This window comes from Miniopterus natalensis, chromosome 10, assembly GCF_054644295.1.
Source record: "Miniopterus natalensis isolate mMinNat1 chromosome 10, mMinNat1.hap1, whole genome shotgun sequence".
Lineage (NCBI taxonomy): Eukaryota > Metazoa > Chordata > Mammalia > Chiroptera > Miniopteridae > Miniopterus > Miniopterus natalensis.
In genome coordinates, this window is record NC_142090.1 from 31551395 (window position 1) to 31839752 (window position 288358).

General features: G+C 37.2%; 2 protein-coding genes and 1 pseudogene across 6 annotated transcripts; all 3 read left to right on the plus strand.

The window, feature by feature from the left end:
- Positions 1–9101: 9101 nt before the first annotated feature.
- On the plus strand, positions 9102–205713 carry SAMTOR (S-adenosylmethionine sensor upstream of mTORC1). 2 transcript variants are annotated; one of them, XM_016204591.2, is made up of 5 exons: positions 9102–9340; positions 56682–56823; positions 76087–76257; positions 185203–185317; positions 202325–205713. In XM_016204591.2, exons 1-5 carry the CDS (start codon positions 9181–9183, stop codon positions 202952–202954), a joined length of 1218 nt encoding a protein of 405 aa, XP_016060077.1. In that variant the 5' UTR covers positions 9102–9180; the 3' UTR covers positions 202955–205713. The 2 variants fall into 2 exon arrangements, with proteins under 2 accessions (XP_016060077.1, XP_016060078.1); XM_016204592.2 differs by lacking the exon at positions 9102–9340 and adding an exon at positions 9461–9554.
- A 17363-nt stretch (positions 205714–223076) lies between these two features.
- On the plus strand, positions 223077–224288 carry LOC107530695 (olfactory receptor 7G3-like; annotated as a pseudogene).
- A 5598-nt stretch (positions 224289–229886) lies between these two features.
- TMEM168 (transmembrane protein 168) lies at positions 229887–278697 on the plus strand. Of its 4 annotated transcripts, none has more exons than XM_016204593.2 (5): positions 229887–229965; positions 235317–236563; positions 265633–265775; positions 270776–271050; positions 277456–278697. In XM_016204593.2, the coding sequence occupies exons 2-5, from the start codon at positions 235436–235438 to the stop codon at positions 278001–278003; spliced, it is 2094 nt and encodes a 697-aa protein (XP_016060079.1). In that variant the 5' UTR covers positions 229887–229965; positions 235317–235435; the 3' UTR covers positions 278004–278697. The 4 variants fall into 4 exon arrangements, with proteins under 4 accessions (XP_016060079.1, XP_016060082.1, XP_016060080.1 ...); XM_016204596.2 differs by having other exon boundaries at positions 229895–229965; positions 235317–235513; XM_016204594.2 differs by lacking the exon at positions 229887–229965 and having other exon boundaries at positions 235427–235513; positions 236167–236563.
- The last annotated feature ends 9661 nt before the right edge of the window (positions 278698–288358 follow it).

Here is a 288358-nt window from a genome sequence, read left to right on the forward strand (position 1 = left end):
TATTTACAAGCAAAGAAAAAAATGCTAACAGTTGCTATATCTCAGTGGTGAATTTCCAGGTGAGTTTTATTTTTTGTGTGTGGCTTTATTGAGACATAATTGACACATAACTGTGTTAGTTTAAGGTGTGCAATGTGTTGATTGGATAGTTTCATAAACTGCAAAGTGATTACCACCATAGTATCAGCTACTGTCACAATAGTTACCATTTCTTTTTTGTGGTGAGATTTAGGATCTACTGTCTTAGTACTTTTACTCTCTGTATGCCTTTCTGTATTTTCCAATTTTCATTCAGTGTACACCTTTATTTCTTAAAAAGCATTTAAAAATTCATTTGCTAGTAATAACGTGGAGGGAAGTTTTCTTTAAAATTACAGTTCAGTACAAATGAAATTTAATGTTTTCTTTACTATAATTGTAACTCCCAAATATTTGTACCTCTTTTTGCCTCCCATATGTATTAAAATATGAAAAGAGCCAAAAGTTCCCTTTATTTCCCAAATAAAATCTCCTCAAATAAGACCACCATATCTTCAATTTAATAGGTACATTTGTGTAATTTCTCTTCATAATTATAATTAGTTCTTTTGAAGTTTATTTGTTTGATCTGCCTCTTCACTGTGCCTGTAGGGAAACATCTTCCATCTTTTAAATTCCACCAATCTTTTCCCTTCCCCTCCTCTCTCCTGTTCATCCATGTTCTGGAGTCTGTGTATAATGCTTTTTCCTTCAAGGTCTTCATTATTCAGAAGGTGCCATATAAAACAGTTACATAATGCAAGCTTTATTCATATTTATAAAGTTATTTATCAGGAAGTTATTGCAACACTTTCAAAACAATGTCATGTGTCAACCAATGGTCATTGGCACCAATTCAACACCAACATGAATCCCCAATTTAGGGTGCACTAAAGAAAGAAACTTTATTCAATGCAAAGAGCTCAATTGTGATACAGCGCAGCTGTGAGAACAGCATGGCTATAGAACAGCTCAATCATGTTACAGTTCAGTTATAAAGCAGCATGTGGAATAGCAGGGCTGTGAGGCAGCTTGGGGGCAAGGTGGCCCTGGGGTGAGGCAGCCCTTGTGCAAGTAGCTGTGGAGTGAGGCCTGTCTTCAGCTAGACAGCTCTGCTGTGGTCTGTTCCACCTGTCCTGTTCTATTCCACTCTGCACCAGTTTGCTTCACCCTGTGTCAGTCTGCCCTGCTCCATTCCAGTGAGATGCTTTCAGTGTTTCAGCTCTAGCTAGGGAAATGCAGTTTTCAGGCTCCTTGATTAAGGAAAGTATCCTCCCTGAGCCAGAGGGGAGCCTACTTATATCAACAGATGTTCCCCACCACTGGTCCTTGATTGGCTCATTCTTATGCAAAAGACAACCCCAAATCCTCCCAGTTGGGTCCAAAAGGCACTGTCTTAATTGGTCAGAGTGGAGCTGCTCTGATTCATCAGTGAAGATGCTAATGGGGATACAGTTGCACAGCTCCAATTGGACAGGGAATGTTTCAGCCCTATTTGTTGAAATAGGATTCCAGAAACTCCTTTATAAGGGCTAGCTCAGATGGCAGAAATGCAGTGCAAGAAGGTAGTTCAGTGCTGGGTCCTCCTTGAGGTGCAGTTTGCATGAGAGGCCCCTGCATAGAAATGGTTGCTAAACTCTGTTGTTTTGTTTTGTTTTTAATTTGAGCCCAGTTAGCCACCAGGAGGCCTTCTTAGTAGGTATCCTCTCTTTCAGGGTTCACACATGGAACCGACAACTGCAGTGGAGGAATACGTTGCAATGTAACATAATTCATTAAGGGCTCTCAGCCATTGAATCTCTGACACAGCAACAACCTCAGTATCACTTGAAAAAGTACTTGCAGAGTCTGCTTCTCTTTGCACAGCAGTGTACCCCCTTTCTGGTACAGAAGTCAGCAACCACATTCCCCACGAGCTTCCAAAGAGAAAAAAGAGGAGCAGTGGGGGAGGAAGAGGTTGCAAAACCCACATAGGCACACTCCATACAGATGGCTCAGTTGGTTGGGCATGGCCCCCCAAAGTACACTGAAAGGTTGCTGGTTTGATTCCCACTCAGGGTGCATGCCTGGGTTTTAGGCTCTATTCCTTGCAGGAGGCTTGCAGAAGGCAGCTGATCAATGTTCCCCTCTCACATGTTTTACTTTCTCCTTCTCCCTTCCTCTCTTTCTAAATATCAATTTTAAAAATCTATAAAAGGAAAAAACAACACAAACATTCAGAGTTCTGATGCAAATTAAAGGAGGGCAGGATTTCTGTAATACCAGAATCACCACAAAAGTTCTTGAGAGCATCTGTTGTTGGTTCTCCATCTTTCTTCCCCACACTCCCCTCATATTCTATTGCTTTTTTTGGTCCTCTCCTTTCCCATTACCTGTCTTTCACCCAGCACTAGCAAAATAGACATTAGCTATTGTCAGCCCATTTATTAAATCAGTTCTTGGAAGCCATACCTCTCCTGCCAATAAAAACATCCCTCAAAATGTAAAACTCCAGAAAAATGCAATTATAAAAAGCTTAAGAATAAATCTACTAAGCATCTCAGTTCACTTTTGTTCAGAAGCATACATATTTTCATAGGACACTTATAGTGCAAAAGGCTATGAATACTTAATTTCTAACATCTTTAACAAAACAAAAGAGCCTGGCAGTAATTTATTTTCATTAACTTTGTAAAGGAAATTGTTGAAGATGGTGGTGGATTGAGTGGAAGCTACACTCCAGGGACCAAATGGGAATTACAACTAAAATATAGAAAAACCATACTGAATAAACAACTACAACTGAAGGTGAGCTGGAGAGCACACTCATAACTAAATAAGTAAAGTGGAGACCACATAGAGACTGATAGGAAGTACAGAGGTGCAATAGGGCTGGCTGGACTCCCACAGGCAGCAGCTGAAGGTCTGGAGGGATATCTCAGCTGTGGGGATGGTTCCCACTGAGGCATCTGGGGTCTAAATCCCAGGCTGGGCTCCCTAGCCAAGAGCACTAGAACTGATAAAGGTGACCACATAACAGCTGGCTGTGAAAAGTAGCTGTATTTCTGGTTGCCAGGGAGAGATGGCTGGAAATGCAGGCACCCTCTTTAAGAACCAATGCACAAAGTTTTGTGTGCAGTCACTCAACTTGGACTCTGGCAGAAGGAAGGCAAAGTAGACTAGAGCTATGTGAGGAGAACCTAGGGTTGTGGGCTCTGAAGACAGAGCTCAGACGGCACCACTCTACATTCCTGTGCTGAGTCATTCCCCCATCCTGCAGAGGACATTTTCCTCAGGCAGACATTTACCTTCCAAGCAGCTTTTGCCTGTGGGAAGCAATTGCCCCACCCTGCTGGAAAACATGTATTCCTACACTGTGCAGTTTTATAGCCTGAGGCTTGTTAAGAGAATCAGATTAACCAGCCTGAAGGCAAGGGAGACCTTAAGAGTGCCTTGAGTCTTTGCCCAATCTGATTCTGGACCTGGGCCTTGGAAAAGCAGACTTTGGTGTGCATCTTGGTCCTGTCCAAATGTACCCAGCCCGAGCAGAGGGGAACTCAAGCCATAGGTTGTTATCTCCAAACAGGGTACTCAAGGCCAGTCACAAACAGCATCTGACATTGGCCTGCACCAGAGACCCTCCAAAAAGTCTGAGAGTCCTAGCAGATCTACCTAATACAAAGAAACAAACCCAAATAGGTAGCCAAAATGGGGAGACAAAAAAACAATCCCCAAATGAAAGAATAAGAGAAGTCTCCAGGTGAAGAGCTAAGTGAAATGGAGATAAGCAATCTATCAGATATAGAGTTCAGAATACTGATTGTAAGGATGCTCAACAGCATGAGGAAAGATATAGGAACTATGAAAAATGACCAGACAGAAATGAAGGATGATATAGTAGAAATAAAGAATACTTGGAAGGAACAAACCGCAGATTAAAGGAAACTGAGGATCAGATCAGCAAATTAGAAGACAGGATAGGAAAATTACTTAATCAAAGTTCCAAAAAAATTAAAAAACAGGAGGACAGTCAAATGAGCTGTGGGGAAACATGACATATAACAATATCCACATTATAAAAATGCTATGAGGAGAAGAGAATAAGTAAGGGATAGAGAACTTGTTTGAAGCAATGTTGGCAGAAAACTTCCCTAACCTGGTGAAGGAAAAAGTCAGACAAGTTCAGGATGCACAGAGAGTCCTAAGCAAGAAGAATCCAAAGAGACCCACACCCAGACACATCATAATTAAAATGCCAAAATTTCAAGGCGAAGAGAAAATCTTAAAGGCAGCAAGAGAAAAGCAATCTGTTAACTACAAAGGAGCTCCCATAAGTCTGTGAGCTGACTTCTCCTCAGAAATTCTACAGGCCAGAAGAGAATGGCATGAAGTATTCAAGGTAATGCAAAACAAGGATCTGAAACCAAGGCTACTCTATCCAGCAAGATTATCATTCAAGATAGATGGTGAAATAAAGAGCTTCCCAGACAAAAAAAGGCTAAAGGAGTTTATCACCACCAGACCAGCACTGCAGGAAATGTTAAAGGAACTGCTGTAATTAGAAGTAGAAATGTATATCGAGAGAAACATAGGAATAAAGAATTAAAATAGCAATAGATAAATATCTACCAATAATAACCTTAAATGTAAATGGATTAAATGCTCCAATAAAAAGACAGATGGTGGCTGAATGGATAAGAAACCATGATCCAAATATATGCTGTCTACAAGATACCCACCTCAGAACAGAAGACTCACACAGTTTGAGAATGAAGGGATAGAAAAAGTTTTCCATGCAAATGTAGATGAAAAAAAATGGTGGGGTAGCAAATCTTATATCTGATAAAATAGACTTCAAAATGAAGACCATAATGAGAGACAAGGAAGGTCACTATATAATATTAAAGGGGTTGATCCAACAAGATGATATAACCCTGATAAACATATATGCACATAATAGAGGAGCACCTATATTTATAAAATAACTTCTGGAGGATTTTAAGGGAGATATAGACAGCAAAACAGTCATACTAGGGAACTTCATCACTCCACTGACTTCACTGGATAGATCTTCTAGACAAAAAATAAACAAGGTAACAGTGACCATAAATGACAAACTAGGTCAGATAGATTTAATTGATATTAACAGAACATTCCACTACAAAGCTGCAGAATATACAGCCTTATCAAGTGCATGTGAGACGTTCTCCAAGATAGATCACATGTTAGGACACAAATCAAGTCTTTAAAAGTTCAAGAAGATTGAAATCATATCAAGCATCTTCTCGGACAGAATGGCATGAAATTAGAAATCAAGTACAATAAAAACACTAAAAAACATTCAAATACATAGAGGCTAAAAAGCATGTTATTAAACAATGAATGGGTTACCAAAGAGATCAAGGAAGAAATAAAAAACTTCCTGGAAATAAATGAACATAAACACAAAAATCACAAATCTATGCAACACAATGAAAGCAGTCCTGTGTGAGAAGTTCACAGCACTACTCAAAAAACAAGAAAAACTTCTAGTAGATTCTCTAAACTTACAACTTAAAGACTTAGAAAGAGAAAACAAAGAGAGCCCAGAGTAAGTAGAAGGAAGGAAATAATAAAGATCAGAGAAGAAATAAATGACATTAAAAAACAGTACAAAAGATCAATGAAACCAAGAGCTGGTTCTTCGAAATGATAAACAAGATTGATGAACCTTTAACCAGACTCATCAAGAAACCAAGAGAGAGGACCCAAACAAATAAAATCAGAAATGAAAGAGGTGAAGTAACAAGTGACCCAACAGAAATACAAAGGATTGTAAGAAAATACTTTGAACAACTATATGCCACCAAGCTGGACAATCTGGATGAAATAGACAAATTCCTATAAAAACACAACCTTCCAAAACTTAGTCAGGAAGAGTCAGAAAACCTGAATAGGCTGATAACTACTAATGAAGTTGAAGCAGTACAAAAAACTCCCAGGACACAAAAGCCCTGATTTGGGAAGGCTTCACAGGAGTTTTACCAAACATTCAAAGAAGAAGTAACACTTAGCCTCCTCAAACTATTCCAAAAAATTGAATAAGAAGGAACTCTTCCAGGCTCATTTTACAAAGCCAGTTAAGTCTTACTCCAAAACCAGATAAAGACACTACAAGAAAGAGAATTACAGGCCAATATCCCTGATGAACATAGATGCTAAAATCCTCAACAAAATATTAGCAAATTGGATTCAGCAATATATTAAAAAGAACATACACCATGACCAAACAGGATTTATTCCAGGGATGCAAGGCTGATAAAATATTCACAAATCCATAAAAGTGATATATCACATAAACAAATTGAAAGACAAAGATCACATCAATAGATGGGGAAAAAGTATTTGACAAAATCCAACACCCAGTTTTGATAAAAACTCTCAACAAAGTTGGAACAGAGGGATCATACCTCAACAAAATGAAAGCCATATATTACAAACCTACAGCCATTATACTCAATGGGCAAAAACTAAAACCTTCTAAGAACAGGAACAAGACATGGGTGTCCACTTTTACCACTCTTATTTAACATAGTACTGCAGGTCCTAGCCACAGCGATCAGACAAGAAGAAAACATAAAAGCCAAAGGAGGAAGTAAAATTGTCATTATTTGCAGATGACATGATATTGTACATAGAAAATCCTAAAGACTCTACCAAAAAACTACTAGCTTTTATAAATGAATTCAGCAAGGTAGCTGGATACAAAATTAACATACAGTAATCGATGGCATTTTTATAAACCAATAATGTATTCTCAGAAAGAGAACCTAAAAAAAAAAATCCCATTTACCATTCTAACAAAAAAATTAAGATACCTAGGAATAAACTTAACCAAGGAGGTAAAAGACCTGTACTCAGAAAACTACAGGATGTTGCAAAATGAGATAGAGGAAGATATAAACAAGTGGAAGAATGTACCATCTTCCTGGATTAGAAGATTTAACATCATTAAAACATTCATACTATCCAAAGCAATCTATAAATTTAATGCAATCCCTATTAAAATGTCGGCACATTTCACAGATCTAGAACAAATATTTCGAAAATTTATATGGAACCAAAAAGGACCCAGAATAACCCCAGCAATCTTGAGAAAGAAGAACAAAGTTTGAGGGATCACAATACCAGGTATCGATTTATACTACAAAGCCACTGTAATCAAAATAGCCTGGTACAGGCACAAGAACAGACATAGATTAGTGGAACAGAACAGAGAAACCAGAAATCGACCCAAGCCTTTACTCTCAGTTAGTATTTGACAAAAGAGGTAAGAACATACAATGGAGTCAAGACCGTCTTGTCCATACATGGTGTTAGGAAAATTGGACAGGTACATTAAAAAAAATGGAACTAGACCACCAACTTACAGCATACACAAATATAAACTCAAAACGGGTAAAATACTAAATGTAAGATGTGAAACCATAAAAATCCTAGAGGAAAACGTAGGCAGCCTAATCTCAGACATCTCTCGTACCAACATGTTTGCCAATACATCTCCCTGGGCAAGAGAAACAAAGGGGAAAATAAACAAATGGGACTACATTAAAATAACAAGCTTCTCCACAGCAAAAGAAACATCAGCAAAATGAAAGGGGAGCCCAGTGTGTGGGAGAACAGATTTGCCAATGACACATCTGATAAAGGGTAATATCCAAAATATATAAGGAACTCATACAACTTAACAAAACAAAGACAAACAATCCAATTAAAAAATGTGCAGGGGACCCAGGCACTTCTCCAAAGAGGACATACAGATGGCCAAGACATATGAAAAAATTCTCAAATACACTAATCATCAGAGAGATGCAAATTAAAACCACAGTGAGGTATCACTTCACACACTGTCAGAATAGCTACCATCAACAAATCATCAAATGACAGGTGCTGGTGAGGATGTGGAGATAAGGTACACTGCTGGTGGGAATGCAGCCTGGAGTAGCCACTGTGGGAAACAGTATGGAGTTTCCTCAAAGATTAAAAATTGAACTGCCTTTTGACAGAGTGATCCCACTGCTAGGAATATATTCTAAGAATCCTGAAACACTAATCAGAAAGAATATATGCACCCCTATGTTCACAGCAGCGCAATTTACAATAGCTAAGATCTGGAAATAGCCCAAGTGCCTTTCAGTAGATGAGTGGATAAAAAAGCTGTGGTACGTTTACACCATGGAATACTATGCAGCTGTAAAAAAGAAGGATCTCTTACCCTTTGGGACAGCATGGATGCAACTGGAGAGTATTACGCTAAGTGAATTAAACCAGTCAGAGAAGGACAGGTATCACATAATCTCACTCATTTGTGGAATCTAATGAATACAATAAATTGATGAACAAAATAGATCCAGAGACATAGAAGCATGGAACAGGCTGAGGGATTTCAGGGGGAAGGCGGTGGAGGGGAGAGATTAATCAAAGAACTTATATGCTTATATGTATTACCTATGGACACAGACATTGGTATGGGAAAGGCTGGGGGTGGGGTGGATGCGGGGGTGGAGGGAATCAATGGGGAAAAAAGGGGGTCATCTGTAATACTTCCAACAAAAATAAATTTTTTTTAAAAAGTAAAATTCCAGTGCTGCTAAGCCATATCAAAAGCCAGTGACAAGGTACGGCGTGGACTCAGAGGACCCTAGCCTCATCACAGCATAATATAACTGACAGGAGGGGGTCAGGCTGAAAGACGTGAAAAACTAGAAGTCAGAATGTTGCCCAAACTAAGCAAACTCGGACGCGCAAGCGCGTGGCCCACAGCCCTTTCCCTCAGCCTCATCACGGCGCGTGCGCACAAAATCAGGGGAAGGGCGGGGCGAGCAGAGGAGCAGTGTGGTTTACTGCTCTCACCTTCTCTCAGCTCTTAGTTTGTCAGCCCCGCCTCCTTCAGCTGCTCCCCTACCTTAACAACCGAGTGCGCCCCGGCCCAGGGCGCCCTCCGTATTGGCCTTCGGCCTTTTCAGTTTCCATCAGCTCTCCGTAGTCCACCTATCAGCTTTGTGCGTTTGGGTAAGCCTTTCCCACTCAGGCCGGTACTGGAGCTGGGGCTGGAGCTGTGCTGCCTCCTTCCGCTGCTGCCTTCTTCCCCACCTCCTTCGTCTGGCCGACTTCTTCGCTGGTCCGGGGGCTGGCGGCGGCGATATGGAGCTTGGGGTGGGCGGCCGAAGCGCTGTTCGCGGACACGGCGCTGGACCCCTGAGCATTCCTCCGCTCCGGGTACAGGAGCGGAAGCTGGAGCAGGAGAAGCTGTCCGGGGTGGTGAAGAGCGTCCACCGGCGGCTCCGCAAGAAGTACCGGGAAGGTAAACAGTGAACTCAGCCGGGGAAGCGGGGCGGGGGTGGGGGGGGGGGGGGCTGGGGAAGGCATCAGCGCCCGCAGCCCTTTGTCACCTCTACCCTCCCGCCAGGGGACCACCATTACAACCTGAAGGAGCTGAATGTCAGCCCCTGCCAGTGCCGCTCGCCCAGGCCCGGACCCCGTTCTTCGAGGGCCCATCTGGAGAGTTCCAGGCCTGTGTAAGAACTCAGTCTCTACCCCTTCCAATGCCCAGCCCCTAGCCGAGTGCTGAGATTTTTGTCGCCACACACAAACACACCCTCATACAGGAAGTGGAGGTCGCTCGTTGGGAGAGACGGGAAGGTAAAACACGATGGCAGGTAAAATCCATTTGAAAGACGGGCTGAAACAAGTCCGAGTTGCGTCTCTCTCGCGCTTGACCAGCTTATTTGATTGCTGCCGGGTCAGATCACCTTCCTAAGAACTTCATTCCTACGGGTTTAGCCCGAGCTTCCTTGGATTCCAGGGCTTCGAAGTTAGCAGGCCTTTTAGCTAACTGTACTTCACGGTGCCCACTTACTATACTTCAGATGTTTGATTTTAGTGTTTATTTAGGCAGAGGTGGAAGAGATCTGGGGTAGGTTCTCAAAATAGAGCTTAGTTTTTGAATAAGCAACCCTAAGACACATGCCCTGGAGAAGCTAACTGTAGCTGGGAACCCTCCCATGGGAAATCATAAGCAAAGGAAGAAGTCTTAGTAGCTTTGCTTGTGCCTGAGGAGTGTTTATAGTTGGGGTCCGTCCACAGTTATCCTTGGCATTTTTAAGTATAGGCTTATTTACAGAGCTATTTTATAATAATACACTGACGGCAAATTCCCAGTTTTTTCATATGCTCAGGAGAAATTTTAAAGAACAAAATGAGGTTTAATTCTACTTGCTCTCGATTTAGCTTAATTGTAAACTGAAAAGTTGGCAATTAAGTGTTAATCATACTTAATTTAGCATTAGAAGCAAAATTTTGAGTTGATGAAACAGCAGTCTAAGGTCATGTTGCTGAAGATTAAAGCTAAGTGTCTTTGTTCCTTTGAATATAGTTGATGTGTGTTATTTTTCAAACTTTTTAAAGTCAAAAGTTTTCTTCTCTTAGCAACTGAAGCCTAGCTTTTTAAATAGCTGCTTAAATAATCTCAAAGGTGGCCCACTGTTATTGTTTAGCAAATAGCAATAGAGACTTATTGGGTATAATTATGTTGAAATTTGTTTTTTAAAAGAATGCTTTAAACGCCAACCCACAATTTATTTAGTAAATTGAGTAGTTACCATAGCAACCATTGCATCGTTCTTGATATTCAGAGAATGCACTTACATAATGGCATTCAGTACATATTTTTATGTTTGGAGAAATGAGGAAATAGATGAACACACTTTTATTTATAATGCTATTTTGTACAAATTTAAGGAAGTACATCTTTTAAAGAAAAATGACTAGCATATAATTCAGTTTCCATTTTTATCTTTTTGTAATAATTTTATTATTCATTGATTCATAAATGAATAGGTTTCACTTAAATTAACACAGTTTTAATGTGTTATGTTTTCAAGTGCTGTTTATACTTGCTTAGTTTCCATATGTTGAAACATGTCTATAAGCTTGACTATTAACCAAGAGGACATTTGCTTATAATGAGAATTGGTAGTCAGAAGTTACTAGAACTAGAATAGATACATGTAGTTCATAAGTGAATGATCTGGTGTGCTTCTGGGCAGGTAAAGTCCTGGCAGTCTGTAAACCTTTGAATGAGAACTGTTCTTTAGGTAACTTAATGCCCTGAATTTCACCAATGATCTAGACTTCTCTAGGCTTTATTCCAGTGATAAATATACAAAGCCCCATCAGTGAACTAGCAAAATAAAAGATCCTAATGAGCATGCCTTCCTACCTTTATTTCTGATATGTAGGTCAGATCTTACTTGTGACTTGAAGAAAATCTGAAAAAGTCTGATGATGAACATAATTCCAAAGAAATAATTTTTAGTGTTTTCCTTTGAGTTCTTACTATTATTATAATACTCATGGTTCCCAGTCTGTGAACATCTATTTTACATGTTCATTTGCAAGTCAGCTATGGTCATAAAATAATAAATGGTGCTTACGTGCTTTAAAAAGGCCCATTTAATTAGTAACATACATGAATCTCTAATATCAGTAACTGGAAACTACAGTCCTTTTATAACAATATTCCATCAGACAATGGAGTGCAAATTCCAGCTTAGAATGTTGGAATGTTAGACTAGAAAGGCCCTTAGCATTTATTATTGATTCTCAGGCATGGCGCATCAGTACACTCATCTTAGTGCCTTTTAGAAAATTTCTGCGTTCCATTTCAGATGTACATTTTCAGAATCCATGTTATTGGGGCCTGGAAATTTCTCAGCCAGATTTTGAAGTGGTGATCTAAACTAATTCCTTCCAAAAATATTGAAATAACTTGCTTGAAGTTTGGATAGTACATCATTAGCATTGTACATACTTTATGGGAATAATAGTCTTTTCATCTCAATTCCAAGCTAATTGTGACTCCAAATGTTGGTGGAATGGGAGGGAAAATGAGAAACAGGAAAGTAACCCTAGAATTTGTGTTAGGTAAAAATATATAAATTGATGGGAACATAGCAATCCATTGGATAGGTATGATTAGCTGAGCTGAGGCTATATATGAGAGATTGCAATCTTTTTGGGAAGAGATTGCAGGGAAGGAAATAAATTGGGATAGAATGAAGAAGGCAAAATATTTGCTGGATAGTAGGGATAGGAGTGAGAACTGAATAATGAATGTAGGCTTGGGTATATAATTTTTCCTTCTCCTATTTCTGGTAGTGGAGTTGAAAAAGAAGCAGGAATCAGAATGAAAATGATTTTTTTCTGCTATGGCAGAAAAAGATTTCTCTCCATCCTTCCCAATCCATTTGTGCAACTGATACTTGTTGATGGTAATGAGCAGTCTTGGGGTATGGGATAGTGAATAGACTAGTGGTAAAGTCTAGCAAGTAGGTTTAATGGACTCTTTTACCTCTTTTCCCCTCTCTACATATTACTGCCTGTCTTCTGTCACCACTTAGAGATCCTTTGTCAGTTTGTATAAGGGTAAAGTGAGAATTGGAGGTAAAGGTTAGCGTTTCAGGCAGTGCTGATATCTGCAGTAGTTGCCAAGAGGAAATGGTAGGGGAAAGTGTAGCAGTAGTGATGAAAAGGGGTGTTTCTGGTGTCGGCCATTTGTAGATAAGGGACAGTCTTTTAGATTGAGTGTATGGAAATGGAAATATGCTTGCAGATATAGGTGTTTTCTGTCTTTGTTATACATAATTTTAAAAATATGACCTCCATGTAGATCAAAAGTATTTTAAATATAAGAATTGTAGACAGCTTTTTTTTTCTCTTTTAAATCACCCAAGGATATTTTTTCCATTGCTTTCAGAGAGAGTGGAAGGGAGAGAGAGAGAGAAACATCGATGTGAGAGAGGCACATCGATTGGTTGCCTCCCGCACATGCCCCAAGTGGGGCTGAGATCCAGCCTGCAGCCGAGGTACATGCCCAAATTGAACCGGGGACCTTCAGTCCATGGACCGATGCTCTAACCACTGAGAAAACCAGCTAGGGCTGTAGACAGCTTTTTAATAAGAAACAGCTAGTTTTGCTTTTCATGTCTGATTGAGAACTGAAGTAGAGCCATGTATATTTTCAGTTGTCTTTGTATGATTTTTTCCTCCATAATCCTAGTTGTTACAAGCATCTCTTACAGACACCAGAGAGGTGTTATGGGACAGCCCCAAGTCGGAGGGAGAGGGCTGTCACTAACCTGGATTCTTGTCCTCTCATATAAACGAATTTAAATGAGAAAACTCCAGTTGATTGCATTGTGATAAGCCAATTTATTAAAGCAAGCAAATTTATTAAAGAAGCAAGGCACAAATGGGCTTTTCCAGCTAATGGGGAAAAGTGAGTGCCTGGGTCAGGTTCAAGGATTTATATACCCTCCTGCCTAGGTTTCAAAGATTTTTTTGCTGAATATCTTGGTGTAAATTAATTCTCTTTTTTTATTTTTTTTTTAAATTTTATTTTTGTTTAAAATATTACAGATGTCCCTTTTTCTCCCCAAGACCCGTTCCACCCCGTCCCTTCCCCCTCTCCAGTCCCTCTCCTCATCATTGTCCATGTCCTTAGGTTGTGCATATATGCATATAAATTCTTTGGTTACTCTCTCCCCCTCCACCAACCTGCCCTCCTCCATCCCTCTGACATTCATCAGTCTCATCTATGTTTCCATGTCATTGAATCTATTCTGCTCATCAGTTTATTAAGTTCTTTAGATTCCACGTATAAGCGAGATCATGTGATGTTTGTCTTTTGCTGCCTGGCTTATTTCACTTAGCATAATATTCTCCAGGTCCATCCATACTGTCCCAAAGGGTACGAGATTCTTCTTCATTACAGCTGCATACTATTCCATGGTGTAAATGTCTCACCGCTTTTTAATCCACTCACTTACTGATGGGACACGTGGGCTGTTTCCAGATCTTAGCTATTGTAAACTGTGCTGCTATGAACATCTGGGTACATATATTCTTTCTGATGAATGCTTCAGGATTCTTAAGATGCATTCCTAGGAGTGGAATCACTGGGTCAAATGGCAGCTCCATTTTTAATTTTTTGAGGAACCTCCATACTGTTTTCCATAGTGGTTGCACCAGTCTGCATTCCCACCAGCAATGTACTAGGGTTCCCCTTTCTCCACACCCTCACCAGCACATGTCGTTTGTTGATTTGTTGATGGTAGCCATTCTGACAGGTGTGAAGTGATACCTCATTGTGGTTTCAATTTGCATCTCTCTGATGATTAGCGATGTTGAGCATTTTCTCATGTGTCTCTTGGCCATCCATATGTCCTCTTTGGAGAAGTGTCTATTTAAGTCCCTTTGCCCATTTCTTAATTGGGTAGTTTGTCTTCCTCTTGCTGAGTGCTATGAGTTCTTTGTACACTTTGGAAATTACCCCCTTATCAGATACATCCTTGGCAAATATGTTTTCCCAGACCATGGGGTTCCTTTGTATTTTGAGGCTGTTTTGTTTTGCTGTGCAGAAGCTTTTTAGTTTGATGTAGTCCCATATGTTTATTTTTTCCTTTGTTTCTCTTGCCCTAGGAGATGTATCAGTGAAAAGTCCACTATGTGGGATGTCTGTGACTTTATTGCCTATGTTTACTTCCAGGATTTTTATGGTTTTGTGACTTACATTTAAGTCTTTTATCCATTTTGAGTTTATTTTTGTGTATGGTGAAAGTTGGTGGTCTAGTTTCATTCTTTTGCAGGTATCTGTCCAATTTTCCCAGCACCACTTATTGAAGAAACTATCCTTACTCCATTGGATACTCTTGCCTCCTTTGTCAAGTATTAACTGACCATAATGGCGTGGGTCTATTTCTGGGGTCTCTTTTCTGTTCCATTGATATGTATGCCTGTTGTTGTACCAATACCAGAACGTTTTGATTACAGTGGCTTTGTAATAATAGTTTGAAGTCTGGTAATGTGATCCCTCCCACTCTGTTCTTTTTTCTCAAGATGGCTGCAGCTATTTGGGGTCTTTTTTGGTTTTATATAAATTTTCAAAATGTTTGTTCTAGGTCTGTGAAATATGCTGTTGGTATTTTCATAGGAATTGCATTAAAATTTTAAATTGCTTTGGGTAGTATGGACATTTTAATGATATTAATTCTTCCAATCCATGAGCATGGTATCTTCTTCTACTTGTTTAAATCTTCCTCTATTTCTTTTTTCAGAACACCCACACGTAGTTTTCTGAGTGTGGGTGTTTTACATCCTTGGTTAAGTTTATTCCTAGGTATCTTATTATTGTAGGTGCAGTGGTAAATGGTATTGCTTTTTTAGTCTCTGCCTCTGAAAGTTCATTGTCGGTGTATAAGAATGCCATTGATTTCCGGATGTTGATTTTGTATCCAGCTACCTTGCCAATTCATTTATCAAATCTAGTAGTACTTTGATGGAATCTTTAGGGTTTTCTATGTACAGTATCATGTCATCTGCAAATAATGAGTTTTACTTCCTCCTTTCCAATTTGGATACCTTTTGTGTTTTCTTCGTGTCTGATGGCTATGGCGAGGACTTCCAGTACTATGTTGAATAATTCGAGTGGTGAAAGTAGATATCCCTGTCTTGTTCCTGTTTTTAATGGAAATGGTTTTAGTTTTTCCCATTGAGTATGATGGTGGCTGTAGGCCTGTCCTATATAGCCTTTATTATGTTGAGGTATGATCCCTCTATTCCCACTTTGCTGAGAGTTTTTATCAGAAATGGGTGCTGGATTGTGTTGAATGCTTTTTCTACATCTATTGATATGATCATATGATTTTTGTCCTTCATTTTGTTTATGTCATGTATCACATTTATTGATTTGCGGATGTTGTACCAGCCCTGCATCCCTGGAATAAATCCCACTTGGTGATGATGTATGATCTTTTTAATGTATTGCTGGATTCAGTTTGCTAGTATTTTAGTGAGGATTTTAGTATCTGTGTTCATCAGGGATATTGGCCTGTAATTTTCTTTCTTTGTAGTATCTTTATTTGTTTTTGGGATTAGGATGATGCTGGCCTCATAGAAAGAGTTTGGGAGTTTTCCCTCCTCTTGAATTTTCTGGAATAGTTTGAATAGAATAGGTGTTAATCCTTCTTTGAATGTTTGGTAAAACTTGCCTGTAAATCCATCTGGTTCAGCACTTTTGTTTGCTGGGAGTTTTTTTATTACTGCTTCAATTTCATTAGTTGTTATTGGCCTATTCAGGTTTTCTGCCTCTTCTTGATGCAGCTTTGAAAGGTTGTATGTTTCAAGGAATTTGTTCATTTCATCCAGGTTGTGCAGTTTTTTGGCATATAGCTCCTCATAATATTTTCTTACATTCCTTTGTATTTCTGTTGGGTTATTTGTTATACCGCCTCTTTCATTTCTGATTTTATTTGGGTCCTCTCTCTTTGTTTCTTAGTGAGTCTGGCTAAAGGTGCATCAATCTTATTTATCTTTTCAAAGAACCAGCTCTTGGTTTCATTGATTTTTTTGTATTGTTTTTTTAGTCTCTATGTCATTAATCTCTGCTCTGATTTTTATTATTTCCTTCCTTCTACTTCCTCAGGGCTTTTCTTGCTGTTATCGTTCTAGTTCGGTTAGTTGTTGTGTTAGATGGTTCATTAGATCTTTTTCTTGTTTCTTGAGATAGGCCTGTAATGCTATGAATTTTCCTCTCAGGATTGCTTTCGCTGTGTTCCATAGGTTTTGGGTTGTTGTCCATTTTCCTTGCTTTCCATGAAGTGTTTGATTTCTTCCTTGATCTCCTTGGTAACCCATTCATTGTTTAATAACAAGCTACTTAGCCTCCATGTGTTTGAATTTTTTTGAGTTTTTGTATAGTTGTTGATTTCTAGTTTCATGGCATTGTGATCTGAGAAGATGCTTGATATGATTTCAGTCTTCTTATATTTGTAGAGACTTGCCTTGTGCCCTAACATGTGGTCTGTTTTTGAGAATGTTCCATGTGCACTTGAGAAGAATGTGTATTCTGCTGCTTTGGGATGAAATGTCCTGTAAATATCAATTAAATCCATTAGGTCTAGTGATTCATTTAAGTTCTGCATTTCTTTGTTGATTTTTTGTCTTGATGACCTGTCCAATGCTGACAGTGGGGTATTAAAGTTCCCACTATGATTGTGTTGCTGTCAATGTCCCCCTTAAAGTCCCCCAAGAAATTTTTAATATATTTAGGTGCTCCTGTATTGGGTGCATAACTGTTTATAAGGGTTATTTCCTCCTGTTGGATTGATCCCTTTAGTAATATGTAGTGACCATCTTTGTCTCTTGTTATGGTCTTTATTTTGAAGTCTGTTTTGTCAGAAATAAGAATTGCTACTCCAGCTTTCCTTCCCTTTCCATTTGCATGGAATATTTTATTCCATCCCTTCACTTTTAGCCCGTGTGAGCCTTTTGCTCTCAGGTGGGTCTCTTGTCGACAGCATATATTTGGGTCCTGTTTTCTTATCCATTCAGCTACCCTTTGTCTTTTGATTGCACCATTTATTCCGTTTACATTTAAGGTTACTATTGATATCAACTTATTTAATGCCATTTTCCCCCTTTATCCTGATATACCTTTCTCTCATTATTCTCTCTTTTTCTTAAAGCAGTCCTTTTAGCATTTCTTGCAATGCTGGTTTAGTGGAACTGAACTCCTTTAGCCTTTTTTTGTCTGGGAAGCTTTTTATCTCACCTTCAAATTTAAATGATAGCCTTGCTGGATAAAACAATCTGGGTTGCATGTTCTTGCTTTTCATTACTTGCAGAACTTCATGCCACTCCCTTCTTTCTGGTCTGAAGAGTCTCTGTTGAGAAATCAGCTGTCAGCCTTATGGGGATTCCCTTGTAGGTCACTGCTTGTCACTCTCTTGCAGCCCTTAATATTTTCTCTTTGTCCTTGCCGTTTTAATTATGATGTGTCTTGGAGTGGGTCTCTTTGGATCCCTCTTGTTTGGAACTCTCTGTGCTTCCTGAACTTGTGTGGCTTTCTCCTTCTCCAGCTTAGGGAAGTTTTCTACAATTGTTTTCTCCACCAAGTTCTCTATCCCTTGCTCTCTTTCCTCCCCCTCTGGCACTCCTATAATGTGAATGTTTTTTCTCTTTATGTTGTTCCAAAGCTCCCTTAGACTGCCCTCATGCTTTTTAACGCATTGTATGCAGGAAATGTATTTATACATTTTACGTTGACTGGTGGTATAGCGCGTGATAAAAACTACCCTCAAACAATGTGTTAAGTGTTTTTTCTTTTTGCTGCTCTGATTGTGTGATTTTTTTCTACCTTGTCTTCTAAGTCACTTATTGTATCCTCTGCTTCATTGAACTTGCTTTTAATTCCTTCCTGTGCATTCTTGACATCAGATACAGCATTCTTTATTCTCTGTCTGAGTGTTATTTATGGTATGTATCTCTTTTTTCATATTTTCGCTAAGATCCTCGATCTGGTCATCTAGAGTCTCTTTTAGTTCCTGGAACATCTTCGTCATCCATACTCTGCATAACTCCATGTCATCAAAGTCTTTTTCTGGCGATGTTTCCTTTTCTTTAATTCGGGGGTGGTTTCTTTGTCTCCCGATTTTGGTAGGTCTTAGTGTTTGTATCTATATATTAGATATATTTGCTGACCCCCAATCTTGTGGGATGGGATTTTATCTTGTGGGTCCAGTGGAACCCAGAGGTGTGTTTTCCTTATACCTCTGAGCTCTTTGCTCTAGTCGTGTCCCTCTTGTGGGTGCCAGTTTTGTGGGTTCTTTATGATTTCCTGTTGTGGTTGGGTCTAGATTGTTGTTGATCACTCCTTGGGAGGACCCTTCTCTCAGGTTCGCTGTGTCTCAGCCCCAATCTCGACGTTTAAGCTGTTGTACAGGTGGTGCAAGGCAGACCAACACACAACTAAAATTCCAGGAAACGAGGTATTTTACAAAATATGTTGACAGTAACAATGAAAACAACCGACGTGAAAATAGAACTGGGAGAGTGAAGGGAGAACACACACACACACACACAGAACACGAAAAAAGAAAAGAAAAAAATGCCTAAAAAAAGAAAGAAAGAAAAGTCACGCTTAGAGAGAAAGAGATGTATATTGTTGTTAATACTGGCGAAAATTTAGAAACTAATAATATACTAAAATGTAAAAAATAGAGAAGCTACTGGGAGATAACAGAGGCAGAGAAAAGATTCTGAAAGAAGGGCCAGCAAAAAATTAAGGGAGAGAATAGGAATAGGATAATAGTTGAAAATGAGAACACAAAAATACAATAAAGAGAATAAGAGAAACTAACAATCGGACAGGAAGACAGAAGGGAGAATAATGAAAGAATGAAAGAAAAGTAGAAAAAGAAAAAAGAAAAAGAAGAAAAACATTATGGGAATGGATTGAGAGGAGAGAGAGAGATAAAGCCCAGGCAGGGAGGGAGTCCAGTAAGAGATTTGGGGGAAACTATAGAGGAAAGCAGTAAACTTGGTTATAATGATAAATTCCCAGTTGTTAAGCAGGGATATCAAGAAAGTCTTGCTATTAGAAGCAAGAATAAAACAAAACAAAGCAAATATCCAAAACAAAACTTAAAACAAGCAAAGCAAGACAAAATCCTTTTATAAAAAGGAGAAAAAGAAAAAAAAATTCAGTTAAAATGTTTAAAAAAATATATAAAATTTGAAAAAAAGAAAAAACAAATTTTCTCCCCTTTCTTTTCTTCCCAACGAATAAAGAGAAAAAATAAGCCCACAAACAAAAAACGAAAAACACCCCAAAACCAAAAAAACAGCAGGAAAAAAAGGTAGTTGATCAGGCGAGTTTTTTCTGGGCGATTTGTGTTGTCTGAGGGTCACCGTTGTGTTTGCTGATTTCAGTTCTCCTAGGAGGTGCTTGTGTATCAGCCAATGTGAGGCGTCGTCTAGGTTTGGCTTTGGTGTCCTTAGGTAGATGGTTGGTCTGAGGCTCTTCTTGGACCACCTCCTTGTGTCAGCTATTTTGCAATCTTGTAGTTGCCTGGTCTTGCTCCAGAGTCTTCTGTAGAGTCTTTAGGGTGCCGGGTGGCTAGTGTAGCTCACGGTATCACTCCCCTTAGAGGTGTCGCTGTCAGGCGCTCACTCTGCGGGAGTTAGTCTCTGCTCCACCGGCAGCTCCTCAGTCCCTACCCTGTCCTCTGATTCTAGTTCCCCAGGCTTTGGCCTGCTGCAACTTCAGATTGATTTCAGCCTGTTGCCTTTTCTGTATGGGCCGTTTCAGCAGCCTGGGCTCAGTGGGTTCGATTAAGAACACATTCTGGTGAGCCCTTTCCCTGCCCAGCCCCCAGCAGGGGTTTTCGGGTTTTCCTCCAATTCCCAAACAACAGTCCCTGAGAGTCTTATTCTTATAAATTCCTCCTGTGAGCTGCTCTCCCTTCCCCCTCAGGACTGTACCCTGCAGGTGTGTATGGGGCTTCAGTGAGTGGACCCGCCCCTTTCCTGTTAGGGTGTGTCGTCCCAGCTGCATGTGAGGCCGGCAGGCTCCGCCCCTCCCTTCTCAGCTCTGGTTGTCTGGTCACTCCAGGGCGGCCCCTCAGACCCTCTACTGTGCAGACTGCAATCCCAGCCTTCGTTGGTCTGTCCCAGCCGTGCCACCTGGAAGGTGAAAACCCGTTCCTCGATCAAACTTTCAAAGGCACAAAGCAACACACAGGCAGAAAGTCCACCCTGCAAGGTCCCGCCAACCTTGCTGCAAGGCACCCAGCGGGAGGGGACCCAAAGTCAGCTCCACCCATCTCACCGCACTGCTGGTCTCAGCCACGCTGGAGCGTCTTCAGGCGCCACCAGGGCGCCACTCAGGGCTGGTCACAGATCCCAGCCTCTTGGCACCTGGAGCTCAGAGTGGTGAGGGCTCCTCCCCTCCTGCACGCCACGCAGATTCAGTGCTTTCTGGGGCTCAACACAATGCCCCACAGGGAGGCAGAGGGCCCCCGTGTGGCATCCCGAGCGCCAGACGCCGGTCCAGCGGCTACTAGAGGCTTTGTTTCCTAGGAAGGCGCCCTCGCCTCTCAGACTCACGGCTCCCCTGGGTCCCTCTGCCCTGTGCACAGGGCGCTCCTTCCCCTCTCGTCGCTCGGGGTGTGGGTTCCCTGCTTTTGGATGCCATCCGCACTCCCGAGGGGAGGGAGCTTTGCAGTCTCCAAACCTCCGGGCTCGGAGCCCTGCACAGGCTTCAGGGGTTCTCCCCCTTCCTACGCCCCTCCTCTCTTACCGGATTCTGTGATGTGTCTTCAGTGCTCCCCACTCGCACTCTGTCCACTCAGGTGTGTTTCTCTGTTTTTTTCAAGCTGGTTATGTAGGATTTTAGGACTAAATTGAGCCCGTGGCTGGGAGCGGGGTCGCTTTGCTGCTTCTCCTAGTGCCGCCATCTTCAGGATCAGTGTAAATTAATTCTCAAAGTCCCGTTTTATTTTGTTGTGGTCTTCCCAGAGTTCATAAGAAGCACCTGGCAATTTTATCTTGTACTGAGACTGCTGGCTTCTCTGTTAGGGAGTGAAAAATAGAACTGCCCTTTTTTCTTTCTCCTTCTTCCCTCCTTTGCTTCATTCTTTATTTGCGGAGGCTTTTAACCATTTGCTTTCAAGTGTCTTTGGCTGGGGAAGGTAATGGCTTATTTGCAGGCCTGCTGCAAATTGCCCATACTGTTGGGCCTTGTTTTAACTTTCCTGTCTCAGTTTCCCCATTCTTCCTGCCCTGGAATTTTTCTAGCTTCTTATTATCCTGTAACACTAGTTACATAATTCTATTACTGTAATGAATGTTGTTATGCTTGGCATCTTTTCCCAAACTTAAGGTATTCATGTGAAAATTCCAAGAAAATGTAAAGGTGGAGGTTGTTAGGAATAGAAGCATGATCTTCATTCCATTTAGTTTGTTTTTTTTAACTTGTGAATATCTTTTTTTTAGCGAATTTCATCACTTTATTTAGTCTCTGAATTTACTTATTTTTTATATGCCAAACTGATTAAAACAGTTCATCACGTAAACCCATGCAGTTTATTAATTAATCAGAGAGAAATAAAAGTGCATGTTAATCTGGTAACAGTGGTATTCTCAAGGTCATGAGATTATGGGTGATCTTTATTCTACTTTTCTGCATTAAAAATTTGATGTTTTTTATAGCAATGACAATATAAAAGTAGTTAAACAAGACAGGTTACTGATACTGGAGCAGAAAATGAAAACACAGGATAGGTTGGTTATGAAGACTAAATCCAGAAAAAATTCTGTTACAAAATTAGCAGTTTTGAGAAGCATTTTAAGACTTAACAACTAAATAGCTTAGTTTAGATGTTTAATTTTTGTTGATTATTGAAATTGTTCTTCATAGTTTGAGACAAAGGGTGAATTAGATTAGCAGGTTAGGATAATTTGAAAAATACAAGAGAATTGGGGGGAACATTCAAATTAGAGATAATTTTAAACTAAAACCAAAAAGTCTAAAAATGAAGGAATGAATATAATGTTAGTTTTGAAATTATTTTTAAGATTAGGATAACAGACTGTTTATAATTGAAATTTGTTTAATTTTTTTCCCCTTCAATAACCTTCAACTTTAAAATTCTGACTAACTCGACGATTTTAAGAAACTTTGAACAGGTTTTTTTGTTTGTTTGTTTGAACTTTTTTCAAGTGAAGTTTTACTCTATTTTCTTTATATGTTTTTCCCAGTCACACCCATTCTGATATAGAATCAAAAAGTGGTGCTTTTTGTGCTGGATTCTTTGTTCAGTGAGTAAAATAAGTAATGCCCACAGAAAAGCTTGTTCACTTTGCCCTGTGTGAGTTTGAACTGCCATTCTATTCTAGCAGATGGAAAAAAATGAAAAGACTTTAATAATCCACATTAGTATCATCTATGGAACTTTGTTCAACAGGCATCTCTGTTATTTAAAAGCTTCATAGATTATACAGTGGACAGAGGTGTTGTATATTGGAGAAGGAATCTAGAAGAAAGGAGATCAGCTAGGAGACTCTAACACTAATATGATTTAGAGTTAATTGTATAAATAACAGTAGTGATCGTGAAAATAGAGAAAAAGACTTTTTGAAGGTTAGAATGAACTGTTTTAGTCAAAGTTAAGGGGAAGAGTCAAAGATGATGCCAAGATTTCTTGCCTGGGAAAATATAAGTAGCCATTACCATCCAGTATTGAAATGTGTGTGTTGGGATGGGGGCAAGGAGAACAGAGTAGAAGACAGATTGGCTTGTCCTAGGGATAGTGGTAATGATTTAGTATGGAATGTATCCCTTGGAAGTGTAGGATTGGCAGCCTTCTCTGTCGAAGTTGAAGCTTTGATGAGGACAGATGAACTGACCAACGGAGTAATGATAATATATAGCTGGGGATAGAGCCTTGGAAGACACCAGTAGTGTCTAATTTTACATAAGTAAGTGGTCCTCTTTCTACCTTGTGCTTCATTCAATAAAGGTACCGGTTCACTTGTCTGTCTTTCCCTCCAAACTTACTTCCTTGAGTAGAACTCTGCCTTTTATCTTTGTATCCCTAGTACCTAGAACCATGCCTCATAGATTTAAGGCACGTACACACACACACAAAGAAAAAAGCTAATATAGATATTTCCTATGGTTGGGTCTAATCTTTCTATATTCATAACTTTTACATTTTAACTCTTGGGTATAATTTTGTTTTTGTTTTTTTGTTGGTTAGTTTATCTTTATTGTTGCAAGTTTTACAGATCTCCCATTTTTCTCCCCCATTAGTCCCCTCCCCAGGCTTTCACCACACTATTGTAGGTGTCCATGGGTTATTCATATATGGATATAAGTTATTTGCTTGATTTCCACTCCCCCTTCCCTCTGGTATACATCAGGTTGTTGCATGCTTCAATGTCTCTGGGTCTGTTTTGTTCATCAATTTATTTTGTTCATTAGATTCCACTAGAAGAGATTATATAATGTTTCCATTTCTCTGCTTATTTCACTTAACATAATACTCTCCAGGTCCCTACATGCTGTCTCAAAGGGTAAGAGATCCTTTTTGACACCTGCATAGTATTCTATCATGTATATTTACCACAGTGTTTTTATCCATTTATCTATTGATGGGTACTTGGGCTGTTTCCAGATCTTAGCTATTGTAAATAATGCTACCATGAACATAGGGGTGCATATATTCTTTCTGGTTGGTGTTTCAGGAGCCTTAGGATATATTCCCAGTAGTGAGATTGCTGGGTCAAACGGCAGTTCCATTTCTAATTTATGATGACACTCCATACTGTTTTCCATAGTGGCTGTACCAATCTGCATTCCCACCAGAAGTGTACTAGGGTTCCTTTTTCTCCACATCCTCGCTAGCCCTTCTTTGCTGATTTATTGATGATAACCATTCTGGCAAGTGTGAGGTGGTACCTCATTTTCATTTTAATTTGCAGCTCTCTGATGATTAGTGACTTTGAGCATTTTTTCATATCGTCCATTTGTATGTCCTCTTTGGAGAAGTGTTTATTCAGGTCTTCTGCCCATTTTTTAATTGGATTGTTTGTCTTCCTTTGGTTGAGTTGTACAAGTACTTTATATATTTTGGAAATTAACCCTTCATTAGATGTATCATGTTCTCCCATACAGTTGGTTCCCTTTTCACTTTGAAGCTGGTTTCCTTTGCTGCACAGAAGCTTTTTAGTTTGATATAGTCCCGTTTTAAAATTTGTTCTTTTGTCTCTCTTGCTCTAGGTGATATATCTGAATATTTTGAGTTCATTCTTGTGTAAGGGGTAAGTTGGTGGTCTAGTTTCAATTTTTTGCATGTACCTGTCCAATTTTCCCAGCACCATGTTTTAAAGACATTGTCTTTACTCCATTGTATGATTTTGCATCCATTGTAAAATATTAATGGAGCATGGTGATTTGGGTCCATTTCTGTGTTCTCTGTTCTCTTCCATTGATCTATATGCCTGTTCTTCTGCCAATACCAGGCTGTTTTGTTTATAGTGGCTTTGTAGTATAACTTGATATCTGGTTTGTGATCCCTCAAACTTTGTTCCTTTTTCTCAAGATTGCCACAGCTACTCAGGGTATTTTTTGGTTCCATATAAATTTTTGGAGTGTTCTAGGTCTATAAAATATGCCATTGGTATTTTAATAGGGATTACATTGAATCTATAGATTACTTTGGGCAGTATGGAAATTTTAGTGATGTTAAATCTTCCAATCCATGGAACATGGTACTTTATTCCACTTGTTTATATTTTTTCTATCTTTTTCATTGTTCTGTAGTTTTCTGAGTACAGGTCTTTTACACCCTTAGTTAAGTTTATTCCTAAGTATCTTAATTTTTTGTTGCAATGGTAAATGGAATATTTTTTTAGTTTCTCTTCTAGAGATCATTTGTGATGTATAAAAATGCCATCAATTTCTGTTAATTTTGTATTCTGCTACTAGGCTGAATTCATTTATTAAATCTAGTAGTTTTTTGGTGGAGTCTTTAGGACTTTCTATTACAATATCATGTCACCTGCAAATAATGACAGTTTTACTTCCTGCGTTCCAATTTGGATGCCTTTTATTTTTTCTTCTTGTCTGATCTCTGTGGCTAGGACTTCCAATACTATGTTGACTAAGAGGGGTAAAAGGAGACATTCTTGTCTTGTTCCTGTTCTTAGGGGAAATGGTTTTAGTTTTTGCTCATTGAGTATGATGTTGGTTGTAGGTTTGTCATATATGGCCTTTATTATGTTGAGGTATGATTCCTCTATTCCCATTTTGCTGAAAGTTTTTATCATAAATGGGTGCTGGATTTTGTTGAATGCTTTTTCTGCATCTATTGATATGATTATGTGATTTTTGTCTTGCAATTTGTTTATGTGATATATGACAATAATTGCTCTGTGAATATTGTGCCAGCCTTGCATCCCTGGAATAAATCTCCCTTGGTCATGATGTCTGATCTTTTTAATATACTGCTGGATCCAATTTGCTAATATTTTGTTGAGGATTTTAGCATCTATGTTCATCAAGGATATTAGCCTGTAATTTTCTTTGTATAGTCTTTATCCAGTTTTGGAATTAGAATAATGCCGGTCTCATAAAAAGACCTTGAAAGTCTTCCTTCCTCTTGAATTTTTTAGAATAGTTGAGGAAGATAGGTGTTAGTTCTTTGAGTGTTTGGTAAAACTCCCCTGTGAAGCTTGTCTGGACCAGAGCTTTTGTTCACTGGAAGTTTTTTGATTAATGCTTCAATTTAGTTGTTATTGGCCTATTCAGGTTTTCTGATTTTACCTGATTGAGTTTTGGAAGACTGCATTTTTCTAGGAATTTGACCATTTCATCCAGGTTGTCTTGCTTGTTGGCATATAGTTGATCATAGTATTTGTTTATGATCCTTTGTATTTCTGTTGAGTCGGTTGTTATATCACCTCTTTTATTTCTGATTTTATTTATTTGGGTCCTCTCTCTTTGTGATTTGATGAGTCTGGCTAAAGGTTCATCAGTCTTTTTTTTTTTTTTTAATATATCTTTATTGATTTCAGAGAAAGGAAAGGAGAGGGAGAGAGAGAGATAGAGCATCAATGATGAGAGAGTCATTGATAGAGCCCGCAACCCGGGCATGTGCCCTGACCGGGAATCGAACCCCAATCACCTGGATCCCAGGTCTACGCTTAACCGTTGAGCCACGCCCGGCCGGGCAGTCTTTTTCATCTTTTCAAAGAAGCATCTCTTATATTTATTGACCTTTTTATTGTTTTTTAGTCTTTATGTCATTTATTTCCCTTTAATCTTAATTCTTTCCTTCTACTTATTCTAGGCCTTTCCTGTCGTTCTCTTTCCAACTCTTTTAGTTGTAGTGTTAGATAGTTTATTGGAACTTTTTCTTGTTTCTTGAAGTAGCCCTGTAATGCTATGAATTTCCCTCTTAGGACTGCTTTTGTTGTTTTCAATAGATATGCGGTTGTTATGTGTTCATTTTTGGTTTTTTTGCCCAGGAAGTTTTTTATTTCTTTCTTGATTTCATTGGTAATCCATTCATTGTTTAATAGCATCCTATTTAGCCTCCATGTGTTTGAATGTTTTTATTGTAGTTGATTTCTAGTTTCATGTCTCTGTGATCCCAGATGATGATTGATATGATTTCACTCCTCTTGAACTTATAGAGACTTGTTTTGTGTCCTAATGTGATGATAATGTATATTCTGCAGCTTTGGGATGGAGTGTTCTGTTTATGTCTACTATTTCCATCTGATCTAGTGTGTCACTTAAGGTCTCTGCTTTTTGTTGATTTTTTTCTGGTAGACCTATCCAGGCTGTTGGTAGGTTGTCAAAGTGGGGAGTAAGAGAAACAACCCTCAAATGAAAGAAAAGGAGGAATCATGAGAAAAGGAACTAAATGAAATGGAAGTATACCATTTGTCGGATAAAGAAGTCAATGTAGAAACAGAAGTTAACGCTTGGAAGATCCAAGATGGCAGCGGATTAAATGGAGGCTATACTGAAGCTCTCCTAGGACCAAACTGGAATTACAACTAAAATATACAAAAACTCCCTTGAATAATGAACTGCAACTGAAGACTAGCTGGGGATCACCCTCATAATCAAGGAAGTAAAGTGGAGACCACATAGAGACTGGTAGGAAATACAGAGATGCGAGAGGGCTATCTGGGCTCCCACACGCAGCAGCTGAAGGTCTGGAGGAATATCTTACCTGTTGGGGATTCCAACCGAGAACTCTGGGTTCTAAACCCAGGGCAGGGCTCCCCAGCCTAAAGCACCAGAACTGAGAAAGGTGCCCACATAACATCTGTCTCCAAAAAGCAGCAGCATTTCTATCTGCCAGGGAGAGATGGCTGGAAATGCAGGCACCCTCTTAAAGGACCAATGCACATAGTTTCTTGTGCAGCCAATCACCTTGGGGGCTCTGGTGGAGGGAAGGCAAAGTGGACTAGAGCAGTGTGAGGAGTATCCAGGAGGGCTGATTTGGGGAATAGATCTCAGAAGGCAGTCATCTGGACTCCAGTGCTGACTCGTTTCCCCATACACTGAGTTATTCCTCCGTACAGCAGAGGACATCTTTTTCTGGCAGACATTTACCTTCCAAGCAGCTTTTGCCTGAGGGAAAGCAAATGCCCCACCTTATGGAGTTTCCACAGCTGATGCTCATTAAGAGACTGGATATTAGCCTCTGGGACCTTCGAGTCTTTGCCTGATCTGCTTCTGGACCTAGGGCTTGGAAAAGCAGACTTTGGTGTACATCTTAGTCCAGTCCAAACACACCCAGCTCCAGCAGAGGAAACCAGAAGCTGTGGAGTATGGAAAACTTCAAAACATGGTATTCAAGGCTAGTCACAAACAGCATCTGACATAGTAGAAGTAAAAAAAAAAACACTGGAAGGAATGAACAGCAGATTAAGGGAAGCTGAGCATCAGATCAGCTAATTAGAAGACATGGTAGAAAAAAATAATCAGATAACCAAAAAGAAAAATCTGTTAGAAAACAGGACAGTTTAAGGGAGCTGTGGGACAACAGGAAACGTAACAATATTTGCCTCAGGAGTGCCAGAAGAGGTTGAAAGTTAGCAAGGGTTAGAGAACTTATTTGACGAAATAATGGCAGAAAACTTCCCTAACCTGGTCAAGGAAAAAGTCACACAAGTTCAGGAGGCACAAAGAGTCCCAAGCTAGAAGATTCCATAGAGGCCCAAGCCCAGATACATCATAATTAAAATGCCAAAAATTCAAGACCAAAAAAAAAATATTAAAGGCAGCAAAAGAAAAGCAATCCATTACCTACAAAGGAGCTCCCATAGGCTGTCAACTGACTTCTCATCAGAAACTCTACAGGCCAGAAGGGAATGGCGTGAAGTATCCAAGGTAATGCAAAACAAGGATCTGAAACCAAGACCTCTATCCAGCATGGATTTCATTCAAAATAGATGGTGAAGTAAAGAGCTTTCCAGACAAAAAAAAAGGAATTAGGAATTTATCTCCACCAAACCAGCACTTCAAGAAATGTTAAAGGGACTGCTGTAATAAGCTGAAACAGAGAGAATGAAAAACATAAGCATAAAAAGAAATAAAATGGCAGTAGATCAGTACCTATTAATAATAACCTTAAATATAAATGGATTAAATGTTCCAATCAAAAGACGTAGGGTAGTTTAATGGTTAAGAAAAAAATAGGACCCAAATTTATGCTGACTGCAAGAGACCCATCTCAGAACAAAAGACTCACACAGGTTGGAAACGAACAAAACAAAAAAACGGGAGGACTTTAAAGGAGAGATTGACAGCAATACAGTCATATTAGGGGCTTTAACACCTCACATACTTTACTGGATATGTCTTTCAGACAATTAAGAAGGAAACAGTGACTGAAATGACACACTAGATCAGATGGATTTGACATTTATAGAACTTTCCACTCCAAAGGTGCAGAATATGAATTCTCCTCAAATGTACATGGGACAGTCTCAAAGATAAACCATTGTTAGGACACAAAACAAGTCTCTACAAATTCAAGAAAATTCAAATTATATCAAGCATCTGCTTGTAAATTTACACAATGGAAATCTATGCAGCTGTAAAAAATAAGGATCCCTTACCCTTAGAGACCGCAAGGTGTGACCTGGAGAGTATTATGCCAAGTGAAATAAGCCAGTCAGAGAAAGAAGTGTCACATGATCTTACTCATATGTGGAATCTAATGAACAAAATAAACTGATGAACAAAATAGATCCAGAGATATAGAATCATGAAAAGATTCACGAATATCAGTGGAAAGCTGGTGGTGGGTGGGGAGAGATTAACATAAGAATTTATATGCATGTATGCATAACCCATAGACACAGACAGTAGTAGGGTGCAGGTCTGGGGGGAGGGGTATAGGGTGGAGGGGACCAGTGGGCACAAAAGGGGACATTTGTAGTACTTTCAACAATAAAGATAAATTTCAAAAAAACAAGAAATTCAAAGTTATGGTTATGAGGACGTTCACACTACTTAATGAGAACTACATGAATGTGTTACTCTCGAACTCTCAAAGTCCTCCAAGAGTTCTTAAAATATATTTTGGTGCTTTTATAATGGGTGCACATTTGTTTGCCAAGGTTATATCCTCTTGTTGGGTTGATCCCTTTAGTATTATGTCTCTCTCTTTATGGCCTTTGTTTATGACCTTTGTCTCTTTATGGCCTATGGTCAAGTCTGTTTTGTCAAATATAATTATTGCTACCCCTGCTTTTGTTGTTGTTGTTGTTTGCATAGAAATTTTTTTCTATCCCTTCTCTTTCATTCTGTATGAATCTTTTGTTCTTAGGTGCATCTCTTGTAGGCAACAGATAGGTGAGTCATGTTCTCTTATCCATTCAGCTATCCTATGTCTTTTTATTGGACCACTTAAGCCTTTTACATTTAAGGTTATGATTGATAAGTACTTATTTGTTGCCATTTTTATTCTTTATACCTTTGTTCCTCTCTTTCTCTCTTATTTTTTCTTCTTCCAACGGTCCCTTTAGTATTTCTTGCAGTGCTGGTTTGTTGGTAGTCACCCCTCTTAGCCTTTTTTTTGGTCTGCGGAGCTCTTTATTTCACCTTCAATTTTGAATGATAGTCTTGCTGGATAGAGTAGTCTTGCATTCAGTCCCTTTCTTTTCATTACTTTGTATACTTCATGCCACTTCTTTCTGGCCTGAAGTGTTTTTATTGAGAAATATGCTGGTGTTCTAATGGGAGCTCCCTTGTAGGTAACTTTCTGTCTCTGTCTTGCAGCCTTTAAGATTCTTTGTCTTTAACGTTTGCCATTTCAATTATGATGTGTCTAGGTGTGGGTCTTTTTGGATTCATCTTGAATGGGATTCTCTGTGTTCCCTGAACTTGAGTAACTTTTGCCTTTACCACATTAGGGAAATTTTCTATCATTATTTCTTCAAATGGTTTGCAATTCCTTGCTCAGATTCTTCTCCTGATGCAAATATTCTTACGTTTCATATTGTCCTAAAGCTTCTTTAAACTCTCCTGCTTTTTAATTATTTTTTCCCAATTGCTGTTCTGAATGGGTATTTTTTTCTACCTTGTGTTGTCACTCACTGATTTGGTCCTTGGCTTCTGCTAGTCTATTGTTAATTCCTTCCAAGGTATTTTTTTAATTTCAGCTATGTCATTCTTCATTCCTGTTTGATTCATATTCATGGTTTCTACCTCTTTTTATTTTTGCTGGTGTAGTGTGTAGTTCTCATTAAGTTGTTTGAGTATCCTTATAACCATTACTTTGAATTCTTTATCTGACAAATTGCATGCTTTCATTTCATTTAGTTCCTTTTCTCGTGATTCCTCCTTTTCTTTCATTTGGGGGTTGTTTCTTTGTCTCCCCATTTTTGCTACCCCTTTGTATTTGTTTCTAGGTATCAGATCAGACTCTCATGCCTCCCAGTCTTCATTTGGTGGTCTTACATAGTTGATGTTTTGTGTGACCCAGTGATGTAGTCTCTTAGATTACCTGAGCTGGGTGCTCTAGGAATGCCACTTGTTTGAGTTAGTTTGGTTCTCCTGTTCTATTTGGGTCTTGAATGTTGTTGTCATGTTCATGAGTAGAGTCTCCACTCAGGCTGGCTGACTGTGAGGCTCTCCCCTGACCACGTTGTGGATTAGTTGTTGGGGGGGTGCTGACAGAACAAAATACCACAAAACGAAACAAGATACAAAACAAAAACATACACAAGACCCCAAATACAACAGCAAAATAAGAGAGAATTAGGAAAAAGAAAAGAGAGCAAGAATGATAGAAAAGAAAGAAGAAGAAAAAAATAGGAGAAAAAGGGGGAGCGAAAAAGGAATATGAAGGGGCAGAGATGAAATAAAGAAAATAAGAATAAAGTATAGGGGAAGGAAGCCGGTATAAAAGAAAAGAGGTAGAAACAAACTTGAAGAGAACAAAAGAGGAGAAAACAGGTAGACCCCAAATAAGGAAAAGACAAAAGATAGGAAAGCAGGAGAAAATGAAAAAAAAAAAAATAGAGTAGGAACAGGGAAGAGAAAAATTAGTTATATGAAAGAAACAATAGAGACTAAAATTATAAAAAATTAATAAAGCAGATAATGAAGATAGACAAAAAACAGAAAAAAAAAAAAATGGGAAGAAAAAAAGCAAAAGAAATAGAAAAGTGAAGTGGTGTTTGTCTCAGCAGCTTAGCGCCTCTTGGGAGCTCTCTCTGGACCCTGTTCTTCTGATGACTGCAGCTGACTGTTCTGTCTGCTGATGCTGGGCTTCCAGTGAGGTACTTAGGTGCTAACCATTGTGAGAAGCTGTCCTTTGGCCCTCTGCAATCTGTTTAAAGCTCCAAGTGATCCACAGTTTGTGCCTGTCACAAACTTGGCTGTGTGAGGCTGGGGCCAAGCTGCATTCTAAGGCTGGTTTGTTAGCAGCTGAAGGCACAGGGTTGGGTCAGCAACCTTCTCCAGGTTCCCAGAGCTCAGCTTCTGCCCTCTTTCGCCTGCCAGCTGGCAGTCAATCGTAATCACTCAAAAGTCTGTTTCTGAAAGGGCTTTAAGCAGAGTCTGAAGTATAGACCTCTGGGTCTCACGTTCCAGGGGTGGTGCTGTTCAGAGTTCAGGAAAAGTGGTGGGTGTGTTTCCCCATACCAGAGCTACTGCTCTGAGTGTGTCCCAGAATATTACTTTACCCACGACTGGGCAGAGATCCTTGTATGCAGTACAGTGGGATCAGCTGGAAACCTGGAGTTTTTGTCAGCATTCCTGTGTTGGGGAAGCACCAGTCAGGTTCCCCTGATAGAGGGGTAGATGGCCCCACCCCCTCTCCAGTCACTGAGGCTTCCAGAGACTGTTCAAACCCTTAGGCTTGGCCTCTGCTGCTATGACATCTGTGAAGGTGGAAATGCAGGGTGTGGCAGGCAGGTCTCCTGAAGGTGTGGTGGGGTACTTTCTTGGAGGGCCTCTCAGGACAAATGGCTGTTTGGGTTTGGTGGAATACGACTGAATGCAGGATTCCCTGCTCCTGATTTTCAAAGCCCCCCAGTGCTTCCTACCCACCTGAGCTTCTCCTTAGGCACCTTGAGTCTGCATCCCCCTCCCTCCTCCAAAGCCTCAGGTGAGTAGCTGCAGAGGAAACTCCATGGGCTCTGGGTTTAAAAAGCAAAAAACCAAATACTGCAGCTTTTTAACTCCCAACTACCTCCAGACGCTCCCATGGCCAGCTAGCTGCCCTGCCACATTTCACAGCTGAATGTTACATGGGCTGCTGGTCTCGGCTCTTGCGCTCCAGCCTGTGAAGCCCAGCCTGGGTGCCAGGCCTCCATCTTCTTGGGGAAATAACCCTCCCTCCGATAACCGAGAAATCTCTCCTCCATGTCGGCCTGCCACCTGTCTGTGGAAGGTGGGCCAGCCCTTCTCTCGACCTTGCCCTTCCTACCAGTCTTCAGGTGTTTTCTGTCCTTTTTGATATGTCTCCTCCTCAGCTGGACCTCAGTTGGTAATTCCAGGTAAATGTCCCCAATTCAGTTGTATTTCCAATCTGGCCTTGGAGGAGGTGCAAGAAAGGCCTGCTTATTCCGCTGGCCTCTTCTCTACCACCTTCTGGATATAATTTTTTGTAATGAATTTATGGTTATAGCTCTTTAAATTGAGCATATTAGATTAATGTTACCCTTTAAAAAATGGCCAAAATTATTATTATGAATAGTATTCTGTTTTCTATAGATAAAACTGTAAAAAATGGAGAATATAGATATCACAGGCCCTTCTTTTACTGTATACTGTGAATTTTGTTTCTCCTCTTTTCTGCTATTCCCCCTTCCCTACCAATTGGTTTCACATACCAGTGTCAGCCAAAGGTTTTTTAAAAAATGAAGTGTAACCAATAGAAAAATGAGGTGAAAACAGGTAGGGGTGCTACAGTGGTGTAATGTGTGTCTCTGTGTGTGTTAGTATTAGAAGATGGTAATAGTTTTTTGTATGTATGTAAATTTACCTGTATTCTAACTTCATAGATAAAAATTTTGAAACCCCAATATTAATCTCCTAAATTTTGGAGGTGAAATTTATACTAGTTGCAAAATTCAAACACCTGAGAACCACTGACTTAAACTGGACTAATTTATTGTGCTTTAAGTGCAGATATACTGATGCCCATTGCAAGGGTTATTTTAGAATCAATAGCTAATCCCCATGCCTTTAGAAGGAGGGATGTCTGAGTATCCCTTATTCTCATTTATACAAAAATTCCTCTCCTTTATAGAAATTCCTGTTCACATCTTTGTGGAATTAAGTCCCAGAGGTTGTTCATAAATCTTTTGTTTCAAATAAGTGATCTGTGTGATCGTACACATATCAGTAAAGTTTCACAAGGGAATAACAGATGTTGATGCCATTGATTTCTGGCTTTTCTTGATTCTTTTCATTTCTTGTACAGAATGTATTCAAAGAGTTTTACATTTTGGATTAACTAACTTTTATCATAAATATGTTTATAATAGTGCTCCAAACATAGTAAGTACACTATGAGCCAAATTGTGTTTGTAGATAATACGTTTTATCGAGGAGTGTTTTATTTTTTAATTAAATTTGACTCTTCAGGTTTCCCCTAGCCTCATTGCTTTGTATGTTATTTCACTAGGCATTTCAGTTTACAGCTTTGCTATAGACCTGTGAATTGTGAACCATGGCTATACAGTGGATTCATCTGGGGAATATTAAAATAAGTGACCAGTTCCCACTTCAGATCAATTAAATAAAATTTCTGGGAGAGTCTAGTGTGCAGCCGGAGTTGAAACTATTGCCAGAAACCAAACAAATAATACAGTTGCAGGCATTAAATAACTGCATTTAACTGACAGAAGACCACTAAACCTGTGTCTAGTAGAGCCAGTGTACTTTGCTCTAGTGCAAAGCTTTGTTCATATTCATGAAAGTTCATCAGTTAAAAACTCATAAAGAAAGACAAGGTGGTTTAGTGTTTAGAAGTGTGGACTTTGGCACTTGACTGCCAGGTTTGATGTGTACCCTTGAGAAGGTGACTTAATCTCCTGTATTTCAATTTCCTTATTTGTAAAGTAAAATATCTACCTTAATGGGTTGATATTAGCATTAAATGATGTAATATTTGTAAAGTAATTGTCAAACTTCCCCTTTGCAATGTGGTAAAGAGGGAAACTTTATTCAGTGCAAAAGAGCTCAATTGTGATACAGCATGGCTGTGAGATGGCCTGGGACCAGGTCCCTTTTCAGGTAGTCATCGGTCTGGTCTGGCCTGCTCTGCTGTGCTCTGCTTTGGTCTGCTGTGCATTGCTTTCTAGCTGGGGAAAGGCAGTCTTCAGTCTTTGGTAAAAAAGGAAAGTGTGCTTTCTGAGCCAGAGGGGAGCTGGCTTACATAGACAGAAGTCCCTAGTCCCTGATTGGTCTATCCTCATGCAAATGAGGACTCCAAATCCTCCCAGTTTGGTTCAAAAGGCACTGTCTTGATTGGTCAGGATGGAGCTGCTCCAATTGGTCAGTGAAGATGATGGGGATATAATTGCACAACTCCAGTTAGGGAATGTCTGAGTTCTGTTGGTTGAAATAGGATTTCATGAACTCTTTAAAGGCAGACTAAGATGGCAGAAACAGTTTATGAAGGCAGTTCAATGTAGAAGGAAGGCAGCTTAGTGCAGGCTTCTTCCTGAAGTGTGGTTTGGGTGAGAGGCCCCTGTTTAGAAACAGCTGCTAGGCTCTGATTTTGTTTTGTTGTTTTAAATTTAAGGTTAGTTAATCCACCAGGAGCCCTGCTTAGTAGGCATCTTCTTTCTCGGTTCACATACTTAAAGCAGCATCTGGCATATAGGAAGCCTAAAGTTTGTTAAATACATAATTTAAAAAATAACAGAGGTGCCCTGGTGGGTGGCTCAGTTGGTTGGAGCATCATCCCATATACCAAAAGGTTCAGGTTCTATTCCCGGTTGGGGTGCATATGGGAGGCAACAGATAGATGTTTCTCACATCAATGTTTCTCTGTCTCTTTCTCTCCCTTCCTCTCTCTGAAACTAACAAACATATCCTTGGGTGAGGATAAAAACCCCCACAAAGAACAGGTGTATCTGTAGCCTGGATGCACTTAAGGACTGTTAACACTGAAGACTGAGTAGTTCCTGGAATTTCTACCTATACTGTTCTGTAGTCTCTTCTCCAATATTAGAATGGCTGTAACTTTTTTTTTGGCCCCCTTTTGCTTCTTAAATTTCCAAGTTTTTATATGAAAGGTCTGACTTTTTTAATACATTTGAATATTGGCTCCCCCCCATCAGAGAAATAACTGGATGTAAGATATAGGTGTTATTCAAGTGGTTTCTTTGTTTGATTCTCAAGAGCTGTTTGAACACCAAACCCCCTGTATGTTTTGTCCCACCTTGAGGTATGTCACTGTATAAGGTGCTCAAGAATGCCGAGAAGGCTGGTCTGTGTGTGGTTTAACTATGTTTATTAGACATTTTTGTCCTGAACACTTTGTTTTAATGTTTTGGAATAGCTGCTGAACTTATTTCCACTTGGTCATGAGTTCTTCTGTTTACCTCATATTAGAGTTGTTGTAGACAGTAAGAACGGCACCAGGTGTTAGACTGGTTGGGTCACACTGGACCTGGGTTCAGCAACCTCGATACTTGAGTTCTGGCTAGGAAAGAATTCAGAACCATGATTCCCAACTATAAGAGAACATTTATTTATAAAATCACAGAGGCAGAAGACATAAGTCCTAGAAGAAACAGGCTTAGGAAACAAGTAGTAGAGGGAGAGAGCACTGAGTGCTCCATCCTAAGGGCAGAGATCTTTGGGGAGAACCTAGGGGAGGATCTCATTATAATATTCATCGGCTTTCCAGGTGTGTTCTTTCAGGGTGGGCTCTCCACTGATTGGTTCCCACCAGAGCAAGGGGGTCATTATCTAATGCAGTTGGTTTTGAGGTCAGCTGTGGCTGGTTTTGTTGCTCTTTGGGCCTGGAGCTGAAATACAACTGAGGCCTAGATGTTATCTCTAGGGGGGTCCAAACCACATGACCAGTGATATGCTAGGAGAGGAAAGTCCTCCTGGGTGAAGTCCCACCCTATAATTATCTTTTGCTAGGCACCCAGGATTTTTTGCCCTGGTGACCTTCTGTACCTGGCCCATCATCCTTGTTCTACTCGTGTCTAACTGCCTATAACATGCCTCCATCTAAGATCTTGGCTCTGAATTCTTTCGAGAAAAGGAGCACAAGGTTTATTCTGTAGCTGCTTCCTGTTGAAGAGAGGTAAAGTTTTCATTCAGAGCCAAGAGATCCGTGTTCTCTGTCAGAGGGATGATGACACCTGGGCACGGAAGGAGGTGGGGATATTATCTAGAGGTGGTATTCCCTGAGTGCGAGTAGGGCTTGTAACCTGGTGGAGACAAACTGTTGAAAATTTAATGTTATTGGGGCAAAAGCTAAAGTAGCCAAATATTTAAGAAAACTAGATAAATTCAGGAACCAGTTCAATTCATAGATGAAAAATAAAACTTTGAAGACAATTAATTGAATTAGTCTAATATTCACAACTGTGTATTACAGAGTCTGTTGAAGCACAGTAAGAATAGCAGATACAAGGATACTTTTTTTTTAAAAAAAAATATATCTTTATTGATTTCAGAGAGAGGAAAAGAGAGGGGGAGAGAGAGATAGAAACATCAATGATGAGAGAGTCATTGATCGAGCCCACAACCCGGGCATGTGCCCTGACCGGGAATCAAACCCTGATCACCTGGATCCTAGGTCGACGCTCAACCTCTGAGCCACGCCCTGCCGGGCAAGGATACCTTTTTTAAAGCTTGATTATGTTGTAGGCAGCGGGAATGGCACCAGGTGTTAGACTGGTGGCGTCACACTGGACCTGGGTTCAGCAACCTCAGTACTTGGGTTCTGGCTAGGAAAGAATTCAGAACGAAGACCCAAAGTGTGAGAGAACATTTCTTTGGTAAATCACAGAGGTAGAAAAAGTAATTCCTAGAAGAAGTGGGTTTAGAAACAAGTTAAACAAGTTACAGAGGTAAAGAAAAGTCTCTAGGAGCTTGGGAGTGGGGAAGCTAATGGTCATGTGCTGGGGGGCGGGGAGGTGCAGGTGTGCTCCTGGGAGGGAGAGCATGCTGGGTCCTCCATCCTAAGGTCTTAAGGGAGGTCCCAGGGGAAGATCTCAATAGAATATTTAGCAATTTTCCAGGTTTGTCCTTTCAGGATTGTGGTCTCCACTGATTGATTGGTGGGCACCAGGGTAGGGGGTCATTATTCAATACAGCTGGTCCTGAGGTCAGCCATGGGGTCGCTGGTCTGGTTCTGCTGCTTTTCTGGGCCTGGAGCTGAAATATAAACAAGGCCTAGATATTATCTCTAGGAAGGAAAGGTCAGGGAGTCCAAACTGCATAACCAGGGATATGCCAGGGGAGAAAATGCCCCCCCGGGGGAAAAGAGGAAAGGTCCCACCCTACAATGTCCATTGCTAGGCACCTGGGTCTTTCCACCCTGATGACCTTCTGTACCTAGCCCATCTTTCTTGCTGTGCTCATGTTTGTGTAACTGCCTACCACAAAGGAAATGACTTTTAAAGATTCTTTGAACTAGGTTTTGGTAATCTGGTCATCTACAGATAATTTGTCTTACAGCCCGTATTTGGTAATATGCCTAAGTAAAAATCATACAAATTGTTAGTTCTGAATTTCTGAAAGTTTAAGACTTGCTTATGATATCCAAGTAAATCTTTGTTATTTATTTATTTTATTGTTATTTTTTTAGAGAACTTGATGACCCTCAAATTTAGTGAAATACAGTTTTTAGTAAGTTTTATGGTGCTCATGGTACATCATTTTTTAAAAATTAAATTTATTGAGGTACAATTTATGTACAATAAACTGTGTCCACTTACAGTGTATAAATCAATGGGTTCTGTCAGATGTATACTCCTATGAAACCATTACCAAAATCAAGATATAGAACACTTCCTCATGCTCTTTTGCAGTCAAGTATTTTCCTCTATTCCTTTTTCACCAATCCCTTGATATTATAGATTTGTCTTCATTTTTTAGAGTTTTATTGCATGGAATTATGTGATATCTACCCTTTGGTGTTGTATACCATTTAAGAACCAAAATAGTGCAGTGTTAATCTTTAGTATCATGACTCACAAGCCTAAATCACCAAAAATAATAACATGCTTTAATCTTTTTTTTCTTTTTTTAAAATATATCTTTATTGATTTCAGAGAGAGCAAAGGAGAGGGAGAGAGAGAGATAGAAACATCAAAGATGAGAGAGTCATTGATGGGCTGCCTCCTGCACGCCCCCGACTGGGGATCGAGCCCGCAACCCGGGCATGTGCCCTGACCGGGAATCGAACCCCGATCGCCTGGATCCTAGGTCAATGCTTAACCGCTGAGCCATGCCCGGCCGGGCAACATGCTTTAGTCTTAAATTAGCCTCACATTTATTCTTATCTTCTGTGTTTTATATCTTTTTAAAATGAGAATTAGATTAGAGTTATTGGCAAAAACATGAACCTTAGCATCACCTATTTGTTTTTTTCACATATAAGTAACTCATTTATTTAGTGTTGTTAGCAATAATTTTACCTTAACCGCATAGATTTTCCAAAAAATCTGAGTGCTGTTATCAAAAAACTTAGTGGAGGTGACTGCACTTCTAGTGCAAGTTTTTTTTTTGGACAGTAATGTGAAAAGAAAGAAAAAATTATAAATCACCTTAAAACAGTTAAGAGAGTCTCCAGAATGTTGACTTTGAATCTGTTGGTTTTCTAAGCCTTGTAACTCTTTTTGAGAACACTATTTTGAAGTGTTCAAATTTTACTGCATTTTCATCACTTATCTGTTGACAGTTATCAACTATAGTTTGAATTTAACTCTAGCAACTGATTGGATTTGTTTATAATTTTGGTGTTTCATATATTATTTGAGCATGGAGAAAATATACTTTCTCCCCCATTAATGGGGCACCATGATTAAATTTTATAATTTATATAAGTTACAAATCAAAAGTAGTCTTTGCCTTTTTTTTTAAGTACTTTTTTTAAAAAAAATTGATTTCAGAAAGAGAAGAAGGGAGAGGGAGAGAGAGAGAGAGAAACATCAACGATGAGAGAGAGTCATTGATTGGCTGCCTTCTGCACGCCCCCTACTGGGGATCAAGCTGAGCCCACAACCCGGGCCTGTGCCCTGACCAGGAATTGAACAGTGACCTACTGGTTCATAGGTCGATGCTCATCCACTTAGCCATGCTGGCCAGGCTTTACCTTTCAGTTTATACTTTCTAATGGGACAGCCATACCTGGTTTTAATAGACAGTATATATAAATAAGTTAGAGTACTATAGCTATGACAGATGCATATATGGATGAATCGTAAGATGATCAAGTGGGAAGCAGATAAACCTTCTTGATTAATAAGTGAATTCAGTTTTACGTGTTTTTTTTGTTGTTGTTGTTGCTTTTGTTTTTCAGTGTTTTGTTTGTAATTGAATTATTGGGTTGACATTGATTTACAAAACATACATGTTTCAAGTGTACAACTCAACAAAACATCATTGACATACTGCATTGGATTTTCAGCCACCAAAGCAAAGTCTCTGTACCATGTATCTATGCCTCTGTTTTTATTTTGTTGGTCATTTTATTTTGATCATTAGATTCCTTGTATAAGTAAGATCATATGGTATTTGTCTCTCTCTCTCTCGTTTATTTCACTTAGCATAATAATCTATAGGTCCATCTATGCTGTCACAAAAGGTAATATTTCCTTTTTTATGGCCCAGTAGTGTTCCATTGTGTAAATATACAACAGCTTTTTGACCCACTCACCTACTGATGGGCACTTGGGCTATTTCCAGAATTTGGCTATTATAAATAATGCTACAACAAATATAGGGATGCACATATCCTTTCTTATTAATGTTTCAGGTTTCTTCAGATATATTCCCAGAAGTTGGATAGCTGGGTCAACAGGCATCTCCATTTTTAATATTTTGAGAAAACTCCATACTGTTTTCCAAAGTGGCTGCACCAGTCTGAATTCCCACCGGCAGTGCAATAGGGTTTCCTTTTCTTCACATTCTCGGCAGCACTTGTTTATTGATTTAGTGATGATAGTCATTCTAACAGGTGTGAAGTGATACCTCATTGTGGTTTTAATTCGCATCTCTGATGATTAGTGATGAGCATTTTTTCATGTCTATTGGCCATCTGCATTTCCTCTTTGGAGAAGTGTCTATTCAGGTCTTTTGCCATTTTTTAATTGGGTGGTTTGTTTTCTTGGTGTTGAGTTGTATGAGCACTCTATATATTTTGGAAGTAAACCCTTTATTAGATGTATCATTGGCAAATATGTTCTCCAATTCATTGGGTTCCCTTATTTTGTTGATGATTCTTGTGCTGTACAAAAGCTTTTTAGTTTGACGAAGTCCCATTTTTTTATTTTATCTTTTGTTTCCCTTTTCCTAGGAGACAAATCGGCAAAAATATGGCTACGAGAAATGTCAGAAATTTTGCTGCCTATGTTTTCTTCTAGGATTTTCTTGGTTTTGCGAGTAACATTTAAGTCTTTAATTCATTTTGAGTTTATGCTTGGGTATGGTATAAGTTGGTGGTCTAGTTTCATTACTTTGCTGTATCCGTCCAGTTTTGCCAACACTGTCTTTATCCCATTGTATGTTCTTGACTCATTTTCAAATACTAATTAACCATAGAGGCATGGGTTTATTTCTGTGTTCTCTATTCTGTTCCATTGATCAATATACCTGTTCTTGTGCCAGTACGATGTTGTTTTGATTAATATGGGTTTGTAGTATAGTTTACTATCAGGTAGTGTGATACCTCCAACTTTTTTCTCAAGATTGCCAAGGTTGTTGTTGTCTTTTGTGGTTCTGTATAAATGTTTGGAATATTTTTTCTAGATCTCTGAAGTATTTCATTGCTATTTTAATAGGAATCTGTAGATTGCTTTGGGTAGTATGGACATTTTCATGTTGTTAATGCTTTCAATCCATCCATGAACACTGTATATGCTTTCACTTTGGTATCTTCCTCAATTCTTTTTTTTATGTCCTGTAATTTTCTAAGTAGAGTTCTTTTACCTCCTTGGTTAAATTTACTCCTAGATACCTTATTTTTTCTTGTTGCAATACTAAGTGGGATTATTTTCTTAATTCCTTTTTCTGATAGTTCATATTGGTGTGTAAAAAATGCCACTGATTTCTGAATATTAATTTTGTATCATGCTACTTTTTCAAATTCATTTATTAGATCTAGTAATTTTTTGGTGGAGTCTTTAGGGTTTTCTATGTTCAATATTACAGCATCCATGAATAGCAACAGTTTTACTTCCTTCTTTCCAATTTTTAAATATTTATCTTTATTGTTAAAAGTATTACAGTGTCCCTCTTTTTTCCCCTGTTGAACCCCTCATCCCTCATCAACCCCCCAGGCCTTCACCATACTATTGTTTGTGTCCATGGGTTATATGCATATAAGTTCTTTGATTAATCTCCCTCCACCCACTCTCCCACCCCTGACTTCCCTCTGAGATTCATCAGTCTGCCCCATTCGTCTATGTTTCTGGATCTATTTTGTTCATCAGATTATTTTGTTCATTAGGTTCCACATATGAGTGAGATCATGTAAAACTGAATCAAGAAGAATCAGAAAATTCGAATAGGCCAATAACAACTGATGGAATCGAAGCAGCAATAAACAAACTCCCATCAAACAAAAGCCATTGTCCAGACGGCTTCACATGGGAGCTTAACTAAACATTCTACTTCTTATTACAGCAGTGCCTTTAACATTTCTTGCATTGCTGCTTTGGTGATGATAAGCTCCTTTAGCCTTTTTTTGTCTGGGAAGCTCTTTATGTCACTACCTATTTTGAATGATTGCCTTGCTGGATAAGGTTGTCTTGGTTTCAGATCCTTTCTTTCCATCACTTTGAATATTTTATGCCATTCTCTTCTGGCCTGTACAGTTTCTGATATGAAATCAGCTGACAGCCTTATGGGATCTCCTTTCTAGGTAGCAAATTGCTTTTCTCTTGCTGCCCTTAAGATTTTCTCTTTGTCTTGAATTTTTGGCGTTTTATTTCTGATGTGTCTGGGTGTGGGCCTCTTTACATTCTTCTTGCTTGAGAATCTCTGTGCATCCTGAACTTGTGTGATTTTTCTTTCACCAGGTTAGGGAAGTTTTCTGTCATTATTTCCTCAAACAAGTTCTTTATACATTGCTTAGTTTCTTCAACTTCTGGCATTCTGATGATGTGGATATTGTTATGTTTTATGGTCTATAGCTCCCTTAAACTGTCCTGTTTTTCTTTTTTTTTTTCTTATTAGATCTCTAATTGAGTGCTTTTTTCTACCCTGTCTTCTAATTCGTTGATCCGATTCCCAGGTTCCACTAATCTGCTTTTATCCCTTCCAATGTATTCTGTTTTTTAATATATTGATTTCAGAGAGAGGAAGGGAGAGGGAGAGAAAGAGATAGAAACATCAGTGATGAGAGTCAATGATTGACTGCCTCCTACATGCCCCCTGTTAGGGATCCAGCCCACAACCTGGGCATATGGCCTGACTGGGAATCGAACTGTGATCTCCTGGATCATAGGTTGATGCTCAACTACTGAGCCATGCCAGCTGTGCTCAATGTATTCTTTATTTCTACTATGTCATTCTTAATTTCCTTCATAGTTTCTATATCTTTTCTCATGCTCTTGAGCATCCTTAAAATCATTGTTCTGTACTCTATATCTGATAGATTGCTTATCACTATTTCATTTCTTTTTCTGAAGAATTCTTTTGTTCTTTCATTTGGAGCTTGTTTTTTTGTCTCCCCATTTTGGCTGCCTGTTTGGCTTTGTTTCTATGTATTAGGTAGATCTTCTAGGACTCTCAGTCTTTTTGGAGGGTCTCTGGTGCAGGCCAATGTCAGACAGTTTTTGACTGACCTTCAGTACCCCGTTTGGAGCTATTAGCAATCCACAGCTTCTGGTTCCCTCTGCTGAGGTTGGGTGCCTTTGGAAAGGTCGAAGATGTGCACCAAGGTCTGCTTTTCCGAGGCCCGTGTCCAGAAGCAGATCAGGCAATGACTCAGAGCACCCAGAGGTCCGACTTTGCCTGAAGGCTGCCTTTTATTGTTATTTTCTTAATGATCTTCAGGCTGTAGACCAAAGCAAGGTTTATACTCCATAAGATGTGGTTTTATGTTTTCCAGCATAGTGGGGCAATTGCTTTCCCCCCAGGCAAAAGCTACCTGGATGGTAAAGTTGTGCCTGAGAAATATGTGCTCTGCAGTATGGGGAATGACTCAGCACAGGAATCATGATGGCCTCCCTCCAAGCTCTGTCCACAGGACCAGCACCCCTGAATTTTCCTCATGCACTCTAGTCTACTGTGCCCTCTATCTGTCAGAGCCCAGTGTGAGTGGCTTCATGCAAAATTTTGTGGATTGGCCCTTTTAGAGGGTGCCTGCGTTTTCAGTCATCTCTCCCTGGCATTCAGAAATCCCGCTGCTTTTCACAGCCAGTTATTACGTGGGCTCCTATCTCAGTCCTGGTACTCTGGGCTGGGGAGCACAGCTTGGGCTTTACACCCCCGAGTTCTCAGTGGGAATCCCTCATAGCTGAGATATCCCTCTGGAACTTCAGCTGCTGCCTGTGGGATCCCAGCCATCTCTATTATGCCTCCACTCTTCCTACCAGTCTCTATGCAGTCTCCACTTTATGCCCTTGGTTATAAGGGTTCTCTCCAACTAGTACTCAGTTGATTATTCAGGATGTTTTTTCTATATTTTTGTTTTTTCTATATTTTTCTATATATTTGTAATTCCAGATTGGTCCTGGAAGTGTGTTAGTGTAGCTTCCATTTAATCTGCCGCCATCTTTGAACTTCCCTCCTTTCCAATTTTGATGCCTTTAATTTCCTCTTTTTGTCTCATTGCTGTGGCTAGAACTTCCAGTACTATATTGAATGAGAGTGGTGAAGGGGGACATCCCTGTCTTGTTTTTCATTTTAAGGGAAATGGTTTTAGTTTTTGTCCATTGAGTATGGTGTTGGATGTGGTTTGGCATACATCACCTTTATTATGTTGAGGTCTGATCCCTCTTTTGCTACTTTGCTGTGAGTTTTTATCATAAATGGATGCTGGATTTTTTCAAATGATTTTTCTGCATCTAATGATATGATCATGTTGTTTTTATTCTTCATTTTGTTTATGTGCTATATCATGTTCAATGATTTGTCAATATTGCACCAACCTTGCATCTCCAGAATAAATCTTACTTGATCATGGTATAAGATCTTTTTAATATATTACTGGAATTGGTTTACTAGTATTTTGTTTTGGATTTTAACGTTTATTTTCATTAGGGATATTGGCCTATAATTTTGTTTCTTTGTAGTGTCTTTATCTAGTTTTAGAATTAGAATAATGCTAGCCACTTAAAATGATCTTGGAAATTTTCCCCCTTTAATTTTTTTGAATAGTTTGAGGAAGATAGTTCTTGGTTCTACTTTTAATGTGTGGTAAAATTTGCTTTGAAGCCATCTGGTCCAGGACTTTTGTTTGCATAAGTGTTTTGATTACTGCTTCAATTTTATTAGTTGTAATATGTCTAGTCAGACTTTCTGATTCTTCCTGATTGAGTTTTGGAAGATTGTAGGTATGTAGGAATCTATCCATTTTGCCCAAGGTGTCCATTTTGTTGACATATAGTTAGTTGTTAGTAGTATTTTTTTAATTCTTTGTATTTCTGTGGTATCAGTTGTTACTTGTTTTTTATTTCTGATTTTATATACTTGGGTCTTCTCTCTTTTTTCTTGAAGGATTTGTTTAAAGGTTTTATCTTTTCGAAGAAACATTTCTTGGTTTTATTGATGTTTTGTATTGTTTTTTTAATCTCTGTAATTTGTTTCTGCTATAATCTTTATTTCCTTCCTTCTACTTACTCTAGGTTTGTTTGTTGTTCTATTTCTAGTTTTGTTTTTTTTTTAAGTAAGTTTTATTGATTTCAGAGAGAGGAAGGGGGAGAGAGAGAGAAACATCAATGATGAGAGAGAGTGTCATTGATTGGCTACCTCCTGCATATCCCTGTTGGGGCTGGAGCTTGAAACCTGGGCCTGTGCCCTAGCTAGGAATCAAACTGTGACCTCCTGTTTCATATGTAGATACTCAACCACTGAGTCACGTCAGCCAGGCTCTTTTTCTGGTTCTTTAGGTGGGGAATTAGATTGTTCATTGGAGACTTTTCTTGCTTCTTGAGGTAGGCTTGTGATGATGTGAACTTCCCTCTCTGCACTGGTTTTGCTGTGTCCCATAGATTTTTGGTTGTGTGCTCATTTTCATTTGTTTCCAGGTAATTTTTTATTGCTTCCTTGATATCATTGTTAATCCATTCATTGTTTAATAGCATATTATTTAGCCTTCATGAGTTTGAATATTCTTCAGTTGTTTTCTTGTAATTTATTTCTTATTTAATACCATTGTGGTCACAGAAGAGACTTGATATGCTTTTAATCTCCTTCAATATATTTAGACTTATTTTGAATCTAACGTGGTTTATCTTTGAGAAGGTTCAGTGTGCACTTGAGAGGAATGTGTATTCTGCTGCTTTGGGATGAAGTGTTTTTTAAACATCAATTAAATCCATCCCATCCAGTGTGTCATTTAAAGTTGCTGTGGCCTTGTTGATTTTTTTATCTGGAAGAGCTGTCCATTGATGTCAGTGGAGTGGTAAATCCACTACTATGACTGCATTCCCAGGGATCTCTTCCTTAATGTTTTCTTTATATGTTTAGGTGGTCCAGTGTTGGGTACATATATATTTATTAGTGTTATATCCTCATTTTTTATCAATCTTTTTAGAATTACATAGTGATTTCTTTGTCTCTTGCTATGATCTTTGTTTTGAAGCCTATTCTGTCTAATATAAGTATTGTTATTCCAACTTTTTTTTTAATCTTTATTGTTGAAAATTTTACAGATGTCCCCTTTTTCCCCCATTAACCCCTTCCATCCCCCTTCCCGCACCCCATCCCTGGCCTTCACCACACCATCGTCTGTGTCAATGGGTTATGTATAGATGCATATAAAGGTGTGGGTGGGAGGGGAGAGAGTAACCAAATAACTTACATGTTACCCCAGATTTTTTGTCATTTCCATTTACATGGAATATTTTTTCCCCATCCTTTCACTTTCAGCCTGTGTGTATCTTTTGTTCTGTAAGGTTCTCTTGTAGACTACATAAACATGGATCATGTTTTATCCATTCTGCTACCCTATGTCTTTTGATTAGAGCATTTAATCTCTTTACCTTTAAGGTTATTATTGGTAGGTACTTATTTATTGCCATTTTATTCTTTATACCTATGTTTCTGTCTCTCTTTCCTTTTCTTTTTCTTCTTAATGCCTGTGATACTGGTTTGTGGTAATGAACTTTCCATTTTATTAATCATAGTTATGCTCCTTCTCACTTCTTATTTAAGAAGTTCATTTAAAACTTCTCGTAATACTAGTTTAGTGGTGATGAACTTCTTTAGCTTTTTCTTGTCTTGGAAGATCTTTTTTTTTTTTTCTTTTAATTTTAAATAATAGCCTTGTTGAATAGGCTGGTCTTGGGTGTAGGTCCTTGCTTTTCATCACTTTGAATATTTTCATCACTTTGAATATTTTTCTGTTGAGAAATCAGCTGACAGTTTTTTGGGAGCTCCCTTGTAGGAAACTAAGTACCATTTTCTTGAAGCTTTTAGGATTCTCTCTTTGTCTTTAACTTTTGGCATTTTAATATGATGTGTCTTGTTTCACTCAGTTGCACAACCTTCCAGATCTCCTGATCTTGGTGCTCCATGAATATTTCTTGTGGGTTATGTGCACCCTCCTGTTGTAGTTGAGTCCAATTGCTGTTGGTCCTTTTGTGGGTGGAGTTAACCCTTTAGGCTAGCTGACTATGTGGATAAACCCCGACCACTGTGTATGAGTACCTGTGTGTAGGGGATACTCCTTGGAGGATTTTTTCCCAGCATTGTCTGGTGCCTGCTGGAGTCCCATTTTCAGTGTGCCACTTGTGTGGCTAGTTGGTTTGAGCTTTGGTGTAGTCCTAACTCCACCACTGGTTGTGTTGGCTCTGGGTCCACATGGGCAGGGATCAGGTACAGGTTGATAATCAGACTTTGTGTCTAAGCAGCCTTGGCTTACCTGTCTGGAGCTACCATGCTTTTCACTGTTTGTGGCTGCAGCTACTGGGCATGGGTTGCATAGGAGGGGCCAATATGTGTACATGGTCAGCCTCCTCCAGCCTAGATCTGTGGGTATAAAACTTCAGAGGCACCCTGAGTTCTGCCTGTGCCTGTCAGCTACTCCTCCACCTCTTGAGGTTGTCTGTTCTTCCTCCAGAGCTTTCTGAAAAGAAGACTGTATATTGGGCTCAGGCTAGCCACTACCCACAGACCCTTTCCAGGTTGTGAACCAGGTAGGGTGGGGTGATCAGTGTCAGTATAAGGCTAGTTGGTCCCCTACATGAACGCTGTGCAGTCAGGCACTCAGTGAGGGGAAAGTGACCTCAATTCCAGAGCCATACCACTTAGTCTCTGCCAGAGTCTCTAACTCAAGCTCCCCTAGGAGGGGCATGCTTCAGGTTCAAGTTGAGTGCAGCCAATGGTTTCCTCTTCAGGAGCAAGCTTAGCAGGGTGGAGCCACTGGGTCTCAGCAGGACAGCTCAAAAGAGTATCCTATTAGGTGTGGTGCTGGTGGAGCCTGCAGAAGTGGGGCAAGACCTTCTTCCTGGTCCTGGATAAAAGCCTCTGAGGGAGATGTGCTCTAAATGTTCCAGCTCCCAGCAGCACCCCCCCCCCCCCACACACACACATGTGGAGCTGAGCTCAGTAGGGTGCTGCCATTGAGACTTGGGAAGGCAGATCCGAGGTCTCCAGTTTGGGGTGGTGCCAGCAAGCCTGTTAGAGGGAGGCCTGCACTTTTTCCCCTTCTTGGGCAAGAGAAGCCCTCAGATTCCAACTCCCCCCCCCCCCCCCCCAGGCCTGAGCTCAGCAGGGTGGTGCCCCTGGCTACTGTAAAGACAGGTCAGATGACTAGTGCAGGCTGAGTTCACAGGGGAGATAGGAGTGCCCCATTCCACCCCCCCTCAAATTCCCCCACCCCACCCCCTCCCTGCGATGTAGCCACACAACCCAGCACCCACCTGTCTGATTTCCAGACAAAAAGCCTCTCTGAGAGATAGGCTCTGAAAATTACAGCTCTGTGCAGTCAGTACTCTGATTCCCACTGTGGGACTGAACTCAGTAGGGTGGGGATACAGTGAGCGGAAGGGCAGGCCAAGTGATTCCCCAGGGGCAGGCTGTGCCCTGGAGGTAGGGAAGAAGGGTCTCTTTTTCAAAGCTGTACTGTTCAGTCACTACTTGAGTTTCTGCTAAGAGCTTCTCCAGGAAAAGAGCCCCCAAAGTCTCTGCTGGGTACAGTCAGCAGACCCCTGAGCAGACAGAGTGGTGTCACCTGTAGTTGGTGCACCAGGCAGTGCACTCCCTAGGTGGCTGATACTGTAACAGTAGGAGTGCTGGGCCCTTGGAAGGTGGTGTCTGGATCTCTCGCAAACTCCCCTCTCCCTGGTGGTCTGAATCCCGAGATTTTCACCACGAGATGCTGTTCGAGATGCTGTTCAGTCTCCTCTTCCCATCTTGCTCTGGGTTGGGGATCCCTGCATGGGGTTGAGACCCCCTGCTCCTGCAGGGAGGAAGTTTTGCAGCTAAGATATTCCTCTGGCAAGCCAGGAAGCTGCCACACGTGGGTGCAGAGCCAGCCTTTTCCATGTCTCCACCATTTTTACCAGTCTCTATGTGACTTCTATAAATCCTTGGTTATAATATTTTAGTTCAGCTAGACTTCAGTAGTTATTCAGGTTGATTGCTCTATAATTTAGCTGTAAATCTGGTTTCATACCAGGAGCAGGTGAGTGTAGCTTCTTCCAGCTCTGTACACATCTTGGATTCTCTCAGTTATGTTTTGAAGGAAAGAAATTTGCTGTACCAGATGGCAGGAGAGAGGTTAATTCATAAAGGAAAAAATACTGTGAACTCTAAAGTGTTTAGGAATTCCATTGGTTCTCTTGAGTTTGGACCTGTAATATAGCTTTCCTTGAGGTTATTAAGAACAAAAATTAATAACTCCTTAAACTTATTTTATTATACATGGTACTTAAAGAAACAGTTGTAGTCTTAGTACAGTATGTTAAACTATTTGAAAAATTATTAAAAATAGAACTCTGCTTTTGAATTGCTGTTAATTTTCCCCCGGTTAGTTATTACTTCCTTTTTATAGGATGTGGCTCATATTTATCTTTTAGTTGTGACATATGTTTTTGAAGGTGAATTTAGAAATAATTATGTTATTATCTTTGTATTGGAACGAAGCTTGATAATAATTGGATTCATCGATTTCCATATTGAACTTGGTTTGGCAACATTAGATTTGCATTACTTGTGTTTTAAATTATTAATCGGTTTTTGAAATTAGTGCTTTAACAAATTTAAGTATAAAGAGAATATAATAAATAGTAGTCATGTTAAAGGGGACTTTGTTCTAGAATTTTACAAGACAGTCAAATGACTTTATCTTTTAGATTAGGGAGAGCTTTGGGCTGATCTTAAAACTACGTATTTGAACAAATGATTACTGATTTCTCTCTAAATTTATTATTTTAGTTTGACCATAAAATGTTCCTTACTACTAATTTCAAGTTAGGCTGCAGGACACGCAAACACATATACATATGTTTACTATATCAAGAGAAGCTTTAATCTATAATGTTTCTGTACTTATTTATTGTATTGTTTTCTTTATTGTTGAAAGTATTATAAATGTCCCCTTCTTTCTGCCATTGATCCTCTCCACCCTGGACTCCCCTACTCCAGGCCTTCACCACCATATTGTGTGTGTCCTTGGGTTATGCATGTATGCATATAAGTTCTTAGGTTATTCTCTCCCCACTCACTCACCCCACTTTCCCTCTGGATTTGTCAATCTGTTCCATGTTTCTATGTCTCTGGATCTATTTTGTTCATCAGTTTATTTTGTTCATTAGATTCCACATATGAGTGAGATCATGTGATACCTGTCTTTCTCTGACTGGCTTATTTCACTTAGCATAATACTCTCCAGGTCCCACCATGCTGTCTCAAAGGGTAAGATTCCTCCCCCCCCTTTTTTTTTTACATTGCATAGTACTACATGGTGTGAATATCTGAGAAGATACTTGATATGATATCAATCTTGAACTTGTTTTGTGTCCTAACATGTGGTCTATCTTTGAGAACGTCCCATGTGCTCTTGAAGAGAATGTATATTCTGTATCTTTGGGGTGAAATGTTCTGTAAATGTCAGTTAAATCCATCTCATCTAGTGTGTCATTTAGAGTCACTGTTTCCTTTTTGATTTTTTGTCTGGGAAATCTATCTAGTAAAGTCAGTGGGTGTTAAAGTCCCCTAGTATGACTGTATTGCTGTCTATCTTTCCCTTAAAGTCCTCCAGAACTTTCCCCCCCGCCAGCCTGTGTGAGTCTTCTGTTCTGAGGTGTGTCTCTTGTAGACAGCATATACATTTAAGGTTATTACTGATATTTACTTACCTATTGCCATTTAATTCTTTATGCCTGTTTCTCTTTCTATTTCAACTTCTCACTACAGCAGTTCCTTTAACTTCTCTTGGAATGCTAGTTTGGTGGTGATAAACGCCTTTAGCCTTTTTTTGTCTGAGGAGCTCTTTATTTCACCATCTATTTTGAATGATAACCTTGCTGGGTAGAGTAATCTTGGTTTCACATCCTTGCTTTTCATTGCCTGAATACTTCCCTTCTGGCCTATAGGGTTTCTGATGAGAAATCAGCTGACAGCTTCTTTATAGGTAACAGCTTGCTTTTCTCTTGCTGCCTTTAAGATTCTTTGTCTTTTTGGCATTTTAATTATGATGTGTCTGGGCATGGGCTTCTGAGAGGGCTTTTCTTGATTGGGATTCTCTGTGGGTCCTGAAGTTGTTTGACATTTTCCTTACCAGGTGAGGGAAGTTTTCTGCCATTATTTCTTCAAACAGGTTCTCTAACGTTTGCTTACTTTCGACCTTTTCTGGCACTCCTATGATGCGAATATTGTTATGTTTCATTAAACTGTCCTCCTGTTTATTGTTTTTTCTTTTTGGTCCTCTGATTGATTTTTTTCTACCCTGTCTACTAATTTGCTGATCTAATCCTTAGCATCCCCTAATGTGCTATTTATGCCTTCCAATATGTTTTTTAATTCTACTATGTCATTCTTAATTTCCTTCATAGTTTCCATATCTTTTCTCGTGTTGATGAGTATTCTTATGATCTGTATTCTGAACTCTATATCTGATAGATTGCTTATCTCCATTTCATTTAGCTCTTCTTCTGTAGAACTCTTTTGTTCTTTCATTTGGGGCTTGTTTTTTTTGTCTCCCGATTTTTGCTGCTTGTTTGGATTTGTTTCTATGTATTAGGTAGACCTGCTAGGACTCCCAGTCTTTTGGGTTGTTTCTGGTGCAGGCCAGCGTCAGACGCCGTTTCTGACTGGCCTTGAGTACCCTTTTTGGAGCTATTGGCAATCCACAGCTTGTGTTTTTCTCTGTTTGGGGCTCGGTCCAGAAGCAAATCAGGCAAAGACTCAAAGCACCCAGAGGCTAATTGTTAATCAGTCTCTTAATGAGCCTCAGGCTGTAGAAACTCCACAGGGTGGGATGAGAGGTTTTCCAACAAGGTGAGGCAATTGCTTCCCCCACTAGGCAAAAGCTGCTTGGAAGGTAAATGTCTGCCTGAGAAAGATGTCCTCTGCAGCATGGGGGAAGGACTTAGCACAAAAAAGCAGATGGCTGCCCTCTTAGCTCTATCCCCAGAGCCAGCAGCCTCGGGTTCTGCTCTCATAGTTCTTGTTCACTCTGCCCTCCCTGGAGCCCAAGGTGAGTGCTGCACAGGAAACTCTGTTCATTTGCTCTTTCAGAGGGTGCCTGCATTTCTAGCTATCTCTCCCTGGCAGAAAAACCCCCTGCTGTTTTTCACAAATGTTTTGTGGACAACTTTCTCAGTTCTGGTGTTCTGGGCTGGAGAGCTCAGCCTTGGGTTTAGACCCCAGAGTTCTCAGTGGGGAACTCCCACAGCTTAGGTATCCCTTCAGACCTTCAGCTGCGGCCTGTGAGCCCAGCCAGCCCTCTTGTACCTCCACACTTCCTACCAGTCTCTGTGTGGTCTCCACTTTTCTTTATTTGTTATGAGGTGCTCTCTAGCTAGTCTTCAGTTGATTATTCGGGATCGTTTTTCTGTATTTTAGTTCTGATTCCATATTGGTCACATGAGAGTGTCAGTGTAGCTTCCACTCAATCCATGGCCATCTTGGGTCCAGGACACACATAGTTTTGAATTTGCTTTCTAAAAATAACTTTGGAATTCTCTGTTTGGGCAAAGTAACATGTATGTTTTCATTAGAGATTTTCCTCTTCTTCCCTTTCTTCCCTTTCTTCCCTCTCCCTTTCTTTTTCTTCCTCTCTTTATTTAAAATACATTCATATTTTTATAGAATGCGTATAAGAAATGGCTAAGAAAATAGATTATTAATCATAATGATTTAGAGTCATTACGAATGCTAATATATTAAAATCATTATAAAGCTGATTATTAATTATTGATTGTTCTGATTGATTGAACTTGAATACATTTCTTATTCTGTTGACTACATCTTTGATGCAGATCTCAGGGAGTTCTTACTTCCTTTTGATAATGAAAATATGTTATCCTTTCAAATAGAACAAATTTTTAAATCCTGGTTGACTTAATAACTAAATTATAATAAAAATCCTTAGAATCGAGTTTTAACATTTTTTTGTGTGTGTTTATGCTGTTTGAATATGTATTTGGGCTCAGGTTAACCTTAATTTTTCTTGGCTTTTTAGAGCTCAAATTATAAATTATTTTGAAGTAGTTTGTTTAAAGGGTAAATACCATTTGTTTTTAATACTTTCAAAACATGTAACAGGCTGTTATGAAAAATAAACTGATTTTTTCATTCTATTTTTGATTAATAACTTTATTTATAAATACTTTAATAAGCTTTTAAGGATATTCTGAAAAGTGGAATTTTCTCATAACTGAATGCCAACTATGTTTTTGTTCAACTTTAAAACCACCAGACATTTAACATAGTATATGTCTTGTAGTCTAGTTTGATACATTTTTGTTTAATAAATATATGATTTTAAAGTTCTGGATCTAGGGTTGTGCTTTATATGGAACATAGGGAACATATCAGGTTTGTGTCACTATTATAGCACCTACCACATTTTATTACATCTTCTCCCCTTCCTTTGATGCCAGTGCTTGTTCATTAACTGTATTATTCTCTGTAGTGTTTGAAATAGCATATTTTTTCAGCAAAATCGTTGATAGAATAACAAGCATATACAGTTGCATTGTACTACACTTTACTAATCACAAATTTATTTCAGTATCAGTATGCTTGAAGAGAGTCTGGAGACTTTTAAATGTAAGTGAAAACATACTGATGTTGTCTGCCATTAGTTTGAATTAACTAGGCTTACAGACAAAATTCTCTTTAAATACTGCCAATTTCTTATGGAGTTTTAAGGCTTGCTTTCTGCTCCTATGAAGTTTTGAGGGAGGAATAAAATTTTTCTATTTAAAGCTGAAAGGCATCAGGTTTCTGTATATTTTCAATTGTCTTTGCATCTCATAACTAGTATAATAATTCTAAAGTAAGTTGAGTTTCACATGATACAATTACATAGTAATAGATGTCTTTGGTGGCCCACATAACATACCCTTAGTCCTCAGTTGTGGTGGACAGACACTGTGAGCTCAAGAGGCACCCAGCCCTGACAGAGTTTCTCTTTAAATGTGTGCTGTTTGCTTTTCTACTTTCTGCGTTTCTACAACACTGCTGGAGCCCAATGTGGATATCCCTTTATTCAATGCCTAAGTATAGACTAGAAGTTCACGTTGTTAAAAACCCTTAATTAATAGAGGATAATACTGATAGATAAATGTTCCAGCGTCCTATCCTATAGGTGAACAATTCCAGAGGTCTTCTGTATGCTTCTCTGTTGTCCACAGCAGCAACCTCAGTAATATACTCATATTAGCATTTTCTCCTTCCTTGGCTTGTTCCCCTACTCCCTCACTCCTGTTTCCTAGGGTTCTCTTCATATAAACTACTTGTACTCAAGTCCTTGTCTTCAGTTGTTCTTTCTGTAGAATCTAAACTAAGAAGTTTTATAGAAAGGAAATCTGTTTAAATATGTTAAATATAGCTTTTCCCAAACATATTGGATCATAGAACTTTTGTTTGACTCCTATTACTAGCAAATGTGGTAAATTTATGTATTTATTTATAACATACATTTTATAGGACAGTGAAACTTACAAATTCAAACAAAGGTCCTTTTAGAGTTGAAGATACCTATCAACAAAAGATAAAACACTTTTAAAGTGATACTATACCTTAACCATTTGGTATCAAACCTGATGAGTAAAGTCAGGAATAGCATTACAAACCATCATAGGTTTATTAAAGTATCATTAATCAAAATACTTGTTTCAAAAACTTTACTTCCTGTAGTTCTGTATTGAGACTGGTAAATAATTACATCTGAAAGATGTTGCAAAACTGAAGACTTTTTCTTTGAGTGTTTAGAAAAATTTTGTTTGCCTGCTTGTTTTTAGTGGACAGTTATTGCCAATCTACTATATAACAAATTGAGAACCCTGTCACTACACAGATATTAGTGATTAATGAAAATATTGTTGTATAAGAACATAACCCCCCCAAAAGAAAAAACTTTTGGGTTTAAAATCAGTGTTCAGGCCAAGACTGAGACTGATACATACTCAACTATGTATGTGAGGGCATATTTGTACTCTTGCTATTTCTCTTGATTTGTTCAAACTAGAAAGCATTAGTTTGGGTTTCAACTCAGGACTTATTGAACTCTGTGCTTAAAATAACCAATAGGTTTTCAAATTTTAAACATATAAATGTTGTTATAGTTGAACTATACAATTTCTTTTTTGGCTTAAAAAATACCTTTTAAATATTAGAATCTAAGAGTCTCACCTGAGGGAAAAATTTGAGTATATTATCTTCTTTAAGTTTGGCTGTTCTATTTATGTTTTTAAGTTTATTCTGTCACCAAACAATTGCCTACATTTGAACATGAGGCAAGAGAACTTAAATCTTTGTGTCTAAGGACATTGAATGAAGCCACTTTAATAATTTTTGTTTACTCTTTTACCCTTAACAATCATGTTAAGGTAAATTACTGGGCCATATCATTCTCAAACCTCTCTTTATCAGAGCTCACATTGATGTTTCAGATTTCATATTAAGTGTGATAAGTGATTTAATTTTTTTTAAAAGAAGTAATACAGTGGCCAGATAATGTAGTCATTTTTATTCAGAACATTTTATAAAGACTCAAAACCTTAGAGAGGCTTCCAAGGTAGATTCTTTAGTAACATTTTGTCCTAGGGTTACAAAAGCACAATATGCCTAGAGCAACTCCAAATATATAAATAAAAATATTTAACTTGCTTGCTAACTTATGTTGCTCTCTCATCTATCAACCTCTTTTTAATATAGGGAACTGATAAGTATGTAGAGATCCAAAAGTTTAGTTAACTTAATTCATTTTTTCCTTGTTTTTTAGTGGGAGATTTTGATAAGATCTGGCGAGAACATTGCGAGGATGAGGAAACACTTTGTGAATATGCTGTTGCAATGAAAAATTTGGCAGATAATCATTGGGCAAAAAGTTGTGAAGGTGAAGGTCGTATTGAATGGTGTTGTAGGTGAGTGTTTTTATGAACTAACATGCTTGATTTCTAATTTATTGTTGACATGCTCAAATTTAAGTAATGCTATGTATAATTTATTGTACCAAAATAGAAGTGTTTGAAAACAGTTGATATCTTTTAAACAATTCTTGCCCCTTGCTTCACTTTCTCTAGATTTATTTCATCTTTTTAAATCACAATGTTTTTCTTTGATATAACTTTTAATTTTCTGCTTCAACTTTTTAAAAGAATGCCTTTAAGTACATTTAACTTACTTAACATTAATACAACAAAATATGAAATTTAACATGATTCATCATTAATAAGTTATGGTATAGAAATTTCTTTAGATAAATATCCACATTTGGATTAAAGTAAAGGTGAGTGCTTTTCTATAATTTAAAATTTGAAAACATCTTAAAAAGTTTAAAAATCCTGAATTTTTGATGTCTGATTCACGATATTCTAGCTTTTATATTGATTTTGGGTAATGTTTATTTTCTCGTAGTATAGATTCGAATGTTAAAAACATCAGAAAGTGAAATAGTGATGATCAATTCTCTTAAGGTAGTAAAATAAGAATGAATATGTATATTGACTGAATTTTTAATGAATTTCCAGAAAACAAAGCATTATCTTTCCACATGGACAAAGTTTATGATAACTTCAAGTTTATATTTTATATCAATTATTTTTTATTCAAATTTCTGTTAATCTCATTTAAAAATTACAAAATAGTGTCTATTTCATTCATTCAGCAAGTGATCTAGAGAAAAAGATACATTTAAATTAGTTTTTTTTACTTATTCATATAATAAATAATTTTTAGTGTTGTCTACTGTCTGTTAGTCATATCATAGATACTGGGAGTATAGCAATCAACCAAACAGACAAAATTCTTGCTCTCATGGAGCTAACGTGCTAGTGGGGATTAGAGGCAAGACACTATACGTAAATTAAATACGTAATAGGTCAGAAATGCTAAGTGCCATGAGAAAAATAAAGTAAGAAAAAAGAGCATGTTGGCATGTTTCAGAAACAGCAAGGAGACCACCAGTGTGGCTAGAGCAGAATGAAACAAGGGAAAATGGTAGGAAATAAGGTAAAGAACAGCTAGATGTTGTAGGGGCTTGTGGACCATTGTGAAGACATTGGCATTTATTTTGCATAAGATGAGAAGTCATTGGATGTTAGGATTTTATTAGCTTTTTAAAATGTCATTAATTCTTACGAATTAATTGCTGTGTTAAGGTAGACTATAGGAAGGGCAAGGGTGTAAGTAAGGAAACCAGTTTGGAGGTTACTGTAATAATCAAGGGACAAAGTTATAATGACACAGTTTTTCTTGGACAGTGAAGAAGTGAATGGATAGGACAATGTAGTAGGATTAATGCTCAAATGATTATAATGACTCAAGAGAGGGATAAGAGAGATGATGTGTGCACTGCAGTGCTTATGATAATATGTAAGAAGGAAGTTGAACGTGAGGTGGGTGAGGAACAGTGAATAGGTGGTACCCTTAATGGATTCTGGAGCCAAAGAACTGTGGAGTTGGGAAACTACAGGAAGGAACCAGAATAATAGGAAATGAGGTGCTTGGAATTAAAATGTTTGGGGGGTTTTGTTTGCTTCTAGAGAGAAAATGGTTATAAATCTGACTTTTCTACAGGATAAACATTTTCTCCCTCAAGTAACATTTTCTCCCTTAAGAAGTACAAAATGAAGTGTACTGCTGAACCAGATATTTCCCTTCTAACACAAAAGAGTAACATAAGCCAATCAGGAAATCAACACCATCGCTATTTAAGACCATTCTTAGCTTTTAGCAGCACTGCTTTTAAAGTAGTTTATAGTACACAAGGCAAGCTCTCAGACTTTCTTAAATGGACTTTGATATGTGGTGTTCTTATAGGAGTATTCTCTTTTACCTTCCACTTGAATAATGAATCTGTCTCCCACTTCACTTTTCTTTTTCCTTAGATATGTGTGTTATCAATAGTTATTGTATCTACATGTGTCCTGAAAGAGGTCATTTTAGGTCAAACTTCTGAAAAAGAACATTAATAAAAATTTAGGTTAAACTGCTGAAAAAGAACAGTGGCAAAATATGGTAAAAAGATTTTACTATGGAAAGTTGTCCCAAGAGGAGTTTTATAATGTTTGCTTTAAACTTAAAAGTAGGTTAGGGAAAAGTCTTCAAAACAATATTGAAACTTGGGTTATCTATAATTCTAACTTGGGTTATATGTAATTCCTTTCTCTGTTGACAGTTCTACGACAGCAATGTCACTTTGAAAGCTAAAGTGGTCTTTAGAAGGGGTGTGACAAAAAGTTTGCTTCCAGTTAGTTATACTTAAAACTATTGGAGGAAACAACTGCTGTGTTTCAACATAATAAATATAATAGAAAAAAAAAAAACTTGATTGGAATTTGGCATGTGAGTTAAGTCTTACTGACATTACTGTTCTAAGATTGTGTTGACTGGTTAGCTTGAATAATTCTACATAAGATTTCTTTCAAAAAATAGTAAAATTTTTATTTGTAATATGAAGTATTAAAAACTAGAAACAAAATACAATATAAAGTTACAGTTGTATATTTAATTTTAAAAATTTGCCTTTTGTAACTTTTATTAAAAAATTATCTTTATTGTTGAAAGCATACAGGTGTCCCATTTTTCCCCCCAATTGACCTTCTCCACCTCGCTCCCACCTGCTCACCAGTCCTTCAGCCCATTATTGTCTATGTCAATGGGTTATGCATATATGCATATAACTTCTTTGGTTAATCTCTTCCCACCCTCCACCTCCCTTCCCTCTTCCATCTGTGATGTGACTGACTGTTGCATGCTTCAATGTCTCTGGATCAGTTTAGTTTGGCAGATTCTTTTGTTCATTAGCTTCTTCTTAAAGAAGACCCTTCAACATTTCATGTAGTACTAGTCTGGTGGTGATGAATGCCTTTAGCTTTTTCTTATCTGTGAAGCTCGTTGTCTGACCTTCAGTTCTAAATGATAGCTTTGCTGGTAAAGCAATCTTGGTTGTAGGTACTTGCATTTCATCACTTGGAATATTTCTTGCCACCCACTTCTGGCCTGCAAGGTTTCTGTTGAGAAATCAGCTAACAGTCATATGGGTGCTCCCTTGTAGGTAACTAATTGCTTTTCTCTTGCTGCTTTTAAGATTCTCTGCCTTTATCCTTTGGCATTTTAATTATGATGTATCTTGGTGTGGGCCTCTTTGGTTTCCTCTTGTTGGGGACTCTCTGTGCTTCCTGGACTTGTAAGTCTATTTCTTTCCCCAGGTAGGGAAGTGTTATTTTTTTCAATAGGTTTTGAATTTCTTGCTCCCTTTTTCTCCTTCTAGATCCCCATAATGTGAATGTTGGGCCTCTTGAAAGTGTCCCAGAGACTCCTTACACTATCTTCACATTTCTGGATTATTTTTTCTTTTTCCTCTTCTGGTTGGGTGTTTTTTGTTTCCTCATGTTCCAAATTACTGATTGGATTCTCAGTGTCCTCTACTCTACTTACTGTTGATTCCCTGTAAATTATTCTTCATTTCAGTTTGTGTAGCCTTCATTTCTGATTGGTGCTTTATTATATCATTGATGATATCACTAGTTTCTTTAATAGTCTTACTAAGATCCTTGAGCATCCTTATAACCATTTTTTTGAACTCTGTATCTAGTAGCTTGCTTGGCTCCATTTCACTTAGTTCTTTTTATGGAGAGTTCTTCTGTTCTTTCCTTTGTGACATGTTTCTTTGCCTCCACATTTTGGCTGCTTCCTGGTGTTTGTTTCTACCTATTAGGAAGAGCTGCTATGTCTCCTGAAATTTGTAGAGTGGCTTTGTGTATTAGGTGTCCTGTGGGGTCCAGTGGCTCAGCCTCCCCAGTCACCTGAGCTGGGCCTTCTAGGTGCTCCCCTGTGAGGGCTGTGTGCCCTGTCCTGTTGTAGTTGAGCCTTAGTTGCTGTTGGCATCACTGTGAGGAATTGACCCCCAGACCAACTGGCTGTGTGGACTAGCTGCAGCTACAGCCAAAGATCTGCTGTGCTGGAAACACCCCTGTGGAGCAGGATTTACTTCAGTGAAGCTTTGGTGTTCACTATGTCTGCCTCTTGAGGGTGTCACTAATGGACGTTTAGGATTGTAATCTAGTGTGGTCGAGTCTGACCAGCAGGTGCACTGTCTCTGGGGCTTCCCAGGAGGTGTGAAGTTAGCCTCTGTCTGTGCCTTGCCCCAGGCCACCCAGCATGTGCTACACAGCAAACCATAGTTGGCTACTACTTGTGCTGGCCTTGGAGGTGTCCAGGAGAGGCTAAGCTACTAACCAATGCAGGCTGCAACTAGTGCCTGGCCTGGGGCCACTTATTGAGAGGTATGGGGCTTGCTGAGACCAGATGCTGCTTGCATAGAAAAGTCCACTTGCGTAGAAAAGCCACTGGAAATGACTTGGATGAGCTTGCAAGTAGGGAAGGGTGGGGTCTCTGGGAATTACCAGGGTAAGGTGAAAGTTGGAAGTCAGGTTCCTGGAGATTCAGAGAAGGCTCCTGTCTGCCAGCTCTGAGGGGGAAGGGCTCATCATAGGAGCAGTGGCCTCTGCAAGATCTTGTCTATGAGAAAGCTGCCCCTCCAGCTGTCGCCCTGATTTCAGGCATTGTTTCCTCCCTTAATGTCCCTGGTTCCTTTCAAGTTGCTGTCCAGTGCTGGAGCTTAGAGGCAGTGCATCTGAGTAAGTTCATGTGCTGGCTCTGTAAAAGGAACTGCCTGGGACTCCAGCAGCCTCCATGTCCCTCAGCCACAATCCCTGCTGGTTTTTACAGCCTGCAGTTGTTGGGACTTCTCTTCCTGGCACTGGAATTCTGGGCTGGGGGGCCTGATGTGGGGCTGGGACCCCTCACTCCTCTAAGATGCCTCCACCACTGAGATATCCCTCTGGGTTTTAAACTGCAGCACCTGGGTGTGGGACCGAGGCCTGTCTCCGCAATTCAGCCTTGAACCTCCCCGCGTCTCTGCCCCTCTTCGTAGTCTCCATGCTTCTGCAGCTCCCTAGTTGTAGGACTTCTGTTCAACTAAGTTTCAGGAGGTTCTGAATGATGGTTGTTCTGTACTTTAGTTGTAATTTTGATGTGGTTGTTGGAGGCGGTGGTTACCATAGTTACTTACACCACCATCTTCTTTCTCACCTTTTGTAACTCTTAACACTCAGAGAAACATACACACTATTTCCTGAGCCATTTGAAAATAAATGGCAGGTAACATTTCAACCTAACACATCTCTTAAGAATAAGGATATTCTTCTATATCACCACAATACCATCATCACATTAAGACAACAGTAATTTTCTAAAATATATAATTCATAATTTTAGATTTTTCTTATTGTCCCCAAAATGTGCTTTATAATTTGTTTTTCTAAATCCAGTCAGGACTCATGCATTGCATTTCGTGATTACATTTCTTCAGGTTTATATTTTTGTTTTCCATTAACATTGAATTTTTAGAGAAATGTTAGTTGATTTGTAAAATAGCTCATTTTCTGTAGTTTGTGATTGTTGGTTCAAGGTGGTCAATAGCATTGTTCAAATATTCTATATGTCCTCACTAATTTTTTTTGGCTTTTCATTCTTTTAATTACCAAGAGAGATGTTTTCAATATATTATTTTTCTTAATTTTTCTGTAATAATTATTTGGTTCTCTAGAGATTTCATTTTTCTATTCAGTTAATCTTTTTATCCAGTAAAAAAATTAAAGCAGTTATTTTATTTTATTTCTTAATATGTTTTTATTTCAGAAGGAGGAAGGGAGAGGGAGAAAGAGAGAGAGAAGCATCAGTGGTGAGAGAGAGTCATTGATGGGCTTTCTCCTGCACGTCCCCTGCTAGGGATCAAGCCCGTAACCAGGGAATGGGCACTGACTGGGAATTGAACCATGACCTCCTGGTTCATAGGTTGATGCTCAGCCCCGAGCCACTCCAGCTGGGCAAAGCATTATTTTAAAGTCTTTGTCTCCTTATTCCAACATATAGTTCATCTGTAGGTCTATTTCTTTCGGCTGTTTTTTCTTTTAGTTAAAGATCAACTTTATTTATCTCCTTCATTTATGACTGGTAATTTTTTTTTCTTTTTTTTAAATATATCTTTATTGATTTCAGAGAGAGGAAAGGAAGGGGAGAGAGAGAGATAGAAACATCAATGATGAGAGAGTCATTGATCGGCTGTAGCCCGCAACCCGGGCATGTGCCCTGACTGGGAATCGAACCCCAGGTCGACGCTCAACCGCTGAGCCATGCCCAGCCGGGCTTGACTGGTAATTTTTAAAAATACATATACTGACATTGTATTTAAAAGAGACTGGTGTAAATTATTTTTCCCTGGAGAAGGCATGCTTTTTCCTGACAGGCAGCTTGGATGAGAGACAAAACAGTTTGATACCATCAAATGTTAAGCTGGATTGAAGGTAGATTACCTCTTTAGATAGTTTGGCGTCAAATGCTTTGAGGGTGAGTCCTGCTCTATTGTATATTAAAAGTGCCATCGTCTAGTAGGATTCTTTGACCTACACCCAAGGAAGAGTGCAGAAAATTTTCTTTGCTTTTAGTTCATTCCAAGACTCCAGTGTTGCCCTGCTGCCCATACATACTCAAAAAAAGAGCTATGGAGGTAAGCAGGAAAATGAGGAGAACAATCTCTCCATTTGGTTTCTTAAGGATTCCACCCTGTCACACTATTCTAAGCAGCCATTAAGAGTTCAGCTATTTTCCATTTAATAGAACAGAGTATCTCTCCCATGGAAGACTTGATCCTCTGCCGCCCATGCATCTTTCAACAAATGCCCAAAGTGCCTCTGATTCCTTCCTATCTAGGAAGGGCTTGTGTCCCTGAATTTAGTTCCTTTAGACCTCCTTGCATCTTCAGCTCTCTCGATTTCTTTTTAATGCAATGTTTTTTGGATTGTATGGTTTCTTTTTCTACTTACAGCATAACCAGGTCTCTTTTGTGATTATATCCTTATCCAAAACTATCTTTGTGTCCTATGTTTTGGATTTATTTGATTGTTTTCTCATGATGCCATTTAACTACTATTTCAGTCTCCTTTATTTCTTGTAAACAGAAAGTTGGGTCTAAAGTGTTGATTTAGGTCACATATTTTTGCCAAAATTTCAATTAGGTGAAACTACATAATTCATATTGTATTACAATATCAGGTTCTTATTGTCAGATTATTCCACCACTAGAGGTGCTAAATTTTGCCATTTGGTTAAGGTGGTACCTGCTAGGTACTTCCATTGTAAACTTATGTTTTTCCTTTGCAATTAGCAAGTAGAATGTTGGCTTATGGATCAGTCCTGTTTCCCAACAGTCTTTCAACTAATAGGTATACTTCCACTTACTAAATCAATGATTTCATTTTGGGTTGCAAAGTGATTTTTCAAATTGTTAAATTAAAAATTTTTTTAAAATATTATTTGCATTTATTAGTTGTCATTCTTTTGTAAATAAAAGCTTTCCTGTATGAACAAAGAATGATAACGTTCTCCAGAAAGGCTGGGTAAAAAATGAACATAATTTATATAAATCTTTCTGTTTAATTATCAATTTCCACAAGGATTTGGTATAATAGCCAATTCCAATTGTGACAAGATTTTTTTTTGTTATTTTTAAATTTTGCAATATCACTGTAGCCTCCTGGATTGTTATTTCACTTCTTTTTCATCAGTCTTTGGCAGGTTTTTAATTTTTTTCTGTTCAAATTAGTCCATATTTAGTCAGTGGGTGCCCCTTCAAAGCTGACTTCTATGTTCTGACATCACTTTTGAGCACTTTCTTACTGTCTAGTAGAAGATGAACCTTTATTTTTCCTGTGCAAGACCTAGGATTAAACTATTTATTCAAGGAGCCCTAATTTCTTTTAGTGAGAAATGGCATTTAGAAATCAAGATCTAGGCACTAGATAGGCTGCCGGAGTGTCTTTCCTTCTAGAAATTTTCAGTGAAAAGCAGTAGAAAAAAATATATAGTCAGACTCATAATTGATATTTTCTGTTCAAAGGTAATGTTACAGGATTTCTGCCTAACTTCTTTTATATTCTTCTGTTGCACTGAAGGACTTAGTCCTGAATAACATTAACACATTTGCTTTGTCCTACAATAAAATGCTTTTAAAATTACTATAATAATTTTACTTCTGACAACAAACTGAATTTTCTTTGCAGTTCTTTTTTCTTTAAAACATATCCCACTAAGGGTCATAATACTCTCTTTAAAAGTTACTTAAAACACACCCTGCTGGGCATGGCTCAGCGGTTGAGCATCGACCTGGGATCCAGGCAATCGGGGTTTGATTCCCGGTCAGGGCACATGTCTGGGTTGCGGGCTAGGCAGCCGATCAATGACTCTCTCATCATTGATGTTTCTATATCTCTCTCTCCCTCTCTTTTCCTCTCTCTGAAATCAATAAAGATATATTTAAAAAATAAAAATAAAAGTTACTTAAAACAGTTTTTTTGTGTGTGGTATGTTACCAGTTTACTACACAATTGGCTTCAGTTTACTTTCAGTTGTATGGGTTTTTCCCCTAATTTTCTGTAAATTTGTGGGACTAAAACATTTACATACTCAGAAATTAAAACTTTATAAAAAAGTATATCAGAAAAGGCTTCCTTCTATTTTTTTGTTGTTTTGTTTCTTGTTTGTCCTATCATTGTTTCTTTTTGCAGAAATAAACAAATTCACACACATATGCACATAACACACATATACTCACCCTTTCTTATTTATACAAGTGGTACATGTTATATACTCTGTTTTGTATCTTTCTTTTTTACTTAATATGTCATGGAGATTACTCTGTTTGCTATTGTATTAGTCAGGGTTCTCCAGAAAATTGTCTCACTTGTTTGTGGAGACTTAAGTCCCAAGTTCTCCAGGGTTAATTCACATGCTGGAGACTCAGGAGAACCATTGGTGTAGTTCCAGTTCTAATATTGGCAAGTTTGAGACCCAGGAAGAGCCGATGTTTCAGTTTGAGTCTAAAGTCAGGAAAAGTCCAGAATCCTTTTTCAAAGGCAGGCAGAGGAATCTCTCATGTTCAGGAGGGTCAACCTTTTTGTTCTATGTAGACCTTGAGCTGATTGCAGAGAACAATCTGCCTTACTTGTTCTACCAATTTAAATGTTACTCTCATCCAGAAACATCCTCACAGAAACATGCAGAATGTTTGACCAGATATTTACGCTCCATGTGGTTCAATAAAGTTGTCATGTAAATTAACCATCACAAGTACATAGATTTTCTTCTCATTTTGATGTTATTTACAAGCTTTTCCTATTATAAATAGTGCTATAATGAATAACCTTGTGTGTACTCTATATTTTTGGCGTTTTATCTTTTTAGATTCCTAGATGTGGAATTTGAGGATAAAAGAGTAAATGAATATGTGATTTTGTTAGATATTGCTAAATCACCCTCCGTAGAAGTTATATCATTTTGCAATTCAATTAGCAAAGAATGAGTACCTATTTCTCCACAACCTCACCAACAGAGTATGTTGCCCACATGTTGAATTTTTGACAATCTGACAAATGGGAATTATTATCTCTCTGTTTTTAATTTACATTTCTCATATAAATGAGGTTGAGTGTTTTTATATATTTAGGAATTATATGCCGCCTTTTCTGTGAATTGTGTGTTCATGTTATTGACACTTTTTTTCTCTTGGGTTTTGGACCCTTTTTCTTGATTGTTTTTAGAGCTCTTTATATAATAGATAAGTGCCCTTTTTCTTTGACTTTGTTATATCTTTTCCCATGCACATTTTTGGTTTGCCATGTATAAGGTTTTTGCTTTTACATAATCAGATATATCTGTCTTTTTTTATTGCTTCTAGGTTTTGATTGTTTTAGAAAAGCTTTCCTGATTCCCAGACTATAAGAATTCCATTAGTAATTCACTCATGTTTTCTTCTAGTGCTTGTATGGCATCATTTTTTATCTTTAGACCTCTCACCTATTTGGAATTCAGTCTGGTGTTTGTTGTGAAGTATAGATCTAACTTTTCCACCTAAATAGTTATCTATATTACATTGTCATTTATGAAAAAGTCCACCTTTTCTACAGTGATTTGACATGACACTTATATGATATGCCAAGTTTCCCCACAGAGTTGGTTCTGTTTTAGGACATTCTGTTATGTTTCATTTCCTGTATCATGCAATCAGTGTTATTCTATAAACATCTCTTTCCCACCCCACAACTTTCTTCTTTCTCAGAGTTTTCCTGGTAATTCTTGCTTTTGTTTTTTAACATGTGTACCTTAGAATCAACTGGTCTAACTAAATTTTGAAGTTTGTATTTTTATTGAGATTACATTAAATTTTTTAATAACTGGAAAAAACTGGTATTTCCATAATGCCAAATCATTGTAGCCACAGAAAAGGTATATGTTTTATTTATTCTAGTCTACTTTTGATCAGTAGTGTTTTAAGGTTTTGTGTATATTGGTTTTGCCTGTTTCTTGTTATGTTTATCCCTAGGTATTTTATCATATTGTTGCTGTTAAAAATGTGATCTTCCCTTCCATTATATGTTCATATATGCTACTGTTTATATATTTGTGGAGACTTGATTTTTGTACGTTTTACTGAATTCTCTTACTGTTTGTGTTAGTTTATGATTGATTGTTTTGGCTTGTTTAGGTATACTGTCATACCATCTGTGAATATAGTTTTCTTTCCAATTCATGGGAATACTTTTTTCCCTTTGTCTATTACATTGCTGTGCCTTATTCATTTAACGATAATGTGTGTGATGTGTCCTCATTAAATAAGTTACTGGCTTTGGGCTGATATATATGTATAATTTTACTGTTAGAAAGTATTCACCAATTCTTATTTTATTGAGTGTTTTTATTAAGATTAAGTGGTGAATTTTGGTTCAATGTCCTTTTCAGCAACTATGGAAATGAATTTGAGTTTTCTTCTTAGAGTTATGAATATAGTGAATTATGTTGAATATTCTTATATTGAATCATCCTTGCATTCCTGGAATGCATACTCCTTGGTCATGTTTGATTCTATTTGCTAACATTTTATTTCATATTTTTACGTTGATATTTATGTGACATTGGTCTGTATTTTTTTGGAGAAATTATGAGACCTAATTATCATTTTATTTTGCTTCCTAAAACTGACTTTGGAAAAGTTCTCTTTGTTGCTGTGGTCTGGAACTGTTTAAACTTTGGGGTTGTCTCATTTGTACTCATGGGAGTTTACTTTATAGAGGTAATTGAGTAAGCGCAGAGAGGTCAGTGCCATTGAAAGTGCCATTTAATATTTACATTCAGAGAGAAAGGGACATGCCATGCCATACAAGCCCACAAAGGAAGCACCAGATTTGGTCAGAAGGCAGAAGCAGGAGTGAAAGAACAGACCAGAGACTATAGGGTTTCTGTGAGAAAGGCAAAGCGGGGCAGAGTAAACAGTTTAGGATTGGCTAGTTTAAATAATTCTGGTGGGCTTTGGTGAATAAGAGCTGTCCTTAACTGTGGTACCTGTACCTGGGTTGATTTAGGGCAGGGGAAATAATAGGTTGGTGTGTGAGAGTAAAATAAAGGAAATGTTGGCTTTCATTTGACAGGCATGCTCCCAAGTTAGTTGTTTATTAACTTTAGGAATTAACTAGCCTTGGGAGAGACAGTTCCTCCCCAGGTGTGTAAGGCCCTCCAAGATATCAAAACATAAGACATAGAAAATAAAAACATGATTAATAAGGGATTATCTGGTTTATGAAATCTTGAATTTCTCTTTGGATTACTGGTGCTTTTTTAAAATCTGTATTTCATTATCAATTTTGGTTTTGTTTAAGCTTACATTTCCACCAATAACCAAGAGTCAAGTTTAATAAATTTTCCTGTATTCCTGTATTTAGTGTATATTCTTAGAAAAAATGTTTCATGTTTTCAGCTTTATTTGCAAAAAGTTATGCAAGTTAAAGAACCAGTTTGCATATTTATTTGTTGGTCTTAGTTTTTTTCTAAAACATTACCTTCTTCCTCTCTTTAGGTTTACATTTTTCCCCCCCTAATCCTTTGAGTTGGATATTGATTTCATTTATTTTTGTTCTTTCATTTGTATTGCTATAATATTAAAGGACTTGAATTTTCCTCAGGTCATTATTTCAGTTGCATCCCTTAGATTCTGACTTACGTTATTTTCATTGATTTTTTTTAGGAAATCCTTTGATTTTTATCAGTATTTTTCCTTTGACCCCAGAGTTATTTTATTTAAATAAATTTGCAGGTGAAATGGATATTTTGTTCTGTATTGTTGTTAGTTGTACTTTTATTGCATTGTGATTGGATGGTTTTTGTTTGGATGATTTTTTCCTATGGCTCTAACTATGGTTTTCTTCATGACTTAATGCATGCATTATGTCATTTTTGTGCGTATTCCATGTGCACTTTATAAGAAGCTGTACTCTCCATTTGAGAGCAATGTTTGTTAAATAGTGATAAAATAAACCTTATTATGCTCTTTAGGGCTTTTGTACCCATACTTATTTTTCATTCACTTGATTGAGAGTGGTGTGTTCAAGTTCCCTGTTGTTAACTGTATCTGTTTCTCCATGCATCTCGTGGAGTTTCTACTTTGTGAAGATGGATGCTAAGGTAATTGGCACATAAATATTTATACCTGTTTCATTTTCACTGGGAATTGTGGCCGTCAGCATTATAAAATATCTTTTTTAAAAATTCATTTAATGCTTTTTATTCACTACCATCCTTTTCACCAGTATTTTTGAATCATCTCATGGATGAAGTTCATCTTCCAGTTAGATTCTTTAAAAGCAGCTTGCAACTATGATGTTCCCTGAGTTCTTACATACCAAATGCTGTTTTTCTAAGATTTATTACAAGATGCACAACTTGGCTAGATATAAAATTCTTGACTCACTTTCCTTCAGTTTCTGGGGAAAAAAATCTCTCAATTTGGATTTATATGGTTCGTTCTTTGTGATTAGATTCAAGTTAAGTGCATTAGTAGGAATATCACATAGGTGATTGTGTCCTTCTCAGTGTATTATATTATATTGGGAGGCACATGATATCTATTCTGAGTTGAGATCCCCCCCTTCAAGTAGACTTTATTTTATAGAGCAGTTTGGGTCATAACAGAATTGAAGAAAAAGTACAGATAGTTCCTGAATTCACCCTGCTGACATACATGCACAAGTATCCCTTATTGTCAACACCCACCCATTTGTTAAAATTGATGAACCCATATTGACACATTGCTGTTTTCGTTCTAGTTCTTTTAGTTGTGTTAGATGGTTTAGTAGAGCTTTTTCTTGTTTCTTGAAGTATGCCTGTACTGCTCTGAACTTTCCTCTCAGGACTGCTTTTGCTGTGTCCCATAGAGTTTGGTTTGTTTTCTGTTCATTTTCATTTTTTTCCAGGAAGTGCTTGATTTTTTCCCTTGATCTCATTGGTAACTCATTGTTTAATAACATGCTATTTAGGCTCCATGTGTTTGAATATTTTTGTTTTTTTTATAGTGTTTGATTTCTAGTTTCATGCCATTGTGATCTGAGAAGATGCTTGATGTGATTTCAGTCTTGAATTTAAAGAGACTTGTCTTGTGCCCTAACATGTGGTCTGTTTTTGAAAATGTTCCATGTGTACTTGAGAGGAATGTTTATTCTGCTGCTTTGGGATGAAATGTTATGTAAATATCAATTAAATCCATTAGGTCTAGTGAGTCATTTAAGGTCTATGTTGCCCTGTTGATATTTTGTCGTGATGATCTGACCAATGCTGACCGTGGGGTGTTCAAGTCCCCCACTATGATTGTGTTGCTGTCGATCTCCACCTTAAAGTCCACCAAGAGATGTTTTACATATTTAGAAGCTCCTGTATTGGGTGCATATATTTATAAGGGTTATTTCCTGCTATTGGGTTGATCCCTTTAGTATTACGTCTCCTGTTATGGTCTTTATTTTGAAGTCTGTTTTGTCAGAAATGAATTTTGCTACTCTAGCTTTTTTTTCATTGCCATTTGCATGGGATATTTTTTCCACCCCTTCACTTTTAGCCTGTGTGAATCTTTTGCTCTCAGGTGGGTTTCTTGTAGACAGCATATATTTGGGTCCTGTTTTCTTATCCATTCACCTACCCTGTGTCTTTTGATTGGACTTTTTATTCCACTTATGTTTAAGTGTACTATTGATATATACAGTGGGACCTTGGTTTTCTAATGAAATCTAGCTTCTCAATGGACCATGATTTCGGCCTGTAAAGTCATCACCAAACCCAAGGTCAGCTAGATTTTCTTCTAGGACATTTATAAAACTATCTGGGACTTGTATACTTTTGTGTTTTACATTTAGATCTGTAATTTATTTTGAGTTAATTTTGTAAAGGTTGTAATATCTTTGTCCAGGTTCATTTTTTGACATGTGGATATCCAGTTGTCCAGCACTATTGTTGAAAAGACTGTTTTTACTTCATTGTATTGCCTTTGAACTTTTGTCAAAGATTGGTTGAATATATTAATGGGGGTCAATTTCTGGGCTCTGCATTCTATTGCAATGATCTATTTGTCTATTCTTTCAACAACAGCACCCTGTCTTGATTACTATAGCTTAACAGTAACTCATGAAGTCAGATACTGTCTGTTCTCCAACTTCGCTCTTCTCATTTAATATTGTTTTGGCTATTTCTGGGTCTTTTGCCTCTCCATATGAACTTTAGAATCAGTTTGTTAATATCCGCATAATAATTTGCCATGATTTTGATTGTCAAGAACTGACATTGTGACAATATTGAGCCTTTCTGTCTATATTCATGGCATAGCTCTCCATTTATTCATTGTGTTATTTAAAAATTTTAAATGTGATGTTTTCTTTCATACTTACAGTTATGTATTTAATTATATGTAATTAATATTGAAGTGTTATGTCACAGGTTTCTTCTCATGTCTATTTTTGTTCTCTGTATTTTTGAGAATTTTTATTGCTGTAACATTAGTTAATAAAATTATTTAGGTTTCAAGCGTACAATTCCATAGTACAGCATCTGTATATTGTGTTGTGTGTTCACCACCCAAAGCCAAATCTCCTTCTGTCACCATTAATCCTTCCCTTTACCCTGTTCTACCTCCCCCACCCCCCTTTCTCTCTGGTTATCGCCATACTGTTGTTGTCTGTGCTTATGAGTTTGTTTTTGTTTTTGTTTTGCTTAATCCCTTCACCTTTTTACTCAGTCCCGTCAACACCCCTCCCCTCTTACAGCTGTCAGTCTGTTTTCTGTATCTATGAGTCTATTTCTATTTTGTTTGTTTATTTTGTTCATTAGATTCTACATGTAAATGAAATCATATGGTATTTGTCTTTCTCTAAGTGTCACTTAGTATAATACTCTCCAGTATAATACTCATCCATGCTGTTTCAAAAGGTAAGATTTCCTCCTTTTTTTTTTTTTACAGGCAAGTAGTAGTCTATCTGTTGACAAGTTTTGTCTTTCTCTTCCCTTTCAATAGAAACTTGTATGATTGCTAGATTCATTGGACATTTCTTTTATGTATTTTGTCTGTTATGCTGAAGTGTCTTTAGATGTGTAGGTAAGGGTTTGGGTGGCCTACTTTGTTTCTTAATTCCAAAGAATCTTGCTTGATCGGTACAAATACAGAAGTGGAGTTCCCTTAATCAATATTGTACTTTTTTGGTATGATTTGGGATTTTTTAATTCTGTGTAGGTTATAACGTATCAGTAGTCTCTTTATCCTTAATTGCTTTATTTTTTCCCTTTATCATCATGCCTCCAGAGATACCTCCTTTTTTCGAGGTGCCTCTTTTCTCCCCCTGAAACAAAATCCTCTCAAGGCTCTCACCTTTGTCGACAGCTTTTCCAATGTAATTTTCAGGCTCCTTTCTTTTGACCATTCCATAGCTAATGCTTTGATTCACTGTTTCCCAAATCTCTTCTTAAGATTTCCCTGTGTTGAGTTGGACCCTCATTTGGTGGTGAACCTTAGCTTGTGTATCTGGTTTTTGCCACCTCACCTCTAAGACCCCATCAGAACTTCCTCTCATTTAGAGTCCTCTTCTGACTCTGTACTTTGGGTGGCTCCAAAGCCAACTCAGTTTGCCTCATATTTTTATTTCCCAATTACATGTAAAATGAAATGCTATTTATTCTGTTTCCTACTTATGCCATAGATGGGAACTATGTGTAGTTTTATTTCCCTTCCTAATGATCTGTATATTTTTTGGAAAAGTGTATAGGAATACTGGAATTTAAATGGCCCTTATTATCCTATAAGACTACCTGGATTCTAGGCCTTTTTATTTAATTAATTAATTAAGTAAAATTAATTAATTAATTATTTAATATATCTTTATTGATTTCAGAGAGAGGAAAGGAGAGGGAGAGAGAGATTGACACAAACATCAATGATGAGAGAGTCATTGATTGAGCCCGCAACCCGGGCATGTGCCCTGACCAGGAATCGAACCCTGATCTCCTGGATCCTAGGTCAGTGCTCAACCGCTGAGCCATGCCCGGCCGGGCTCTAGGCCTTTTTAAAATATTTTTTTTGTCAAGTTTCTAGATAACTATGAGATTGAACCATATAAAATTGCAATTTTTGTGACTTAAGAACTATTGAATATATGCAATTATATATAGTTCTACCTAATAGAAAGGTAAGCAAGCTCTTTACTTTTGTGTTTCATGCCTTTTAAAATGTTATATGCTAGAGGTATTATTTTTAGTATTAATTCCAAGGCGATAACGGCTCCATTTTTTTAAATCAACTTTACTGAGATTTAATTTATATACAATAAAATATACCCATTCTAGTGTACCAATTTAGTTGGTATTGACAGTTGTTTATACTTACGTAACCACTAACAATATCAAGATATAGAACATTTCCGTAACTCTAATAAGATGAATTTTGAAAACTGAATAGGAATAAATTAGGCTACATTTCTAAATTGGCCTGTGGGTCTTACATGATCAGAAGCTTTCTTACTTCTCTGTATATTTGTGCTGGCCTCAGGGCCTTTTCACTTGTGAGTCCATCCATCCATCCATCCATCCATCCATCCATCCATCCATCCATCCATCCATTTTCTGCCTGTCACTTTAAATTTCATGTACTTTGAACTGATACCCATCTCTGTAGGATCCAGGCTGCTTTCTTCTTTCATGCTTTTGTTCATGCCATTCTCTCTGCCAGGAAAGCACTTCTTTCCTTAACTAATGTTCTTCCTTGCCGTATTTATTCCTACTCAGTTTTCAAAAGTCATCTTATATTGATGATTTTAGAGTGGATTAGGTATTTATCAATTGTATTTTATCTTTATTAACTGTATTTCTCTATTGTTATATAAATTGTTTGTCTCCTTTACTAGTGTGAGCTCCTTGAAGGCAGCTGTGCCTTCTTCAATTTGTTGTTCCGTCACCTGTGTACCTAGTACATGATAGGTACTTAATAAATGTTTAATTAATGATGAATACCTTTCAACTCCTGTATGTAATCAGAGTTAAAATGAAATCTCACCCTAGAGCAGTGGTTAGAGCAGCCTATGAAATCATTTGGTCTCATCCTGCCAAGGCAACCGAAGGCGGGACTTGAAATTCAATAAATCTGGGAGCTTTTTTCAGAGCTAATTTTTAAATTGATGCTTTTGTATGGTCCTCGAATGATGTTATAAATATCGAGATGGCCCTTGGCAGAAAAAGGTTCCCCACCCCTGGATTAGAGCATCAGCCCATGCCTACGTTGGTTGCAGGTTCAAACTCTGGCCCTGGTCAGGGCATATGTGGGAGGCAACCAACCGATAAGCCTGTCTCTAATCGATGTTTTTTTCTCTATCACTTCCCCTTCCTTCCACTCTCTCTAAAAAAAATAAATGGAAAAAATATCCTCGGGTGAGGATTAACAGAAATAAACAACCAAACAAAAAGCCCTTAATCTCAATAGGAGAAGTTAAAGAAGTCTTAAATAATAGATACCTATAAAAATTGAGGTTGAACTAATAGCATACTGTTTAGTGTGAGGAGAACTGGGTATTGTTCCCTTAGACCCATAGTTCTACTTGCAGGAATCAGTTATAAATTAATTCTTACTTTTCTTACCATGTGTTTTTGGAACTTCACCAAGGAGTGTTTATGGAACAAAAAAAACCTAGCTTTGTTCAAAGTCTGAACTATATGTTATAATAATGTGATTTATTCTAAGAATTTAAAAAGAAAGCATATTTTAGATTCCATTCTCCATGTTAAGAAGCTTTGATAAGTATATCAGTTAATTGTTTTTAAGTATGTATCTCCTATTAAATTATGAGCTTAAGGGCCAGAGCTAGGTCTTACTAGCCTTTTTTTCTGTTAGATTTCTTGGCTTTGATAGCTAATAAGTGTTGGAGTTGATTCTATGGTTCATGTTCATTGTCCTATTATATACCCAGACATGTTATCCTACTATATTCACCCTAAAATTATATTAGATACAAAAAAAATTGTTTAAGTTTTTGCCAGTCATCAGTTTCTGATTCTGTATAGCAACCTGATATGGCTTATACTATGTGAGTTTAAAATGATACATCTTGAAAAATCTGCATTTTAATAGTATAGGAATTGGGACTAGCAGGAATAATCTCTTTATACACAGAAATAATTTTCAAGTGTTATAAAAACCACTACTGTGTTTAAACCTTTGTTCTCTTTGAATGTATATGTTTATGAAATGATACTATTTTTACCTAAACTAGATTTTTATACCCTTTTTTCAGAGCATATAAGAAGATAAATGATTCTGAATGTGTTGACAACCTGACTTTCATAAACCAGAATGGATCTGGAAAACAACTGTTGGGATATTTGTCTAATACCAGCATAAGTGGCTCAGAATTAACTGTGACTACTATTCTTTTTGTGTGTAGTAGCTGAATAGCAGAATTATCTAAAGGTTTCTGGAGGAACTTACGTTTCAGTTAAGAATAAAGTTCAGCCATATATATAGATACATCTGTACTCCTAAAAAACATACTTTTTTATTTATTCAACATAATCTATGTTTGTGCTTTGTATATAGTAATTTTAAAAATGTGTGAAAGTGCTACAAGATTCTCAAACTCAGCCTCTATGTGACATTTTAAAAATAGGAATCTGTAATTTTAAAGTGTCCCATTTTGATTAATAAAGGTTAATGTTTCTTCATTTCATTTTATATTCATACTTAGTGTTTTTAAATATAACTTTATTTTGCTTTGTAGTATTTGCAGAGAATATTTCCAAAATGGTGGAAAGAGAAAAGCGCTTGAAAAAGATAAAAAAAGAGCTGTACTTGCCACTAAGACCACTCCAGCCTTAAATACACATGAACGGTCTAAACTTGAAGGTCATTTAACCAACCTCAACTTTACAAATTCTGAAATTATAACTGAGTGAGTATACTTTTCTACTTTATTTGCTAACATTATCCTGGGTAGCTATGTTAATAATGTAAAATAGTGTGATGGTTTATACCAAATAGTGGGCAGTATGCTTGCTCCTCTGGTAATACGTTAGGCTGAGAAGTACAAACCTGTAATATTATTAGGAAAACTAGTGTTTCTCTAACAGAGATTGTCCTCACCAAAAATGAGAAAGAATAGTTTATTAAATGTTATAATAATTGTGTTTATGGTAATGCAAAGAATCAAAATAGGAAAATTCAATTAAATTGTTTGCTATCCACTAAGAAATCAGAAATAAGGAATAATGAAAGATTACTAATAGAACCAGTTGTCATTATTTTACTCTTCATAGGAAAATCTGCCTGGTTGTAATCAGTGTATGTATATAGGCACAAATTTTATTTAATAAGTACATGAGTGTTTTTCTAGTGTTACTGAGATATAATTAATATATACTATTATATAAGTATAAGGTGTATGATGTAATGATTCAGTATGTGTATATATTGTGAAATAGTTGCCACAATAAGTTTAGATAACATCCATCGCCTGAAATAGTTAACATTCCTCACATCATACAATTATAACTGTTTTTCATATGATGAGAACTTTTAAGGCCTACTGTCTTAGCAGCTTTTAAATATGTAATACAGTATTGTTAACTATAGTCATCGTGTTTTACATTACATCCCCAGAACTTACTTATCTTTATAACTGAAAGTTTGTTCCTTTCACCACCTGTCCACTACATCCCCCACCCCCTGACTCTGGCATTCACAAGTCTGATCTGTTTCTTTGAGTTTGATATTTTTAGATTCCACATAGAATTGAGATCATACTGTACTTGTCTTTCTCTGACATATTTCACTTAGCATAATGCTTTCAAGGTTCATCCATGTAGTTGCAAAACAGGATTTCCATCTTTTTTATGGCTAAATAGTATTCCATTGTGTATATATACATATAAGTACGTGAATATTATGATCCAGTTAATTATTAGTACTGTGAAAATTATTTAAATACCCTAGTACCAGAATACATTTGTGGTTTCAAATTATATTTTATTAATCTCTTGAAAATGCTAAACTTGAGTAATTCTAGAAATAGTCTTGATAGATACTGAAAGTTAACCATGAAAATAAAGTTAAGTACCCTCTTAAAACAATTTGAAATCTGTAGATGTTAACAAAATAACCTTTGGTTATTTTCAGTATTGAAAATATTATCTAGTTAATTAAAAGCAACGATATTGAAAAATTAACATACCTTTGATTAGTTCAGTAGGAAAAGATAACACATCTTTACCTTTATTTAAAGGTTACTACAAAGCTTACAAAGCATGATGACTAACTAAATACCCTGTAACTCAGGCATTATGAATATTTATAAACATTTACCAGTATAAGAAATAATAGTTATATTGCTATCAAAAATAGGTACATATAGAAAATGTCAACCCTAGGATTTTTTATGTAAAGTGTTACAAACTATAAAATTTATTAAATTCCATTTTAGAAAGATTACACGTAAAGTTCTCATGTTCAAAGAAGACAGCTTTTTAAAAAAAATTTATTGTTGACAGTATTACGGATCTCCCCATTTTCCCCTCATTTGTCCTTCTCCACCCAGCCCCTGCCCCACCTCAGGCGTTCCCCATACTATTGTCTGTATCCATGGGTTATGCATATATGTTCTTTGGTTAGTCTCTTCCCTTACCCTCTACCACCTCCCCTCTGAGATCGGTCGTTCTGTTCCATAAATCCATGCCTCTTCACCTGTTTTGTTCTTCAGTTGATTTTGTTCTGTAGATTCCACATATAAGTGAGATCATATGATATTTGTCTCTCTCTAACTCGCTAATTTTGCTTAGCATAATAATCTCTAGGTCCATCTATGCTGTCTCAAAGGGTAAGAGGTCCTTTTTTATAGCCTCTTAGTATTCCATTGTGTAAATGTACCTCAGCTTTTTTATCCACTTGTCTACTGATGGGCACTTGGGCTGGTTCTAGATCTTAACTTCTGTAAATAATGCTGCTGTGAATATGGGGGTACATATATGCTTTCTCATTGGTGTTTTGGGATTCTTAGGATATATTCCCAGAAGTGGGATCACTGGGTCAAAAGGCAGCTCCATTTTTAATTTTTTGAGGAAACTCCATACTCTTTTCCTCTGTGGCTGCCCTAGTCTACATTCCCACCAGCAGTGTACTAGGATTCCTTTTTCTCTACATCCTCATCTGAACTTGTTGATTTATTGGTAGTAGCCATTCTGGCAGGTGTGATACCTCATTGTAGTTTTAATTTGCATCTCTAATGATTTGTGACATTGAGCATATTTTCATGTCTATTGGACATCTGAATGTCCTCTTTGGAGAAGTGTCAAATTAGGTCCTGTTCCTATTTTTAATTGGATTCCTGGTGTTGAGTTGTAGGAGTTCTTTGTATATTTTGGAAATTAACCCCTTATCAGATGTATCATTGCCAAATATGTTTTCCCAGGCAATGGATTACCTTTTCATTCTGTTGGTTGTTTCTTTTGCTGTGTAGAAGCTTTTTAGTTTGATATAGTCCCATTTGTTTATTTATTTCCTTTGTTTCTCTTGCCCTGGGAAATGTATTGGTGGAAATACTGCTGCATGAGGTATCTGAGATTTCACTGCCTGTGTTATTTTAAATGATTTTCATAGTTTTGCGAATTATACTTAAGTTGCTAATCCATTTTGAGTTTATTCTTCTGTATGGTGTAAGTTGGTGGTTTAATTTCATTTTTTTGCATGTACCTGTTCAGTTTTCCCAACACTACTTATTGAAGACATTATCTTTACTCCATTCTATGTTCTTGCCTCCTTTGTCGAATATTAATTGACCATCTTGGCATGGGTCGATTTTTGGCGTGTCTGTTCTGTTCCATTGATCTATATGCCTGTTCTTGATTACAGTGGCTTTGTAGTATAGTTTGATATCTGGTATTGTGATCCCTCCAACTCCGTTCTTCTTTCTCAAGATTGCTGAGGCTATTTGGGGTCTTTTTTGGTTCCATATAAATTTTTGCAATATTTGTTCAAGATCTGTGAAATATACTGTTGGAATTTTAATAGGGATTGCATTGAATCTTTAGATTGCTTATGGTAGTATAGACAGTATAATGATGTTAATTTATCCAATCCATGAACGGTATATGCTTCCATATCTTTATATCTTCCTCTGTTTTTTTACCCCCGATGTACTGTAGTTTTCCAAGTGCAGGCCTTTTACTTCCATGGTTAAGTTTGTGTCTAGGTATCTTATTTTCTTTGTTGCAGTGGTAGATGGGATTGTTTTTCTAGTTTCTCTATATAAGAGGTCATTATTGATGTATAAAAATAACATTGATTTCTGAATTTTAATTTTGTGTCCTACTGCTTTGCCAAATTCATTTATTAAATCTCGTTTTTTGGTGGAGTCCTTAGGGTTTTCTGTGTACAGTATCATGTCATCTGTGAATAATGACAGTTTTACTTCCTCCTTTCCAACTTGGATGCCTTTAATGTGTTCTTGTCTTATTGCTGTGGCTAGAACTTGCAGTACTATGTTGAATAAGAGTGTTGAAAGTGGACATCCCTGTCTTGTACCTCATTTTAAGGGAAATGCTTTTAGTTTTTGTCCCTCAAGTATAATGTTGGCTGTAGGTTTGTCATACATGGCTTTTATTGTGTTGAGGTAAGATCTCTCTATTCCCACTTTGTTGAGAGTTTTAATCATAAATGAATGTTGGATTTTATCAAATGCTTTTTATGCATCTATGATAGTTATTTTTATCCTTCATTTTGTTTATGTGATGTATTACATTTATTGACTAGTGAATATTTTACCAGCCTTGCATCCTTGTAATAATTCCCACTTGGTCATGATATATGATCTTTTTAATGTATTGCTGGTTCCAATTTCTTAATATTTTGTTGAGGATTTTAGCATCTGTGTTCATCAGAGATGTTGGCCTGTAATTTCTTTCTTTGTACTGTCTTTATCTGGTTTTGGAATTAGGATAATGCTGGCCTTGTAAAAAGAGCTTGGAATTCTTCCTTCCTATTGAATTTTTTGGACTGTTTTGAGGAGAATAGGTATTGGTTCTTTGAATGTTTGAAATAACTTGCCTGTGATGCGATCTGGTCCAGGGTTTTTGTTTGCTGGGAATTTTTTCATTATTACTTTAATTTCATTAGTTGTTATTGGCCTATTCTGGTTTTCTGACTATTCTGGATTGAGTTTTAGAAGATTGTGTGTATCTAGGAATTTGTCCAATTCACCCAGTTTGACCAGTTTGTTGGCATATAGTTGTTCATAGTATTTTCTTTGAATCCTTTGTGTTTGTGTGATGTCAGTTTTTACTTCACCTCCTTCATTTGTACTTTTATTCATTTGGGTCCTCTCTCTCTGTTTCTTGATAAGTCTGGCAAAAGGTTCATCAATATTTATTTTTTCAAAGAACTAACTCTTGTTTTCACTGATCTTTTGTATTGTTTTTTTAGACTCTGTGTCATTTATATCTGCTCTGATCTTGAAGATGCTTGATATGATTTGTCTTACTGAATTTATTAAGACTTATTTTGTGTTTTAATATGTAGTCTGTCTTTGAGAATGTGCCACGTACCCTTGAGAAGAATGTTTATTTTGGTATTAAATGTTCTGTAAATATCAATTAAATCCATCTGATGTAGTGTGTCATTTAAGGTCTCTTTTTCCTTGTTGATTTTATGTCTGGAAGATCTATGTAGTGATGTCATTGGGGTGTTAAAGTTCACAACTATGACTATTGCTGTCTTTCTCACCTTTAAAGTCCACCTTGAGTTTTTTTATATCTGTAGTTTGCTCCTATGTTGGGTGTGTACATGTTTACATAGGTTGTATTTTCTTATTGGATCAAACCCTTTAGTATTATGTAGTGACCTTTGTCTCTTCTTATGGCCTTTGTTTAGAAGTCTGTATTGTCAGATATGAGTATTGCTAATCCAGATTTTTTTTTGTTTCTATTTGCATGGAATTTTCTTTTTCATTCCTTCACTTTCATCCTGTGTGAATCCTTAGTTCTGACGTGGGTTTCTTATTGACAGCATATATATGGTTCATGCTTTCTATTCATTCAGCTACCTTGTTTTGATTGGACCATTTAGTCCACTTACATTTAACGTTATTATTGATATGGCCTTATTTATTGTTTTTCTTCATACCTATGTTTCTCTCTCTCATTTTCTTCTTCTTACAGCAGTCTCTTTAACATGTCTTGCCATGCTAGTTTGGTGGTAATGTACTCCTTTAACCTCTTTTTGTTTGGGAAGCTCTTTATTTCACCTTCAATTTTAAATGATAGCCTTTCTGGATAGAGCAGTCTTAGATTCAGGTCCTTATTTTTCAGTACTTTGTATACTTCATGCCACTCCCTTCTGGCCTGAAGTGTTACTTTTGAGAAATCAGCTGGAAGTCTAATGGGAGCTCCTTTGTAGGCAACTTTCTGTCTCTCTTTTGCTACCTGTAAGATTCTTTCTTTGTCTTTAAACTTTTTCATTTTTTTTTTCAAAGAACATTTTTTTTTTTTTAATATATCTTTATTGATTTCAGAGAGAGGAAAGGAGAGGGAGAGAGAGAGATAGAAATGTCAATGATGAGAGAGTCATTGATCAATCCCACAACCCGGGCATGTGCCCTGACCAGGAATCGAACCCCGATCGCCTGGATCCTAGGTCGACGCTCAACCACTGAGCGAGCCACTCCTGGCTGGGCAAAGTTTTTCATTTTAATTATGATGTGTCTTGTTGTGGGTCTGCTTTGGATTTGTCTTGGTTGTGATTCCCTGTGCTTCCTGAACTTGTGTGACTTTCCCTTCACCAGTTAGGGAATATTGCTGTCATTATTTCTTTAAACAGGTTTTCTGTTTTTTGCTCACATCCTTCTTCTCTTACTTCTATGATGCGGATGTTGGTACACTTGATGTTGTCCCAAAGTTCCCTCAAACTATACTCCTTTTTAAATTTTCTTTTTCTACTCTAATTGTGTGTTTTTTTCTACTTTGTCTTCCAAATCACTGATTCCATCCTCTGCTTCATTCATTCTACTTTTAATTCCTTCCAGTGTTTTCATTTTTTTTTCTTCTCTCATCTGAGAATATTCTTTCCATTGTTTTTCAGAAGTGGAAGAGAGGGAGAGAGAGACAGACAGACAGACAGAGAGAAACATCCATAGAGACTCATCGATTGGTTGCTTCCCTTACATGCCCCAATTGGGGCTGTGGTCTAGCCTAGAACCCAGGTATATGCCCTTGACTGAAATTTAATTCGAGAGCTTTCAGTCCGTAGATTTACGCTCTAACCACTTAGCCAAACTGGCAAGGGCTTTCCAGTGTATTCTTGATATCAGATATGGTTTTCTACATTTGTGAATGGTTCTTCTTCATGGTTTCTATGTCATTTTTCATCCTATTCTAGTTCCCCATATGTTTCTTTTAATTCTCACTAAGTTCCTTGACCATTGTTATAACCATTCCTTTGAACTCTATATCAGATAAACTGCTTGCCTCCATTTCACTTAGTTCTTTTTCTGGAGCTTCTTCCTTTTCTTTCGTTTGGGGGCTGTTTCTTTGTGTCCTCATTTTTGCTGTCTTACTGGTTTTTTTCCTATGTATTAGATATAACTACTATGCCTCACTGTCTTCATGGGGTGGCCTTATGCATTGTGTCCTGTGGGACCCAGTGGTGCAGTCTCTTTGATCTCCTGAGCTGGGTGCTCCAAGAATGTCCCTTTTGTGGGTTATCTGGGTTCTCCTTTTGTATTGGGTCTTAATTATTGTTGTCCAATTTGTGGGTTGTATCTCCCATCAGACTGGCTGACTATGAGGCTCAACCCTGACCTCTGTGTGAGCTTTTGTGCAGGTGCTGGCAGAACAAAACAAGAAACAAAACAGAAACATACAAAAGACCCCTACAACAACAAAAACAACCATAAAAGAAAAGAGAATTAGGAAAGATGAAAGATAAGAAGAATGAAAGAAAAGAAAATTAAAAACATGAGGGAAAAAAGGGAAAAAATAAGAATATGAATGGAAAGAAGGGAGATGAAAATGTAAGAATAAAGAATAGGAAAAGGAAAATGGTATAAAAATAAAGAGGAAGGAAAAAAGAGGAAGAAGAAAGAAAAAATAAACAGTAGAAGGAGAAAAAAATAGAGTAAGAAAAATAAAGAGAAAAATAGAGATATGAAATAAAAAGAGGGACAAAAATAATAACAAAGCAATAAAAAATAAAGAATATAATGCAAAAATGAAAAAAAAAAGTGGAGTGGGTTTTTCTCAGCAGAGTTCAGTGCTTCCTGAGAGCTCCATTTGGATCCTACTCTTATGTTGACTGAGGCTGTTTTGTGTGCCACTTCTGGGCCTTCCAGGAGGTACTTTGGTGCTAGCTACTGTCAGAAGCTGTCCACATTTGGCTCTCGGCAATCTGTTGGAAATGTCACAGATCGCTGTGGAACGTCACAGTGATCCACAGTTTGTGGTTATCTCCAGAGGGCTTGGCTGCACACAGGAGGGTCCAAGCTGCGCATTAGTGCCAACTTGTTAGCAGCACAGGGCTGAGGAGCAGGTCAGCAAATGTCCCAAGGAACCTGGGATCCACCTCAGCCCTCCTCCACTTGCTGGTCAGCTGCCAGACTTAGTCACTGAAAAGGCTGTTTCTGAAAGCGCTTTTGGCAGAATCGGGTGGGTCACACTTCTGGGTCTTCCACAAGGTGAAATGCCTTTCAGATTTGAGGTAAGGTGGTGGGTGTGTTTGCCTGTCCCAGAGCCACACTTCTGAGTCTGTCCCGAAATATTTCTCTGATCTCAGCATGGTGCAGCTCTCTGTATGCAATTCGGTGGAGTCTGCTGGAAGCCAGGAATTTCTTTCAGCTCTCCAGTGAGGGGGAAGCACCAGTCAGGTTCCCAGGACAGTGGGGGTAATGGCCCTACCCCAGAGCAAGTCACAGATGCCCCCTGAGACTGTTCAGACCCATAGGCTTGGCTTCTGCTTCTGCTTCCTCAGCAGGGGTCAAGATACTGGGTGGAGAAAGTAGGATTCCTTAACGTGGATCGATCTGTATTCCTGAGGGCATGCTGTTTGCCTTTCCTCAGCCTCTTGCTGCTGGGATGGGCTTGCACCTGTCAGAAAAAAATGGCTGCTGCAGTATGGGGGTGGGTAATAACCCAGCCCAGGTCTCCCAACCACTGCTTTTCCACATCTCCTCCCAGTGGCTCCCACCACAGGCGATTCCAGTTTACTTCGCCCTCCTTCCACTGAAGCCTCGGGTGAGTGGTTGTAAAGGAAACCCTGTGCTGTTTTTTTTTTTGTTTTGTGTGTGTTTGTGTTTTGTTTTCTTTAAATGTGGCTTTATCGCTGACAGGCTCCTCTCCCTGGCAGATAGAAGCCCTGCTACCTTTCATGGCTGGATGGTGTGTGTGTGTCGCTATTCTTGGCTCTGATGCTGGAGGCTTGGGAGCCCAGTCTTGAGTCTGCATCTTGCTCCTCTCAGGGAAAAAACCCTCCAACAGCTGAAATATCCCTTCTCATTGTAGGCTCTAACCACTGAGGAAAACCCGTCTGTGGGTACAGGGCTAGTCCCTCTCATGACTGCCCTTCCTACCAGTCTGGAATTGGTTTCTGCACTCCTTTGTTATATGTCTCTTCAGCTATTCTTCAGTAGGCAATTCAGGATGAATATTACTCAGTTTAGTTTTATTTCCATTTTGGTTCTAGGAGGAGATGGAAGAAAGATCCACCTACTTTATTGCCATCTTGACCTCCCCCCCAAATTTCTATTAGGTTCTTTTTTATAGTCTCTCTTTTCATTGTTGAGATTACCTTATTTAAGTCATTGACATGTTTTCCTTTAATTCTGTAAACACGGTTCCTTTAATTTTTGTAATGTTTTGATAATACCTGATTTGAAGTCTGCTAAATCCAACATTTGGTCTCATTTGGAGCTAGTAGTCAGTTTTTATTCACTGTTATTTTTCTTGAGTATGGACCACATTTTAGTATTTTTTCTTTTTATGTCTCATAGTTTTTTTTCAACTGTTTTTTAAATTTTAAACTTATCTCTATTGTTAAAAGTATTACAGATATCCCCCCATTTTTCCCATTGACCCCCTCCATCCCTCCTCAACCTCCCAGGCCTACCACACTATTGTATGTGTCCATGGGTTATGCATTTATGCCTATGTTATTTTCTTAATCTCTTCCCACCCCGACTTTACCCCTTACCTCTGCCCTTCTCTCTGAGGTTCCTTAGTCTGTTCCATGCTTCATTGTCTCTGGATCTATTATGTTTGTCAGTTTATTTTGTTCATTAGATTCCACATATAAGTGAGATCATGTGACACTTGTCTTTCACTGACTGGCTTATTACATTTAGCATGATACTCTCCAGGTCCGTTCATGCTGTCTCAAAGGGTAAGAGGTCCTTCATTTTTACAGATACATAGTATTCCATGGTGGATATGTACCCCAGCTTATTTATCCACTCATTTACTGATGGGCCCTTGGTCTATTTCTAGGTCTTAGCTATTATAAATAGTGCTGCTGTGAACATAGGTGTGCATATATTCTTTCTGATTGATGTTTTTGGGATTCTTAGGATATATTCCTAGAAGTGGGATCACTGGGTCAAATTGCAGTTCAGTTTTTAATTTTTTGAGGAAGCTTCATACTGTTTTCCATAGTGGTTGCACCAGTCCACATTCCCACCAGCCATATACTAGGATTCCCTTTTCTCCACATCGTCACTAGCACTTGTTGTTCGTTGATTTGTTGATGGTAGCCATTCTGGCAGGTGTGAGGTAATACCTCATTGTAGTTTTAATTTGCATCTCTGTGATGATTAGTGACTTTGATCATCATCTGTCTCTTGGCTGTTCGAATGTCCTTTTTGGAGACATGTCTATTTAGGTCTTTTCCCATTTATTAATTGGATTGTTTGTCTCTTTTTCTTAAGTTGTATGAGTTTTTATATATTATGGGAATTAATCCTTATCAGGTAAATATGTTCTCCTGTACGGTGGGATCCCTTTTCATTTTGTTAATGGTTTCTTTTGCTGTGCAGAAACTTTTTAGTTTTATGTAGCCCCATTTGTTTATTTTTTCCTTTGTTTCCCTTGCCTAGGAGATGTATTGCAAACATATTGCTATGAGAGATGTCTGAGTTTTTTCTGCCTATCATTTCTTCTAGGGCTTTTATCCTTTCACGACTTACATTTGAGTCTTTTATTCATTTTGAGTTTATTTTTGGGCGTGGTGTAAGTTGGTGGTCTAGTTTCTTTTTTGTGTGTGCATGTACCTGTCCAATTTTCCCAACACCATATATGGAACAGACTGTCTTTACTGCATTATATGCTCCTGCCGCCTTTGTCAAATGCTAACTGAGCATAATGACTTAGGTCTATTTCTGGGTTCCGTGTTCTATGCAATTGGTCTGTATGCCTTTTCTTATCCCAGTACCAGCTTGCTTTATTTACAGTGCCTTTGTAGTATAATTTGATATCTGGTACTGTGATTCCCTCCTACATTGTTCTTTCTCAAAACTGCTGTGGCTATTTGAGGTCTGTTTTTGTTCCATATAAAGTTTTGCAGCATTTGTTCTAGGTTTACAAAATATATTGTTGATATTTTAGTAGGAGTTGTATTGATTCTATAGATTGTTTTGGGTAGTATGGACATTTTAATGATATTAACTCTTCCAGTCTTTGAACATGGTATATTCTTCCATTTGTTTGTATCTACCTCTCTTTCTTTTGTCAATATCCTGTGGTTTCCCAAGTATAGGCCTTTTACCTCCTCGGTTAAGTTTATTCCTAAGTATCTTAATTTTTTTGTTGCAGTGATAAATGGGATTGATTTTTTAGTTTCTTTCCTTGAGAGATCATTGTTGATGTATAAAAATGCCATCGATTTCTGGGTGTTAATTTTGTATTCTGCTACTATGCTGAATTCACTTATTAAATTTAGTGTTTTTTTGATGGAGTCTTTAGAACTTTTCTATGTACAATAACATGTTGTCAGCAAATAATGACAGTTTTACTTCTCTCCCAATTTGGAAGCCTTTTAGTTTTTCGTTTTGTCGGATCTCTGTGGTGACTTTCGGTACTATGTTGAATAAGAGTGGTGAAAGTGTATGTCCCTCTGTTGTTCCTGTTCTTAAGGGAAAGTCTTTTATATTTTGTCCTTTGAGTGTGATGTTGGCTGTAGGTTTGTCACATATGGCCTTATTATGTTGATATATGATCCCTCCATTCTGCTTTGCTGAGAGTTTTTATCAAAAATGAGTGCTGGTCGGTTCAGAAGAGGGAGGCAATGTGAGAAGAACCACAGCACCCCTGCTCCCAGCCACAGACTCAATTTACTGCTAAAATACTGAGTAAGCAGTGTGGAAAAAACAGAGAAACATACCTGACTGGACATATTTCGAGTAGGGAGTACTGAAGAAACATCATAGAGTTTGGTAAGAAGGGGGGCGTAGAAAGGGGGAGTCCCCCCTGAAGCTTTTGCTGTGCTCTGAGCCCCGAGGCTTGGAGGCTGCAAAGCTCCCTCCACTTGGGAGTGTGGACTGGCATCCAGAAGCTGCAGTCTCAGACCCCGAGCGAAGAAGGGAAGGAGTGCCCCACATGGAGGGCAGAGGGACCAAGGGGAACAGTGTGCATGCCAGGAGGGGACTGCGCTTTCCTAGTGAAACAAAGCTTTTAATGGTGGCCACGACAGGTGTCTTTTGCACAGGGTGCTTACTATAAGAAACGGAGTCCCAAAGTTTGTGGCACCTGAATAAAAAGGGACCAGAGGTCTGCACTGAGCAGCCACATACAAAGACCTTCTGCATTTCTGTAAGGCATTGTGTTGAGCCCCAGAAAGCGTTTAATCTGTGTGGCATGAGGAGGGGGAAGAGAGCCCTCCCACCGTCAGAGATGGACTAGAGCTACTTGTGGGAGGGAGTTTTCCTTCTGCCGCCTGAGCTCTTGTTGGGGCAATTCTTGTTTTTTGACCAACCCTGGGGGTGCTGTGGTGGTGCACATGGAGCTGCCCCAGCTTTACTGAGATTAGCAGTGCAGGGGAGCTCTTTGGGGCTGACTTTTTGACCCCTCCTGCTTGGTAACTAGGCGTGACAGCCGCAGGACCTTGCAGGGTAGATTCTTTGCTTGTGTGTTGCTTTGTGCAATTTTGAGTTTTTGATTGCTGAACTGGCATCCACCTTCCTGGCTTGCATTGGGGAGACAGACCAGCAGAACGTGGGATTTATGTCTGCACAGTGGAGTGTTTGAAATATGCGCCCTTGCGACCAGGCAACCAGATCTGGGAAACGAAGGGCAGCGGAGCATACCTACCTCTTCTGCAGGCTAGGAGCATCACCCTCAACAGGAAAGGGGCTGGTTCACCTCACTGAAACCCCCGATATCCCCCGCAGGGCAAGATGCTGAGGGGTAAGGGAGAACGGCAGCTCACAGGAGGACATTACAAAAATAAGACTCTTTGAGACTTGTTTGGGAGCTGGAGGAACAGCTTAAAACCTCCCCTGGGGGCTGGGCAAGAAAAGTGCTCACCAGAATGTTTTTTAATCCAACCCACTGAGCACAAGCTGCTGAAACTGCCCATACAGAAAAGGCAACAGACTGAAGTAAATCTGAAACTGCAGCAGGCCATTGCATGGGGAACTAGAATTGGAGGATAGGATAGAGAATGAGGAGCTGGATTTGAAGCAGAGACTAACTTCTGAATCGTGAGTGCCTGACAATGAAACCTCTAATTAAAGGAAGAAATATCCTGAACTACACTAGCTGGACTGCACCCAAAAGACTCTTCAGAAGACTCTGGCGTTAGACCAGGTGACCACAAGGGGGAGGCAAAATAGCTAACAAGTGAAGGTGTGCCACAGAGAGCCTTAGATCAGCCAACTACTATGGACACCAGAGCCAAACCTGGACACCCCCTGAAATTGGCTGATAAAAAAGTAGCTCCCAGGAGAATTGAAATCAGTATATAAAACAGTGAGCTGCAGACAACATAAGCTGCCTAGATGAAATACCTGATTGACTTTTTTTTTCTTTGGAAAAAGAACTGGGAAAAAATGTTTTCTTTTTAAATTTTTTTAATTTTTAAAATTTTTAGTTAATCTTTTTTTAAATTTTGTTTTGCTTTGCTTTTTTTTTTTTCTCCTCTTTGTTTTATCTTTTGTTCTAATATCAACATTTTCTTGATATTCTCTACCTAATTGCTGGAACATTATATTATAACCCATACATTTACTGCTTTTCTCTATAGTTTCCCACATATCTCTTATTGGACTCCCTCCTGCCCCTTGCTTTACCTCTCTCTCTTCTTGTTCCACTGGCATAACTTTTTAAAATTTCATTTTCTTTCTTTTCTTTTTCTCCCTTCTGTATTCCTGTCTTTTTGTCTGATTGTTAGTTTCTGTTTGTCTCTTTATTGTATTTTTATTTTTTCATTTTCAACTATTATCCTGTTCCTATGTACTGCCTTTAATTTTTTGCTTGCCCTTTCCAAATCTTTTCTCTGCCCCGTTTATCTCCCAGTAGCTTCTCTATTCTTTACATTGTATTTTAGTTTATTATTAGTTTTTTAATTTTCGTTCCTATTAGCTATAATATCCTTATTTCTCTCTGTTTTTTCTGTCATAGTTTTTTTTGCTTTAGCATTGTCTTCTCACTTCACTCTCCCACTTCTGTTTCAACTTCAGATGTTTTCATTGGGATTGTCAAGCTATTTTTGTCAGATACTGCTTGTTTCTTAGCAGTTTGTTTATATACTGCGTTGCCCTGTCTTCACCCGTATAACAGCTTACACGATGTGGTTGGGGCTGAGACACACTGTTATCCAAACTGAGAGGAGACTCCTCCAAAGAATGAGTCAACAACAGTCTAGACCAAATCACAGCTGGAGATTACATAGAACCCACAAAAGGGACACCCACAAAAAGGATATGCCTAGAGCAAAAAGCTCAGAAGTGTAAGGAAAACACACCTCTGGGGTGCACTGGAAACACGCTACAAATCCCACCCCATAAGACTTGGAGACTGCAAATATATCTAATATATAGATACAAACACTGAGAGCCATCAAAATGGGGAGACAAAGAAACCTCAAACTAAAGAAAGGGAGAAATTGCCAGAAAAAGACCTTGATGAGGTGGAGTTAAGCAAGTTATCAGAAATAGAGTTCAGAGTAATGGTTATAAACATGCTCAAGGAAATGAATGAGAACAAGAAGACACTTAATGGAAAGGTTGAGGAACTTAGTGAAAACATGAAAAAAGAGTAAATATCAGTAAGAATCTGGCAGAATTGAAGAATACTATAACTGATGTCAAGAATACACTGGAAGGAATTAAAAGCAGGCTCAGTGAAGCAGAGGATAGAATAAGTGACTTAGATAAGGGAGAAAAAAACAATCAGCAGTAAACAGAAAAAACACTTAAAAAGCATGAGGACAGTCTAAGGGAACTTTGGGACAACATGAAGTGAAATAACGTTCGCATCACAGTGATGCCAGAGGAGGAAGAATGAGAGCAAGGGACAGAAAACTTAGTGGAGGAAATCATGACAGAAAACTTCCTTATGCTGGTGAGGGAGGAAGCCACACAAGTTCAGGAAGCACAGAGGGTTCCAAATAAGAAACATCCAAAGAGACCCACTCCAAGACACATCATAAATAAAATGGCAAATGTCAAGGACAAAGAGAATATTAAAGGCTATAAGAGAGATACAAACAGTGACTTACAAGGGAACCCCCATAAGGCTGACAGCTGATTTCTCAACAGAAACACTTCAGGCCAGAAAGGAGTGGCATGAAGTTCTCAAAGTAATGAAAAGCAAGAACATGCAAGTAAGATTGCTTTATCCAGCCGGGGTATGATTTAAAATTGAAGGTGAAATAAAGAGTTTCCCAAAAAAGGCTAAAGGAGTTCAATACCACCAAACCAGCATTGCAAGAAATGCTAAAAGGACTGCTTAAAAAAAAAGAAGAAATATTGAGAGAAAGCTACATCAGCATAAAGGGAGTAAATGACATTAAATAAGTATCTATCAGTACTTACCTGTAATGTAAATAGAATAAATGCTCCATTCAGAAGACATAGGGTAGGTGAGTGGATAAGAAAACAGAACCCAAATATATGCTGTCTACAAGAAACTCACCTGAGAGCAAAAGATTCACACAGGCTAAAAGTGAAGGGATGGAAAAAATATTCCTTGCAAATGAAAACAAAAAAAGCTCGAGTAGCAATACTTATTTCTCACAAAATAGTAAGACCATAACAAGACAAAGATGGCCACTACATAATACTTAAGGTATCAATCCAACAGGAGGAAATAAACCTTAAAAATATATATGCACCCAATATAGGAGCATCTAAATATGTAAAAAATTTCTTGGTGGATTTTAAGGTGGAAATCGACATCAACACAATCATAGTGTTTGTGACTTTAACAACCCACTGTCAGGATTGGTCAGATTATCAAACAAAATATCAACAGGGCAACACAGACCTTAAATAACAAACTGGATCTAATGGATTTAATTGATATTTATAGAACATTTCATCCTAAAGCAGCAGAATACGCATTCATCTCTCGTACACATGGAAAATTTTCAAAAATAGACCACATGTTAGGGCCCAAGGCAAGTCTCTAAAAATTCAGGAAGATTGAAATCATATCAAGCATCCCCTTGGTTCACAACGCCATGAAACTGGGAGTCAAGCACTATAAAAAACACTGAAAAATATTCAAATACGTGGAGGCTAAATAGCATGTTATTAAACAATGACTGAGTTACCAATGAGATCAAGGGAAAAATCAAGCACTTCCTGGGAAAAAATGAAAATGAACAGAGAACAAACCAAAATCGAAGGGACACAGCAAAAGCAGTCCTGTGAGGAAAATTCATAGCAGTATAGACATACCTCAGGAAACAAGAAAAAGCTCTAGTCTACCATCTAATACAACAACGAAAAGAATTAGAACCAGAACAGCAAGAAAAGCCCCAAGGAAGTAGAAGGAAGGAAATAATAGAGATCAGAGCAAAAATTAATGACATAGAGACTAAAAGAAAAGTACAAAAAATCAATGAAACCAAGACCTTGTCCTTTGAAAAGTTAAACAAGATTGATGAACCTTTATCCAGACTCACCAAGGAACAAAGAGAGAGGACCCAAATAAATAAATAAAATCAGGGGTAATATAATAACCAACCGAACAGAAATACAAAAGATCATAAGAAAGTACAATGAGCAACTATATGCCAACAAACTGGACAGCCTTGTTGAAATGGACAAATTCCTAGAAGCATACAATCTTCCAAAGCTGAACCAGGAAGAATCAGAAAACCTGAATAGGCCGATCACAACTAATGAAATTGAAACAGTAATCAAAAAACTCCCAGCCAACAAAAGTCCTGGACCAGGTGCATTTACATTCAAAGAAGAATTAACATCCATTCTTCGCCGACTATTCCAGAAAATTCAAGAGGAGGGAAAACTCCCAAACTTTCTATGAGGCCAGCATCATCCTAATCCCAAAACCAGATGAAATCAGCACAAAGAAAGAAAATTACAGGCCAATATCCCTGATGAACATAGATGCTAATATCCTCAACAAAATACTAGCAAACCGGATCCAGCAATACATTAAAAAGATCATACACCACGACCAAGTGGGATTTATTCCAGGGATGCCAGGCTGGAATAACACCCGCAAATCAATAAATGTTATACATCACATAGAGACAATGAATGACAAAAATCATATGATCATATCTGTAGATGCAGAAAAGGCACTCATCAAAATCCAACACCAATTTGTGATAAAAACTCAGCAAAGTAGGAATAGAGAAATCATACCTCAACATAATAAAGGTCTTCTATTTCAAACCTACAGCCAGCATCATACTCAGTGGGCAAAAACTAAAGCCATTTCCCTTAAAAACAGGAACAAGACAGGGATGTCCACTTCCAGCACTCTTATTTAACATAGTATTGGAAGTCCTCGCCATAGCCATCAGACAGAAAGAAAACATAAAAGGTATCCAAATTGGAAAGGAGGAAGTAAAACTGTCATTATTTGCAGATAACATGATATTATATATAGAAAACCCTAAAGACTCCATCAAAGCACCACTAGATTTGATAAATGAATTCTGCAAGGTATATGGATACAAAATTTACATCTGGTATTTTTATACACCAACAATGAGCTCTCAGAAAGACAAACTAAAAAAATAATACCATTTACCATTGCAGGTAAAAAAAATAAGATACCTAGGAATAAACTTAACCGAGGATGTAAAATACCTATTCTCAAAAAATTACAGGTCACTGAAAAGAGAAATAGAGAAAGATATAAACCTGTGGAAGAATATACTATGCTCATGAATTGGAAGAACTAATATCATTAAAATGTCCATACTACCCAAAGCAATTTATACATTGAATGCAATTCTTGTAAAAATACCAACAGCGTATTTCACTAGAGACCTAGAACAAATACTTCAAAAATTGATATGGAACCAACAAAGACCCAAATAGCCACAGCCATCTTGAGAAAGAAGAACAGAGTCATCGGGATCACTTTACCAGATATCAAACTCTACTATAAAGCCATTGTAATCAAAATGGCGTGGTATTGGTACAACAGACATATAGATCAATGGAACAGAACAGAAACCCCAGAAGTAGACCCATGCTATTATGGTCAGTTAATATTTTTGAAAGGAGGCAAGAACATACAATGGAGTAAACACAGTCTCTTCAATACATGGTACTGGGAAAATTGGACAGCTACATGCAAAAAAAGAAGAGAGGAGAGGAGAGGAGAGGAGAGGAGGGGAGGGGAGGGGGAGGGGAAAGGGAAAGAAAAGAAAAGAAAAGGAAAGGAAAGGAAAGGAAAGGAAAGGAAAGGAAAGGAAAGGAAAGGAAAAGAAAAGAAAAGAAAAGAAAAGAAAAGAAAAGAAAAGGGACCACCAAATTAAACCATACACAAAAATAAACTCGAAATGGATAAAAGACCTAAATGTAAGTCATGAAACCATAAAAATCCTGAAAGAAAACATAGGCAGTAACGTCACAGACATCTCACATAGTGGAATTTTCACTGGTACATCTCCTAGGGCTACAGAAACAAAAGAAAAAACAAACAAATGGGACTACGTCAAACTACAAAGCTTCTGCTCAGCAAAAGAAATCATCCTCAAAATAAAAAGGAACTCCATGGTTTGGGAGAACGTATTTGCCAACGAACCAAACACCTGATAAAAGGTTAATATCCAAAACATATAATGAAGTCATACAACTTAACAAAAGGAAGACAAACAATCCTGTTAAAAAATGTGCAAAGGACCTGAATAGACCCTTCTCTAAAGAGGACTAACAAATGGCCAAGAGACATATTAAAAATGTTCAATGTCCCTAATCATTAAGGAGATAGAAATTAAAACCAGAATGAGTTATCACTTCACGCCTGTAAGAATTGCTTCCATCAACAAATCAACAAATGATATGTGCTGGCAAGGATGTGGAGAAATGGGAACCCTGGTGGGAATGCAGACTGGTGGGAATGCAGCCACTATGGAAACCAGTATGGAGGTTCCTCTTAAAATTAAAAACCCAGCTGCCTTTTGACCCATTGATCCCACTTCTAGAAATATATCCTAAGAATCCTCAAACACTAATCAGAAAGAATATATGCACCCCTATGTTCATAGCAGTGCAATTTACAATAGCTAAGATCTGGAAACAGCCCAAGTGCCCATCAGTAGATGAATGGGTAAAAAAGCTTTGGGACATTTATACCATGGAATACTCTGCAGCTGTAAAGAAGAAGGATCTTGTACCCTTTGGGACAGAATGGATGGACTTGGAGAATATTATGCTAAGCCAAATAAGCCAGGCAGAAAAGACAAGTATCACATGATCTCACTTATATGTGGAATCTAATGAACTTCATAAACTGATGAAATGTAGATTCCATGACATGGAAGCATGGATCACACTTATGAATGTCAGAGAGAAGGAGGGGTGCGGGGTGGGTAGAAGGGGAGAGATTAACTGAACAATTTATATGCATGTATGCATAACCCAAGGACACAGACAAAGGTGTGTTGAGGGACTGGGGATGAGGGTGGGGCAGGGTTGAATGGGCCAATGGGGTAAAAAAGAGAAATGGGTAATGTTTTGAACAATAAAAGAAAAAAATTGAGTCCTGGATTTTGTTTAATGTTTTTTGTGCATCTATTGATATGAGCATATTATTTTTATATTTGATCATCTTTATGTGATGTTTAACAATTTTGTTTTTGAATATCGTACCAGTCTTGCATCCCATGTATAAATCCCACTTGTTCTTGTTGAGTAATCTTTTAAATATATGGTTGATTCCGATTTGCTAATACTTTGTTGAGGATTTTGGCATCCATGTTCATCAGGGATATTGGAAGATAATTTTCATTCTTTGTAGTGTCTTGACCTGGTTTTGAAATTAGTAGAATGCTGGCTCCATGAAAGGATCTTGAAAGTCTTCCTTCAATTGAATTTTTTGTGATAATGTGAGGAGGATAGGTGTAGTTTTTCTTTGAGTATTTGGTAAAACTCCCTTGATGCCATCCAGTCCAAGACTTTTGTTTGCTCTGAGTTTATTTCTGCTTCAGTTTCATTAGCTTTTACTCATCTATTCAGAGTTTCTTATTCTTCCCGAGTCAGTTTTGGAAGATTATGGATGTCAAGGAATTTGTCCCTTTCTCCCAGATTTTCCAGTTTTTCGGCATAGCATTTTCTCACAATTATTTGTATTTCTGTTGTGTTAGTTCTCCTTTTCATTTCTGATTTTTTTTATTTGGGTCCTCTCTTGTTTCTAGAAGAGTCTGGCTTGCAGTTCTTTAATGTTGCTTATCTGTTCAGTGAAGTAGCTCTTGGTATCATTACTTTTTTATAATGGCTGTTTTAGTCTCTATTTTATTTAATTCCATTCTGATCTTTATCATTTCCTTCCTTCTACTTACTCTGGGGTTTTCTTTTTGTTCTAATTCTTTTATTTTTTCTTTTATTTTTTAATTTTATTATTTATTTTATTTTATTTTTAATAATATATACATTTCAAATATCCACTTCTATGATATATGGTCTGTATATTGCATTGTGTGCCGACCACACAATGTACCTTTTAATTGGTGAGTTAAGTTCATTTATGTTGAGTGTTCTTATTGATATATGAGGACTTACTATAGCCATTCTACATTTTATTCTCAAGTTGCTTTGTGTTTTTATTTCCTTGTGTTTCTCTCTTCTGTTTTTCTTTGGTTGTTTTCTAAGGTATTTTCTTTTATTTTTATGTTACATATCTCAGTTCTACATTTTTATTTTTTGGTTACTATTATGTTCCTTTTTTAAAAAAAAAGTTTCAGACATCCAAAGTCCTTATTCTTCTAATTGCATCTTCATTCACCAATGGAAGTTTTGTTCTTTTCCACCTCTTCTTATGTTTTTTTGTCACTAATTATCCTGTTTTTGGCTTGTGTTTGATTCCAAATTACAGGAATTATAATATTTTTTTTTAATGCCTTTTCCCTCTTTATCCTTCATGTTATAATTAAGGATTTAATATCTTATTCTGAATTAGAGTTGTAATTTTCTACTTCTGTTTTTCTGTTAGTTATCTTACTCATAATTTTATGCAATTTCATCATTTTTTTTAGGTAGAAGAGCTCCTTTCAACATTTCTTGTATTGCAGGTCTTGTGGTAAATTCCCTTATCTTTTGTTTGGAAAACCTTTATTTCTCCTTTATGTCTAAAGGATAACTTTCTGGATATATTAATCTTGGCTGGTGACTTCTCTCCTTCAATATTTTGAATATTTCATTGCACTGTCTCCTAACTATATGGTTCTGCTGAAATATCTGATGTTCATGTAATAGTTACTATGTTATAGACTTTATTTTTTCCTGGCTGCCTTGAGAACTTTTTTGTCCTTAATTTTTAATGTATTTGAGAATGTCTCTTTACTTTTAGATTTTTTTTACATTGAGATTATTCAGTGTTCTCTTAACTTCCTGAATTTGAGTATGCTGCTCTTTATATGTTTGAGAAGTACTTTTCAATTATTTGTTTGAATAGGCTCTCTGTTCCATTCTTCCTCTCTTCTCCTTCTTGTATACCAATTATACTTGTATTGATCTTTCTAATAGTCATATAGTTCCTATAGCATTTGTTTATTTTTTAAAATTCTGTTTTCTGTCTTCCTCCTGAGTCATTTCTAGATTTCTAACTTCCTAATTCTCTCTTCCATCTGTTCTATTCTGTTTCTTCTACTCTTTAATTCTTCCTTTCTTTTATTGAGTTCTTCAAGTCCACAACGTAAGTTTCGTTCTCTTTTATAGTTCCTTTGGTAAAATACTCCTTTTGTTCATTGATTTTATTCCTCAGCTCATTGAACTGCCTGAGTTTTCTTGTATTTCATTGAGTTTTTTGAGAAATGAAATCTTGTCTTTTCTGTAATTTAAATCACAATCTTCCATGTTTTTTAGTTCTATTTCTGGCGTTCCATATTTTCTTATTATCTTGGTTCTTGGTTCTATGTGGTACTTGATGGATTCTTTCTCTGGTCATTTGAGATAGTGAATTCTTTTTCTTAAGGTACTCTTTGGTTTATAACAATTCAGCAGGTTTGCAAGTAGAGGTCTTTTCTAGTAGATGGTGCTGTAGTGCAAGATTTTGTTTTTTCTTACCTGTAGTACTGGGACTTCTGGCATCTTGTTTGGGCAGTGTCACCTCTATTGTTGAAAATGCCTCATATTCCATGAGGAGGCGGGCATGCCTTCTGTAACCAGTTAGTTCGCCTGAATCTCAGGTACCATCTACATGGTTGAATGTGGTGAGTGATGGGACTCCTGACCTGTGAGTTCCTGGTGCTACCTCTTTGTAATCAGAGGTTGCCAGGTACACTGCTATCAAGGTATCTCCCGTCTCTACTGGGTTATGCTGCAATGGGTGGCAGGGTGGAGAAGAGTTTGTGTGTTTGTGGCTGTGCCTTCTCATTAGTGCTGGTGACTCCTAATTTACTGCTGTCATTCTGCTGTGCCATGTCTCCACTCGGGTTTAGTCACACATGGCATTAGTTACTCAGAAGTAATGTTGCTTCTGCCCCCTCCCTACCCTCTGCGTTGCCAAGTTTGGGCTACAAGCCTACACTTCCACTGCTGCAGCATCACCTAGAGCTGGGCAGGTGCAGGGGGTAAGGGGAGGTATGCATGTTTGCAAGTTTGCCTCCCTCTTAGTAATGAGCTGCCAGCCTGTGATTACTATACTGCTATGCCAAGTTCCTGTCCCTGTCACCAGGTATAACCTAAATGGGTGCTGGCCACTCATGTCCAAATGATGCTTCTCTCCTCTGGCACTTCAGACTGTTGTGTGAGAATTGCATCCTCCATATCCTGCCTCTTCTGCTCATTCCCATAACCCACCTTAAACTGTCTCAACTGTGGGTCTCAAACATGTTTGTATATTGAGCATGTTACAGTGCACTGAATTAAAACTGTCTAACTTGTAATTGTAAGGGGAGAAACCAGTGAATTTTCTCACTCTACCAGGATGCTGATGTAAGTTATTTCAGCTTTTTTTTTTTTTTTTTTAGGCTCATTTGTGGCCTACTATGTGATCTATCCTGGAAATTGTTCCACGTGCACTTGAAAAAAAATGTGTATTCTGTACTTTTTGAATGAAGTGTTTTTAAAACATTATCTCATATGACATTTAAGTTTATTATTTCATTATTAATTTTCTGTCTTGGTGGTCTTTCCATTGATGTGAGTGGGGTATAAAAATGCCTTGCTCTTATTGTCTTACTGTGGATTTCCCCCTATATTTACATAAATGATTGCTTTATATATTTAGGTGCTCCTGTGTTTGGTGCTTAGATATAAATGATTGCTATATCCTCCTCTTGCATTGTCCCCTTTATATTTATATAATCTTTGCTGTGTTGTTTTTTTTTACATTTTTGTTTGAAAGTGTATTTTGTTTCATATAAGTATTGTTACTCCAGCTTTCTTTTTGTTTCTATTAAAATGGAATATCTTTTCCATCCCTTCACTTTCAGTCTGCATCTTTCTATTTGAACTGAATTTCTTGTAAACAGCATATAGATGAGTCATGTTTCTTAATAAATTGCACCACACTATGTCTTTTGATTGGAGCAATTAATCCATTTACATTTAAAGTAATTATTGGTAGGTATCTACTTGTTGTGATTTTGTTTTTATTGATTACTTTTATTTTTTAAAATTTATCTTTATTGTTGAAAGTTTTAAGGTATTTCCCCTTTTTTCCCCCATTGATCTCCTCCACCCCACATACCCCCCCCCGGCCTTCAACACACTGTCTGTGTCCATGGGTTATGCATATATGTATATATAAGTTTTTTGATTAATCTCTCCCCACCTACTCTCCCACCCCCACCTTCCCACTGAAATTCATCAGTCTGTTCCATGCATCTGTGTCTCTGGATCTGTTTTGTTCCTCAGTCTATTTTATTTGTTAGATTCCACATATGAGTGAGATTCCACATAAAACTGAATCAGGAAGAATCAGAAAACCTGAATAGGCTAATAACAACTGATGAGATCGAAGCAGTAATAAAAACTCCCAGCAAACAAAAGCCCAGGTGGAGATGACTTCACAGGGGAGCTTTCTAATTCTGTAAGTTGTACGGTTAGATAGATTACTAAAAATTTTTCTTGCTTTTTGAGATAGGCCTGCAGTGCTATGAACTTCCCTCTTAGGACTGCTTTCACTGTGTCCCATAGATTTTGGGTTGTTGTGTATTCATTTTTTGTTTCCAGGAAGTTTTTTATTTCTTTCTTAATCTTATTGGTAACCAGTACATTGTTTAATAACATGTTATGTAGCCTCCATGGGCTTGAATGTTTTGAGTGTTTTTACTGTAGTTGATTACTAATTTTCTGCCATTGTGATCTGCATGCTTGATATGATTTCACTGTTCTTGAACTTGTAGAAACTTATTTTGTGTCCTAACATGTGGTCTGTCTTAGAGAGTGACCCATGTGCACTTTAGAGGAATGTATATTCTGCAGCTTTCTGGTGAAATGTTCTGTAAATATCAATTAAATCCATCTGACCTAGTGTGCCATTTGGAGTCGCTGGTTTTGTGTTGACTTTTTGTCTGGAAGATCTATCCAGTGAAGTCAGTGGGGTGTTAAATTCCCCGACTGTAACTGTATTGCTGTTGATCTCTCCCTTAAAGTTCTTAAGGTTATTATTGATAGGTTCTTATTTAATGCCATTTTAATTATTTATGCCTGTGTTTCTCTCTATTTTTTCTTATACAGCATTCCCTTTAGCATTTCCTGCAATGCTGGTTTGGTGGTGATAAATTCCTTTAGTCTTTTTTTTTTTTTTCTGGAAAGCTCTTTATTTCACCATCTATTTTGAATGATAGCCTTGTTGGATAAAGTAGTCTTGGTTTCATATCCTTGTTTGGCATTACCTTGAATACATCATTCCATTCCCTTCTGGCTTGTAGAGTTTTTGATGAGAAGTCAGCTGACAGCCTTATGGGAGCTCCTTTGTAGGTAAAAGCTTGATTTTCTCTTGTTGCCTTTAATACTGTCTCTTTATCTTAAATTTTTGGCATTTAAATTATGATGTGTCTGGATGTGGGCCTCTTTAGATTCTTCTTGCTTAGGACTGTCTGTGCCTCCTGAATTTGAGTGACTTTTTTCTTCACCAGGTTAGGGAAGTTTTCTGCCATTATTTCTTTAAGCAGGTTCTCTAAACCTTACTTTCGACCTTGCTTACTTTCAACCTCTTCTGGCACTCTTATGATGTGAATATTGGTGTGTTGCAAGTTGTCCCACAGCTCCCTTAGACTGTCCTCCTGTTTTTTAATTGCTTTTACTTTTAGGGTCTCTGATTGAGTGATTTTTTTCTACCATCTTCTAATTAGCTGATCTGATCCTTAGCTTCCTCCATTCTGCTGTTTATTCCTTCCAGTGTATTTTTTATTTCTGCTATGTCATTCATTTCTGACTGGCAATTTTTCATACTTTCCATATCTTTTTTCATGTTGCTGAGCATCCTTACAATCAATATTCTGAACTCTATGTCTGGTAGCCTGTTTATCTCCATTTCCTTTAGCTGTTTTTCTAAAGACTTCTCTTATTCTTTCATTTGGGACTTATTTTTTGCCTCCCCATTTTAGCTGCCTATTTGTGTTTGTTTCTATGTATTAGGTAGGCCTGCTAGGAAGTCTTTTTGGGAGGTCTCTAGTGGAGGCCAATGTCAGAAACTGTTTGTGACTGGCCTTGAGTACCCTATTTGTAGCTACCAACAACCCCTTGCTTGAGGTCTACTCTCTTGGGGCTTTAGTGCCTTTGGACAGGACCAAGATGCACACCAAAGTCTGCTTTTCCAAGGCTCTGGTCCAGAAGCAGATCAAGCAAAGGCTGAAAGAACTCTGAAATATGCCTCTGCCTGCAGGCTGATTAATTTGATTCTATTAATGAGCCTCAGGCTGTTGAAGCTCCACCAGGGTGGCTGCTTATCAGTTTTTTAATGAACCTCTGGCTGTAGAGACTCCATGGGGTAGGGGAAGAGGTTTTCCAAGAGGGTGAGTCAATTGCTTTCCCCTCAGGCAAAAGCTGCTTGGAAGGGAAATGTCTGCCTCTGAAGTGTAGGGGAATGATTGCACAGGAATCCAGAGGGGCTCCCTCTGAGCTCTATCTTCAGATCCCACAACCGTAGATTTTCCTCACACAGCTCCAGTCCACTCTGCCCTCCCTCTGCTGGAGTCTAAGGTGAGTGGCTGCACACGAAACTTTGTGTGTTGGCTCTTTAAGACGGTGCCTGTTTTTCCAGCCCTCACTCCGTGGCAGACAAAAACTCGGCTGCTTTCCACAGCCAGATGTTATGTGGTCACCTTTCTCAGTTCTGGTGCTCTTGGCTTAGAAGACCAGCCTGGGGTTTAGGCCCCAGAGTCCTCATTGGGAACCCGCAACAGCTGAGAATACCCCTCTGTACCTTCAACTGCTGCCTTTGGGATCCCAACCAGCCATCTCACCTCCGCAGTTCCTACCAGTCTGTATGCAGTCTCTACTTTTCCTCTGGTTATGAGGGTGCTCTCCTGCTTGTCTTCAGGTGCAGTTGATTGTTTAGGATGATTTTTCTATATTTTCATTGTAATTCCAGCTTGGTCCTTGGAGAGTTTCAGTGTACCTTCCACTCAGTCCACCGCCATCTTCAATCTGTTGTTTTTAGGTTTTCATATGTGTCCTCTCTTCCTTTCTTCCCTTGTAGTTTGCTGGTTTTCTTTAGTCTTTTGTTTAGGTTCCTTTATTGTTCTTTGTATATCTTTTTTTTTAATTATTTTTTTCAATTACAGTTCACATACAATATTATATTAGTAAATGATTACCCTCAAGAATTTCATACCCACCTGACACCGTACATTATTATTAGACTATTATTGACTACATTCCCTATACTGTATTTTACGCCCCCATGACTATTCCGTAACTGCTAGTTTGTACTTCTAAATCTCTTCACTTTTTTCACCCAGCCCTCCAATTCCCGTCCCATCTGTCAGCTGTCAAAATTTTCTCTGTATTTATGAGTTTATTTTTTCAGATTCAATTGTTGATAGATATGTATTTATTGTTATTTTATTTTTTTGTATTTTTTTTCCATTTTTTTCTTTCTTCTCCTTTGAGAAGCCCCTTCAACATTTCATGTAGTAGTAGTTTGGTGGTGATGAACTCCTTTAGCTTTTTCGTTTCTGGGAACTCTTTTATCTGACCTTCAATTCTAAATGATAGTTTGGCTGGGAAGAGTAATCTTGTTTGTAGGTTCTTGCTTTTCATCACTTTGACTATTTCTTGCTATTCTCTTCTGTCTTGGAAAATTTCTGTTGAGAATTCAGCTGACCGTTGTACAGGCACTCCCTTGTAAGTAACTGCTTTTCTCTTGTTGCTTTTAAGATTGTCTCTTTGTTTTTAACCTTTGGCATTTTAATTATGATGTGTTTTGGTGTAAGCCCCTTTGAGTTCATCTTGTTTGGGACTCTGTGCTTCCTGGACCTCATGTCTGTTTCTTTCACCAGGTAGGGGTAGTTTCCTGTCATTACTTTTTCAAATGGGTTTTCAATATCTTGCTGCCTCTCTTCTCCATCTGGCATCCCCATGATGAGAATGTTGGTTCTCTAGAAGTTGTACCAGAGGCTCCTTACACTATTTTCATATATTTGGATTCATTTATCTTTTTCCTGTTCTGATTGGGTGTTTTTACTTTTTCGTATTCCAAATTGCTGATTTGATTCTTGACATCCTCTACTGTACTGTTGATTCCCTATAAATTATTCTTCATTTCAGACAGTGTATCCTTCATTTCTGACTAGCCCTTTTTTGTGTCGTTGATGTTCTAACTAAGTTTTGTGAAGTTCTCACTAAGTTTTTTGAGCATCCTTATAATCATTGTTTTGAATTCTGTATCTGGTAGTTTGCTTGCTTCAGTTTCAGTTCTTTTTCTGGAGATTTCTCCTGTTCTTTCATTTGTAACATGTCTCTTTGTACATTTTGGCTTTCCTGTGTTTGTTTCTGTATATTAAATAGAGCTGCTATGTCTTCAAGACTTGTTAGAGTGGACTTGTATAGTAGATGGTCTGTAGGGCCCAGTGGCACAGTTCCCCATTCACCTGATCTGGGCACTCCAAGTGCATCCCTGTGAGGGCTTTGTGCACTATCCTATTAAGGTTGAGCCTTGATTCCTGTTGGCGTCCCTGGCAGGAATTGACTCTCATGCCAGTTAGCTGAAAGAACCAGCTGTGACAACAGTGGAAGAGCTACTGTGCAGGAGTCAACCCTACAGAGCAGGATTGCTTCAGTGGGGCTTTGGTGCTCACTGAGTCTGCACCTTGAGTGCGTCATTCACGAAGTTGGTAGAGTTATAATCCGTGTGGTCTGTAGTTGTCAATCAGGTGCATTGGCTGTGGGGCCTCCTAGTAGTTACAAATTCAGCCACAGCTTGAGGCCACCTGGCAGGAGCTACAGAATGATTTGCAGATGGCTACTTCTTGTGTTTGACTTGGAGGTGCTTAGGAGAGGCCAAGCTCTGAGTCAGGGTGGACTGCCACTAGTGTAAGGCCTGGGCCCACTTAGTGAGAGGTACAGGGTATGCTGAGGTCAGCTGCTGCTTGTTTGAGAGATTTTAGGAAAATCCAAATCTTGAGTCAGGTTGAGGCCAGTTGTATGAGAAATCCACTGTAAATGGCTTAAATGAGCCCTCCAGTTGGGTGGGGCAAGGTCTCGGGGAATGAACAAGGTGGGGCCTACAGTGTGAAACAGTCTGATGGAGACGTAGATATGACACCAGTCCACCTTTAAGGTTTTTTGCGAGGAGATCTCAGCAAAGAAACAGTGGTCTTTGACAGTACATTTGTCTAGAAGAAAGCTGACCCCCCACAGCCTTGCCCTGATGCCTGACAATTTAATTCCTCCCCATATATGTCCTTGGTTCCTTTCAAGCTGCTGCCCCCCAGTGCTGGAGCTCAGAGGGAGTGAGTTCAAGTAAGTTTTTGCCTGGGTTTTTTAAAAGGAACTGCCTGGGATTACACCAGCTTCTGTGTCTCTGAGCCAGAATCCCTGCTGGTTTTTACAGACCAAAGTTACAGGACTTATCTTCCCTGGCACTGGGACCCTGGGTTTGGGTTTTGATGTGGGGCTGGAACCCCCTCACTCCTCAGGGGGGATCTCTGAAACCAAGATATCCATCCCAATTAAAACCACCACACATGGGTGTGGGACCAGCCTGTTTCTTGCCTTTGCCCTTCCCAGTCTTTTATGTGGCCGCTTCTTTAATTCGCTAGTTGTAGGGAATTCGGGTAGATTCCAGACAGTTCTAACTGATGGTCATTTTGTAGATTAGTTGTATTTTTGATGTGGTGGTGGGAGGATTCGAGTACTGCATTTACATACGTTGCCATCTTGACCAGAAGCCTGTTCCTGTTCTTTGTATATCTTTTGTAGGTTTTTTGTTTCCATTTGATTTATGTATATTATTCTTTACCTACAGCTGATAGGTGTTTAGGTTCGAATAGATTCTATAAGTCCTACATATTTACTTTCCCCTCCATGCTTTAAGTTATTGATGTCAAATTTTCGATCTTTTTGCAACATGTATCTCCTAACGTAGTTTGAGTTTGATCCTTTTTTTTTTCAACTTTTGTAGTAACCTTTTAAATGTCTGATTTGCTGTATTTATTACATATTTGGCTTTACCTGTGAGGTTTTTCTCTTCTCATAGTTTCTTCTGTTTCTGGCATTCACATTTCTACTTAAAGATGGTCTTTTAACATTTCTTGTAAAGCTGGGTTAATGGTAATGAACCTCTTTAGGTTTTGCTTGTCTAGGAAACTCTTTACCTGTCTTTAAACTCTGAATATTAACCTTGCTGGATAAATTATTCCAGGTTTTAGGTTCTTTACTTTCAGCATTTTAAACATATCCTGCCATTCCCTGTGGCCTATAAAGTTCCTGATGAGAAATCATCAGAGAAGCCTTTTAGGGTTTCCTTTGTATGTAACTTGTTTTTTTCTCTTCCTTCATACGAGATTGTTTCTTTATCCTTAACTTTGGCCATTTTAACTACAATATGTCTTGATGTGGGTCTCTTTGAGATCATCTTGTTTGGAATTCTTTGTTCTTCCTAGACCTGGATATCTGTTTCCCTGTGTTAGGAAGGTTTTCAATCTTTTTTTTTTTTAATAAAGTTTTATATTCCTTTTTTTTCTTGACCTCCTAATATCCCTATATTGTGGATATTTGAGTGCTTGATATTATCCTAGAGGTTCCTTCAACTATCCTCGTTTTCTTTATTCTTTTTGTTCCTGCTATTCTGACTGGTTGATTTCCACTTATCTGTGTTCCAGCTCACTGATCCTTTCCTCTCTGTTAGCTAATCTGCTATTGATTCCTTTTACTGTGTTTTTTTGTTTCAGCTATTATATTCTTCAGGCCTGCTTTGTGCTTTCTTATACCTTCTAACTCTTTGTTCAAGTTCTCTTTGAGTTCCTCTATTCCACTCTCAAATTTGGTGAGCATCCTTATGATAATTTCCTTTGTATTGCTTATCAGGCAAATTACTTATCTCCATTTCCTTAGGTTCCCCTTCTTCCTTGGAGATTTTTCTTGTTTCTTCATTTGAGAGATATTCTTTTTATTTTGTTTGACTTTCTCTGTTTATGTGAATGTGACAAAATATTTCTCTTCCAGTCTTGAAAAAGCAGCCTTATATAGAAGCAGGCCATATGTAAACTGTACCAGCTGGTTTTGACAGGCTGGTATAGCTAATCAGTTACCTAAGGCATCCAGTACACTGGTCTACTCAGCCAGAGCAGTTTCAGGTGGGGAGGTCAGGTGTGTGTAATAATGCACTGGTTGATCCTGCTTGCTTCATTTGTTTGGGCCAAAATGGGCTTGGGCATTGTGTTCCGGAACACTGAAGTAACCTTGCAAGTAGTCCAGAGCACCTGGATAGAGCTTCTGCCCACCATGTGGAGATAGAAGGGGACATAAAAATGGTGTTCACCAGCCCGTCCAACCCTGGAGAATTCCCACAGCCCCCGAAGAACTCCAATGGCTCTCCATTTTTCACTATACAGTCTCTCTCTTTGTTGTACTGAAAGTATTCTTGTGTAGAAGTGACCTTTGTGTAGGCTCTATGTGTCTGGTAGTTTGGGGAAGAGGCTTGGAGCCCATCAGGCACTTACGGCACCTGGGTCCCAGTCTACAGGGCCTTGAGCAGCCCTTGGCCAGGAAGCCAGGTGGATGTGGTGGCACCCTGTTGTTCCTGCTTGTTCCCTTTGTTTTGAGGCAAAAGTTTTTCAGGCATTGTAGCTGTGAAAGCACTGCAGCAATCTTGCAAGTAGGTCAAAGCACCCACATAGAGCCCCTGCCCACCTGTTATAGTGGTGAGGAACATAAACAATGTTGCTCACAGGCTCCTTGGGCCTGGAGGGTACCAGCAGCTCCTAGAGGGCTGGCTCCCTTAGCTTCCCAGATTTCTCTATTTGGTCTCTTTCTCTTGTTCGATGCCAGAAGCTATTCATTCAGACTCAGTTTTCTTACAGGAGTAAATGCTACCTATATACATGTATTTTTTATTTTGCTTACAGTAAGTGTTGAGTTCAGTATCCTCCTGTGCCACTACCATATTGGACTTCCCTAATTAGACATATTAATGCCAATTTTGAGAGAGCAGTTCATAAAAAATGAATAGTGATTTTGAATGTCCTCTAGTTTTAAAAAGTTAGCACTTGATTTGTATTCAATTTTAGCATTCTTTATATTTTCTCAGTCTTTTAAACATTGAAGGTTATCCTGATAACAATAAGATATTGCAGTGGTAAAGGAGGAAGTTAAATATCTTTTGAACATAATTCAGTATATATCGTAGTATCTTTCAACAGTTTTTTTTGCTTATAGTTTGAAATGCATTGCATATTATAAGTAAAAAATATATATGAATATGAATTTGAACATGAAAGTAAAGTTCTTCATTTATTTTACTGAAATGTTAATAGGATGAAATTATGATGAAATTACAAATATCAGGTTTGGAGTTTTGGTAATATTATCAAAATATTAAGTCCCATTTAAAGCTGTGTATATTGTAATTTTTAAAAGCTATTTCTGTAGAAACAATGTATATTGCCAATTTCAAAATATAAAGTTCATATCCATAGGTATTTTGGTTTAAAATATAGAAGATTATGAGCAAGCTGAATGCAAATAATCCATGCTTATCAGTTACTCCTTTCTAAAAAGTTAGATATTTTCTTTCCCAGTTTTATTTATTTATTTATTTATTTATTTATTTAATAGCACTTCATTAAACTTATTGGGGTGGTGATAATGGTTAATATAAACATATAAGTTTCAGGTGTGTGTTTCTTCTATGTTACAAGATCTGTATATTGCTCTGTGTGCCCACCACCCAAAGTCATATTTTCTCCTGTGACCATATATTAAGACCCCCTTCACCCACCACCCTCCCAAACCCTCCCCTCCTGCAACCACCACACTACTGTTTGAGTCCACAAGTTTCAGTCCACATATGAGGGAAATTTTATGGTTCTTAGCTTCTTTTGAAGGATTTATTTCACTTAGCATAATATTTTCAAGGTCCATCCATGTTGTTGCAAGTGACAATATTTCATCATTTCTTATGGCTGAATAGTATTCCATTGTGTACATGTACCACATTTTCATTATCCAGTCCTCTATCGAAGAACAGTTTGGTTGTTTCCATATCTTGGCTACTGTGAATAATGCTGCAGTGGACATAGGGCTGCATACATCTTTTTAAATATGTTCTTGTATTTTCAGGTATATACCCAGAAGAGGCATTGCCTGAGTCATATGGTAGCTCACTTCTTAATTTTTTGATGAATCGCCAGACTGCTTTCTGTAGTGGTTGAAACAATCTATATTGCCATCAGCAGTGAATGAGGGTTCCCTTTATTCCACAACCTTCCAACACTTGTTATTGCTTGTCATGTTGATAAGAGCCACTTTAACAGGTGTGAGGTGGTATCTCATTGTCATTTTGATTTGCATTTCCCTAATTGCTAGTGAGGTTGAATATCTTTTCATATATCTATTGGCTGTTCGTATGTCTTCTTGGGAGAGGTGTCTGTTCAGGAACTCTGCCCACATTTTGATTGGGTTGTTTGTTTGGTCTTGAGTTTTATGAGTTCTTTATATATTTTGGAAACTAAACCTTTGTCAGAACTACTGTTTGTAAATATCATCTCCCATCTGGTTGGCTGCCTCTTTGTTTTGTTGTCAATTTCTTGTGCTGAGCAGAAGCTTTTTAGTTTGATATAGTCCCATTCATTTATTTTTGCCTTTACTTCCCTTGCCTTTGGTGTCAAATTCATAAAATGTTCTCTACAACCAAGGTCCATAAGTTTGGTACCTGTGTTTTCTTCTATGTAACCTATTGTTTCAGGTCTCACATTTTGGTCTGTGATCCATTTCAAATTCATTTTGGTACATGGGGACAAACTTTAATAGTTTCATTCTTTTGCATGTGGCTTTCCAGTTTTCCCAGCACCATTTATTGAAGAAACTATCTTTACTCCATTGTGTATTTCTGGCTCCTTTATCAAAAATGATCTGCCCATATACATGTGGTTTTATATCTGGACTCTCTATTCTGTTCCACTAATCTGTGTGTCTGTTTCTGTGAAAATATGTTACTGTTTTGATTATTGTAGCTCTTGTAGTATAATTTGAAGTCAGGTAGTGTGATACCTCCAGCTTTGTTCTTTTTTCTCAGGATTGCTTTGGCTATTCCAGATCTTTTGTGGTTCCATACAAATCTAATGATTTGTGGTTCTATTTCTTTAAAAAATGACATTGAGATTTAGATGGGGATTGCATTAAATCTGTGTATTGCTTTGAATAATATGGCCATTTTAACTAAGATGATTCTGTGAATCCATGAACATTTGATATTTTTCCATTTTGTTGTGTCATTTTCAATCTCTTAAAATAATGCTTTGTAGTTTTCAGTATATAGGTCTTTCATGTTCTTTGTTAAGTTTGTTTCTAGGTATTTATTCTTTTCCTTGCGACTGCAAAAGGAATTGTTTTTTTTTCATTTTCTGAAGTTTTGTTCTCAGTATACAGGAAGGCAATGGAGTTTTGTACATTAATTTTATATCCTGCAGATTTACTGTGTTCATTGTTTCTAATGGTTTTTTGGTGAAGTCATTACGGTTTTCTAAATACAGAATCATGTCGTCTGCAAAGAGTGACAATTTGACTTCTTCCTTCCTTATTCGTATGCCTTTTATTTCTTTCTCTTGCTTTATTGCTCTGCTTAGGACTTCCAGAACTATGTTGAATAAGAGTGGTGAGAATGGACATACTTGTCTTGTTCTTGATCTTAGAGGAAAAGCTTTCAGTTTATCACCATTGAATATGATATTGGGTGAGGGTTTATTGTATATGGCCTTTATTATGTTAAGATACTTTCTATTCCTATTTTATTGAGTGTTTTAATCATAATGGATGTTGTATTTTATCCAATGCCTTTTCACAATCTACTGATGAGATCATGATTTTTATCTTTTTGTTAATGTGGCATATTACATCAATCGAGTTACTTATGTTGAAGCATCCTTGTGCCCCTGGAATGAACCCCACTTGATAATGATTTTTTTTTTTTTTTTTAAGTAATGCAGTATTAGACTTCTTTTAGGATTTTTGCATTTGTATTTATCAGAGATAAATTGGTCTGTGGTTTCTTTTTTTTTTCGTCATCCTTGCCAGGTTTTGGTATCATGGTTATATTGACCTCATAAAATATGTTAGGAAGTATTGCCTCCTTTTTCATTTTTTAGAAGACTTTGAGGAGGACAGGTTTTAACTCGTCTTTGAGGGTTTGATAGAATTCACTGGTGAAGCCATCTGGACCTGGACTTTTGTCTTTTGTTAGGTTCTTGATGGTTGTTTCAATTTCCTCGCTGCTGATCCATCTATTTAGATTTTCCAGTTCTTAATGATTTAGTCTAGGAAGGTTATATATACTTCTAGGAATTTATCTATTTCTTCTAGGTTATTGAATTTGGTGGGATATTGTCTTTCATGATATGCTAGTATGATCCTTTGTTCTGTGATGTCTGTGGTGACTTCTCATTTATGATTTTGTTTAAATGAGTCTTTTCTCTTTTTCTTTAGTGAGTCTAGCCAGAGGTTTGTCAATTTTATTAATCTTTTCAAAAAACCAGCTCTTTGTGTTATTGATTTTTTTGTACAGTCTTCTTGTTCTCTATTTCATTCAATTCTCCTCTAATTTTTGTGGTTTCCTTTCTTTTGCTGACTTTGGATAGCTTTTGTTCTTTTTCTAGTTCTTTAAGATGTGATATAAAGCTGTTTACCTGGGATTTCTTTTGTTTCTTGAGATAGGCCTGTAATGATATAAACTTCCCTCTTATTACTGCTTTTGCTGCATTCCAGAAGTTTTGATATGTTGTATTGTCATTCTCATTTGCTTCTATATATCTTTTGACGTCATCTTTTATTTCTTCTTTGACCCAGTCAGTTTTTAGTAGTATGTTGTTCAATCTCCATGTGTTTGTGGGTTTGTATACTTCCCTTTTGCAGTTGATTCCTAATTTCAAGGAATCGTGGTCAGACAATATGCTTGGTATAATTTCAGTCTTGAATTTGTTGATGCTAGTTCTGTGACCCAACATATGGTCTATCCTTGAGAATGATCCACGTGCACTAGAGAAGAATGTATAATCTGACATTCTGAGATGAAAGTTCTGTAAATGTCAATTAAGTTCATTTGTTCTAGCATTTCATTTAACGCCGATATTTCTTTATTCAATTTCTGTTTTGTTGATCTGCCTAGAGCCGTCAGTGAAGTATTAAGGTCGCCAACTATGATTGTGTTTCGATCTGTTTCTCCCTTTAGTTCTGTGAGTAGTTGCTTTATAAATTTTGGTGCTCCTTTGTTGGGTGCATATATTGAGAAGTCTTATGTTTTCTTGCTGTAGCGTCCCCTTTATTATTATAAAGTGTCCATCTTTCTCTCGTTATCTTTGTTGTCTTGAAATCTATTTTGTCGGATATAAGTATGGCTATACCTGCTTTTTGGTGGATATTTTTTGCTTGGAGAATCATTTTCCACCTTTTTACTTTGAATCTGCCTTTGTCTTTGCAGCTTAGATGTATCTCTTGTAGGCAGCATATAGTTGAATTTTGTTTTTTGATCCACTCTGCTACTCTGTGCCTCTTTATTGGTGAATTCAGACCATTTACATTAGGGTGATTATTGATGTATGAGGGTTTCCTGTAGCCTTTTTATCTTGTGTTTCCTGGTAGCTCTGTGCCTCCATTGGTCCTTTCCCTTTGTACTTCTTTTTTGTTTGGTGGTGTTTCATACTTTTTTCCTCTGTAGCCTCTTTTTTTAAGCTGTGTCCTGGGTTGAGAATTTTTGAGTGTGGTTACCATTAGGTTTACAAAAAATAAAGTTGCATATGTACAATAGTTTTTTTCTTTTGAGTGCATCTGATGTTCATCCTCCTTGCCTGTTCAGACCTTTATGCCCTCCCCTTTTATGTTTTTGTTGCCACAAATTATTCATTTTTGCTGTACATTTTTTGGTGATCTTACTCGTAGTGTTGTGACCTTATATTCTTTGTTTCAGGTAGAATAACTCCCTTAAGTATTTCTTGTAATGAAGGTTTTTCAGTGATAAATTCTCTCAGCTTCTGTATGTCTGAGAACGTCTTTATTTCTCCATTATATTTAAAGGATAATTTTGCCGGATATACTATTCATGGCTGGTAATTTCTCTCTTTCAGACATTTGAATATTTGGTTCCACTCTCTTTTGGCTTGTAGAGTTTATGCTGAGAAGTCAGATGAAATTCTGATGGGTTTTCCTTTGTAGGTCACTTCTTTCTCTTCTCTGACTGATTTGAGAATTTTTTCTTTGTCATTAAGTTTTGACAGTTTTAATACAATGTGCCTTGGCGAGGGCCTCTTTGAGTTGAGGTAACTAGGTTTTGTTTGCTTCTTGGATTCGAGGATCTAGTTCTTTCCATAGGTTTGGGAAGTTCTCATCCTCTACTTTGAATAGACTCTTTGTTCCTTTGTCCCTCTCTTCTTCAGGAATGCCTTTAATTCTAATATTGCTTTTCTGATGGGGTCAGATAGTTCTTGTTGAGCTCTTTCATTTTTTTTATGCTCAAGTCTCTCTCTTCTGTGTCATTTCTAGATTCCTATCTTCAATATCACTAATTCTTTTTCTTTTTAAATATATCTTTATTGATTTCAGAAAGAGGAAGGAGAGGGAGAGATCGAGATAGAGATAGAAACATCAATGATGAGAGAGTCCTCATTGATCGGCTGCCTCCTGCAAGCCCCCGGTTGGGGATCGAGCCCACATCTCCTCAATCCTAGGTCGACTCTCAACCGCTGAGCCACGCCTGGCTGTGCAGTATCACTAATTCTTTCCTCCATCTGCTTGGTTCTGTTTTCTCTGCTCAGTAGCTCATTCCTAATCTCCTTGATTGCATGCTTCATTTCCAGCATTTCTGATTTGTTCTTTTTTAAAGTTTCATACTCTGGTAAAGTACTCGTTTTGTTCATTGATTTTTTTTTTTTTTCTGAGTGCAGTGAATTGCCTGTCTTTATTTTCTTTTTCAGAACTACAACCTTGAAATCTCTGTCATTTATATCACATATTTCTATGTGTTCCAGATTGCTTTCTGGGAATTTTTCATTTTCTTTCTCATCATCCTCATTATTATGGTTCACTGTCAGGAACCAGCCTGAGAAACGAACAAACCTGAGTTCGAGTGGTGGGAATGAAAGAGACAAAGTTACGGGATCAGGACTGCCCTCTGTCGAGCAGTCCCAAATAGCTTCAATGCCTTTATTATATAGTAACAAACAATTGGTAATGAGGTGGGGTGATACAAAGTAGTTCCTTCAAGGCTACATAAACACTCTTTCAGAATAAATATCCTGCCTGTTGCATGAGCCCAGACCTTGGTAATTTCTTTATCTGGGATAGCAAACCTCCTCAAGGGTTATTGTGGGGAGGGTCGAGTCCTTGACTCCAGACCCTCAGGCAACATGGACCATGTCCAGACACGTCACCGGCTCCCAACAGTTAACGGTATTTGCTCCTCTTGGTTTACGCATAAAAGTCCCTTTTATAGCAGTGTTCTCTGAAGAAGTCTTTCTACTATTTATCAGTAGATGGCACTGAATCGCTAGATTTTTTTTTTTACCTATGTGATCTCACAGACGACCTCCAGAGGTTTCTGTTAGACAGTATAGCTGTGCTGCTTGGGGGTAGGTTTTGATTTGCCTTCATCATTACAGCGGACCCTGACCTCCGTGGGGTCTAGCCCCAAGCACCAAACCCAGGGATCAATCACAGAGGGAAACACCGGTTCTACTGTAATTGCTTTTGGTTTACTGATAAAATGTTCCTTGACCCGACACTGAGGGCAAAGGGAGGCAAGTTTTCAGGGCTCAATGGGCAGCAGGGCTCTATGGTTTTATTTTTCTGTCAGAAACACCTCTTCCCTACTATGGAGATCCCTGAGGCAGAATCCCATGCTCTTGTCAGGCATTTGCTGGCTCAGCCTCTGTTCAGTCTGCTCGCCCTGTTGGGCTGCCCCGCACAGCTCTCTTTATTCAGGCTGGCTGAAGGAATCGCCTGCTACTGCTGGCTTTCCCTCCTCTCCTGGCTGCGCCATGAGCTCCCTAGCTGCCGGACTGCTTCTGAGGTCTCCTCCCTTCTCGCCTCTCACTTATTTCTGGTGGCCCACCTTTATGTTTCAGTGTGAGTGTCCCTCAGGCATGTTTCTGTGTTGAGTAGGGAATTCTTTGTTGAGTTTTAGTTGGTTAATTTGTTGAAATTTCAGGGGGGAGGCCAAGGGTAACTCTCATACCTCTACTGCTCTGACATCACTTTCCTAGTTTTAATTGTTGCTTTGCAAATAATCTTGGTCAAATAACTAACATATCTGAGTGTTCTCCTTTATATATATATATATTAAAAAAATAATGTATAGTCTTCTAGCTATTTAAAAAATAGAATTATATATAAAAGCTCCATTGCTCTGAATATTAAGATAGTGACCCAAAGTACTAGATGTTTGGATAACAGCTTAGTGAGCAAATGGTCATGAGGAGAATACTAGGATCCTGGCTTCTATAATTTGGCAAAGGAAAATGATAACTGCAAAATATTTTCTACCAAAAGAAATTCTGTTTTGGAGGGATTCTTAAAGTAATTGTGCTTTCTTTCCCTTTTTAAGATTTAAAGTACTCAGAAAAAATTACTTGTTAACCTCAGTTTATTAGATCTTAATGTAGTTCTGTATACTATGTTCTCAGCTATTAACAATGTACTATATAAAACAAGTTCATTATGAGATCCAAGGTGGCAGCAGAGTAGATAGAAGGTACATTCACTTCCAGAACCAGACAGGAATTACAACTAAATTACAGAACAATGATTCTGAATAACCAAGTGAAGACTAGTTGTAGAGGAGTCTTATAATCAAGGATTTACAGAAGAAGCCACATCAGACTGGTATGAAGCGTGGAGGCATGAAAAAGGCACCCTATGGTCAGCACCCGAAGTTCCAGCAAGATATATCAGCTGTGGGAGGTTCCCCCGAGAAGCATGGGGTCTCATCCCCAAGCTGGGCTCCCCAGCCCAGAGCAGCAGAGCTGGGAAGAGACAACCACATAACATCTCATTGTGAAAAGCAGTGGGGTTTCAGTTTATCATGGATAGATGGAGTCAGCTAGAGACACAAGAGCCCTCTTAAAACAATTGCCCCATACTCTGGACTCTCTCCCACCAACCCTGCAGAGCATAGACCCTACTGAGGAGTCAGCTGCCTTGGTCAGGGCATAGAGGTCTGGGCAGTTCAGGGGGTATCAGTGACTGAGTTGTCTGGCTTTAGGGTGGGGGCCATTCTACTCTCTATCCAGTGAACCTGACTGGCACTTGCCCCTCACTAGAGATGCAGTAGAACCACCCTCCTGGCTTCCAGCAGACCCAACCTCTGGGCTCCACAGGCCCCACCCAACTGACTTCTAGTGGCTACACCCTGCCGAGGTAGGGCAAAATCCAGGGCAGACTGAGTTGTGCGGCTCTGGGGCAGGGACCACACCCACCACCTTCCCTGAAGCCTGACCAGTACCTCCTCCTCACAGGAGATCCACTGGCTCCATCCTGCTGACTCCACCAGAGACTTTTTTCAGTGACTGAGCTTAACACATAGCCAGCAGGGGTGGCAGATAGACATGGATCTCGCGCTGCCTTGGTACTTTCGCTGACCTGCTCCCCAGTCCCGGTGCTGGTAATAGCCATCCTTGGTGCTTAGTTTGGTCCTTCCCATGCATACCCAGGCACAGCAGAAACATCCACAAACTGGATTGCTTAAAGCTGCAAAGAGGTTGCCCAGGGGCAGTCACAGTTAGAGTCTCACTTTGGCCTGCACCAGAGTCCTTCCCAATTGACCCAGAAACAAGATAGCCAGTGGCCATCTTCAGATAACATCAGAGCAGGATCCAATAAGCTTTACAGGTGGCATATCCAAAGATAGATCTCAGCAGGCGCCAGACCCTGCTGAGGTGAATTCTGCTTTGTGTGATCAGCACATGCACAGCAGCTCACACGTCATGTTCAGGGTTGAGCTTCACATTCAGCCAGCTTGAGGTTCGAGCTAACACATGAATGGGCCAGTAGCAATGAAGACTCAGTTGCAACAGGAGCGCCCACATAACCCACACAAGGAACATTCCTTGGAGCTCCCAGTTTAAGTGGTCAAGGACACTGCACTACAGCATCCCACAGGACACTACTACATAAGGCCACCCACGAAGTCTGGGAGTCATGCTAGATCTAATACCTAGAAACAAACACAAAAAGGAAGCCAAAATGGGGAGACAAAGAAACAGGTTCCAAATAAAAGGACTAGAGAATTCTCCAGAAAAAAAGAGCTAAATGAAATGGAGACAAGCATATTACCAGATACAGAGTTTTAAAAAATGTTTATAAGGATGCTTAACAGCATGAAAAAAGACCGGTCAGAAATGAAAAATACAATATCTAAAATGAAGAATACACTGGAAGCAATAAACAGGAGTTTGGATGAAGAAGAGGATTGAATCAGCAATTTGGAAGACAAAGTAGAAAAAATAACACCCAATAAGAGCAGCAAATAGAAAAAAAAAAATTTATAAATTGAGGATAGTATAAGGAACCTTTGCGACAAGAATTATAACAACATCTTTATCAGATGGGTAACAGAAGGAAAAGAGAGAGAACAAGGGATGGAGAACCCGTTTGAAGAAATAATGACTCAAAACTTCTGTAACCTGGTGAAGGAAAAAGACACAGAAGTCCTAGATACGCTGAGTCCTAACATAATGAACCCAAAGAGACTCACACCAATACACGTCATAATTAAAATGATAAAGATTAAAGACAGAATCTTAAAGCTGCAAGAGAAAGACACTTTGTTACATAAAAGGGAGCTCCCATAAGATATGCAGCTGATTGTTCAACAGAGACATTTCAGGACAAAAGAGATTGGCATGAAATATTCAAAGTGAAGAAAAGCAAGGACTCACAACCAAGACTACTTTACTCAGCAAGGCTATCATTTATAATTAAAGGAGAAATAGCTTCCCAGACAAGAAAAAGCTAAAGGAGTTTGTTACCACCAAACTAGTATTATAAGAAAAGTTAAAGGGCCTGCATTAATAAGATGGGGGGGGGGGGGACCACAAGAAAAAAAAACAGAGGAACATAGTTAAAAGTATAAAGTGGCAATAAATACATACCTATCGATAATCACTTTAAATATAAATGGCTTAAATGTTCCTATCAAAGGCAGGGTAGTTGAATGGATAAGAAAACAACCCATATATATGCTGTCTACAAAGGACCCACCTCAGAGTGAAAGTTACAGACTAAAAGTAATAGGATGGAAAAAAATATTTCATGCAAATGGAGAGGAAAAAAAGCTAGGGTAGCAATACTTTTATCTGACAAAATAGCCTTTAATACCAAGGCTATAGTAAGAGATAAAGGACAGTATCTAATGATAAATGGCGCAATTCAACAAGAGGATATAATCCTTGTAAACATGCACCTAACATAGGAGCACCTATATATGTAAAGCCGATCTTGAACGACATAAAGGGAGAGATCGATAGTAGGGGATTTTAACACACCATTGACATCAATGTATAGATTTTCCAGACAGAAATCAATAAGGAAATGGCCTTAAGTGACAGATTAGATCAAATGGATTTAACTGATATTTTTAGAGCATATCAGCCCAAAGCAGCTGAATATACATTCTTTTCAAGTGCACATGGAGCATATTCTAGGGTAGACCACATGTAAGGAGACAAAACAAGTCTTAATAAATTTAAGAAGATCGAAATCCTATCAAGATCTTCTGTGACCATAATTGTGTGAAATGAAATCAATCAAAAGAAAAAAACCTGAGAACACAAAGACATGGAGGCTAAATTGCAAGTTACTAAAAATGAATGGGTTAACAGTGACATCAAGGAAGCAGTCAGAAGATACCTTGAAACAAATGAAGATGAAACAACAACCCAAAATCTATGGGACACAATGAAATTCATAGCATTACAGGCCTATCTCAAGAAAGAATAATAATCTCAAATAAACAACCTAAATGTAGGCACTGGCTGGGTAGCTCAGTAGGTGATAGCACATCCTTATATGTGAAAGTTGTAGGTTTGATCCCTGGTCAGGGAACAAACCAATGAATCAACCAATGAATACATAAATTTTAAGTAGAACAACAAATCAAATCAATCTCTTTCTCTCTCCCCCCCCTCTCCCCCTCTCCCCATCCTCTTTCTCTAAGATCAATAAATAAAAACTTTTGAAAGACCTGACTTTACACTTAAAAGAACTTGAAAAAGAACAACAAACAAAGCCCAAAGTAAGTACAATGAATAAAATAGTAAAGGTCAGAAATAAAGAGAATCTAAAGATAATAATAAGACAAATAATGAAACAAGAGCTGGTTCTTGAAAAGATAAACAAGATTGACAAAACTTTAACCAGATTCATTAAGAAAAAAGAGAGAATACTCAGATAAATAGAATAAGAAATGAAAGAGGACAAGTAACAACTGACACCAAAGATATACAAAGAATTGTAAGAAAATATTCTGAACAACTATACGTCGATATATCAGACAATCTGGAAGAAATAGATAAATTCCTACAAACATACAATCTTACCAAGCTGAATCAGGAAGAGTCAAAGAATCTGAATAGATAGATTATAACTAGTAAATTTGAAGCAGTAATAACTCCCAGCAAATCAAAGTCCTGGACTATCAGATGGTTCACCAGTGAATTTTACCATACATTCAAAGAACTAACACCAATTTCTCTCCAACCTATTCCAAAATATTCAAGAGGAGGAAAGACAAGTTCATTTTATAAGGCAAGCATTATCATAATTCCAAAACCAGATATAGACACTACAAAGAAAGAAAATTATAGGCCAATATCCCTGATGAACATAGATGCTAAAATCCTCAACAAAATAGTAGTAAACCCAATGCAGCTGTACATTAAAGAGATCATACACCATGATCAAATGGGATTTTTTTCTGTGAATTCAAGGTTGGTCCGATATTTACCAATCAATAAAGGTAATGCACTGTATAAACAAAATAAAGGATAAAAACCACATGATCGCCCTGGTCTGTGTAGCTCAGTGGTTAGAGTGTCGGACCACACACTAAAGGTTCACAAGTTTGATTCCCAGTCAAGGGCACATACATGGCTTGCAGGTTTGATCCCTGGCCCCAGTTGGGGCACATGCAGGAGGTAACGTATCTATGTTTCTCACATACTGATGTTTCTCTCTCTCTATCGCTCTTGCTCTTGCTCTCTCCCTTCCACTTCCTCTAAAAATTAAAATTAAAATTAAAATAAACAATGGAAAAAGTATTCTTAGGTGAGGATTAACAACAAAAAACACCACATGATCATGTCAGTAGATGAGAAAAAGCACTTGATAAAACCCAGCACCCATTTATGATAAAAACTCACACCAAAGTGGTGATAGAGGGAACATAGCTCAAAGTAATAAAGGCCATATATGACAAGCCAACAGAGAATATTATACTCAATGATCAAAAACTAAAAGCATTTTCATTAAGATAGGGAACAAGATTGATCACCACTTTCACCAGTTATTCAACATAGTACCGGAAGTCCTAGTCACAATAGTCAGGCAAGAAGAAAATGTAAAAGGCATCCAGATTTGAAAGGAAGAAGTAGATTCTGTTACCAGGGAGATGATAAGACCTTGTTTTTGTCTTCTTGAATGAAAGATTTCAGTCAAGAGACAAAGTGTAGCAAAGTAAGTAAGAATTAATTGGCCACAACAAAAATATCCTTAGGATAGTGAGACAAGGAAAGGCATAGAAAAAATAACAAGAGATCCTGTTCTGGGCTGATTTGGCTCACTGAGAAGTCAGAGAGAGAAGAGGGCCCTGGAGACAGGTTCAGGGGGTAAGCCAGGGATGGGCTGCGGCTGCCCATTGCTCCCCTGGTTGCAAGTCTCTTGTGGTCCCCTCAGAGGGAAGAAGGGGGAAGGAGATGGCACTGGCATGCTTCCCTGGGGGAGGGGAGAGTGCTCTAGGTCCTTTATCTTGAGCGTATTTATCTCTTTCTTGCAGGTGGAAATCTTAGGGGAGTTCTCAGGGGAGTGCCTCAATAGAATATTCATCAGCTTTCCAGGTGTGCTCTTTCAGGGTCGTGGTCTTCACTGATTGGCCAGTGCCAAGGCAGGAAGTCATTAGTCAGTGTTGCTGGTCCTGAGGCAGCCATGGTGTCACTTGTCTGGTTTTGCTGCTTTTCTGGGCCTGGAGCTGAAATACAACTGAAGCCTCGGTGTTATCTTTAGGGAACGAAAAGTTCAGAGGCTCTAAACCACATGTCTAGCTATATGAAAAATCAGGGGGTCCAAAGTGCATGACCAGTGATATACCCTGGGGGTGAGGTTCTTGTTTTCCTGTTTTGCCGCTTGGTAGACATCCAGGGCTTTTTGCCCTGGTGAGTGTCTGTACCTGGCCTCTAGTCCTTGCTCTGCTCATGTCTGTCTTACTGCCTGTGTAACAATTCACCAAAACACTTCTGTACCTGGCCTGTAGTTTTGCTCTGCTCATGTCTGTCTTACTACCTATGTAACAATTCACCAAAACACTACTAGAACTGATCAATGAATTCAGTAAAGTAGCAGGGTACAAAATAAATATCCAGAAGTCAGCTGCAATAATGAACCATCAGAAACAGAAAATAAAAAAATATCCCATTCACAATTGCTTCAAAAAGAACAAAATACCTTGGAATAAATTTAACCAAGGGTATAAAAGACCTGTACTTGGAAAATTACAAGATACTGAAGAAAGAAACTGAGTAAGATACAAATAAGTGGAATATATACCTTGTTCATGGATAGGAAGAATTAACATCATTAAAATGTTCACAGTAACCAAAACAATCTATAGATTCCACATGATTTCTATCAAGATACCAATGGCATATTTCACAGAACTAGTAGCTATATTCCAAAAATTATATGGAATCAAAAACAACAAACAAAACTAAACCAAAAAACAAATAGAGCAATCTTGGGAAAGAGGAACAAAGTTGGAAGAATCATGCTATCTGATATCAGACTACACTACGAGGCCATAGTAATCTAAGCAGGATAGTACTGGCATAAAAACAGACATGTAGATCAGTGGAACAGGGTAGAGAGCAAAGGAAACCATCAACAAAATAAAAAGACAACCCACTGATACATCTGATAAGGGATTAATATCCAAAATTTATAAAGAACTTCATAACTCAACTTTAAAGCTTAACACCAAAAAACTCCAAAACAATCCAGTTAAAAATGAGCAAATAGACACTTCTCCAAAGAAGACAAACTGGTGGCTAATAGACATGAAAAGATGCTCAACGTCACTAATCATCAGAAAAGGGCAGATTAAAACCACAATGAGATATTATCTCACGCCTGTCAGAATGGTTATCAGTAAATCCACAAATGACAAGTGTTGGAGAAAAGGGATCTCCTGTGCACTATGGGTGGGAATGCAGATTTTTGCAGCCACTGTAGAAAGCAGTATGGAGTTACCTCAAAAAATTAAAAATGGAACTGCCTTATGACCCAGTAATTCTACTTCTGGGAACATATCCAAGGAAACCTGAAATACTAATTTGAATGAATATATGCACCTTTATGTTGATTGCAGTGTTATTTCCAATAGCCAAGATTTGGAAGCAGCTGTGGTACATTTACACGACTGGATACTACTCGACTGTAAAAAAAGAAGGGAATCTTACTTTTTGCGACAGCATGGATAGACCTGGAGGTCATTATACTAAGTGAAATAAGCCAGTCAGAGAAAGACAGGTACCATATGATCTCACTCATATGTGCAATGAATGAACAAATTAAAGTAAAATACAAATAGAAACAGACTCATAGAGAACAAAATGACAGTTATCACAGGAGAAGGGTTTGCAGAGCTGGGTGAAAAAGTAAATGGATTAAGTTACCAAAAAAACCTCTCATAGACACATACAATAGTATGGTGATTACCAGTAGGAAAGGGACTTGGGGGGAGGTAGGAGACGGTATGAGGGGTAAGTGGTGATGGAAGGAGACTTGACTTTGGGTGGTGAACACACAATACGATGTACAACTGATGTATTACAAAATTGTATACCTGAAACCTACATAATTTTATTAACCAATGTCATCCCAATAAAGTCAATGAAAAGGAAAAAATAAATTTAAAAATAGAACAAGTTTATTTTAGTAACTGGAATTGAATCTGATTTGATCTAATAAAAGTATCAAGCTATTAGACTTACATGTGTAATTATAGAAAAGCAGTTTAAGAAATGGAGTCCACTATTTTCTCTTCACTAACAAATTACTATTTTCTAATGAATTACTTAAAGCCTAAAACTGTTTCTGAAAAAATATCAGTGAATGATATTCACTTTATGGGGGTGGCAGAGGCATGTGCTATTATCTATTTTGAGTGTTAATGGTAATTTACTAGTTTTTAACAAGTTTTTTTTTATGTTCTCACCACTGCAATGTTTTCTTTCAAAAATTAATCGGTTTTCATCTTAATTCATGTGCTATAAGGACATATCCTTTTATCAGTATATTTCCTTGTACTTTCTCTTTTTTCCTTTATTTTCTTAATAATAGTACATTCCCTTTCTCTCCCTATTACTCTTCACACTTAGCATAGCTCTCTACTCTTCACACTCAGCATAGCCTTTCATAGCAACTTTTTTTATTCCCATAGGTTTGGTTACCACATATATGCTGGTGATTTCAAATACTTATCTCTAGTTCAGACCTGTGCCCTGATATTTATACATCTAGTTGCCTACTAGACATCTCTATGTGTGTTTTTGCCTGTAAGATATCCCTGTTTCATGAGTGAGCTTATAGTCTCCTCTTTCCTATTCCCTGAACCATGCAAATCTGTTTTTTTTCCAGTGTTCCCTGTTTCATTAACTGTGTATATATGCTAAAGCCAGAAACTTTTAAGAATTAAGAATTATTCTTGGTTCCTTCCCTTATCCAACTACCCACATCTAGTTAATCACCAAGCCCGACTATCAGTTCTAACTTCATAGTATCACTTCAGTCTGTCAGTTTCTCTTTGTCCTCATCTGTCCATGGCTACTGTAATAATTTCCTATTGTCCAGTCTTACTCCAGTCCATTCTCCACAGATGAACCTCTGAATGTTTTGTGAAACAAACCTGATAATGCCTACTGTCTTACTTAAAACTTTTCAATGATTTCCATTTGCCCTTGAGATAAATCCAAGCTCCTTAATGTAACATTAAAACATCGTTTATGATTGGCCTTTGCTTCTCTTATTTCTCAGTACATTTTCTTTTTAGCTGTATTACTCAATGTTGATTTTCCTTTATTGATGTAAAATTCCAGCTCCTGCCTGGTGTTTTTCCTTCTGCCTAGAGCATTCCATTACAACCCATCATTCATCCCCTTCACCTGGATAATTTCCTTTTAATCCTTAGATATACTCATAAACATTCAATGTTCTCTGGAAAAACTTCCTTTATTCCTAGACTTGGTATCATCAACAAGGCTAACACAACAGATCTCAGACACAGCAAATCCCCTCTAACACAGAAGATCTCAAAGTGTGATCCTTGGATCTCTAGAAGTCCCTGAGGCCCTTTGAGGGAAGTCTGCAAATTCAAAGTATTCACATGTTAAAACTAAGATTTTTTTGCCTTTTTTTACTAGGTTACCATTTGTTCTTATGGTTCAAAGGCAATTTGGATAAAATTGCTGACACCTTAGCACAAATCAAAGCAATGGAACCAGACAATATTAATAGTCATTTTATTCTTCATGCACTCAAAATTAAAAAAAGAAAAAGGCTAGTTTAACTGAAGATTGTCATTGATGAAGCACTAAAAATTATAAATTGTACTAAACTGAAGTCTTCAATAATCATCTTTTTAAGATGCCATGTGATGAAATGGGAAGTAAACAAAAATTACTTCTGCATACTAAAGCATGATGGCATGATTATCCATCTATTTTCCATTTAGTCAGACATCAGATGTTTGTAAAAAATATAAAAAACAGTGCTACTCTTCTTACTAAATCTTTGTTTGGAAAATATAGTTTATGTTCAAAACGTTGATGATGATAGTTTATGATGATTTTATTATTTCTATTTGTGAATAAATTTTCAAAAAATTTCTCAGCTATAATTTTTAATACAGTAAATATCAATAAATATAGCCCACATAAATAAACATTCTTTGGAGTCTTTAGCAATTTTCCAGAGTACAAAAGGATTCTGAGACCTAAAATTTGTATTTCCCTTATTTTGTTTGTCTTTTCTCTTAGATCACATTGTACAACACACACTAAGTCCCCAATAAATACTTGTTAAATTAATTAATTCAACAGCATGTGTTGACTGTTACCTTGTACACTGTTATAAATGTGTGTCTGGAGCTAAGAAACCAGTTCAAAAATAAAAAAAATAGATATAAAAGTCCATCAGCATTTGGGGGTTATTTTGGTTGTTAGCACTACATGTTAGCAACTGGATATACAGAATATTACCAGAATCAGTCTGAAGAAAGATGGTTGAGTAGAAAGAGATAAAGACAGAAACCTTAATTATGGAACTTTAGGGAATGTTTACAAATAACCAGAATGAGAAGAAAGCCATAGGGAACATAAGAGTTCTGAAGGATAATCATCAATAGGGTACATATTAAGAGGGTGATCTTCGGAGGCTTATAGAGTAATGATACTCGTAAGAGAAGTATCTTAGCAAGTGGAAAAGTTAAGATAGGATAATGTCTTTAGGGAAATTTAGATCAGGAGTTCTACCCAAATGATTTCAGTACACATTTTATTTTCTACCTATTAGTCAATAGAGTACATTTTTATTATCTTGAATCACCTAAATAAGAATTTAACTGGATTTATTTGTAATGCTAATACAACAGCATTAACAAAATTAGGGAGTAGAAAGAGTAGCAATTTACTAAAGCCAAGGAACAGAAAATGTATATGTATGCAGTTGGGTGGGTTGAAGAGTAAATTGTGTTAGTGCTTCAGCTTTAATCATCACCTCCTTATCTCAGGGAGGATCATTTTATTAACAAAAATGTCCTATTTAGTACTTTCCGAAAGAAATATTTTATGTGAAGGTTCTATTCTTATACTCCCTCATTTCTGGTCCATAATTTTTTAATTTAATTTTAAAAAGTTATTGCCTTGGCCTGATGGCTCAGTTGGTTGGAGCGTCATCCTGTACAGCAAAAGGTTGCGGGTTAGATTCCTGATCAGGGCACATACCTAGATTGTAGGTTCAATCCTTGGTTGGGGTGCATATGGGAGGCAGCTGATCAATGTTTCTCTCTCTCAAATCAGTTATATATGTTTTCTATTAGTTATTGTCACCTTGCCTAGTTAATTAGGATAACCTTTTTTTTTAATATATTGAACCTCAGAAAACATTTATGAATTTTATACATGGTGTCAGAGATTGATGGTACTTATTTTTCTTTACCATTTTTTTCTGAAATCACTTGCATTTTGATAAATATAACTCATTGTTACAGCATTTTGATATGAAAATGTTAAAATATTGCTGAGATAACTGTCATGGCTAATGATATTCCTATGCAGGTTTTTACTATTTACATTATACATAGTATAATACCAATTTTCAGAGATTTCAGATAAAGTACATATCATGCTAGAGTATATTGAACATAGTTGGGTACTTCTAATCAAGACAATGAAGAATTATACTCAGTTGTTAAGAGGGGAAGTCAGTTAAGACCATTTTAACTGGTGGAATGCTTAACCATCAGTTTGTACTATAATTTTTATTTCATTACACTGCTTTTAAATAGGGTGACCATATGCCCTGGTTTGTCTTGTGCAGTGCTAGTTTATGCTTGTTAATGGTACTTCCTTTTATTTTTCAGAAGTGTCCCAGTTTGTACTATAAACTATATGGTGATCCTACCTATAAAATGCAAAACTCATGAATATAACCATAGCTCAGTTAGAAATATAGTCAGAAAAGTAAGATAAATTTAAAGAGTAGGCAAATGAGATATAAGCAAATGGCCATCATGACTTCACTTCTCCCATGTGTTAAAAACTGGGTGATTTTTTTTTTTCATGGCTTAGAAGAGCAAGCAAACAGGAAAAAGTAGAGATTATTGGAATTGAAAAGATATTCAGTCTGAAAATCTATAACTGAAAGGCAGAAAAACTAGTGACCAGTAAGATGAAGTATCAAGTAGCCCCATAAACCAGAACACATAGCCAAGTATACTTTGTCATACAAAACAATATTTGTTGTGTGCTACTATATTTCTTCTTCTCTGTACTTGGTTACATGGAAAATAGGGAGAAAATGGTAAGATTTTTAAAAACGTAGCGTAATACTAAGGGAGATACGGGTATGTAAAAGAACTATTTGGCTTGATGTACATTTAATTCTTCAGCTTATTTCTGTATTTGTTACTCTTGGTTGCTTATAGTAAATGCAGTAGTTTGCAAATGTAAAGTGTTCCTAGAGCAAAGCTTTTGTTTTCCATGTTTTGCTTTTAAATATTAACAGTACTTAGTAATCAAACTAGTTCACTTATTTGCATTTAATTTAATTTAAATGCAGTTCTTTTTTTTCTGAGTGTAGGGGGAAAATCTTGTGCGTTTCAGAATCATTGTACCATATTTTATGATTTATCTTTTTGGGGTTATTATCTGTTTAGCTTTGACACATACATATCATATTACAATAGCAAGAAAAAATATGAAACAGATTGATCTCACTTAGACTCATTGTACTGTCATTGGACTTATAAAGACTATAACCTCTTTGTGTACAGGTAATTTCTTTTCATGCATAAAGAATTCCTGAAAAATGTTTAAAAGTGTCATATGGATTCATATGAAGTTTGGACAGTTATTTCTTTTATCCCATTCTCTTAAAAAGCAAAATTCTTAATTATATATCATGCTTTAAACAGTTATTTACAATATATATATGTTCTTTAATAATTATAAAATTGAGTACACAATTTAATTTTAGCTTGTCAATTACATGTCTAGTAAGTATGAAATTGAGAGGTTGAAAATTCACTGTTTTACAGAGGTTTAATGAATTTTCTTTGTCTCAGTTGCATGAAAACTGATAACTAAGCTCCTTATCACTGGCATGATATTAATTTTCCAGTTATTTGTATGAAATTATGGATAGTGCAATAAATGATGTGTAATTGACAATAGTAAATGATGTGTAATTGACAATAGTATATGGGGGAAAACCTTGGTGTTTTGTTTTTTTATGAGATCGTATACATTTTATTTTATTTTTATTTGTATTTTTTAATCTTCAAATGGGGATATTTTTTCCATTGCTTTTCAGAGAGAGTGGAAGGGAAAGAGAGAGAGAGACATCAATGTGAGAGAGACACATGGATTGTTGCCTCCTTCAGGCACCCCAGCTGTGGCCGGGATTGAGCCTGCAACCTAGGTACATGCCCTTGTCAAGAATCTAACCCAGGACCCTTCGGTCTCCAGGCTGACACACTAACCACTGAGCCAAACTGGCCAGGGCTGAATCTTTGTTTTGAAATACCTCGATCTGGTGTTATTTAACAGTTTCCCTTCTTTTTTTTTTTTTTTAAGTTTCTTTATTTTTGTTATTGAAAATATTACAGATGTCCCCCCTTGACCCCCATAGAACCTCTCCACCCAGCATCCACCCCACCACCAGGCCTTACCTAGACAAATGCCTTTGTCCATGGGTTATGCTTATAAACATGTAAGTTCTTTGACTAATATCTTCCTGCCCAGTCCCCTATCCCCACCTTCCCTCTGAGATCCCTCAGCCTGTTCTATGCTTTTATTCCTCTGGATTCATTTTTTCATCAGTTTATTTTCGTTATTACATTCCACATATAAGTGCGATCATGTGGTATTTGTCTTTCTCTGACTGGCTTCTCTTAGCATAATACTTTCTAGTTCCTTCCATGCTATCCCAAAGGATAAAAGATCTTTCTTTTTTACAACTGCATACTATTCCATTGTGTAAATGTACCACAGCTTTTTTATCCACTCATCTACTAATGGGCACTTGGGCTGTTTACAAATCTTAGTTATTGTAAATTGCACTGCTGTGAACATCAGATTGCATAAGTTCTGTATGATTGGTGTTTCGGGTTTCTTAAGATATATTCCTATATGTGGGATCACTGGATCAAATGGCAGGTCAATTTTTAATTTTTTGAGGAAACTCCATACTGTTTTCCATAGTAGCTACACCAGTCTGCATTCCCACCAGCAAAGTACTAGGGTTCCCTGATCTCCACACCTTCACCAGCACTTGTCCTTCATTGATTTGTTGATGGTAGCCGTTCTGACAGATGTGAGGTGATACCTCACTGTAGTTTTACTTTGCATTTCTCTGATGATTAGCAGTGAGGAACATTTTTTCATATGTCTCTTAGGCATCTGTATATCCTCTTGGGAGAAGTGTCTATTTAGGTCCTTTGCCCATTTTTTAATTGGATTGTTTATCTTCCTTTTGTTAAGATGTATGAGTTCCTTATGTGTTTTGGATATTAACCCTTTGTCAGATGCGTCATTGGCAAATATGTTCTCCCATATGGTGGGCTCACTTTTCGTTTTGTTGATAGTTTCTTTTGCTGTGCAGCAGCTTTTTATTTTGATGCAGTCCATTTGTTTATTTTCTCCTTAATTTCTCTTGCCCTAGGAGATGTATCAGCAGACATATTGCTACAAGAGATGACTGAGATTTTGCTGCCGATATTTTTTTCTAAGATTTTTATGGTTTCACGTCTTACATTTAAGTCTTTCATCCATTTTGAATTTACTTCTGTGTATTTTGTAAGTTGGTTCATTTTTTTGCATGTACCTGTCCAATTTTCCCAGCACCATTTATTGAAGAGACTGTCTTTACTCCATTGTATGTTCTTGCCTCCTTTGTCAAATATTAATTTACCATAATGGTGTGAGTCTACTTCTGGGTTCTCTGTTCTGTTCCACCAATCTATATGTCTATTCTTGTGCCAGTACGACACTGATTTGATTACAGTGGCTTTGTAGTATAACTTGATATCTGGTATTGTGATCCCTCAAACTTTGTTCTTCATTCTCAAGATTCCTGTGGCTATTCAGGGTCTTTTTTGGTTCAATATAAATTTTTGAAGTGTTTGTTCTAGATCCGTGAAATATGCTGTTGGTATTTTAATGGGAATTGCATTGAATCTATAAATTGCTTTGGGTAGTATGGATATTATAATGATGTTAATTCTTCCAGTACATGAACATGGTATATTTTTCCATTTGTTTATATCTTACTCTATTTCTATTTTCAGTGCCCTGTAGTTTTCCTGGTACAGGTCTTTTTTTTTTTTTTTTTTTTTTAATATATCTTTATTGATTTCAGAAAGGAAAGGAGAGGGAGAGAGAGAGATAGAATCATCAATGATGAGAGAGTCATTGATCGAGCCCTCAACCCGGGCATGTGCCCTGACCAGGAATCAAACCCTGATCCCCTGGATCCCAGGTCAATGCTCAACTGCTGAGCCACGCCCTGCGGAGCAAGTACAGGTCTTTTACATCTTTGGTTAAGTTTATTCCTAGGTATCTTATTTTTTTAGTTGAAACGGTAAATGGGATTTTTTTTATTACTTTCTCTTCCTGAGAGTTCATTATTGGTGTATAAAAATGCCATCGATTTCTAGGTGTTAATTTTGTATCCTGCTACCTCGCTGATTTCCTTTCATTAAATCTAGTAGTTTTTTGGTGGAGTCTTTAGGATTTTCTGCGTGCAATAACATGTCATCTGCAAATAATGACAGTTTTGTTTCCTCCTTTCCAGTTTCGATGCCTTTTATGTTTTTTTCTTGTCTGATCACTGTGGCTAGGACTTCCAGTACTATGTTGAATAAGAGTGGTGAAAGTGGACACTCCTGTCTTGTTTCTGCTCTTAGGGGAAAGATTTTAGTTTTTGTCAAGTATGATGTTGGCGTAGGTTTATCATATATGGCCTTTGTTTTGTTGAGGTATGATCCCTCTGTTCCCACTTTGCTGAGAGTTTTTATCACAAATGGGTGTTGAATTTTATTGAATGCTTTTTCTGCACCTATTGATGTGATCATATGCTTTTTCTCTTTCAATTCGTTTATGGATGTATCACATTTATTGATTTGCGAGTATTGTACCAGTCTTGCAACCCTGGAATAAATCTCACGTGGTCATGGTGTATGTTCTTTTTAATATATTGCTGAATCCAATTTGCTAATATTTTGTTGAGGATTTTAGCATCTTTGTTCATCAGGGATATTGGCCCGTAATTCTCTTTCTTTGTAGTGTCTTTATCTGGTTTTGGAATTAGGCTAATGCTGGCCTCGTAAAAAGACCTTGGAAGTATTCCTTCCTCTGGGATTTTTTAAAATAGTTTAAAGAGGGTAGGTGTTAATTCTTCTTTGAATGTTTGGTAAAATTCCCTTGTGAAGCTATGCAGTCCAGGGCTTTTGTGTGCTGGGAGCCCTTTGATTACTGCTTCATCTTCATCAGCAGTTACCAGCCTATTCAGGTTTTCTAACTTTTCCTAATTGAGTTTTGGAAGGTTGTTGTATTCTAGGAATTTGTCCATTTCGTCCAGGTTATCCAGCTTGGTGACATATAATTTTTCATAGTGTTTTCTTACAATCCTCTGTATTTTGTTTGGGTCAGTTGTTATTTCACCTCTTTCATTTCTGATTTTGTTTATTTGGGTCTTCTGTCTTTGTTTCTCGATGAGTCTGGCTAAAGGTTCATCAATCTTTTTAATCTTTTCAAAGAACCAGCTCTTGGTTTCATTGATCTCTTGTATTGTTTTTTTAGTCTCTATGTCATTTATTTCTGCTCCGATTTTTATTAGTTCCTTCCTTCTACTTACTCTGGGCTTTTCTTCTTGTTCTCTAAGTTTTTAAGTTGTAGGATTAGAGAGTCTATTAGAAGTTTTTCGTGTTTTTTGAGATAGGCTTGTAGTGCTATGAACTTCCCTCTCAGAAATTGTGTCCCATAGGTTCCATTGTGTCCCCATAGATTTGGAGTTGTTGTTTGTTCATTTTCGTTTGTTTCCAGGAAGTTTTTGATTTCTTTCTTGATCTCTTTGGTAACTCATTCATTGTTTAAAAACATACTTTTTAGCCTCCATGTATTTGAATGTTTTTTAGTGTTTTTATTGTGGTTGATTACTAATTTCATGCCATTGTGGTCTGTGAGGATGCTTGATATTAATTCAGTCTTTTTGAACTTTTAGAGACTTATTTTCTGTCCTAACATGTGGTCTGTTTTTTAGAATGTCCTGTGTGCACTTGTATTCTGTAGCTTTGGGGTGGAATTTTCTGTAAATGTCAATTAAATCTATCTGATCTAGTGTGTCATTTAGGTTCACTGTTTCCTTGCTGATTTTTCATCTTGAAGTCCTATCCAGTGCAGTTGGTGAGGTGTTAAATTTCCCTAGTATGACTGTATTGCTGTTGATCTCTTCCTTAAAGTCCTCTAGAAGTTTTTTTAATAAATTTAGGTCCTCATATATTGGGCCTATATATGTTTATCAGGGTTATATCCTCCTGTTGAATTGAACCCTTTAGTATTATGTAGTGACCTTTCTCTTCTCTCATTATGACCTTCATTTTGAAGTCTTTGCGCTGATATGAGTATTCCTGGCGCAGCTTTTTTTCATTTCCATTTGCATGGAAAATTTTTTTGCAACCCTTCACTCTCATCGCGTGTGAGTTTTTTGTCCTTAGGTGGATCTCTTGTAGACAGCATATATTTGGGTCATGTTTTCTTATCCATTCAGCCACCCTATATCTTTTTACTGGAGCAGTTAATCCATTTACATTTAAGGTTATTTTTGAAAGATACTTATCTACTGCCATTTTATTTCTTTATGCCTATGTTTCTCATTCTCTCTCTTTCTACTTTAATTATAGCAGTTCCTTTAACATTTCCTATAATGCTGGTTTGGTGGTGATAAACTCCTTTAGCCTTTTTTTTGTCTGGGAAGCTATTTATTTCACCATCTATCTTGAATGATAATCTTGCTGGATAGAGTAGTCTTGGTTTCAGGTCCTTGTTTTGCATTACCTTGAATACTTCATGCCGTTCCCTTCTGGCTTGTAGAGTTTCTGATGAGAAGTCTGCTGACAGCCTAATGGGGATCCTTTGTCGGTAACAAATTGCTTTTCTCATGTTGCCTTTAAGATTCTCTCTTTGTCTTGAATTCTTGGCACTTTAATTATGATGTGTCTGGGTGTGGACCTCTTTGGGTTCTTCTTGCTTGGGACTCTTTGTGCCTCCTGGACTTGCGTTACTTTTTCCTAGACCAGGTTAGGGATGTTTTCTGCCATTATTTCATCAAACAGATTCTCAAATCCTTGCTTACTTTCGACCTGGAATTTCACAGCCAGCTGTTATGTGGGCACCTTTCTCAGTTCTGGTACTCTTGCCTGGGAAGCCCAGTTTGGGGCTTATACCCCAGAGTCCTCAGTTGGAACCCCCCACAGCTGAGATATCCCTCTGTACCTTCAGCTGCTGCCAATGGGAGCCCAGCTAGCCCTCAATGATGAGAGAGTCATTGATCGACTGCCTTCTGCACGCCCCTGACTGGGGATCTAGCTCGCAACCTGGGCATGTGCCCTGACCAGGAATGGAACCCCGATCGCCTGGATCCTAGGTCAGTGCTCAACTGCTGAGCCACGTCTGGCCGGGCAAGGGTGGTTTTTCTGTTTTAGTTGTAAAGACAGATTGGTCCCGGGAGAGTGTCAGTGTAGCTTCCACTCAGTCTGCCACCATCTTAAATCTCATTACAACAGTTTCCCTTCTTTGTCTACAATCCAATTTTTCTTAATCCTCGCCCAAGCATATTTTTATTTTAAAGACAGAGGACGGGAGAATGAGAAATATATTGATGGGAAAGAGAAACATCAATCCGTTTCCTCCTGTACTTGTCCTGACTGCAATTGAATCTGCAACCTAGATATGTGCCCTAACTCGGAATTGAACCCGGAACCTTTTGGTGTATGGTGTGACGCTCTAACCTACTAAGCCACCTGCCCAGGGCAATTTAATTTTTTTTAAGTATAGCTTTAACATTGTTTGAAAACATAAGGTTAAGAGGGGAAAAGAGAAGTTAAAAATGTATGGATAAATTTGAATCCTCCTGTTAATTAAGGAAAACAAAGGAAATAGAAATCTCATCTGAGACTTAGTAATCAATCTTGGACAGGATCTATAGTTTGAGACCTATAGTAAAGGATAGGGTTAGAGTCTTTTGGCTTTCTAAACTTTTATGGAAAGCTGCTATTTAAAGAGATACAATAGGAGCTGAAACTCTCTAATCCATAAATAGCCTTATTCTTGGGTTCAACCCACTCCCTTCCATCATTGGCTCTTTCCCATTCTCTATGCTTCACTTAGCTCAGGGAGGCTACTTACCTATGGATCTGCCAAAATCAGAGCTGATTTTTTTAGATTAGTCACATTGTTGGAAATAATTCTGAAATGTTTTCTTACACCAAATTTAATGACATGTTAGTGTTAAGTTTATTCTTATTATACTGATAATAGCCAATTTGTTGTATTAGGTAACTGTATAAGGAGGAGTATATAGATAGATACTTCAGTTTTCAAATCATATTTATGATTTTTGTTGTTGTGGTAGTTCTCATGTAGTGCTATATGTTTATTATATTGTGTTGTTTCCCATACTCCCTCAGTTCAGCTCTACTCTAAGAAGATATGTATAATTCATAAGGCATTTTATTTATAATAGCAATTCCCTTCCTGCAGAATATAATAGCAATTATATTCTTGCGGTGCAAATAGAGCCATATATTTGCCTTATCGCCAAATCATTGACATCTCTGAATATCTGATGAATAATAAGTACTCAGTGTATATTTGAATAAATGAAAGAAAAAATATGGAAACAGTTGAATGATCTGATATAGAATGTTTGAGGTTAATTGCTTTACTACTGAAGAATATTTTAAAATTAAGAGTGTGGCCTTAAGAATTTTACCGGAGGCCCAGCCAGTGTGGCTCAGTAGTTGAATGTCCACCCATGAACTAAGAGGTCACTGGTTTGATTCCCAGTCTGGGCACATGCTCGGGTGGTAGGCTCAGTCCCAATTGGATGTGTGCAGGAGGCTGCTGATTGATGTTTCTCTCCCATCGATGTTTCCATCTCTCTCTTCCTCTCCCTCTTTCTCTGAAATCAATAAAAACATTAAGAAAAGAGAGAGAATTTGACCAGAGATGGAAAGTGAATGTTAGGTGAAGCCTTCTTTGAAATATGTAAGTTGTTGAAGAACCTTAGCCATCTGAATTCTTTCCCACTTCACTTTTCAAAGCAGTGGTTTTTAGATCTCAAAGAAGTATTACTTTTATATAAGCCAGCAGTAATAGAGGTTACAGTACAGAACTTTTAAGCTATAAATGTAGGCATAGAATAGTCAAGTATTTCAGAATGACATTATCTACCTCACTCAATCTCTAAACCTCAAGGCAATGTTTTTTGTCTTTGTTTTTGTTTTTATTTTAGAAACAGGAAAGAAGGGAGGGAGAGAGAGAGGGAAACATCGATGTGAAACATTGATCAGTTGCCTCCTGTATATGCCCCAACCAGGGATCAAACCCACCACCTTTTGGTATACAGGACATCGCTCCAACTAGCAGCCATACCAGCCAGGGCAAGGCAATGTTTATTTGCTTAAAGAACCATTTAAGAAGAAAAGCCTATTTCTCCCTTTACTGTTATGGATTAACTTTAGATTGAATACATGTTCTCAAAGGTAGAAACAATTTTGAAAGTCTGTATGTTTGACAGAATTCATAGTATTCTAAGTAAATTAATCCACTCTTGTTAAATCTCAAGAGAACCCTGGCTAAAGGCTAGGTAGGGTTTCATTATGCCTTAATAGTAGTTGAGAACTTAAGAAAAGGTTAGGGAATTCTAAATATGCCAAGTTATTCACTTAGGAACTGGCCCAAGGGACATTGTGATCTTTCTAACCATTATAGTTTTCCAAATCATTGTACTAATGTGTAAAGGTCCATAAGGACAGATGTTGGAATTGTGTGGTTCTCTGCTATAATTCTGGGGCCTAATATAGTAACCTTTCATATAAAAGAACCTAGTAGATCAGTTAAGTGAATGAATTCTCTGTTAGAAGGGACTATAGAATTCATTTTAACCAAAATCCTCAATAGTGCCAGTCTCATGATTAAGTTAACTCTGACTTTAGAACATAGAGATGACTTAATTGAAGTTAGAAAAACAGGGAATATTAATAGCACTGTTTCTTTTGTTGTTGTTGCTTTTCCTTTTTATCCTAGAATATCTTTTCAGGTCTGTGTACCGTTGAGTAAAGTGATGTTGACCCAAAGTACTTAGAGTAGGATAGAGACATAAATACAACAAATTGTGAACCAAAGGATTAAAATATTTAGAGTAGGGTGGAGGGGACTTTATAGCTTCAGAAAAACATTGGTAATTTAATACCTCTATCTATTATTTGGCTTCTTATCCTAGTTAATATAAGACAATATATCCAGTTTCAGCTGATTTGTTCAGCCACCTTGAATAAAGATGAGATCATTTCAAGTAATGGCCCCGAACTAGTGCCTTCATAACATATGAAGAGGAGGAAAAAAAAGAGAAGGGAGAGTTTTTCGAAGTATAACAAATTAGAAACTTTAAGACAGAAAAGGTTCAGATACATAATAATAAAATGTGACTGAGAGAAATGACCAACCGTCTTAGGGAAAAGCAACAAATAATTCCAGAAACACAGACATATTTATTGTAGGGGCAGAGCCCTCCTTATATGTCTATAAAAATCATTAATGGTCATTATGAGTATCTGTGTTGTCAAGAAAAGATTATGTTCATTAAGTTATTTTTAAGAAGACAGATAAGTCTATAATAACTCTTAAAAAGATTTTCATTACATATAAAATATATTCTCACTCAAATACTAGATCCCTACCCTTAAGGAATCATGCCCTACCACAAATTGTTAAAAAATACTGAAGTATAGGTTGCCAAAAAGTTATGCCTTAAATAGTACAGATAAGATGGTTGAAATAAACAGTATTTTAAAGTCTTATTAATTATGAAAGCTTCTCCATATTGCTAACTGATATTTCAAGACATAATCACTTAGGATAGGGTCATGAGTATATATAAATCATCATTTTAGTTAACTTTTTTAATAACTTTGAATTTTTTTCCAACTTCTTGCCAAATCTGAGTTTATTTTTTTCTGCAGTGTAGCAAAAAGTGTCTTTTATTAGGAAAAGAAATGTCATATCTGTTTTGCTTTGGGTTTTGTTGGGGGTTTTTTGGTAATTTTAATTTTTACATTATCTTCAGTCTTTAGGGTTTTTTTCCAGGAATCTTGATAAGCTACTCTTTTATGAGGCTTAATTTAATTAAAAAACATAATTCAATCTACTGACTTACCTGAGAGCAAGGAAACTCAATATATTGTGGTATTCTGTTAGGGAACAAATAAGGATATGCCACTGTCATTCCTCTGTGTTTTGGAACTCACTCTCATCTCTCAAGTAACAGAACACAACAATGGGAAGCTCAGCCACCAGACGGAGGGACTCTGTGGATGTGTAAATTATTCAGCGTTCTCCAGAGGAATAGAACCAATAGTGTGTGTGGATGTGTGTAAATAAAAAGAATCAGAAGAGAGTTACTTTAAGGAATAGGCTCACATGGTTGTGGGGGAGCTGGGAAGTCCAAAATCTGCAGGCAGACCAGGAGGCTCAACACCCAGGGAAGAGGTGGTGGCACAGCTTGAGTTTAAAGGCAGTCTGGAGGCAGAAGTCCCTTTTTCTCAGGTGACTTCATTTTTTTGTTAAGGTCTTCAACTGATTTTATGAGGCCCACCCACTTTATAGTGGGTAATCTGCTTTACTCAGAGTCTGTGGTTTCAATGTTAATGTCATCTAAAAATACCTTCACAGTGACATATCTAAATTGGGGATTAATTGACCAAATATCTGGGTATCATGGCCTAGTCAAGTTAACATACAATTAACCATCACAGGATATATCAATTCATATACCTACAAAGCTTAATTTCTTATTATAGAAATGAAATTCACAGAAGTTCTGATATATACCTCCCATAGTGACATGATTTTATATATTCCTCACTTTTAGGAGCGCTGTAGTGGATGCCCTTTACAAATAGCCTTACCTATTTGAACTCAAAAGAAAATAAACACTTATAAATGTTACTTTAAGTGTATGACCTTTCAGAAGTAAATCACTAACATATCATAAAACTTCATTAATTTGAAATTCATGATTATTAACGGCTCATCAAAAAATTTTTTGCTGTAACGGGAGAGAAAAGGATTTTTAAATAATAGAAGTAGTATTTTAGTTGCATATTTAAACACTTAAGAATGGGAACTTTTCTTCAGAGTTATTTTTTAAATTGTAATAGACATTTTTAAAACTTTCTTTAATGTTTTTAATGTCCTGTCATGTTGTCCTTAAGATAAATTTTGTAGTGACATTGCAAGTTAAAGGGTATAATATTTCAAAGCTGTTGCTGGGTATTTCCATTTTGTTTTGCAAGAAGAGTTATAAAACATTGCCACAAATAGTATTCAGATTGTGCACCATAAACCTCACCACGTCCAAGGAGGTGCCATTCACATGTTAGGCATATATATGAACTTAAACAAGAGTGTGTGGTAATCTTGCCTCCTGGCCTAGCTAGGAGCAGCAAGAGAGAACACCATCATTCATAAAACAGTACCCATACCTGTTCTATCCCAGCCATACTGAGCATCTTTGAGTCCCCCCCCCATTCACTTGCTGTTCTTGGAGGCACAGTGTTTGCTCACTTCCCACCTGACACTGATAGGCTCATCTCACTGGAGGTGCCGCAGGGGTTGTAGGATGTTGCTAGGAGTGTGTGCGCTTCAGGGTTTAGGATATGTGTGACCGACATTTGCACAACCAGGTTGTTTCGTATGGGCTCTGGAAAGCCTGTCCGAGCAGAGGCAGGCTGGTCCACTGCATTGGGTTGTTTAGTTTATGAAGTAATATACTAACTTAATATTTTTTTATTTGAAAAATGGGTACCTTTTCTCTAAGTCACAGAGACATTATATACACTGGTATAGCTCTGGAATTTTATTTTTTCAATGCCATTAGTGTGACAATTGTGTATATAAACTTTACTTTGACCTCAGTACAAAATAATATCTTTATTGTTTTTGAAGTTTGCAACTTTAGGTGTATACTTGTGTGTATTTGTTTTTGTGATTACTAGTGTGAGTTAGTTAATGGATTTAGTTTACTTTTAGCATTTTCCTCATTATCTCTGTACATTATTTTCCCATTTATATGTAAAGGTCTTGACTTTTTGCTTTTGAATTAAATTTCTCTATATACTTTTAATATTCTCCTAATGTTATAAAATGTTATGATGTTTTTCTGTAGACTATAATTGACCTTTGTTTTCTTCTCATTGTGTTTGCTTACATTTTTCTAAAAATCATTATTTATGATTTTATTGTAGTGCTTCAAAGCTTTAAGAAAAAGGTTATTTTTCTTCAAACTAGATTATTTTCAGGGATTTTTTCTTTAGTACAAGCTCTGCATCTGATCTACCTGGGATTTAGATTATATATGATTCAGTACCAGTTGATCTGAGGGTTCTTTTTAAAATATGATTTAAGAAGGGCTAACTTACCAAGTAAGTTTTTATATGTAGCTGAAGTGATTCCATTCCTTTGTTCTTAAGTTTTTATTTACTATTTTTTTCTTACTGTTGACAATGTTACAGATATCCCCCATTTTCTCCCTCTTTGCCCACCTCTACCCAGTGCCTGCTACCCCCCGACACCCATACCTGGCCTTTACCATACTATTGTCTGTGTCCATGGGCTATGCATATATGTTCTTTGGCTAATCTCTATATTCTTTTACCCAGTCCCGCCCCTCTGACATCCGTCAGTCGATTCCATGGATCCATGACTCTGTTTCATTTTGCTTAATAGATTCCACATATACTTGAGATCATATGGTATTTGTCTTTCTCTGACTGGCTTATTTCGCTTAGCATAACAATCTCCAGATCCATGCATGCTGTTGCAAAGGGTAAAGAGTTCCTTCTTTTTTACAGCCGCGTTACATATTCCATTATGTAAATATACCACAACTTTTTTATCCACTCATCTACTAATGGGCACTTGGGCTGTTTCCAGATCTTGGCTGTTAATAAATAATGCTGCTGTGAGCATAGGGGTGCATATATTTTTCTGATTGGTGTTTTGGGATTCTTAGGATATATTCCCAGTATTGGGATCACTGGGTCAAAAGGCATTTCCATTTTTAATTTTTTGGTAAGTTAGCCCTCCATACTGTTTTTCATAATGGCTGCACCAGTCTGCATTCCCACCAGCAGTGTACCAGGGTTCCCCTTTCTCCACATCCTCGCTAGCATATCATTTGTTGATTTGTTGATGGTAGCCATTCTTACAGGTGTGAAGTGATACCTTATTGTGCTTTTAATTTCTATCTCTTTGATGATTAGTGACATTGAGCATTTTTTCATATGTCTCTTGGGCATCATTATGTCTTCTTTGGAGAAATGTCTATTCAGGTAGTTTTGAATATTTTTTGTTTTAATTCCTAGTAAGTAATTTTTTATTTTCTCTACCCCTTTATTTCTTTCAGTTCAAAAATAATGTTTTTCTGCGATATTGATTGCAGCTGAATTAACTATTAAGTAACTTGGACAATAAACATTTTCACATTGCTTAGTTTTCCCTATAGCACCATTTATTGAGGTAGCCATAATAGTTTTGAGACTGACTTTTGTGAAGGTTTTTGTTCTTAGATAATACAATATTTCTTCATTATCTTTTCTATCAGTTATATGCAAAAACAATTAACTTCGAAGGTAACTTTTTCAAATACTTTAAAATTATCTTTTGACAAAATATATGTTGTTATTTATTTATTTATTTTTATTTATTTAATATATCTTTATTGATTTCAGAGAGAGGAAAGGAGAGGGAGAGAGAGAGATAGAAACATCAATGATGAGAGAGTCATTGATTGGGCCCGCAACCCGGGCATGTGCCCCTACCAGGAATCGAACCCCGATTGCCTGGATCCTAGGTCGACACTCAACCACTGAGCCACGCCCGGATAGGCTATGTTGTTATTTAGAGGCCAGTTTTGCCAGGCTGATATTTGCTCTATCTTCTTAAAAGTAATAAAGTATATTTTCCTTTTTTAAAAGCCCCTAATTCACATATTAATAATTCATACTTCTGCTATGCTTTTTCTTCATTTTATTTTTAGTGTTTCTTTTTTTTTCTTTTTTTATTGTTCAGAATATTACAGATTCTCATTTTCTCCCCATTGACCTCTTCCACCCTGTACCCACCCCCATCCCCAGTTCCCCACCACACTATTGTCTGTGTCCTTGAGCTATGCATAAATGCATAAATATTCTTTGGTTGATCTCTCCCTACCCCCCCTGCCACCCCCCCCACACCTTCCTTCTGAGTTTCATCAGTCTGATCCATGCTTCCATGTCACTGAATCTATTTTGTTCATCAATTTCTTAAGTTCTTTATATTCCACATATAAGTGAGGTGTTTCTCTTCCTGTGGCTGGCTTTTTTCACTTAGCATAGTATTCTCCAGGTCCATCCAAGTCCCTCATCACACCATTGTCTGTGTCCTTGGGTTATGCATATATACATATAAGTTCTTTGGTTAATCACTCCCCCTCCACCAGCCCACCCCTTCCATCCCTCTGAGATTCGTCAGTCTGATCTGTACTTCCATTTCATTGAATCATTTCTGTCCATCAGTTTATTAAGTTCTTTAGATTCCACATATAAGAGAGATCATGTGATGTTGTCTTCCTCTGCCTGGCTTCTTTCGCTTAGCATAATATTCTCCAGGTTCATCCATACTGTCCCAAAGGGTACAAGATCCTTCTTCTTTACAGCTGCATAGTATTCCATGGTATAAGTGTTCCACAGCTTTTTTATCGATTCATCTACTGAGGGGCATTTGGGCTGTTTTCAGATCTTAGGTATTGTAAATTGAGCTGCTATGAACATAGGGGTGCGTATATCCTTTGTGATTAGTGTTTCAGGATTCTTAGGATATATACCTAGAAGTGGGATCACTGGGTCAAAATGCAATTTCATTTTTAATTTTTTGAGGACCCTCCATACTCTTTTAATTAGTGCCTACACCAATCTCCATCCCCCCCCCCCCAGCAGTATACCAGCGTTCCCCTTTCTCCACATCCTCACCAGCACGTGTCATGTGTTGATTTGTTGATGGTAGCCATTCTGACACGTGTGAAGTGATGCAGCATTGTGATTTTAATTTGCATCTCTCTGATAATTGGGAACTTCGGGCATTTTTTCATATATCTCTTGGCCATCTGTATGAGCTCATTGAAGAAGTGTCTGTTCAAGCCCTTTGCCCATTTTTGAATTGGATTGTTTGTCTTCCTCTTGTTGAGTTGTTTGAGTTCTTTGTACACTTTGGAAATTAGCCCCTTATCAGATACATCGTTGGCAAATATGTTCTCCCATTCCATGGGATTCCTTTGTATTTTGAGGCTGATTTATTTTGCTGTACAGGAGCTTTTTAGTTTGATGCAGTCCCATATGTTTATTTTTTCTTTTGTTTCTCTTGCTCCAGGATGTGTATCAGTGAAAATTCCACTATATGAGATATCTGTGACTTACCTGCCTGTGTTTTCTTCCAGGATTTTTATGGTTTCGAGATTTACATTTATGTCTTTTATCCATTTTGAATTTATTCTTGTGTATGGAGTAAGTTGATGATCTAGTTTCAATTTTTTTGCATGTGCCTGTCCAGTTTTCCCAGCACCATTTGTTGAAGAGACTTTCTCTACTCCATGTTCTTGCCTCCTTTGTCAAATATTAACTGACCATAATGGCATGGGTCTATTTCTGTGACCTCTGTTCTATTTCATTGATCTGTATGTCTGCTCTTCTACCAATCCCAGGCCGTTTTGATTACAATGGCTTGTAGTACAGTTTGATATCTGATAAAGCTATCCCTCCCACTCTGTTCTTTCTCAAGTTGGCTGTGGCTATTTGGGGTCTTTTTTGGTTCCATATAAATTTTTGGAATATTTGTTCTGGCTCTGTGAAATATGCTGTTGGTATTTTAATAAGAATTTTATTGAATCTTTAGATTGCTTTGGGTAGTATGGACATTTTAATAATATTAATTCTTCCAATCCATGAACATGATACGTTCTTCCACGTATTTATATCTTCCTCTGTTTCTTTGTTTAGTGTCCTGTAGTTTTCCAAGTATAGGTCTTTTATACCCTTAGGAAAGTTTATTTCTAGGTATAAACTTAACCTATGTATCTTATTCTTTTACTTGCAATGGTAAATAGTATTGTTTTTATACTTTCTCATTCTGAGTTCATTGTTGGTGTATAAAAATGCCATCGATTTCTGGATGTTAATTTTCTACGCTGCCGAATTCATTTATCACTTCTAGTAGTATTTCTGTGGGGTCTTTAGAGTTTTCTATGTACAATATCATGTCATCTGCAAATAGTGACAGTTTTACTCCCTCCTTTCCAATTTGGATACCTTTTATGTTTTCTTACTATCTGATGGTTATAGAAAAGACTTCCAGTACTGTGTTGAATAAGAGTGTTGAAAACAGACGTCCCTGTCTTGTTCTCGTTTACAAGGGAAATGCTTTTACTTTTTGACCATTGAGTCTGATGTTGGCTGTCTGTTTGTCATATATGGCCTTTATTATGTTGAGATATGATCCCTTTATTCCCACTTTGCTGAGAGTTTTATAAAAAATGGTTGCTGCATTTTGTCAAATGCTTTTTCTGAAACTATTGGTATGATCATATGATTTTTGTCCTTCATTTTGTTTATGTGATGTATCACATTTATTGATTTGCAAATATTATGCCAGCCTAGTATCTCCAGAATAAATCCCACTTGGTCATGGTGTATGATCTTTTCAGTTTATTGCTGGATCCAGCTTGCTACTATTTTGTTGAGGATTTTTAGCATCTATGTTCATCAGAGATATTGGCCTGTAATTTTCTTTCTTTGTAGTGTTTTATCTGGTTTTGGGATTAGGATGATGCTGGCCTCATAAAAAGAGCTTGGGAGTTTTGCTTCCTTCTGAATCTTCTGGAATAGTTTGAGGAGAACAGGTGTTAATTCTTCTTTGAATGTTTGGTAAAACTCACCTGTAAATTCATCTGGTCCTTGACTTTTATTTGCCTAGAGTTTTTTGATTACTGCTTCAGTTTCATTAGTTGTTATCAGGCTATTCAGGTTTTCTGATTATTCCTGAGATTCAGATTTGGAAGATTTTATGCTCTAGGAACTTGTCCATTTCACTCATGTTGTCCAGTTTGTTGGCATATAGTTGCTCATAGTATTTTCTTACAATCCTTTGTATTTCTGTTGGGTTGCTTGTTAAATCGCCTCTTTCATTTCTGATTTTATTTATTTGGGTCCTCTCTCTTTGTTTCTTGGTGAGTCTGGCTAAAGGTTCATCAGTCCTATCCTTTCAAAAAATGAGCTCTTGGTTTCATTGATTTTTTTTGTATATATATTTTTTAGTCTCTATGTCATTAATTTCTGCTCTGATCTTTATTATTTCCTTCTTTGTACTTCCTTGGGGCTTTTCTTGCTGTCCTCATTCTAGTTGTTTTAGTTATTGGGTTAGATGCTTCAGTAGAGGTTTTTCTTGTTTCTTGAGGTAAGTCTGCACTGCTCTGAACTTTCTTCTCAGGACTGCTTTTGCTGTGTCCCATAGATTTTGGGTTGTTTTCTGTTCATTTTCATTTTTTTCCAGGAATTGTTTGATTTCTTCCTTGATCTTATTGGTAACCCATTCATTGTTTAATAACATGCTATTTAGCCTCCATGTGTTTGAATATTTTTGAGATTTTGTATAGTGGTTCATTTCCAGTTTCATGGTATTGTGATCCAAGAAGATGCTTGATATGATTTCAGTCTTCTTGAATTTTTAGAGACTTGTTTTGTGTAGTAACATGTTGTTTATTTTTGAGAATGTTCAATGTGCACTTTAGAAGAATGTGTATTCTGCCTGTTTGGGATGAAATGTTCTTTAAATGTCAATTAAATCCATTAGATCTAGTGTGTCACTTGAGATCTGTGTTTCCCTGTTTATTTTTTGTCTTGATGATGTGTGCAGTGCTGACAGAGGGGTGTTAAAGTCCCCTGTATGATTGTTTTACTGTCAATCTCCCCTTTAAAATCCAACACTTTGTTTTTTTTATATTTAGATGCTCCTGTATTGGGTGCACATATATTTATAAGGTTTTTTTCCTCCTGTTGGATTGATCCCTTTAGTATTATGTAGTGACCTTCTTTGTCTCTTGTTATGGTATTTATTTTGAAGTCTATTTTGTCAGAAGTAAGTATTGCTGCCCCAGCTTTTTTTTTTTTTTTCTTTTCATTTACATTTTCATGGAATTTTTTTTTCATCCTTTCACTTTTAGCCTGTGTGATTCTTTTGCTCTCAGCATATATTTGGGTCGTGTTTTCTTAGCTATTCAGCTACCCTGTGCCTTTTGATTGGGAGCATTTATTCCGTTTACATTTAAGTTCACTATTGATATATACATATATAATGCTATTTTCCCCCTTTATGCCAATGTATCTTTCTCTCAATATTTCATCTTCTTAAAGCAGTTCTTTTAGCATTTCTTGCAGTGCTGGTTTGGTGGTACTAAACTCCTTTAGCCTTCTTTTCTGGGAAGCTCTTTATTTCCCCTGCAGTTTTAAATATTAGTCTTGCTGGATAAAGCAGTCTTGGTTGCAGGTTCTTGCTTTTCATTCTTTGAGAACTTCATGCCCCTCCCTTCTGACCTGAAGTGGTTCTGTTGAGAAATCTGCTGTCAGCCTTGTGGGGGTTTTTATGTAGGTCACTGTCTCTCTTGCAGCCCTTAATATTTTCTCTTTGTCCTTAACATTTGACATTTTAATTATGATGTATCCTGGAATGGGTCACTTTGGGTTCCTCTTGTTGGGAACCCTCTGTGCTTCCTGAACTTGTGTGGCTTTCTCCCTCATCAGCTTAGAGAAGTTTTCTTTCATGATTTTCCTCACCAAGTTGTCTATCCCTTGCTGATTTTCCTCCCCCTCTTCTGCCCCTATGATGTGAATCTTATTTCATTTCATGTTTTCCCAAAGCTCCCTTAGGATGTCCTCATGCTTTTTAAGTGTTTTTTCTTTTTGCTTCTCTGATTGTTTTTTTCTACCTTACCTTCTAAACCACTTATTCTGTCCTCTGCTTCAATGAGCCTGCTTTTATTTCTTCCAGCCTATTTTTGATAGCAGATATAGTATTCTTCCTTTCTGTATGGTTCTTATTTATGATATCTAGCTCTTTTTTTATGTTTTCATTAAGTTCCTGGACCTTTCCATTAAGTGTCTTGTTGTTGTCATTTATTTCCTTGAGCATCATTATAACCATTACTTTGAACTCTATTTCTGATAACTTGCTTAATTCCATATCATCAAGGTGTTTTTCTGGTGATATTTCCTTTTCTTTAGTTTGGGAGTTGTTTCTTTGTCTCCCCATTTTAGTGGCTTTTAGCGTTTGTGTCTGTATATTAGATATATTTTCTGTCTCCCAGTCATATGTGCTGGGATTTTGTAATGTATGTCCAGTGGAGCCCAGAGGTGTGTTTTCCTTATACTTCTGAGATATTTGCTCTAGGTGTGTCCCTTTAGTGGGTGTCCCTTTTATGGGTTCTTTGGGCTCTCCTGTTGTGATTGGGTCTCGATTGTTGTTGACCCGTTCTTGGGATAACTCTCCTCTCAGGTTGGCAAAGTGTGTGGCTCAGCTGCAACCATGTCGTGTGAGGTGTTGTACAGGTGCTGGCAAGGCAAAACAAAACACAACCAAACTGCCAGGAAATAAGCAGGATCTTACCAAATATCCGGACACTCACAGTGAAAACAACCCAACAGAAAGTAGATTTGGGAGAGCAAAGCAAGAACACAAATGCTGAAGCAGAAAAAAATAAAAAATAATGAGAGAGGGGAGAAAAAGAATATTATTGCTAATAGTAAAGAAAAATAAAAAGTAAGAATAATTAAATAAAATTAAAAATAATAAATAACGTACTGGGAGATAACAGGAGCAAAGAAAAGATTCTGAAAGAAGGGCAAGCAAAAAATTAAAAGTAGAGCTTAGGAATAGGAAAATAGTTGAAAAATAAAAAATAAAAATAAAATAAATGACAAACAGAAACAAGCAAACAAATAGGAAGACAGAGTATAAAAGAGGAGAAAAAGAAAAGAAATTTTAAAAAGTTATGCCAATGGAACAAGAAGAATGGGAGAGATAAAGCAAGGACAGGGAGGGAGTCCAGTAAGAGATATGGAGGAAACAACAGAGAAAAGCAGTAAACTTATTGGTTATAATGATAGTATCCAAGCAATTAAGTAGAGAATATCAAGAAAATCTTCGTGAAAGAACAAAAACTAAAACAAAACAAAGCAAAAAAGACCAAGCAAAGCAAATTAAAAAAAATAATAATAATTAAAAAATTAAAAACAATTAAAAATTTTTTAAATAAAATTTTTTCTACCAAAAAAAAAAGTCAAATCAGATGAGTTTCTTCAGGGCAGCTTATTTTGTCTGAGGGTCACTTTTTTTATGCTGATTTTAATTCTCCTGGAAGGTACTTGTGTATCAGCCAATGTCAGGAACTGTCTAGGTTTGGCTTTGGTATCCTTTGGTAGCTGGCTGATCTGAGGCTCACTTTGGGCCACCTCCACTTTTCAGCTATTTTGCCTCCCCCTTGTGGTGCCTGAGTCTTCTGTAGAGTCTTTAGGGTACAGGCCAGCTAGTGTAGTTTGGAATATTGCTCCCCTTAAAGGTTTCGCTGTCAGGCACTCACTGCAGGGAAGTTAGTCTCTGCTTCAAAGCCAACTCCCCTGTGTCTACTCTATCTTCCAATTCTAGTTTTCCATACAATGGTCTGCTGCAGTTTCAGATTGAATTTACACTGTTTTCAGTTCTGTATGGGCAGTATCAGTGGCCTGGGCTCAGTGGGTTTGATTAAAAGAACATTCTGGTGAGCACTTTTCCTGCCCAGCCCCAGAATGGGTTTTGAGCTTTTCCTCCAGTTCCCAAATAATAGTCCCTAAGAGTCTTACTCCTATATTGTCATCCTGTGGGCTCTGCTCCCTTCCCCCTCAGGACTGTGCCCTGCAGGGGATATCTGGGGCTTCAGTGAGCTGAACCAACCCCTTTCCTGTTGGGGGGTTCTTCTAGCCTGCAGGAGAGGTAGGCGGCTCCACCCCTTCTTTCCTAGATCTGGTTAGCTGATCTCACAGTGCACTAATTTCAGACTCCCCACAAAGACACAGATCCCAGTTTTTGCTGCTTTATCTCCCCAATGCCAGCCAGGAAGGTGGATTCCCGTTCAGCAATCAAAAACTCAAAAACGCACAGAACAACACAGAGGCAGAGAACCCCACTCTGTGAGGTCCCGTCTCCCCTGCACCTTTAGAACCAAGCCGGAGGGCTCACAAAGTCAACCCCACACAGGTCCCATGCACAACTGATCTCAGGAAAGCTGGAGAAATTATTTGCATGCCATCCCTGCTCCCTTCAGAGTGAGTCAAATATCCCTCATTCTCCGCACCAGCTGCTACAGTGGCTGGTGTCCTGATCCCCCCCCACTGGCAGCTCCAATCCCTCTCTGTTGGTGGGAGGGCTCTCTTCCCCTTCCCCACACCACACATTTCAGTTGCTTTCTGAGGTTCTACACAATGCTTTATAGGAAGGCTGAGGGTCTCTGTATGTGGCTGCTCAGTGAAGCCCTCTGGCTTCTTTCTTTTTGGAAGACACACACTGTTCCCACAGTCAGCATCCTGGACGAAAGATTCCTTCACTGAGCATGCCACCATTAGAGCTGGTGTTTCACTGGGAAGGTACAGTCCCCTCCTCGCAGGCACACTGTTCCCCTGGTTCCCTCTGCTCGCCCTGCATGGGCTCTCCTTCCCTTCTCATCTCACACTTGAGATCATGGCCTTTGGATGCCAATTGACACTCCCAGGAGAAGGGAGCTTTGCAGCCTCTAACCCTTGGGCCTCAGAGCCCAGCACAGCTTTCAGGGGGACTCCCCCTTTCTACCCTCACCCCTTAACAGACTCTATGATGTTTCTTCAGTGCTCTCTACTCAAAATGTTTCCATTCAGGTATATTTCTCTTGTTTTTCCAAGTTGGTTACACAGTATTTTAGTGATAAATGGAGTCTGTGTCTGGAATCGAGAGCGCTCTGCTTCTTGTCAGAGTGCAGCCATCTTCCCAGTCCTCTTCTTCATTTTTTTTAACAGTAAAGAAAATGAGCACATTCATTTTAACTGGCTGCAGAAAACTAAAAAGGAGTAAATAAGGGGGAATGGGAATGGAAAGAGACTTTGCTCAGGGCAATGGGCAGTTTTCAGATAATGTTTTTTTGAATTGTACACTTGAAACCTGTATGGTTTTGTGAACCAATTTCACCCCAATAAATTCAACAAAAATAAAAAGTAAATTAAACAAGTGATTTTTAGCCATTGTGTACACACACACAAAAAACTGTTTTCTCTTACCTCTCTGTAAACAAATATTCTGAATAAACTTCTAAAATATTAGTGTCTAATATAAAGGGTTTTTTTCCAGGTATGATGCAGTTGGCAGAATTCTGAAGATGCCCACCCACCCCTTCCCAAAATTTTTGTCCCTTATTCAAATATTAATCTAGGTACTGCTGTGAAGGGACTCTACAGATATAATTAAGGCTACTAATCAACTGACCTTAAATTAGGGAGATTATCTGGGTGGGCTTAATCTAATCACATGAGCTCTTAAAAGTAGAGAACTTTCTCCAAATGCAACAGAAGATAACAGTAAAAGAAGATTCAGGAATATTTGAAGCATAAGAAGGATTCAACGTGCTATTGTTGGTTTTGAAAATGGCCTGGACCATTGTTATATGATTACAATGATCAGTCACCATCATGGCAACACAAAGAATGTTGTCAGTAAGAACCGGGATCTGGGCATTCGTGTGAAGCCATGGGTGAGATCTTTTCACTTAGTTCTTTATACCCCTCTCTGATCTCTATATATGGAGTTTCAGAATTATGCCTATAGGCTTTTCAGATGTTTTGCTTAGAAACTAGATATCCATGTCTTTCTCAAGCTTCTATTCGCCTATTTCCCATCTCAGAGTTTCCCAGAGAAGTTCTGTAAAATAATACATAATTGAAAATGGAGTTGTCAGCAAAATTAATTTGGGAAAACATTGAATAAAAATATTAAATTGAGTTTCTTAATTGTAGAGCTATTATTATATGATTACATGCCTGTAGCTCTTCAAAAAGAAACTATATTACCCACATTCATCGACCTATTAAAAAAGGAGCATCTTGCAAGACTTTCATGAAATGCATTTTGGGAAAAACTATCTTTTCAGATATAAATCATTAAATCCATGAGTCAACACCTGTCTTCTCTTTTACTTGTTAAAGCTTTGCTTCACCTAGGTGATGTAGATTAAACAACCTTTATTCACCACATTTGATCTCCCTCCAGTACGTTTTTTGTTTTTTACTACCATAACATGGAGGGAAAAGCTGTTGCCTTCAAAATCAATAGTGTTTGGCACTCAGAATTTCAAAGATTTGTAATACATATAAAAATGAAATGGATATATGAAAAGTGCTGAGTATGGTTTGCTACATAACAGATTAAAAGCCAAGTCTTCAATTGGAGTCTGAAGTTTAGGTTTTAACTAGTTTTTTGTTGTTCCTTAAAGAAATGAATTCAGGGAGTGACAGTCCTGTTTACATACTGACTCAAAGAAAGATTTTTTTCTTTTTCCTTTAAAAAAAGATGGAAATCTATTTTTCCCCTTTCCTTCAAAACAGCAAAGATAATAAATAAGGCCTAGATTATTGATTTTAACCATGTTAACGATAAAACCTGTTCTTCAGAGAAAACGTTTTATGGTTTGGTCAAAAAGCATAGAAATTATAGCCTCCCAGTACTCCCATATCTGCCTTTGTTGTCCGTTGAATGAACTCTACCTGTCTCTGCAGAGAGCACTTTGGAAAACCACAGTTGTAAACTACATACTTGGATAAGTAAATGCCAAGTTTTTTGGTGTAATGGGCAAAAAATTTTATTTAGAGTTTATAGCTCTCTTTTAATATGTTCAAGACGCTGTTTACACTGGCAGCGTACCAAACAGGAAATTATGTAGGAAATAAAGTCCTGTATTTTCTTATTAAACTACTTAACCAGTAAGGTGGAACTGAGGAGAAGAAAATAAAGAAATATGATCGTATAATGTAACTGTTTTGGAAAAGAGAACAAAGACAGTATTGAGTAAAAAACAACTTTAAATTTAAAATTTCTATGGCATTTGAACAGCCTATTATATACTTTTACATATAATAAAGGATTTTTTTAATACTTTTTATTGTATAAAGAAGGAAAAACTGTCACATGAAGTTAGGAAGAAGACTGAATTCTTAAGTTTTAAAAATGTTTTATGTAGTACAATTTTAATATTCTCTGCATAAATTTGTCTAAAGAAAAAAAAGTAAAATTTACTAAGGAATGTAAGTGAACATTTCAGAATCACTAAAATATAGAGGAAGCATAACAAACTTTTTAGCCAAATTTTGTTTTCTAACCATTGTGTTCTATCACTTTACAGAATGACTTCCTGACTAATCAACCTTTCGAGCTATTATATAGATTTTCCTTATTAAAACTAATTTTCCCAAATATTTGCCTTACCCAAATTAGTAAATTCAGCCATTTCCTTTGTTTTGTTTCTCATAAAGTATAATGACAGCCTAGTGCACATATAGAAAAATGTGTTCAAATTTTCCCCCAGAGTGGTCTCCAAAAAATGCAAACATTCCAACAGTGCTGCGGTAAAACACAAAATTTATTAAAACTGTTCAATGAAGTTTTAGTGCCTATACCACATTCCTTCTGTGCATTCTTAATGGTGGTAAATTGTTTGTGGTTTATTTTGGTGTTAATTTTTGGAGAGATGTTTCATTAGAAAATGATATGGCTGTTACAAACCCTAGATTGCAATGGAAAGAGGGGTGAAGCATGAAAAGTATAACCTGAGAACAGCTATCTAAGGGTTAATCGTCTTGGAAGAGAATTTAAATTGCATGTCCTAGTGAAGAATGATAAACTTTAACTCAGAGATGAGTTCCCAAATATTACTTAATATTTCTAGTTTGTATCCTATATATGTAAATACTAAATATTATTCTAAACTGAATTAAGAAATAATTATACTTTATAGTATAATCCAGGGATACCGGACTATATCTAATTTAGTTATTGGAATCTAGAATTTTTGGGAAACAACTGAAGCAGCTTGCTGAAAAGGAGGAAAGCAGAAGAATATCTACTTTTCCCCCAAGTAAATTTACGTTATGAGAATTTGCATAAATAGTAGTAATCTTTGGTGTTGAATTTTGAAGTATTGGTTCTTCAAATACATAATTATTGATGTCAGGATTGAGTCTGTCAACAAAAATCATCTTGATGTGAAGGTAGTTCTCATAAGATTGATTTATTTTGGACTATGTGATGTCAAATCCCCTAAGAATTTATTAAGGGTAGATCTGAGAGAAACAACATAGCTCTACATAGTATTAATATAAAAGAATTCTTTTTCTTCCAGAAAAAAATTGAAGTAGTGACCAAAATGAGAAAATTGGGTAATTTAGTATCACTTTAGTCATATATGTATTTGGTGATTTATGTTGTGAATGAGGAAAATAAAATGTATGAAGAATAATATGAAACCAAAGGTGAAGTTAATATAAACACTAACTACTGAGGATTCTTGTATACTTGTTAGAAGTGAGCCAAAAATTTAGCTCATAATTGCCACAAGTTTCCTAGAAAGGAATTACCTCATTCCTTCAAAATAGTTTTCTTTTCACTTGACAGCTTTTATTTAAGTGAAATGAACCTGTCCAATTTTATTTTATTTTTATTTATTTTTTATTTATTTATTTATTTATTTATTTATTTATTTATTTATTTATTTATTTTAAACATATCTTTATTGATTTCAGAGGAGGAAAGGGGGGGGAGAGAGAGAGAAACAACATTGATGAGAGAGTCATTGATCAGCTGCCTAGCCCACGACCCGGGTATGTGCCCTCACCAGGAATCGAACCCTGATCTCCCCAGATCCTAGGTTGATGCTCAACTGCTGAGCCACGCCCGGCTGGGCTGAACCTGTCCAATTTTAGTTCGTCTGACACTTAACCTTTTAGTAGGCCCATAAATAGAATTTTGAGAGTTTATGGACTTGAATGAGAAAAAAAAATCTTAATTCTTATTCACTTCTAATTAAAATGTAGCATTTAGGAATGTAGGTAGCAAAGTCCAATACCTATGACTTTGTCACTTATAGGAATCATAGATACTTAGGTATTAAATTATAGGTTCTGTGTAGTCTCATCGCTACTTTGAAATTGTCTTAAGTTATTAGATTCACTGCTAGATCCTCATTATTTAATGTATTACTAAAGAAACACATGTAATTATATCAACTTTTTAAAAATATTATTTTAATAATAGTATTTCTATATATGATTTTAATATATTTCTTTGTAGTTAACCTTATTCATTTAAAAGCATTATTTTGAAAGGATCCATACACTTCACCAGACTGCTAGTAAGGTTTATGGTCCAAAAATACTTAAGAATCTGGCTGTATGATGGTAGGGTCTACCATTGTGAACTCACAACTCTTTAATAATTGGATTATTCAGATATTCATTGGAATTCAACTTTATGTTAATTAAAGTCATAATTATCTCTGTCAGATAAGCTAGTATTTGTTTGAAACCATTTAAGAACAGTGAACAAGCAATTTACAGGTAATTCCTTTTATCTTGTGTTAATACAACTAGCACTATGTAGTTTTTAATTTTTTAACAATTTAATGAAATTGAATAACAATTTCTGAAGTTAAGTTCCCTTATTATTTATATTGAGCATATTAGTGAATTAAGTAAATTCTGTCCATTAAGATCACTTCAGGTTGGCTCTGGAGCCTTTTTTGAAGAAACTTCAAGGTCATTTAATAGATTATTCAGAGCCTATTTTTGCACTTACCACACCTGATGTATACACATACATATTTTTCATGCTCGTATTAGTGAACAATAATGTAACAGTATTTCTGCTGTTTATTTAAATATTATTTTGTAACTGTTGGCTTTCTTTTCAAAAACTGGTTTTATGCCAATAATTTAGACTATGTTAATTTTATCTGTTTATATAGTCTACTTTTAAAAGTTAACTAGAATATAGCTAGGAGGATATTCCAATTGATCTCTCAAACTTAAAAGCAACAATGTTTTTAAAAGTTGGATAAATCTTAAAAATACTGAATAGCTGGAAATCCAAAATGCAAATGATGACAGGAACCCAGAAAGGTAAGCAGAGTACAAAGTTTCTTTTTCCTTTAAATTATTTGTCCAAACTGGTAAATTTGAACTTTGGTTTTTATACTTAACTGATAGAGTTGAAGCTCCAAAGAGTTATCCTCTCAGGTTTTTAAGAGTGAATGAGAGTAAAGCTACCCATTCACACAGAGCATGACAGACCCTGACAAGTTGAAACTATAGGACATCCCAAACACAAACTAATAGCTCAAATTCGCATCACCAGTTTGTTTCAAAAAACTTAAAAACCAAATTTATTTAGTTGAAAATGGTCTTATACTGGTGTATCCCAAGTTGCCTGAAAGTAGCATAAATGAATGCTTGTTTAAAAACTCTTCATAAATCTTTTTTTAAGAAAAATGAATAGCTTTTGGTAAAAAATAATTACTAAGCATGAATAAAAACAAGGTACCATGATCTAAAGCCAGCAGACAACAAGAACAAATCTGTAAAGACAATGAATGCCATACCAGTAAGATCAAGAAAGAAATTAAAAACTTCCTGGAAAAAAATGTAAGTGAACACACAACCCAAAATATATGGGACACAATGATATCAGTCCCGAGAAGGAAGTTCATAGCACTTCAGGCCTACCTCAAAAAAACAAGAAAAACATCTAATAAACTATCTAACCCTACAACTTAAAGACTTAGAAAGAGAACAACAAGAAAAGCCCAAAGTAGAAGGAAGGAAATAATAAAGATCTGAGCGGAAATTAGTGACATAGAGACTAAAAACAAAAAATACAAAAGATCAGTGAAACCAAGAGCTGGTTCTTTGAAAAGATAAACAAGATTGATGAAACTTTAGCCAAACTCACGAAGAAAACAGAAGGAGGACCCAAACAAACTAAATCAGAAATAGGTGAAATACAACTCACCCAACAGAAATACAAAGGATTCTAAAAAAATACTGTTGACAACTATACGCCACCATGATGGACAACCTGGATGAAATGGACAAATTCCTCAAAAAATACAACCTTCCAAAACTCAATCAGGAATAGTCAGAAAACCTGGATAGACCAATAACTACTGATGAAGTTGGGCAGTAATCAAAAAACTCCCAGCACACAAAAGCCCTGGTCCAGATGGCTTCACAGGAGTTTTACCAAACATTCAAGAACAAGCACCTACCCTCCTCAAACTATTCCAAAAAGTCCAAGAGGAAGGAACACTTCCAGGCTCTTCTTTCAAGGCCAGCATTATCCTAATTCCAAAACCAGATAAAGACACTAACAAAGAAAGAAAATTACAGGCCAATATCTCTAAGATGCTAAAATCCTCAAAATATTAGCAAATCGGAACCAGCAATATATTTAAAAAAACATACACCATGACCAAGTGGGATTTATTCCAGGGATGCAAGGCTGGTCTAATATTTGCAAATCAATAAATGTGATACATCACATAAACAAATTGAAAGACAAAAATCACATTGTCATATCAATAGACACAGAGCAGTTCACAAAATCGAACACCCATTTTTTGACAAAAACTCAGCAAAGTGGGAATAAAGGGCTCATACCTCAACATAATAAAGGCCATATATGATAAACCTACAGCCAATATCATACTCAATGGGCAACAACTAAAAAGTGTTTTCCTTAAGAACAGGAGGAAGATCGGAGTGTCCACTCTCACCCCCTTAATTCCACATAGTCCTAGAAGCCCTCGCCACAGTGATCACACAATAAGAAAAATAAAAGGCATCCAATTTAGAAAGGAGGAAGTAAAACTCTCATTATTTGCAAATGCCATGATATTGTACATAGAAATTTTAAAGACTCCACCAAAAAACTACTAGATTTAATAAATGAATTCAACGATGTATCAGGATAAAAAATTAACACCCAGAAATAGATGGAATTTTTATACAGCAACAATTCAGAAAGAGAATTTCAAAAAGCAATCCCATTTACCACTGTAACAAAAAAATTAAGGTACTTAGAAATAAACTATACCAAGGGGGTGAAAGATCTGTACTCGGAAAACTATAGGACATTGCAAAAAGAGATAGAGGAAGATATAAACAAGTGGAAGAATATACCTTGTTCATGTTTTGGAAGAATTAATATCATTAACATGTCCATACTACCCAAAGCAATCTATAGATGCAGTGCAATCCCTATGAAAATACCAATGGCCTATTTCACAGATCTAGAACAAACACTTCAAAAATTTATATCGAACCAAAAAAGACCCTGAATTGCCACGGTAATCTTGAGAAAGAGGGACAAAGTTGGAGGGATCACAGTACCAAATATCAAGCTACACTACAAAGCCACTGTAATGAAAACAGCCTGGTACTGGCACAAGAACAGACATATAGATCAGTGGAACAGAACAGAGAACCCAGAAATCTACCCAAGCCTTTACACTCAATCTTTGACAAAGGAGACAAGAGCTTACAATGGAGTAAAGACAGTCTCTTCCATAAATGGTTTTGGGAAAATTGTACAGGTACATGCATACAAAAAATGAAAGTAGGCCACCAACTTACACCATGCACAAGAATAAACTCAAAATGGATGAAATACTTAAATGTAAAACGTGAAACTATAAATATCCTAGAAGAAAACGTAGGCAGCAAAATCTCAGACATCTCTCGTAGCAATATGTTTGCCAGTACATCTCCTAGGGCAAGAGAAACAAAGGACAAAATAAACAAGTGGGACTACATCAAAATAAAAAGCTGCTGCACAGCAAAAGAAACCATCAACAAAACATAAAGAGAGCCCACTGTATAGGAGAATATATTTGCCAATGATACATGCGATAAAGGGTTAATAGCCAAAATATGTAAGGAACTCATAACTTATCAAAAGGAAGTAAAAAAAACCCAATTTTAAAATATGCAAAGGACCTAAATAGACACTTCCCCAAACAGGACATACAGGTGGCCAAGAGACATATGAAAAAATGCTCAAAGTCACTAATCATCAGAGAGATGCAAATTAAAGCAATGTGATATCACCTCACACCCGTCAGAATGACTACCATCATCCAATCAACAAACGAGAAGTGCTGTTGAGGATATGGAGAAAAGGGAACCCTACTACCCTGCTAGTGGAATTTTCCATAGTGCAGCCACTATGGAAAACGGTATGGAGTTTCCTCAAAAAATTAAATATCTAACTTCGGTTTGGCCCAGTTGTCACACTTCTAGGAATATATCCTAATAAACCGGAAACACCAGTCAGGCAGAACTTATACACCCCTACGTTCTTAGCAGCTCAATTTACAATAGCTAAGATCTGGAAACTGCCCAAGTGCCCATCAACAGAAGAGTGGATAAAAAAGCTGTGGTACATTTACACCATAGAATGCTATGTAACTGTATAAAAGAAGGATCTTTTATCCTTTGGGACAGCATGAATGGAACTGGAGAGCATTAGAATAAGCTAGTTAGAGAAAGACAATTATCACATGATCTCATTCATGTGGGATCTAATGAAAAAAATAAACTGATGAACAAAATAGATTCAGAGACACAGAAGCATGGGACAGACTGAGGAACCTCAGAGGGAAGGCAAGGGTGGGGGAGTGGGTAGGGAGAGATTAATCAGCAAACTTACATGCATAAATGCCTAACCCTTGGACCCAGACAATATATGGGGAAGGCCTAGGAGGATGCACGGTGGACGGTGGAGTGGATCATTGGGGGAGTAAAGAGCGACATCTGTAATACTTTCAACAATAAAGATACATTTTTTAAAAAATACTTTCACACTGCCTTAAAAAATTAAACTAAAAAGAGAATTGCTTGAAAATTTTGGCAGGGACTAGAGACATAAAGTAAAAATCCTAAAAATAGAACTTCTAGAAAGAAAAAATGAAATTAATTTTGTATGAAATAAAGAGGAAATTATTGAACTGGGTGAGAAAGATTATATGAATTCATCCAGAATTCCACATGCAGAAAAGAAAATATAATATACAACAAAATAATAAAATTGAATTAGGTTGAAGACATGGAAGATAAAATGAGTTCTTAATTGTTTTTGGAGTTTCAGAAGCAGAGGAAAGAATGCAAGAGCAAACCCTTACTAAAAGAAATTTAAAGATATGTTTTAGGCAGAAGGAAAAGATCCCATGTGGAAAGTATGAGGTGAAAAGAAATGGTAAACAAAACAAATGGTAAATATGTTGATAAATCTACACAAGAATTCTTAAAACAGAGTATACAAAATGACTAATGTAAGTTGTGTGGTTAATAGTATTTTAAGTGTTCTCATGCATTTGTATGGTTTGGGAGAAGGCCAAGGCTATTCAATAGTTAAGTATACATTTTTCTAAAAGAATACTAAATTTTCAAATTAATAAAATGAAAAAACAAGAATTACTAAAATTTAAAAGGAAAAACCTAAAACTGGCTCTCAACCTTAGCTATACAATACACTTACTTAGGGAACTTTTAAAAATCCTAATTCCTGGACTCCTTCCCACACCAATTAAATCAGAATATCTGAGTGATTTTAAAGCTCCCGAGTTGATTCTAAAGAAAGCATGGAGGAGGAAGAAAAGAAACAGGACAGATAAAGCAGATAGTGCAAAGATAGATACTAGACAGAATTCAAAATATGTCACTAAATCACATTTAAAGTAAATTATCTAAATATGATAGTTAAGAGATTGTCAGACTTGCCCCAGCTGGTTTGGCTTTATGGCTAGAGTGTAGGCCTGTGGACTGAAAGGTCCTGGGTTTGACTCGGGCCAAGGACATCATTTGTACCTCGGTTGCAGGCTCCATCCCTGGCCCTGGGTGGGTTGTGTGCAGGAGGCAACCAATGGATGTCTGTCTCACATTGGTGTTTCTCTCTCTCTCCCCTTTCACTCTCTCTCTAAAAAAAAGTAATGGAAAAAATATCCTCAGGTGAGGATTTAAAAAAATTTATTCTCAGACTGCATTTAAAAATCTACTTTTCCCGGCTGGGTGTGGCTCAGCGGTTGAGCATCGACCTAGGATCCAGGCGATCGAGGTTCGATTCCCGGTCAGGGCACATGCCCGGGTTGCGGGCTCAATCAATGACTCTCTCATCATTGATGTTTCTATCTCTCTCTCCCTCTCTTTTCCTCTCTCTGAAACCAATAAAGATATATTTTTAAAAAAAGAAAAAGAAAAAAAAATCTACTTTGTGCTGCTTATGAGAGACATTCAAAACAAGATTTTAAATATCACTTTTAGAAGTAAAGGAGATTTTTCATAACGATAAAAGGTGTCATTTAACAGGAAAATATAACTTTAATTTATACGTATGTATCTAATAGTATAGCTTTAATATACATAAAGCAAAACTGACACAACAAATCTACAGTAGTTTTGGGGAGATTTGTTTTATTTTTCCCAATACAGTTTGATAAATTCCAAAAGTCTTGGAAATTTTAAGAGTAGTCCAATCCATACCCTTATATTCATTACCTAAGATTCATTAGTAGTTAATATTTTGCTACTTTTGCTTCATATCTGTGTGTGTGCGTATATGTGTATTATTTTTGTTTTTTGAACCATTTGAGTTACTTCAACCCTAAATATTTTAGCATATATCACTAAAGATCAAGGATATTTGCCAACATAGCCTACAATACAATTTTATCACACTCAGAAAATGGATATAGTTATATAATACATTTCTTTTTCAGATTGTCACAAGAATGTCCTTTATACCCCTAGCTGGTTTGACTCAGTGGTTAGCATGTCTGCCCACGCACCAAAGGGTCTCAGGTTTGATTCCCTATCAAGGGTGTGTACTTCGGTTGCAGGCCCCAGTTGGGGCCGGAGCTGGAAGCAACCAATGAATGTGTCTTTCAGGTCAGTGTTTCTCTCTCCCTCTCCTCCCTCTCTTTCATGCTATAAAATACAAAGAAGAATGTCCTTTATAACTGTGGGTTGGTTGTTTGATCCAAGACCCACTCAAAGAATACTTACTGTATTTAGTTGACTCTTAGGCTTCATAATCTAGAAAATTCCCTGTGATTAGATTCATGTTATACATTTTTGATAGACATACTAAATAGACAATACCATGTTCTCAGTATGAGGGCAAAGGGCAGTCAATCTCATTATTGGTGATGTTTTATTTTTTTGACTAAAATGTTGTCTGACCAGATTTCTCCATTGTAAAGATATCTTTAATCTGTAATCTGTGAGTTTATACATGAAGACTGAGTGAGTTTCCTGTTCCTTGACAGTTTTCAGCTGTGCCTTTAGCATCCATTAATGGTCATGCCAGAACAGAGTTTTTTGTTTTGTTTTTACTATACTGGTTGGAAAATGGTGATTTTTTTCCCTACCTTGCTGAAACATTCTTCTGTAAAGAACTTTCCCTTTTTCCTCTCTCTTTTTAAGTATCTGAACTCATACATTTTTTTAATTCAATGTGTTATAATTCATTCCTATCATTATTATATGGACAACATCTCAGATTAGTTCAGTGGAAACTCTGGATCTTTTGATATGTTCCCATTAATTTTTTAGCATTACCTTACTTTCTTGTACAACAAGATTCTCCAAGCACACCTTTTACTTTCTCTGCTTCCACCCTGGAATATGCCATTCTCTAAAAATACAGGTTCCTTTTGACGAGGTACCAAATCCTGCTCGTTGCTACTGGGATATGAAACCTTTCCTATGAAACCTCTAATTCCAGCCCATCACTAAAGGGTTCTGTCTTTCCCCCATTCTGAATTTGTACCTCTCAGCAACTTTGGTTTATTTCCACATTTGCTCAGCACTTCAGTTCATGCACAGTAATTTCTAAATGGCTGCACCAGAAAAACAACAACATACTAAGTAAAATTCTTAGAAATCCATACTAAGGATTTCTTTACAGGTTTCTTTTGGTCCTTAAAATATAACCCATTGAGATTATTATAGTCAGCACACTGTGTTTAGAAGGTACCATTTTTTTTTCCTCCTGTGTTATTCAATATATAGCAAGGTTCATTCGTTGCTTTTAATTGTTTTGTGTTTTTCCCTTTCCTGTGATTTAATTTTATTTTTTTAATATGTAAAAATAACTTTCAAGAGCCAAAACTACAAAGAAAGATGTCCCATCTCTTCCTTAAAATATCCACTTCATTTCCAAGTCCTCTGAGGTTCTGTTCTTTATATTGATCCTTCTTGAGTTTCTTTTTGCAAAAATGAAAAAAAAAATTATTTCAAATCAATTTATAGAGATCTTTTTCTGTTTTTTTAAAAATACATTGGAACATTTTTAACATACCTTAATAATTGAGATAGCAACCATTACACATTTTTTATGAAAATATATTACTAAAAAGTCCCAGCCAGGTGGCTCATTTCGTTGGAGCATCATCCCAACACCAAAAGGTGGTGAGTTCCATTCCCAGTCAGGGCACATACCTAGGTTGTAGGTTTGATCCCCTATCAGAGCACATATGGGAAGCAACCAATTGGTTTCTCTCTCACATCAATGTTTCTCCCCGCCCCCCCGAAAAATCAATGGAAGCATATCCCTGGGTGAGGATTTTTAAAAAAGATGTTACAAAAATGTTTTATATTAAAACTTGTGGATGTGGCTAGAGCATCGCTTAGAGGGAAATTTATAGGTTAAATGAATATATTATCAAGAAGAAAAGCTGAAAACTAATGAACTGAGAATCTATCACAAAAAGATCAGTGAATAAGCACCCCCGCCAAAAAAAAAAAAAAAAAAGTGAAAAGGAAATAATGAAGATAAGAGCAGAAAGAAGGAAAAAAATCAGAGATAAAAGTTGGAACTTGTAAAAACTATTAAAATTTGAAATCTCTGAGGCAAATCACAAAAAGGAAAAGTCGCAATCGATTTCTGAATTTAAAAGGGGGAGTAGAACTATATACATTGAAGATACTTAAAAGGTAACAAAAGTACAATGAATATTTTTGTGCTCGTAAATTTGACAGCAACACATAATATTAATGAAATTAAATCATTCATTAAAAATCTCAGAAATGTCAGGCCCAAATGCTTTCATCAGCAAGTTCTTGTAAGTCATTCAAGGAAAAATGAATTACATTCTTACACAAACTAACCAAAACCAAGGTTTGCCTGCCTGGACCATGAGAACGAAATTCTTGAGACAGATGCTGGCAAAACAGAAGAGGTTTTATTCAAGTGCCGGCCTCACAAGTAGATGGACTCTTTTCCAAAGCCCACATTCTCAGTGCAGATGGGTTTTTATAGAGGAAGAGGGAAAGCAGAACTAGAGATCAGGAGGAGGGGTTGTGGGCATGAAGGCAGTGTCCTTGCTGGTCCCAATATGGATCGTTAATGTCGGCATACTAAATCTGGTCAGTGCTAGCCAAATTCCTGCAGTTAGGCGATTTATATCAACCAAAGTCATGGCCAAGGCTGTTTCTTGTACAGCAGGAACTGGAACTGTTGATGCTTGCAATATGGTTATAAGGAACTGTCAGTATGTGAGTTCCTTTTATCAGTTTGTTAGCACACTTTATTCTTATTCCATTTCATGGTTAGTTAGGTTAGAATAAAGTTTTTATTCGTTACAATTCCCCACTGTCAATTCATTCTCCATATCTATGGAGCCAATGAAAAACTTGAGCGTATTATAAAGCAAAATCTCATGAATTAAAAGCTGATATATTTCTTAGGGGAGCCTGTTGGGCAGATACAATTTTCCCAGTGCATGAAAAACAAGTCTTAAGGAGATTTAAAACAATAAAGAAAAGAGTGGTTAAACCTAAATTAAAATTTCTCCTAATATGTAACAGAGTCCTTGAGAGATCCATGAAAACAGACTCGCAAACCAATCTCAGGTTCCTTCAGAGCGGGTGTGATGGTCTACAGTTTACTGAAGCCAGGTTGTCTGATCTTAGTGATGCTCGTCTCTACCTTAACCGAGGTGTTGAGGTTATACATCTCCTTATTCTTTCAGTCTAAAGCAGTTTGATTTTTTAAGACAACTTTAGCCTGCCTGGGGTGGCTCAGTTGAGCATTGACCTATGAACCAGGAAGTCCTGGTTCGATTCCCAGTCGGTCCGTGCCAGGGTTGTGAGCTCTATCCCCAGTAGGGAACATGCAGGAAACAGCCAATCAGTGTCTCTCATCATCTATGTTTCTATCTCTCTCTCCCTCTCCTTTTCTCTTTTTGACATCAATAAAAACTTGTATAAATAATAGTAATAAAAGACAGCTTTAGCTAGAGAATCTAAAGATTTTTGCAGATTGGCAAGTGAAGTGTGGTTTCCGTGACAATAATTATTAATGTTTTAGGTAGATTATGTTCAAATTTTTTTATTTTTAGACAAAAGAGACTTTTTTTTTCTTTTAAATATTACACATGTCCCTTTTTCTCCCCAATGACCCGTTTCACGCCATCCCACCCCCCCCTTCCCAGTCCCTCTCCCCACCATTGTCCATGTCCTCGGGTTGTGTATATATGCATATAAATACTTTGGTTACTCTCTCCCCCTCCACCCACCCGCCCTCCTCCATCCCTCTGACATTTGTCAGTTTGATCTATGCTGCCATGTCATTGAAACTATTCTGTTCATCAGTTTATTAAGTTCTTTATATCCCACATATAAGCAAGATCATGTGATGTTTTTCTTTCTCTGCCTGGCTTATTTCACTTAGCATAATTTTCTCCAGGTCCATCCATACTGTCCCAAAGGGACAGCTGCATAGTATTCCATGGTGTAAATGTCCCACAACTTTTTTATCCACTCATCTACTGGTGGGCACTTGGGCTGTTTTCATATCTTAGCTATTGTAAATTGTGCTGCTATGAACATAGGGGTGCATATATTTCTGATTAGTGTTTCAGGATTCTTAGGATATATTCCTAGAAGTGGCATCACTGGGTCCAAAGGCAGTTCCATTTTTAGTTTTTTGAGGAACCTCCATACTGTTTCCCATAGTAGTTGCACCAGTCTGCATTCCCACCAGCAGTGTACTAGGGTTCCTCTTTCTCTACATCCTCACCAGCAGGAGTTGTTCGTTGATTTGTTGATTGTAGCCATTCTTCCAAGTGTGAGGTGGCACCTCATTGTGATTTTAATTTGCATCACTCTGATAATTAGTGACTTTGAGCATTTTCTCATATGTCTGTTCTATATGTCCTTCTATATGTCCTCTTTGGAGAAGTGTCTATTCAGGTCCTTTGCCCATTTCTTAATTGGGTTGTTTGTCTTCCTCTTGCTGAGTAGTATAAGTTCTTTGTACACTTTGGAAATTAGCCCCTTATCAGATACATCCTTGGCAAATATGTTTTCCCAGCCCATAGGGTTCCTTTGTATTTTGAGGCTGTTTTGTTTTGCTGTGCAGAAGCTTTTTAGTTTGATGTAGTCCCATATGTTTATTTTTTCTTTTGTTTCTCTTGCCCTAGGAGATGAATCAGTGAAAATTACTCTATTTGAGATGTCTGTGACTTTACTGCCTATGTTTTCTTCCAGGATTTTTATGGTTTCATGACTTACACTTAAGTCTTTTATGGTGAAAGTTGGTGGTCTAGTTTCATTCTTTTGCAGGTATCTCTTCAATTTTCCCAGCACCACTTATTGAAGAAACTGTCTTTACTCCATTGTATGCTCTTGCCTCTTTGTCAAATATTAACTGACCATAACGGCATGTGTCTATTTCTGGGGTCTCTGTTCTGTTGCATTGATCTGTATGCCTGTTGTACCAATACCAGGTTATTTTGATTACAATGGCTTTGTAGTACAGTTTGATGTCCGGCAAAGTGATCCCTCCCACTCTGTTCTTTTTTCTCAAGATGGCTGTAGCTATTCAGAGTCTTTTTTGGTTCCATATAAATTTTCAGAATGTTTGTTCTAGGTCTGTGAAATATGCTGCTGGTGTTTTAATAGGAATTGCATTGAATTTATAAATTGCTATGGGTAGTATGGACATTTTAATGATATTAATTCTTCCAGTACATGAGCATGTTATATTCTTCAACTTGTTTATATCTTCCTCTATTTCTTTTTTCACTGTCCCGTAGTTTTCTGAGAACAGGTCTTTTCCATCTTTGGTTAATTTTATACCTAGGTATCTTATTTCTTTAGTTGCAATGGTAAATGGTATATTTTTAGTTTCTCTCTCTGAAAGTTCATTATTGGTGTATAAGAGTGCCACTGATTTCCTGATGTTGATTTTGTATCCAGCTACCTTACCAAATTCATTTATCAAATCTAGTAGTACTTTGATGGAGTCTTTAGGGTTTTCTATGTACCATATCATGTCATTTGCAAATAATGACAGTTTTACTTCCTCCTTTCCAGTTTGGATACCTTTTATGTTTTCTTCCCGTCTGATGGCTGTGGCAGGAACTTCCAGCATTATGTTGAGTAAGAGTAATGAATGTGGACATCTCTGTTTTGTTCCTGTTTTTAAGGGAAATGGTTTTAGTTTTTGACCATTGAGTATCATGTTGGCTGTAGGTTTGTCATACATGGCCTTTATTATGTTGAGGTGTGATCCCTCTATTCCCACTTTGCTGAGAGTTTTTATGAGAAATGGGTGCTGGATTTTGTCGAATGCTTTTTCTGCACCTATTGATAGGATCATGTGATTTTTGTCCTTCATTTTGTTTATGTGATGTATCACATTTATTGATTTGCAGATGTCATACCAGCCTTGCATCCCCAGATTAGACCCCACTTGATCGTGATGTATGATCTTTTTAATGTATTGCTGTATGCAGTTTGCTAGTATTTTAGTAAGGATTTTAGCATCTATGTTCATCAGTGATATTGGCTTGTTATTTTCTTTTTTGTAGTGTCTTTGTCTGGTTTGGGGATTAGGATGATGCTGTCCCCATAAAAAAAAGTTTGGGAGTTTTCCCTCTCTTGAATTTTCTGGAATAGTTTGAATAGAATAGGTGTTAATTCTTCTTTGAATGTTTGGTAAAACTCGCCTGTAAATGGTCCAGGACTTTTGTTTACTGGGAGTTTGTTGATTACTGCTTCAGTTTAATTAGTTATCGGCCTATTCAGGTTTTCTGTCTCTTCTTGATTCAGCTTTGGAAGATTGTATGCTTCTAGGAATTTGTCTATTTCACTCATGTTGTCCAGTTTATTGGCATGTAGTTGCTCATAGTATTTTCTTACAAGCCTATGTATTTCTGTTGGATCAACTGTTATATCGCCTCTTTCATTTCTGATTTTATTTATTTGGGTCCTCTCTCTTTGTTTCTTGATAAGTCTCGTGAAAGGTGAATCAATCTTATTTACCTTTTCAAAGAACCAGCTCTTGGTTACATTGATTTTCTTTGTATTCTTTCTTTAGTCTCTGTGTCATTAATATATGCTCTGATCTTTATTATTTCCTTCCTTCTACTTCCTTGGTGCTTTTCTTGCTGTTCTTGTTCTAGTTCTTTGGTTGTGTTAGATGGTTCATTAGATCTTTTTCTTGTTTCTTGAGATAGTCCTGTAATGCTATGAATTTTCCTCTCAGGACTGCTTTCTCTCTGTAACCCATAGATTTGGGGTTATTGTCTGGTCATTTTCATTTTTTTTCCATCAAGTGTTTGATTTTATTCTTGATTTCATTCTTGATCTCATTGGTAACCCATTCATTGTTTAATAACATGCTATTTAGCTGCCATGTGTTTGAATATTTTTGGAGTTTTTTTTATACTGGTTCATTTCTAGTTTCATGGCATTGTGATCTGAGAAGATGGTTGATATGATTTCAGTCTTCCTTTATTTGTAGAGATTTGCCTTGTGCCCTAACATATGATCTATTTTTGAGAATGTTCCATGTGCACTTGAGAAGAATGTTTATTCTGTTTTGGGATGAAATGTTCTGTAAATGTCCATTAAATCCATTAAGTCTAGTGAGTATTTTAAGGTCTGTGTTTCTCTGTTGATTTTTTGTCTTGATGATTTGTCCAGTGCTGACAGTGGAGTGTTAAAGTTCGCCACTATGATTGTGTTGCTGTCAATCTCCCCCTTAAAGTCCACCAAGAAATTTTTTATATATTCAGGTTGTCCTATATTGGGTGCATAAATGTTTATAAGGGTTATTTCCTCCTGTTGGCTTGATCCCTTTAGTATTATGTAGTGACTATCTTTGCCTCTTACTATGGTCTTTATTTTGAAGTCATATTGTCAGAAATAAGAATTGCTACTCCAGCTTTCCTTTCCTTTCCGTTTGCCTGGAATATTTTATTCCATCCTTTCACTTTTAGCCTGTGTGAGTCTTTTGCTCTCAGGTGGGTCTCTTGTAGACAGCATATATTTGGGTCCTGTTTTCTTATCCATTCAGCTACTCTCTGTCTCTTGATTGGACCATTTATTCCTTTTACCTTGAAGGTTACTATTGATATAAACTTACTTAATGCCATTTTTCCCCTTTATGCTGATGTATCTTTCTCTCACTATTCTTTCTTTTTCTTAGAGCAGTCTTTTTAGCATTCCTTGCAATGCTGGTTTGGTGGTATTGAACTCCTTTAGCCTTTTTTTTGGTCTGGGAAGCTCTTTATTTCACCTTCAGTTTTAAATGATAGCCTTGCTGGATAAAGCAATCTTGGCTGTATGTTCTTGCTTTTCATTCCTTGGAGAATTTCATGCCACTCCCCTCTGGCCTGAAGAGTTTCTGTTGAGAAATCAACTGTCAGCCTATTGGGGGTTCCCTTGTACATCACTGCTTATCTCTCTCTCTCTCTTGCAGCCCTTAATATTTTCTCTTTGTCCTTGACATTTGCCATTTTAATTATGATGTGTCTTGGAATGGGTCTCTTTGGGTCCCTCTTGTTTGGAACCCTCTGTGTTTCCTGAACTTGTGTGGCTTTCTCCCTCGCCAGCCTAGGGAAGTTTGGTTATTTCCTCCACCAAGTTCTCTATCCCTTGGTCTCTTTCCTTTCCCACTGGCATTCCTATAATGTGAATATTATTTTGCTTCATGTTGTCCTAAAGCTCCCTTAGACTGTCCTCATGCTTTTTGTTTTTCCTTTTTGCTGCTCTGATTGTGTGATTTTTTTCTACCTTGTCTTCTAAGTCACTTATTCTATCCTCTGCTTCATTGAGCCTGCTTTTAATTCCTTCCGGTGCATTCTTGATATCAGATACAGCATTCTTTATCTCTGTCTAATTTTTGTTTATGGTATGTATCTCTTTTTTCATGTCTTCACTAAGGTCTTCGATCTTATCATCTAGTGTCTTCTTAAGTTCCTTGAACATCTTCATCATCAATACTCTGAACTCTGTTTCTGATAACTTGCTCAACGCCATCTCATCAAAGACTTTTTCTGGCGATGTTTCCTTTTCAATTTGGGGATTGTTTCTTTGTCTTCTCATTTTGGTAGGTCTTAGTGTTTGTATCTATCTATTAGTTATATTTCCTGTCTCCCAGTCTTGTCGGGAAGAATTTTGTGTTGTGAGACCAGTGGATCCCAGAGGTGTGTACTTATATTTCTCAGCTCTTTGCTCTAGGTGTGTCCCTTTTGTGGGTATCCCTTTTGTGGGTTCTTTGGGTTCTCCTGTTGTGGTTGGATCTAGAGTATTGTTGACCGGTTCTTGGGAGGACTCTTCTCTCAGGTTGGCTAACTGTGTGTCTCAGCCCCAACCTCATCATGTAAGCTATTTTACGGGTGCTGGCAAGGCAGGACAATACACAACTAAACTTCCAGAAAACAAGGAGTATCCTACAAAATATCTTTTTTTTGGTTGTTTTTTAAATATATCTTTATTGATTTCAGAGAGATGAAAGGAGAGGGGGAAAGAGAGATAGAAACATCAATGATGAGAGAGTCATTGATCAAGCCCACAACCAAGCATGTGCCCTGACCGGGAATCAAATCCCGATCGCCTGGATCCTAGGTCGATGCTCAACCGCTGAGCCACGCCCGGCCGGGCACAAAATATCTTGAGAGTCACAATGAAAACAACTCAAGTGAAAGTAGAACTAGGAAAGTTTATAGGGAGAACACAAGTTGTAGAGAAAAGAAAAAAATAGCCTAAAAAAAAGAAAGAGAAAGAAAAGTTAAGCTTGGAGCAAGAGAAGTATATTGTTAATAGTGACTAAAATTTAGAAGATAATAGTGATAAACTAAAATGTAAAAAATAGAGAAGCTACTGGGAGATAACAGAAGCAGAGAAAAGATTCTGAAGGAAGGGCCAGGAAAAAATTAAGGGAGAGAATAGGAATAGGATAAGAGATGAAAATTAATAACTAAAAATACATTAAAGAGAATAAGAGAAACTAATAATCTAACAAAAAGACAGGAAGACGGAGGAAAACAAAAGAAAGAAGGAAAAAAAGAAGAAGAAAAAAAAAAGTTTATATCAGTGGCTCGAGAGGAGAGAGAGAGAAAGCCCGGTAAAAGAGGGAGTCCAATAAGAGATTTGGGAGAAACTATAGAGAAAAGCAGTAAACTTGTTGGTTATAATGATAAAGTCCCAACCATTAAGCAGGAATATCAAGAAAGTCTTGATGTGAGAAGCAAGGATAAAACAAAGCAAAGCAAAGAAACAAAACAGAGAAACAAAACAAAGAATCAAAATTCTTTAAAAAAAAGTTAATTAAAAATTAAGAAAAAAAATTTTTTTTCCAAATTATTATAAAGTTTAAAAAGAAGAAAAAACGATTTTTTTCCTTTCTCTTCCTCCTAAGGGAAAAAGAGAAAAAACAAACAGAAAAGACAGTCAATCAAGTGGTTGTCTTCTGGGCAGCTTGTGTTGTCTGTGGCTTACTGTTTCCTGTTCTGATTTCCCTTCTCCTGGAAGGTACTTGTGTATCAGCCAATGTGAGGAGCTGTGTAGGTTTGGCTCTGATGTCCTTAGGTAGATGGTTGATCTGAGGCTCTCGGTGGGCCACCTCCTCTTGTCAGCTATTTTGCAACTTTGTAGTTGCCTGGTCTTACTCCAGAGTCTTCTGTAGAGTCTTTCCGGTGCAGGATGGCTAGTGTAGCTCAGGGTATCACTCCCCTTACTTAGAGGTTTCACTGTCAGGCACTCACTGTGAGGGAGTTAGTCTCTGCTGCACAGCCAGCTCCTCTGTCCCTGCCCTGTCCTCTGATTCTACTTCCCTATACTCTGGCCTGCTGCAGTTTCAGATTGATTTCAGCCTGTTTCCTTTTCTGTATGGGCCTAGGCTCAGTGAGTTCGATTAAAGAATATTCCAGTGAGCTCTTTGCCTGCCCAGCCCCCAGCAGGGGTTTGTAGTATTTTCTACAGTTCCCAATCAGCAGTCCCTGAGAGTCTTATGCTTGAAAAGTCATCCTGTGAGCTGTTCTCTTTTCCCCCTCAGGACTGTGCCCTGCAGGAGTACCTGGGTCTCAGTGAGCTGCACCATCCCCTTTTCTGTTGGGGGGGGGGTTGCTCCCAGGCTGCAGGAGAGGCAGGCGGGCTCTGACCCTCCCTTCCCAGCTCTGATTGTCTGGTCGCACCAAGCCCACCCCTCAAAAACAATCCCATCTTCCTCTGGTCATTCTGCCCATTGCATGCCAGGAAGGTGGGAGCCAGTTCCAGGATCAGAAACTAACAAAGGTACAAAGCAACACACAGCTAGAAAGTCCTCCCTGCAATGTTGCACAGCGCGCACGCCAAGGCACCCAGTGGGAGGGAACCCAAATTCAGCTCCACGCAGCTCCCTGCACTCCTGATCTCAGCAAAGCTGGGGCGGCTCCCTGCGCCACCAAGGCGCTCCTCAGGGCCAGTCACAAATCCCAGACTGTCTGCAGCAGGAGCTTAAGGCAGGAAGGCTCTCTTCCCCTCCCCCGCACCATGCAGATTCAATGCTTTCTGGGGCTCAACCCAGTGCCTTGTAGGGAGGCAGAGGGTCTCTGTGTGTGGCTGCTCAGTCCTGACCTCTGGTCCCTTACTACTCGGGTGCCACACACTTTGGGACAGCCTTTCCTATGGTAAGTGCCCTGAGCATTAGACGCCGGTTGAGTCCCCCGCTAGAAGCTTTATTTCGCTAGGAAGGTGCAGTCCCCTTCTTACGGGCACACCACTCCCCTGGGTCCCTCTGTGCAGGGCACTGCTTCCCCTCTCCTGCACTCCTGGTGTGAGATCCCCACTTTTGAATGCCAGTCCTCACTTCTGATGGGAGGGAGCTTTGCAGCCTCCAAGCCTCAGGGCTCGGAGCCCAGCACAGGCTTCAGGGGGACTCCCTCTTTCTACGCCCCCCTCTCTTACCAACTGTATGATATTTCTTCAGTTCTTTCTGCTCACACTATGTTCACTCAGGTATGTTTCTCTGGTTTTTCAAAGCTGGCTTTGCAGTATTTTAGGAGTAAATCGAGTCTGTGGCTGGGACCAGGGGCACTCTGCTGTTTCTCACAGTGCCGCCATCTTCCCTCTCTGGTTGTGTTCAATTTTAAATCTCCTAATTGACACTCTAGGGGTTGGAGAAAGGCCTTTTGTTGCATCTTTCTGGTAACTCCTGCTACCTAGATGGTTTCCTGACTTCTTTTAGTCATTCTTGTAGTTAAAACCAAATAAGTGGCTCCACCATCAACTGAAAAATCAATTTTTCCCCCCACTGTCAATTGTACCCAGGGCTCCTGTGGAGAAATAACAGTTGGTCTTGAAAAATCAGGAAGAGTTTCCGGGTCTCTTCATTTATTATTAGTCACTATTATTCATTTCACCATCTGCCCGTGTGCCTTTTTTTGTTAATTCTCAACTGAGGGTTTTTTTTTCCCATTGATTTTTTAGAGAGTGGAAAGGAGGAGTAGGGGGAGAGAGACATTGATGTGAAAGATACATCAACTGTTTGCCTCCTCATGCACCCCAACCGTGGCCTGGGATCAAGCCTACAACCGAGGTACGTCCCCTTGGCTGGATTTAAACCTGCAACCCTTCAGTGCATGAGCAATGCTCTAACCACTGACCCAAACCGACCTGGGCTATGTGCCTCTTTTTATTTTTTCCTCATGTTCATTGCTAGGTACCTGAGGCTTTCTTCCTTGGTGACCTTCTATACCCAGCCTATTGTCCTTGCTCTGATCTTGTCTAATTGCCTACTATATTTCCTCTCATGGAACTTGGCTCTGAATCTTTTCAGGAAAAAGGGGTGCAAGGTCTTTCCTATAGTTGCTTCCTGCTGAAAAGGGGCCATGTTTTTTTCAGAACCAAGAGACTCTTGTTTTCTGTCAGAGGGGCAATGAGGCCTGGGCACTGAAGGAGGTGGTGATGATGTCCAGGGGTGGCATTCCTTGAGTACAAGTTGGGCTTGTAACCTGATGGAGACAAACTGTGTTCTAAATCTCAGTATTTTGGGGTCAAAAGCTAGGAAAATTCAGGGTTTAGTTCTGTTCATAAGTGAAAATTACGACTTTGAAGACAATTGACGGAACTAGAGGCTAATGTCCATAACTATATTATAGAGTATTGACACACACTTTCTCCCCCTAAAATCACCCTCATTTTTATGAAAGAGCCAAATCAATACCAATCTATTTACTGTATTAAGTCTAGTTTCATTTTGGCCTGATTATTTGCATAAGCACAACAGGAATAGCAGTTGAGTATATTAGCTTTCTTAAAGTACTTTGCTGGAATCTTACAAGGAATCTCCAGATTGAGCCTTAAGTAGCCCTGCAGCAGGCCAGAGAAGCCAACCCACCCAGTTACCATCAGGCTTTGTCTGCAGTATCTATAACTTTGGGTGCATTCCTCAAGTTCTTGAGGTCTCCAAAATGTCTTAAGGTTCTTCCTTGCTGTCTCCTAGGAAAGCAACCTTCACTCCTTACCTGGAAAGACTGCCATGAACCATATGAATAAGCAAGGTAACCAGACCATTTCTCCAAGGGCTTTTTTATCAGTTTCAGAGTCAGTCTTCATTCCTTAAAGCTTTCCAGTGACATCTATAATTTAGACATGTCTCTCTCAGACATGACACTCTAGTCAAATTCTTGGTTAATAAAACCACAATTGGAAACTGGCTTTATGTCCTGTTATGAAAAAATCAAATTCCTATTGGGTTATGCAAACATTGTTATTAGAACAGTAATACTCATTAAGAGTTTCCAAATTCTAAAGGGATCAAGTGGGGAGAAAAATATAAATGCCTCAGTATTGCTTATGAAAGCGTAACTTACCAGATTGCTTTATGAAAAGATATGTTTCCTTAAGTCTGGAAAACAAAAAGTTTAAAAATTAGAAATTCTTTCAACAAAATATTACAAAAGCTACAGTCATCTTCAGTTCATTAAATCTCATAATCAATTTTTGCTTATCATGACTACTTGCCATTATTTCCATAAATCCAGTTATTCCATAGTGTTTTAGTAATCTTCATCTATTTCAAAGGTATGTGAAAATTTATTCTCAGAAATATGTAATTTAGAATAAGTCAGAGTTCTTTTTGTGGGTCTTTCAGAAGATGTAACATATTTGTCAGTGCATCAGAGCAAAACAGTGACTGTGTTTATAATGTAATTGATGAAGGAATTGGCTTTTCTGTAACAATATTTTAAGATAACAATTAGAATTACAAATGAAAGTGTATCAGAACTTTGTAGATTCTTGGAGATTTTGATATAATCTCTAGAACATCCACTTCAATAATAAAAATATGTCTATACAATGGAGCATAGTTATTTCTTTATTTAACAAAGCTTCCCTTTTATTTTCAAGCATATCAAATAGGTGTAATCAGCTCAAAATATCTTATTCACAAGGAGAAAGAACAAATCCCTGAAGCATTCTAGGGGCCCACCGGAATGACTGAAAGCCAATTATAAGTCAAGAAAAAGTATCTTAAAATTTAAACCCTGGGAAGGCTGTCAAACATATTTTACCAAAAGATCATATATCATTATGAAACAGAATATTAAGTTATTTATTTATCCAAAGTGACAATAAAAGGTATCAAATATAAATACAGGCTAGCAAAACTTTAGTTCTTAGGATTAAGAATATGGGTTTTTAAGTAATCAAGTACCTGTTTAACACAATATGACACAACTATTTTAATAATACGTAGAATCTTTGCTCTCCAGGCAGATACAGGGGGGAAAAACTTTTTTCCTTTTAACAGGCTGAAAAAAAAACCAAGCATTCTCTATTAGCTTACTTTATATATTTAGATTCATTTACCTAATTAAATTCATTATTCAGCTTACCTATAAGTTTTTTGTGGGGCTTAAAAAAAAATTTTTTTAATATCTTTATTGATTTCAGAGAAAGGAAGGGGCGGGGGGGAGAGAGATCAATGATGAGAGAGTCATTAATCGGCTGCCTCCTGCACGCCCACAACCCGGGCATGTGCCCTGACTGGGAATTGAACCCCGATCACCTGGATCCCAGGTCTATGCTCAACTGCTGAGCCACGCCTAGCCGGGCTGTGTTTCTTTTTTTGTTGTGTGCTTCTTCCCTCTACGCAATCCTCCTTCAACTTGCACTGACCCTCTGCAACTTGCATGAATCTTTGGCATCTTTCCTCATTCCTTTCCATTTGTTTCTTCTTAACTGATTGAGAAATAACCAACCTTAGAACAACCTACTTTCAATTCTGTATTGCCAAAACCATACAATTTCTTTCCAATTTAATTAGAATTCTTAACTCTTAGAAACTATGTTTTAGTGACAAATAAGTAATTAACATTCCTCATATTGGCAAATACATTTTATAACTTCCAAAAGCACGTTCTTTCATTGGCAAATGCACTCACATTTTCAAGATACAGATTTCAAATAAAATATAAGATATACTCATTAACAGATCCAAATCCATCCTCTAGCTTCTTTGCAATAAGAAGCAAAAAGCAGGCAAACTCAGATCAATTAATATTTTCATATCCTTTTCTTTCAAAATATCTAGATAATAATTTTCATCATTTAATCCAGCAAAACTCCAAAGTTTTAAGTTACCAGAGACTGTGGAAAACTATTTATAGATATATATAATTATTACTGAAAAGCTTTATCAAAACCCCTTCATTTTAGTTCATTATTTATTAACTAACTAGGTGTATATAATAATGAAAAGCTTTGTTAAAACTCATCTGTTTATTATTTCTTAACTCTATGCGATTTTAAGTGAATTACTACACAAGGCATTTTCTTGGAAAATTTTGTAACAAGGATAAGATGACCTTGACAAATTTTAGGAAGGCTGGAGAAAAAGTTCGGGGAGTTACCAGGCTTGGGCTGCTTTTGCCGCTTCAGGTTTTTTTGTTTGTTTGCTTTTCACTTTGAGGTGCTCCTGCTGTTCCCACAGCCTGCACAGGATTTGGGGGTAGCATTAATTTCCCCATTGCTTCCAGGACCACAACAGCTCCTGGACCTCCAAGAGGATTTAAAGTGTTTAAAAGACTTATTTCCTTATTTTCCTTTCTGAGTAGAATCTTTATGATGTAACATGAAAACTTATATATAGGAGATCTTATCCCATTTCAAAACAGAAACAAAACCAACACCGAAAGCAAATAAATAAGTACCGTCCAAAGGAGAGACTGAAACACTAGCCTTAGAATCATACCTCACACCAGCTGATAAAGCAAATGACCTTCACAAGGCCTAAAATGGCACAAAGCCCAAACAACAGAGACAGAGGATCCCGTTTGTACAAAACAGCAAAGAACAACTATAACCTAAGTTTTATTTTAGACAGATGAGAAATCTCAAACAGAGCAGATAGTTAGCAGAACAGATAAAGACACAATTATTAGACACTCCACAAGATGTAAGCAACAAGAAAAGCAAGCAATATCCAAAAATCCAAAACCAAAACCAACCAAATCCCACACTGGGGAACTGGGATTTTTCTTAGTCACTGAGCGGTGCCTACTGCCATGCGGTGCCTATTGATTCCTAGTGAGTCTAAAATGGTTCAAAAAACCCCAGTTGGTGGGGCAAGGGGCACCTTGTCCTGCACACCAGGGACTACCTTGTCTTGGAGTCCATTGACTTCCAAAAGACCTGTTTCCTGGAGCCTTGAGGAGAGCCGGGAGAGTCCCCAAGATTAAAAAAAAAAACCTCTAGGCAGCTGCTGGGAAGTTCCTGCAATCTCTGCCAAAGGGTCAGCCTGCCACAAGCAGCTGGGACCCTAGCCTGGGCCCTCTAGGACTTACTAGGGTCCATTTCTCCTGGCTGGCTCACCAAAACTGTAACCAGAACCAAGGTTTGGCTGCATGTTCCATGAAAATCAAACTTGTGGGACAGATGCTGCTGAAAAAGGAAAGAGGTTCATTTAAGTGCTGATCACCTGAGAAGATTGGGACTCGTATCACAAAGCCCATTTCAGCATCTCAGTGCAGGCTGGGTTTTTATAGGGGGGAGAAGGAAAGCAGAACAAAGAGATCAGGAAGAGGAGCAGTGGATGTGCAGGCAGTGTCCTTGCTGGTCCTGATATGGATTGTTAATGTCGGCATACTGGATCTGGCCATTGCTAGCCAAATTCCTGCAATTGGGCAATCTGCATCAACCAAAGTCATGGTCAAGGCTGTTTCTTGTACAGCAGGAACTGGTACTGCTGATGCCTGCAATATGCTTTTAAGGAAACTGTCAGTATGTGAGTTCCTTTTGTCAGCACATTTTATTCTAATTCTGTTTCATGGTTAGAGTGGTATAAAAAAAATTTTTTTCCTTTTATTTATACCTCAGAAGAATAGTTTCCATTCTGAAGTTTAGTAGGCTCTAAACAAATATATTGAGATTACTGCTAGGTTTCAGTGCAAATTTTCATTAACTTATTATCTTACTGTACTGAAGAGAATATTTACATGTCTTAATTCTTTCTGCTAAAAAAACTGAGCTGTGCCTTCAGAAGCTTTGATGGGCATAGCTAACTCCACCTCCAGCTCTTGGTAATTTTGTTAAAAACTTACCTTAAGAATGGATTACATTTCAGATGGTTGGGTCAACATGAATTGAGAGAAAAGTGCAGAAATCATAGGGAAATATCATCATGTGGAATTTAATACATATATGTAAAGTTATAAAAACCCACTTTAATTGAAGGGATGAAATGACTTAATAGATTGAACTCCCACAAAGATTAAAACAACTTTTAGTATTATAAATAAATAAATAATGTTCTAGATATCCAATAAGGAAGACTTATTTTTTTAAATTTTTTTCAAGTTTCTTTATCTTTATTGTTGAAAATATTACAGATGTCCCCTTTTTATCCCCATTGAATTGATCCCCTCTACCCTACATCCATCCCACCCCCAGGCTTTCCCGAAACCAATGTCTGTGTCCATGGGTTATGCTTATAAACATATAAGTTCTTCGATTAATCTCTCCCCACCCACTGCCCCCTCCCCACCTTCCTTCTGAGATCCCTCAGACTGTTCCATGCTTCTGTGTCTCTGGATCCATTCTGTTCATCAGTTTATTTTGTTTCTGTTTTTGATAACATCCCATGTGCACTTGAGAAGAATGTATATTCTGCAGCTTCAGGGTAGAATGTTCTGTAAATGTCAATTAAATCTGATCTAGTGTGTCCTTTAGGGTCACTGTTTTCTTGTTGATTTTTTTGTCTGAAAGACCTATCCAGTGAATTCAGTGGGATGTTAAAGTTCCCTAATATGACTGTATTGCTGTTGATCTCTCCCTTAGAGTCCTGTAGAAGATTTTTTATAAATTTAGGTGCTCCTATGTTGGGTGCATATATGTTTATCAGAGTTGTATCCTCTTGTTGGATTGATCCCTTTAGTATTATGTAGTGACCTTTCTTGTCTCTCATTATGGTCTTCATTTTGAAGTTTATTTTATCTGATATGAGTATTGCTACCCCAGCTTTTTCTTTCATTTCCATTTGCATGGGAAATTTTTTTCTATCCCTTCACTCTCATCCTGTGTGAGTCTTTTGTTCTGAGATGGGTCTCCTGTAGACAGTATATATTTGGGTCATGTTTTCTTATCTATTCAGCCACCCTATATCTTTTCATTGGGACATTTAATCTATTTACATTTAAGGTTATTTTTGAAAGATACTTATCTACTGCCATTTTGTTTCTTTATGCCTATGTTTCTCATTCTCTTTATTTCTACTTATAGCAGTCCCTTTAACATTTCCTGTAGTGCAGATTTTGTAGTGATAAAGTCATTTAGCCTTTTTTTGTCTGGGAAGCTCTTTATTTCACCATCTATCTTGATTGATAATCTTGCTGGATAGAGTAGTCTTGGTTTCAGATCCTTGCTTTTCATTACCTTGAATACTTCATGCCATTCCCTTCTGGCCTGTAGAGTTTCTGATGAGAAGTCAGCTGACAGCCTAATGGGGGCTCCTTTGTAGGTAACATTGCTTTTCTCTAGCTTCCTTTAAGATGCTCTCTTTGTCTTGCATTCTTGGCATTTTAATTATGATGTGTCTGGGTGTGGGCCTTTTTGGATTCTTCTTGCTTGGAACTCTCTGTGCTTCCTGAATTTGAGTGACTTTTTCCTTCACCAGGTTAGGGAAGTTTTCTGCCATTATTTCTTTAACAGGTTCTCTAAACCTTACTTTCGACCTTGCTTACTTTCGACCTCTTCTGGCACTCCTATGATGTGAATTTTGGTATGTTTCAAGTTGTCCCACAGTTTCCTTAGACTGTCCTCCTGTTTTTTAATTGCTTTTACTTTTAGGGTCTCTGACTGAGTGATTTTTTTCTACCGTCTTCTAATTCACTGATCTGATCCTTAGCTTCCTCCAATCTGCTGTTCATTCCTTCCAATATATTCTTTATTTCTGCTATGTCATTCTTCATTTCTTACTGGTCATTTTTCATAGTTTCCATATCTTTTTTCATGCTCTTGAGCATCCTTACAATCAGTATTCTGAACTCTGTATCTGAAAGACTGCTTATCTCCATTTCATTTAGCTCTTTCTGGAGACTTCTCTTGTTCTTTCATTTGGGGCTTGTTTTTTGGCTACTTTTTTGGGTTTGTTTTTAAGTGTTAGGTAGATTTGCTAGGGCTCTCAGTCTTTTTGGAGGGTCTCTGGTACAGGCCAACATCAGACGCAGTTTGTGACTGGCCTTGAGTACCCTGTTTGGAGCTATCAACAACCTTAGGCTTGAGGTATCCTTTGCTGGAGCTGGGTGCATTTTGACAGGACCAAAATGCACACCAAAGTCTGCTTTTCTAAGGCCCCAGTCCGGAAGCAGATCAGGCAAAGACTGAAAGCACCCTGAGGTTTGCCTCTACCTGCAGACTGATTAATCTGATTCTCTTAATGAGCCTCAGGGTGTAGAAGCTCCACAGGGTGGGGCAGTTGGTTGTTATCAGTCTCTTAACAAGCCTCAGGCTGTAGAGACTCTTCAAGGCAGGGCGAAAGGCTTTCCAGCAGGGTGAGGCAATTGCTTCCCCATCTCAGGCAAAAGCAGAAAATTGTCTGCCTGAGAAAGATATCCTGCACCGTCTGGGGTAATGACCCAGCACAGGAATTCAGACAGGTGTCCCTGATCTCACTGTCCGGAGCCCAGAACCTCAGACTCTCCCCACACAGCTCCAGTCCACTCCAATCCCCCTCCGCCGGAATCCAAGGTGAGTGGCTGCACACAAAACCTTATATGTTGGCTCTTTAATAGGTTGCCAGCAGTTCCAGCTCTCTCTCCCTGGCTGACAGAAACCCTCCTGCTTTTCACAGCCAGATATTATGTGGGTACCTTTCTCAGTTCTGGTACTCTTGTCTGGGAAGTCCAGCCTGGGGTTTAGGCCCCAGGGTCCTTAGTGGGAACCCTCTACAGCTGAGATATCCCTCTGTACCTTTAGCTGCTGCCTGTGGGGGCCCAGCCAGCCCTCTCACGTCCACACTTTCTACCAGCCTCTATGGGGTCTCCACTTTTCCTCCTTGGTTATGAGGGTGCTCTCCAGCTAGTCTTCAGTTCGTTTTTGGGATGGTTTTTCTGTGTTTTAGTTGTAAAGCCAGATTGGTCCTGGGAGAGTGTCAGTGTAGCTTCCACTCAGTCCACTGCCATCTTGGATCTCAGTATAAAATTTTTATTCTGTGTCACAAAATCTTTGAAATAGAATAAAAGGAAATTTCCCACATTCAGCTTAGGAGTTTATTATAACATATGTATTAAAACCTTTCATAGACCATACAAGAAGGGAAAGTTATAGCCTGATCACTCATGAAGAGATGCAAACATCATAAAATATATGTATATACTTGATTCTCATTATTCACAAATCCATATCTGTAAATTCACCTACTCACTAAAATTTATTTGTTACTCCAATATCAGTACTCATGGCATTTTAGAGTCATTTGTGGACATTCTCAGAGTGGTGAAAAATTTGTGTCGTCTGACACACACCTTCCCAGTTCAAGTCAGACAAGGTAGACGTTTTCTTATTTCAGCTCTTATAGTTATGCGCCATTTAACATCAGTATTATGTTCTGACAAATGTGTTCTTAGGTTATTTCCTCATTGTGTGAAGGTCATGGAGTGCACTTACACAAGCCTTGATGGTATAGCCTTCTACACACCTAGGCTGTATTGTATAGCCCATTGTTCCTAGGCTACAAGCCTATTCAGGATGTTTCTGTACCAAACAGCATGAGATGTATAAGGCTGGTGTATAAGGCCGCTTTCAGCTGCTACTGACCTAAAACAGCATACTATTTTACAACAAACATTTTTTTTATAAGTAGAGTGCACTCTAAAATAATGATAAAAAGTGTAGTATAGTAAATACGTAAACCAGCACCAGTTGTTTATTATCACTATCAAGTATTACGTACTATCCATAGTTGTATGTGCTATACTTTTATAAGACTAGCAGCATAGTATATTTGTTTATACCAGCAACACCACAGACGAATGAGTAATATATTACTACATTATGATGTCACTAGGCAATAGGAATTTTTTAGCTCCATTATAATCTTTATGGGACCACTGTCATACGAAGTCCAAACTTTAACTGAAATGTCATTATGCTGAGCAGGACTATATACAGAAATGTCCTATTTTCGGTCTGTTTCACAGTTTTTGCATTTTCGTTTATGATTTCACTTTTAAAATGACCCCCAAGCTTAGTGGTGAAGTTCTGTGTAGTGTATTAAGCACAAGGCACTGTTAATAAATACTTTACAGATAAAATACCAGTGTTAAATAAGCTTCCTTTAGGCATGAACTGTAGTGGTGTTGGCTGTGATTTCAGTGATAGTTCATCATAATGCGTATACTAAATAAAGTGTCTTTAAACAACACATAAATCCAAGTTATGTGTAACTCTGTTGACAAATGTTGTGACCAGAAGCCTAAGCCTGTATTTCCCTTAGGTGCCATGGTTCAATGTTTGTGGTAACTTTATATACCATAACTACCACCTACTATACTCATATATAAAACAAATACTCTTATGAAAGGTATAATATATGAAAACCAAATTAGATCCTTCCCAATAATGGAAGGTTGATTTAACACTACACAATTTAATGAGTGCACTCTACCACGTAAACAAATTAAAGAAAAGTCATTATCTGAATAGCTGAATGGAATGCATTTGATAAAACCCAACATAGATTTGTGTTAAATTAAAAAAAAAACAAAAACTGGCAAAGTATAAGAGGAGTTTTTTAAACTTTAACAAGGGTGGTATACAAAACCTTCAACAGTCATATTTAATGATGAAATACAGGAATGTTCCCTCTGAAAGAGTAGGAACAGAATAGAAGTGACTGCTTGTATTTTGCTGAACATTGTATTAGAAGTCCCGGGCAAGCAGTGTGGCAAAAAATAGATGGAAGTTTGGATATGTGGATAGACAGGAAAGAAAGAATATAAATATCATTTTTCACAGATTGTATAATTATATACCTGGATTAGAATACCTAAAATAATATAGAGATAAGCATTTGAGGTAACAGGAACTTAGTAAAGTTGCTGGATATAAAATCATTATACAAAAATCAATTGTATTTTATGTAACCAACAATGAAAATAAAATTTTAATAACAAAGTTCATCCATAGGGGAAAAACAATAATAGCATAGGAATGACAAAAGATATAATGCCAGCAAAAGATATATGTGATCATTCAAGAGAAAATAATAAAGCTATTCAGAGACAATTAAAAAAAAAAACTAAACAGGCGGACAATTGTGCCATATCTGTGGACTGGAAAATTCAACATTGTAAAGATACTAATTCTCCCCAAATGCTCTTTAGACTCAATGCCACTGTAATCAAAATCCCAATGGGATGTGTTAAATAAAGGTACTACTATACGGCAATGAATGTAAATTAACTATAGAAACATATAGACTTTCACAAACTTAAAGGAAAAAAGAAAGTCACAAAAGCAAATGTATAGTGTATAAAACTGAACTGTATTATTTAGGCATTCAGTCATAGATAGTAAGACAATAAAAAGAACATCGTTATCATTTAAATCAGGTAGTGCTACCATTACAGATATGGGTAGTGGATGTCATCAGGGAGGGTCATGCTTCCAGAGTGCAGGCAGTGATTTATTTCTTGGCCTTGGTGGTAATTACTTTGTTTACTTTGTAATTAGTCTTTAAACTGAAAGTATATGTTTGGCTCAAATAGAAAATTTAGGAGCTAAAGCAAAGAATTTGAAATGGACTAAGTATATTACTAAGAATTAATGTTATTAGGTCAGTGCATTTTATTAAGTTTTTGGTGATTGTATCATGATGTTGAATTAACTTGAATGATTAAAATACTCCATCTACATAGAAAATTTCATTTATAAGATGAACTTTTTAAATATGTTTTTATTGATTTCAGAGGGAGGAAGGGAGAGGGGGAAAGAGAGAAATATCAATGATGAGAGAGTCATTGATTGGATGCCTCCTGAACACCACCTACTGGGGATCGAGCCCCAGCCCTGATATGTGCCCTCACAGGGAATCGAACCACAACCTTCTGTTTCAAGGGTTGCTGCTCAACCACTGAGCCACGCCAGCCGGGCTATAAGTTGCAATTTTTAAAATAAATATCAATAAAATTTTTGCTAACCAGTTTACTAGTACAGAATTTAGTCAGAGGCGAATTCTGCTTTTACTATGCTCAGAAAGATTGTTAGTGGGTGAACCATGAAAAGATTTAATCTATAAAGTGATTTTAACAACTAGCAATAATATTTAGCACTTTTTGAACACTTACCATGTACCAGATATTGGGTCAAGTATTATAAATGAATTATCTCATTTAATCCTGGAAACAACTCTTAAAGTTTGGGTACCATTATTGTCCCCACATTACAAGTAAAGGACAGACTCAGACTTTGATGCTAGTTTCTCTAATGCCAGAACTCATGTGTTTAACTATAATCCCAAGTAAGAATTAGAATGACAATCTAATAGTGTATATAGTATTACATATTGTTATAGATTCTCATTTATCCTAACTGGTTACGATTTGGGTATTTGGATTTGTATTAACTCAGTGGCAAATGTCAGCCATATGCCAGACATTTTTATGGCCCCTATATACTGGATCTTTTGCTGTTTAGCACCTTGGAACCTATGCCAAAGAAGTTTCCAGCCCTCATTCTTCGTTGGAACTAAACTGTTATGCTTCAAATATCACTAAACTTAGTTCAGTTTTATAGGTGATTATTTGTTATAGGCAGCACCCATACAAATAATCTGCTTCCTAATTGGCTGCAGTGTAGAAAATTACCTCTTCATCCCTAGGAGCAGCTCTTTTCACTGGGAGAGTTTTCAAGAACTAACATTCATTTGGAGGTCATAGTCAGTATTATTGAGTTGTTTTATACATATAGAAAATGAAGCCCCTCCCTCTGATGAAATGCTGTTTCCTTATACCCTCATAGCCCCTTTCCAGAGGAGTTCTTAAAATTTTATTAACAAAAATACTTTAATTGGTATGACGTTCACTGCATCAGACAGGTCCTATATAGTTTATTTATAATCAAATGGTGATTGTCATTTCTGTAAAATGTTGGGACATAACATTTGATTAAAAAATGTAACCACTACGTATTGCATGCATTTTTTGGGGGGAGAAAATCAGCTTCAAATTATTTTGATATGGTGCCTTTTTCACGAGCATAACCCACTGTCTGTAAGTTAACACCTCCCTAATGGACCCTAGGGTAATAATATATAAGGAAGAGAAGCTGGACAGGTTCTCTCTGCTCTTTAGACGTTAAGGGGCCAGGATTCTGTTTTCACCCAATTATTTTTCTACATTTACTTTCCTTTATTTTTCCAACATCCACTCATAATCTTTTTTTAAAGAAAATTATTTTAAATCAGTGAAATGGTATATGTCTGAAGTTGATTTTTATTATTGCTATATTGTCTGAATATTAGGACTATAGGTTTTAGACCAACAAAATCCACTGTTTTCCTTCATCCTTGCTGCTATGTTGATCCATATTCGTTGCATTCAACTAACTTTAAAATATGGTCATTTCTAGTTTTGTTTACCTTCATTTTTTCCTACTGTTTTTGGACAGGAAGAGAGCTCTTAAATAAAAGTAAAACAGACCTTTATAACTTAATACTATTTTGTTTATGCTTTTCTTTTTGGCCCTTTTAAGTCAATGAAATAAAGTTAAGTACAAAGACATTGTTATATTGACTACTGAAAATTGATTTGTGAATGTATTCTTTCATCTACAAGGACAGTTTTCGAAGCGTGGTCTCAGGATCTGAGAACCTTCCAGGGTCTCTGTGGGGGGGAAATTATTTCCACAGTAATACTAAAATGTCAGTTGTCTTTTTTACTCTCAGTCTCTCATGAGTGTCGAGTGTAGTTTTCTAGAGACTACATGGCATGTGATATTGGAAGTTTGAATGCAAAAGCAAATAGGAGAATTTATCAATCTTCTTTTAAGCCGGACATTAAAGAGACTTGAGTAAATGTAAAACAATGCCTCACTTTTTGCTGTCTTTCTAACCTAGATTTTTCATTACAAATCTATAATTTACATTAACATATATAATAGGTTTATTGTTTTATAAATGTTTTTTAAACTATTTTGTTTTAATTTCAAATATGATATTGTTGATAGATATAACCCACATAAACAAAAACTCTTTAAGGTCCTCAGTAATTTTTAAATGTGTTAAAGGAACCTCAAGACCAAAAAGAAAACCAAAAATCTGTATGAACTTTTTAATTCTCAGATGTTTGAATTTTTCTTATACTTTATTTTTATTTTGCTTGTTATAAGACAAAATAATCTGTTTTTAGGTTGCTACAAACCTCAGGAAAGATCAGATTACTTGATGTTGGCAGCTGCTTTAACCCATTCATGAAGTTTGAAGAATTTCTAACAGTTGGCATAGACATTGTACCTGCTGTAGAGGTATGCATAGTTTTGTTTTGTTTTGCGACTTGAATGTTTTACATGCATATTTACAAAGGAAAAGCATTGTCTTTACATTTTTGAAATAGCAAATATATTTAGCGTGTACAAGTTGATGAGATTATTTCCATATATATATTCAATGAAAAAAAAATTTTTAATCCTCACTGGAGGATGTTTTTCCCATTGCTTTTCAGAGGGGGAGGAAGAGAGAGAGAAAGATCGATGTGAGAGAAACACATAGATTGGTTGCCTCCTACATGTGCTCTGCCTGGGGCCGGGGATCAAGCCTGCAACTGAGGTATGTGCCCTTGGCTGGAATCAAACCCGGGACCCTCTGGTTCACGGGCCCATGCTCTAACCACTGAGTCTCAAGGAAACCAGCTAGGCCTCAAGGAAAATTTTTTATCATTTAGTTAACAAATATTAACTTGACCTATACTATATTTGTCTTTATTTTCCCAATTTTTGTTCCCTGTTGATCATTTATTGTTGCAGTCAAGAAATGTTAGTAGATTGCACAGATTTCCAGACAGCTGTAGTGTTTGGGCTTTTGATTGGTTTATTTTTTTAATGCATCTCTTTCTGAAATGTATTGTGATATGGAGCCATTATGAAATAGTGGAAATAGCAAGGGCTTTGGAGTCAGTCAGAACTTTATTTAATCCCACTATTTGTATTTAGTATATGAAACTACTTACCTTTGCAAAGAACGTATCCTCTACTTTTAAAATTAGAAATTTTTTAGTGACATAAGTTTATAATGTTTTACATTTTACTTTTTATATAACATCAGGTACAAAATATTTTACAAATTAAATTTTTATAAAGAATATGTGTTAGAATATAAATATTTTGGGTTAGGGATTTTTTTTTTCTTCACTGCTATGTTCCCAGCACCTAGAAGCATGCCTGGTACATTAACTATTCATTAAGTACCTTTTTTTTTTTAATTGCTGATAGTATTATAGATGTATCCCATTTTGTTTTTTGAATAAAAGAATCTAATCTTGCTTTCAACCTAGTTTTGAATCTCTGAGCCTCAGTTTTCTCATCTGTATAATGGGGTTAGTAATGGATCATACTTTACAAGTTTGTTATAATATTTACTTGAGGAAAAATATTTAAAGCACCTAGCAAAATACCTGTTATATAGTAAGTGCTAAAGAAATGTTTTCTATTATTATTGAAATGTTTGTACTTGCAGATTCAACTTTTGTACGAATCTTTAATTTTGATGAGCGTGACTGTCTAGATTAAATCTATATGAGGAGCACTGAGGAATGAGAAAATACTAAAACCATTACTGTTGTCTCTGCTTCCTAAAGATGGACAAATGTTTGCTTTATATTAGAACAGCTCTTCTTAGCTTTCACTGCAGAGAATTCCTGTGCCATCAGGGGCTATAATTTTAAAAGGCAAGTGACTCTCACCTTCCTTCCTCAAGACATGTTAGAGATGTCCTTCAGGGATTGCTGAGACATGACAACCATTTGATCTGAACCTCAGGCTTAAATATTATTAAAATATTTAATTTGTTTACAGATGGGGTTATAAACTTTCAAATGTAAAGTCATTAGGGAAGACAAAACAGTTGCTATACATAAGTTGAGTAGTAGAATCAGACTTTCACAGTTTCAGAACCCTATAATTAAAACCAAAGGAAGAGACTTACACTTTCAGGTAAGATGAAGCCACAGGGACCAGATTGATCCTTTTTCTCCCTTTCTTTAAGCAACAAGAAAGTGAACAAAATATTCAAAATAATTTATTAAACATTAGACATCAGGTAATAAAGGACAGTGATCCCCAAAAGACTGAAAGCAAATTATATGAGCCCTAAAATTGCAACAGTAGCCTTCAGGGAGTTTCTAGGACATGGCACAAAGAGAGGATCTCAAACTAGCTGATTCCCCCGAGTTGTAGAGGTGGAGCTGAGAGTCCTGGCAGACCAAAACAGCTAGGGTTTTTAAGACAGAGTGCCAAAGATATGAGATCTGCACAGAGGAAAAACTTCAGAGGTCATAGAGTCCTCCTTCTGTACACAGAGTACTGATCAATACATGTGTTGAGAAAACTACATGACACTGGAGGAAGCACCACTTGAAAGGACTAGAGGTTATAGTGCTTGGTACTAACACAGGCTAGAAGTACACACACAGGCTGGAAATAGCCACACTGGAAACCTCAAGAATCACAATGCATTGGGTTGAGTGCACAAATGAGCCTTGCCTTAGTGGTGGAGAATAATAAGCCTTAGAATAAAAACTCCAGTTCTACCTAACAAGTCTTAAAAGCTAGACCCAAAAGATCAGACTGTATTCAGGTAACTTAACTATATCCCAGAACAAAACTCAAGAATATTTATAGCAAAGCAAAGCCATCAAGCACCCAACAAGGTGAAATTCACCGTGCCTAGCATCCAGTAAAGAAGTAACCAGCCATGTAAAGAAGCAAGAGAGTAGGAACCACAATTGAGGAGATGCGGCAACCAACAGAGATAAACACTGAACTGACACAGATATTAAAATTAGAAAACAAGGACATTAAAATAGGGGCATTATGACTATATTCCATATATGTGAGAATGTAAGTATTAGATACATAGAAGATATTTTAAAATAGGAAAATCTAACTTCTAGAGATGGATCACTACAATGTATAATAAACACGAACTAGATAGAATTAATGGTATATTAAATATTGCAGAAGAAAAGTTAAATTGAAAACATGGCAGTAGAACTACCCAAAACTAAACATGGAAAAGAGAAGAATTTTTCAAAATGGAAGAGCATCAGTGAGCAGTGAGACAATTTCAAGTGGCCAAATACAAGCATAATTGGAGTCCCCCACAAAAGGGTCAGAGGGTTAAAGAAATAAATCTCCAAATTTGATAAAAGCTATAAATTTACAAATCCAAGAAGCTCAACAAATCTCAAGCACACAAAAAAACAAAATTACACCAAGGAACGTCCAAATCCTCCCCACCCCCCCCAAAAAAACAGTAATATGAAAGTCTTAAAAAGCAGCCAGAGATTTAAAAAATTAAAAAGACATGTTAAAGGATTCAAAGATAAAAATCACCTAGAATCCCAAACTCAGAGAAAATATCTTTCAAAAATGAAGACAAAGTATTTTTTTCAGACATGCAAAAGCTGAAAGAATTCAAGATCAGCAAACTTGCATTACAAGAAATATTAAAGAAGTGCTTCAGCCAGGTGGAGATATGGCTCTACACAAAATAATGAAGAGTACATGAAGGGATAACTTCATAAGTTTAAAAATATATAATTTTTTAAATATATAAGACCTTTAAGCCCGGCCGGGTGTGGCTCAGCAGTTGAGCATCGACCTGGGATCCACGCAATCAGGGTTCGATTCCCGGTCAGGGCACATGCCCGGGTTGTGGGCTTGATCAATGACTCTCTCATCATTGATGTTTCTCTCTTTCTCTCTCCCTCTCCTTTCCTCTCTGAAATCAATAAAGATATATATATATATATATAAAATAAAAAAATAAAAGATAATTTGCCATTGTTATAGGTTAAATTCTGTCCCCCAAAAAAGATGTGTAAGAGTTGTAACCCCTAAGGTGGGACTTTATTTAGAAGATACGGTCTTTTCAGAGGTAATCAAGTTAAAATCAGGTCATTAAAGTGGGCCCTAAGTCAATATGACTGTGTGTCCTTATAAAAAGAAATTTTGACCTCGAAATACATACATAGGGAGAATGTGATGTGAAGATGAAAGCAGTGGGATGATGCATCTACAAGCTAAAGAACACCAAATATTGCCACCAAACAAACAGAAGCTAGAAAAGCATGGAACAGATTCTTACAGCCCTTACGGCTTGATTACTGACTTCTAATCTCTAGAACTGTGATGTAATATATTTCTGTTGTTCAGCCACCCAGTTTGAGGTATTTTGTTATGGCAGCCCTAGCAAACTAATATAACCATTTAAACAAAAATAATATAGATTGAAGTTTATAATGTATTTACAAATAAAATGTAGGATGACAATAGCACGAATGAGAAGAGAGAAATAGAAATATACTATTTGAAGGTTCTTATACATGAAGTGGTGAAATATTATTTGAAGGTAGACTATAGTATATTAAAGATGTATACCATAAACCCTAAAGCTAATGAACCAACAAAGGAGATAAATTGAAATCATAAAAAATTTCAACTAATTCCAAAGATGGCAAAAAAAAAAGGAAGAAAGGAAACACTGAACAGATGGCACAAATAGAAATAGCAAAATTATAGATTTAAACCTAAGTGTATCGATAAACACCTTAAATAGCTATGGCCTCAATACCGCAATTAAAAGGCAGAAATTGTCTGATTGAATAAAAAAGCATTACGCAAATGTATGTTTCAGTTTAATTATAAACAGATTAAAAGCAGGAGAGCGAATAAAGAAAGCTTTATTGTGTGACTATATTATAAGACAGTGGATTTCAGAACAAAGAATATCCACAGCAATAAAAGTGGTGATTTCATCAATGATAACAGGGTTAATTCATCAAGATTACAAATCAGTCCTAAACATATATGCACCTGATTACAGCTTCAAATTGCATAAACTAAAAATTGATAAAGTAGTAAGGAAAAATAGAAATTTATAAAATGATAGTTGGAGATTTGAATAACCTTCTCTCAAGAATTGATAGAACAATTAGAACATCAAAGAAGAACTCACCAGGAAAATTAGACTACATTTTGGAAAGAAGATAAACAAAAACATAAGATACTAGCATAGGATGTGATTAAAATAGTACTTAGTGGAAATTTTTCTGTACTAAACACCTTTATTAGAAAATAAGGAAAATCTCAGTGTAATAAGACTAGTTTTCCAACTAGAAAAAACACACACACTAAATCCAAAGTATAAGAAAGGAAATAATAAAAGAGTGGAAACCTGATCTAAATAAATTAAATAGAAAACTTTCGGGAAAATTGAGAGTGATGTCAGCATCATGGCAGCATGAGAAAACTTCTTAGTCTCTTCCCTTAAAGATACAAGAGGCTGGACAACTGTAATTCAACAAAAGATTCCCTGATCAACACGAAATGTCTGAGAGACTTGCACATTAAGACATCTGAAGGTGGGCTGTAGGAGTGAGCAGGAAAGGCATGGGGGCAGGGAGGACACAGAAGGGGGCTACAGAGGCAGTCCAGTGATTACAGCAGCCCCAGCAGATGCTATAGCAGTGCAGTAGGGTTGCAGCCCGCTCTGCAGACTGGAGGCTGGTGCACATTGATGCTGAGCCCAAGGACAGAGGTGGAGAAGTGGTGCGAAGGGTAGCACTCTTGTCAAGCAGCCACCGTCACCAAGGAAAAAGAAACAAAGCCACCGATGGACAGTTCTGCCGCACCCACCCCCCTTTTCCTGTAGCATACCAGTTCCAGCAGAGGCGGCAGCAGTGGAGGAAAGTTGTGCGGTGGTAGGAGCAACATTTTAACTGGAGTGGCCTATATTCATTTGAACTAAACCCAGTAGAAAGAATAAAGCTGCAGATGTGCACCAGCCCACCTCCCCTACCTAACCCACCCCACCCATTGCGGTGGAATTTGGTAAAGGCAGAAGGGACACCTCAGAGAGTACAGGGCAGCTGACTACTTCTGGTTGCAGGACAGCAGGGCCAGGAACTCATAGACCTGGATTCCCATCACTGTCCACACACCACCACAGAGGTGTTGCCCTGAGAGTGAGGTGACTACTTATAGAAGGGATTCCCACCTCCTTGGGGAATACAGGGTATTTTCCACACTGAGGCAACACCACTCCACAGAATCCCACAAGATACAGTACTGCAGGTAAGAGAAAACAAAATTTGCACTGTAGCACCATCTACTGGAAAACAAAAGAAAGAACTCTACTTATCAGTCTGCTAAAGGGTAAAAGGCAACAAGTATTTTAAAAAGAAGAGAAAACCCATCAGTTACCATAAACAACCAAGATAACAAGGTAGGTCAGAAAGAAATGAAAAATCTCCAGAAAACAAACTCAAAGACATGGGATATTGTGATTTAAATGACAGAGAATTCAAGATTGCTTGCTGTTCTGAATAAACAAAGACAAGAAAAACTTCAAGAGATATAAGAAAACTCACAAAGGCAGTTTGTTGAGCTAAGGAATAAAATCAAACAAGAGCAGTACTTTACCAAAGAGATTGAAACTATGAAAAAGAACCAAACAGAACTTTTGAAGCTGAAAAACTCAATAAATGAGATGAAGAATGAATTAGAGAGCTTAGGAAATAGAGCAGATGGGAAAGAATTACTGATTTTTAAGATAGAAATCTACAAATGACTCAGGTGGAAGAGAGGGAATTGAAAGAAGAAAAAAAAATATCAGGACTGTCTGACTCCATTAGAAAGAGCAATATAAGAATAAAAGGGGTGATGTCAGAGCAGTGGCAGAGTGAGAGATACCCTTGTTCTCTGCCCCTGAAATGTCAACAAATTAACTATAATTCAACAAAGAATTCCCTACTCAACACAGAGGCATGCCTGAGAGACCCGCACACTGAAACATCTAAAGATGGGGAACTAGGAATAAGCCAGGAGGTGAGAAGGGAGGAGACCCCAGATGGCCCACAGACACAGCCCTGCAGCCAAAGCTTGCGGCATGGGCAGGAGAGGGGAGGAAGCCAGCGATAGGCGCTTCTTTCAGCTGGCCAGGAAGAGAGAGCTGTGCCAGGCAGCCCAGCATGATGAGTGGAGTGAGCAGTGACTGAGCCAGTAGACACCTGACAGAGCATGGGGTTCTGCCTTACAGCTGTCCCACTGTCTGGCCGGGGTGTTTCTGACAAAGAAACAGAACCACAGAGCCCTGCAGCCCCTTGGACTCTCATAACTCACTGCCTGTTGCCCTCAATGTCAGGTCTGGGAGGGCACCTGTTTCCCTCTGTGGTAGATACCAGGTTTTGGTGCTTGAAGCCAGACCCCACTGAGGTAGGGACCACCATTAGGAAGAGGGCAGAAGAAACCCTACCCTCAAGCAGCATGGCCCTACTGTCCTACAGAAGCCCATGACGGTCAAGTCTGAAAGATCACAGAGGTAAAAAAAAAAAATCTTGCGACTTAGCGCCATCTACTGGTAAGTAGTAGAAAGACCTTTTCAGAAAACTGCTATAGAAGGGACCTTTATGCCTAGACGAAGGAAAGGAGCAAATACTATGAACAACCATGATAACAATGATCAGAAAGAAAATGAAAAATCCCCAGAGAGCAATCGAACACATGGAAATATGTTATATAAATGACAGAAATTTCAAGATTGCAGTTCTGAAAATACTCAAGATGTGAGAAAATAAAGACAGGCAATTCCGTGCACTCAGAAAGCAAATCAATGAACAAAACGAGTATTTTACCAAAGAGTTTGAAACTTTAAAAAAGAACAAATCACAACTGCTGGAAATGAAGCATGCAATCAAGAAGATTAGGAAAGAGCTACTGAGCAGAGAAAACAGAGCCAAGCAGATGGAGGAAAGAATTAGTGATATTGAAGATAGGAGTCTAGAAATGATGGATGGGGAAGAAGAGAGAGACCTTAGCATAAAGAAAAATGTAAGAGATCTACAAGAAATATCTGACTCCATCAAAAAAAGCAATATTTGAATTATACGCATTCTGGAAGAAAAAGAGAGGAACAAGGGAACAGAGAGTCTATTCAAACAAATAGTGGATGAGAATTTTCCAAACCTGTGGAAAGAACTAGATCTTCGAATCCAAGAAGCAAATAACACCTAGTTACTTCAACCCAAAGAGGCCCTCTCCAAAGCACTTTGTATTAAAACTGTCAAAACTTAATGACAAAGAAAAAATTCTCAAAGCAGCCAGGGAAAAGAAAGAAATGACCTACAAAGGAAAACCCATCAGAATTTCATTGGACTTCTCAGCATAAACTCTACAAGCCAAAAGAGAGTGGAACCAAATATTCAAATGCCTGAAAGAGAGAAATTACCAGCCACGAATAGTATATGTAGCAAAATTATCCTTTAAATACGAAGGAGAAATAAAACTGTTCCCAGACATACAGAAGCTGAGAGAATTTATCACCGGAAAACCTCCATTTCCTCTGAAATACTTAAGGGAGTTATTCTACCTGAAACAAAGAACATAAGGTCACAACACTTTAAGTAAGATCACCAAAAAATGTACAGCATAAAAAATTATCCCTTCTTATAAGGGGTAATTTGTGACCACAAAAGCATAAAAGGAGAGGGCGTAAAGGTCTGAACAGGCAAAGGAGGATGAACATCAGATGCACTCAAAAGAAAAAAATCTATTGTATATATGCAAATTTATTTTTTTATAAACCTAATGGTAACCACACTCAAAAACCCCCAACCCAGGGCACAGCTTAAAAAAAGAGGACACAGAAGAAAGAAGTGTGAAATACCAACAAAAACACACACAACAGACGTACAAAGGGAAAGAACCAATGGAGGCACAGAGCTACCAGAAAACACAAGATAAAATGGCTATAGGAAATCCACATACATCAATAATTACCCTAATGTAAATGGTCTGAATTCACCAATAAGGAGGCACAGAGTGAATCAAAAAACAAAGTCCAACTATATGCTGCCTACAAGAGATACATGTAAGCTGCAAAGACAAAGGTAGATTCAAAGTAAAAGGGTGGAAAATGATTCTCCAAGCAAATGACATCCACCGAAAATCAGGTGTGGCCATACTTATATCTGACAAAATAGATTTCAAGACAACAAAGAGAACAAGAGATTAAGATGGATGCTATAATGATAAAGAGGACAGTACATCAAGAAAACATAACTCTCCTTAATACATGTGCATCCAACCAGGGAGCACTGAAATATATACAGCAGCTACTCACAGAACTAAATGGAAAAACAAACCAAAACACAATCATAGTTGGGGACCTTAATGCTCCAATAACAGCTCTAGATAGATCAACCAAACAGAAAATCGGCAAAGAAATACTGGCCTTAAATTGTGGAAAAAGTCAATATTGTGAACATGTAAATTTTCCCAACATTGATTCATAGAGTCAGTGCAATCCTGATCAAAATTCCAGCAGGTATTTTTGTAGAATTTGGAAAACTTATTCTAAAATGTGTGCAGAAATTCGAAAGCCCTAGAATAACTAAAACAATTTTTAAAGAGGACAATTTTGGAAGGTAACACTACCTGGTTTCAAATTTTATTTTAAAGCTACAATAACCAAGATTATCTCATCAATGAAATACAATAGAGGGTTCACAAATAGGGCCAAACTTACGGACTACTGATTTGCAAGACAGAAAGCATAGTCTTTTCAACAAATGCAACCATTAGATATCCATATACCAAAGGAAAAAACTTAAGTCTTTACCTCATACCATTCACAAAAATGTTCTCACATTAGTGATAGACCTAAATAAAAAAATTAAAAAACCCTAAAGTTATAAAACTTCTAGAAGAAAACATCAAAGTAAATCTTGGATTAGGAAAAGATTTCTTAGATCTGACACCAAGAACAGTCAGTGAAAGAACAAATTGATAAATTGGCTTTCATCAAAACTAAAAAATAAAAATTTTCTATTATTTAAAAGACACTGTTAAGAGAATGAAAAGATAAGCCACAATCTAAGGGAAAATATTTTCAAGTCATATATCTGATTATTTACTTTTATCCATAATAAAGAACTGTCAAAACTCAGAAATAGCAAAACAAGTGTTTGGCTTTTTGTTGTTGTTTTCATTTAAAGCAACCCAAATATTTTTAAATGTGGAAAGGATTTGAACAGACTCTACCAAAGAAGATATCCGCATGGGAAATAAGTACATGTAAAGAAGATAAACATCACTACTTATTAGGAAAATGCAAATTAAAACCACATTATGCCACTATAGATATCTATTACAGTGACTAAAATTTTAAGAAGCTGGCCATACCAAGTATTAATGAGAATTTGGAGAAACTGGAACTTTCATATACTTCTGGTGGGAATTTTAAGCTGCATAACTGCTTTTGAAAACAATTTTGGAGTTTTTTTAACAGTTAAATACACACTCTGTGATCTAGCAATCCCTTTTCTGGATGTTTATCCAAGATAAATGAAATCATGTCCAGTCACATATAAACAGGAATATTCGTAGTAGCTTGAGTTGTAATAGCCAAAAACTAGAAACAATCCAGACATTCATAAACAGGTGTATGTATAAACAAACTGTGGTATATTCATGATCCAGTAGGATACCTCAGCAATGAAAATGAAATAAACTATTGATACGTGCAAAAAAAAAAATCTCAAAATAATTATACTATGAAAGAAGCTAAGCAAAATAAGAAAACATTAGTCTGTATTACTCCATTCATATAAAATTCTAGGAAAGCAAACTAATCTCTAGTGATAGAAATTACATCAGTGATTGCCTAGTGGCAGGGGAAGAGCAAGGAGGGTGTGAGGAAGGGATTGTCAGGGGCACAAGGAAACTTTTTGGGGTGTTGCATGTGTTCACTAACTTGATTGTGACAATGGTTTCACAAGTGTATAAATGTCAAAACTTATCAAAAGTATACTATTTATTTATACTTTATCGTTGAAAGTATTACAGGTGTCCCATTTCCCCCCCCCAATTGACCCTCTCCACCTTGCTCCCACCCCTTCCCCAGGCCTTCACCCCGTTATTGACTATGTCCATGGGTTATGCATATTTGTATATAACTTCTTTGGATAATCTTTTCCCACCTTCCACCTTCCTTCCCTCTTTCCTCTGAAATATGATCGTCTGTTACACGTGTTAATGTCTCTGGATCTATTTAGTTCATCAGATTATTTTGTTCATTAGCTTCTTAAAGAAGACCCTTCAACATTTCCTATAGTGCTGGTCTGGTGGTGATGAACTCCTTTAGCTTTTTCGTATCTGTGAAGCTCTTTATCTGAACTTCAGTTCTAAATGATGGCTTTGCTGGGTAGAGCAATCTTGGTTGTATTTCCATGTTTTTCATCACTTTGAATATTTCTTGCCACTCCTTTCTGGCCTGCAAAGTTTCTGTTGAGAAATCAGCTGTCAGTCGTATGGGTGCTCCCTTGTGGGTAACTAACTGCTTTCCTCTTGCTGCTTTTAAGATTCTCTCTTTGTCTTTAACCTCTGGCATTTTATTTATGATGTGTCTTGCTGTGGGCCTCTTTGGGTTCCTCTTGTTTGGGACCCTCTGTGCTTTCTGGACTTGTAAGACTATTTCTTTCGCCAGGTAAGGGAAGTTTTCTGTAATTATTTTTTCAAATACATTTTCAATTTCTTGCTCTCTTTCTTCTCCTTCTGGCATCCCAATAATATGAATGCTGGGCCACTGGAAGTTTTTTCAGAAGCTCCTTATACTATCTTCATATTTCTGGATTTTTTTCATTTTGCTTTTCTGGTTGGTTCTTTTTTGTTTCCTCATGTTCCAAATTGCTGATTGGATTCTGTGTCCTCTACTCTACTGTTGATTCCCTGTAAATTATTCTTTATTTCAGTTTGTGTAGCCTTCATTTCTAATTGGTACTTTATTATGTCATTGGTGGTTTCAGTTGTTTTCATAATACTCTTACTATTGTGCTTGAGCATCCTTATAAACAAAATTCTGAACTCTATATCTGTTAGCTTGCTTGATTCTATTTCATTTAGTTCCTCTTCTTAGAGATTTCTTTTGTTCTTTCCTATGTGACATGTTTCTTTGCCTCCACATTTTAGCTGCTTCCAGGTGTTTGTTTCTATGTATTAGGTAGAGCTGCTGTGTCTCCTGGAATTTATAGAGTGGCTTTGTGTAGTAGGTGTCTTGTAGGGTCCAGTGGCTCAGCCTCCCCAGTCACCTGAACTGGGCCTTCTAGGTGCTCCCCTGTGTGGGATGTGTGCTCTGACCTGTTGTAGTTGAGCCTTGGTTGCTGTTGGCATCACAGGGAGGAATTGACGCTCAGGCCAATCAGCTGTGAGGACCAGCTGCAGCTACAGCCAAAGAGCTACTGTACTGGAGACACCCCTATGGAGCAGGATTTACTTCAGTGGGGCTTTGGTGTTCACCAAGTGCACCCCTTGTGTGTGTGTCACTCGTGGATGTGGTAGGGTTGTAATCCAGCATGTTCGAGTCTGACCACCAGGTGTGCTGTCTCTGAGGCCTCCCCGGAGGTGCAAAGTCAGCCTCTGCCAGTGCCTTGCCCAGGGCCACTCAGCATGACCTACACCGCAAACCATAGTTGGCTGCTACTTGTGCTGGGCTTGGCGTTGTCCAGGAGAAGCCAAGCTGTGAACCAATGCAGGCTGCCACTAATGCCAGGCCTGAGGCCACTTATCAAGAGGTATGGGGCATGCTGCTGCTTGTTTGAGAGATTTTAGGAAAGTCCTAAGCATAAGGCTCGAGAGGCCACTTATACAGAAAAGCCACTGGAAATGGCTTGGATGAGCTTGCAGGTAGGGAGGGGCTGGGCCTATGGGAATCACTGGGGCAGGGTGAAAGTTGTGAGTCAGGTGCTAGATATTCAGAGAAGGTGCCTGCCTGCCAGGTCTGGGTGAGGAGGGCTCGCTAAAGTAGCAATGGCCTCTGCCAGCTCTTCTCTCTGGGAGAACGCTGCCCCTCCACCTCTCACCCCAGCCTCAGGCAGGTTAGTTCCTCCCAAAGTGTCCCAGGTTCCTTTCAAGCTGCAGCCCGGCACTGAAGCTCAGAGGGAGCGTGTCTGAGTGAGTCCGTGCTCCGGCCCTTTAAGAAGAAAGTCTGGGACTCCTGCATCCTCCACATCCCTCAGAGACAGTTCCCGCTGGTTCTCACATCCTAAAGTTTTGGGGATTTCTCTTCCTGGCTCTGGAGTCCTGGGTTGGGGGCCTGCTCTGGGGCTAGGACCCCTCACTCCTCCGGGAAACCTCCACCACTGAAATGTCCCTCCCGGGTTTAAACCGCAGCACCGGGTTTAAATCCCAGCGTCCCTGGGATTCAGCCCCGATCCGCCCGCTTCTCCACCCCTCCTACGGGTATCACTGCTTCTTCAGTTACCTGGTTGTAGGGCTTCTGTTTAGCTAGATTTCAGGAGGCTCTGTGATGGTGGTTCTATATTTTAGTTGTAATTTTGATGTGGTTGCAGGAGGCAGCCGGTACAGCTGTTACCTACGCCGCCATCTTGTTTCCTCCCTCAAAAGTATACTCTTTAAATTGTGTGTCATTTGTACTTCAGTTTATATGTCAGTTATAGTTTGATAGAGCTATTTTTAAAAAGTAAAGGAAAGAAGAAAAGCAAGTATCTTTTTCCATGTAATATAGCTTTATGTATCACTTTCCCTAATAGGTAGTTCATATGATCATATGATCGGTTTATCTACCCATTAAAAGAATGAGGGACCAAGGACTTAATCCCTATATTTGTTTATTAATTCATAACTATTCTTATATGATAAAGACAACTAATTTTATCTGATTTTAAAATTGCTCTCTTATTCTAGATTGTTCCCATAGAGTTTTAATATTCAGCAAATTGTATGATGCTGTTCATTCCTTCACTTGTAGTGTTTCCCATGGTCATTTGTCTAAGTTAATTTAATATGTAGTTTGTTTCAAACCAAAGCTTAACTTTTTAATAGAATAAATGTAATATTAAAGTTACTTTTGCAATGTTAAAGTTAATGGTTTAAATTCAGGGGTAGGGAACCTTTTCTCTGCCAAGGGCCATTTGGATATTTATAACATCATTCACAGGCCATACAAAATTATCAACTTAAAAATTAGCTCTGAAAAAAACTCCTACATTTATTGAATTTCAAGCCCCGTCTGCAGTTACCTTGGCAGGGCCAGACCAAAGATTACAGCCTGTGGGCGAGGGGGGGTTCCCCATCTCTCGTTTAAATGATGTTTTTCACCATGGCCAGTGTGGCTTAGTGGTTGAGCATTGACCTATGAACCAGGAGGTCACAGTTCATTTCCCGGTCAGAGTACGTGCCTGGGTTGTGGGCTCCATCCCCAGTGGGGGTGCATGCAGGAGGCATTCAATTAGTGATCCTTTCTCATTATTGATGTTTCTATCTCTGCCTCTTCCTTCCTCTCTTTGAAACCAATAATAACATTTTTTTTTTTAAAATGTTTTTCATGACTCAAAAGTTTTGGTATTCTGCTTTTACACATTTATAATGCCTCTTTCATTATTCTCTTTGGCTTCTTTGATTCATCTTTATTTCTTGTTTAAAATTGTTTTTATATTAGTCTGTTTTGGTAACTGTAAATGTTAAAGTGAATATAAAGAAGACTGAGTTTAGAAATAAATCATTACTGGGGATTCATTCAAGATGGAGGCATAGCTAAATGTTGTACTCAAATCCTCCTCCAAGTACATAGAAACTACAACTAAACTACAGAGCAACCATCATTCAGAACCACCCGGAATCTAGCTGAATAGAAATCCTACAACTAAGGATATAAAGAAACCACATTGAGACTGGTAGGTGGGGCGGAGACTCAGAACAGGCTGTCCAAAACCCACATGTGGCAGATTAGAATCAGGAGAGAGATGTCTACTGTGGAAATCTCACCTGAGGAGCAAGGGGTCCCCAGTCTGATACCAGGTCCCCCAGTCCAGGGTTCTAGAGCCAGAAAGAGAAGTCCCCATAACTTCTGGCAGCAAAAACCAGTGGGGACTGTGGCTGAGCGAGACAGAGGGGAGCAGAAGTCCCAGTCGTTCCTCTTAAAGGGCCCACCCACAGGCTTACTCTGACTTGGTCTGAGCTCCAGCACTGGGGCAGCAGCACAAAAGTCACCAGGGACATATGAGGAGGAACTGAATTGTCTGGCATCAGGACAAGACCTGGAGAGGCAGCTTTCTCCCCGACAGAATGCTGATAGAGGCCATTTTTCCTTTTCTTAGCCCTTCCCACACTGTGCAGACAGAAGATGCCATATCTGAGCCTCATCAACCTAACGTTATTTACCCCACCGTGGTGATTCCCTGAGACCCTGTCCCACACAATTTGTGGGCCCACCCAAGCCCTTTTCAGTGTCCTTCTCATACAAATAGCCTGTCTTGGCTCATGCTTCAAACTTTCCTAAAATCTCTCAAACAAGCAGCATCTGGCCTCAGTGTGTTACATACGTCTTGCTAAGTGGCTCCAGGCCCACCATTAGCAGCAGCCAGCCTTGGTTCATAGTTTTGCCTCTCCTGGGTACCTCCAAGCCCAGCATAAGTAGCAGCCATCTGAAGATTGCTTTGTAGCTCATGCCGGGTGGCCCCAGGAAGGGCACAGGTAGCACCTAACTGTGACCTGCTCTTCCTAGAAGACCCCAGAGCAAACACACCAGGTGTACAGCTTCAAACCATGTCAAAGCACCGCCCGACCACCTCCACAAGCAACACTCTCTGGGCACCAGAGCCCCACTGAACTAAGTCCTACTCCTTGGCATGGTCCCCTGCACAGCTGATCCTCCTCTGTGGTCACAGCCAGTCCTTGAAGCCAGTCAGCCCGGGGATAAATCCCTCCATTGAGGTGCCAACAGCAATCAAAATTCAGCTACAACAGGAAGGCATACACAGCCCACAGAAGGAGTGCACTAGAAGTGTCCAGCTAAGGTTATCAGGGAGGCTATGCCACTGGGCCTTAAAGGACACCTACTAAATAAGGCCATTCTACCAGGCCCAGGAGATGTAGCAGTTGTACCTAATACATAGAAACAAACACAGGGAGGCTGCCAAAATGAGACAAAGAAATATGTCCCAAATGAAAGAACAGGACAAAACTCCAGAAAAAGAACTAAACAAGCAATCTACCAGATGCAGAGTTCAAAACACTGGTTATAAGGATGCTCGATCTCAGTGAGAACTTCAACAGATAGGAAATATAAAAATGGAAATAGGAACCATAAAAAAGAACCAGTCAGAAGTGAAGAATACCTTAACTGAAATGACTAATATAGGGAATCAACAGTGGAGTAGATGAAGCAGAGGATCAGATAATATATTTGGAAGATAAGGAAGCAGAAAACACCCTATCAGAACACAAAAAGTAAAAAGAATCCACAAAAATGAGGATAGTATAAGGAGCCTCTGGGACAACTTTGGCATACAAACATTCGCATCATGGTCATTCCAGAACGTGAAGAGAGAGATCAAGGAATTGAAAACCTATGTAAAAAAATAATGGCCGAAAACTTCCCTAACCTGGTGAAGGAAGTAGACATACAAGTCCAGGAAGTACAGAGAGTCCCAAACAAGATGAACCCAAAGAGGCCCACACCAAGAAACATCATTTATAAAATGGCAGGGGTTAAAGACAGAGAATCTTAAAAGCTGCAAGATCAAACATATAAATAATAAAATGACAATAAATAGACATCTATCAACAATTACTTTAAATGCAAATGGATTAAATGCTCCAAGCAAAAAGTATATGGAGGCTGAATGGATAGGAAAACAAGACCCTTACATATACTTTCTACAAGAGACTCAGATCTAAAGACACACACAGACTCAAAGTAAAGGATGGAAAAGATATTTCATGAAAAGAAACAATGGAAAAGCTGGGGCAGCAATACTTATACCAGACAAAATAGACTTTAAAACAAAGGCTGTATAACAAGAGACAAAGACAGACTCAGCAGTTCCACCTCTGGGTATTTAACCAAAGAAACAGAAAACACTAAATCGAAAAGATATATACATCCATATGTTTATTGCAGCATTATTTATAATAGCCTAGATATGGAAGCAACCTGTTTTCATCAATAGATATGTATTGATATGTATGCTTAAAAATATTTCTCATTTCAGATTAACTTTTAGAAATACATTTTTTTAAATGGCCACTAGAAATTCTCTAGGATGAATTACTCTTTGTGATTTTTGTGACTAAAAGTTTTGATTGAATAACAGCAAATGGAATAATTTAGAAGGGAAAAGTGCGTAATTAAAGTTTGAATTATATAGAAATGCTGTGAAATAGTTTGGTATAAACTCTATGTAATAAGGTAGAAGTAATTTTGGAATTCTAATATGCCTTGTTTTTCCCTTTCTGCAGAGTGTATATAAATGTGACTTCCTGAACTTGCAGCTTCAGCAACCTCTCCAGCTTGCACAGGATGCTATAGATGCCTTTTTGAAGCAGCTGAAAAACCCTATTGATTCTCTTCCTGGAGAACTTTTCCATGTGGTTGTTTTCTCTCTCCTTCTTTCTTATTTTCCATCACCTTACCAGAGATGGATTTGCTGCAAGAAAGCACATGAACTGTTAGTGTTAAATGGTTTATTGCTTATCATCACACCTGATTCCTCCCATCAGAATCGTCATGCTATGATGATGAAAAGCTGGAAGATTGCTATAGAGTCCCTAGGCTTTAAACGTTTCAAGTATTCAAAATTTTCACATATGCATCTGATGGCATTTAGAAAAATATCCCTAAAAACTACAAGTGACTTGGTAAGTAGGAACTACCCTGGGATGTTATATATTCCTCAAGATTTCAACAGTATAGAAGATGAGGAATATGCTAACCCTTCCTGCTATGTTCGATCAGATATAGAAGATGAACAACTGGCATATGGTTTTTCAGAGCTCCCTGATGCTCCATACGATTCAGATTCTGGAGAAAGTCAAGCCAGCTCTGTTCCTTTCTATGAGCTAGAAGATCCCGTATTACTTTTAAGTTAATATAAAAACAAAAACCTTTTCAGTCCAGACTCCTAAACTAGTTACTTATGTTAAATCAGAAATACTAATGTGATACTTTAAACCTGATTTGCATATAAATGCAAAGGTTGACAGAGTTTGCTATTTTTTTCTACTTCTGGATTTTAAATTTTATTCTTACATAGAAATCGTAGTTTCATGCAGAGTGACTCCTGTCATAGCAGAAACCACTGTTACATTAGCATTTAGCACTCAGATATCATAGAAAGATACCTTTTTTCTTTAGTATTGTGAAAAATGAAGCATAATTTGCTATGTAGTTTTCTTTTTTTCATCTTTTCAGTGTTGACTTTAAACCATTGCAGTGAGAAACTTAAAGATATGTAGAAAGCTGTAGATTTCACTTTGATTGTTAACTAGTTAAATGTATCACAGAGATAGATTGATGTAGCTGTTTTATGATGCACTTGTTCTTTTTTCTAACTAAATTGTTACCTGTTACAGAAAGCCATTTTCTGTTGAGTTTTATCTGCTGATCTAATATTTCCTGAACTTTTTGGTATTGATGGTAATTTTTTCCTTGTTCTTGCTCATTTGGCAACATCAGACATTGGGGGAGAGATTTCCCCAAAAGTATGTATTGTAATTTGATTAGCACACTACAAAAACCACCATTGCCAAAGTAGAATTTTCATAACTTTCTTGTTGATTTGAACCTTGGTGTTAAATATATTTAACTGTGAGAGTTCACTTTTGCTTTTTTAACTTTAGATTCATTTATAAATTTTTCTATTTAAGTAAGGAACAATATAATACTCAATATTAACCTGAAACACCTTTGTGAAAGGGTTTGCACTTGTAAGATAGCTGCTAGTTTATCTAAACTAACTTTTCATAAAGGGTCCTCATCTTTCCATGAAGGAGGAGTGCTACACTACAAGTCTTAAATTATATAGAAAAAATGTAAAATTAACCCTCCTCTGGTAGTCTCATAAAATGGTTTTGAGCTTTTGGTATTCTTATTTCTATCTAAGTCCTAACTAAAATTTTCTTTGAAAATATAATTCATTAGTTGGCTGTGTTTCTGAATCAGAAGCAAATGGTTAAGCAGAAATATATGTTCAAACAAGGCAAGATTTATTTAAATAGTTAAGAATATTAAGTCCATGTTGTCTTATCAGCCAGAAATTGTCATGTAAATTATCATTTTTAAGAGTGCCACTGTGTGGATTTTTTTTCAAGTGGTTTTTACATTAAAATTACCTCATACTGAGGTTTTTGCACTGAAATATCAGTTTCAGATTTCATGGTTAATGTATGTGTGTGTTTGTATATGTGTGTGTATTTTTAAAATTTTTTTAAAAATATGTTTTTATTGACTTTTAGAGAGAGAGGAAGGGAGAGGGATAGAGAGATAGAAACATCATCGATCGCATGCCTTCTGCATACCCCCTACTGGGGATTGAGCCCAAAACCCAGGCATGTGCCCTGACTGGGAATCGAACTGTGACCTCTTGGATCCTAGGTTGATGCTCAACCACTGAGTCATGCCAGCTGGGCTGTGTGTATGTGTTTAAAGAAAATTTGTATTTTCAGTAGTTGATCCTAAATATCATAAACTGCACTTATTTACTCTGGTAAAACTGATGTTTTTGTGCTTATTGTGAATTGCTGTCGTTAATTTTGAATGCCAAACTTTACTTAAAAGTACAAAATGTATCTTTTAAGATATAAATGATTGAATGTGTGTACCTGATATTTTAAGTTAAATTTCACATTCTGAATTAATGAAAGTAATAAGATTGTAATTAACCTAAAAATGTCAGCTAACTAAATGTAATAAATATTGGTTGCTCAAATATGCCAGAAGTAACTTGAAATTTTTCCTTTACTTTCAGTAGCATAAGATTACTTAATAATTAAGATTGACTTTTCTTTCCAGTTAAGCACTGCAGGTCAAGTCTTGTAGCTCCCCTAAAAGATGAAAAAAACTGTTGTGTTCAGCATAACACAAAACTGTGTTTTAGTAATACTACTTTTACCATATTGTTTTCTTTGATTTGACTAAATACTGTCTTAAGGGCAAAGAAAAAATATACCAATTAAAGTGCTTTGAAAGTAAATGAAAACAGTGCTTTGAGAGCCTGGTGTAAGTGCTACCTTGAAATCAGCATTTGTATTACAGCTAAATGTTGGTGCTATAAATTCTTCTGGTTTTTTACAGATGTTGATTCTGCTTATGCTCTGAAGTATGCATGATGTATTTTAAGTAGTATTTTACAGAAAAATCTCTTTATAAAGCCTATACTCCCACTTAGTATAAATTTGTTTGAATTTATAAATATCATTGGTTACTGTAAAGCTTATTCAAATTAGGTTGCTACAAGATTTAAACTAATACATATTCTACCAAAGCCAATTCAACATGTAAGTGTTAAAATATAAGTATTTATCTGGCTTGGTGCCAGATTATATATGTAATGACAAGAAAAGTTAATAGAATCTTCTAATACTGTATTAGTGTGGGTACTCTTGAGAATGATTTCATTTGGATATAGAGAAGTTAAGGGTCCTCCTGATGCATTCACAACTGGATTCTCCAAAACAGTTTGGTGGTTCAAAAACAGATGGTCATTTGGTTGGATTCTTTGGGATCAGATGGTTTATATTATAGTTGCCAAGTGGTGACAGGTGTCATACCTGAAAATGTTTGTGTTTGTAGTATTTTTTCAGATTTTGTGAACAATGCACATTTATTAAAAATTTTAAGTTTTCTAATATTCATTGTCCATTACTTGTAAACTGAAAGTTTTGTGTTTTTTTACCTATCTCATTAAGTGATTTCAAAATGGAGAAGCAATTTAGAACTTGAATGAACTTAAAATATTCTAGCTGTTTATCTAGTCATTGTATGTCAACCATATCATACTACACTTTCCTTGAAAGTTAATTTAATCAGAAATAATATTGGAAGTCAGCAAGTAACAATCATAGTTTCTAAATTGCCATGGGCCTTTTCACTAAGAACCCAAAAGATAACTTGTTTCCCAAAGCCAGGCATGAATGAAACATTCCCTGGAAATAAGGTAGATAGGTGATTGCTGGGAAGAAGAGAGGTAAGCAGGCCAAATCCATAGATACTGCCTGCAAGAAAAAAAGATACTCAGGAAACAGAAAGAGGGGCTAATGCCTTGACTATAATGGGAGCTTTATATTTTCTAACACAGTTGAAGCACTAGCACAGATTAAAGTACCAGAGTACAGGTTACTGTGAAAACAGTAGGGACCTGGGAATTTGAAAGTAATAAGATAATATTTTGATAGAGAGGAAAGGTGATGATCTGGAGCTGTTTAACCAGAATTATCAAGGTAAGAGGGACCCTATTAGCATGGAGAATGGAGCCAGTTGGAATGAGGAGCTACAGAATAAGTGCTGGGATGTCACAAACCATCTCTTTAGTCTTTCTTGATTCCTTAATTGAGGATTACTTACTACATTACATTGGACTAGGTGCTATAAGGAATAAATACTGTGCTCTTCAGGGCTGACAATGTAACTTTTTTTAAAAACAGCATTAAAATGAAATAACAAAAACTTTAAAATTACATAACAGCATATTCTTGCATTGCAACAAATGGTGGTACTTATCAATGAAATCTGTTCACATGACCTTTTGGCACATTCTTCACAGCCAATCTAGATGCAGTTTACTTAAATATGGGTATCCTTCATGGAAGTGCCAAATGTAAATGATGTTGCTACTCCCTAACTCTCCCACATAAGTCCCCACTCTCTCCTACAGCTTCTATGTTGAAATCCCGGGGTGAGGAGAGACAAGCCTGTGCCCACCTTTGTACTAGCAAGCCCCTCTGCCTAGAATTTCTTCCTTTTATACTGGATCTGCGTGGCTAGTTTGTTATTCAGATATTAGCTTACATATTACCTCCTTAGGAGTGTAACTGAACAAAAAAATGGAGGTTCAGCTGCCTGCCGCAATGAAGGCCAAACTTGTGAGGCAGGTGCTGGTGCAAAAAGAAAGAGGTTTTATCCAGGTGCCGCACAACCTGGGAGAATGGTGAATTCCCATCTCAAAGACCATCTCCCTCCTTCCCAAAGACTATCTCCTCAAGCCAGCCGTTCCGATAGGGATAGGGAGGGGAGGGCTTTTTTTCTATCCAGTTATCTTGCTAGCTTTCAGCACATCCAGGCCCCTATCCATTCACATTTCTGATTTTTAGCATGCTCAGGCCCTATTTATTCATATTTCTAGCTTTTGGCATACTCCATGTAAGAACCTCCCCCTGCTGCCATCTTGGCCAATGGGGGAGACCCCAGTGCTCTGTCTATGGTAACAACTCCCTGCTTCAAAACTTTGGACCCTTGTAATCTTACCAAGGATAAATGGATGAAGGTCTCATCTGTAGTTTTTCCTGCTGTCAAAGGGCAGTCTTACCTATCCCCAGGTCCAGAGAATCTTACTGTCTACTAAAAGGAAAGGTGAGTCAAGAATGGAAGAAAGCCTTTACGTGAGGGAAGAGGATTGCTGTCTTCAGAAGGCAGCATGTGTGGTGTCTAGAGGATGGCAATGCTGAACAAGCGAAGCCGGTAGACTGCTTCATATTTCAAGAGCCGGTGTTGTCGATGGGCTTCCAAAGTAAGACCTATTGTGCAGGCAAACATTCAAGTGTTTAGTGAAGGATATGCCTAGTAGTGCAGGAGAAATTGTAGTAAAATCAGAAACTGGAGAGACTAAAGGATCCTCATGATCTAATCCTGAGCAGGGCTTGGGGTGGCACACCCAAAAGCAAGATAAATTTGCCAAGGATGCCACTGTAACATTGTCACTTAGCTTTGGGAGACACTGTCCCTTTTTGAAAGAAGAATTTTAAATCTCCAGAAGTGTAGGTCCAGCCTTCTTTTCCAGTATCAACAGCAGCCGCGAGATCCGAGTCCTCAGGTGGTGCCCACCTTATCTGTGTGTGGTGGATCCAAGGCTTGATTCCCATCAGTTTTCAGGAAACGTGTGTTGTCAGCAGGATGTCATAAAGACCTGTCCGTTGCTCAGCTAACTGCTGTTCATGACCTTGAGTCTCCAGGTCCTTAGTAAAACTTGTTCTCCCAGCTGTAACGTCAGACAGGTAGATGGGCCTACAATGAGCAAACTTGTGCAAAATTGTGTTTGCCCTAGATGATGGATATACTGTTTAAAATTTTTTTATTCATGTTCTAAATCTAAAGGAGGTATTCCTAAAAGAGAGACTTGGAAGGGTCTCCCATAAACTTTCAAAAGGGCTTAACTTAAGCTCTCTTTGGGGTGCTATCCTAATTCAGAACAAGGCAATGGGGAGTTCCTATTCCCATTTCAAATGTGTTTCCTGGCACATTTTTGCCAAGGTTGTCTTTATTGTGTGGTGCATTTTCTCAGTCTTCCACATAGATTGAGGTCTCTAAGATGTATGTAGTTTTTATTGAATATGTAGTACCTGTCCTATCCTTTTCTTCTGGGAGATTTCTGAAATAAATGATCCATTGTCACTTTGAATGCTGTAAGGAATTATTTCTTGGAGTAGAAGTTTCATTGTCTCAGTTGCCCTCTCAGTTCTGTTGGGGTATGATGGCCTCTCCCAATCCAGCAAAGGTGCCTATAAAACCTAATAAAAATTTAAAGTTTCCTATGGTTTTAGGCATCTGTGTAAAGTCAACTTGCCAGTTCTCAAATGGGCATATTCCTTTATATCACGCTCCTTTTTCTGTTAGGGGATTCCTGTTGGTGTTGAGTCCCCACCAGCCAACAAAAGTTTGATAAAATTCACTGTAAAACACTCTGGTTCTCATGACCTTTTAAAGGAGAAAATATTTGACTCCCATTTCAATTTCTTACGTGACATCCCTTTTTCTACCTTGTATTATAATTTTGTTGTATATATTTTGTCTTTCCTACAAGACTGGAAGCTTGTAGGCATATCTGTCTGATTTATCTAAATATCAGAACTCAGTATATAAAAGAATGCCTTGCACAAGTAATACAAACACTTATCATACACATATATTTAACTATAACTTTCTCACAGCATCATATACAGTGCCCAGTATTTATGAAACTTGTTTCAAAATTATAGTCATTCAGATAGCCACATGAATTAGGCAACTTTTGTTGGCTGGTAGGGACTCAACACCAACAGGAATCCCCAATTTGGGGTGCAGTGAAGAAGGAAACTTTATTCACTGCAAACATCTCAACTATGATACAGCACAACTGTGGAACATTTCAGTCGTGTTACAGCTCAGTTATGAGGCAGCATAGTTGTGGAACAGCCATGGGACAAGTTCCCTCTTCAGCTAGACAGCTTTGCTCTGGTCCAGTCCACTTCACTTGCTCTGCTCTACTCCAGCCATCTTTGGCGGCTCAGCTCCAGTAGGGAGACAGTCTTCAGCGGAAAGGGAAAGTGTGCTTGCCGAACCAGAGGGGAGCTGACATATATCAAGAAGTACCTCCCCAGCCCCTCCCCAAAGCTCACCCCCCTACCCCACCCATGCCACCCATCCCTCCCATCCCTGATTGGTCAAATCCTGGAAGTTTTATTGGTCCAAAAGGCACTATCCTAATTGGTCATAATGGAGCTGCTCTAGATAGTGAAGATGCTAATAGAGATATAGCTACATAACTCACATTGGATGGGAAAAGTCTCAGTCCTATTGGTCGAAATACAATTCCAGAATCTTCTTTATAAGGGCTGGCTCAGATGGCAGGAACAGAGTGAAGGCAGGCAGTTAAGTGCAAGCAGTAGGCATTTTAGTACAGGCTTCTTCTTGAAGCATGGCTTGTGTGAGAGGCCCCTGTTTAGCAACAGCTGGTAGGCTCTGTTTATAAATTGGAGCCCAGTTAGCCACCAGGAGCCCGTCTTAGTAGGTGTCTTCTTTCTCACAGTTAACATTTCTAGAAATGATTTTTTCCCTAAAATCTGTATCAAAACATTCCAAAAAAATTCAAAAATTCAAATAGAAAAGGAACTTTTAGCTACAGTTGATTCAGACTTAAAAAGCACAGATAAACTTACAAACTGTGTTAATTTTCTGTTGCTATAACAAATTGCCATACACTTAGTGACTTTAAAAAATACAAATTTATTATCTTACAGTTCAGTAGGTCAGAAGTCCTACATGGAACTCAATAGGCTAAAATCAAGGTGTTGACAAGTTGCATTCCTTCCTGGGCACTCTAAGGAGGAGCCTTGACTTTTCCAGCTGAAGACTACCTACATTCTTTGGCTCACAGGTCTCTTCTTCCATCTTTAGTACCAGCAATGCCAGGTCAAGTCTTTCTCACATCACAGCTCTGAACCTCCTTCTAGCATTACCTCTCTCTCTCTCTCTCTCTCTCTCTCTCTCTGTCTCTCTGTCTCTGTCTCTTAAGTGCAAATGGAAAAGGTTTTCCCCTTTTAAGAACTTGTGATTAGGTATGAGACAATGAAAATAATCCAGGATAACCACTTTATCAGAAGGTCTTTAAATCACATGTGCAAAGTTCCTTTTACCAAGTAAGGGAGTCTATTCACAGATTCCATGAATTAGGACTTCTTTGGAAAGCCATTTTTTGTGCCTATTTCACAGGCAATTTTACTTATAACTATAAAATGCAAAACTAATAACATAGTAGATAAATCCAGTAAAAGTAATATTTGGACAAAGAGGGTTCTTCTTCCAAGAATGAATTCAGGTAGGTAATAATGTAAGTCACTATACCCACCAATTAAAGAGAAAAAAACAGATGATCATCTGGATGTTGAGAAAAGTGTTTAATAAATCCAACACCTATTAATGTAACTCCAACTCATAGAGAGAAAAAAGCTTCCCTAACATGACAAAAACCAATCTACTCAAATCTATAGAAAACTTCATAATTAATGATTAATACATGTGTATGATAAGTGTTTGGCACATATATGTGCCTTTCATTATAGGCAGAAAGAAGAACAATGATACCCAATTGCATCAGGACTGTTCAATGTACAAATAGAATTAGTTTTGTAAAATAAGGTATAATAAGGGAAAGGACAAGAAAAAACTCATTATATACAGGTGATATTGATTTAAATGTATAAATGAACATAAAACTATTAGAAATGATAAAGTTTAACAGGTTAATTTTCCCATAAATCATCAAAAACCAGTTAGCTAACATGGAACACAATATCCTATTCATTGTTGCAAAATAAACAAAGAACACAAGACTGAATAGCTACAGATATTGCCAGGTTCCTGGTGAAGAGACTAATATTAAAGATAAGTCTTATTTGGGGAGATATCAAGATTTGGAAAATGTCAATTTTGTGTGAGTTTGAATATATATATATACATATATTATTTAATTCAGATAGAATATATATATATAGAATAATTATATAGAATAATTTTATATATATATATATATATAGTCATAAGCTTGTTGTGAGGAGTGTCAGGTATTTCCATTTTCACTTATACCAAAACCTAAAAAGGTAATACTAGAAAATAAAATCATGTACAAATCTCACTTAAAAAATACATGAAAAATAAAATCTTGGGTATTCAATTTAACAGTTCATTAAAAGACCAATGAAGATTTATTCTAGAATTATAAGAATAGATTAATTTAGTAGTTAATATGATAACTAATATATCAGTGTATCAATGAGGAAAAACTATATGAACATCTCAAAAAATTCTTAAAAAGAATTTGACTGAATTAAAAAACAATTTCTGAAATAAAACACACAATGAAAAATTTCTTTTAGTTAACTAAGAAAGACCATATTCTTTAAATAATCCCCTTAAGTAAACCAACAAGAATATATTCAATGGCGAAAATACTAGATCTTCCATTAATGTCAGACACATCCCAAGAACCCCAACTTTCACCACTTAAAGCAAAATTATTAAACGTTTTAAATTTTAATTCAAAAACAGGTATAATAAGTGAAAAGAAAAATAATTATTTTTAGGGAAAAATAGCTAAATATAATATTAAAAATTAAGTGAGATGGCCAAATTTTAAAAATATTTCTTCTATAAAGTGATGATTAATTACAAAATATAAAACAAAATTCAAGAAGGCAGAGTCAGCATGTGCAAAAATACCCCCTTTCTACTCTGAGTCCAGAGAAATAATAGAGAATATGTTTTAAATCATTTAATATAAATATAGCAGCTTTGAAAATTAGAAGGTAAGTTCAATAGAAAACTGAGCACTCTTTAAGTAAGAAAACTAAGGAAAAACTATCAGACAAAAAGACTAAAGCAGGAAGGCTCAGCGATCACAGTAGGAAAACTGGAAAAGCAAGACATTTCTAACACTTGAAGAAAGTCAAACTCCCTGAAAGATAGATGACAAACCCAACAAATGGAACAACTCACAAGCTGATGAAATAGAATAAAATGAGTATTCAGAACAGGACTTAAAACATGTATGTTTAATATTCTCAGAAGAATGCATGCCAAAAAATAAAAAATAGATTATAACAGGATAATAGGTAGTTCTAGAGGAAAAAAATTAGAGACCTAAGGAAATTGTTAAAAATAGCCTGAATAAAATAATTAGTAGCTGAAATATCAAACTGAAGTATTCCAGAAAACAGCACAAAAAAAGTAAAAAATATGAAAGATACATGAAGTTTACAGTTCCGACATATATTAGATAGTAGGTGTTCCAAATGATAGAATAGAGAAAAGGGAAGAAAAAAATACTGGAAAAAATAATGTGCAATATTTTCCCAGAATTTCAGGATGATTAGAATCCTTCAATAAAAAAAGATTGGTACATAAAAATATAGGGTTTTACGAAATTTAAACATAATAAAATTACAGAAGATTTAGAATAAAGACAATTTTCTAAAAGCTAAGAGAAAGAAAAAAGACATTACCTATAAAGGAATGCGAATCAAATGGGCATCAGACTTTTCATCAGCATCTTTAGATTGCAAGAACACAGTAAGACACTGTTTTCAAAATGTTAAAGGACAATTATCAAAAAACTTAAAAACTTTTTACTGCCAAAAATGTAGTTCACTGACAGTGGGAGTACAAAGTGCTGCCTTTCTGGCAAGAAAATCTGCAGTATAAATTAAGAGCCTTAAAAATGCTCAAATTCTTTAACCTAGCTAGGAATCTATTTCAAAATGACAATCAGAAATGCAGTGTATCACAAGTTCAATAAGACAAAGTGCTCATCACTGTAGTATTTTTTATACCAAAAATTGAAAATATTCTAAATTTTCAAAACTAAAATGTTAACCAAATCATGGCTCAGCCATATGATGAAATATTTGCCATCATTTATAGAGTGGGGATCCCCTATTTCGAGGGCAGTGCAAGGCGTCTGGCTCTTGGAGTCAGCCCCCAGGGGAAAAGGAGGGCTGGCGCGCTGGGTGGAATCCAGGAGTGACGAAAAAGGGGAGGGGCAGGGGAGTCGGGGGAATCTCGCGAGGGTTGGAGTTTTGGCGAGAGTTTATGGAAGATGGCGCCTGTTGTGACGGGGAGATTTGGCGAGCGGCCTCCACCTGAACAACTCACTGCTCTGACCTCGCTCATACTTGGCCCGTGTTCTGCACATCATCTTCCTCGTTCACGACGTTGTCTTCGCACTGCTTTTATTTAACTTTCACATTAATGGCCATTTGGGTAATATCCACATTTTTGCTATTATAAAAAAAGCTGTTGCACTAAAAGAATGATGGAGACACGCCAGAGGGACTCGAAGGGAGCCGGCTTGAAGAGGCTTCCTTAGCCAAGTCATGGGCACTTTAATTATCAAAACAAATAATGATAGTAAGGATTAAAATCCATATAATAAAATGACAGTTTAGAAGTCTACACTGAGTTAAAAAATGATTCAGTAAACAAAGCAGCTTTTCCTTACAGAAGAAATCCACCGAACACATGGAGAAGGAATGACGGAACCAGGAATCACACTTGGGCAACCACTACCATGATAATTGTTTTAGGCAAGAATCATCAGTGAATGCTTAGGCTATTGGTTTAAAATTTGATGAGAAACGAAATATTTACATAGTCTCTAAGTGTGCCCTCACGACGTGTGTATTCATTATAAAGCGAAAAATAGGAACGTCAATGAAGAAACCTGGCAGACACCGCCTTCATTAAGTTACCGAAATTACCACCACCAGCAAAGGACAAATAAATGTTATGTGCATCCTGAGAAGGACACAACATTACTACTTATGAGGTGTTTTTGCCAAAAATGTGTAAGCTAAATATAAGCATAAGGAAACATCAGACCGATGCTAATGAGGGGCATTCTGTAAAATAAATGATTTACTCTTCAAAAATTTCAAGATCATAAAAAACAAAGACTGAGGAATAGCAGATTAAAGAAGACCAGTAAGACATGACAACTAAATTTAACTAAATCTTGGACCAGAAAGAAAGGTTTCTTTTCATCTAAAGCTAAGAGTCAGCAAACATTTTCTGTAAAGGGCCAGATAACATGTTAGGCTTTTTGAGCCACACTGAGTCTGTTGAGACTTCTCACCTCTATTCTTATATTCCCAAATTAGTGACAGAAAACATGTAAATGAATGGCATGTCTGTTCCAGCTCCACTTAATTTAGAAAAACTGGTGGCCACCCTGATTTGGCCTTAGGGCAATAGTTTCTCAACATTGCACCTCGGCCCCCAAATAATAGACATTAGTGGGACATTGGCAATGGCAACATGTGAATAAGATCTGTAGATACAAATATTGTATGAGTGCTATTGCGTTATGATTGTATAAGAGAGTGTCTTTGTTTTAGGAAATAAACACTAAAGTATTTTGGGTAAAGGGGAAAAAAATAGAGTGGGAAGGCTAATAAGGTGCATCAGTTAAAATAGTAAACCAAAATTCATTCAAACAGTGGGGACATTATCTCACTTAACAAGAATTTGAAAGGTAGAGTAAAGGGGTTTGTTAAGCTCTGGCAAAGACTGCTTGCATGCATTATTCTCCTTTTTTCTCAGAAAGAGAACTCATATTTTTAGATGTCTCTATGGCCACTCAGAAACTTACCACTTTTCTCAGACTCTGTAAATACAAAATACAAGTTAATGTGATATAAACTGAGGTGACTTATACAACTTCCAAGAAGTATCATTAAAGCAGTGGTTAGAGGAGTACATTTGCCTCCTGTACTTTTCTCCTTTCTGTTGATTGGAATCTGTTGATTTCCAGTGTTAGCTGGAAATTAAGGAGCCGTCTTGGACTGTCAGGAGGAATCCATGTCCCAAGTGGAAGTGCAACAAAGAAGGAATCAGGATCTTTAACAAGGATGACCACATCTGTTCTGGAACATTTACTTCTATATTTACTTGAGAGAGAAATAAACTGCTATTAAGCCACTGTTACTGACTCTTCTTTCACACACATATAAACCTCTGACTATAATCTGGTCTCTACCCTTGGAATGTCTGATTCAGTGGACCTAGAAGTAGGGCCTGATAATTTGCATTTCTAACTAGTTCCCAGATGATGGTGATGCATCTGGTCTAGGGATCACTTGGAGAATCACTGCAATAATGGAAGTAATATTCAGTGGTTCTCAATCCTTGCTTTACATTAGAATCACTGGGTAGGGGGTCAGGGAAGGTCTTTAAAAACTTGCACAGTCTACCTGGGATTTACTCCAGAGGAGTCTCTAATTTAATTGATCTCAACTGGTCCTAGATCTGGGTGTAGGTTAAAAATGTTCCAGATGATTCTAAGAAATAGAGTAGGTCTGATCACTGTAACTCTCTACTTAACTATGAACAGCAATAATGAGACTGAAATACCTGTGTCCATTCTCCCAGAGAGTGGAATGATATTTTAAAACTAAGAGACTTGAAGCCAAAAGATTGAGGTTTAAGTTCTTCATCCTGGACAGTGTAGTTTCTCTGAACCTTGGTTACTTTAGCTGTAAAATGGTGATGAAAAAATTTACATCAGTGTGTTACCAGAGAGCTGCCAGAGTCAGAGGAGGTTCTCCCCTCCTTGGCTCTTGTCACGCTCATGGGAAAGAATTCAGATGAGTGACAGAAAGCAGTGTTGAAGCTAAGCGAGTAGATTTACTAAGGAAGCAAAGCGAGAGAAATTAAGAATACACTTGGCATAAAGCCCAAGCAGGCAACTCAGCTAGTCTGAGTGCCCCACCTGGTTGGGGTTCAAGGGTTTATATTTTTTCCTCTTATAGGTTTCAAGGTTCCCCTGCCAGATGGATATCTTGGGTAACAGACTAGATTTCAAGGTCCCCCTTTTACATTGTTGTGACTTTTCCCAGAATTTGTGGGAACATCTGGTGATTTTATCTTCACAAGTACCAAGACTGATGATGTCTTTGTTCAGTGGGTAAGGTAAACTCCCCTTCCCCTCCTTCCCTTCTTCCTACCCTAGCAGCTATCCTACCTAAGAATTATGTATTTATAAAAACTAAATTACATGATATAGGTGATAGCATTTTGTGATCTTAAAGTATTTACATAGAAATAACAAGGAATTAGGCCTAGCATATCCAGATTATCTATGGAAAGAAAATTTGAGTTGGTTTAGCTCTAAATAGGATTGAAGAATTAAAAGAAGCAGGAGGAAAACAAGCAAGAAATAATGTAGGACTCATTTGTGACTCCCTGCCACAGAGGACTAATATGTATGATAGGATCATTCATTCCTCTTGCCACAGGCATTGCCTGCTCTTTCCTTCCTTAATTTCTTAAAATTATGATTATATTTTCAGCAGGTGTTCTTAGTGTTCTGGGTGAAATTCTGGTCTGGAAGATAAAGACACTGCCTGCATAGAAGCAAGTCTTGAAAAATAAATGTTCCTGCTATTAGAATTTTTACATTGCCATTAATAATGGTGTTTGAAATCTCCTGTCACTGAAATGGTTCCTAGGTGGCTGTTTTATACCCAGGTGTTTGGCTGTGGATGTGCCAGATATCAGGAATAGACCCTGATCTTTCTAATTTTGAATAAGTAGTGCCAGGTAAAGGGGATTTAGAACAAGCTCTGGAGGGCCTTAGGTGCCAGACTGAGTTTAGACTTCATTTTTCAGCCTAGTGATTTTCAACCAATGTGCAACAACAATTTTTAAAACATTCAATACGTGACTATTTAGTTAGGAGCACTGGCCTCTTTTCCCTAGAGTGTCAAATTAAAAAATGAAAATAGCCAACAGAGCAGTAGCCATCAGGTGTGAATGCCCTGTCTTTCACCATAAATATATAGGTCATATAATAGAGTTTCATCTTACTGGTCATGTTGCATAGTTGCATAAGAAGATTGTGTCTGATTAATTAATTCTTGGTACCAGAAATCTTTATGTGTAGGTATAAGCACCCGATTTTTTAAAAAGTCACTCTGGAACAAAAAAGGTAGGTATTTACCATTTTTTGTAAATCAATCAAAATTATACCTATTTTTTTCTCAGATCTGCAAAATACATATTTTTCAGTGTGCTACAGAATTTTAGTAATTAGTTTATGTGTGCCATAAGATGAAAAAGGTTGAAAATCGCTGCTGTAGCTTGTAATAATCATTGATTTTAATCTAAGAAGTGTCACAGAGTGGTGCTCTGAGTTCAGTGAGAGGGCTGGTGTGATGCATTAGTCCGGGGTGAGGCTGACATCAAGATGATCAGCATAGAGGTAACTGAAGTAATTCAGGTGCTAAGACCTCACTAGGGTAGTGGCAAAGGAAGTTGAAAGAAAATGCAAGAAATATGGTGGGTGAAAATGAACAATGCTTGGCATTCACAATTATCAGGTTCTTTTAGTAAATACTGGTAGACTTCAACAACAAAGGCAGCTATGTGTCTTCTCCCTTGCTACTTGTTGTGTCCTATAGTGAAAGCATCTCAGATTTAATACTACTACATAAGTAAATATTTATCAACAAGTAGGCACCAAAAAACGTACACAAGCAATATTTTGTGATAAAGTACTAAACAGCAGTCTAACCTAGGGCGCCATTCTGAAGGGTATCAATCTGCTAGTCAGCAGAGTCTTATACCACATTTATATAAGGACTAAAGTACCTGTACAATATTCAAGCCATATATCTTGAATACCTGTTATTTCCACAATGAAAAATTATTTCTAATCCCTTGTGCTAATTATACCTCTAGTGAAGATTTACATAAGGATATTGGAAGCACTTGTGCATCCAACTAATAGTAAAGATTCCTGATTAGTGTCTTTCAAATGCTAATTACTCACTGTGGAGTGTGCAGATTAAAGGTAACACAAACACAGACACCTCTCATTAAAATATTCTAAAGTTGACGGATGAGATTGGTACTAGACTTATAAGGTTATCACTTTGTAAATTATATAGAAGTCTAATCACTATGTTGGACACCTGAAACTAATATAATATTGTATGTCAACTGTAATTGAAAAATTTTTAAAAATTTAAAATATACTGACAAGATAAACAAGCATCAAAAATGGTTTCAAGGTCACAAGGTAAAAGATAATGTTTGAGGAAGACAAAAAAGCACTGTTTTAAAGAGAAGTATTAGTGCTAAGGAACAGAAAACACCTGTGGCTGATTTAAGCAGGAAATAAATTTATTAGAGGATATTGGATAGCTCAGATGATTGCTGGAAATTGAGGCTTGGACATGAATGGCCAAAAATGACAAATGATAATAACAGATGACAGACATGATGGAAGAGGGCTCTGGGGCTACAGTGATTATAGATGAATAGGCACCTAGAATCATTGAACCACTAATACTGGATGCCTGATGCCACCGCTAGAACCAAGCTCACTTTCACCCCAGGAGCCACCTGCAGTTACCCAGGGAGCACAAATTTCTGTGCCTGCTTTTTTGAGTCAATAGCTTCTAGGTAGTATACGTGATTGGCTAAGCAAATATTTGGCATTTCAGTATCATCCAACAGACTCTAGGTTAGGGAATTAATTCTCCAAACACAGAAGGGAGTTTCATGAGGTACAAAAAAAAAAAAAAAAAGGATAAATGTTCATTAAAACAAGTTGAATTAGAAGTGATGACAATGCATTCAAGTAGAAACACCTAGCAGATAGTTGTGTGGCAGGATAATAAGAAGCTAGGAAAATTCCTGGGCAAGTGGGATAGGGAAACTGAGGCAAGGAAGTTAAATAAGGCCAAACAATTTGGGCAGCTTGCAGCCAACCAAGCTTATCTTCCCCAACCAACGACACTTGAAAGCAAATAGTTTATACCTCCCCTCCCTAACTAGAGCATTTACATAATTTAAATCACCCTGGTATGAGAAATAAAGAACAAAGACCCAATTAATGCCATTTGTGCTGGCTAAACCCAAGGACAGATAAAGTCGGGGAACAAATAACAAAAACCCTATTAAAGCCAGAAAGACCTCCCTTCCTCTCTCTGAAATCAATAAAGATATATTAAAGCCAGACAGACCTAAGATAACAGTAAAATAGCCCAAAGACTAACCCAAAACTCTCCTATACACTCATTTTGATGCATCAGCATATTAAAAATGCACCTGGAAAGCTAATAAATATTCTGCTGAAACCCTCCCTTAAGATTCTCCCCTGCAGGGGAGAAAAAAAGATAAAAAGCCCCTGGGACAAAGACTCAAGGCAGCTTGTTCTAGAGCACATACTTCCTGGGCATGAACTTTTTATTTCTTCCTAAACTCTAAGGGTCCCCATGAGACTTGCAACCAAGGGAGCAATTGGCAGTGGCAGCTCGACCAGGGCTTACCGTCTGATCCTGACTGCAAAGCCTCCTTTTTCTCTGACTTCCCAGTATGTTAAAGCAGCCCCACTTTGGCTCATTTCTTTCCTATACCGTTTCCAGAGAACCAAAGCAGAGCACCGCCTAGGCTGTTCTCCTGTTGTTTCTTCTACCTTAAGTCCTTCCTTTGTTTCACTGTTCCCAGCTTTAATAAATGTATACTCTCACAATCACCTGGGCTTGTGTTGTAAAATCTTTCCTACATGAAGAAGAACCCACACACTGCAGGCCAGCCTCAGGCAGACCAGCTCTGGGCCAGTTCCTGTACAGTAACATTTGGAAATGTGACAGTGTTTCCCAGAGAACCAGAGTTATAGATATGGGAGTTGGCAAGTGATTGCATTTAGAGTAAGACAGCTGCATAGAATATAACTCAAACTTTTCATTTACATATAAAAAATCTGGGTCTGAGAGTGTTCCGTCTCTATAGATCAATATCTATCAAATGAAAATGAAGAAATTCAGACTCTATTAGGGGAGAAAGGACAGCACTAATAAAAAATAAGTAGGAGGAGAACTTCTGATTGTTGAGGGCCTATTGTGTACTATTATTTTATTTAACAAATATTTAAGTGCCAACTATATATCAGGACTATGCTTAGCTAGTTTAATGGTGTGCAAAACCAGGCATGTCCCTGCATTTGAGAAAATGAAAGCAAGCTTGGGTGCAGAGAGTTGCGGGAGTATGGTGGGAAGCCAAACTAAAGATAAAAAGGAGTCAGGCTACACAACAACTCATCTGCACCTGTTTAAGAATTATGAGCTTTGTCCTAAAAGGGACAAACCATCTAAAAGTTTTAAGGAATTTTTTACATATATCTTATCATTTAAATCCCTACAACCCTGTAAGGTAGGTATTATGAGCACCCATTTACATGAAGAAATGGGTTCACAGAGATTGATTAACCTCTCTAAGAGCTACAAAGAGAAAATGAGGATAAGGATAGAAAGTAAGTAGGCAAGCAAGCAGGGCCTACCTTATGCCAGACAAATTAAATACCATTTCACTGAATATTCATAGCAGCTTTGCAAGAAAAGTTTCATTACTATTTTTTAGATCGAGAACCTAGGTTTCACATAAAAAGAAGAAGAATGAGGATTCAAACCCCATGACCATCCTGCTCCACAGCTGTTGTGAAATGCTGCCTTCAAGTTATTTCCCCCTTATGTTTATTCAGTGCATTCAGAGTACAAATAAGAATCAGACTTGGAGTTTGAAGAATACTCAGGAATCAAGGCCAATGAAGGTATAAGGAACACAGGGAAGTTTGGAGAATGGAACAGGCCAGGAGTAGGCGTTGTCGCTGGAGTAAAGACCTTGGCAGTGTATTAAAGGGAGTCTCAACAGGCAATTTAGCGAGCTCAGAAAACAAAACTTAACAAAAAAAATGAGCACTTCACTAAAGAGATTGAAACTTTAAAAAAGACCCAAACAGAAATCCTGGAGATGAAGACTTCAGCTAAAGAGAAGAATGAACTAGCAAGCATAAGAAACAGAGCAAAACAAATAGAGGAATGGATCAGTGATATTGAAGATAGAAATACTGAAATGATGGCAAGGGAAGAAGAGAGAGACTTAAGCATAAGAAAAAAATGAAAGAAACCTGCAAGAACTATCTGACTCCATCAGAAATAGTAATATACAAATAATAGGCATACCAGAAGAAAAGGAGAGGGATAAGGGAGCAGAGAACCTATTCAAACAAATAGTGGATGAGAAATTCCCAAACCTATGGGAAGAACTAGATCCTCAAATCCAGGAAGCAAAGAGAACATCTAGTTGCCTCAATCCAAAAAAAGCCTTCTTAATATAATATAAACATATTATATTAAATGTGTCCAAAATTAATGGCAAAGAAAGGATTGTCAAAGCAGCCAGGGAAAAAAGGAAAGTAACCTATAAGGGAAAGCCCATTAAGTTATCATTGGACTTAGCAGAAACTCTATAAGCCAGAAGAGAGTGGAATCAAATATTCAAACTACTGAAAGAGAAATTACCAGCCATGAATATATCCAGGAAAGTTATCCTTTAAATATTAAGAAACAATAAAGACTTCCAGACATACAGAAGTTGAGGTAATTCATCACCAGAAGACTTCCATTGCAGGAAATACTCAAGGAGGTTATTCTACCTGAAAAAAAGAACAGAAGGTCACAAATCTGCGAGTAAGATCACCAACAAACTTACAGCATTAACAGGGATAATTTGTGACAACAGAAACATAAAAGGGGAGAGAGAAAAGATCAGAATTGGCAAAGGGGGATGGAAGCCAGATACACTCAAAGGAAAAACGGACTACTGTATATATGAAACTTTCTTTTCATAAATATAATGGTAACCACTCACAAAAAAACCTCAAACTGAGACAAGTAGCATAGAAAGAAAGGAAACAGAGGAAAGACGTTTGGAATACCATCAAAGAAAAACAACAGACAGAAACACAAAGTAAAAGAACCAATGGCAGCACAAAGTTACCAGAAAACAAAGGTAAAATGGCTATAAGAAATCCTCATACATCAATAATTACCTTAAATGAAAATGGACTGAATTCACCAATAAAGAGGGACAAAATAGCAGATCAGATCAAAAAACAAAACCTAACCATATGCTCCCTTCAGGAGATACATCTGAGCTGCAAAGACAAAGGTAGATTTAAAGTGAAATGGTGGAAAATGATTCTACAAGCAAATAACATCCACAAAAAAGCAGGTGTAGCCATATTTGTATGCAACAAAATAGATTTAAAGGTAACATAGATAAAGAAAGACACTTTATAATGATAAAGAGGACAATATATCAAGGAAACATAACACTTCTTAATATATACGCACCCAAACAGGGAGCACCAAAATATGTAAAGCAACTACTCAGAAATAAAGGGAGAAACAGACCAAAACACAATCATAGTTGGGAAATGTAATTCTCCATTGGCAGCTCTAGATAGATTATCCAAACAGAAAATCAATAAAGAAATATTGGCCTTAAAGAACACATTAGACCAAAAGGGCATACTTGACATTTACAGAGCCTTGCATTCCAGAACATAAGATTACGCATTCTTCTCCAGTGCACGTGCAACATTTGCAAGGATAGACCATATGTTGGGTCACAAAAGTGGCCTCAACAAATTCAAGAAGATTGAAATTATACCAAGCATATATTCTGACCACAATGCCTTGAAATTAGAAATCAACTGCAAAAAGAAAGTAAAGAAACTCACAAATATGTGGAGATTAAACAACATACCACTAAAAAATGACTGGGTCAAAGAATAAATAAAAGGTGAGATCAAAAGATACAGAGAGACAGAAAGGGCCAATTTATCTTCAACATTTATGTAAATTCTTGGGAGAAACTGTTTCAGCAATATTCCTTTGGGTCATGCTGGAGATACAGAAATCCCTTACAGGGCAGAAAGGACCTGTGCTGCTCTGTCCTCACAATGCTGCTTTTAAATTCAATCCTTCAGAGGAGACACTGAGATTCAAGGGGAAAAAAGCCCAAGGATCAGACTTCCAGGATCCTGAAGCAGAATGTGTCACAGTGTTGGTGAGGATCTAAGCCTTGCTTATGCCATGGAGTCTCCCCTGAGACAGTACTCACAGAGTCATTTCTAAACTGGACTTGGGTGTGATCCTACCAAGAACAGAAGGAGCAGACTCATCAACAACATAGAATCAGAAAACCAAACAGGTGTAGCAGAGTTCCTCCTCCTGGGTCTCTCAGAGGACCCAGAACTGCAGCCCCTCCTCTTTGGGCTGTTTCTGACCATGTACTTGGTCACTGTGCTTGGAAACCTGCTCATCATCCTAGACGTCAGCTCTGACTCCCACCTCCACACACCCATGTACTTCTTCCTCTCCACCCTATCCTCTGTCGATATTTCTTTCATCTCCCCTATAGTCCCCAAGGTGCTTGTGAACTTCCAGACAGAAAACAAAGCTATCACCTATGCAGGCTGCCTCACTCAGGTAAATTTTTTCATGGTTTTTATATGTATGGACAATTTACTCCTCACCATGATGGCTTATTATGGCTATATGACCATCTGCCACCCTCTGTATTACATAGTCATTATGAACCCATGCCTCTGGGGCCTGCTGGCTCTTCCCTCCCTGTTCATTAGCATTGCGAATGCCCTGCTTCACAGCCTGATGGTGTTGCATCTGTCCTACACAGACTTGAAAATCCCACACTTCAAACTTGCTTAGATCCTCAAACTTGCCTTTGATACCCTCATCAACAACATCTTGGTGTATTTAGTAACTAGAGTTTTGGGTGTTGGTCCCTTTTCAGGGATAATTTTCTCTTACACTTGAATTGTCTCCTCCATCTTGAGAATCCCATCAGCTGGTGGAAAGTATAAGGCTTTTTCCACCTGTGAGTCTCACATGTTGTTTTCTTGTTCTATGGGATTTGTGTTGGAGTCTACCTTAGTTCTGCAGCCTCTCTCTCCTCCAAGAGGAGGGCATGGCCTCAGTGATGTACACAGTGGTCACTCCCATGATGAACCCCTTCATTTATAGCTTGAGGAATAGAGACATAAAAGGAGCTTTAAGGAAATTTATCTCTACAACAGGTTTCTTTTCATGATTCTGTCATCTGCTTTGGGTATGAGCTTCTAGATGAGTCAAAGGGGATGAAATACTGGGTATGCCAGAAATCATTTCTCTTCCATAATTAAATTCTCGTAGCAAAGTGGTTAATCATGGGCTTTCTAGTCAAATAGTTTTGTACTAAATCCTGCTGTTCTGTGTTTTACTACTTGTCATTTATCAACTAACAACTCTGAGTTCAGTTCACCATCTACAAAATGGGCAGAATAATATTAATTACATACTTAATAGTGATATTGGGAATATATCTCATATATTGAAATATATGAGATAATTTAATATATATGTATATTAAGCACTAGCAAAACTAAATTAATAATTAATTATTGGGTGCACAATCCATGTGTTAGTAAACTTGTAGTAAATGCTCATCTGCCTCCACATTAACATTGATTAAATCAATTCTCATTTCACCCTCCCCTTTGAGTCATCTTCATCTTTTTCTTTATTTTGTTCTCCTTTCTGCTACAATCTGTAAAGAGAAATATATTTGAATGAAGTCAACTGGTATTTTTTATTTAACCCGTGAGTTATATAAAAGTGCAATTCTTAATGTTCAGGTATATGTAGGATCCCCTTATGCTTTTGTTATTGCTTTCTAATATATTGAGAATATCCTGTATAATCTTAATTCTTTGAAATTTATTGAGACTTGCCTTTGTAGCACTTGTGGTCAAACTTAGTACTTAGTCTGTGCTGAAAGATAAATGTATATTTTGACAAATGTGTAATTCTGTATATTGAGTGCATTTTCTGCATATGAACACTAGATCAAGTTTTAAAGTCATGTTTAAATCTTATTTATTTTGACAGATTTTTTAAAAATATAACTTTATTGATTCCAGAGAGAGGAAGGGAGAGGGGGAGAGAGAGATAGAAACATCAATGATGAGAGTCATTGATCAGCTGCTTCCTGCACGCCCCCTACAGGAGATCCAGTCTGCAACTGGGGCATGTGCCCTAACCAGGAATTGAACTGCAATCTCCTGGATCACAGGTTGACACGCAACCGCTGATCCACCCCAGCTGGGCTGAACTGATTTTTTTGTCTCGTTGTATCAATCATGGAATGAAATATGTTAAAATCATCCACAATGGTACTGAATTTGTCTATTTCTGTGTGTAGTTCCATCAATGGACCATTGAGTACAAATATTCAAGATTATTTTCTTCTTGGTGCCTTGAATCTTTTATGTTTATGAGGTTACCTTTGTTATCTCTGGATGTATTTTTGCATTAAAGTCTACTTTGTCTGATAGTGAGATAAAAAAATAATTTAAAAAAAGGAGACAAATTAGAATGACAATATGACATATCAAAACTTCTGGCATGCAGTGAAAGCAGTAATAAGAAGAAAGTTTATAATATTACAGGCCTATCTCAAGAAAAAAGAGAAATCTTGAGTAAACAGCCTAATATTACATCTTAAAGTACTAGAAAAAGAACAAAGGCAACTCAAAGTCAGTAGAAAGGAAATCATAAAAATTCGAGCAGAATTGAATGAAATAGAAAACAAAAAGACTATACATAAAATTAATACAATAAAGAACTGTTTTTTTGAAAAGATTAATAAAGTTGATAAACCACTGGCTAGACTCATTATGGAAAAAGGAGAAAAGACCCATATAAACAAAATCAGAAATGAAAGAACAGAATTTACCACAGACATCACAGATATATAAAGAATCATACCACCAAATTCAATAACCTAAAAGAAATAGATACGTTCCTAGGAATATATAACCTTCCTGAACTGAATCATGAAGCACTGGAAAATTTAAATAAACTGATCAGCAGTGAGGAAATTGAAACAACCATCAAAAACTTCCCACAATATAAAAGTCGAGGACCAGATGGCTTCACCAGTGAATTCTACCAAACATTCAAACTAGATTTGAAACCCATCCTTCTCAAATTTGTACAAAAAATGGAAGAAGCAACACTTCCTAACACATTTTATGAGGCCAATATAACCCTGATACCAAAATGTGGCAAAAATAACACAAAGAAAGAAAACTACAGACCAATATCTCTGATGAATACAGATGCAAAAATCCTAAACTAAATACAAGCAAATGGAATACAACAGTACATTAAAAAAATAATTTATCACGATCAAGTGGGGTTCATTCCAGGGCACAAGGACGGTTCAACATACACAAATCAATGTAATACACTGAATTAACAAAAGAAAGGATAAAATCCACATGATCATATCAATAGATGCAGAAAAAGCATTTGATGAGATACAACATCCATGATGATTCAAACACTCAATAAAATAGGTATAGAAGGAAAGTATCTCAACATAGTAAAAGCCGTATATGACAAACCCTCAGCCATTATCATACTCAATGGTAAAAAACTGAAAGCTTTTCCTCTAAAATCAGGAACAAGACAAGGACGTCCACTCTCATTACTCTTATTCAACATAGCTCTGGAAAACTTAGCACAGCAATCAGGCAACAGAATGAAATAAAAATCATCCAAATTGAGAAGGAAGAAGTAAAAGTGTCACTATTTGCAGATGATGTGAGTCTGTATATAGAAAACACTAAAGACTCCAGCAAAAAACTGTTAGAAACAATAAACAGATACAGTAAAGTTGCAGGATACAAAATCAATGTACAAAAATCCATTTCTTTCCTGTATACTAACAACAAAACTTCAGAAAAAGAAATGAAGAAAAAAAAATTCCTTTTGCAATTGCAACCAAAAGAATAAAATACCTAGGAATAAACTTAACAAAGAATGTGAAAGACCTATATACTGAAAACTACAAAGAATTGTTAAAAGAGATTGAAAATGACACAATGAAATGGAAAGATATTCTGTGTTCATGGATTGGAAGAATCAACATTGTTAAAATGGCCATATTACCCAAAGCAATATATAGATTCAGTGCAATCCCCATCAAAATCCCAATGTCATTTTATTTATTTATTTATTTATTTATTTATTTATTTATTTATTTACTTATTTACTTATTTATTTATTTATTTTTTAAATATATCTTTATTGATTTCAGAGAGAGGAAAGGAGAGGGAGAGAGAGAGATAGAAACATCAATGATGAGAGAGTCCTGATCAAGCCTGCAACCCTGGCGTGTGCCCTGACTGGGAATCGAACCCCGATTGCCTGGATCCTAGGTCAACGCTCAACCGCTGAGCCACACCTGGCCGGGCCCAATGTCATTTAAAAAAAAAATAGAACAACAGAATCATCAGATTTGTATGGAACCACAAAAGACCCAGAATAGCCAAAGCAATCTTGAGAAAAAAGAATGAAGCTGAAGGTATCACACTACCCGACTTCAAATTATACTACAGAGCTATGATATGAAAAATAGCATGGTACTGGTAGAATAATAGACACACAGATCAATGGAACAGAATTGAGACCCCAGATATAAAACCACATGTATATGGGCAGATAATTTTCAACAAAGGAGGCAGAAACAAGGGTGGAGAAAAGAAATCCTCCTCAATACATGGTGCTGGGAAAACTGGAATGCCACTTGCAAAAGAATGAAACTAGATTATAGTTTGTCCCCATGTAGAAAAATTAATTCAGAATGGATCAAAGACATACATAAAAGATCTGAAACAAAAAAGTTACCTATAAGAAAACATAGGTACTAAACTTATAAACTTGGTCATAGAGAACATTTTATAAATTTGACCCCAAAAGCAAGGGAAGTAAAGGCAAAAATAAATGAATGGGACTATATCAACTAAAAAGCTCTTGCACAGTAAAAGAAATCTATAACAAAACAAAAAGGCAACTGACTGAATGGGAGATGATATTCGCAAACAACAGCTCTGACAAAGGTTTAATATCCAAAATACATAAAGAACTCATAAAACTCAGCAGCAAATAAACAAAGAATTCAATTTAAAAATGGGACCTGGACACTTCTCCCAAGAAGACATACAAACAGCTAACACTTATATGAAAAGATATTCAACTTCACTAACTATTAAGGAAATGCAGATCAAAACTACAATGCGATACAACCTCATACCTGTTAGAATGGCTATTATCAACAAGACAGGTAATGACAAGTGCTGGGGAGATTGTAGAGAAAAGGGAACCTTCATTCACTACTGGTGGGGATGTAAACTGATACAGCCACTATGAAAAACAGTCTAGCGGTTCCTTCAAAAATTAAGACCAGAGTTACCATAGGACCCAGCAATCCCTCTCAAAAACAGGTATTTTCAAACATATATGCACCCTACATTCATTGCAGCATTATTCATGGTGGCCAAAACATGGAAACCACCAAAGTGTCTTTCAATAGATGATTAGATAAAGAAGATGTGGGACATATAGACAATGGAATACTACTCAGCCATAAGAAAAGATGAAATACTGCCATTTGTAACAACATGGATGGACCTTGAGAATATTATGCTAAGTGGAATAAGTCAGAAAAGCTAAGAACCACTTGACTTCATTCATATGTGGAGCATAAGACACAGACAACAATGTGGTGGTTACCAGAGGAAAGGGTGCAATGGGATGGTTGTAGTTGGAGGGCCCCCTAACATATAGTGAGGGAAGATGGTTTGACTTTGGGTGGTGGGCACACAGTGCAATACAGATTTTGTATCATAGAAATGTACACTTAAAATCTATATGATCCTGGTAACCAAAGTCACCTCAATAAATTTAATTTAAAAAATCTAGTAGACTCAGACAACAGCATGGTGATTAACAGAGAGAAAGGGGGTTGGAGGATGGTAAAAGAGGGTAATGAGGCGATTAATGGTGATAGTAGGAGACTAGACTTGTGGTGAACACACAATACCACATACAGATAGTGTATTATAAAATTGTACACCTGAAACCTATATAATTTATTAACCAATGTCACTCCAATAAATTCAATAAAAAATAACATAAAGCAAAAAATTAAAATAAAAAAAATAAAAGGAGTCTATTAGCAACGGAGGCAAGAAGGGCTTTGAAGGTGAGCCTAAGGAACTTGGGCTTTAGCTGGTCAATGGACACAAAGCTATATATTATCCCAACGGTACTAAAGAGCATCAGTGCCTCCTGCAATATTTTCTATTTTTTATTTTTTGTTAATCCTCACCAGAGGATATTTTTCCATTGATTTTAGATAGAGTGGGAGGCAGGGAGCGAGAAGAGAGAGAGAGAGACATCCGTGTGAGAGAAACACCTAGATTGGTTGCCTCCTGCACGCGCACCACCGAGCAGGGGAATCGAACCTGCAACCGTTGGTACGCGGGGCAATGCTAACCACTGAACCACGCCAGCCAGGGCGCTGCTGTATTTTCAACTGACGTGTTGCCATCCCTCTCCAGTTTCCGTCCAGCCGGAGGAGCTGGCCTAGATGTTTGATGGACGCGATCGGTGTGATCCTTGGTGTCTTCCAGCGCCTTGGTCTCTGCCGCTGATTTCAGTTCTCGCTGCAACAGAAGCAGCGCTTAGCACTGGGTGGGGATGCTCCGGCAAAGCCCAGCACTGCACCGGATGTCCCGGCGGGGGAGGCGGATTTAGAGCGAAAGGAGACAAGCCTTGGGGACGAATCGCGCCGCGCAGTTTGACCCTGGCGGCGTTCCGTATCGTCGCGGATTCGGCGGCAGGAACATGGCGGCTGTGGCAGGCCGAGTATCGGTATCGGAGTAAGTTCCCAAGAGATTGGCCTGCCCTAATGTGTGCGGCCTCGGGCCCTCGACCTTACTCTGCTCGCGTCCCGAGCTGCAGGCACAGCCCCTAGGGCCTTGCCTTGCTAAGAGCCGATTCCGAGGGCTGAGAGAGGTTTGGTGGCAGCGGCCTAGTTGGGTATGGGGTAACGGGGTGGACAGCGGCCTGCGAGAGCTGGGGACAGACCCCTAGCTTGCGCAGCCGGCTGCCCCGGCCGCGGTAAGGATATGCGCCGCTGGAGAATTTGATGGTGGGGGAGGGGGCTAGGTGGAGAATGGAAGGTAGTATCACCCAGCCTTTCCCCACTCAGCTGGGCTCCCAGTTGCGGTCGCCTTATCCTAAAGTAGAGGGGTGGTTGAGAACTGCCAGGCTCCTCCGATCTCTCACGTTTAGCTAAAAGGAGTTAGGATGCAAGAAGAATTGCTATTGCTGCCCTATTGCCGAGGTATTTAATATTCGAGGCGCCATTCTCCTTTTATGAAATGGACCCAGAGCGTTATAGGAATTCACAGAACCGAAGCTTTGGGATTCACCGACCATGGCTGCACAGTATGGTTCTTTAAGGTTTTGACACTTCCCTTAGATGGAATGGAAATAGTTTCTGAGTTGAAGGATGAAGCTAGTAATAAGTGTGTCTTGGACCTCCTAGTGAGCCGTTTCCTAGAGGGTAGGGCGTGGAAAAGAACTTACTGATTTAGAGGAATTTGAATGAAGTGAAGGCTGGAGTAGGGCCAAGAGAGAAACAATCTAGAAATTCACGGAATCCCTTAGCTCTACTATTTACTAGCTGTGGGATATTAGGTAACTTGTTTATTTTCTGTGTATTAATAAGTGTTCCATGACTGATTGGCATTGTTATTAAATATAGTTATTTCTGAATTAGTCTTTATTTCTTTAACAAGTATCTACTTGGTTTCAGACTTTGTGCAAGACACTGGGCATGTAGTTTTTTTTTTTTTTGAATAAGTCTTTATTGATTTCAGAGAAAGAAAGGGAGAGGTAGAGAGAGATAGAAACGTCAGTGATGAGAGTCATTGATTGGCTGCCTCCTGCGCTCCCCCTACTGGAGATCTAGCCAGCAACCTGGGCATGTGCCCTGACCGGGAATGGAACTGAGATCTCCTGAATCCTAGGTCCATGCTCAGTCGCTGAGCCACACCTGCCGGACGTGGGCATGTAGCATTGACAACAAATTTTCAGGGACCTTGTGATCTAGTGGGGAATGCGGACAAGTGATGATCAGTATTTTCCTATTATAGAGAAAATACAGGGATCATATATATGGGTTATGGGTGGTCTTCCTAAGAAAATGATTTCAGACATGAAGAGTAGGTGTTAGCCAGGTGCTAGGACTGTCCTGGGGCAAGGAGGAGGGAAGGGAGTACACCTGGAGAGGGAATAGCATTGAAAAAATTGAAAGATTAGTATGGGTAGAATACAAAGCTCAAGAGGAAGGAAATTCACAAGACAGGAGAGCTGGTCACATCCAATGCAGAGAGCCTTATAAAGCATTTTAAGGAGTGTAGACTTTATTGCTAAGGATGATGGAAAGCCCTTGGAGAGTTTTACATAGCAGAGTGATGTGACAAATTTTGGTTTTAAAAAGGACACTTGGAGAGAAGCATAAGAGTGGATACAGGTCAAGTATGAGATGATGGTGACCAAAATTGGGATTTGGAAAGAAGTAGAAACATTTAAGAGGCGTGCAGGAAGAAGAGTGGTCAGTACTTGGTAAGGATTAAATATAGTTGGTGAAGGAGGGAAGCTTAGAGTAGCATACAGTTTTTATGAAACAGACTCTGGCCGTAAAGATTTCCCGTGTGCAAATTAACTCTTCTGTGCTCCATTTTTATCTGCCTCTCAAGTAATTCTCCAGTGATGGCTGACCAATTGGAAAGGATTGTAATGCTTTGTTGTTTTACTCTCTGGTTAAGGCTAATTGTCATTTGAAGAGTGTCAGAGTAGGAAAAAGATTTCTGTAAATTAGCCACTTAAGAGTAATATTCTGCCATGTTGATTTTGGTCCATAAAAGTGGCTGCATATGTTTCATTATGTGGATGTGCTGTACTTTATTTACATGCTTATATTTACTTTTTTTTCTAGATTTTTACTTCCATTGACAATGCAGAACTGAGCTAGTGCTCTTATTTTTATCAAGTAGATTAATATATATGTATTCTTAGGGGGAGATAATAATTGAAGACATGGAAATAGATGAGATTGTGCGTAGAAAATATATAGGAAAAAACATGCTCGTAGAAAATATGCTAGGAGAAAAGCGTAGGTTTGGAATTGAATGTCTGAAGGTTGAATTGAGAATGAACAGCCTGCAAAGAGACAGAGGGGAGATCAATAAGTAAGGAAGAAAATCTGGAGATTGGTTTTTGGAAGGTAAAGGAAGGACAGGTTTCATGAAGTGAGATGCGTCAGCAGTGTCAAAGGTTGTTCAAAGAATGTGCAGCTTAATGAATGAAAAGTACCCAGTGGATTTGTCAACATAAGAAACATTCAAACCTGTAGAAAATATTGTGTTTCTTTGAGTCCAACTGTCGACAGTTTCTGGGAAGCAAAATCAATGGATTGAGAAAATGGCAGTTTTGCATCTTATTTTATTTATAATCAAAAGAGAAGACTGATGTGGGTTATGTGAAATCCATTGGTGGTAGATTAGGGAGGCAGGAAAAGGCAACGTGGGGGGGACCTCTGGGATTGGATAAAAAGTAAAATGATAGACACATACTTTTACATAGGTGGGTACAGGATAGTTAACAGTCAACAATTAACTCTGTAACAATGAGGGGATTTGTGATCTCCACTCTCATGCAGTACCTGTGCTTCAAGGGGTCCAGAAAAAAGGAAATGTAGGCATTCTAAAGGTATGTTATTGTAGATGCAAACAGACAATAGACAGGCTTAACTAAGGTGAAAATTGACCTTTGTCAGGGAAGATTCTAGCCTAGGACATGACTACCCACCATAAACTGCTTTTAGTTAATAAGTTTTAATTTTAGATCATCATCTATGGTTATTTTAAGTCTGTAAGGCTGCCATGCAGGCCTTTCCTGAGCTTGTGAGGTTTAGTATCTGGCTCCTTTTCCTCCATAGATTTAGGAATTTACTGGCCATTTCAGTACTTGGCAGAGCAGTTTATTGTTGTGGGGTAGGAACCACAGTTTAGTGGTGTGAAAAGTGATGCAATCATTAGCTGTGGAAAGCACAGATTGAATTTGGAAGAGGAGATGGGGATGAGTGAGTATTGTTTTTGTTTTGGTATTGTTTCTGAAAAGAGCTTTGCAAATATTTTAAGTTCTAATTAATAACAAGAGTGGGAGTTTGAAGAGAGGAGAGAGTGTGAAGTTCTGATAGAGGCTGAGGGGAAGGGATACATAGTACGTCTGAAAGATTTGGCCTCAGATAGGGAAGGGACACCCTTCTTTCCTTGTATCCGGGGATATAGGTAGAGGTGGGTTTGTGGTGTTGGAAACTTGAGCGAACTCCCTTCTGATTATTCTGTTGGAGGCAAAGTCATCTGGTGAGAATGCAGTGGGAAGTGGGTGTCAGAGATTGAGAGGTTTGGATGATCACTGAAGGGAGAGAATATTGACCAGGGAAACACCAAAGGATGCCTGTGGTTGAGTGACAACCATTTAGCTTAGTGTGTAATTTTTTTCCCCCCTCCAGCAGTGTCCAATCATCTGAGCCCAGGCCCTTTGACGATTGAGTCTTTGAGGATATATATTCCAACATATTTGCTGACTGTATAACACAGAGAAGTGATGTTAGAAAATGCAATACTCTCTTTATTTTATCAGTTTCTCATACTTAATTAAATAAAAGATAAAACCAAAATTTACCAATGGAAGATATTTGCTGTAGAGGTGTGTGATATCTTAAATAAGAAATTATTGAATGAAAATATAATTGAGGAAAATCAGTTGCAACACTTAAATAGATTTAGCTGTAAAAAATCTACTTATTGAACATGTAGAAGTAATAATTCTTGGAGCCTCTCAGGCACCCTAATGCTGTCATGCAGTGACATTCTTCTCCAGCCAAATGGGTAATTAAGGGTTCATTCCAGGTTATGTCATGTTTCTGTTGGGTCTGTTTTTAGTGTCCTGCTATTAAGTATAAATAAGCCCTGGCCATTGTAACTTGGTTGGGCTTCATCCCATGCACTGAAGGGTTGCCAGTTCAGTTGGATCCCTGTTGTGGGGCATGCAAAAGGCAGCCGACCCATGTTTCACTCTGACATCAACGTTTCTCTCTCTCCCCCTTTCCCTTCCTCTCTCTACAAAAAAATAAAAAGAAAGTATAGATAAGCTGATCACAAAGTAGTTACTTTTTGAGTTTTTATCTGCTTGAGTTCTCTATGGATATTCAGTGTGACCATGAGCCAGTGCATGGATCAGTTCTTTGGAAACAGTATACTAGAAACATTAAGGAATTACCTAGTAAATAATTTAAACCATTATTTGTCCACTGTCATGTTTTAAGTGAAACTTGTGGGGCACTTAAAATTGCATAATTATCTGGTCCTTTAACAAATAATCGTTGTGGTAACTTTTTTAAAGTAAAATTATGTTTTTAATTTACTTTACAATAACATTTCAGTTTTTCAATTTTGACTAGAAAGGTCAGGAATTGGTTTGCTACAGAAATAATACTTAGATTTGGAAAGTAGGTTTGATAATCAAAGTAATTTAGTAGAGGTAAAAGTACAGGGAGAATTATGCGTCAACTTTAGGGACTGAATAACTTTAATATAGTTAAACTTTGCTTATTGAAAGTTTATTAGTTAAACAATGTAAAGACTAAGATTTTATAGCATTTTATAGCTGTCTTGTAATAAGATGTAGAGGATTTTAGGCAGTTGCTATTATTGGATACTGGTGCTTTTCAAATTAGAGGTAATGATCAAGTCCCTCATTCTGTTTAAGATCTAAGTAGCTTTTGATTGTGCCAAACTGATCTTCTGCAGTCTAAGCTAAGCTGAATGTCTTACATTTGTACGTTGAAAAACCAAATATTGGTGTAAGAATTAACTAGGCAAATTTCTTAACCACCCCTGGAAAAAGTTTCATTGATGATCATTTAGTCGTACAATCCTAGCATATGATGAGTGGAGAGCACAACCTTTTTGGTTTGGATAAACTGCTGAATTTTTAAGCCAGAGACAATTACCATTAAGATACATGCAAGTGACATTTTAAACTGGGTTTTAGAAGAAACTTTATTTCTCACTTATTCATTATTTTTAATGAAGAAGCTACATGTGAAAGGTAAATTATATAAAAGTAACAATGAAATATTTTTTCTTCTTTTTAGATCACTAAACAAAAATTCGACCAGAGAAAATAGGAGTTACGGATACATGGGATTTGCTGGATGAAATATAAGCAGTTAATTTTTGTAACGTGGGAAGAAATCCCAAATTGCCAAATTACATGTGTAAATCACTGCGTTATTGCTTTAGTCATTGTCTCTATTTAGCAATGACAAGACTGGAAGAAGTAAACAGAGAAGTGAGCATGCATTCTTCAGTGCGTTATCTTGGCTATTTAGCCAGAATCAATTTACTGGTTGCTATATGTTTAGGTCTTTATGTAAGATGGGAAAAAACAGCAAATTCCTTACTTTTGGTAATTTTTATTCTTGGTCTTTTTGTTCTTGGAATTGCCAGCATACTCTATTATTATTTTTCAATGGAAGCAGCAAGTTTAAGTCTCTCCAATCTTTGGTTTGGATTTTTGCTTGGCCTCCTATGCTTTCTTGATAATTCATTCTTTAAAAACGATGTGAAAGAAGAATCAACCAAATATTTGCTTTTAACTTCTATAGTATTAAGAATATTATGTGCTTTGGTGGAGAGAATTTCTGGTTATGTCCGTCATCGACCCACTTTACTAACCACAGTTGAATTTCTGGAACTTGTTGGATTTGCCATTGCCAGCACAACTATGTTGGTGGAAAAGTCTCTCAGTGTCATTTTACTTGTTGTAGCTTTGGCCATGCTGATTATTGACCTGAGAATGAAGTCTTTCCTAGCTATTTCAAACTTAGTTATTTTTGTAGGCTTATTGTTTTTCTCCTCATTGGAAACTCCCCAAAATCCAGTTGCTTTTGCATGTTTTTTTATTTGCCTGATAACTGATCCTTTCCTTGACATTTATTTTAGTGGGCTTTCAGTGACTGAGAGATGGAAACCCTTTTTGTACCGTGGAAGAATTTGCAGAAGACTTTCAGTTGTTTTTGCTGGAATGATTGAACTTACATTTTTTATTCTTTCAGCATTTAAACTTAGAGACACTCATCTCTGGTATTTTGTAATACCAGGTTTTTCCATTTTTGGGATTTTCTGGATGATTTGCCATATTATATTTCTTTTAACTCTTTGGGGATTTCATACTAAATTAAATGACTGCCATAAAGTATATTTTACTCACAGAGTAGATAACAACAGCCTTGATAGAATCATGGCATCCAAAGGGATGCGCCATTTTTGCTTAATTTCAGAGCAGTTAGTTTTTTTTAGTCTTCTTGCAACAGCAATTTTGGGAGCAGTTTCCTGGCAGGTAAGCTTATAGTTTGTTTATTATGTCAATGCCTATGATGTGTGATTAAATGCTTGCTTCAAGTGTTGAATTATTAGAATTGAAAGGTCAAGTTCCTGATTTCATAAGGACATTCTTTTTTATGGCACTTAATTTTGTTCATGAAATTGAAGTACTGAATGAACATTGATAGGATAATTTAGTTTGATCTCTAGCAAAGAGGTACCAGAATGTTAGGAATACTCAACATGTGATATGCCTCTCACCTTTTGCTTGTTCATTAATGAAGCACTCATAGATTAAAGATTCTTAGAATATTAAAATTTGAAGAATGTTTAGAGATTGTACTTTAATTCTTTTATTTTTATACATGAGGAAACTGAAAGCCAGAGTCACAGGTAATAGCCAGAACCAGGTTACCTAGCCTCTGTGTAGTACACTCGTCTCCTTACTACAGCACATTTCATTTACATAGCCATTTCTCTAAAGATTTTATATAAAAGATGATTAGATATATAATGGCATTTCAAGTACAGATTAAAGACTCTCCTAAGAAAGAAAAAAAAACAGTTTTACAGTACATTTGCTGTCTACAGAATGTTAACAAAGACATTTAAACTGTGTGGTTGGAGTTTATATCTAGAATATTAATAAACCCAGTCTTCCATTCTTGTAACATTTGTTGACTGAGCTATATGTCATGTACTACTATACTGTGTTGATCTCAAGATAACTAAGAAATACCTCGTCCTTAAAGAAGGCACAGTCTTTAATGGGATGGGGAATAGGAAGGCATATAAAAAACAATTATTACAGTGACAAATGCTATAATTTGAGTACATCAGGTTGGGATGTAAGGCATAAAGGAAGGTCACCTCTGGTTGTTGCATTTCTCTGGTTTGCACCAGTTAGTTGCTAAAGAATGATTTCTAGATGTATTTGGAGGGAGATGTGGAGACTTAACCTGGGTCTGGTGCTTTTTCTTCAATGTGGGCTAGATGAGGGAGCCTGTGTGGATGTCAGCCAAATGATGTAAACATTGTGGGTGTTGCCCAAGAATATCTTCCTCACTTTACTTGCCAGTGCTAGGGACTATCTGGAGGATGATGATGATGGTGGTGATGATGATGGTGATGATTTAGGATAATGTGGGAAACTCTTTATCAAGAGTTCTCCTTCCTCTTCCTCCCCTCTCAAAGAGTTTACTACCTATGTTTTCTTCTAGGAGCTTAATGGTTTCAGATATTACATTTAAGTTTTTATTTTGAGTTTATTTTTGTACATGGTGTAAGAAAGTGGCCCAGATTTTATATTTTTGCATGAATCTGTACAGTTTTGCCAACACCATTTATTGAAGAGACTGTCTTTTCCTTACTGTATAATGCTACCTTTTTTGTTGTAGACTATTTGACCATATAAGTGTGAGTTAATTTCTGGGCTTTCTATTCTGTTGCATTGTGCCAGTATCATACTGTTTTGTAGTTAGCTTGAAATCAGGGAGAGTGATACCTCCAATTATGTTCTTCTTCAACAAGATTGCTTTGGGAACTTTTGTGGTTCCATATAAATTTTAGGATTATTTGTTCATTGAATTTGTAATTGCTTGGGTAGTAAGGATATTTGAATGATATTAATTCTTCCAGTTTGTGTTGGTAGATTCTTCCATTTGTGTTGTCTTCATTCTCTTTCTTCAGTGTCTTATAGTTTTCAGAGTGGTTAAATTTATTCCTAGGCTCTTTTTTGTGTGCAACTATAAATGGATTTGTTTCCTTAATTTTGATTTCTGATAATTCATTGTCGATGTACAGAAATGCCTCTAATTTCTGCATGTTAATTTTGTATGCTGCAACTTTACTGAATTCATTTACTATGATAGTTTTTTGGTGGATACTTTGGGTTTCCTACATATAATATTAGGTCATCTGTGAATACTGTCAGTTTTACCTCTTCCTTTCCACTTTGGGTGCCTTTCATTTTATTTTCTTGTCTGATTTCTGTGGCTAGGACTTTCAATAGAATGTTGAACAAAAGTGGTGCATATGGGCATTCTTATCTTAATCCTGATTTTAAGGGAAAATCTTTTAGCTTTTCACCACTGAGGTGATTCTAGCTGTGGGTTTGTCATATATGACCTTTATTAATATGTTCCCTCTATTTCCACTTTGTTGAGAGTTTTAAGCATAAATGGATGTTGAATTTTGTTAAATGCTTTTTTTTTAAATCTGTTGAAATGATCATTTGATTTTTATCCTTTCTTTTGTTAATGTGTTGTATTACATTGGTTGGTATGCAAATATGATTGGTATGCAGCTATTGAACCATTCTTGAATTTCTGGAATAAATCCCACTTGATCATAGTGTATGATCCTTTTAATGTGTTGAATTTGATTTGCTAATATTTGAGAATTTTTGCATCTTATGTTTATCAGGGATATTGGCCTGTAATTTTGTTATTTTGTAGTCGTTGTCTTGTTTTGATATCAGGGTAATGCTGGCCTCATAGAATGAGTTTGGAACAATTCTTTCCTCTTCAGTTTTCTAGAATATTTTGAGAAGGAGAGCTATTAATTTTCTTTAAATATTTGATATAATTCTCCTGTGAAGCCATCTGTTCCTGGACTTTTGTTTGTTGAAAGTTTTTTGATTACTGATTCAATTTTGTTACTAGCAATTGGTCTGCTCATATTTTTGTCTCTTCCTGACTCAGACTTGGAAAATTGTATGTTTCTTGTAATTTGTCTGTTTCTTGTTGGGGTATAGCTCAGAGTATTCACTTTTGATCCTTTGTATTTCTGTGCCTTGGGTTGTAATTTCTGATTTTATTTTGCTCCCCCTTTTTTTTTTGATGAGTCTAGCTAAATGTTTAAAAATCTTGTTTATATTTAAAAAGAACTGGCTCTTAGTTCACTGATGTTTTCTATTAATTTTTACTCTCTATTTTATTTCCACTGTGATTTTTTTTTTAAACAAATTATCTTTATTCTTGAAAATATTACAGATGTCCCCTTTTTACCCCCATTGATCCCCTCCACCCTGCAGCCACACCACCCCGAGGCCTTCCCCAGACCAGTGTCTGTGTCCACTGCACTGTGATCTTTCTTTAATTTTCTTCCTTCTACTAACTTTGGGCTCTGTTTGTTCTTTTTCTAGTTGCTGTTGGTATAAAATAAGAATGTTTATTTGAAATATTTTTTGTTTATTCAGGTAGGCTTGTATTGCTATGAATTTCCTTCTCAATTGCTTTTTCTGTGTTCCATAGATTTTCGGTCATTGTGTTTCTCTTTTTATTTATCTGAAAATATTTTTTTATTTCCTCCTTAACCCATCAATTATTTATGAGCAAGTTGTTTAGTCTTTACTTGTTTGTTATTTTCAGTTTTTCTTTGTAATTGATTTCTAGTTTAATACTGTTTTGGTTGGAAAAGATGCTTTAAAAAGTTTTTTTCCAATTACATTTAACTTACAATGTTATATTAGTTTCAGGTATACAACGTAGTGATTGGACAATTATATAACTTATGAAGTAATCACCCCAATGAATATGATACCATACATAGTTATTAGAATATTATTGACTATTTCCTATGCTGTACTTTACATCCCCATGACTGTTCTGTCACTACCAACTTCTACTTCTTAATCCCTTCACCTTTTATACCCAGCCCCCTGTCCCCCCTTCTGACAACCATCAGTTTATTCTGTGTCTATGAGTCTTTTTCTATTCTTCTTCTTCATTTATTTTTTTATCTAGATTCCACATATAAATGAAATCATCTGGAATTTGTCTTTCTCTGTCTGATTTATTTGACTTAGCATAATGTTGTTTAGGTCAATTCAGTTGTTGCAGATGGCAAGATTTCATTCTTTTTTATGTGTAAGTCAATTTTGTTTTTTCCCCTCACCCAAGGACATTTTTATCCATTGCTTTTCAGAGAGAGTGGAAGGGAAATAGAGATAGAGAGAAACACCAATGTGAGAGAGACAAATCAATTGGTTGCTCCCACTCGTGCCCTGACCCCAGGGCCGGGGATCCAGCCTGCAACCAAGGTATGTGCCATAGACCAGAATCAAACGCAGGACCCTTCAGTCCACAGGCTAATGCTCTAACCACTGAACCAAAGCCGCTATGTCTGATCAGTTTCTTTTGTGTGATAAATTCCACATATAAGTGAGATCATGTGATATTTATCTTTCTCTAACTAGATTATTTTGCTTAGCATAATGTCTACATGTCCAGCCACATAATATTCCATTGTGTAAATGCACCACAGTGTTATTTATCCATTCATCTACTGATTGGCAGTTGGGCTGGTTCCAGATCTTAGCTATTGTAAATAGTGCTGCTATGAACATAGGAGTGTATATATTCTCTCTGATTGGTGTTTCAGGTTTCTTAGGATATATTCCTAGAGGTGAGATTACTGGGTCAAATGGAAACTCCGTATTTAATTTTTTGAGGAAACGCCATACTGTTTTCCATAGTGGCTGCCCAGTCTACATCCCCACCAGCAGTGTACCTATGGTTCCCTTTTCTCCACATCCTCCCCAGCACTTGTCATTTGTTGATTTTAGCCATCTAACAGGTGTGAGGCGGTAACTCATTGTTCGCATCTCTCGGATAATTAGTGACTTTGAACATTTTTTCATATGTCTCTTGGCTATTTGGCCTCTGTGGAGAAGTGTCTATTCAGGTCCTCTGCCCATTTTTTCATTGGTTTGTTTTCCCTTTGTTGAGTTGTATGAATACTTTATATATTTTGGAAATTAACCTCTTATCAGATGTATCATTGGCAGTTATGTCCTTCCATACAGTGGGTTCTCTTTTCATTTTGATGCTGGTTTCTGTTGCTGTGCAGAAGCTTTTTATTTTCATGTAGTCCCATTTGTGTATTTTTTCCTTTATTTCTCTTGCTCAGGCGTTGTATAAGCGAAAATTCTGCTACTTGAGGTGTCTGATATTTTGCTGCTGACATAAACTTCTAGGATTTTTATGGTTTCATGATTTACATTTAAGTCTTCTATCAAATTTGAGTGTATTCTTGTGTATGGTGTTAAGTTGGTGGTCTAGTTGCATTTTTTTGCATGTATCTGTCTAACACCATTTATGGAAGGGACTGTCTTTACTCCATTGTATGTTCTTACCTCCTTTGTCAAATATTAATTGAGCATAATGGCTTGGATCGATTTCTGGGTTCTCTATTTTGTTCCATTGCTTTATCTGCCTGTTCTTTTTCCAGTAACAGGCTGTTTTGATTACAGTAGCTTAGTAGTATGCCTTGATATCTGGTATTGTGATCCCTCCAACTTTGTTCTTCTTTCTTAAGATTGCTTCGGCTATTCCGGGGTCTTTATTGGTTCCATATAAATTGTTGACATATTTGTTCTAAATCTTTGAAATATGCCATTGGTATTTTAATAGGGATTGCATTGAATCTATAGATTGCATTGGGTAGTATGGACATTTTAATGATGTTAATTTTACCAATCCATGAATATGGTATATTCTTCCACTTGTTTATATCTTCTATCTCTTTATACAGTGTTCTGTAGTTTTCTGAGTACAGGTCCTTTACCTCCTTGGTTAAATTTATTCCTAAGTATCTTAATTTTTTTGATACAATAGTAAATGGGATTTTTTTTTAGTTTTTCTAAGAATTCATTATTGGTGTATAAAAATGCCATCAATTTCTGGGTGTTAATTTTGTATCCTGCTATATTGCTGAATTCATTTATTAAATCTAATAGATTTTTGGTGGAGTCTTTAGGATTTTCTATGTACAATATCATGTCATCTACAAATAATGAGTTTTACATCCTTCTTCCTAATTTGGATGCCTTTTATTTTTTCTTCTTGTGTGATCACTGTGTCTAGGACTTCCAGTACTCTGTTGAATAAGAGTGGTGAAAGCGGACAACCCTGTATTGTTCTTGTTCTCAGGGAAAATGCTTTTAGTTTTTGCCCATTGAGTATAATGTTGGCTATAGATGTGTAATAAGTGGACTTTATTTTGTTGAGGTATGATCCCTCTATTCCCACTGTGGTGAGAGTTTTTATCAAAAAAGGGTGCTAGATTTTGTTGAAAGCTTTTTCTGGATCTATTGATATGACATTGTGAGTTTTGTCTTTCAGTTTATTTATGTGGTATATCCCAGTTATTGATTTGCAAATATTGTACCAGCCTTTCATCCCTGTAATAATTACCACTGAGTCATGCTGTATGATCTTTTGAATATATTGCTGGATTCAATTTGCTAATATTTTGTTGAAGATTTTAGTCTCTTGTCTGTCAGGGATGCAGGCCTGTAATTTTCTTTCTTTATCTGGTTTTCGTATTAGGATAATGCTGGCCTGGTATAAAGAGCTTGGAAGTATTCCTTCCTCTTGGATTTTTTGGACTAGTTTGAGGAGAATAGATATTCGTTCTTTCAATATTTTATAAATTCCCCTGTGAAGCCATCCAGACCAGAGCTTTTGTGTGCTGGGAGTTTTTTGATTACTGCTTCAACTTCATTAGTAGTTATACACCTATTCAGGTTTCCTGACTCTTCCTGATTGAGTTTTGGAATCTCATATTTTTTTAGAAATGTGTCTGTTTCATTCATGTTGTCCAGCTTGTCGTCACATACTTGTTCACAATATTTTCTTAGAATATTTTGTATTTCTGTGGTGTTGTTACTACACCGCTTTCGTTTCTGATTTTTGTTAATTTGGGTCTTCTCTTTTTGTTTTTGATGAGTCTTGCTAAAGGTTCATCACTCTTGTTTATCTTTTCAAAGAACCAGCTCTTAGTTTTGTTGATCTTTTGTATTTTTTTTTTTAGTCTCTATTTATTTCCCTCTGATTGTTTTATTTCCTTCTTTTTACTTACTATGGGCTTTTTTTTTTTTCTTTTTTTAATTCTTTAAGTTGTAACATTACGATAGTTTATTAAAAATTTTTCTTGTTTTTTGATGTAGGCCTGCATTGCTATGGACTCCCTCTCTGGATTGCTTTTGCTGTGTCCCATATATTTTGGGTTGTTGTGTTTTCATTTTAATTTATTTCCAGGAAGTTTTTGATTTCTTCCTTGATTTCATTGTTAACCCATCCATTGTTTAATAACATGCTATTTTGCCTCCATGTGTTCGAATGATTTGGGGTGTTTTTATTGTAGTCGATTTCTAGTTTCATACCATTGTGATTTGAGAATATGCTTGATATGATTTTGATCTTCTTGAATTTGTAGAGACTTAGTTTGTGTCCTAACTTGTGATCTTTCTTTGAAAATATCCCATATGCAGTTGAGAAGGATGTATATTCTTTAGCTTTGTGGTGAAATGTTCTGTAAATGTCAATTAAATCCATTTGTTCATCTATTTAGCGTTGCTGTTTCCTTGTTGATTTGTTTTGTGAATATTTATCCAGTGATGTCAGTGGGGTGTTTAAGTCCCCTATGGTGATTGTATTGCAGTCAACCTCTCCCTTCAAGTCCTCCAGAAGGTTTTTTACATATTTGGGTATTCCTGTATTGTCATTATATATATTCGCCAGGGTTATATCCTCTTGTACCAATCCTTCTGGTATTATGATGTGGCCTTCATTGTCTCTTGTTGTCGCCTTCATTTTGAATTCTATTTTGTCATATATGTGTTTTGCTACCCCAGATATTTTTTTCATTTCCATTTGCATGGAAAAAATTTTTACATCCCTTTCATCCTGTGTGAGTCTTTTGTTCTGAGGTGGGTCTTTTGTAGACAGCATATATATGGGTCATCTTTTTTTATCCATTCAGGTGCCCAGTATCTTTTGATTGGAGCATTTAATATATTTACATATAAAGTTATTGATTGGTACTCATTTGTTGCCACTTTTATTCTTTATTCTTGTGTTTCTCTCTATTTCTTCTTACCACAGTACCTTTTGTATTTCTAGCGGTGCTGGTTTGGTGGTCTTCAACTCCTTTTGCCTTTTTTTGTCTGTGAAGCTCTTTATTTCACCTTCAATTTGAATGATATCCTTGCTGGGTAGTCTTGGATTCAGTCCCTTTTCATTACTTTATATACTTCATGCCACTCCCTTCTGGCCTGAAGTGTTTCTATTAAGAAACCAGCTAACAGTCTAATGGAAACTCCCTTGTAGGCAACTCTCTGTCTCTGTGTTGCTGCCTTTAAGAGTCCCTCTTTGTCTTGAATGTTGGCCATTTTAATGACGGTGTGTCTAGGTGTGGGTCTTTTTGGGTTCATCTTGTTTGGGGCTCTTTGTTTTTCCTGGGCATGTGTGACTTTCTCTTTCACCACGTCAGAGAAGTTTTCTATCATTATTTCTTCAAATAGGTTCTCTATTCCTTGCTCAGATTCTTCTCCTTCTGGCATTCCTATGATGTGGATATTATATTTCATGTCCCATAGCTCCCTTAAATTCTCCTATTGCTTTTTAATATTTTTTCAAATTACTGCTCTGAATGGGTATTTTTTTCTACCTTTTCTCCAAATTTGCTGATTCGGTCCTCTACTTCTTCTACTCTACTGTTGATTCCTTCTACGATATTCTTTATTTGAGCTATGTCATTCTTCATTTCCAATCGAGTCTTTTTTGTGGTCTCTACCCCTGTAATCATTGCAGTGTATTTCTCATTAAGTTACATATAATTCTCATTCACTTGCTTGTAGTTCTCACTAAGTTGTTTGAGTACCCTTATAACTATTACTTTGAATTTTTATCCTACAGATTGGTTGCCTCCATTTCATTTAGTTCCTTTTTGGAGGATTCCTCCTTTTTTCTCATTTAGGGTTTTATTTCTTTATCTCCCCATTTTTACTGTCCCTTTGTATTTGTTTCCATCTATTAGATCTCTTAGATCTCCTAAGATGGGTGTTCTAGGAATGTCCCTTATGTAAGTTATTTTGTCTCTCTTGTTGTAATTGGGTCTTGAATGTTGTCCCATTTGTAGATGGAATCCCCTCTCAGGCTGGCTGACTGTGAGGTTCACCCCCGACCACATTGTGTGAGCTGTTGTGCAGGTGCTGACAGAACAAAATAAAACACAACAAAGCAGGAAACAAAACAAAAACATACACAAGAGCCTACAACAAAAGCAACCAGAAAAGAAGAGAGTATTAGAAAAGAGAATGATAGAAGAAAAGAAAGAAAAAGAATACGAGGATGAAAAAAAGAAGAAAGAGAATATGAAAGGCCAGAGATGAAATAAAACAAGAGTAAAGAAGAGGAAAGGAAAACAGTATGAAAAGAAGAGAGGAAGAAAAAAATTTGAAGCAGAAAATAGAGGAGAAAGCAGATAGACCAAAAATAAGAAAAGGGAAAAAATGAGAAAGCAGGCATAAGAAGAAAAAAAAGGGAAGAGAAAATTAGATAATTGAAAAAAAAATTGGAGACTAAGATACTAAATCAATAAAGAAGAAAGATAAAGAAGATAAAGAAAAAAAGGGGAAAAAGTATAGTGGGGTTCATCTTAGCAGTTTAGTGCCTCCTTGAGCTCCCTTTGGATCTTGCTCTTCTGATGACTGTAGCTGACTGTTTTGTCTGCCAATTCTGGGCTTCCTGGGAGTTCCTTAGGTGCAAACCACTGTCAGAAACTGTGCTGCTTTGGCTCTCAGTAACCTTTTGAAGCTTCAAATGATCACAGTTTGTATCTGTCTCTGCAGAATTTGGCTGCACGCAGGAGGGGGGTGCACACGAAGGCCTGTTTGTTAGCAGCATGGTGCTCAGGGTTGGGTCAGCAAACTTTCCCAAGTTCCCCTCACCTGCCAGCAAGCTGTTAATCTTTTTTAATTTTTTAAAATGCTTTTAACACTTTATTAAATTTATTGGGATTACAATGGTTAATATGAACATACACGTTTCAGCTGAGGGTTTCTGTGTTACAAGATCTGTATATTGCTCTGTGTGCCCACCACCCGAAGTCTTATTTTCTCCTGTCACCGTATATTAAGACCCACTTCACCTCCTCACAACCCTTCCCACTGGCAGTCACCACACTGCTGTTTGCTTCCGCAAGTTTCGGTTTGATATCCCACATATGAGTGAAATCATATGGTTCTTAGCTTTTTCTGACTGACCTATTTCACTTAGCATAATATTCTCAAGGTCCGCCATGTTGTTACAACTGACAGTGTTTCGTCTTTTCTTATGGCTGAGTAATACTCCATTGTGTATATGTACCACATTTTCTTTATCCCAGTCCTCTATTGCAGGACACTTTGGTTGTTTCCATGTCTTGGCCACTGTGAGTAGTGGTGCAGTGAACATAGGGGTGCATATATCTTTTCAAATATATGTTTTGGTGTTTTCTGTGTTTATACCCAGGAGAGGGATTGCTGGGTCATATGGTATCTCTCTTCTTAATTTTTTGAAGAATCTCCAGACTGTTTCCAATAATAGTTGTAATAGCTTACATTGCCACCAGCAGTGAATGCGGGTTGCCTTTTCTCCACAACCTCTCCAACACTTGCTATTGCTTGTCTTGTTGATAATAGCCACTCTTAACAGGTGTGAGATGGTATCTTATAATTTTGATTGCATTTCACTGATTGCTAGTGAGGTTGAACATCTTTTCATATATCTCTTGGCAGTTCATATGTCGTCTTGGGAGAGGTGTCTGTTCAGGTCTTCTGCCCACCTTTTGATTGGGTTGGTTGTTTGGTCTTGAGTTTTATAACTTGTTTATATATTTTGGAAATTAAACCTTTGTCAGAGCTCCTATTTGTAAATAACAGCTCCCATCTGGTTGGCTGCCTCTTTGTTCTGTTTTCACTTTCTTTTGCTTTTTAGATTGATGTAGTGCCATTTATTTATTTTTGCCTTTACATTCTTTGCCTTTGGGGTCAAATTCATAAAATGTTCTCTGCGACCAAGGTCCATAAGTTTGGTACCTTTATTTTCTTCTATGTAACCTATTGTTTCAGGTCTCACATTTAGGTTTTTTATTTATTTTGAGTTAATTTTTGCACCTAGGGACAAGCTGTAATCCAGTTTTGTTCTTTTGCATGTGGCTTTCCAGTTTTCCCAGCACCGTTTATTGAAGACACTGTCTTTACTCCACTGTGTGTTTCTAGCTGCTTTTTCAATAAATATTTTCCCATATACATGTGGTTTTATATCTGGGCTCTCTATTCTGTTCCACTGATATATGTGCCTGTTTCCATGACAATACCATACTGTTGTGATTATCGTAGCTCTGAAATACTACAATTTGAAGTCAGGTAGTATGATACATCTATCTAGCTTTTGTTCTTTTTTTCTCAGAATTGCTTTGGCTATTCCAGGTCTTTTGTGGTTCCATACAAATCTGATGATTTGTGGTTCTATTTCTTTAAAAAAATGACGTTGGTATTTTGATGGGGATTGCATTAAATCTCTATATTGCTTTGGGTAATTGGGCCATTTTAACTATGAAGAGTCATCCAGTCCATGAATACAGGATATTTTTCCATTTTGATGTGTCTTTTTCCATTCCTTTTAAAATAATGCTTTGTAATTTTCAGTATATAGAATCTTCACATCCTTTGTTTAGTTTATTCCTAGGTATTTTATTCTTTTGGTTGCAATTGCAAAAGGAATTGGTTGTGTGTTTTTTTAATTTTTCTGAAGTTGTTTTGTTAGTATACAGGAAAGAAATGGATTTCTGTACATTGATTTTGTATTCTTCAACTCTATTGTACTTGTTTATTGTTTCTAATAGTTTTTTGGTGGAGTCTTTAGTGTTTTCTATATACAGAATCACGTCATCTGCAAATAGTGATACTTTTACTTCTTCCTTCCCAATTTCATTGCTTTTTATTTCATTCTGTTGCCTGATTGCTCTGGGTAGGATTTCCAGAACTATGTTGAATAAGAGTGGTGAGAGTGGACATCCTTGTTTTGTTCCTGATCTTAGAGGAAAAGCTTTCAGGTTTTCACTATTGAGTGTGTTATTAGGTGAGGGTTTATCATATGTAGCCTTTATTATGTTGAGATACTTTCCTTCTATACCTATTTTTATTGAGTTTTAATCATAAAGGGATGTTGTATCTTATCAAATGCTTCTTCTGCATCTATTGATAAGATGATATGGTTTTATCCTTTCTTTTGTTAATGTAGTGTATTGCATTGATTGATTTACATATGTTTAACCACCTTGTGCCCCTAGAATGAACCCCACTTGATTGTGATGTATTATTTTTTTGATGTACTGCTGTATTTGATTTGCTCATATTTTGTTTAGGATTTTTGCATCTATCTTCATCAGAGATACTGATCTGTAGTTTCCCTTTTTGTGTTATCCTTCCCAGGTTTTGGTATCAGGGTTATATTGGCCTCAAAAAATTTATTAGGACGTATTGCCGCTTCTTTGATTTTTTTGGACGAGTTTGAGAAGGATATGTTTTAAATCTTCTTTGATTGTTTGGTAGGATTCACTGGTAAAGCCATCTGGTCTCGGACTTTTATTTTTTGGGAGGTGTTTGATAGTTGTTTCACTTTCTTCACTGCAGATTGTTCTATTGAGATTTTCCAATTCTTCATACTTTAGTCTAGGCAGGTTAGATATTTCTAGGAACTTATCCATTTCTTCTAGGTTATTGAACTTGGTGGCATAGAGTCTTTCATAATATTCTACTATGATTTTTTTTTTTTAATATATCTTTATTGATTTCAGAGAGAGGAAAGGAGAGGGAGAGAGAGGGATAGAAACATCAACGACGAGAGAGTCATTGATCGGCTGCAGCCCGCAACCCGGGCAAGGCACCCTGCCCGCCTGGATCCTAGGTCGACGCCCAACTGCTGAGCCACGCCCGGCCAGGCTACTATGATTCTTTTTATATCTGTAATGTCTATGGTGACTTCTGCTTTCTCATTTCTGATTTTGTTTATATGGGTCTTTTCCCTTTTTCCCTTAGTCTAGCCAGGGGGTTTTCAATGTTATTTATCTTTTCAAAGAACTAGTTCGTTCTTTTATTAATTTTCTGAATAGTCTTTTTGTTCTCTGTTTCATTCAGTTCTGCTCTAATTTTTATGATTTCCTTTCTTTTGCTGACTTTGGGTTGCTTTTGTTCTTTTTCTAGTTTTTTAAGATGTGATGATATGTTGTTTTCCTGGGATTTCTCTTTATTCTTGAGATAGGCCAATAATGATATAAACTTCCTCCTTACTGCTTTTGATGCATCCCAGAAGTTTTGATATGTTGTATTGTCATCCTTATTTGTCTTTCTGTATCTTTTGATTGCATTTTTTATTTGATATTTGAACCAGTCATTTTTTAATAGTTGTTTAATTTCCATGTGGTTGTGGGATATTCTTTACCTCCTTTTTGCAGTTGCTTTCTAATATCAACGCATGCTCAGAGAATGTGCTTGGTATAATTTCAGTCTTGAATTTGTTGATGCTTGTTCTGTGACCCAACATATCCTTAAGAATGTTCCATGTGTACTGAAGAGCTATGTATAATCTGATATTCTGGGATGAAAGGGTACGTAAATGTCAATTATTTCCATTTGGTCTAGTGTTTCATTTAAGGCTGATATTTCTGTTGATTTCCTGTTTGTTTTGTCTGTTTAGAGCTGTCAAATGAGTATTAAGTTCCCCAACTATGATTGTTTTGATCTGTTTTTACCTTTAGTTCTGTGAGTAGTTGCTTTATACATGTTGGTGCTCCCTGGTTGGGTGCATATATATTAAGAAGGGCATGGCTCAATGATTGAGCGTTGGCCTAGGGTCCCAGAGATCATGGTTCAGTTCCCGGTCAGGGCACATGCCCAAGTTTCGGACTCAATCCCCAGCATGGGGCATGCAGGAGGTAGCCGATCAATGACTCTTGTCATTGATGTTTCTGTTTCTCTCCCTCTCCCTTCCTCTCTCTGAAATCAATAAAGATATATATACTTTTAAGAAGGGCATGTTTTCTTGATGTAGTGTCCCCTTTATCATTATAAGTGTCCATCTTTGTCTCTTGTTGTCTTTAAATCTATTTTGTCAGATATAAATATAGCTACACCTGCTTTTGGTGGATGTTATTTTCTTGGGGAATCATTTTCCACCCCTTTTCTTTGAATCTACCTTTGTCTTTGCAGCTTAAATGTGTCTCTTGTAGGCAGCATATGGGTGGATTTTGATTTTTGATCAACTCTGCTACTCTGTGCCTCTTTATTGGTGAATTCAGACCATTTGCATTTAGGGGAATTATTAATGTATGAAGATTTCCTATAGCCATTTTGTATTTTGATTTCTGGTAGCTCTGTGCCTACATTGATTCTTTTCCTTTTTATGTCTGTCTGTTGTTTTTGTTTAGTGATATTTCATACTTCTTTCCCTGTGTCATCTTCTTTTAACCTATCTGCCCTGGTTTGGGGATTTTTGTGTGTGGTTACCATTACATTTCTAAAAAATAAAGTTGGATATATACAATAGTTTTTTTTGAGTGCATCTGATGTTCATCCTGCTTTTCCAGTTCAGACCTTTTATGTTTTTGTTGTCACAAATTATCCCTGTTTATCATTTTTTAGTGATCTTTTAGTATTGTGACCTTATGTTCTTTGTTTTAGGTATGATAACTCCCTTGAGTATTTCCTGCAATGGGTGTTTTCTGATGGCAAAATCCCTCAGCTTATGTATGTCTGGGAATGCCTTTATTTTTTCTCCATATTTAAAGGGTAATTTTGCTGGATGTATCATTTGTGGCTGACAATTTATTTCTTTCAGACATTTGAATATTCGGTTCCACTATCTTCTGACATGTAGAATTTCTGCTGAGAAGTTGGATAAAATTCTGATGGATTTCCTTTGTAGGTCACTTCTTTCTTTTCCCTGGCTGCTTTGAGAATTTTTTCTTTGTCATTAATTTTTGACAGTTTAAATCAGTGGGCCTAGAAGAGGGTCTCTTTGGATTTAGGTAACTAGGTGTTCTGTGTGCTTGGATTTGAAGATCTAGTTCTTTCCATAGGTTTGAGAAGTTTGTATCCACTATTTGTTTGAATAGACTCTCTGTTCCCTTGTTCCTCTCTTTTTCTTCCAGAATGCCTATAATTCTAATGCTGCTTTTTCTGATGGCGTCAGATAGTTCTTGTAGAGCTCTTTCATTTTTCTTTATGCTCAGTTCTCTCTCTCCTTCCCTATCCATCATTCCTAGATTCTTTTCTCTAATATCACTAATTCTTTCCTCCATCTGCTTGGCTCTATTTTTTATGCTCAGTAGCTCATTCCTAATCTTCTTGATTGCATGCTTTATTTCCAGCATTTCTGATTTGTTCTTTTTTAAAGTTTCAAACTCTTTGGTAAAGTACTCATTTTGTTCATTGATTTGTTTTCTGAGTGCACAGAATTGCCTGTCTTTATTTTCTCACATGTTGTTGAGTATTTTCAGAACAGCAATCTTGAAATCTTTGTATCACATATTTCCATGTGTTCCAGCTTACTTTCTGGGACTTTTCATTTTGTTTCTGAGATTTTCATTACTGATGTTATTCATGGTATTTGCTACTCTCCTTTGTCTAGGCATGAATAGCCCTTCTGCAGCAATGTTCTCTGAAGATGTCTTTCTACTATTTTCCAGTAGATGGCACTGAATCACAAGATTTTTTACCTCTGTGATCTTTCAGACTTGACCTCCACGGGCTTCTGTAAGACAGTACAGCCATGGTGCTTGGGGGTTAGGTTTGTTTTGCCTTCACTGTAATGGCAACCCTGGACCCAGGTACTGCCCCAAACCCAGGGATCAGTCACAGAGGGAAATGAGTTCTACTGCAATAGCTCTTGATTTTCAGATAATATGCTTTTTTACCAGACACCAAGAACAACAGGAGGCATGTTTTGGGAGTCCAAGGGGGTGCAGAGCTCTGTGGTTCTGTTTCTTTGTTTGAAACACCACCACCCAACAGTGGATAGCCCAGTGGTGGAAACCCATGTTCTGTCAGGTGTCTGCTGTTCTCTAGGCTCACCGTGCTAGACTGTCTCCCCCCGCAGCTATCTCTTCCTCCCTGCAGAAGGAAGCATCTGCTACCACCGGCTTCCTCCCCTCTCCAGCCCAAGCCATGAGCTCCCAGCTGCAGGCCATATCTGCAGGCTGTCTGAGCTTTCCTCCATTCTTTTCTCCCTGTTTATTCCTGGTTGCCCACCTTTAGATGTTTCAGTGTGCGGATCTCTCATGTGTGCCTCTGTATTGAGTAGGGAACTGTTGAATTATAATTGTTTGACTTGTTGAAATTTTGAGGGAGAGGCCAAGGGGACCTCTCACACTGCCATTCCTCTGGTGTCACTCCATTTGGAGTTATTATTTGAGCTAATTATTATACTGTTGTATCTCAGGGAATAGGAGGCCCTAGAAGAGAGATGGGGGAACAGTCAGAACACAGATGACATTTATTAATTAAGTTCACTGTCTTATATGGATGTAGTTTGTCACACACTGAAACAATTACAATAGTAACATTGAAGATCACTTGTCACAAATCACAGTAACAAATATAATAATAATTTTAAAAGTTTGAAGTATTGTAAGAATTATCTAAATGTGACACAGAGGCATAAAGTGAGCAAATGTTCTTTGGGAAAAATGGCACCAAGCCTCTCTTCTTTCTGGGAGCATGCCCATGCCTTTTTTCCTATGTGTTTCCTATACTCTAAATCTCCATGAGGCTTGCAACCAGGGCAGCAATGTGCAGCCCCAGCTTGTCCCAGGCTCGACCCTGATACTGTTTCCAAGGCCCCCTTTTTTCTGACTTTCCAGTGAGCCATAGCAGCCCTGCCTAGGTGCATTTTTCCCCCCATAACTTTATAGAAAGTCCAATCAGCCCTGCCTATGCTCTCTTATGTTGCCTCTTCTATCCTGAGCCCTTCCTTGTTTCACTGTCCCCAGCTTTAATAAACGGGTTCTCCAAGAAATGGGACCAATAGACTTGCTCAAATGTAACATTGCCACAAACCTTCAATTTGTTAAAAAAACCGCGGTATCTGTGAAGCACAGTAAAGCAAAGTGAAATAAAATGTGTTATGCCTGTATTTACAATACAACCAACAAAAGATTTTTATCTAAAATATGTTGAGCAAAACACACCTGTAAATGAATAATAAAAAGGTGGCCTTATGGAAAAAGTAGGCAAAATATTTAACAGTTCATCAAAGATGAAACCCAAATGATCAAAAGTATTTAATATAACCAGAGAACTAAATATTTATTCTGGTTTTGTTTAACGTAACAAAATTAATAGGACTCTAAATAGAAGTAATAGCTAATCAACTAATTAAGAATTATCTGATGATAGGAATGCATTTTGGTCTTCACAAGTGATTTTTAGAGTTATGTTAATAAGCTTACAATGTATTACAAGGTTTATAGAACATTCTAAATCCCAATTTGGTGAAATATGTATAAATGTGTATTTGTGGACATAAGTTGCATGAAGGCTGGAAATATTTTTAAAAGTACCTGTGTGTGGATGATGGTACTTGGAGTATTTTTAATGACTTAATCTTTTTTACTTATTTGTGTTTTTTTATTTTGTAAGAGAAAATTTATTTGGAAAATCACAAAAGTAGAAGTAATTCATAGAAGAAATGGACTTAGGAAACAGCTTACAGAAGTAAAGGGAGGGACCTTGGAGCTTAGAAGTGAGGAAGGTAAAGGCAAAGTGCCTGGGGGGATGGGGAGGGGGAAAGGAAAGGCAAGGGCATGCTCCCAGGAGGTAGAACGCCAATATTTGTATTTTTTAATGTGTCTAAATTGACCATGTACTGTATAATTTATGTATTTGATAACAAAATGTAGCAGAAATAGGGCATTTTATCCATTTTTCCATTATGGGAATTGGCTTTTTATTTTTTTATTAAATTCTGATCAAACGAACAACTTTATAGGGTTACAGAAATGCATGTTCATGTACATAGGCACATGACTGTGTAGTATGTGCAGTAACAACACAGAATGTAGACTAGTATCAGTATTGCAAAGATATAGATCAGGACTAAGTAACTATCATCCTTCCTTTTTTTTTTTTTCCCACTTAAAAGGGTCCTTTAATTTTTTCTGTTTCTTTACTGCAGTTACTACCTAATCTTGCCTCCTCCGTTTACTACTTCTTTTTTTTTATTGTTCAAAATATAATAGATGTCACCTTTTCTCCCCATTGACGCCTTCCACACCCTTCTCAGTCCCTGCCCAGTTCCTCACCACACTATTGTCCCTGTCCTTGGGTCATGTATATATACATAAAAATTCTTTGGTTAATCTCTCCCCATCCACCCCCACCTTAACTCTGAGATTCGTCAGTCTGATCTATGCTTCCATGTCACTGAACTTACTCTGTTCATCAGTTTATTAAGTTCTTTATATTCTACATATAAGTAAGATCATATGATGCTCGTCTTTCTCTGCCTGGCTTATTTTGCTTAGCATAATATCCTCCAGGTTCATCCATACTGTCCAAAAGGGTACGAGATCCTTCTTCTTTACAGAGGCATAGTATTAGATGATGTAAATGTCCCACAACTTGTTTATCTACTCATCTACTGATGGGCACTTGGACTGTTTCCAGATCTTAGCTATAGTAAGTTGCGCTGCTATGAACATGGGGGTGCTTATATTTATTGTTTCTCATTAGTGTTTGGGATTCTTAGGATATATTCCTAGAAGTGGGATCACTGGATCAAAGCATAGTTCCAATTTTAATTTTTTGAGGAACCTCCATACTGTTTTCCATAGTGGCTGTACCAGTCTGCATTCCTACCAGCAGTGTACCAGGGTTCCCCTTTCTCCACATCCTTGCCAGCACATGTCATTTGTTGATTTGTTAATGGTAGCCATTCTTACAGGTGTGAAGTGATACCTCATTGTGGTTTTAATTTGCATCTCTCTGATAATTGGGGACTTTGAGCATTTTTTCATATGTCTCTTAGCCATCTGTATGTCCTCTTTGGAGAGTGTCCATTCAGGTACTTTGCCCATTTTTTAATTGGATTGTTTGTCGTCCTCTTGTTAAGTTGTATGAGTTATTTGTGCACTGTGGAAATTAGCCCCTTATCAGATACATTTTTGGGAAATACGTTCTCCAATACCGTGGGTTTCCTTTGTATTTTGAGGCTGTTTTCGTTTCTGTGCAGAAACTTTTTAGTTTGGTATAGTTCCATTTGTTTATTTTTTTCTTTTGTTTCTTGTGCCCTAGGATGTGTATCAGTAAAAATTCCACTATATGAGATGTCTGTGACTTTACTCCTTTTTTTTTCCTTTTCAAGATTTTTATAGTTTCGTGATTTACATTTAAGTCTTTTATACATTTTAATTTATTCTTGTGTGTGGAGTAAGTTGGTGGTTTAGTTTCACTTTTTTACGTGTAGCCTCCAATTTTCCCAGCACCATTTATTGAAGAGAATGTCTTTACTCCATGTATGTTCTTGCCTCCTTGTCAAATATGAACTGACCATAATGGGTTTATTTCTGGTGTCTCTGTTCTGTTCCATTGATCTATAAGTCTGTTGTACCAATGCCAGGCTGTTTTTATTACAGTGACTTTTTAGTACAGTTTGATATCTGATAAAGTAATCCCTCCCACTGTTCTTTTTTTCAAGATGGCTGGGGCTATTCGGGGTCTTTTTAGTTTCATGTAATTTTTTGGAATATTTGTTCTAACTCTGTGAAATATGCGGTTGGTATTTTAATAGGAATTGCATTGAATCTATAAATTGCTTTGGGTAGTATGGACGTTTTATTGATAGTAATTCTTCCAATCCATGAACGTGGTATATTCTTCCACTTGTTTATATCTTTTTCGATTTCTTTTTTTAGTGTCTTGTTGTTTTCCGAATACGGGTCTTTTCATCCTTCGTTAAGCTTATTCCTAGGTATCTTATTTTTTTACTTGCAAAGGTAGTGTTATTGCTTTTTTAATTACTCTTTCTGAGCGTTCATTGTTGGTGTATAAAAATGCCATAGATTTCTGCATGTTAATTTTATATCCAGCTACCTTGCCGAACTTATTTATCATTTCTGGTAGTACTTTAGTGGAGCTTTAGGGTTTTCTATTACAGTAGCATGTCATCTGCAAATAGTGAGTTTTTCTTCCTTTTTTCTAATTTAGATACCATAAGTTTTCTTCCTCTTTGATGTCAGTGACAAGGACTTCCATTACTATATTGAATAAGAGTGGTGAAAGCGGACATTCCTGTCTTGTTCCTGTTTCTAAGGGAAATGGTTTTAGTTTTTGACCATTGAATGTGGTGTTGGTATATGGTCTTTAGTCTGTTGAGATATGATCCCTCTGTTCCCACTTTGTTGAGACTTTTTATCAAAATTGGGTGCTGGATTTTGTTGAATGCTTTTTCTGCATCTATTGATATGATCATATGATTTTTGTTCTTCATTTTGTTTATGTGATGTATCACATTTTTTGATTTGCAAATGTTATACCAGCCTAGCATCCCTGGAATAAATCCCACTTGATCGCAGTGTATGATCTTTTCAATGTATTTCTGGATCTGGTTTGCTAGTTTTTTGTTGAGGATTTTAGCATCTAAGTTCATCAAGGATATTGGCCTGTAATTTTCGTTCTTTGCAGTGTCCTTTCTGATTTTTGGGTTAGGATAATACTGGTCTCATTAAAAGAGCTTGGGAGTTTTCCTTCCTCTTGAATTTCTGGAATAGTTCGAGGAGAATAGGTGTTAATTCTTCTTTAAATTTTTGGTAAAACTCACCTTTAATCTATCTGATCCCAGACTTTTGTTTGCTGGGAGTTTTTTGATTACAGCTTCAATTTCATTATTTATTATTGGCCTATTCAGGTTTTCTGATTATTCCTCCTTTAACTTTGGTAGATTGTATGCTTCTAGGAATTTGTCCTTTTCACCCAGGTTGTGCATTTTGTTGACACATAGTTGCTCATAATATTTTCTTGTGATCCTTTGTATTTCTGTTGGGTAGGTTTTTATATCGCCTCTTTCATTTCTGATTTTATTTGTGTCCTCTCTCTTTGTTTTTCAGTTAGTCTGGCAAAAGGTTCATCAATCTTATTTATCTTTTCAAAGAACCAAATATTGGTTTCATTGATTTTTATTTTCTGTATTCTCTATGTTGTTAATTTCTGCTCTGATGTTTGTTATTTCTTTCTACATTTTCAGGGCTTTTCTTCCTGTTCTCTTTCTAATTCCTTAGGTGTTGTGTTAGATGGTTTAGTAGAGCTTTTTCTTATTCCTTGAGGTATGCTTGTACTGCTCTGAACTTTCCTCTAAGGACTGCTTTTGCTGTGTCCCATAGATTTTGTATTGTTGTCTGTTCATTTTCGTTTGTTCCCAGGAAGTTTTTTATTTCTTCCTTTATCTTATTGGTTACCCATTCATTGTTTAATAACATCCTATTTAGCCTCCATGTGTTTGAGTATTTTTGAGTTTTTTTTATAGTGCTTGATTTCTAGTTTCATGACATTGTGATCCAAGAAGATGCTTGATATGATTTCATTCTTTTTGTATTTGTAGAGACTTGCCATGTGCCCTAATATGTTGTTTATTTTTGAGAATGTTCCTTGTGCACTTGAGAAGAATGTGTATTCTGCTGTTTTAGGTTGAAATGTTCTGTAAATGTCAATTAAATCCATTAGATCTAGTGTGTCATTTAAGGTCTGTGTTTCCCTGTTTATTTTTTGTCTTGGTGATGTGTCCAGTGCTGATAGTGGGGTGTTAAAATCCCGCACTGTGATTGTGTTGCTGTCAATCACCCCATTAAAATCCACCAAGGAATTTTTCATGTATTTAGGTGCTCCTATATTAGGTGAAAATATATTTATAAGGGTTATTTCTTCCTGTTGGATTGATCCCTTTGCTATTGTACAGTGACCTTCTTTGTTCCTTGTCATGGTCTTTATTGTGAAGACTATTTTGTCAGAAACAAGTATTGCTACTCCACTTCTGTGGGTTTTTTCCATTTTCATGGAATATTTTTTTCCATCCCTTCACTTTTAGCCTGTGTCAATCTTTTGCTCTCAAGTGGATCTCTTATACACAGCACATATTTGGGTCCTGATTTCTTATCCATTCAGCTACCCTATGACTTTTTATGGGAGCACTTACTCCATTTACATTTAAGGTTGTTGTTGTTATTGTTGTTATTATTATTATTATTATTAACCACTGAACCATGCCGGCTGGGCTAAACTATTTTTTTAAATCCTTACCCAAGTATATATTGTTATTGATTTTGAGAGAGAGAGAAATAGAGAAAAGCATCAATTGGTTTCCTGGCACATGACCCCTACCAGGAATCAAACTGCAACCCAGGTACTTGTGTACTCGAACCAGAGACCCTTGGGCAGGTAGACAGTCTAATCACTGAGCTGCACCAGCCAGCATGCAGAGTTTTTTTTTTATGTGTATTGTTAAAGTATTGCAGGTGTCCCATTGTTTTCCCCCAATTAACCCCCTCCACCTCACTCCCACCTCCTCCCCAGGCCTTCACCCCTTTATTGACTGTTTTCATGGATTATGCATATATGCATATAACTTCTTTGGCTAATCTCTCCCCACCCTCCACCCTGCTTCCCTCTTTCCTCTGAAATTTGTTTGTCTGTTGTCTGTGTCAGTGTCTCTGGATCTATTTAGTTCATCAGATTCTTTTGTTCATTGGCTTTTTCTTAAAAAAGACCCTTCAACATTTCGTGTAGTGCTGGTTTGGTGGTAATGAACGCCTTTAGCTTTTTCTTATCTGTGAAACTCTATATCTGACCTTTAGTTTTAAATTATAGCTTTGCTGGGTAGAGTAATCTTGGTTGTAGTTCCTTGGTTTTCATCACTTTGAATGTTTCTTGCCACTCCCTTCTGGCCTGCAAAGTTTCTGTTGAAAAATCAGCTGACAGTCATATGGGTGCTCCCTTGTAGGTAACTAACTGCTTTTCTCTTGCCCCTTTTAACATTCTCTGTCTTTAACCTTTGGCATTTTAATTATGATGTGTCTTGCTATGGACTTCTTTGGGTTCCTTTTGTTTGAGACCCTCTGTGCTACCTGGACTTATGTCTGTTTCTTTGCCCAGGTAGGGGAAGTTTTCTGTAATTATTTTTTCAAATAGGTTTTCAATTTCTTGCTCTCTTTCTGCTCTCTTTTTTCTTTTTGCTCTTCTGGCTGGGTGTTTTTTGTTTCCTCATGTTCCAAATTGCTGATTTGATTCTCATCGTCCTCTGCCCTACTGTTGACTCCCTGTAAATTATTATTTATTTTAGTTCGTGTAGCCTTCATTTCTTGTTGGTACTTTATTATGTCATCAGTGGTCTCAGTTGTTTTCATAATACTCTTACTAATATACTTGAGCATCCTTATAAACAAAATCCTGAACTCTGTATCTGTCAGCTTGCTTGGTTCTATTTCATTTAGTTCCTCTTCCTAGAGATTTTTTCTGTTCTTTTCTTTGTGACATGTTTGTCTCCAGGTTTTTGTTTCTTTGTTTTAGGTTGAGCTCCTATGTCTCCTGGAATTTGTAGATTGGCTTTGTATAGTACGTGTCCTGTAGGGTCAGTGGCTCAGGCTCCCCAGTCACCTGAACTGGCCTTCTAGGTGCTCCCCTGTGTGGGGTGTGTGTTCTGCCCTGTTGTAGTTGAGCCTTGGTTGCTGTTGGTGTTACAGGGAGAATTGACCCCCAGGCCAGTCGGCTGGGAGGACCAGCTGCAACTACAGCCAAAGAGCTGCTGTACTGGAGACACCCCTATGGAGCAGGATTTGCTTCATTGGAGCTTTGGTGTTCACCAAGCGCGCCCCTGTGTGTGTGTCACTCGTGGATGTGGTAGGGTTGTAACCCAGAATGGTCGAGTCTGACCACCAGGTGCACTGTCTCTGGGACCTTCTGGGAGGTGCAAATTCAGCCTGTGCCAGTGCCTTGCCCAAGGCCACCCATAATGAGCCACACAGCAAACAATAGTTGGCTGCTATTTGTGCTGGGCTTGGTGGTGTCCAGGAGAGGCCAAGCTATGAACCATTGCAGGCTGCCACTAATGCCAGGCCTGAGGCCACTTATCAAGATGTAAGGGGCACGTTGCTGCTTGTTTGAGAGATTTTAGGAAAGTCCTAAGCATAAGGCTCGAGAGGCCATTTGCACAGGAAAGCCACTGGACATGGCTTGGATGAGCTTGAAGGTAGGGAGGAGCGGGGCCTCCGGGAATCACTGGGACAGGGTGAAAGGTCTCAGTTAGGTGCTAGAGATTCAGAGAAGATGCCTGCCTGTTGGCTCTGAGTGGGGAAGGCTCGCCAAAGGAGCAATGGCCTCTGCCAGCTCTTCTGTCTGGGAGAAAGCTGCCTCTCCACCTCTTACCCCAACTTCAGGTGGGTTGGTTCCTCCCCAGATGTCCCAGGTTCCTTTTAAGCTGCAGCCCAGTGCTGGAGCTCAGAGGTAGCATGTCTGAGTGAGACCATGCGCCGGCCCTTTAAGTGGAAAGTCTAGGACTCCCGCACCCTCCGTGACCCTCAGGAACAGTTCCCGCTGGTTTTCACAGGCAGAAGTTGTTGGGATTTCTCTTCCCAGCCCTGGGGCCCTGGGCTGGGGGCCTGCTGTGGGGCTGGGACCCCTCACTCCTCCAGGAAATCTCCACTGCCGAGATATCCCTCCTGGGCTAAACTGTGTCTCCTGGGATTCAGCCCTGATCTGCCCACATCTCCCCCCCCACACACAGGTCTGGATGGTTTTTCAGTTCCCTGGTTGTAGGGCTTCTGTTCAGCCACATTTCAGGAGGTTCTGAGTGATGGTGGTTCTGTATTTTAATTGTAATTTTGATGTGGTTGTGGGAGGTGTTGGGTATAGCTGTTACCCATGCCGCCATCTTGTTTCCTTCCCCTCGCAAAGATCTACGGTGATTACTGATGTATACTTATTTAATGCCATATTTTCTTTTTATATCGATGTTCCTTTTTCTCAGTATCTTTCTTAATGCAGTCCTTTTAGGATTTCTTAAAATGCTGGTTTGTTGAACTCCTTTAACCTTCTTTTGTCTGGGAAGCTCTTTTTTCATTTTCAATTTTAAATGATAACCTTGCACTATAAAGCAGTCTTGGTTGCATGTTCTTGCTTTTCATTACTTTGAGAACTTCATGCCACTCCTTTCTGGCCTGAAGTGTCCCTGTTGAGAAGTCGGCTGTCAGCCTTTTAAGGGTTCCCTTGTAGATCACTGTTTGTCTTTCTCTTACAGCCCGTAATATTGTCTTTTTCCTTAACATTTGTCTTTTTAATTATGTGTCTTGGTTTGTGTCTCTTAGGGTTCCTCTTGCTTGGAACCCTCTGTGCTTCCTGGACTTCTGTGGCTTTCTCCTTCACAAGTTGGGGAAGTTTTCTGTCATTATTTTCTCCACCAAGTTCTCTATCCCTTCCTGATTTTCCTCCCCCTTTCTCACCCCTATGATGTGAATTTTGTTTCACTTATGGTGTCCCAAAACTCCCTTTGACTGTCCCCATGCTTTTTAAATGTTTTTTTCTTTTTGCTGCTCTGATTGAGCGGGTTTTTTCCTACCTTACCTTGTAAGTTACTTATCGTGTCCTCTGCTTCATTGAGCCTGGTTTTAATTCCTTCCAGCTTATTCTTGGTATCAGATATAGTATTTTTCATTTCTGCCTGGTTCGTATTTATTGTATCGAGCTCTTTTTTTCATGCCTTCACTAAGTTCCTGGACATTCCCACTAAGTGTCTTGTTGTTCTCATTAATTTCCTTGAGCATCTTTATAACCATTTCTCTGAAGTCTATTTCTGATAACTTGCCTAAGTCCATCTCATCAAGATCTTTTTCTGATGATTTTTTATTTTCTTCAGTTTCGTGGTGGTTTCTTTGTCTCGTCATTTTAGTGGGTCTTAGTGTTTTTGTTTGTATTTTAGATATATTTGCTGTCTCCCAGTCTTGTGGGGTGGGATTTGTAATATATGTATAGTTGAGCCCAAAGGTGTGTTTTTCTTATACTTCTGAGCTAATTATTCTAAGCGTTTCCTTTTTTGGGTTTCCCTTATGTGGGTTCTTTGGGCTCTCCTGTTGTGATTGGGTCCCGATTGTTGATCCATTTTTAGGAACACTCTTCTCTCATGTTTGCTGTGTGGCTCATGCCCAACCACGTTGTATGAGCTGTTATACATATGCTGGCAAGGCAAAACAAAACACAGCTAAACTGCCAGGAAACAAGCAGGATCTTACAAAATTTTCTGACAATTACAATGAAATCATCCCAAGAGAAACTAGAATTGGGAGAGCTAAGTGAGAACACAGATGCTAAAGCTAATAAAATAAATAAATAATAAAGAAATAAAGAAAATTAGAGAAAGGATATTTTTGCTTATAGTGAAGAATAATTAAAAATAATGATAAAATAAAGTAGTAAAATATAGAGAGCTACTTGGAGTTAAAAGGGACAGTGAAAAGATTCTGAAAGAAGGGCGAGAAAAAAATTAAGAGTAGAGCGTAGTAATAGGAAAGTAGTTGAAAAAGAAAAAATAATAAGCAAAAAGACAGGAGGACAGAATAAAGGGGGAGAAAAAGAAAATTAAGGAAGAAAATAAATAAAAATGTATGCCAGTGGAAAAAGAGGAGAGAGAGAGATAAAGCAAGGGCAGGAAAGGAGTGTAATAAGAGATATGGGGAAACAATAGAGAAAAGCAGTAAACTTAATACTTATAATGATAATATCTGTCATTAAGCAGAGAATATCAAGAAAATCTCAATAATAGGACAGAAAAAAATGGAAAAAAATAAGCAAAGCAAATAAATTTGTAAAAAATTAATTAAAAATTAAAAAATATAAACTAAAAAATTTAAAAAGCTTTTTTTTTTTTTTTTTTAAACAGTTGAGTTTGTCTGGGCAGCTTATGTTGACTGAGGCTCACAGTTTTGTGTGCAGATTTTGGTTCTTTTTGGAGGTACTTATGTATCAGCCAATGTCAGGAGCTGTGTAGGTTTTGGCTCTGGTGTCCTTATTTGCTGAACTGAGGATCTCTGGACCACCTCCACTTGTCAGCTATTTTGCCTCCCCTTTGTGGTTGTCTTGTCTTACTCCAGAGTCTTCTGAGGAGTCTTTAGGATGCAGGCCAGCTAGTGTAGCTTAGGGTATTGCTCCCCTTATTTAGAGGTTTTGTGTCAGGCAATCACTGTGGGGAAGTTAGTCTCTGTTTCAAAGCCAAGTCCTCAGCCTCTACCCTATTCTCCCATTCTAATTCCCCATACAATAAATAGTCTGCTGCAGTTTTAGATTTAACTTAGATTGTTGCCATTGCTGTATGGGCAGTTTCAGCAGCCTCGGCTCAGTGGGTTTGATTAAGAAAAAGTTCTAGTAAGCATTTTCCCTGCTCAGCCCCCAGAAGGGGTTTTAAGCTTTTCCTCCAGTTCCCAAACAGTAATTCCTGAGAGGCTTATTCTTGTATTGTTCGATGAACTCTTCTCCCTCCCAGCTCAGGTCTGTACCCTGCAGGGGATATCTGGGGCTTCAGTGAGCTGAACCAGCCCATTTCCTGTTGGGAGCGTTGCTCCTAGCCTGTAGGAGAGGTAGGCATGTTCTGCCCCTCCTTTCCCAGTTCTGGTTGGCTGACCACACAGGGCGCGTATTTCAAACTCTCCGTTATGCAGACACACATCCCAGCATTTGCTGGTCGGTCTCCCCAATGCAAGCCAGGAAGGTAGGCGCTTGTACATCAATCAAAAACTCACACACAATACAACACACAAGCACAGAATCCGCCAGCAAAGTCACTAAGCAGGAGTGATCACAAAGTCATCCTCATGCAGCTTCCCTGCACCGCTGATCTTAGTAAAGCTGGGGTGGCTCCATGTGTGCCACCATAGCACCCCTCAGGGATAGTCAGAAATCCCAGAATCTCCCTAAGGAGCGCTCAGGTGGCTGACGGAAAACTCACTCTCACAGGTAGCTATAGTCCATCTATGGTGGTAGGAGGTCTCTCTTCCCTTTCCTTGTGCCACATAGATTAAATGCTTTCTGGGGCTCAGCACAAAGCCTTACAGGAAAGCAGAGGTTCCCTGTACATGGCTGCTCAGTGCAGACCTCTGTTCTCTTTGTACTCTGGTGCCACATACTTCGGGACTGCCTTTCCTATGGTCAGCACCCTGTGCTTAAGATACCAGTTGCAGCCGCCTTGAGAAGCTTTGTTTCCTAGGAAGGCACGGCCCCCTCCTCAGAGGCAGTGTTCTCCTGGCTCCCTCTGCCCACCCTGCATGGGCTCTCCTTCCGTTCTCCTCTGCTCTGGGTTTTACATCCCAACTTTTGGATGCCAGTCCGCACTCCAAAGGGGAGAGAGCTTTGCAGCCTCTAACCTCCGGCCTTGGATCCTAGCACAGGCTTCAGGAGGGACTCCCCCTTTCTACAGAACCCCTCTCTTACCAGACTCTGTGATGTTTCTTCAGTGCTCCTAGTCAAAATATGTCCACTCAGGTATATTTCTCTTGTTTTTCAAAGCTGGTTACACAGTATTTTAGTGGTAAATCTAGTCCGTGGCTGGAGCAAGGGCACTCTGCTTCTTGTCAGAATGCCACCATCTTACATCTCCCCTTTAATACTCCTTCTGCCTCCTTTTTCTATTCTGCTTTTTGAATATTTCAATGTCCTTTATTTTTACAATTTTAAATTTAGTCTACAGAGTGTCTAAACCTTTTCAAAGGAAGATTGTATTAAAAGTTTAATTAAATATAAGAATAACAATTCATTTTGATAGTTTTAGGATCTTTAGTTTTCTTTAAGATTTCATTCTCTTAATTTCTGGATTTTTTACAGCGTATGTTTTCTTATAAAGTAAATGAGTGTGTTATTTGAAAAATGATTCAGGGCATATGGGTTTTAACAGCAAAGGATTTGTTTTTAGGCTTTTTCTATGTTATATTAAGAGTGGTTATGTTTTTGTTTTTTTAGAGTGTGGTGTTATCTGACAAATTAAAAAATATATGTGCTCTATTTTGCCATAACTTCTAAGAACCTTAGAGATAAATTTAGGGTTCATTGCTCATCCATATATTTTTTCGTCTTCAACTTGTAATTGTTTTTAGATCATTAATTGTCCTTTTTATTCTTTTTGTAAGTAGGGCCAAAAATGTAAATATGCATATACATATGTAAATATATATACACGTGCACACATAAATGCAGTCCAACTATGTAAACATGATGTTTTAAATTTTTTTTAGCCAACAAATGGAATCTTCTTGAGCATGCTTCTAATTGTTTTGCCATTGGAATCCATGGCTTATGGGCTCTTCCATGAATTGGGTAATTGTTTAGGAGGAACATCTGTTGGATATGCTATTGTGATTCCTACCAACTTCTGCAGGTACAGTAATCTAGAATGTAGTAATTAGTAATAACTACTTTAAACATTTTCTTAATATTTGTATGGTGGTAAATATAAAATATAGCTAATTTTTTCAAATCTATAGTATTTAAAAAATATAATACTGTTACCTTTTTATTCCAGATGTTTAAAAGCCTACTCTTGGTAAAATTATAATCTTCAGGATTTTTTTTTTCCATTTTATTTATTTTTATTTTTTATTAAATTTATTGGGGTGACAGTGGTTAATATGTTTAATTTTCTTATAAATGTGATTAGGTTATATTTTATCTAGAAATCAGGAAATGTGAATGAATATTCTAAGGAAACATAATACTTTCTTTAAAAAGGGATAGCTTATTTAAGAAAATGTCCTATAAACAACATGGTAAAATATAATGTACGCCTCACCCGAGTGTCCTAAGTCCTAGTTCTGTATTACCTTAGGCAAATCATAACTTCTCTGAACTTCAGTGTCTTTACCAAAATGCAAATGACAGTACCTATTCTGCCCATCTCAAAGGAATATTATGAAGTGCTAATGAGAGCACGAATATAAAAATACTCTGCCTACTGGAGACGTCATATAAATACCAGGAATTTAAAAGATTGTGTATGTGTGTATGTAAATATATATGTGTGTATGTATACAAATATATATAATTTTTGTAGTTTTAATCTAATTTCAAATATTTGACATAAAAACCCAAAATTGACTATTTGTATTAAGTATTTTGCTCCATGTTAAAGGCTGAATAAGAAATTGAGGATTCTCATGAGAAGTAAAATAAATAGATTTGGAAAGGTCCCATAAAGTAAGATGTGACAACTTGCAGAAAGAATATGTGGAAAAAGTAATTTACATGGTTAGATTTTTATTCCATTGTAATTTTTGTTTATGCATTTCTTCTTCTTTTACTTTTTTTAGTGATTGTTAAATAACAATGGGAAAAAAAAGTCTTAATCTTATAATGAAAACTAAAGTATTATTTGAATAGTTATTGATAATACATGAAACAAAATGTAAAGTTTTCAAAATTCCTGGTAGAAATTCCTTTTCTGGATAGGATTGATGATTTTTTCCCCCCCTCAATATTGAGATATTTTCATTTTGCTACTTGCAGACCTTGGTTTATCATCTTTACTAAAGTATTATTTTACAGTTGTTCCAGGAACAGATCTTGGTCTTCAGTTAGTGTTTAGGAGGATAGGGCAGTGGACCTAAATTTTAATAATTGTTTTCATTTATTTACTTATTTTTATTTTTAAAAAATTTATCTTTATTGTTTAAAGTATTGCAGATATCCCCCCTTTTTTTCCCCATTAACCCCTCCACTCCGAATCCACCCCCTTTCTAGGCCTTCACCACACATTGTCTGTGTCAGTGGGTTATGCATATATGCATGTAAGTTTTTTGCTTCATCTCTTCTCACCCACTTCCCCACCTTCGACTTCTCACTGAGATTCATCTATCTGCTCCAAGCTTCTATGTCCCTGGATCTATTTTGTTCCTCAATCTATTTTGTTTATTAGATTCCACATATGATGAGTGAGATCATGTAAAACTGAATCAGGAAGAATCAGAAAACCTGAATAGGCTAGTAACATCTGATGAAATCCAAGCAGTAATAAAAAAAAACTCCCAGCAAACAAAAGCCCTGGTCTGGATGGCTTCACAGGGGAGCTTTCTAATTCTTTTAAGTTGTAGGGTTAGATAGTTTACTAAATAATTTTTCTTGCTTTTTGAGGTAGACCTTCAGTGCTATGAACTTCCCTCTTAGGACTGCTCTCGCTGTGTCCCATAGACTTTATTGTGTGTTCATTTTCATTTGTTTCCAGGAATTTTTTGATTTCTTTCTTGATCTTACTGGTAATCCATTCATTGCTTAATAACATGCTATTTAGCCTCCATGTGTTTGAATGTTTTTGACTGTTTTTACTCTAGTTGATTACTAATTTTATGTCCTTGTGATCTGAGATGGTTGATAGGATTTCACTCTTCTTGAACTTGTAGAAACTTGTTTTGTGTCCTAACATGTGGTCTGTCTTAGAGAATGACCCATGTGCACTTGAGAGGAATGTATATTCTGCAGCTTTGTGTTTAAATGTTCTGTAAATATCAGTCAAATCCATCTGATCTAGTGTGTCATTTAGAGTCATTGTTTCTGTGTTGACTTTTTGTCTGGAAGATCTATATAGTGAAGTCAGTGGGATTGTATTGCTGTCAGTCTCTTCCTTAAAGTCTTTAAGGTTATTATTGATAGGTCTTTATTTCTTGCCATTTTAATTCTTTATGCTTATCTTTCTCTCTCTTATTATTACAGCAGTCCCTTTAACATTTCCTGCAATGCTGATTTGGTGGTGATAAATTCCTTTACTCTTTTTTTATCTGGTAAGCTCTTTATTTCACCATCTATTTTGAATGATAACCTTGCTGGATAGAGTAGTCTTCGTTTCACATCCTTGTTTTGCATTACCTTGAATACCATGCCATTGCCTTCTGGCCTGTAGAGTTTCTGATGAGGAGTCAGCTGACAGCCGTATGGGAGCTCCCTTGTAGGTGACAGATTGCTTTTCTCTTGCTGCCTTTAAGATTCTCTCTTTGTCTTGAATTTTTGGTATTTTAATTATGATGTATTTCAGTGTGGGCTTCTTTGGATTCTTCTTGCTTGGGAATTCCTGTGCCTCCTAATCTTGAGTGACTTTTTCCTTGACCAGTTTAGGAACGTTTTCTGCCATTATTTTTTCAAACAAGTTCCCTAACTCTTGCTTACTATGGTCCTAATATTGTTATGTTTCATGTTGTCCCACAGCTCCTTTAGAATGTCCTCCTGTTTTTTTAATTGTTTTTTCTTTTTGGATCTCTGATTGATTTTTTCCTACCCTGTCTTCTAATTCACTGATCTGATCCTCAGCTTCCTCTAATCTGCTGTTTATTCCTTCCAATGTATTTTTTATTTCTGCTCTGTCATTCTTAGTTTCCTTTATAGTTTCCATTTCTTTTTTCATGCTGCTGAGCGTCCTGATAATCAGTATTCTGAATTCTATATCTGATAGATTGCTTATCTCTTTTCATTTAGCTTTTTTCTGGAGACTTCTCTTCTTCTTTCATTTGGGGCTTTTTTCTTTGTCTCTCCGTTTTGGTTATCTGTTTGGATTTGTTTCTATGTATTAGGTAGGCCTGCTAGGACTCCCAGTCTTTTTGGAGGGTCTCTGGTGCAGGCCGATGTCAAATGCAGTTTGTGACTGGCCCTGAGTACCGTTTGGAGCTCTCAACAACCCTAGGCTTGAGGTCTCCTCTGCTGGGGGTGGTGCATTTGGACAAGACCAGGATGCACACCAAAGTCTGCTTTTCCAAGGCCCGGGTTCAGAGGCAGTTCAGATAGACTTAAAGCACTCTGAGGCCTGTCTCTCCCTACAGGCTGATTAATCTTACTCTCTTAATGAGCCTCAGGCTGTAGAAATTCCACAGGGTGGGGCAGCTCGTTGTTACCATTCTCTTAACAGGCCTCAAGCTGTAGAAACTCCTTTGGGTAAGCCAAGAGGTTTTCCAGCAGTGCAATTTCTTCCCCCCCCTCCCCGCCAGGCAAATGCAATAAGTTGTCTGCCTGGGATAGATGCCCTTTGCAGTATGGGGGAATGACTAAGCACAGGAATCCAGAGGGTTGCCTTCTAAGCTCTATCTCCAGAGCCCACAACCCTAGGTTCTCCTCACAGTGCTCCAGTCCATTCTGTCCTCCTCCCTCTGCTGGAGGCCAAGGTGAGTGGTTGCACAAGAAACTTTGTGCCTTGGCTCTTTAAGAGTGTGCCTGCATTTCCAGCTGTCTCTTTCTGGCAGACAGAAACCCGGCTGCTTTTCACAGCCAGATGTCATGTGGGCACCTTTCTCAGTTCTGGTGCTCGTGGCCGGGAAGCCCCACCTGGGGTTTAAGCCCCAGTTTCCTCAGTGGGAACCCCCACATCTGCGATATCCCTCTGGACCTTCAACTGCTGCCTGTGGGCACCCAGCCAGCCCTCTCACGCCTCTACACTTCGTTCCATTCTCTATGGGGGTCTTCACTTTTCCTCCTTGGTTATGAGGGTGCTCTGCAGCTCATCTTCAGTTTCGGTTGATTATTCAGGATGGTTTTTCTGTATTTTAGTTGTAATTCCAGTTTGGTCCCTGGAGTGTCAGTGTAGCTTCCACTCAGTCCACTGCCATCTTTCTCGATATTAATAATTGTTTTTAAATGTCACTAATAGCCAATGTCTTCTACAATTCATGTACTTTAGGTTAGTAAAACTTGAACACAACTTTGTAAATACTCATTTTCAATATAGAAATTAAATAAACATATAATTTAAAATATTGCTTTCATACTTGATTAATATTTTTCCTCAAGAATGGAAAGTTTTTATTATAGTCCCCACCCATGTTCTTGAAACACATTTGGATAAAATTAGTATAAGTTTGCTTTTAAAATGTCTTGTCCAAGACCAATCATTTGGTAGGAAGATATGAATAAAGAACAAAGACTGTAGTCATGTCTACATGTGGAGATATTATTCTCCCACCTTTCAGTTTTGTTATTGCTTTATTATTAAGAAATAAAATTTTTAGAAAGTAGGCTTTGATTTTCAAAGCTTGGTTTTTTGTTTTTTTTTAATTGATTTGAGAGAGAGAAAGAAATATCAATGATGAGAGAGAGTCATTGACTGGCTGCCTCCTACACACCCCTTGCTGGGGATCGAGCCCGCAACCTGGGCATGTGCCCTGACTGGAATTGAACCGTGATCTCCTGGATCATAGGTCAGTGCTCAACCACTGCGCCAAGCCTGCTGGGCCAAAGCTGTTTTTAGCACCAGGAATTTTAGAAAAGATGGTATTTTTAAAAATCCTGCCATCTAGTTAGCAGCAACTATTATGATTCTTAGGTAATTAATTATAAATGAAGGATAAAAATATGATATAGAATGAATGCTTCTTAAACGCTAAAATCACCTTTTTTCTCCTTCTTCAGTACTGATGGTCAGCCAACACTTCTTCCACCAGAACATGTACAGGAGTTGAACTTGAGGTCTACTGGCATGCTCAATGCTATCCAAAGATTTTTTGCGTATCATATGATTGAAACCTATGGATGTGACTATTCCACAAGTGGACTTTCTTTTGATACTCTACATTCCAAACTGAAAGCTTTTCTTGAACTTCGGACTGTGGATGGACCTAGACACGATACATATGTTTTGTATTACAGTGGGCACACCCATGGCACAGGAGAGTGGGCTCTTGCAGGTAAAGTCACTTCTTGCAATTTCACTCTTGTGAAAATACACCTAGAGTGGAAATCTATCCTTCACAAGGAAATGTTAAATTTTCAGGATTATCGATTTTCTACGTCACAGTTTACCAATCATTTTTTCTTTTTTCTAGCATACCTGTATAGCATAATTTTAGTAATCTCCAAAGGTTTTGAGAATTATGTCTCATATTTATTGGAAGAAAAATATCTGTTTGAGTTGAGACTTACAGTCAGTATCCCTTTAAAGTATTTTCAGAATTATTAAATACAGTAACACTTTTCAGAAGCTAATTAACTCATTTGACTAGTACTTTTAAGTCTCTAAATGTTATGGATGCTGACTTCAGTAGTCTCTCACATGTACTGTTTTATATATGTTAGAAAACTCAATGGGGGACATCTATAATACCTTCAACAATAAAGATTAAACCTGTTCAAGAAAAAATTTTTAATAGCAGGTTATGTGATATGGTGGGAAAAGCACTTAGGTCAGTAGACCTTGGTTTTTGTCCTAATTTGCCACAATAATGTCATTTTAGGCAAGTTACCTAACTTATTTTGGCTTTGATTCTCTCACTTGTAAAATGAAAGGGTGATATTAAATCTCCCTGCCAAGGGACAAATGAGATCTCTCTATATTATATGTAAATTTGTTTGTTGTTCTCACCAACTAGAATAGATACCCTGTAAGTTAAGGGCTTTGTTTTATGAATTATTTGCTTAGCACCTAGAACAGAGACTGGCACATAATAGGGGATCCCTAAATAATTGGTAGATGGATAAAATAATTGAATGAATCAGGACAAAAAAGAGTTAATTTTCTTACTTTAGATTAGAAGTAGTTCTTTTAGGTATAATTATATCCTGCTTTTTCATAAAATATTTTACATTTTTACCAAGGACCCATACAAAAAATAAAATAGTCATAAAATGTAAATAGAAACAGATATTCAGATCAAAGAACAATATAAACAAAAGTATCACAGAAGGACAGAGGCAGAGCTGCCAATACACGAACTCCAGAAGGAAGGAAACAAACTCAATGTTAAAGTGCAGATGATTTTAAATCACAGTCTCATTAATTTCATGCCAGATTTGTAACCAAGGTTTTATCATAAAGAAAAAATATTTTTGTAATTTTTTGTTTCTGTAAATAAATATTGAACAATTAAATGGCTGTCTAGGAGTAATGGCGAACTAACATTTATTTATTGGGCACATTTGAAGCACAGCTGCTGTTTGCTACTTCATATACATTAGATTTCATCTTCACTTGAAATCCTTTGAGCTGAATACTCTATTTTTCAAAGGATGAAATGAAAGCTAAAAGTGGTTACATAACTTATTTATTGCTTATACTGCTGATGAGTAAGGAACCATGATTCAAGCTCAGATCTGCCTGACTCCTAAAGTATGTTTTTCCCCATTGTTCCAGCTTGCCGTCAAAGGCAAAAGACATGAAGGTAGAGAAATGGCATATTCTGGTTAAGCAGACATTTTTATTAGCATGGCTTATCCATTTTCAAAACATTAGAATGTAGAAGGTAGCATTAAAACTATTCGAATATAATTTATAAAATTATTTTCCTGACTTTAACTTTTTAATAACTCAAAATAGAAAACAACTTTTTAGTCTTTATGGCTACTCTAATTCTAGGGAAAGGGTAGCTCTGTGTACTTCAGAGCACAAGAGAAAAATCTGTCAATTAAAAGATCGTTAGAGAAATAGAATTTCAGATCTAAAAACAGAGATTGTTTGTTGAAAACTTAATGCAATGCTGCTGATAAGAAAATATTTCCTAATTAAATGTGGGGAAAAAAAAGAATATTTTGCTGATCATGCATAAATCCTTAGTTATTTTTAAGTGTTATAAGAAAGTAATCTTAAAAGTAAGCTTGTCGTGTCATTTAGGTGAAGGATTTATTAATATAAATATTTTTCTTAAATCTTAAAGTTTATTACAAGTATTTCTTAAAAGATTGCTTTAGAAATAAATTCTAGATGTTTAGTTTACTAATATTTAGATCAGCTTTTCTTTTCCTATGAAAAGTAAATAGACTCTAAGAGATGATGATAGATAGATGATAGATAGATAGATAGATAGATAGATAGATAGATAGATAGATAGATAGATAGATTGATTGATTGATAGATAGATGATAGATAGATGATAGATAGATAGATGATGATAGATAGATAGATAGATAGATAGATAGATAGATAGATAGATAGATAGATGATAGATAGATGATAGATAGATATAGATAGATAGATAGATAGATAGATAGATAGATAGATAGATAGATAGATAGATAGATAGATGATAGATAGATGATAGATAGATAGATAGATGATAGATAGATAGATAGATAGATAGATTGATAGATAGATAGATAGATTGATAGATAGATAGATGATAGATAGATGATAGATAGATAGATGATGATAGATAGATAGATAGATGATAGATAGATGATAGATAGATAGATAGATAGATAGATAGATAGATAGATAGATAGATGATAGATAGATAGATAGATAGATAGATAGATAGATAGATAGATAGATAGATAGATGATAGATAGATGATAGATAGATGATAGATAGATAGATGATAGATAGATAGATATAAATTTAAACGTTTATTCAGTATCAGGAATCATTTGTGAAGACTTAAAAATGCTAAAGTAGGGGTTTATTGTAAATAAATGTCTAGCAGGTACATTCTGGAACATTATTTTTTTTGAAGTACGTCACCAGTAACTTGACCATTGTGGAATTCCTCTTGTTAGCCAAGATTTGTTCCTATATGTTTAACTTTCTATGTCTGAGACTCTATTTTCAAAAGGAAAAAAACAACGGAGAGACATAGCAGCCCTCCTCATGAGGGCTAGATTTTGTCTCATGATTCACCAGCTGTATACTCTTACGGCCTGAGGCATCTGGCCCACTTGCTGGTAACCAGGTTGAACCAGGCCCGGAGGCTGAGCCCTCTTTTCAGACCATTCCTGCCCTAGCTTGTCCAGCCACAGCCCTCAAAGGCTGAGTCTGCCTCAGAAATAGTATTGAATACCCCTGCTCTGAAGATGTTTTAATCCATTCTAAACCAAGTGACAAGAAGCTCTAAGCAATGAGAATGTTTTAATAGTTAACCTTTCTAAAAACCTTTAAAACAGGAAACATCGTAACTGGACTTTACTTAAGTTAGCAGTTAAGAGCAGATCCAGAACTAAATATCACTGTGAGAAAGAGAATCTAGATTTGCCCTTTACCCCATACCTTTATTCATAGTACTTCTTAGGGTATGTGGTTGTTTTACATTTATACAGTTTCATAATACAGAACCTGATATATTTTGCCTCTTGGCTTGAGAGTAGAAATATAGGGTGGGGCAAAAAGTAGGTTTGCAGTTGTGAATACGTGAAACACAGAGTTTATTCTTATATTATTACCTATTAGTTACTGTATTATTTCCCATAGGAACAACTATAACCTACTTTTACCCCACCTTGTAAAAGAAAAACATGTAGATAAACTATAAAGTACTTTATCAAAGACAAAGCTTTTAAAATGACTGTGGACAGCTAGGGGCCTGGGGTGGGGTGGGAGATGGGTTGAAGGGGGTAAGGGGGGGAATAGGGGACATCTGTAATACTCAACAGTAAAATAAAATTTAAAACAATGCAATCTTTTTTTTTTTTTTTTTTTTAATCTTTATTGATTTCAGGGAGAGGAAAGAGAGAGAGAGAGATAGAAACATCATAATTACTTGAACTGCATGAGATGGCTGCCATCTAAGATAAAAATAAGTAGTCTGTATCTGGGCCAAAAGCCAAATGAATTTTCTCCAATTCATAAGAGAAATCAGAGCAAAACAAAACAAGAGAAGAGAAATAGTTTAAAAGGTTTTAATGCTGCTTTAAGTCTCTCATTGATTTTTTAATTTTTAATCCTCACCCAAGGATATTTTTTCTATTGCTTTTTCAGAGTGTGTGGAATGGTGGGGAGAGAGAGAGAAAAAAAAAAATTTGATATGCGAGAGACACATTGATTGGTTGCCTCCGGAACACACGCCTACCAGGGCCAGCAATCAAGCCTGCAACCGAGATACGTGTCCTTGGTCAGGATTGAACCCGCCACCCTTCAGTCCAAGGGCCGTCGTTCTAACCACTGAGCCAAATCAGCTAGGGCGCTTATTGCTATTTAAGGAGCGTGTATATAAGAGACAGTGTAGAATGTGCTGAAGAATATTTATTGAAATGAGTTGTAGACGGCAAGTTAGATAGTGATGTTTTATGGCAGATGGAATTTGTATAACAGCTCCTGTTATCTATGTCATCCTCTGATCTCTAGAGAAATTTAATAGAATTGCCAATAATGAAAAGTTAACATTTCACCGTTTTTGAAATGATGTCTTCAAGAAGTATCTATGAAGCAACAAATAGTAATATGTTGAGATCATGTAATTGAAATAGTGCCTCTGAGATAATATGCATGTGTAAAACCAATTCATGAAACAAGTTTTTCATTGTCAGAGCTAAAGAATAAAAGAAAATTAATTATTCATAAAGAATGTGATAAACCCTGGCTTCAGAGGTCATATTACTAATATAATACAAATTATAAAGGGTTCTTCTCTGGTGGTGTAATTTAAAAAAATTTTTTTTTAATTTCTTGATTTTAAAGAGGAAGGGAGAGAAAGAGAGAAACTTCAATTTGTTGTTCCACTTATTTATGCATTCACTGGTTGATTCTTGTATGTGCCCTGACCAAGGAATCAAACCCTCAACGTTGGCATAGCAGGACGATGCTCTAACCAACTGAGCTACCTGGCTAGGGCTGGTGGTGTCATTTTGATAGTTTAGCAAGGAGGATACTTGCTCTTGGTAGAAATATATATTCTGAAGTTAGATTTTAGATCTTGTGCTAGTAAATTGTAGCATATTAAAACATTTTTCTAATTACAAAAGTGACATACTCAATGTAAAAAAAAAATTGGAAAATATTTTAAAAATAGCAAAACCACCGGAAAACCAAACACCCAGCAATAACCACTGCTGTTATTTTTGTAGTTATACGTCTGTGTCATACTTTTTATCCTAATTTCATAGGTAATTTTCTTGTCATTAAAATTTCTTCATAAATATTATTTTACTGTAAAGTTCTCTCATTAGGTTTTACCATAATTTATTTCCATCCCTCTGGTTGTTTCAGATTTTACACTATTTTAGATAGCAGAAGGAAGAAAGTCTTTATATGTAATTTTTCCCCCCAATATCTGCTCTTTCGTTAGGATAAATATCTAGAATTAGGGTGATTGTATCAGTGTACCATTGAGACAGAGCAAGGACTAGGGTGAGGTGAGGATGACAGTTGTTTTGGCCAGGATATTTAAAAGGATGCCAAAAATCAAATAATCAAAATAATATTTTATGTAACATATTTAAAAATCAAAGTTAATGCAAAAGAAAGTATCCACAGTGAACCAGATGGAAAGCCTGTTAGCTATAAGACAGGTTTCTAGGTCAAATTTATTTACTTTAGAACTTTCTGAGTAAACTTTTTTATAAATCATTTGTTGTTTTTCATATATAAAACTGATTTAAAATAAATTCATTCTAAACTCATTCTTGGTACGGGGAGGAAGAGTATCTTTTTCATCTAGTAGCTACCTACATAGGAGGATAGGTAACATTATTTTATCAGTGGTGTACAACAGGTTTGGCAAAGTTTTTTTGTAAAGGGCCAGCTGTTTTTGGCTTTATAGGCCATAAGATTCCTGTTGTTGAAACTACTCAGCTCTGCTGCTGTAGTTGAAAATATCCTCAAGTAAGGATTAAAAAAGAAGAGAGGGGAGGGGAGGGGAGGGGAGGGGAGGGGAGGGGAGGGGAGGGGAGGGGAGGGGAGGGGAGGGGAAGAAGAAAAGCAGCCATAGACAAAATGTAAAATGAGTGTTATTTATAGAAACAGTTATAGGAAATGTAAATTTTCATGTAAAAATGTAAAATCAATTCTCAGCTCACAGTCTGTACCAAAACAGGTAATGGGCTAGATTTGGACCATGAGCCATATTTGCTGTTTTTGATGTAGAATATAAGCTTTCCTCTATAATTTACTTTTTTCACCAAATTTAACTTTATAAAACAATTTTTTAAATTTATTATAGCATATTCTACTTTTTGTGTGAATAACAAGGATGATTGTTTTTACTTGTTCTTTTTACCTGAAGTTGAAATGTGTGTTTTTTAAGTCTTCTGAAAAGATACTTTGAAAGAAGGCTCTATTTTTCCACTCACATACTTAATTCCAAGAATTTTTTAAAAATACACTTAAGGCAAAGGGGTAATCTTATTGAGAGGCTTCAGAAATTATTTATTGAATTTTCTTTCATTTATAGGTGGAGATATACTACGCCTTGACACGCTTTTAGAATGGTGGAGAGAAAAGAATGGTTCTTTCTGTTCCCGACTTATTATTGTATTAGACAGTGAGAATTCAACCCCTTGGGTGAAAGAAGTAAGAAAAATCAGTGACCAGTATATTGCAGTGCAAGGAGCAGAGATGATGAAGACAATAGATATTGAAGAAGCTGACCCACCGCAGCTTGGTGACTTTACAAAAGACTGGGTAGAATATAACTGCAACTCCAATAATAACATCTGCTGGACTGAAAAGGGACGCACAGTGAAAGCAGTATATGGTGTCTCGAAACAGTGGAGTGACTACACTCTGCATTTGCCAACTGGAAGTGATGTGGCCAAGCACTGGATGTTACACTTTCCTCGTATTACATATCCACTAGTACATCTGGCAAATTGGTTGTGTGGTCTGAACCTTTTTTGGATCTGCCAAAGTTGTTTTAGGTGCTTAAAAAGATTAAAAATGAGTTGGTTTCTTCCTACTGTGCTGGACACAGGACAAGGCTTCAAGCTTGTCAAATCTTAATTTGGAAACCAAAATAGAATATTATTAAGAGTTCATACTACCAGTTATAACTAATTTGTCATTTTTTGTACATTATATTCTTATTTGTGAAAAATATCCTGTTATTCCTGTAGCTGCTCTCACTTTGTCTTTTCTCAAGTAATTATGGTATGTAAGTAGTTGGGAATAACCATTCTTTTGTACTAAAAGTATATAGAGATTCAGAAATTCTAACTTGTAAGTGCATAAGAGATGTTAAAAATAACTGCACTTTGATAAATGTTTGCATTAGAAAGAAAACACTTGTCTATGCAGTGAAATTACTTATGCCTTATTTTCTAGGCATAGACCAGAGGATGTTTACTATTATAATAAAACTTCAGATTTGCATACAGAAGATTATTTTTGTGAACAGTAGGTTTGTGTCCAAGACCATTTGAAAAATTACAAACTTTCTTAGGCAAAAAAACAAGTCTACCTGAAATGCATGCAAAATTTGCTTACAGTCCATCACATTCAAATGTCTTGGTTGTGACCTAGCACAAATCACTGTTCAGATCAAAACATTTTTTATGTAGGTAACTATAAAAGGCTAGAGCCTAAAAGTTGCTCCTTCATGAATTGTTGGGGGCCTATGAAAGTACTGGCAATTTTAAGAGTCTTTGTCAGGATAACCATGTTTTTTTTAATAAACAATGTTTTCAGCTACAAATTCCTTCCAAATATATTGTCTTCCTTTTCAAAAAGTAATCTTATAAATTTAGCAATTTCTTATTGATTTAGGCTATTTTCAGTATTCAGGAATTATTTTGATCTAAAGTTCTAAAGTTCAATCATGAAAATTATTTTTCAAATCTCCATTAGTGATATCATTTTTTATTTTTTACTGAATGTGAAAGGATTGGAAGCAGGTCCTTTTTTCCTGTATACATGTAACATATTGTGTAAAAATGTATTCACATTAACAATTTTACTTAAGCATAATGGTGAAATTGTAATTTTTAAAACTTAATTCATGTTTTGTCTCATTAAAGCAAGCACTGATCAGGATATCTTCTAAGAGGTAATTTACCTCCTTTCTAGTAATCTTTACATTCTAAATTTTTACCTCTGGGAAATAACAAGAAGGGAATATAATTAAATTGGGGGATAAACTAATTTCTGGTGTTTAAATGGTGTCACTTCTTACCTTCAGAGCCATTTTTCCAGCCTCAGAGAGAGGAAATAATGCCTTCACCTTTCCATTGCTTTTTAGAGACAGTGGAGGGGGCGGGGGGAACATTGATGTGAGAAAGACACATCAATTGGTGGCCCCTGCACGTGCTCCGACTCGGGCCAGGGACTGAGCCTGCAGCTGAGGTACACGCCCTTGACTGGAATCGAACCTGACATCCTTCAGTCTGAGGGCTGATGTTCTAACCACTGAGTAAACCGGCTAGGGCGATGTCTCCACCATTTTTTACCTGGTGACTTGAAAACACAAGTTTTAGGTAGGAAGAAGTCACTTAGCATCAAGGAACTTGTATACCACTATCTATGCAGTATTGTTATAGTTTGATTATTTCTGTTTTGAATATGATATTCCTAATTCTTTGAATAAAATTTTGTTAAAAATGTTTTATGTAATGTGCAAATAACAGTTATTGAGTACTTTAATATACTGCAAGTGATAGTCCAGAAATGCCTTTGCATTAGAGTTCATGGTTGATAGCAGGCTGATTTGAAAATTTCTTGGTAAAGTATCTAGGTCAACATCATCCAAATGCAGTAGTATCATGTTTTCTTACTTTTCAGAAATAGCATAGCAGAAAAGCAGATAAAAGTATGAACTTATATCTACAAAAAAACAAATTAATGCTAAGTAAAGTCCCTTTAAAGTTTCGGAGCCAATATTGAACAAATTAGCTTTAAAACGTATCTCTTTACTCTGAGAAAGTCAAATTTAAAGGTATATTCTGCATTCTTTATAAAGTATTAAGATAGTACTAAAAATCATATTCAAAAGATAGCATATATTTTTACAGCCACAAAACTAATGTTTTGACCTATTTTCTATGAAAGTACAATCAAAACTGTTCTGGGCTAAAAATGTGACTTGAGCCTTTTAACCAAGTGTTGTGGAATATCCACTTTGATGGATTCTCCTACCCAAACAAACAAAAACTATAAATGACTCTTAGGAAATAGCATTCGAAATTAAAATTGCCAGTTTTAAAACAGTAAAATGATAGTACTATATAAAGAATGAATATTATAGGAAGGGTCAATTGGTTACTTTTACCTAAAGATTAAAAAATCTGATTAATTTTATTATGGCTTTCATTTTATATATCGTGTTTAGGAGGGAGTTACTTGGAGTAGTGATAGGGATTATTTTAGGGCAAAACTCCATTCCACTATAAAGAAATAAGTAACATGGAGATATTTTTCAATGTAATGACTTAATTTGTTTTGTTACATGATACCTTGATAAAACCACAAAAGCACTGCCCCCTAAAAACATCTTTTTAAAAAATGTACACTGTTATGTGATAAACGAAGAAGCCAAGTTCTTTCTTTCCATACTTTCCAGTTATGCTATTATTTGTTTTAGTTTACTCTGGCTCAACTTTTCCTTCCTGAAATACTTAGATTTATCTTTGCATAGTTTCTTACTCTTTGTAATAAATACAAAAGTCTACAGAAAAGACCTTTTTCAGACCAGTGTTTTCATGAGTTCTATGCTTTAAAAAATTGCATTGTTAATTAAAATGGGTAGATGGGGGGGGGAGAGATTAACCAAAGAATTTATATGCATATATGTGTAACCCATAGACACAGACAATAGCACGGTGAATGCCTGGGATGGGGAGTGGGTGCAGGGTGGAAGGGGTCAATGGGGAAAAAAGGGGACATCTGTAATACTTTCAACAATAAAGATAAATTTAAAAATAAAATGCATTTATATTTAGTGCATTAATGGGTAGGTTTTTTTAGTAAAATATTTATTAGAATCTATGTGCAACTGCATATTTTGTTTATAAGTTGTGGCTTAAATATATTTGCTGTTTTGGGTACTGCCATTTTATATGTATTCTTTCATATATAGAGATAGTCTCTTTCAAAGTAATGGTCTATGTTACCTTTCCACAGGTGATGTGATAGTTAATATTACGTGTGCCAGAAGAAAATGGTTTAATTTTAATGTGATTAGGTGTATTTAATAGAAAATGTTCAAAGGAGTTACATCTGTATATTTGAACATCTCTATTGGAAACTACTAGACTGTCATCTCTTTTGGGGCAGAGGCCTGCACATCTTGGTGTTTCTGGTACCCTGAAGAGTGCCTTGCCCATAATAGGAGATATTTAAAAATATGTTTGATTTAGTGACCAGTGTTTAGAATCCTAAGCAGAAATTGGAATAACTTAATTGTAAATTACCAAATTTTCTTCACAATTTTATTTTTAGTAGGTATATTTCAAGATCTTCATTAAGTTAATAATTACTAACGACTGTTAAGGAGTCAGTAAAAGGAAAAAAATCTCACATTTTTAGTTCAAGAGTAACTAGTGCGAAGATTAGGGAGGAAAAACAGGCAGGTTTGAATGAAAACACAGCTGATGTCACTAAAAATAATGGCTATTTGTGAGTTGAGTCCATTGTCTTCATGACTGATGTGATTAAGATGGAATCTTTCATTGATGGTATCCATTAGAAACATATAGACAGATTGGAGATTTATTACAAATGGCAATTGAAAGAAAAAAGTCTGATGAACAAAGAAGGAATTTGGCTATGCATAGTGACACTTAAATTGTAAAATCAGAAAAAATTGCCCTATAAACATAAGCAGGTTTAGGACAAGCTAGGAAACTACAAATATCTCATTTTTTAGTCTCTTCCATATATCTAAAGTATAAAACAATGAAATTTAAGCAGTAATTGTTTTGAGCAACTACTTAGTTGATAAAGTAATTAACATTTATGTTTATTAGGAAATATTGTTATTATTAGACCAAAGCTGATTTGTTATTGAAAACCATACTCTAAGCACTATATATTTTTTAAATTTTATTGTTGACAGTATTACAGATATCTCTAATTTTCTCTCTTTTTACCCCCATCCACCCAACTCCTGCCCTACCCCAGGCCTTCCCCATGCTATTGTCTTTGTCCTTGGATTATGCATATATGCATATGTGTTCTTTGGTTAATCTCTTCCTGTTTCCTCCCTCCACCCCCACCTTCCCATCCCCACTGAGATCTGTTATTCTGTTCCATGCATACATACCTCTGGACCTATTTTGTTCATCAGTATATATTATTATTTAGATTCCACATATAAGTGAGACCATGTGATATTTGTCTTTCTCTAACTGGCTTATTTTACTTAGCGTAATAGTCTCCAGGTCCATCGATGCTGTCTCAAATGGTAAAAGATCCTTTTTTATAGCTGCATAATATTCCATTGTAAGCACTAGATTTTTTTTTTAATGGTGTATATATAAACCATTTTTATTAATTTAAAAAACCAAGTTGACCAGGCATTTATCATGTGTGATGACCTCACAATATTTTATAAGTAGGAACTTAAAATAATTAGAATAAGTGATAATTTTAATAAACTTTTGTTGTTGCTATTTGATCTAGATCTAAAAATATTGTTCTATCCTAAATCAAAGATATTTGGCAGTGTACTAGAGATAAGTGTGGAACATGGCATATCTTAGACCAGCAATATTTATTCCATGTGAAGTACAAATATTTTTATGTTAAAAAATACCAGTGTATTGATGAGCTAGATTTGCATTAATTTTTCGTGTAAACTACAAAACTAGAAAGCAATTTTAACCTTGCAGTGGGTCATTTGTTCTATCCTCCTCACCCCAGTACACTGGAGATTCTTTGGACACACTCTATACAGAATATTATTGCTTTATATTCTTTACCAGTTTTTGTTTTTCTTTGGATTTTATTTTGTATTGGTTTCAGGTGTATAGCCTAATGGTTAGACAATCATATACTTTACATAGTGTTCCCCTTGAAAGTTCCAATGTCCCAACTGGCACCATACATAGTTATCACAATATTATTGACTATATTCCATATGCTTTACTTATATTCCATGACTATTTTGTAACTACTAATTTGTGCTTCCTGATCCCTTCACCTCTTTCACCCAGTGCCTCCAACCCTCTCCCCTCTGTCAACCACCAGTTCTCTGTGTTTCTATGAGTCTGTTTCCTTTTTTTTTTTTTTTTAATTTTGTTCTTTAGATTCCACATGTAAGCGAAATCTTATGGTACTTGGCTTTACCTGACTTACTTAGCCTAATATCGTCTAGGTCCATCCATGCTGTCGCAAATGGTAAGATTTCATTCTTTTTTATGGCCGACTAATATTTCATTGCATATATATACCACAGCTTTTTTAAGCCACTCATTTATTGATGGGCACTTGAGTTGCTTCCATAGGTTGGCTATTGTAAACAATGCTGCAATGATCATAGGGTTGTATATATTCTTTAGAATTTATATTTTGGATTTCTTCAGATATATACCCAAAAGTGGAAACACTGGGTCACAAGGCAGTTCCATTTTTAAATTTGGAGAAAATTCTATACTATTTTTCATAGTGGCTGCACCAATACGCATTGTCACCAACAGTGCACCAGGGTGGTCTTTTCTTTACATCTTTGTCAACACTTGTCATTTGTGGATTTATTGATGATAACCATTCTAACAGCTGTGAGGTGATATCTCATTGTGGCTTTAATTTGTATTTCTCTGATGATTAGTGATATTGTGCATCTTTTTATATGTCTATTGGACATCTTTATATCCTCTTTGGAGAAATGTTTATTCATGTGTTCTGCCTTTTTTTTTTTTTAATGGATTGTTTGGTTTTTTTTTGGTGTTGAGTTGTATGAGTTTTAGTTAAACTTATTGAGGTTACATTGGTTAATAAGATTATATAGGTTTCAAGTGTACATTTCTGTGATACATGATTTGCATTGTTTGCCAACTACCCACAGTCAAACATCTGTCACCATATATTTGGTCCCCTTTACCCTTTACTCCTCTTCTCCCCCTTCCTTCTGGTAACTACCATACTATTGCCTGTGTCTATGAGTTTCAGTTTTTTTGTTGTTTGTTTGTTTAATATGTTTTTTTGCTTTTTAGAGAGAGGAAGGGAGAGGGAAAAACAATGAGAGAAGCATCAATCTGCTTGCCTCCTGCACACCCCACACTGGGGATGCAGCCTGCAACCCAGGCATGTTCCCTGACTGGGAATTGAACTGGAACCTCTTGGTGCATGGGACGATGCTCAACCAACTGAGCCACACTGGCCAGGGCGAGTTTCAGTTTTATATCCCACATATGAGTGAAGTCATATGGTTCTTAGCTTTTTTGACTGACTTATTTCACTTAGCATGATATTCTCAAGGTCCATCCACGTTGTTGTAAATGGCAGTATTTTATATTTTCTTTCTTTTTTTTAAGTTATGCTTTATATTTTTTTCCATCACTGTTTATCCTCCCTTAAACCCTCTTCCACTTCCATTCACATCCCTCCCCTCCCATGATCACCACACTGTTGTCCATGTCCATGAGTTCTTCCTCATTCTTTTTCCTTTTTTGCTTAGTCCCTCCACCCTCCCAACTCATCCCTCCACCATGAGAACTGTCATCCTGCTATCTATCTATGAGTCTGTCTCTATTTTGCATGTTAGTTCAGTTTGTTCATTAAAGTCCATATATTAGTGAAATCATACCGTACTTGTCTTTCTCTGACTGGCTTATTTCACCTAGCGTAATGTCCTCTAGGTCTATTCATACTGTTGCAAAGGGGAAATTTTTCTTTTTTACAGCTGAGAAGTATTCCATTGTGTAAATGTACCATAGCATTTTTACCTACTGATCCACTCATGGGTACTTGGGCTGCTTCCAAATAGTAGCTATTGTAAAAAATGCTGCTGTGAACATAGGGGTGCATATATTCTTTCAGATTAGTTTGAGATTCTTAAGATACATTCCCAGAACTGGGATCACTGGGTCAAAGACAATTCCATTTTTAATTTAATTTTTATTTTTAATCTTCACCCAAGGATTTTTTTTCCATTGCTTTTCAGAGAGAGTGGAAGGGGAGGGGGAGAGAGAGAGAGAAAGATTGATATGAGAGAGACAAATCAATTGGTTGCCTCCTGCATGCACCCCAACTGGGGCAGGTTTTCAGCCTACAACCAAGTTATGTGCCCTTGAATTGAACCCAGGACTCTTCAGTTCACTGACCAACACTGTAACCACTGAGCCAAAACTGCTAGGGCCCATTTTTAATTTTTTGAAGAAACTCCATACTGCTTTCCACAGTGGCTGCACCATTCTGCATTCCCACCAACAGTGCACAAGGGTTCATTTTTCTCCACATCCTTGCCAACACTTGTCATTTGTGAATTTATTAATGATAGCCATTTTCTCATCTGTGAGGTGATATCTCTTTGTGATTTTAATTCATTTCTCTGATGATTGGTAACACTGAGCATTTTTTCGTGTCTATTGGCCATCTGTATTCCCTCTTTGGAGAAGTGTCTGTTCAGGTCATTTGCCCATTTTTTAATAGGATTGTTTGTTCTTTTGGTGTTGAGTTTTATAAGTGATTTATAAATTTTGGTTATTAACCCCTTATCAAATATATCATTGGTGAATTTATTCTCCCATTCAGTGGGTTATATTTTCATTTTGTTGATAGTTTCCTTTGCTGCTCAAAAACTCTTTTAGTTTAGATGTAGTCCCATTTATTTTTTCTTTTGTTTCCCTTGTCTGAGGAGATATATCAGAAAAAATATTGCTATGAGAAATGTCTAAGATTTTACTGTCTGTTTTCTTCTAAGATTTTTATGGTTTTGAGTCTAACACTTAAGTCTTTCATCTATTTTGAGTTTATTCATGTGTGTGGTATAAGAAGGTGGTCTAGTTTCATTTTTTGGCATGTATATGTCCAGTTTTCTCAACACCATTTATTGAATAGACTATCTTTCTCCCATTGTATGTTTTAGCCTCCTTTGTCAAATATTAATTGACTATAAAAGTGTAGGTTTATTTCTGAACTCTCTTTTCTATTCCATTGATCTATATATGTCTGTTTTTATGCTAGTACCATGCTGTTTTGAATACCATAGCCTTGTAGTGTAATTTGATATCAGGTGGCCTGATTCCTCCAACTTTGTTAGTCTTTCTCAATATTGCTCTTGCTGTTCGCGGTGTTTTGTGATTCCATATACATTTTTGGAATATTTGTTCTAGTTCTGTACAATACACCATTGATAGGAATTGTGTTGAATCAATAGATTGCTTTGGGTAGTATAGACATTTTAATGATGTTATTTCTTCCCTGTACATGAACATTGTATATTTGTCAACTTATTTGTATCTTCTTCAATTTCTTTCTTCATTATCTTATAATTTACCAAGTACAGGTTTTTTACATCCTTGATTAAATTTATTCCTATGTATTTTATTCTTTTTAAAGCAATTGTGGAATGGGGTAGTTTTTTTCAGTTCCCCTTTGTGCTAGTTTATTATTGGTGATAATACAAGTGATTTCTTGATATTTATTTTGTAGCCTGCTACTTTACTGAATCCATTGATTAGTTCTAGTAGCTTTTTGGTTTGAATCTTTAGCATTCTCTATATACAGTATCATGTCAGCAAATAATGACAATTTTACTTCTTCCTTTCCAGTATGGATGCCTTTTATTTCTTCTTCTTGTCTGATTGCTGTGGCTAGGATTTCCAGTACTATGTTGAGTAAGAGTGGTGAAAGTGGACATCCTTGTCTTGTTGCCAATCTTAAGGGGAATGCTTGTAGGTTTTGCCCATTGAGTATGATATTGACTGTGCGTTTGTCATATATGGGCTTTATTACATAGCTCCCTCTCCACTTTGCTGAGAGTTTTTATCATAAATTGGTGCTCAATTGCATCTATTGATATAATCATGTAGTTTTTATCCTTCATTATTTTATGTTGTGTATCATGTTTATTTTGTGGATATTATACCAACCTTGCATCCTGGAATAAATCCTACTTGATCATGGTTTATGTTCTTTTTAATGTATTGGTGGATTCAGTTTGTTAATATTTTGTAGAGGATTTTAGCAACTATGTTTGTAAGCGATATTGGCCTATAATTTCTTTTTTTTAATTATTATTTAATTATTTTTTATTATTGTTGAAAGTATTACAGGTGTCCCCCTTTTTCCTCACATTGATCCCCTCCACCACCACACCCCACCCTGTTCTTCTCCACACTATTGTCTGTTTGCTGTCTTTCTCTCTGATTTTTGAATTTAGGAAAATGCTGGCCTTGTAAAATGAGCTTGGGTGTCTGTCCTACTCTTGAATTTTTGGAATAGTTTGAGAAGGATAAGTGTTAGTTTTTCTTTGAATATTTGGTAACTTTCACCTGTGAAGCCATCTGGTCCAGAACTTTTGTTTGTTGGGAGGGTTTTTTATTATTATTATTAACTGCTTCAATTTCACTAATTGTGATCTGTCTATTCAGATTCTCTGATTCTTCCTGATTTAGTTTTGGAAGATTGTATGTTTCTAGTAATTTATCCATTTCATCCAGATTGTACAATTTATTGGCATATAGTCTTTTGTATTTCTTTGGTGTCAGTTGTTACTTCTCCTCTTTTCTGCTTTTATTTACTTGGGTCTCTCTTTTTTTCTTGATGAACCTGGATAAAGGTTTGTCCATCTTGTTTATCTTTTCAAAGAACCAGTTCTGAGTTTCATTGATATTTTGTATTGTTTTTTTAAGACACTTATTTCATTTATTTCTGCTCTAGTCTTTATTATTTCCTTTCTTCTACACACTCTGGCTTTGTTTGTTGTTCTTTTTCAAGTTCCGTTAAATGTAAAGTTAGATTGTTGATTTGAGCTTTTCTTGTTTCTTGAAATAGGCCTGTAATGCTATAAATTTCCCTCTGAGGATTGCTTTCCCTGTGTCTCACAGATTTGGGTTTGTTGTGTTCACATTTTCATTTGTTTCAAGATACCTTTTGATTTTTGTCTTGATCTCATTGTCAGCTCATTCTTGGTTTAGTAACATGTTATTTAGTGTCCATGTTTTTGTCTTCTTTTCAGTTTTCTTCTTGTGATTGATTTCAAGTTTCATAGCAATATGGCCAGAGAAGATGCTTGATATGATTTCATTCTTATTAAATTTATTGAGAATTGTTTTGTGTCCTAATGTGCTCTATTCTAGAAAACGTTCCATGAGCACTTGAAAATAATGTATATTCTGCTGCTTTGGGGTAAAGATATTGATTAAATCCATGCGACTTAGTGTGTCATTTAAGGCCGCTGTCCTCTTGTTGATTTTCTGTCT

Bases quoted from the DNA above. Each gene is read 5' to 3' on its own strand.
- TMEM168 (XM_016204593.2), top strand. From the start codon at position 235,436: ATGTGTAAATCACTGCGTTATTGCTTTAGTCATTGTCTCTATTTAGCA. The intron at 236,564-265,632 runs GTAAGCTTATAG...AATTTTTTTTAG, and splicing joins TGGGAGCAGTTTCCTGGCAG to CCAACAAATGGAATCTTCTT. The intron at 265,776-270,775 runs GTACAGTAATCT...CTCCTTCTTCAG, and splicing joins ATTCCTACCAACTTCTGCAG to TACTGATGGTCAGCCAACAC.
- SAMTOR (XM_016204591.2), top strand. From the start codon at position 9,181: ATGGAGCTTGGGGTGGGCGGCCGAAGCGCTGTTCGCGGACACGGCGCT. The intron at 56,824-76,086 runs GTGAGTGTTTTT...TTTGCTTTGTAG, and splicing joins CGTATTGAATGGTGTTGTAG to TATTTGCAGAGAATATTTCC. The intron at 76,258-185,202 runs GTGAGTATACTT...ATCTGTTTTTAG, and splicing joins AATTCTGAAATTATAACTGA to GTTGCTACAAACCTCAGGAA.